Source organism: Sorex fumeus, unplaced genomic scaffold (assembly GCF_029834395.1).
Source record: "Sorex fumeus unplaced genomic scaffold, SorFum_2.1 ptg000030l, whole genome shotgun sequence".
NCBI lineage: Eukaryota > Metazoa > Chordata > Mammalia > Eulipotyphla > Soricidae > Sorex > Sorex fumeus.
The window spans coordinates 21,505,001-21,712,995 of NW_026606087.1; the positions used below are offsets into that span (position 1 = coordinate 21,505,001).

At 48.1% G+C, this 207,995-nt stretch overlaps 2 protein-coding genes across 4 annotated transcripts in view; both read right to left on the minus strand.

Annotated features, from left to right (window-relative positions):
- Positions 1–28,393, minus strand: part of GAB2 (GRB2 associated binding protein 2) — a 170,975-nt gene extending 142,582 nt beyond the window's left edge. The window contains 1 exon segment of the mRNA XM_056115937.1: positions 28,239–28,393. Coding sequence (XP_055971912.1) covers positions 28,239–28,313 — 75 coding nt within the window. The 5' untranslated portion in view covers positions 28,314–28,393.
- A 29,637-nt stretch (positions 28,394–58,030) lies between these two features.
- Positions 58,031–207,733, minus strand: NARS2 (asparaginyl-tRNA synthetase 2, mitochondrial). 3 transcript variants are annotated; one of them, XM_056116051.1, is made up of 14 exons: positions 207,580–207,733; positions 203,477–203,586; positions 200,763–200,883; positions 192,876–193,016; positions 182,597–182,677; positions 152,415–152,509; positions 107,717–107,849; positions 97,099–97,197; positions 96,957–96,994; positions 86,786–86,852; positions 84,880–85,017; positions 65,357–65,454; positions 62,654–62,680; positions 58,031–58,967 (listed from the first exon to the last, which is right to left on the minus strand). In XM_056116051.1, the coding sequence occupies exons 1-14, from the start codon at positions 207,718–207,720 to the stop codon at positions 58,823–58,825; spliced, it is 1,434 nt and encodes a 477-aa protein (XP_055972026.1). In that variant the 5' UTR covers positions 207,721–207,733; the 3' UTR covers positions 58,031–58,822. The 3 variants fall into 3 exon arrangements, with proteins under 3 accessions (XP_055972026.1, XP_055972027.1, XP_055972028.1); XM_056116052.1 differs by lacking the exon at positions 96,957–96,994; XM_056116053.1 differs by lacking the exons at positions 200,763–200,883; positions 203,477–203,586.
- Between the last annotated feature and the right edge of the window lie 262 nt (positions 207,734–207,995).

Genomic DNA, 207,995 nt, shown 5'->3' on the forward strand with positions numbered 1-207,995 from the left:
CTCAGAATTGTTAATGTTTCTCAAAAATTAAAATACAAATGGGCCCAACAACAGCACAGTACAGCAACAGTACTTGTGCCTTACATGCTGCTGACCTGGGCTCAATCACCAACACCCCACTGGGTCCCCCAAGACTGTCAGCAGTGACCCCTGAGCACCCTGGGTGTGGACCCCAAACCATAAGTAATAAGTAAATCAGGCCCAAGAGACAGTGTGGAGTCGGGGGCTTGCATGCACAGACCCCTCAGGCTCCCTCACCTCCTTGCCCCTACCTCTCCTCTCTCCTCCCCCCTTCCCTCCTTCCTCTCTCCTCTCCTCCCCTTCTTCAGCTCTCCACCCTTCCACTCTTCACTCCTCTCCTCCCTGTTTCAACCTCCCCTCCACTCCCCTTTCCGCCCCAAACCTCTCTCCCCCCTTCTCTTTTTTTTTCTCACCTCTCCTCTCTCTTCTTAAAGATTGCTCACAGCTATAAGAAGGCACACAGAGCTAGGACAGTGGGAGGGCACTTGCCTTACACGTGGCCCAGCACCCCATATGGTTCCCCAGGCCCAGCCAGGAGTCATCCCTGAACACAGAACCAGGAAGAAGCCCCAGGCACCACCGGGTGTGGCCAAAAAAAAAAAACAAAACAAAACAAAAAAGAACTATCTCTTGGGCTGGAGAGATAGTTCCAAAGCTGTGGGTACCCACCCGGACTCAGTTCCCAGCACTGCAGATGGTCCCCCAGGACACAGCCAAGAAGAGCTTCTGAGCATCACTGAGTGTGACCCCGAAGCAAATCCTGAAATCTACTTCCTCTCCTTTCCCCAAGAGGGTCCTGGGGCTCTGAGCGGTGGTTTGGGGGCACAGAGTCCCCACCCCCCACCCACCAGAGTCCTCGAAGCTTCTGAGACGGACTCGCACAATTCAAAGCTCCGAGACCAGGGGCTGGAGAGATAGCACAGCGGGTAGGGCATTTGCCTTACACGCGGCCGACCCGGGTTCGATTCCCAGCATCCCATATGGTCCCCTGAGCACCGCCAGGAGTAACTCCTGAGTGCAGAGCCAGGAGTAACCCCTGTGCGTCGCCGGGTGTGACCCAAAAAATAGAAAAAAAAAAAAAAAGAACAAAGCTCCGAGACCAGGTTTTCTGGGCTGTATATCCCTCAAATTTGGGCATAGCGTTTTTTCTCTTCACGATGGGAAAGGCCATGGACCCTCTCCCAGCTCGCCCAGTCCCTCGTTCCCACTTGTTCCCCACAGGCCCAGAGTGAGGCCAGCGGCGACAGCTGGTGCCCTGGAAGCGGAGAAAGCAGAGCTGTCAGCAATGCCAGCCAACCCGCGGCCTGGGGACACACCCCAACCCTGAAGGCACGGGGCCCTCGCTGCCTGCTCTCGTCTCTCATCATCAGGCCGGGTGGTGTGAAGAAAGATGCAGCCGGAAAGAAAGGGCCGAGGGGAAGGACACAGAATGAGGCTCTGTCCTCCCTCACAAGGGGCCAGCGACCCCCGCAGAACAGGCCCCGACCACCTGGGCAGGCTCGGCGGCTGAGGAACTAAGCAGAGCCAGGATGCAAAGTCAGCTTAGCCCCGCAGAGACAAACGCTTAGTCGCTTAGTCTTAGTCGCTTACAGAGGTCAAAGGTGACTCCTAGATTGATCCGGGTGGAAATTAGATTTCTTCTCTTTCCTAATAGAGGAAACTTAGCAAACTTCCTAGATTCGCTGTTGCTCAGTTCCTGACCCATAACATGTAAAGATAAAATACCCATCTCACAGATGTACAATGATTGCATTCATTTGTGGGATATGAAAAAATTAATAAATAAAAACTTTAAATGACAGTATATTCAAGGCCAGGGAAAACAGGAGCGAGGAGAACTGGTCAGTGGTTGGAAGCTTGCCATAATCTGTGTGTGGGTGGAGGGGAGGGCATTTAGGATAGACAAGGTACCCACTCATGACAACAATAGTTGGAAAGGACAAGAACTGAGTGTTGAAAGTAGGTAAAGGAAGACACATGATACCCTTTCAGCACCTGTACTGCAGATCATAATGCCTGAGAGAGAGAGAGAGAGAGAGAGAGAGAGAGAGAGAGAGAGAGAGAGAGAGAGAAGGAGGGAGGGAAGGAGGAATGGAGGGAGGGAGGGAGTGAGGGAGGGAGGGACACTGATGGTGGGAAATGGGAAATGTACGCTAGTGAAGGGACAGGTATTGGAACATTATGTGACTGAAGGGCTGGAGCGATAGCACAGCGGTAGGGGGTTTGCCTTGCATGCAGCCAACATGGCCAACCCGAGTTCGATTCCTCCGCCCCTCTCGGAGAGCCTGGCAAGCTACCAAGAGTATCTCGCCCACACGGCAGAGCCTGGCAAGCTACCCATGATGTATTCGATATGCCAGACACAGTAACAAGAAGTCTCACGATGGAGACGTTACTGGGCTTGTTCGAGCAAATCGATGAACAACGGGAGGACCGTGACCATGACTGAAATCCTATTATGAACAATGTTATAACCGTGTATCTTACTGTGATTCAACTTTTAAAAAGTTTCCAAAAAAATTTTTTTAAATGCCTATCTCTTAAAGTTACTGTTAAGATTGAATGAGATGGTATACAAGAAGTACTCAAAACAGCATTCCATAGAAAAAGAGACAAATCCTTTGACGCCGGTGGTGGAACTGGTGTTGAAATTATATGCCTAGAACACAACTGTCAGTAACTTTGTAAATCAAAGTTCTTTAATTTTAAAAGAAAATTTCTTTTGAAAAAGAGACAAGCCTACATAGTTCTACTGTTTTGTTTTGTTCTGTTTTGGGGCCACAGTCAGGAATGCTCAGGAGTTACTCCTGGCTCTGCACTCAGGAATTACTCTTTGTGGTGCTTGGAGAACCATATGGGTTGCCAGGGATTGAACCCGGGTTGGTCACATTCAAGGCAAACGTCCTCTCTGCTGTGCTAACACTCTGGATGCAAGTTCTATTGTTCTATGTATGCCTATATATAGAAAATGGGTATAGTATATTGTTATTATATGAATATTGCTATGCGTATACAGGTGAGCATATATAGGTAAAGGTAAAGGTCCTCCCGTTGATCATCAATTTGCTCGAGCGGGCCCAGTAACGTCTCCATTGGAGACTTTGTTGTTACTGTGTCTGGCATATCTAGAATACACAAATATATGTGTGTTGCGGCTCACAACATTTGTGTTAGTTGGAGGTACACCCAATGGTCCTAAAGAGCTCTTCCTGGCTCTGTGCAGAGGAGTGACCCCTGGTATTGCTCTGGGAACTGCATGTAGTGCAGGGATTCGAACCTAGGTGAACCGCATGTAAAGCAAGTGTCCCACCTCTTGTACTACCTCTCTGGCCAAACGCAGTATGTTCTTAGAAAATATCTTCACTTAGCTTCACTAAAATGGTATCTACTAATTTCTCATCATCAGTCTTGCTTACTTTTGGGAAGGAAGGAAGGGAGGGAAGGAAAAGGAGGGTAGGAGAAGGAGGAGAGGGGGCCAGAGAGATATTACAACAGGAAGATACTTGCCCAGCACCTAACTGATCCCAGTTTAATCCCTGACCACATAGGGTCCCTTAAAAACAGGGCAGAGAGTAGACCCTGAGCACCACCAAGTGTGGCCTCACAACCCAACTGCCCAACCCAAACCATACACACACACACGCGAAAGAAAGAAAAGAGAAGAAAGGGAAGGAAGGAAGGAAGGAAGGAAGGAAGGAAGGGAGGGAGGGAGGGAGGGAGGGAGGGAGGAAGGAAAAGGAGGCTAACTCTTATTTTTTCTTAAGCCACACTTCTTTGAATAGCTACACGGGGGATGAGAAAGTCCATTTAACATAGACGTAACCTAGGAATGTACTGGACAGAAAAGAATTTTCCCCTTCTCTCCAAATTGAAAAGTTTAAAGAAGTTAATGTAATTCAAAGTAATCTGTAATTGGTGCATGTGACAGGCTGACAAGTTACACTCTATTCACGCCTTGGGACGCGTCTGCTGTTGGGAAACACTGACAGAGGCCTAAGGAACAAGGCCATGCTCGCTCGCTTTCTTTCTTTCTTTCTTTCTTTCTTTCTTTCTTTCTTTCCTTCCTTCCTTCCTTCCTTCTTTCTTCCTTTCTTTCTTTCTTTCTTTCTCTCTTCCTTCCTTCCTTTCTTTCTTTCTCTCTCTCTCCCTTCCTTCCTTCCTTTCTTTCTCTTTCTTTCTTTCTTTTCTTTCTTTCTTTCTTTCTTTTCTCCCTCCCTCCCTCCCTCCCTTCCTCCCTCCCTCCCTCCCTTCCTTCCTCCCTTCCTCCCTTCCTTCCTTCCTTTCTTTCTTTCTTTCTTTCTTTCTTTCTTTCTTTCTTTCTTTCTCTCTTCCTTCCTTCCTTCCTTTCATTCTTTCTCTCTTTCTCTCTTTCTCCCTTTCTCTTTTTCTCTCTTTCTTTCTATTTCGGACCACACCTGGCTATGCTCAGGGATCATTCCTGGCAAGCTCCAGGGACTAAGGGGGAAGGCTGCGTGCAAGCCAAGTACCTTCTCCCTGGATTACCTCTCAGCCCCCACCCCCACCGTTTCTTTTACAGATTCTGGCACACAGGGGAGCAGCAGCGCTTTGACTTGGACTTGCTGCATTTTGATGAGGCAACAGAACTTGGCACGTTCTGGAGAAGACGACCAGACGTGGGTCCGCACTCCCCTTAAGCATCCCCTGTAAGACTTTCTGTTCTATTTTTAAAGCAATTAGAAAATTGATCTCAAAGTATAAAAATAGTACACGAGTATGTTTTTGTTTAAAATTTAAAAAAAAAAATGGAGACAGTTTGGCAGCCTCGAAAGAAGTTAAACTTAGAACTGCCATCTGACCCCGCCATTCCACTGGATGCTTTAGGCTGAACGGGGTGGGAATCTGGTTTCCAAGCAACCCCTGCTAGCATTTATGCAATGCTCTTGTTAAACATGGTGCACCAAACGTGAAACATCACGCAATGGGAGAGAGTCAGACACCAGAAGGAATTAAACACAAACGCATTCCCACATGGCTGGGCCTGGGAACCGCCAGGCTCAGGGCAGGAGCCAGACCCCAGGCTACATGTGGCCAGAGTGCATTTGTACCAGTGATCCAGGAGACCAAACCAGACCGAGTCACTGCCCTTGGATTGGGAAAGGGAGAAGGCTCTCGTGGTCACTGCAGGGATTCACCCCAGACTCACACGAACAAGGCACCTTTTCCCCGGTTCAAGCACTTCTTCAAAGTGACCGCTATTAATTAGATCCCAATGTTACTAATGAGGAAGCAGACCCACAGGTTCACTCTTTCAGTCAGCCATCGACACGGATGGAACAACTGAGTCCTGCCGACACCCCTCACACCTCCTGAGTTGGGCTAGAGAAACAGGACAACGGCGAGGGAGTTTGCGTTATACGCAACTAGCCCGGGTTCGATCCCTGGCACCCCGTAAAGTCCCCCGAGCACTACCAGGAGTTATTCCTAAGTGCAGAGCCTGGAGTAAGTCCTGAGCAGCGCTGGGTCTGACCATGAAAAATAAAAAGACCTCCTCGTTAAGACACTAGTTTAGAAGCCAGAGGAGACTTAGGGGAGTTAAGAATTTGCCTTGCATGCGGCCAACCCCAGTTTGATTCCCGGCACTGCACAGGGCTCCTGAGTCCCACCAGGAATGACGCTGAGTCCAGAGTCTGGGAGTGAGCCCCGGGCCCCGCTGAGTGTGGCCCAAACACAAAGAAGCTGAAAGCAGCATCTGTGAGAAGAGGAGGCTGTCAGATGAGTCCCGGGACGGACATGCTGCCTGGTCTGCAGAGCCCGGCCTCTGCTCTGCCAGTGCCCCATCCACAGTCAGGCTGGAGCAGAGGCTAGGGACAGTCGACGGGGGAGGGGGGCTGCATGTGGAGTCTGATTGGGGTGAGGGGGGAGGGGGCGAGCTTGAGAAAAGAGACCCGCTCTCCCCTCACAGCCGCTTCCCTCTCTCTGAAGTGGGTGCAACTCAGGGCGTCACGGAGCCCCCCCAGGGAGAGTGAGTCTCCCTTTTCCCACACGCAACCTGTTTGGGAACCCTGAGATCAACTCAATGCTACAGCTTCACGGCAAGGAGGTTGTGCCCCAAAGGTCAGCTGCATCGGTGATGACTCTGGATGCCGGCAGGATCACCCAGCAGGGAGGGATGGGCCACGCGCCTCTCGTCGCGGATGCCCACAGGCGCCCTCCTCTCACAAGCTCACCGCGGACGTGCTGGTGGGCAGTGCCAGCCACAGGGGTGAGGCATGGACTCTGGATCTCTGAGGGACGCTGGTGGGGAGTGGAAACTGGAGGTCACTGACAGGACTCTGGGCTGCAGCAGGGGTAACCGGTGACAAGGATGGGGCTGGGGGTACTCAGGGAGCTGCGGGGAGGAGGCTGGCCAATGCAAGGTTTCCCTAAAGGCAGCTCATCCTGGGCAGCTTCAAGGAGCTGGTCACACAGTCTATGCTGCTCCTTCGGGTCAACCAGCGAGAACCAACCTACATGATTCCTGAAACTGGATGATGCAGAGCGGGGATGTGATTCTCTCCTGGACCATTCAAGTACCCCCGCCAAAGGAGCCCTGCATGGCTTCTGAAGCCCAGCTGGCCACTGCGAAGGCCACAGAGTCTCCATGCTGGTGGCTGGGACATTCTCTCCTGGGACCCCGACACACCAGCTGAAGGTCCCGTGACGTGATGGCGAAGCTTCCACACCATGTGGGAGGGCAGAGGCGAGGGACAGGAGTCTGGGGGAAGCCTTGAGGCCCCAGACATTGGGGAGAAGAAGCCAGGCCTTGGCCCTCCAAGTCCCTGACCCACAGGATCTGTGAGCAAAGCCTTGAGGCTCTGGGGCCCTTTAGGCCACTAAGTGCTGGACCTGACTACAGATGTCCAGCACGTTCTCATGACCAAAGGTGTACCCCCAAGCAGAAGTAACTGGAGAGAAGCAGATCGGGTCCAATAAAAATAGGAGGCTAGGTGTGGTTTAACAAGCTAAGCCTGGTGTTGAGAGAAATCATTATCGAATAAAAGAGGACTACAGAGACGATTACTAACGCTCCTTGCCGGTCGAGGCTACTCCAGGACCATGGAAACAGCCCCAAGACGACAGCCCAGCTCTGCATGCAGAAGGCCCCGATTCTCAACCCAGCACCCTGTGGTCTCCTGCCTCTGAGCCGCTCTGAGGAGCCCCAGAGTGCCCCTGTCACTGATATACTGCAAAAGGGCAAATTGTGGGGACCAAACATTGTTTCTAAGGAAGAGAAAAAAATGAAAAAAAAAAAAATAGAAAAACACATTCGCTATAATCACAGTTCTTTATCTACCTAGGCCCGGTCCTAGACTATGTATGTGAGGCCCTATTTCCAAATCAGGAAAAAAACAAAAGTAAACAAAAAGGAACATCTAATTTATCTCTCGGTGCGACACTAGAAAACGCTGCCATTGGGCTGGAGAGACAGCACAGGGGTACGGCACTGTCACGTAAGCACCCAAGCCTTATTTGATTTCAACACCACATCTAGTCCCCTGAGCACTGCCACGAGTGAGCCCTGAGCGCAGACTCAGGAGTGATCCCTGAGCTCCACCTGGTATGGCTTCCACATGCCCCTCTCCCTGAGTATCTAAGAAATCCAAAAGGAACTTGAGGTTATGATTTCACACTGCTGCCCAAAGCCATGGTACAACAGGTCAGGCTCTTGCCTTGCACGCAGCTGACCCGGGTTCAATCCCCTTCATCCCACATGGTCCCCTGAGCACCGCCAGACACGATTCCTGAACACAGTGCTAGAAGTCAGCTCTGAGCATCGTAGGGTGAGTCTTCCCCAAACAAAATAAATAAGATTCTACTCTCCTGTCTAGATTTACAGTATGGGGCTAATATTCCCCTGAGGCCACTGTGAGTGTCCACGGCTTTCCCCTGGTGGATGACCCATAAGAGGCCACCGGCGGTAGACTTGTCAGTAGGGAGTGGAGGGCCGGGGTCGGGGGAGAGAAAACACTATGGATAAGGGACCAAGTGAGCCAAGACAGGCCAGACCGGGCTGAGGGGGATGGAGGGATTACGGGGGTCTCATTCTCCTGCCCTCTCAGCTGCACACTCACCCTCCCCATTCTCAGCCCGCATCTCTAGGCTTTCGTTACGATTTTCCTTTCAATTAAGATGCTCTTTTTCCCGGTTTCTCCGTGAACTCCCATTCCTCACAGCTTTGGTCTGCTGTGACTTCCCCTGCCCCTTCTCTGATGCTGCCCCATGAGCCACTCGGTTCCACTCTCTTGCAACCCTTCCCGTGACCTCTGGTATCGAAGAATGCTCGCCTCTCGACCTGGTGAGTTTGGGGGACACCGTGAGCTTTCAGAGAGTCAGGAAGCTCCCCCAGCCCCATCCTCAGCTGGGAGTCTGTGCGCTGAGCCCCAGGCGGGAACCTACCAAGCCAGAGGGGTGTGGAGGGGACCTTTCTCCACCTTTGGGGGCAGAGGGATGTGGGTGGGGCTTGAGTCCAGCATCTCAGCAGGCCACCTGGGGAAATCCGTACAGCTGGAACTCACGGGGCCCCCAAAGAACTTTGAAAGAAGAGGAAGATCGTATCCAATCAGGTAGATCTATCCCCGCACCTCCCCACACACATACACACACACACACACACACACACACACATACACACACACACACACACACACACACACACATACACTCTTCCCTGCTTTGGAAACTTCCCTGCTCCTGTTATTCCAGGCTCCCTTTTCTGAAGCCCCTGAAACTCCCCGTTACATCAGTGATACCAAAAAGCCTCTCATCGGCACAAAGAGCTGGTCAAAAGGGATGCCGGAGCTAGGGAGAGGGTTGAGGAGCTAGGGAGGAGTCACACGGCATTCCGAGGGGGGAGGCCTGGTTTGACCCCTGGTACATCAGAGCTACCCAAGCTCTGCCAAGTGTAGGCCCCAGAATTTAAAAACTATAAAGAATCAGGGCCAGAGAGACAGCCCAAGGCGCTGAACACAGGCCTTGCCCTGGGGAGGTCCAGATTCGAATCCCGGCACTGCAGGATCCCCTGAGCCCCTCTGAGATCTTGAGGCACAGAGCTAGGAACGGGCCCCCAAGCACCCCTGGATGTAGCCCCAACTTCCCCTCCCCCTCCCCCAAAGAGTCAAGAGTGCTAGAAAACATACTTAAATCAATAGCAATCAAAGAAATCAAAATAAAAACAAGAAACTACTGGGGCGGTGAGACAGGGCAGAGGGCAGGGCGCTGGCCTTGCTTGAGTCCAACCCTGGTCCGATTGTGGGTACCACATAAGGCCCCCGAGTGCCATCAGGCGTCATTCTGAGCACAGAGCCAGGCGTTCCCCCTGAGCAAAGGGCCAGGTATAGCCCCAAAATAAAACGAACAAACAAAAAACTCCACTTATGGAAACGTGCTAAAGAGTTTGCTATAAAATTGACGGTCATTATTTGAAAGAGTCAAACACCGACTACCTAAACGCGCAACAACACAAGAGCCGAACAGCTGTGGGGAGGGGCTGGGGCACATGCTCACCCCAGCTTCAATCCTCTGAGCACTTCACTGGCCCCCGAGCACTGTGCCAGGAGCAGCCCCCAGGAACTGCTGGAGATGCTAGTCAACCAGAAGAGGAGAGAAAATTTTGTTTAGCGATATTCTATTTTCTTATTTTTTGTGTTTTGTTTGGGGACCCCACCCAGTGGTACTGGGGGGCGGGGAGGGTATTTCTGTCTCTGCACTCAGGAATTACTCCTGGCAGTGCTTGGGCGATTCACCTGGGATGTCAGGGATCAAGCCAGGGTTGGCTGTGTGCGAGGCAAGCACCCCACCCGCTGTACTAACATTCTGACCCTTTGGTGACCATTTTATTTTTTAATTTTATGTATTTTTAATTTTTTTTATTGAATCACAGTGAGATTTATGATTAGGTTTCAGTAATATAATGTTCCAACAACCATCCCTTCACCAGTGCACATTTCCACCACCAATGGCCCCAATTTCCCCATTCTCCCACCCCAACTCCATGGCAGACACCTCTCTCTCTCTCTCTCTCTCTCTCTCTCTCTCTCTCTCTCTCATCCTCCCTCCTCCCCTCCCTCCCTCCTGCCTCCCTTGGGACATTATGGTTTGCAATATAGATACTGGGAGGTTATCATGCTTATTCCTTTACCTACTTTCAGCACAGAGTTCTTGTCCTGAGTGATCATTTCTAACTATTATTGTCAAACTGATTCCTGGCCATCTTTGAAGTTGTCATTTTCAGAGTATTCGCAGAGTGCCTGGCATTATTCTACTTAATGCCACCAGCAGTCTGTAAGTGATGTGGAGTTAGGAATTGTGCAATTTCCCCAGAATTGGCAAATAGAACCCACAGCCAAGAATCAAGAGAACGTAAGTTCCCCACAAGGTAGAGAAGGTAATTAGTAACCAGGGCTTGGCTAATTCAAGAACAGATGAGGGGCCAGAGAGACAGCACAAAAGGCTGAGCAGACATTCTGCATACGGGAAGACTGTGCTAGCCCAAAAATTAAAAAAAAAAATTACAATGAGTCAGGGATGGAGAACTGGCCCAAAGGCTGAACACAGGCTCTGCACCAAGGTGCTGATCCCAGGGGGAAACCCCCCACGCCATCACTCAGCTGAAATTAGCCCCCTGAGTGCTGCTGGGCTGCCCCTCAATCAAAAACCAAAAAAAAAAAAATTGTTCAGGGTCAGAGAGATAGTTCAGGGTTAGAACCTTTGCTCTGCATGCTGCAGACCCCTGGTCCACCCCCCAGCATTACCCAGGGCTCCCTAAGCCCCACCAGGAGTGATTTCCTGAGTGCAAAGCCGGGAGTAAACCCTGTGCGCTGCTGGGGTAACCCCCCTCCCCACTGAAAAAATTATCTCTAGGTGAGACCTCTAACCCACCCACGTCTGAGGCCTGCCTCACCCACTGCGCTCTCCACAGTCCAGAGACTGACCCGGCGGGTCAGTGGGTCGGGCCGTCTGCAGGACAGCTCTGTCCCTCCTCCATAGCGCGTCCTCTAGGACAACCAGTGACAGAGCTGGGGTGTGGGGCAGAGGGCTGCCACTCACCTGTTCCAGCATGGGCTGGGCCCTCAGGACTGAGGAAAGGGGGACGGAGCAAGAGGCAGTCCCCTACTGCTATGCACCTAAGCTTGCCTGGACAAGGGGAGTGGCAAGGCCGGAAGCATCTGGCCAGTTCCCCATCCTCCAGGTGGCTCCCAGGTGGGAGGTGGCAGCTCTGGGGCTGCAGCCCGGCTAGTCGGGAAAGCTGCTTCCAAAGATGCCCAGTACTGAGCCCGGGCAGCACTGACCAGCAGCTAGCCACGGGAGCACGGAGCCTCAGAGTGCCAGGACCCACAACACGCCGGGACGAGTGGGGAAGGAAACCCCTTCCCCGGAGGCTGCCTCCCTTCTCCCTGCGAAGAGAAGAGCGGGGCAGGAAGAGGCTGAGAATCAGTGGGCCACCCCCAGCCCCCGGTCCCAGCGCAGGAGAGAAAGCTTTTGTCGGGTAGTTCTGGTGAACGCCGCTGTCATTTTGCACCGGTGAGTTTCAACTGCTTGAAGTGGCCACAAGGCGACACTGCCCTAGGACTCCAGCCCTGGGTCTGTCTCCAGAGAAGGTTCTGGCAAAAGCAGAGCTGGGGTTCTGAAGGGTGTACATTCCTGAGGGAAAACCCTTCCTTTCCTGGGGCTAGAGTTACCTTGTTTCCACTTCACCAGTTGGGAGATTAAAGCCCTGCAAGGCGATGTAATTTGCTGGAATCCACCAAACCCAGCGTGGCTCAGCTTGGCTATCAAACCAGAGCTAACTCTGGGGCTCAGCCTGCTACAGTAGCCCAGGTTTGTTTTGGTTTGGTTTTTGTGCTACACCAGGCGATGCTTGGGGGTTACTCCTGGCTCTGCACTCAGGAATTACTCCTGGCAGTTTTCAGGGGACCATATGGGATGCCAGGGATCAAACCCGGGTTGACCGTGTGCAAGGCAAAGGTCCGACCCACTCGTAGCATATCTCCAGCCCCCCGGGGTGGGGGGTGGTGTTTGTTTGTTTAATAGAGTAAAAATGTCTTTGCAAATCCACTTCAATTTTTTTTCCCTCCAATATTGAGTTTTCCGGGGCTGGAGTGACAGCACAGCGGGTAGGGTGTTTGCCTTGCATGCAGCCGACCCGGGTTCGATTCCCAGCATCCCATATGGTCCCCTGAGCACCGCCAGGAGTAATTCCTGAGTGCATGAGCCAGGAATAACCCCCGTGCATCTCCGGGTGTGACCCAAAAAGGAAAAAACAAAAACAATATTGAGTTTTCCTCTCAAGGGTGACTTTAAAAGACATTAGTACAGTCTCAATCGTCTGAAGTGAAGCACCTTACAAATGCCTTGATTACGAGCTTTTGCACTTGTAATCTTGGTAATATCGGGTGTTTGGTTCTTTAGTTTTCATATAGTAACAACTGATGAGAAACGACAGGAGACGGTAAGCAAGTAACGTGGTCCTGCCAGTGAAAACCCTGATGGCTTATTCTACAAACGGGCACTGTAGCTCACACACGGAAGTGTTGGGTGGGTGTCCCTCCGTGGTAGACTACATGCCTCCCATATTAGCCCCTTACACACCAGAGCAGAAAAGTGTCGTGGGTGGGGGGGGGAAGAATAGATACAGGACAGGTGGGTTCCATGACAACAAGAGGCAAATTCACATTTGAAGCAGCAACATAGTTCCTGTGAAATACCCACTGCCATTAATGTGAATTATACTGGGTCTGTGGTTGGGTCTAATTTGTAAATAGTTTTATAAACGTAAGGAGATCTGTGAATCACACCTTTACCCCCTCGTAGTCTTTTGTTTGTAGACACGTTGGTAACATAATTAAGATAATTAACATGAGACGTGAGCACAGACACTGGTTAAAATGTTCCTGCACTACCTGGGTCACGGGTCTGGAAAGCTCTGTGACACATCACTCTACTTCAGAGAAACTCAGACTCAGAAAGCTGTGATGCAGGAACTAGTTCACTGCATTAACTAGGAATAGGCAGAGATGCAGTTTCAAACTCTAATTTTGTAAAATAAACGAAGTGGAGATGAACCGATTTGTTAAAGGACACTAGCAAATATAACAATGTTAGTGTTTATGCCACAGTTAGGAGCCTTACAGGAAGTTTTTATTAATGATGAAATTTAATTAATTAAAAAAATTTGTATTATATCATCATGAGATACACAGTTACAAAGTTGTTCAGGATTGAATTTCATTCATACAATGTTCCAACACCTGTCTCTTCACCAGCGTATATTTCCCACCACCGACGTCCCCAGCTTCTCTCCTGCCAACGCCCCCACCCTCCCAACCCCAGTCAGCCTCTCTCTAGGGAGACTCTCTCTCTGACTCTCTGTCTCTTTCTCTCTCTCTGCCTCTCTGCCTCTCTTTCTCTATCTCTGTCTCTGTCTCTCTCTGTGTCTCTGTCTCTGTCTCTGTCTCTCTCTCTCTCTCTGTCTCTCTGTCTCTGTCTCTTTCCCCCTCCCCACCCTTTTGGGCATTATAGTTTGCAATACGGCTACTGAAAGGTTATCATATATATCCCTGCCCCTCCTTTCAGCACTCAGTTCTCGTCCCAAGCGACCATTTCGAACTATCATTATCATACTGGTCCCTTCCCTGTCCTAACTGCCGTCCCCCTCCACCTCTTGTGGCAAGTTTCCAACCACGGACCGGTCCTCCTTGTTTCTCTGTCCTTGGGTCTTAGTCTCATGCTACGCTTTTTTTCATATCCCACAACCATTTAATTTTTTTTTAATTTTCTCATGCTAAGAATTGATTCGATCTGCCAGACACAGTAACAACAAAGTCTCCAATGGAGACGTTACTGGGCCCGCTCGAGCAAATCGATGAACAAGGGGAGGGCCTTTACTTTACTTACTTTACTTAAGAATTGATTGAACCTAGGAACTTACACATGCAGACCATGAGCAATACCCCAGAGCCTATCCCTGGCCTGTGAAATTGAAGCATTATCAAATTATTTTTTTTTCTTTTTTGGAAATCCCATTAAGCTTCAAAAAAATTTGTTTTAAATTCTAATTTTTTTTTATCTGTTACTCAAAGAAGAACTTCACTTCCACTGATTCTGGAGCTTAAGCTCTTCTTCAAAGAACGGTAGTCAATGCTAACCCGGTTTTTATAAAGTCACATAAAGCACTAGTCAGCCCCTCGCTACTGCGCTGTTGGTTCTAGGGATGCAAGGAGGAACATTCGAGAAGGCACGGTTTGAGGGTTCCAGCAGAGACCCACTGCTAGCCCCGGTGGGAGATGCAACCGCCATCCAGGGTGGAGCAGGGAGAGAGGCTGTAACTCTACTGACCCGGAGGGTGGGGCACAGAAGCTGAGTGGGAAGAGATGGCCCAGCGGAATGCACTGGCACGTGACCCGGCAAGGCCAGCCCAGACAGGGCCTCTGCACGGAGCTCGCTGCCCCAGACACACTCCCTGAGCCCACCGCCAGCCCCACTCTGGGCCATAGACCCCTCTGCTCTCACCACTCAAGTTGCTCCCCCAGTGGGACTGAATTCCACACAGGCTCAAGGTTGCGACTTATTAGTGATGGGATCGTCAGAGACTTCTTAAAGGGCATTCGACATCTGGGGCTGGAGCAATGGTACAGCGGGGAGGGTGTTTGCCATGCACCTGGTTGATCCAAGTTTGATTCCCCAGCATCCCATATGACCTCCTGAGCACCATCGGGAGTGATTTCTGAGTGCAGAGCCATGTGTGGCTAAAAACTTAATAAATGAATAAATAAAATTAATAAACAGCATTCAACTCCACCACCAGTCCCTGCTGGTAGCCAAAGTGAGGCCACAGTGGGACAGCCCACTGGAGTGGCTGGGACCATGGAAAAGTGTGTGCTCCCTGCACACCACCCACCAGTGTGGGCAAGCATATAGCTCTAAGTATGCAAATCCCACAGCCAGGTGTGGATGACCCCTGGAATCCCAACAACCACCACAGCAGCAACAGTAACCACCATCACCAACACCTAGTCATCCCAACAACAGCCACCATGATCATCCCAATGACAACCACTATCAGAGTCATTCCAACAACAGCCACCATGATCATCCCATCAACAACCTTCATCACAGTCATCCCAATAATAGCCACCATGATCCTCCAACAACAACTACTATCAAAGTCATCCCAACAACAGCCACCACAATCATACCAACAACAACCACTATTACAGTCATCCCAACCACAGCCACCATGATCCTCCCAACAACAACCACTATCACAGTCATTCCTGTAACAACCAGAGTCACAGAGTCATCCCAACAACCACCACGATCATCCCAACTACCACACCAGTTATCCCAACAGCTACCACGATCATGCCCCCACCACCACCACCACTCAGTTATCCCCCACAACAACTACCACTCATAACAACAACCTCAGTTATCACAACAACAAAGGCAATGGGAGGGGAAAAGAAATAGAAAATAGAAATAATTTAGACCAAAGCAACAGCTTCCTCTCTATACTCCTCACAAGAAAATGAGCCCTTCTACTATATATAAAATTTTACACTTCTCTTGCTCTTGCAGTCAGCAGAGCTCTAAATAGCACATTCTTCCTAGGCAGGCTAAGGAAAGATATAGAGTACCTATCCAAGAAAATCTTCGATGCAAACCAGAGTCGGATCAAATGATCTGTAAAAGCTGGAACTCCTGGGCTGGAGTGAAGTATGCAGGCGTGACCCCTATAACACAGATCAGGCCTATATAGTGATAAAGCAGTGAAAATTGCAAGCTACATATATGTTTAACCAGGGCAAGGTATGCATAAGGTACGGTTCACTTATTTCCATATTTATAGGACTCATCCGGAGTTCCGACCTCTGTTGATGGTCAAGAATCAGGGACACTGTCTTGTTTACCAAGGTGTCGAAAATCAGATGGGCTGGTCACGTAATGAGATTTGGAGATGAACGCTGGACTAGAGCTGTTACCGACTGGATTCCACGGGACGTCAAAAGACCACGTGGCCGCTCACCTACGAGACGGTCAGACTTCTTCGTCAAGACCCTGAGCGATTGGTTTGAGGCTCTTCGTGTTCCTAGAATGAACGGACACCGTTGGGCTACACTAGCACGTGACAGGGACGGATGGAGACGTTACTGGTGCCAGCTCGAGCAAATCGATAAGTAACGGGAAGTCAAATCAAGTGACAGGACTCATGCTCGTGCCTAGGATTTGCTTCGAAACATTTCAGTAAAGGGGTTGGAGCAGTAGCACGGTGGGTGGGCTGTTTGCCTTGCATGCAGCAGACCCGGGTTTTTGATCCCCAGCATCTCATGTGGTCCCCAGAGCCTGCTAGGAGTGATTCCTGAGTGCAGAGCCAGGAGTAACCCCTGAGCATTGCTGGGTGTGACCCGAAAAGAAAAATCTAATAAAGAAACAGTAAAAGGGACAGATGAAGCAATGTGCTGAAATCTCAGTAATATTTCTTATTGTGGGGCTGGGGCGATAGCACAGTGGATAGGGCATTTGCTTTGCACATGGCTGTCCCGGGTTCAATTCCCAGCATCCCATATGGTCCCCTGAACACAGCCAGGAGTAATTCCTGAGTGCATGAACCAGGAGTCACCCCTGCGCATCGCTGGGTGTGACCCAAAAGGCAATAAGAAATTTTTCTTATTGTATGAATTAATATTCCTTAGACTGTTCTATTTCCGTGTATGATGCGTCTCATAATATTTTAAAAAATGAATGAGGAGTCCGAGAGATAGCACAGGGATTAAGGTGCTTGTTTTGCATTGGCTGACCCCAGTTCAATCCCAAGTACCCAAGCACTGCCAGGAATGATCCCTGAGTGTCACAGAAAGAAAATACTCATTGCAATGGCTTAGATGGGGAAGGGGGAAAGGCTGGAATACAAAGTGACTGTCGACATGCAGAGTGTTATGCTGAATGACATGGGTCATAGGGAGAGGGGCAGCCACAGAACGATCACACTCACTTGTGGGATAGAAGAGAAAACAGGGCTCATGAGACTAATGCCCAAAGCCACTGAAAACAAAGGCCAGGAGGACTGGGCCGTGGCTGGAAGCTGCTACAAGTGGCAGGGGCGGGGAGAGAGCAGTCAGACAGAGAAGGGACCACAGTGACAATGACCGTTGGAAACGATCGCGCTGGACAAGAACTGGGCGCTGAAAAGGGGTAAAGCGATACGCGCGATGCCCTTTCGGTAACAGCATTGCAAAGCACAGTGCCTACAAGGAAAAAAGCAGGGAAAGAGAGAAGAAAAGTGTCTGCCCCAGAGGTGGGGGTGGGGAGCAGCAGGGCGGGGGGGTGGGGGGGAGGCAGGAAACTGGGACACTGGGGGCAGGAACCGTACACTGGTGAAGGGACGGGTGTTGGAACACTGACTGACTGACTGAAACCCAATCACGAACAATGTTTTGGGTTTTTTTCGTTGTTTTTTTTTTTCTTAAGTGACAGTCCATGTTGCTTATAGCCATGGAAAGAATAACGGTGCTGGACCCCAAGAGCTGAGCACCCCTTAATGCCTCTGTGGGTTTCAAGACATTGTTTCACGGAAAAGAAAAGGGCGCTTTGGATCAGGGAGGTGGCACATGGGGCACAGCACAAGCAGGGCACAAGGGAGGCCCTGAGCTCCACCCCCAGCCCCGGGCGGGTGGTGACCTAGGGACTGAGCCCACCAGAACTGGCACTAACTCAAAACAAAGAAGAGGAGGAGGAAGCAAAGAAACGAGAAGAAAGGAAGGGGCTCCTTGAGGAAACAGCGGAGGACAGGCCAGGGTGTGTAAGATGGCCTGGACTGTTCTGTCATGCCACAGAACAGAAAAACCATCCAAGGACTCAGCACCAGAAGCTGAACAGGGCCCGGGCACTGAGCCAGCACTGTCGCAGGGGCACTGCCAAGGTAAGAGCATCACATACGCTTCGGCCCTGAGCTCGCAAACGACACTAAGATTACGCTGATCACGCTGGAGGAGGAGGGGAAGGAGCTCACTCAGAATTTTTCACCCTGGGGTGCTCAGGGGACCATGTGGTACTAGACCAGAAACTGGGGCCCCCGCACGCAAACCTGCAGAGCTGTGTCCCAGCCCTCTCCGTCCCCCGCAACTGGCAGATAAATGCAGAGTGGAGGCAAAGCCGGGCGCTAGGGAGGGATGGACAGGATGAATAACTTTGCGGGGCCAGAGAGATATCACAGCAGGTGAGGCGCTTGTTTTGCACGCAGCCAACCCGGGCTTGATCCCCGGCATTCCATATGGTCCCCCTGAGCCCCACCTGGAGTGATCCCTGAGTGAGAGCCAGGAAGTAAATCCTGCGCGTTGTGGGGTGTGGCCCTGAAACCAGAAATGAAAAAAAAAAAAAAGCCGAGAACCACAATCAAGATTCAAAACAATAACATTGTTTAAAAAGAAAATGCTTTATTTAAAAAAAAAAAAAAACGCTGAGGGTGGAGTGATAGGACAGCGGGTGGGGGGCTTGCCGGAGACGCAGCCAACCCAGGTTCTGTCCCTGTTATCCCATCTGGTCCTCCAAGCCCCACTAGGGGTGGTTCCTGAGTGTAGAGCCAAGAGGAAGGCCTGAGCACTGCTGGGTGTGGTTCCCAGGCAACAACAAACCAAGGGGCCCTGCCCAGAGAAGCCTCCTCTGGGAAGCGGGTGAGGGTTTTCGAGGGCTGACTGGGAGGGTCTGCATTTACACAAACACACACACACACACACACACACACACACTGCCCAGGGATGGGTCACAGCGACAGCACCAGACAAAGCCCCACGTGGTTTCCCTTCCTCTCCCTGAGATCAGAAGACCCTGGAGAGGTTCTTTTCAGGAAAAAAAAAAAAAAAAAAAAACACCTCCAGAGGGGTGGCTGGGGAAATTCCAGGACTTCCTGGAGCTGCTCCCTGAGGCCCGCTGGGTTTGGGTGGGACCTGAAGGCCCCTGGCCCTGGGACAGAGGACAGCACAGTGACAGCACAGTGACAGCACAGGGCGGAGCACAGATGTGGAAGCCTGCTTGCGACTGGAGACCACAGTCAGGTTTGTCTTTTTTTTTTTAAATGTATTATTCTGGAAAATTTCTAAATCCAGCATCCATTATTCCAATCCTAAAGACAAGTGAGTGCTCTCAGAGAATCCAAACTGTGCATTGACACAGAAGACTTGAAACTCTAAACGGAGGCCTTCTAGAGATGAGTGGTGCTGGTGAGCTGCCCCACTGACAGGGCTCACGGAATGCTCCTCTACTGGCAGTGCTCACGGAATGCTCACCTGACAGTCCTCACGGAATGCTCCACCGATGGTGCTGTTTTTGGTATTTAACTTAATCTCATTTTAATTTAACTTAATTTTTATTTTATGTATTCCATTGTACCTGGACTGGAGCGAGAGCTCAGTGGGTAAGGCGTTTGCCTTGCACGCAGCCGACAAGGCCGACCTAGGTTCGGTTCCTCCACCCCTCTTGGAGAGCCCGCAAGCTACCGAAAGTATCTTGCCCTCAAGGCAAAGTCTGGCAAGGTCCCCGTGTAGTATTCGGTATGCCAAACACAGTAACAACAAGTCTCACAATTTGTTGTGAGGCATTACTGGTGCCCATTCAAGCAAATCAATGAACAACGGGAGGACAGTGCTACAGCTTAGTTGTTACCTGGGGCCTCCCAAGTACCCCAGCTGGCTGGTGGCCCCATGCAGGGCCTAAATGCACTGCTGCCTAGGCCTTGGGGTTCGGGGGGTACTGAGGCCTCCCCAGCAATATGCGAAATCAAGCCCAGGTTGTGCTCCAAGCTGCCACTCTCTCCCCAGGCACCCATTTTCCACTCACCTAACTCTCTATTTTCACTGCCCCTCTCCCACTTTTATTGCTAAGCTCCTTCCGCGGTTCAGACCTTTCGAGTCTAATTCACGTCCCTGCCTCGACCTCCAGGCAGCCCTTCCGCCTTTTGTCCGGGCCCAGTGCTCTCACCGAGACAGAGCTTGCTACCTGGGCCCGCCAGCTCCAGATAAGGGCACTGCTCTGTTTCACATCTGTACTTCTGGTCTCCTTGGCCTGAAAAATTCCTTGAAGTCGGTGCTGAGTATTGATTTACTGCCTTCGGAAAGAAAAGGGACACAAAACACACTCTGCAAACGACCTGTCAACATTCATTTGGACACAGGCCATGGCCTGAGCAGGAACCTGTATTTCTCAGCATTTCTCCTGCCTCTGAGCTCACCGTGACCCGGAATCCACTTGCAGCGGGGGCCGGAAGGTGTCGCCGAGGCAGCCCTGCTCTCATTCCCCGCGACTTCCCAGCCCCAGCAAGGGCGCCCCCCACACAGCCCGGGCTACGAACATGCCCCTTTGTCTTTCCTCTGAGAGTAAATGAGGGTGTGCTGGAACCCTGGTGAAAGTGAGCGTTCCCGGCCTACACAGCCATGCTGCCTAGAACCACAGGGCGAGGGGTCGGGTCTTCGAACAGACAGACGGGAGCTCCGAATTGGAAGTCGGGGCTCGTGGCTGGGGTCAGCCCAATTCCCCCTCCCCGGCGGCTGGGAAGCCCGAGTGAGACCTTTAGAGTCCACGTATAAGTGAGATCCAACGGCACTTGTTTTCCCGTGACTTATTACACAGCAGTGTACCCACGCTGCTATGAACAGCAGGGTTTCTTTCCTCGTGGCTGAGTGGCGCTCAACTGCATATAAAAACCACATCAGCCTTAGCCATGCATCTGCCGGCTGATGCCGAAGGGACTTCCACGTGGAAGGTAACGCCCTGCAGTGAACAGCGGGAGGTGAATGCATTGCACAAACACCATCTTCATTTCCTCTGCACACGAGCTCAGAAGGAGAGCTGAGAGGTAGATACGTACCTATTTGGGGGGGAGGGGAGGGGGGGCTCAGGACTTAGGCCTCCTTCCGTGCTCAGGGATTGCTCCTTTGGCGTGGAGCTCGGGGAACCCTATGGGGTGCTGGGGTTCCAGCCTGGACCAGCCACATGCCGGGCAAGTGCCCTACCCCGTCCCCTCTCTCCGGCCCCTGAAGACTCTGTGTGTAATACGGCAGGAGCCCTCCGCCCCACGGGCTGGGTTCTGCCCTTCTGTCCTCCCCGAGGCCTCTCCTGGGACACTGCGCTAGATGCACCCGGGCACTGAGCAGCTTTCCACACTGCTGGCGCTGGCCCCCTCTCCCATGGGGTCTCTGGCGCACGACTCTGCCTCACCCCTCCCTCCTCGGCAGCTCCGAGCCATGCAGTACATCTGCTCTGCCAGCCAGCCCTGCCCCAGCTCGCTCCTGGCGCCCTCTCCAGCTGGGACGCTGCCTTCTCGCACCTGACTCTGAGGGGGGCTCACCTCTCCAAGAAGCCTTCTTCTCTTTTTTTTTTGTACACCCCAGATTTGAGTGGCCAGGACAGGTCTTTGATTTGACTTTTCACACCCCAAATCTGAGCGCTTGGCACATGAGTCACAGAACTAAATGCAACGTTTGCGACATTTGCATGTAAACCTTCAGGGAACCTCTAAGACAGACTTTTATTTCTAATGCAGAAGTGATTTTTTTTTCCATATACCTTCTAGAAAAACCCAAGAGCCATCTGACCAGAAGGCAAAGTGGAGGAGGGTCAGGGGTGTGGCTCAGTGGCAAAAGCCCACGCCACACACACACACACACACACACACACACACACACACACGTGCGCGCGCAAGTCCCTGGGTTCGATCCCAGCACCAAGAAGAGAGAGAAAGAACTAAGCTCAAAGTAGAGACTCTGCCTCCCGAAAGGCAAGGTGGACAGAACAGCCACGATGATCCGGATCACGGAGTCTGGGCTTGCTCTTTGTAAGCCCATGTTCTCTCTCGAACACGCATTCCCTCTCTTCCTCTCCCCTCACGGCGTTCAAAGGAAGTTTCGTTCAGTAAAAACTACCTTGAGGGGCTGGAGCGATAGCACAGCGGGTAGGGCATTTGCCTTGCACGCGGCCGACCCGGGTTCGATTCCCAGCATCCCATAAGGTCCCCTGAGCACCGACAGGAGTGATTCCTGAGTGCGGAGCCAGGAGTAACCCCTGAGCATTGCCGGGTGTAGCCCCAAAACCAAATTAAAGAAGAAAAAAAAAGATTATAATTATTATTTGGGAGGCCAGAGTGAGAGCACGCAGGTAGGGCATTTGCCTTTCAGGCGATGAACCCAGGTTCTGTTCCTCAGCACCCCTTATGTTTCCCCAATCTCATCAGGAGTGACCCTGAGTGCAGAGCCAGGACTAAGCACTCAGCACTGCCGTTTGTGGCACAACAACGAGCACTCTTTTGGGAGCAGTTCCCAGGTCAAACTCAGGGAGGCACAAGCACTGTTCCAACAGTTTCCTCCTGTGCCCTTGGCTCCCAGTGGGTGCTCCACAGACAGGGCGTGCTTACCCAGAAAGAGGTTCTGAGTCTAAAACACATGTAAAAATTGCTCTGATGTAGGGGCTGGAGTGATAGCACAGCAGGTAGGGCGTTTGCCTTGCATGCAGCCAACATGGCCGACCCGGGTTCGAGTCCCAGCATCCCATATGGTCCCCCGAGCACCGCCAGGAGTAATTCCTGAGTGCATGAGCCAGGAGTAACCCCTGAGCATCACTGGGTGTGACCCAAAAAAAGCAAAAACCCCCCCCCCCAAAAAAAAACTACCTTGATTCGGAAAAGGGGGGATGTGAGGGAGAGATTATGTGGTAATTCTGTAGTCTGCACGAGCCGGAGAGATGCCTGGAGCAAGGGAGCAGGAGAGAGGATCGGAGAGATTGCTGATGCCCAAGCACTGTGAGGAAAGCACGGGCCCGTCAGCCACTTCAGCCACAGCCCGGGCAGGCGCTGCCTGCACCACCAACAGACTCTCGGTCCCACACGGAAACAAAAACGAACTCAACTGCAGATCACAGAGCTAAATATGAAAGCTAAAACTGGGGCCGGAGAGATGGCCGATGGACTGAGCCCAGGTGAAGCACGCAGGAAGCCTGGGTTCAACCCCTGCCACAGCACTGTCCCCCCAAGTACCACCAGGAGTGACCTCTGAGTATCGCCCAGCACAGATCCAGGGTTGACTCCAAACTGTGTGAGTGTGAGAGAGAGAGAGAGAGAGAGAGAGAGAGAGAGAGAGAGTGTGTGTGTGTGTGTGTGTGTAAACTAAACAGAAAATACCCAGGGAAATAGAAAAGCTCTGTGACCCAGCACTGTGCAAAGAGTTCTCAGACTTGACCAAAAAAAGTCCAGGCCATAAAAGGAAACGTCGATATACTGGAATTTCTCCAAGTTAAAAACTTTTGCTCCCTGAAAGATCCTGGCAAGTGGATGAAAAGACGAGATATGGGCTTGGGAAAAACATGTCTGCGACCGTACTGTGTGACAAGGTTCAGGAGTCTGAGTGTAGACGGGACTCTCGATTCTCAAGTTAAAAAAAGCAACAAACAAGCCATAGAGAAAACGGATCAAAGACTTGGACATCCGACCAAAGACACCGAGATGGCAAATGACAATATGAGATTAGATATGAGATTAGTCCACATCATTATAGAATTGTAGATTAAAAACAACAAGGCATACGAGATGGGGAGCTGACCCAAAGGGCTGGGGTACAGGTTTTGTTCCCATCCAGGAACCCCAGGTTCCTGGCAAAGTCCAGTGTGGCGCTCCCACCACTGCCAGTCCCCCCCAAAAATAATAGGTGAATCATTAATCAAATGAATCGTGGCAAAGGGAGTAATATATGCCTGGATGAATTTCAGAGAACGAGACAGAATGAAAAAAAAATTTTTTTAAAAAGATATTAATCTCCCTAAGTCATAGATTGTAAGGACCCATTTATAGAACATTCTTGCAAAGAAACAATGATTGAAAGGGAGACCAGATCAATGGACGTCACGAGTCCGGGATAAAGTGGGAACCATGGATGTGACTCAAAGGGCAGTGTGAAGGAGCGTGTGGTGACGCAGATGTCCTGGCTCTTGACTGTATCACTGTCAATGTCCGAGTGTGGTTTCCAAGGGTAATTCTGCAAGCCACGATCCTGGGATAAACCAGGGCCTGGGCATCCAAGAGCTTCTCTTCCTGGGGCCTGAGCAGTAGTATAGCAGGTGACCCGGGCCAAGCCCCAGGACCCCATGGGATCCCGAGTCCACCAGGAGGGATCCCTAAGCAATGCTGAGTATGGGAAGGAAAGGAAGAAAGTAGGCTGATGGAGAATTTCCACTGCGTAAACCACGTTTCTCTTGGGGCTGGAGACAGTACAGTGGGCGAGGCATGCGGCCGACCCAGGTTCCATCCCTGCATCCCACAGGGCACCCCGGGCATCACCAGGAGTGATTCCTGAGTGCAGAGCCAAGGAGTAACCTTTGAGCATCACTGGGTGTGGTCCCCCAAACAAAAAAAAATAAATAAAATAAGCCAGCATTTATCAACCCAGGCCACATGGTCCTCTGTGGGCCCAAAGACATTCCAAGGACCCGCTGGTAAAAGGCCCAGTAGATGGGAGCGAGGGCATAAGGCCAGGAGGCCAGTCAGTAGGACAGGGCACCACGGGAAGGAATCACAGTCGAGAAAGGCTGAGAAACACCATTACTATAAAGGTGCTTCACGCTTCAGGACTGAACGGAAAGGGTGAGCCTCACAAAGCCACCAGAGAGCCAGCAGCAGAGAAAAACAGCCATCTAGACGGAATCTTTAAAGACAAAATGGAGGCCTTCTGTTTTTATTTTTGTGTTTGTGTTTCTGGTGCTGGCAAGGCAAGGGCTCCACCACCGAGCCACATCCCCAGGCCAAGAAGGTGTTTTAAACATGAACGATCCACTGTGACCAAGTCACGGAAGACACGAAACGAATGGAAAACAGCCCTGAGGTTAGTGTCACTGGGATTCTTTGGAAGACAGACAGCTTTGGTGAAAGACACAAAGAACGCACAAACTACTTTTTTTTTTTTTTAAAGTCTCCATCCTGAAGAAATGGAGAAAGCACGGAGAGAAGGAAGGGGTGTGATGAGCAGCGGGCGAGTCCTGGGCAAAGTAAGCATGCTGATTTTCCACGCGGGGGGAAGAGATTCTAAAAAGGTTGACGACACAAGGTAGACAGGGGTGGAAGGACCTGGAGTGGTGGGAGAGGCTGAGTTCCAGAGCACAGAAGGCAGAGCTCAGGCAGAAAAGGCACTTCACCCGCTGTGAAAAAAAGAAGAGCATGGGACGGGAGCTGACTCGAAGGGAACACTGGGAATTCCGTCTCGCGTAAAGACGGCCACTCCCTGACGCCTTGGACAAGGGCATCAGCTGGGACTGGAAAACTAGCTTAATTTTCATTCCCAGCCTCCACCTCAGTACCCCCAAAACAAAATAAGGAACAAACACATGTATTTAACAAATAAAAACAATCTGTTTCCTTCACGCAGGTTTTTCATGAGATGCAATACGCGGCTTCCTCCAAATCTGCCACTGGGGGGCAGTGTTGCACTCAAGCTTGCCCCTCAATCTCTGAATTTGTGGAATTAAAAGAAAATTACAAAGCGATGCTTGTCATACACATGTTTTCCTCCAAGAAAATCGACTACAGCTTTATATACATACACATACACAAGTGCATACATGTGCACACACTCCGCAGCACACACACAGACGTGCTGGGGTGGGGTGGAAGACTTGTGCTAAGCTCCCAGCTGAAACCCTCCTGACGCCCCCGAGGTAAGACCATTTCCAGAGGCCACTTCCTGCATTTCCTCCAGGGTACACAGGAAACACTTAATAGACCTTTCCACTTTATGATTAATGAATTAGAAAAGACTGATGAAAAGGCCTCCCGAAAAAGAAGCCCTGATCAACATTTTCCACCACTTCTTTTGAACTTGTGTTCTTCCTCCTACACTTCCCTCTCTCCCCAAATTAGAGGGAGGCTTTAAAAAACAAATTTTCAATACCGATAATCTATTCCACCAGCCCACCAGCGGCCTGCCCCCGGCCTCAGGTGCCTGACACCCACAGGGTGGAGATTCATCCATCGCTAACACCACATGGCCAATTCCACTAGCAGAGCGAGCCATGATTTGGGGTGTGTGTAGCCACGCGACTGGGCTGGGCGATCCTTCTTTCAGGTGAACAGAGGGAACGGGCGGATTTAAAGCCGGCTGCAGGAATTCCTACTCCCTGCAAAGAAATGAAGATGCAAGGGCAGACAATTCCCCAGAAGCTGAAAGGCACAAGGATTCCCAGGGCACAGGGTTTCCGGTTGGCGGTGGTTCCCAGTCCTGCCAACGGAACCAGCCCCGGGAAAGCTCCAGAGAAGCTCTGGCTCTGTCTGAGAATACACCTGCAGCGTGTGAGCTGCAGGGTTGTGGGAAGGCGCTGGGGACACTGGGGTCAAGCAATGCCGGTGGACAGTTGAAGAAAGGTGCCTTGCCCGACACAAACCAGATTGTTTAGAGCTGAGATGTTGTTGGGGTTTAAGAAAAAAAAAACACTCAAGAAATGGGTCATAAAGAGAGTATGGGAGAGGAGGTTAAAGCAGCTGCAGTCGAAACCAGATACAGTATCGAATTGTTTATAATCTGTTTCCAAAAATCCAGTTCAGAGGTTTAGTGTTCTAATTTGACAATTAAGGGTCACTTTCTCCGGTTGGTGAAGGGTTGTTTTTGTTCTATTAACAAAAGCACTCACAAGCTTCTTGCTGTTCCTTAACCCCAAATTCACCTTTCATACTGAACTGCCAAGACCCCAGAAGAACACAGAAGCTTCTCTCACAGTAATTAAAACTCTTCGGGGCCCAGAGAGATAACACAGCTGGTGAGGCATTTACCTTGCATGAGGCTGACCCCAGTTGGACCCTGGCATCCCTAAGGCCCCAGGAGCACTGCCACGGAGTGATCCCCGAGTGCAGAGCCAGGAGTAGCCCTGGGCATGTTTGGACGACCCTGGGCCAAATGCCAAAATCAAACCAAACAAACAAACAAAAAAATCTCTTTCGGTTTCACACCATTCCTGAGAATGAGCTTCGAAGCTGAGATGAACACTCCTCGACTTTAAACCGATGTCCATTTCAAAAGTCCTGTGCTAATTCTTGAATTTCCACCCCCCCCCCCAATAGACAAAGGATCTCAGAGCTAGATTTCATGCATCCTGCCCACTCCACCCTCCCAACACACCACACACACACACACACACACACACACACACTCTTGCACTCCACAACACTTCCTTTGAAAAACAGAATGTCACTTCCTCAATCCAGAGGCCTGAAGCCCCTCGGTTCTGATGCGGAGGCAAGACAGGAAACGGGCGAGCGTCTGCCTGTCCCCATGGACAGCGGGCAGCTGACCCAGGGCAGGTCCAGCCGAGCCCCTGGAGGCGCTGCAGCTGCAAGGCATCACTGCTCCCTTCCCGGGGAGGGCGTCGGATCCCCAAGGGCATTCTGGAGGGTTGGGGAGCCAGGGAAGGAAGAGGCGAGCATGCCTGGGAGGCTGACCCCGGCCGGCCGGCCAGCCGGCCAGCCGTGTCCACTGGCTTCCCAGCCCGAACTCCTGCCACGACCCGGGTCGATCCCAGCAAATCTCAGGACCGGGCACCATCTTGCACTCAGACCGCACCAGGCCGGGCGTCTTTGTGTGCCCGAGTGCCTGCGGGGCGTGCATGTGCGTGTCGGGTGCGTGTGGACGGGTCCGAGTGTGCGTGCACACCGCGCGTGCATGTGCGCGGGGGGTGGGGGGGGCGCGAGTGTGTGCGCACACATGTGCGCGCGCGAAGGGGAGCGCGTGTGCGCGTGCGGGACACGCGGACTCGGGAGAGGGACAAACAAATGAGTCACCTGGCCCGGCGCTGCACATGCCGCGGACGCTGACGCTGCCCGGGATGCGGGGCCGGCGCTGGGCGCTGCGAGGAAGCGGCGGCGGGCGCAGGGCCCGCAGCGGGGCGCGGCGCCTCGCCCTTCGAGGGGGTCCCGGCGCCCGGCCCGGACGCGGCCTCCCGCGCTGCCCCCGCCCGCACGCAGCTCCCGGGGCGCCGGCGGGAGGCGCCGCGGCCCCGCCCCTCGGCGGCGCACCTGTGACAGGTGCGCAGGGGCCGCCCCGTCCCGCCCGCCCCGCGGCCCGCGCCGGCCGCCGCTCGGCCCCGCGCCCCGCCGGCCTGCCCGGGTGGCCGAGGTCCCTCCGGGGGCGCCCGGGGTCCGGCAGGCCTCGGGCCGGGGAGCCCGGCCGCGCCCGCCGCGCCCTCCCGCCGCCCGCACTCACGTAGCGCCGCAACTTCTTCTCGGGGGGCGATTTCCGCAGCCACCCGGTGCACACCACGTCCCCGCCGCCGCTCATGCTGCCGGCGCTGCAGCCCGCCGCGGGGTCGGCCGGACGGGCGGGCGCGGGCCGCTGGGTCAGCCGCCGGGCGGCGCGCGGCGCGCGGGGAGGGGCGGGGCCGGGCGAGGGGCGGGGCCGGGCGAGGGGCGGGGCCGGCGGGCACCGGGACCGCGGGGAGGGAGGGGCGGGGCCGACGGGCCGCGGGGAGCTCGGGGGGAGAGGCGGGGCGGCCGGCGGGGGTCCGGGCGAGCGGGGGGCGGGGCCCAGCGGCGAGGGGCGGGGCTTAGCGCTGGGGCGGGGCCTGCGGGCGAGGAGCGGGGCGGGGCCGGGCGAGGGGCGGGGCCGGCGAGCCCCGGGACCGCGGGGAGGGGGGGCGGGGCCGGGCAAGGGGCGGGGCCGACGGGCCGCAGGGAGCTGGGGGGAGAGGCGGGGCGGCCGGCAGGGGTCCGGGCGAGCGGGGGAGGGGAGCGCGGGGGGCGGGGCCCAGCGGCGGGGGCGGGGCTTAGCGCTGGGGGCGGGGCCTGCAGGCGAGGAGCGGGGCGGGGCCGGGCGAGGGGCGGGGCCGGGCGAGGGGCGGGGCCGGGCGAGGGGCGGGGCCGGCGGGCACCGGGACCGCGGGGAGGGAGGGGCGGGGCCGGGCAAGGGGCGGGGCCGACGGGCCGCGGGGAGCTCGGGGGGAGAGGCGGGGCGGCCGGCGGGGGTCCGGGCGAGCGGGGGAGGGGAGCGCGGGGGGGCGGGGCCCAGCGGCGGGGGCGGGGCTTAGCGCTGGGGGCGGGGCCTGCGGGCAAGGAGCGGGGCGGGGCCGGGCGAGGGGCGGGGCCGGCGAGCCCCGGGACCGCGGGGAGGGAGGGAGGGGCGGGGCCGGGCAAGGGGCAGGGCCGACCGGCCGCGGGGAGCTCGCAGGGAGGGGCGGGGCGGCCGGCGGGGGTCCCGGCGAGCGGGGGCGGGGCCCAGCGGCGAGGGGCGGGGCTTGGCGCTGGGGGCGGGGCCTGCCGGCGAGGGGCGGGGCGGGGCCAGGAAGAGAGCCGGGGGTCGGTCGTGAGGGCGGGGCAGAGCGGGAGGCGGCCGGGGGCGCGCGGACGGACGGCCGCGGGGCTCGGACCCGGCTGCCACGCGTGCACGCGCGCCCTCCCCGCCGGGCCTCCTGGGGGCGCCACTCCCACCCGCCCCGAACCGCCGCCGCCGCCGCGCCGCCGGCGATGGGGGCGGGGAAGGGGCGGCCGCGCCCCGCCCTGGTCGCTGCTGACCCGGGGTCCGCGGGAACGGGTCGGCGCGCCCCGGACCCTCGCGGTCCTCGCTTTCGCTTCCTCCCCGCCGCTGTCCACTAGAGCCACTCTCTCCGCTGGGGCCGGGTGGGACGGGCCGGTCCGCACCGCCGTGAGACAGGGGCGTTGCCTTCCACCGCGGGGACGCGCGGGGACCTCTTGTGACCCATCAATCAAGCCACGTTTTGCATCTGGGGCGCAGGGATAGAAATTCGCCAGACGAGTCACAATGTTCGCAGAATCAACCGTGCAAAACTGAGTCCTTGAGTCCTGCAGTGAGCTGCAGCTCCAGGATTGTGCCGAGGGGGAAAATAAGTCCCATTCCGAGATGTGGGTTTCAGACTTTCCTGGGGCGTGTGAAAATTGAAAAGCAATGAGAGATGCCACCCTCTGGGGTGACGCTGAAGGTGATCCAGAGCACACGCACGTGACAGTGGCACCTCTACCCCTGGGGGAACGCTGGAGCACCCCTTGGCAGGAGTCTTTTCCAGTTCCAGCAGGGTAATGACTTTTTGGTTTTGGGGGGGGGGGGGGGTTGGGTATAGCCCAGCGGGTAGGGCGTTTGCCTTGCATGCAGCCGATCTGGCTGACCCGGGTTCAATTCTTCTGCCCCTCTTGGAGAGCCTGGCAAGCTACCGAGAGTATCTCGCCCGCACGGCAAAGCCTGGCAAGCTGCCCTTGGCATATTCGATATGCCAAACACAGTGACAACAAGTTTCACCATGGAGACGTTACTGGGCCCACTCGAGCAAATGGATGAACAACGGGAGAACAGTGCTACAGTGCTACCAGTGCTTGGGTACCACAGCCCGCAGCACCCAGGCCTCACTCCTGGCCTGCACTCAGGGATCACCCCTGCTAGGCCTGGGGGAAACCGTGCAGGGCCTCAAGCATTGAACCTCAGTGGACCTCCATGCAAGGCAAGTGCCCTACCCACTGCACTATTGCTCCAACCCCATGACTTTTATTTTTCCCTCTAGCTTCAAGAATCTAAAGAATCCTGGGAGGCAGATAGCAAAATGCTCAGTGGTGGTGACCCCCGAACAAACACACACAACAGAAAGCAACTCCAACTTCGTCTGCATCTGAGTCATGGCTGAGTCTGGGGACACCAGCAGGATTGGTCTGAGCCGGGCTGGCAGGCTTGCATGCCAGTGAGCAAGCCCCGTCCCTCCTAGAATATTCTTTCATTCCTCACGCTTGGATGGGCCTGTTTCTAGAGATAGACTAAGTGGGCAAGGGGCTGCATTCTGCCAGAAACGCTTTAGGGTCTTGTTTTGCAAGCGACCCCTGTTCAGCCTGTACTATGACTCACAGTGTTGGTGGGAAAGCTTTGAAGTTCTGTGTCAAACGGCAGCGAACACTCTGAAATACAAGTTATGGGGGGTATTAAGGGGCTTTCCTCTGATCACCCCCCTCTTTTGTGGAGGGAGGTTGGAGAAAGGCCTCTCTTGGGGTTCTCCACCCAGCTCGCCTGCACCCTGCGGAGGCAGGACCGCGCTGAGGACACGATTGGGGACCCTGGCAGCCCCGGGCAGCTTCTCAGGGTGGGAACAGCCCCAGCCTTGCAGCCTGGGCCTTTGCCTAGCCCTGCAGACAAGAAAACAAATGTTTGGAGCGATCTGCATGCAGAGAGGCGCCACCTATCGGAGTGGCTGGGGGTGACAGACCCCCGCCACCCTTCCCCAGTGAGGTCACTGGCCCCTAAGGAGTCGCTGCAAGGGGCGTTCAGGACCATCGATTCCATCCTCTCTGAGTCCGCAGGAAGTGACCGCCCGCGGGAGCGCTCCCAGGAGAGGTTTGGACCAGAGAGGCCTGGGAGGGAGACCTGGGCGCACGGATGCTGGAGCCTGTCCAGGAACCAGCGGCCAGGGCCACAGCGGGCAGCGCTGACCAAGCCACCCTGGCCGGCCCCCTAGGCATGGGGGTTCTGTGTTCTCCTCCCTCAGTCCTTTCTCCTTCAGTTCATCTCAGAGCTCAGAGCAGTTCGACCAGATGGTTGCAGCTGGCTGGTCGCCTCTGCTTTGGACTGTCTGGGATTTGATTCTCACGCCTCTTTCCCCCAAAGTTAACTACTCGGTTGCTTTCACCCAATTATTATTATTATTATTATTATCATTTTGCTTTTTGGGGGGGGGGTCACACCCGACGATGTGTAGGGATTACTCCTGGTTCATGCACTCTGGAATTACGCCTGGAGGTGCTCAGGGAACCATATGGGATGCTGGGAATCGAATCCAGGTCGCCTGTGTGCAAGGCAAACGCCCTACCCACTGTGCTATTGCTCCAGCCCCCAGCACCCAATTATTCTTACTGAAAATTAGTATCGGGTTCGAACTGAGGTTTGGAAGTGATTTAGGGGTGTGTTTGTCGACCCAGTTGTGCTATAAATCTGTTACTTGCCACTACATCCAGTGGGAAATAATTTTTGGGAGGTAGGGAGGATCTTTCTTTAGAAATTTAAACAAGACAAGACAGGTAGTACAGGGGTTAAGGTGTTAGCCCTGGCAGGTTTGATCCCTTGAGCCCCCACCATGAGTGAACCATGAGCACAGAGCCAGGAGTAAGCCCTGAGCACTGCTGGGTACAGTGCAAAAACAAACATTGGAATGAGTCTGGTTTCCCAAATTTCCCTTTGTAAATAACCAGCACCTGAACTCGTTGCTTTTTGGGTCACACCCGTCGCTGCAAAGGGGTTATTCATGGCTCATGCACTCAGGAATTACTCATGGTGGTACTCAGGGGACCATATTGGGATGCTGGGAATGGAACCCTGGTCGGTCGCGTGCAAGGCAAAGGCCCTAACCCGCTGTGCTATTGTGCTATTGCTCCAGCCCCTGAACTCCTTGCTTTGGGGTAATTAAGCTCCTGAGCCATATTGCAGGTGGAGGTGGAAATGTCATGTGCTCAGAGACATGCTATGACACTATTATTATGTTCTCCTGAAAAAGAAAATAACTGGGAATGTGCCTTAGCATGCCAGAGCATTCCCTGCATGCTGGCTGCTTGCTTCCTCCATGGAGAGAATTCCACCTTTGAATAGTGCCTTCATCATATCTCAAGAAACCCTTGCCCTAAACTCACCTTCCTCAATCCTAGCACCTACTCTCTGCCACCCTTGGGTTTTTTTTTCCTGTGCCTATAAAAATATTGGCTTATCAAACGGTCCTAAAATAAAAGGCTAATCTAATTAACAGAGAACTCAGAGTTCTTTGAAGTCAAGGCAACGCAAAGGAAAGGACATTTATATTTTCAATTCTCCTGGCCTCCTGATGTGGTTTGTCGTGAGAATGCAGGAACAAAGACTTCAAGGATGACAGACAAGTAGCAACTCCAGACCTTACGTTCCGAATTCTTGATTCCCTCTGCAACAGAGGTAGTAACTCTGAAGGTGGCTTAGAAAGGGTTGGAGGGTCTAAATCCACGGGGACTGGCCAAGTAGCACAGGCTGGGAAGCTGGAGGCCAGGTATGAAGCTCCACTTTTATAGGTGGCTGTGGTTGGAGAGATAGTACGGTGGTAAGGAACTTGATAGCATGAGCATGACCCATGTTCGGTCCCTGGCTCCTCATATGGTCCCCTGAGCCTTGCCAGGAGTGATCCTTGAGCACAGAGCCAGGGGTAAGCCCTGAGTCCCACCACCCAAAACATATACCCCCCCTCCGCGAAATGATAAAGTTATATGACCAGAAAGATAGTATAGTGTGTAGGGAATTTGCCTTGCATGTGACCTAGCTGGGTTGAGCCCCAGTACCTTATAAGGTCCCCTGAGCACTGCCAGGGGGTGATCCCTGGCCCCAGAGCCAGGAGTAAGCCCTGAGCACTGCTAGGTTTATCAAAAACAAGCAATGACAGTGGTTGTCACCTCGGGTTACTTTCAAAACCAATGGTCTTGAAGATCTGAGCTTCAGCCCCCAGGCTCTAGAAACTCCCAGATCTGATTGTGTTGGACGATCCTCTCATGCCCTCTCCCCTGGGACTAGGAATCACATTTCTTTGTGGTTTATCTGAGATCTTGCTTCACCCCATCGTCAGACTAGGGTTCAGGCACTTAGTCCCTTGCACCCACCACAAAACTTGAGCAGAGAGGGAGAAATCGTGTTCCCTGAGTCAAAGTGCTCCTCATGTCTCAGATGCCCAGAAATGCCAGTTGTTCCTACAGTGAATGCCACCTTCAGAGTTACTACCTCTGTTGCAGAGGGAATCAAGTGAATGCTAGCAGCCCTGAAGACCTCGACAGTTTTACTGGGGGTTCAAAGGCCTCAAGAGAACATCTCATCTAACTCCCCAGTTCTGTAGTGACCCAAGTGAATGGATCAATATAGTTGTGATGTGCTGGTAAATATTAACTTGTACAAATTAGTAATTGTAGGGCTGGCGATAAGTACAGCAGTACAGCAGATAAGGTGCTGGCTTTGCATGTGCCCAACCCAGGTTCGACCCCTGGCATCCCATATGGTCCCCTAGTACCACCAGGAGTAATTCCAGAGTCCAGAGCCAGGAGTGACCTTTTCCAGATGGGACATAAAATCTTAAAAAAAAAAAATAGTAGTGGCTTTCCATATATTCACCAAATTGTGCAACTATCTTGCTCTCTGATTTGATAGGTAGTTTCCCCAAACCCCATATGCACTAGACGCCAATTCTCAGTCCCACCCCCACCCCCTGACAGTCACCAATTTCTGTACTCATGCACCTGCCAATCATGGCCACTCTGTACCATCAGAACCCCACCATTATGTGGATTCTTGATTTTTTTTGTCCCCTCTCTAGCAGTGCTACTGAGGCTATGCCCAGCAGTGCTGGGGGGTGGGGTGGGGTGTCATACATCAGGGGATCATCGTATTTGGAGCCATACATGAACAAGGCATGTGCTTCAGCCCATTGAGCTAGTTCCCTGGGCCCAACATGAAGCTTCTTGTGTCTGCCAGCTTCTACTTTGCATGATGTCCTCTAAGTTTATTTATCTTATAGAATATGCCAGTTCTTCATTTATTTTCATGACTGAATAATATTCCACCACAAGGATATTTCATTACTCATTTATTCTTGATTTGGGGAACCACATCTGGTGGTGCTTGGAGGTGGGGGGGTGTGAATCCTGGCTCGGTGGTCACTTCTGATGGTGCTTGGGGACCCAGGGTGTTGGAGATTAAACTGGGGTTGGCCTCCTACAAGGAAAGAGCCTGCCCCTGCTCTCCTTACAATCTCTCCAGTCGCTAAGACCCAAGAGATATTTACTTATCAGTTAATGAACATTTCAGTCTCACATTTCAGTCACGAAGAACAATGGTGCTGTGGACATTCACGTACAAGTTTTTCTGTGACCTCTGCATTTTCACTTCTCTTGGGTGGCATACATGCTTGGAAGAAATGCTGGATCTTATTATGAATCTTATTTTAGTTTTTGGTGCTCAGGAGCTTAATCAATCACTTAATTTCCCGTTAGTCGTCGATTTGCTCGAGCGGACGCCAGTAACGTCTCCATTTGTCCCTGTCGCGTGCTAGTGTAGCCCAATGGCATCTGTTTGCTCTGGAAACTTGAAGAGCCTCAAACCGATCGTTCATGGTCTTGAGGAAGAAGTCTGACCATCTGGTAGGTGGGCGGCCACGCGGTCTTTTGACATCCCGTGGAATCCAGTCGGTAACAGCTCTAGTCCAGCGGTCGTCTTTAAATCTCATTACATGACCAGCCCATCTGATTTTTGACACCTTGGCAAACGAGACAGCGTCCCTGATTCTTGATCGTCGACGGATGTCAGAACTCCGGATTCGTTCTCTCATTTGAGTGAAACGTGATATTTCAAGCATAGCTCTTTCTGTTCTTCTTTGGGAGACCTGAATAGTGTTCTCCTCCTGTTTGCGTAGGGCCCAGGTCTCTGAGGCGTATGTTAATGCAGGATTCTTCCTGCTCAGGAGCTACTGAGAATAAATTGCTTAGAGATCATTGCCAGTGGTGGGCAGTCTGGTATCCATATTGCTCTGAGGATCAAACCCAGGGCCACCTGCATGCAAACGACCACCACTGGTCCTTTGTGCTCTCTCCCAGGCCCTGGTGGTGGCCATTTCCAGAACCCTTGGATTGTTTTCCAGAGAAGATACAATCATTTTTATATTCCCACTAGTGATGTACAAGGTTCAGTCAGCCCATGCCTTCCCCAACACTTAAGTCTTTCCAGTTTTTAAAAATTACGATTCTATTGAATAATTTAAAGATCTAGCTTTGAGGGTTGAAGTGGGTAAGATGCTTGCCCTGCATGCTACCGACCGAGTTTCAATCCCCGGCACTCCCTATGGTCGGTAAGTGCGAAGCCAGGAGTAAGGTGTGGCTCCAACATAAACAAAAAAATAAGGATCTGGAGCATAGCACAGCAGGTAGGGTGTTTGGGACAACCAGGGCTCGATTCCCAGCATCCCATATGCTCCCCCAAGCACCGCCAAGAGTAATTCCTGAGCACATGAACTAGGAGTAACCCCTGTGCATCGCCGGATGTGACCCAAAAGCAAAAAAAATAAAACAAAAACAAAAAAACATACAAACAGATAAAATCTTCAAACACCAAACTAACCAAATCCAGCTCTGGTATGCTGTCCCTGCGCACACGTGTCCGCAGCCCGCCGCAGACACGCTCAGCAGTGTTCCCTGGTCACTTTTGCTGATGAAAGTGACCCTCAGCAAGTTTGATTTCCTCCTTCTTACATCCTTCCTATATAAAACCGAAACGAGAGGTGTCAGGAATGACAAAAAAATCTTTGCTTCTGGAAAATCACACGGTTTTCAGCTTCCACCAGCACTCCGGGCAGGAGAGCGTTTTGCTCCTCCATTTGCTGAGACAAATCAAAGCCAAAATGGATCTTCCTGACGCCCAGATGTATCTTCTGGATGAGCTCTCAAACAGTCGCTTCGACAGGGCAAGCAGCTGTGGTCTGTTTCAACATAATTTGATGTAATCAGGGTTAATTTCGATGATGCGTAGCTCCGAGGCCTGTTTTTTAACTGGATTACTGTTGGGGCAACAATCATGTGGCATTACATTTAGTGGTTGAAACAAAAGCCAGAATTAAACCAGCTTCCCCACAAGCCCCGGCTAAATGACAGCACCCTCGCCCAGGGGGCCAGAAGTTATGAGGCATAGTTAACGCAATTAACTGCAAAAGGAAAGTGAGTTCTTGTATTCTCGTCCCCGACCAGCCTCTCCACAGTTCAGAATGTGAACGGACTCAGAAGAGCTGCTTGTTTTCATTTTCCAGAACAGTTTGAAAGACCTTGGCACCTGTCACCCTAACTCAATCTGTCTGGGACATCCCAGGTAAAAACCTGGACTTCCCTCTGAAATTCCCCAGAAGCAGACAAAGGCGAGTCATCCTTTTACTTCCCACACACGTTTTACAATAGGGATTTTAAGTGGGGACCAAGTTCCAGCGGCTCCCACGGACACACACGCACTTGGAACTGTTTCTGGAGGTCTGTTTTGTGCTGCATTGTGTGTGAGTTGGCTGTCATTGTTCACAGCCGGCAAGACAGCAGGGCCTGGGCCGCGCCAGACACACACTGTTTCATTTCATCTCGTCCAGTTTTGACTGGTTTGAGACACCACTGAAGCCAATGACAACAGCCGCTCTCGACGAGTCTGGAAAACAGGGCTCCTCAGGAAGAGAGGACCTGGACAGGTGCCAGATGGGGTAGTTGTTTAGAACCTTTATAGTCCAGGGCCAGAGGAATTGTGCAGTGGGTGGGCACTTGCCTTACACAGGGTTCAATCCCTGGCATCCCACGTGGTCCCCCGAGCACCAAAAGGAGTTAAGTCCAGGGGCTGGAGCAATAGCAGAACGGGTAGGGCGTTTGCTTGCATGTGGCCGACCCGGGTTCGATTCCCAGCATCCCATATGGTCCCCCAAGCACTGCCAGGAATGATTCCTGAGTGCAAGAGCCAGGAATAACCCCTGAGCATCGGCTGGGTGTGACCCAAAAAGCAAAAAAAAAAAAAGAGTAAGTCCTGAGCACAAAGCCAAAAGTAACCACTGAGCATTGCTAGATGTGGCCCCCAAATAAACAAACAGAACATTTATAATTTTGTACTTCAGGGAAAATGTGCCAGGGTTGGGTTCCCGTACAAAACAAAACAAAACAAAAACAAAACAAAACTCTTTGCTCATTTGTTTCTTATCTTTAATTGTGTGTGTGTGTGTGTGTGTGTGTGTGTGTGTGTGTGACTAAGAGGTAGTGAGATTCAAAGAACAAAGCCCCGTGAACATTCCCCTGAGTCAGAGTGCGAACTATTGCCCAGTGCCAGTTGCCAGAGCTGGTCTCCGGGCATGGCCCCGCAAGGCAGAGGCACAAAACCTGATGCAGCAGCTGTGCCCATGGTCTGGGAGCCCCAGAGCACCTACAGTGTGAGCACTGCCGCAGGAGCCTTGTGGAGGTGCCATGGCAGTAGTGGTGGGGCACAGGTGAGCGGGGGGGGGGCCTGGGGGAGTCACCCCAACAGAGAAAGAAAAGAAGGAGAGTTTTTATATGATAACATCATGATTTACCAATGTTCATAATACAACTTGATTTCTTTCTTTTTAATCTGCATTTTTTTTCTTTGCTTGGTTTGGGGGCCATATCCAGCAGTACTCAGGGGTCATTCCTGGCTCTGCGCTCAGAGATCACTCTTCATGGGGCTATATGGGGTGTCGGGTATTGGACCAGGTCAGACATGTGCAAGGCAATCACCTTCCTCACTGTACTATCGATAGACCCCAGCAGCACTGAATTTAGTTGTCCAGGTGAAGTTTGCCTCAAATTATTGCAGGCATTCAGTGTTTTGAAACCAACCCCAACACCACCACCACCAATGGGACCTTCGCTCCACCAACGTACCCATCTTCCCACCCACCAACCAAGCCTGCCTCCTTAGCAACACAAACAAACTTACTTCATACTGTTTGCTATAACAGAAAGGCAAATGGAATTAAGAAAAGAAGTGGAGTTTTGTAAACAGCTGATCCCTGGGCAGAGAGTAAGTACAGTGGGGAAGGTCCTTGTCTTGCATGCAGCTGATCCGGATTTGATTCCCAGCATCTAAACAGTCCCCCAGCCCCACCAGGATGATCCCTGAGCACAGAGCTCGAAGTCAGCCCTAATCACCGCTCGCCCCCAAACCAGGCAAACAAAAAAAATTGCAGATACACTCTAGAAGTTTGCTCACATGGGATCTAGGGAACTGGTTGGTTAAAAAAAAAAAAAATTCCTTGTGGAAGGACTTAGAAAGGACTTGTCTTGGGACGGGAGACAAGCCAAGAATAAACAGAGCAAAGGTGAGGCAGCATACCTGACTGTGCCTCGCTGGCCCCGGGATTTCCCATCAGGGTATTTTGCTTTTGTTTCTTTCAGCAGATGCTTTGCCTATCTCTGGTTTATCACCTATACTGAGCAACCTACACTGAGCAGCCAGTGCAGACCTCAGGATCGCAGCCCAGATTTTCCAAGAGAGAGTGAAATGGATCCACTTCGGAACACGGAGCCACCCATCAGAAAAGGAAGCTGGTCTCCTACCTGTGCTGGGGGCCCCCGGGCTGGGAGAGGATGTGGGGAGAGTGCAGGAGGATGGTTTGACAGTTGAGTAGACAAGTTAAGAGATGTCTAAGAGACAGGAAAAGGGCTGGAGAGCTAACATGTGCCTTGCATGTGCTGACCTGGATCTGACCCCTGGCACCACACAGGGTCCCTCCAGCTCCACCAGGAATGACCTCTGAGCACAGAGCCACGAGTAAGCCCTGAGCTCCCCTGGGTGTGGCCCAAGACACAAAACAAAACAGAGACAGAAAACAATCTGCTTTTCTTTTTCAGGGCTTGCCCATCCTCTATTACTGAACATTATTAAACGCAGTGAGAAAAGCTTATATTTCTATTCAAATACAAAGTCCACTTTGTTGTGTTTTGTTTTTGTCTTTAAAGGACTTTATTTCATCTAACCAATTTTAAGGGTTATGGAAATAAAGCATTGTGGAAATACTAGACCATTATCCGCTAAAGATCATATTTGTACTTATCTAATTTCCCCCTTAACACACACACAGGATCATTTTCATACACAAGGCAGTTTTTTGTTTTGTTTTGTTTTGTTTTGTTTGAAGGCTACACCTGGTGCTCAGGGCTTACTCTTGGCTCTGTGCTCAGGGATCACTCCTGGCAGCCTCAGGGGACCATATGAGATGCCGGGGATCAAACCTGTGTGACAAATGTCCTACCCACTATACTATAGCTCCAGCCCACAGGATGAAGGGTTTTGGCATAATTCCAATAAGTACTACACTCAAATGTTTTTCATCCCTTAACCTAGAATTATTCCAGTTTCATTCTAAACCAGTTCATGAAGCTTGGTTTCTCCTTCCAAAATTAATGGATAAGAAAACCTCCACATGGTCCACTGGTAAAAGTGGAGTTTGATCACCATTATCTACATTTATCAGAGAAATAATTCATCTGCATATTTAAATACCAGTTACTTAGGAAGTTGGTGCTGAACGCTCAGCAAGGAACCAGAAAGGAGTCCTCGTAATCTTTAGGAACCCTGAGAGTCTTTCCTTCCCCATTTCTGCTATACACACACACACACACACACACACACACACACACACACACATACACGCGCGCGCCTGGCTGTAGTGCTCAAACATCTGCCTTCAACTGTGGCGTGGCTGGGGCCACATCCTGGCCACAGTTGCTTGCCCAGTTTCCTCTGCTGGTTTCGGCCATGCTTGGCCGGAGTCATGCTTCACTGGGATGCTGCAGTCATGGTTGTGGGACCCCCAGGGGCCGTGGTACTGCCCACACACCTGAGCACCGGACTCATGCCCCCTGGTCTCGGGAATGTGGCATGGGTCTAGCTCAAACACTCACTCAGGGTCACACCCTCTTCGTGGCACTCACACACAACTGGATACAACTAGAAATTTTCTGTGGGGGGCAGGTGGGCCACACCAGATGATGCCCAGGGCTTACTTCCAGCCCTGCGCTCAAGGATCACTACTGACAGGGCTCAGAGGACCATGTGGGGTTCCGGGAAAGGAACCTGGGCTGGTCATGTGCAAGGCAAGTGCCCTACCTGCTGGACTCTGAACCCTAAAATCCGAGTTTTAAGATACTCTGGATCCTCATGGAGGTGGACAAGGAGGGAGATGGTAGAAGTGGATCCAAAGGGCTTCGGGAACACAGAGAAAGGCCCCACAGCTGACGGCAGAGGCTATTAGGGATGGGAGTTTGGGGGTGCCCCGCAAAGATAGAGGGTTCAGGGTGGCCATCATTTAACACGAGCGTGGGGTCAGCAGCAGGGATTTCTTTCTTTATTACAAAACCATTTTTGCTTTTTGGGTCACACCTGGCGATGCTCAGAGGTTCCTCCTGGCTCTACACTCAGGAATTACTCCTGGCAGGGCTCGGGGAACCCTATGGGATGCCAGGCATCGAACCCTCCCCCCCTGTACTATCTAGCAACCAGAGCAAATGTCCAGGTTGAAGCTGGTGTGAATCAGCAAGCTGGAGAATATCGCTGTCTAGAAACCCAAGCACGCCAACAAATTCACCCAAGCCTTGCGTCTGACTTTCCTCTCTCAAACAAATACACTCCTTCAAGCCAGGCTGAGCACCTTCTGTGCACTGGAGCTACCAGGACAAACGCAGCCTGGAGAGGTCAGGATTCTTGCCGACTCCAAGCAGCAACTTCAAAGTGAGATGCATTATCCCTGAAAAACTCACCTTCGGGGCTGGGCAGAGGCTCCAAGGTTGGAGGGTGGGATCTGCCCCGGGGTTGTTCCACAGCACCACATGGTTTCCCCAGCATTGTCAGGTGTGGCACCTCCAAAACAAAGCAAAAAGCAAAGCAACTCACCAGCAATAAAAGAGCACAAAGGCCAACTAGTAGGTGAGCTCAGGTACTTTCCATTTCTGACTTTCTGTCCGGGAGTTGGTTGTGAGTGGGTTAATACTGAAAGGCCCGGCTTAAAGATTGTTTTGCTTTTTGTTTTTTGGTTTGTTTGTTTTTGTTTTGGGGCCACACCCTGTGATGCTCAGGGGTTAGTCCTGGCCTCTGCACTCAGGAATTACTCCTGGCAATGCTTGCGGGATTACCTGGAATACTGAGGATTGAACCCAGTCGGCCATGTGCAAGGTGGCCCTACCAGCTGGACTATTCCTCTGGCCCCAACCTAGCTTAAACTGGAGCGATAGCACAGCGGGTAGGGCGTCTGCCTTGCACGCAGCCAACATGGCCGACCCGAGTTCGATTCCTCCGCCCCTCTCGGAGAGCCCGGCAAGCTACTGAGAGTATTCGATATGCCAGACACAGTAACAACAAAATCTCCAATGGAGACGTTACTGGGCCCGCTCGAGCAAATCGAAGATCAACGGGAGGGCCTTTACTTACTTTACTTTTATTTGTTTTTGGTTTTGCTTTTTGGGTCACACCCAGTGATGCACAGGGGTTACTCCTGGTTCATGCACTCAGGAATTACCCCTGGCGGTACTCAGGGGACCATATGGGATGCTGGGAATCGAACCCGGGTCGGGCCGCGTGCAAGGCAAACGCCCTACCCGCTGTGTATCACTCCAGCCCCTATAAAATATTTTAGATATATAAAGAGAGGGGGGTTAGTTTTTCTGTGCATGTTGGGGGAGAGACACAACTGGCATTGTTCTGAGGCTACTGCCAACTCTGTGCTCAGGGGTCACTTCTGATTGTGCTCTGAGGTCTACCCATACTGGGACTGTTGTACCCAAGTTCTCCCGAAATCAGGGAGAGCTGCTGAAACCAAATAGGAGGAATGGACAAGAAGCATTTCTCACCCCTATACAGGTACAGTCGGCTGAGACCTCAAGCTCCCGAGCCAGGACTCAAGACTACAATCACAATTATGCCCCCAAACTCCATCCCAGAGTGTTAATTAAGAGCAGACAAGGCTAACTGCATCTGCCGTGAAACAGCATCGCCCACATCCTGACAAGACGTGAGGTGTGAGGGGAACATGATCTGGTTCCACTGCTCAGTGTCAAGACCCACTTTCCCACAACTGATGGGGGACCCAGCCCAAGAGTTTGCTGCTGAAGTCCAGGGCCATCAGGGAGTTGGAGTGAGCACATCTCAGGGACAACTTTTAACCCTTACTTGGCTCAATGGTATGTGGCTGAAGTTTCCTTTACCAATTAAATACCGTTGCCATATCTAACAGGCTGGGGTATAATAGGATCAGATCCAGACTCCTGCATGCAAAGCCCATGCTTTAGCCCTTTGAGTTCTCTCTCCAACCTGGGAATTATGTCCCCCCCCCCCTTTGTAAGTAACTTTATTAGTATGGTCACAAGTTTGACATCTACAGCATATTGATAACAGAGCTGAATACGAGTATTTCCAATACAAGTATTTTAAGTGTTTGAAATACGGAAGTGTGATGACCTAGAAACTTGAGTACTCATGGGAATTACTTTTAAGGAACATTTTCTTTGATGGACATAGTCTCTCTTTTGTTATTCTTCATATAAAGTGTGGTCTGAAGGCAGCATAGAGGGAAAGAGAAAAAATTGCTCCACACGGACCCTGAGTTATCAGGCTTATAGATCAGAATGTAACTCAGGCTGAAGAACAAAGAAGAGGAGACCACGTAGACTCTACAATCTGGGGCTGGATACTTCTCATAAGATACCTCAGGGCCCTCAGGGATGCCCAAGGGAAGGCTCTCAGCAGCCTTCAACTGTCCTGGAACCTACATTATTTTTTCTTTTTGGGTCACACCCGGCGATGCACAGGGGTTACTTCTGGCTCTGCACTCAGGAATCACTCCTGGCAGTGCTCACGGGACCATATGGGATGCTGGGAATCGAACCCGGGTCTGCCACGTGCAAGGCAAACGCCCTACCCGCTGTGCTGTCACTCCAGCCCCTGGAACCTCCATTTTATTCCCAGAGACTCTGAAAGGAAGATGCAGAGAAATAAACACTGTCAGAGTGAGACGGGGAAGTGGCCTTTTCACCAGTGACTAAGCACTAGACAGGGCGTAGGGAGAGAGGGAGCTCCAGAGCGCCCCAAAACAAACGGCCCTGGGCAAACTCTCCGGTCCTGCATTACCACTGCCCCCAGACAAGTAGACAGTTGAGCAGATGGCCAGAGTGCTCCGGGTCTCCCGGACTTGCTGCCGCTGCCTGGGGTGCCATGTGGGAAGGCTGGAGGGAGGGAGGGTGGAGAAACTGAATCTGGGCCATTTACCTCAGTGAATGATGGCGGCAGAGACAGCAAACTCCCAGCTGACTCTTCCCAAATGTTGCAGCAGGTTCTTTTCCTCAAGCTGCCAAAATCGAAAGCTAGGGACCAGAAGCAAAAAATGGCTGATTCCAGTAAAAGACTTCCTGTAGGGAAGAAGAGAGAAAGGGGGAGGAGAGCAGGGGAGGTCTCCAGAGCAGGACTCCCTCTTCTCTTTATGGACAGCTCAGTGACACCCGATTCAAGAGTTTCCTTAGGTTTGAGGGCTACAGTGGGCAGTGCTTGGACTGCCAGGGATTGGACCTGGGTCAGCCAGATACAGGCAAGTGGGGTCCTTAACCTCCTGAGGGCCCCCAGGATATCCTCAGGGGGGTACAGATGAAAAGACATAAACAGGGACCCCACGTGAGACCAGGGGACTAGCTGGCAGGATAAGGGCAACTCAGGAAGGACACAGGAAGGGGTGATGGTCAGAGCAGCTGAGAAAACTGCCCCAAAGCACACAGTTGCCAACATGTATGCATAATCTTCTCTGTTTTGGTTTTGGTGGGCTTTTTTTTGGGGGGGGGCGTGAGGTGGTCACACCCAATAGTGCTCACTGGCTATTCCTGGTGCAGGATTCTGGGTCAGGACCAGCCCAGGTGGTCTGGGATTAAGCCTGGCCACCTGCCCACAAACCAGGCACCCCAGCCTCTTCCCTGTCCTCCCAAAGCTGCTGACCTAGTGCAGAACTCAGTGACCGTGCACAAGGACCAGGATGGGAGCTCAGCTGTGGGAATAGGAAAGAAAGAGGATTCTGAAGCCATGGCCCAACCCTGGTGGGCCAGGTCCCTATAACACAGACACACAGGAATGGAAGGTCTCTTGCTGCATTCTGGAGCGTCGCCACTGGGCAAGCAGATGTGAGTTGTCCAAGCCCCACAAACAGGCCGTGATGAGGCCAGGTGTGGAGGACACAGTGAGGCAGGCAGATGGGGACCAGCTGAGGGAGGCTCGTCCCTGGAAAATTAAGGTCACCCAGGGGCGGGCCAGCTCCCGCCCAAACCAAACCCCTACAGCTACTCCCCCACCCCATAGCCACTATTATGCCTACGGCTGCCCCCCCCCGACACACACACACACACACACACACACACACACACACACACACACACACATCTCAGGACAAAGCCTCACAGAGATCCTGATCTCCCAGAAGCCTCAGGTTAGGTTCCTGTGGCTGAAAGTTCCAGGCCTTCTTGGAGCCAGGGTGGGTGACCTACCCCAGCTACCTCCCTCCACTCCCAGATGCCCAGGCAGCCATCCCCAGGCCCCGCCATTGCCGCCACATAAGCTCATCTACTGGCCTAGCTCCAGAGACTCATCAATATATTTCAAAGGACATCAACCAGCTGCAACAATCTCTCAGACCTCCGTTCCTGTGTGAGACCTTGGGGTGCTCTTAGAGGGGGGTGGGCCAGCTCTCACCCAAACAAAGCTCTGGGAGCCACCCCCAAAGCTCTCACACTCCAAACTCGCTGCCTAGTTAAAAATTCTGGATTTTCTGGAGTGTGCGGCCACATTTGTGGCCCTGTGACATTTCTACCCCAGATTGGGATGTAACTCAGAGGCCAATCAATCTCGACTAACAAAAACATTATCACAGAAGGCTTAACTTGCAACAACAGCTTAGTTACTCTTAATGTCCCCATGGTGACTTAAGGTCAACTTAATGTCCCCATGGTGAGATAATAATTTTCACAGATTTTATTTTATGGAAATATTTTTTTAATCATCTTATTAACCATTTAGTGGTAACAAGAAATATATAATAAATTATTGTGGGCCTGCTACGGGGGCAGGCTTGAGGGGTGGTTGGGAAAATGGAGACGATGGTTGAGGGAAGGTGACAGGGGTGGTGGGATTGGTACTGGGATATTTAATTCCTGTAACAAATCATCATGAACAATTTCGTAAACCACAGTGTTCCTTGTCATTTTTTAATAAATTGAAAATAAATAGATAAAAAAGGTCATCTGGAGCTGAGAGCCAGGCACAGACTAGAGTGTATCTGCATGGCGTCTGGCTCTGTAGCTCTGGAGAGCCAGTTCTGAAGGGTCTGGAGTGCCCTGCACCTATATTCTCCAGCACATATCGGCCACCTGGACACATGCTGGGGACATGTTGGGATGCTCCTGGCACAGTGTCTGGGGATCATTCGATAGGGCCAAGTTGGAGCTCCTGTTTGCACCGTGCACCCAGCACCTTGAGCCCTTCCCGGCCCATACTGTCTGTTTTTCGAATAGAATTGACATCTAGTGGGAGGTGGGGAAAGGGAAGGGCCTGGAGGAATCAGAGTGGGAGAAAAACTCAGGCACAGAGTAAAACACTTGGGAAATAAAGGGAGTTGGGTTGGGGGGAGGGGTGATAGCAAGTAGAGAATTTGCCTTGCATGTGGCTGGCATGGCTTTGATCCCCATGATCCTGTATGATCCCCTGAGCCCACCAGGAGTGATCTTTGAGCACAATCTGGTGTGACTCCCACCCCCAAGAGAAAGGGAATGAGGAGGAAGAGAGACAGAGACAGAGAGAGGCAGAAACAGAGACAGAGAGACAGAGACAGAGAGAGGGAGAGACAGAGACACAGAGAGAGAGAGAGAGAGAGAGAGAATGAGAGAGAGACCTGAGAGAACTCATGGGCCTGGGCAGATTGTCCCTGCCTGTCTGGTGCAGAGAAGCCAGTCAGCTAGCTCAAGGTGTGGGCAGAGCCTGCCAACAGAGAGACCCCACGAGCTCACTGTGCATTTATTTGTCTGTCACTGTGAAAAACAAAAGCCTCATTAAGGTGTGGATGAACCAGGACATCAGGACCACTTGGGGTAAGAGCTGAAGGGATGTGCAAGGCAGACTGCTGAATCAGGCTTTTAGGGGAATCTGAATTTTTAATAACCTCCCTCTGGAGATTCTCTTACACTCAGGGGGTTTATTAAAATAAGCTTTACCAAAGATGGCACAAGGTACCGAAAAGATGATAAAACACTGGATCCCTCAGCAAGAGATATATCTTGTTTCTGCATTCTCAATCTAGCACCAGTTTGGCACAGTGAACGCTCAATGCACATTAATGCAACTGAACTCCATACACCAGAGATCTTGATGTGTGTGTGTGCGTGCTCGTGTGTGTGTGTGTGTGTGTGCGTGTGTGTGTGTGTTTAGCCAGGGAGAGAAGCCAGGGACTTATGGGGTACATGTGTATTTCCACTAGGCTGCACCCCCCAGCCCTAAAGAGAAACCACCCTACAACAGCTGGTTTCATCACTGAAATCAAATTGTTTTTGTTTCTGTGCCACACCCAGTATACTGGGGCTCCAATCTGGGGCCTCCCACATACAAATCTCCCTGTCTCTGTCTCTCTCCCCTCGCTATTCTGTTTCAAAACATCTTCTTTTATGATCTTTATGATGGCTGTAGAAATGATCCCTGAAAGTATGGGCTGGAACGATAGCACAGCGGTAGGGCATTTGCCTTGCACGCAGCCAACGTGGCTGACCCGAGTTCGATTCCTCCGCCCCTCTCGGAGAGCCTGGCCTTGCCCGCACGGCAGAGCCTGGCAAGCTACCCGTGACGTATTCAATATGCCAAACACAGTAACAACAAGTCTCACGATGGAGACGTCACTGGGCCCGCTCGAGCAAATCGACGATCAACAGGGGGGCCTTTACTTACTTACTTATGATGTCTGTAAACAAGTTATTAAACATGCAATAAATCTCTAGGTTCATGCAGATTTTTGGTTTTGTCTCGAAAGGCTTCCCCAGGAAAACTGAGATGCGGCGTTTTTCGGTGATGAAATCCAGTGACACAGTCATCCTTGCCCTTTCTTGCCCCTCGTGGAAGCACTAGCACCATTTTGCAGAGGGGAGATAAAAGAGCCTGCTGGAGGCCACGCGGCCCCTGGGTATAGCGTTGGCCGACACTGAGATCACTGGGCAGACCCCGCAGCACAGGAGTCAGTTCCTATCTTCTGGGGGTATTGGAAAGGAAACGTGAAGATTAGTGGAAATCTCTAGTGAGAGAACGTACTGTTCTTCCGTAAACAAATCTGTACATGGCCCGAGTCCATTTCTGCAACCCTCAAATGAAAGAGCTTGCAACTGCCTGAACATTCTGCAACTATAATTAGAGATTCTCTCGCTGCACTTCCAGGAAGAGGAATGTCTTCTGCAGACTGGAAGAGGCAGTGGGGACATGAGAGCTCTAATACCAAGACTGCCGTCACAGGACACTTGCTTGCAGTGTACAGACGGGGATGTGCCCTCAGCCCGGAGAAAGGCCCATGTGCTGCCGATGGACATGCAACCCTTTGGGGGGTGGGGCACAGGCCCCACAGAGCAGCTCAGATTGTGTTCTGGAAAACAAGAGGGCTGGGAACAGAAAACGTGTAGTACTGTTCCTAATTCATATCTTGACACAATAAAGAAACTCATTGGATCCCTTTAGATCCCAAAAGAATTCTCCAATAGGAAAAGTTAAGACAACTTTTTTTTTTTTTATCGAACCCAGGGTTCCACATATGCAAAACAAGTACTCCACCACGACCTTAGTGCTGAGAAATTTAACAAGGCCTAGATGAAGTAGGGGTCACTGTTCACTGTCAGTGGTGTTTGGGTCTTGGCCTCAGGATCACATTGTGCGAGATAGGGAGAGAGAGAGGAAGAGAGAGAGAGAGAGAAAGAGAGAGAGAGAGAGGAGAAGGTGGAGAGAGAATAAGAGAGATGGAGAGAGAGGGAGAGAGATTGAGAAGGAGGAAGAGAGAGATTGAGAGAGGGAGAGGAGAAAAAGGAGAGAGAGGAGAGAGATTGAGAGAGTGAGAGAGAGACTGAGAAAGAGGGAGAGAGAGGAGAAAGAGGAGAGAGATGGAGAGAGATGGAGAGAGAGGAGAGAGATAGAGAGGAGGAGAGAGGGAGAGAGAGGAGAGATAGAAAGAGAGGGAGAGAGAGAGGGGGAGAGACTGAGAGGGAGAGAGATATAGAGAGGGAGAGGGGAGAGAAAGAGAGGGAGAGAGATTGAGATAAAGGGAGAGATTGAGAGAGAGATGGAGAAAGAGAGACTGAGAGAGAGGGGAGAGAGAGGAAAGCATACACACCCGTAAGTGCTGAGCCCTGAGTCAGCACCTTATGCTGTGCTAAGGATCTGCCCTTTCTTCCTTATCAGAGCAGCCCCCAGAGCTCAGCCCAGCACAGGCCTGCAGTGCTCGAGGGCATGGGGCCATACCAGCATCCAAAGCCACTGTCCTGGGTGTTGGGGACATTCAGGGCCAGGGATAAATTCAGTGCCTTGCATCTGTCAAGCATATGCTCTACCATTTAGGGCTTCTCCCTGACCCCAGGGCATCCTTCAGGTTGTGTGTTCAGGGATCACTCCTGGTATTGCTTGGAGATGCTATGCAGTGCTGGGGATTGAACCCAGGTAGGCAGGACACAAGGCAAGTGCCTTCATCTCTGTATTATCTTTCCAGCCTTCAAGTCGTTTTCCCAAGAGGAGCATTCCTGTTCTCTGAAGGGGCAGTGATCACTCAGCAGGAACTTGAGAAAATAAAGAATCATAGAGAGTGGAAGGAATACGATTTGTTGTTGTTGCTGTTGTTGGTTTTGGACCAAGGGCTTACTCTGTGCTCAGGAATCACTCCTGGCGGGCTTGGGGGACCATTCCATAAGGGATATCAAGGTTTAAACCTGGGTTGGCAGCATGCACGGGAAATTCCCTAGCACACTGCCTATCACTCAGGGTCGGGATCTGATTTATTTTTATTTTTTTCAATAAAGCATAAAATCATTATATTTGAAACTATGAGTTCAAAAGACAATGGAGGACTTAGACATCATCCACATTAGAACATTTGCTCAAATGGTATCTCATCCATGTTTTCGAACACTTTTCTGGATAAAGTTGGAAGACATTTTTTTAAAATTTAATTTTCTTTTCACAAAGTTGTTCATGATGATTTCTTATATTCAATATTCCAACACCAATCCCACCACCATTATTTTCAATTTTCCCAACCACCACCCAGGCCTGCCCCAGAAGTAGGCCCTAAATGGCTTCTTTTGTATTGCTTGCTGTAATTAATATATGCCTCAGAGACCTGGGCCCTAGGCAAACAGGATGAGAACGCTATTCAAGTCTCCCAAAGAAGAATTGAAAGAGCTATGCTTGGAATATTACGTTTCACTCAAATGAGAGAAAGAATCCGGAGTTCCGACATCTGTCGACGATCAAGAATCAGGGATGCTGTCTCGTTTGCCAAGGTGTCGAAAATCAGATGGGCTGGTCAAGTAATGAGATTTAAAGACGACCGTTGGACTAGAGCTGTTACCGACTGGATTCCACGGGTTGTCAAAAGACCACGTGGCCGCCCACCTGCCAGATGGTCAGACTTATTCGTCAAGATCATGAACGATCGGTTTGAGGCTCTTAATATTCCCAGAGCGAACAGATGCCATTGGGCTACACTAGCACGCGACAGGGACAAATGCAGACGTTACTGGCGCCCACTCGAGCAAATCGACGACTAATGGGAAGTTAAATGATTAAGTGATTAAGCTATAATTAATTCACTAGAAATCATCAAAAAAGATTTCCTTAGAAGAAAGTGTGTAAAGATTGCTGAATCTCACCCTGGAGCCATCAAGTCCTTGCATAAGATTGCTAACATGTTGTTACATGTTAAGCCTTGCGTGTTAATATTTTCTCAATCGAGATTGGTTGTCTTCTACTTTACATCACATCTAATATGGTGTATTACTCCTGGTATTTCAGTGATATAGAGTATGAGATGTCACATGGCCACATTTGCTCCAGGTATTCTAAAATTTTGATGGTGTGATAAAGCTGAGGTCACTGTCACTGTCCTTCCGTTGTTCATCGATTTGCTTGAGCAGGCCCAGTAACATCTCCATTGTGAGACTTTGTTGTTACTGTGTTTGGCATATTGAATACATCACGGGTAGCTTGCCAGGCTTTGCCATGTGGGCGAGATACTCTTGGTAGCTTGCCGGGCTGTCCGAGAGGGGCAGAAGAATCGAACTCGGGTCAGCCATGTTGACTGAGTGCAAGGCAAACGCCCTACCCGCTGTGCTATCACTCCAGACAGTGACAGTGATAAAGCTGGGGTTAAATTTATTTTTATTTTTAAAATTTTTTAAATTAAATCACAATAAGATAGTTACAAAGCTTTCATGTTTGAGTTTCAGTAATACAATGACTGAACACCCATCTCTCCACCCACTTTCCATCCACCGATGTCCCCGCCCCCACCCCTCCCCTCCCCCTGCCGGAGTTAAATTTTTAACTGGATGTTGACTTTGGGGTCCAGCAGCATCTCTGCAGCTTGCTGATCTCTTTTGAGATTTATTTATGAGTCTCTGGATTATGGTCGTTAATGAGTTTATATGGTGTCAGAGGCAGTTCATGGGCATAACTGCCAGGCTCCAGGAAGAACAGGGGGATGAGGGGAGATTGTCCATCCCTGACTCTGTAAGATCCTGGAGATTTGGGTCACAAAACCTATATACCTGAGTGTTTCAACAGATTCATTCCTGATGAGGCTCATCCTGAGCCTGTGGAGTCCAGCTTCAGGTAGCCTGGAAATGACTCAGCCTGGCACGGGGTCTGGCTGATCTCGTTGGAGATTTATTTATGAGTTCTCTCGGGATACAATTTCTTAAGAGCATTTTCAATTTGGAGATCCTTGGAAAATGGTATACCAGACGTTCTAGTTGATCAGTGGGTAGAGGAGATTGAGTCGAAAGCCACAGTTGCCGACAGCCCAGTTTTAGCTGTCCACATGTGTCCTAAGGAGCACAGAATATCCCTTGCTGGCTGGACCTTGTCAAGTGTATGCTTAGGTATCATCTTGGAATGGATGTGAATCACTTGGAGAGTAAGATGGTAATTCCCACCATGGTTCTTTCATCTCCTTTTTGTTTTTGGACCACACCCAGAGGTGCTTAGGGCTCTCCCCTGATTCTGTGCCCTGGGATCACTCTTGGAAGACTCAAGGGGCCATATGGGGTGCCAGGGATTGAACCTGTGTTGGCCACGTGCAAGGCAAACCCTACCTGCTGTACTATCTGGCCCAGTTATTTCACCTTTATCATAATTTCAAGGGTGAGCCTGAGAGGAAGGGAGGGTCTATGTGGATCCAGGAAGAGAAGAGATAGTGAGCGAGTACTAGGCTGCACCCAAGACCCTTTCTCCTATTTTCGGTGTTTCTCTCTACCGAGAACGTACTGGAGCATAATCACCATTTCCCTTCACATTCTTGAGTCTCCTCTCCCTCAGCAGAAAAGGAAACCGGAGGTCAAAGCGCCTGTTTTGCAACACATCCAGTAAATTCTGGAGTTCTTGTAAGAAGCAAGATTCTTCAGCTATTATAAAGTTCTGTGCTTCCAGTTCCTCAGGAGGGTGAGAACAGTTAAAAAAAAAATCATATGCTTACTCTTAGTAGTAGGAAATTTTTTGTTTTGTCTTGGGGCCACACCCTGTGATGCTCAGGACTTACTCCTGGTCTGCACTCAGGAATTACTCCTGGTGGGGCTCAGGGGACTCTATGGGATGCCAGGATTGATCCCGGGTTAGCTGTGTGCAAGGGAAGTGCTCTAACCATTGTATTCTTGCTCTGGCCCCAGTAGTAGGAATTCTTAATAAACAAAATGAAGTAATCTTTCATTACACCAAAGAAATATGAGGCACAGTGAGAAACAAAATAAAGCCCCATAATACACTGTGGGTACTTTAAAGCTTTTGAATAAACCAATGCAATGTCCAAGATATAGCCATTAACAGCAAGATGTATCAGAAAGTTATGGTAAAGTCCGAGCTAAGCTCATTCAATAAGGTGCTCGAATGAAATTTTAAAAAAATGGTTATAATCAGGGCTAAAATGATATATAGCAGGTAGGGCACTTGCCTTGCATGCGGCTGACCTGGGTTCAATCCTTGGCATCCCATAGGGTCCTCTGAGCACCACCAGGAGTAATTCCCGAGTGCAAAGACAGGAGTAACCCCCAAGCACTGCCAGGTGTGGTCCAAAAAAAAAAAGTCTTAAGAACCATTTATATTCCTGACTTCTTCACAATGAGCCCCTAGCACCTGTTCTACATTGTACGAATAACAGCTGTAAATCCACTAGGCTCCAGATTAACCTGCACAAAAGCCCAAGGGAGCTGGCGTGAGGAGGGGCACTCCAGGCTCGGGGCAAGAGCAGAAAGTCAAGGCTTTGTAGTACCATGCCTCTAAGATGGAAGCTGCATATTTGACAAAGGGTGATCATGGCTCCTTTCTGCTTTTCCTTTTTTTGCTGTGTGTGTAGACAGCATAGAGACAACTTCGGCCCCACCCAGTGGTGCTCGGGGGCTACTTTTTGCTTTCTGCTCAGGAGTGATCCCTGGTGGTGCTCTGGGGACCCTATGTGATGCCTGGGATTTGAACTGGGGTTAGCAGGATGCAAGGCAAGTGCCTCATTCTCTGTACTATCTCTCTGGCCCCCCTCGTTTTCTTAATGCTTTTTCTACCTTTAAATTAGAAATACAAGCTGGGCAAAAACTTCTAGCTATTATTACAATTTTCTATTATTCTCCAGGATTTTTTTTTTGGGGTATACGCTTTGGATTGCAGACTGAATACAAATATTGATCCGAAGCCAAGAAAGCCCCACTCATTTCTTGTCAATTCAATCCAGGCCAATCTGTCTCTCAAATCTACATTTTTATGTTCTTGCCTCACCACTTACTAAAAGAAATACATGAGTAAATAGCAATCCAATCCAAATAAGCATCTTTCATCTGCAATTATCTGAAGCAAGAGATTTCAAGTGTGGATCCATTTCACCAATGGCATCTTCAATGCCTGTTCCATCATGCTGGGATGTTTCAATTCAATTTCCAGAGCATGTGAATGTAGAACACTGCAGAGGGATGCTTTGGACAGACTCTGAGAGGGACACAGGGTCAAACAGTTCCTTTGTTGTTCTGTGACAGACAGACAGGCTCTGGACTGATTCAGCGGGTGGGAAAGTTATGTCTAGATCTGGAATAGATCATTCACACAATTAGGTTCTTGTCAGGCTAAGGGAAAAAACCCACCCACATAAAAACACCAAATAACAACAACAAAAAATACACGACTTCCCAAGGCCCGATGGAAAGTAACTGCTTTTTGCCCATCCATTTTTAAAATTTGAAATGAGAACTAATGACTGGAAAAGCAGTTCTAAGTTTTCAAAAATAGTTTTGAAAATTTCTCCCCCTTTCTCTTGTAACACATTTTTACTTGAGTAGAAAGGTTACTATTTTGAGGTGATATTTGGAAATCTTGAAAAAAAAAAATAGATGTTTCCCTCACTGGAAACTGTTTAATCACGTAAAGCTTAATCTCGTCAAATTATCTTTGAACATACAACTACAGCCCTATAAAGTTATTATTATACTGAACAGTTCTAAACTATTACATCCATTTTTTTGGCTTTTTGGGTCACACCCGGCAATGCACAGGGGTTACTCCTGGCTCTGCACTCAGGAATTACCCCTGGCAGTGCTCAGGGGACCATATGGGATGCTGGGAATCGAACCCGGGTCGGCCGCGTGCAAGGCAAACGCCCTACCTGCTGTGCTATTACTCCAGCCACATACATCCATATTTTTATTACACATAGAATTGTATAACAATCCATATCTAGAATTTGTAATTGTATAGGTCAACTGACAAGATCTGGATCTTTTTATTTTGTTTTTATTTTGTTTTGGGACCACATCAGGTGGTGCTCAGAGCTTCCTCCCGGCTCTGTGCCTAGGGATCCCTCCTTGGGAAGCTTATGTGGTACCAGGGATGAAACCAGGTACAGCCATATTCCAGGCAAGCTCCCTACCCACTGTGTCACTCTGGCCCAAGAGTGGATCTTTGAAAGGTTGTTGTTCTTTCTGTTGATATGATCTGCAAGTTTAGTTTCGGCATTTATCATTATCTTCACCTGGCACCAGTTATTTACGCTTGTTCAATTACTGGTAAAAGAGATGTACTGAGTCTAACATAGCAATGACTGTGCTTGTTTTAAGTAACAAGACTATGACTTCAACCAGATTTTCACTGTGTGATCAGTTGTGAAGGGAATGAATAAACCAGTAAGTATGAAGTTTTAGGAAACATGCCAGGGAAGATGATCAAACGGAGAAGGAACAAAGTGTTTGGCTCCTTGGGAAGGATGTTCCCCTCACACCCCCGCACAAAACACACTGAAGATGATTTCATTTTTGGGTTTTGGGCCACACCCAGCGGTGCTCAGGACTTACTCCTGGCTCTGTGCTCAGGAATCACTTCTGGTGGGGTGTGGGGGACCATATGGGATGCAGGGATCAAACCTTGGTCAGCCGTGTGCAAGATAAGCACCCTACCTGTTGTATTATCGCTCCAGCCCCTTAAGTTGACTTTAAACTTTCAATGACTTAACTTTACTCCACATATTCAAAGATCTAGCAGATGCTAAAGTCTACATGTTATACTCAAAATCAAGCATCATTAGTATGTCCAGCAGAATTACAGAAGATTAAGTTTAGATGGATGTATATTAATTTCCTCTATTTTAAAATAATAGGTCTAAGTTGGGTAGCAAGTTCAATGCACTGGGGCACAAACTTTGCGGGCCGGTTGATTCTGCCACCACACAGCCCTCTGGGCACCACTGGGAGTGATCCCCGAGCACAGACCCAGTGGCAGCCCTGCGCGCTGCTGTCTGTGGCCCAAATCCTAAACCAGATGACTGTTCAGCATTAGTGGTGAGACTGCAGAGATGAGCTCATTTGCTAAATGCGTCACAGTTCTATTAATGGGAGCACAGGGATCAGAACCTGGGGTTTCCTTAATTCAGTCTTCCAACCCCTGCCCTGCTCTTTGCTGTCACTACTGTTGTGATGAACAGTGGACACTCACTGGCTGCTGTGCTCACACTGGGCAGCAGTGGTTACCAGGAGTCACACAGTTGAAGTCGTAGTTCTTGCACACGTGTCTGCTGTGGACTGCCACCCTCTCACTGTGATACTCCATTCATGGGCAGAGGGCACTGTAGAGTTCTTGGCCACTGGCACCGAGGCCCACACTCACGGCTAGAGGCACTGGCGATGCTCCCCTCACGGCCAGGGGCTGCAGTGGCGCCCACCGGAGACTGCACCCAGCAGTGGGGCTTCCAGTACCCGTAGAGGTCCTAGTAGCCCAGTGCCTTAGTTTCCCCAGTACTTGCTTCTGAGTTAGGTTCAAATAAATAGTACACTTAAGACTAAGAAACAGCCTAAGACAGACAACCATGAGAAAAAGGTTGACATGTGAATTCTGAGTACACAGTAAATCAATCCACACATACACACAACTCAGTGAAGACAGCTTCAAAATATTCTGTAACAGAGCCCGGCAGTCTAAAACCTCCAGAATCCAATTGCCGCCCTGCTTACGGCCAATCTCCACAGGCTTAGATGAGCCTCATCCATGAGCAAATTCGTTGAAAAACTCAGGTATGTAGGTTTTGTGACTGCAATCTTCAGGCTCTCACGGAGTCGGAAGTGGGTGACCTCCCGACCCCCCTGTGCTTCCAGAAGCCTGGAGGTCATACCCACAAATTATCTCTGGCGCCATATAAGCTCATTAATGGCTATGATCTAGAGACTCACAAATAAATCCCTCAGAAGAGAGCAACAAGCTGCAGAGATGCCTCCAGATCCCAAAGTCATCATCCAGTTAAAAATTTAACTCCAGAATCTGCAGAAAACCCAGGTATGCAGGACTTGTGATGGAAAACTCCAGGCTCAACAGAATCAGAAATGCGTGACCTCCCCCACCTCCCCCCTCTTCCAGCAGTTTGGCAGTCATCCCCACAAGCTGTGTCGGCACCATATCATCAATGGCCATGATCCAGAGACTCAACAATAAATCTCTTGGAAGAGAGCACAGAAGGAAAACAAAATATATTTAACTGCAGCTGAATCACCTTATTTAAAATTTTAGAATTCCTGAATTGTGCAGCCACGTTTGCAGCTGTGCAATATTTCATACTCGATATCACAGATGTACCAGGACTAGTACACATTGGATGGGTTGTAAAGTAGAAGGCAACCAATCGAATTAAAAAAAATATTAGTACACAAGGCTCAACCTGAAGCAACATGTTAGTAATCTCTTATACAAGGGCTCAATGACTCCAGGGTGAGATACAACACTCTTCACACACTTTCCTCGAAGGAAACCTCTTTTGACCATTTTTAGAGAATTATTCATAACAAACAATACAAAATAAATGTTTTAGGGCCTGCCTGCTATTGGGGTAGGCTTGGGTGGTGGTTGGGAAATATTGGAAGTAGGTATAATGGTGGTGAGATTGGTATTGGAATATTGAATGTAATAAATTATTGTGAATAACCTGATAAAAATAAAATTAAAAAAAATTCAGTGTAGCACTATAATGGTAAGCACAAATGATGGCATTTCCACGCAACTATGGTATCGATTCGGAGAGGAGCAAGATGCGGAGTGTGTGCTGGTATGTGCCCGTCCCAGACTCCTACAGGGACAAGCTGGGGTGGTTGGGGGGGTCTCCTAGGCACCTATTCATACTGCATCTTGACTCCATAAACACCTGTCTTTTAGGTTGAGCCATGTTGCCAGCCTCCTCCTGGATTAAAAACATCATTCTCCCAATTTTCCCCACAGAGAAGATGCCAAACAGAATTAAAAAAAAAATACAGCTTCTTGGGGCTGGGATGATAGTACAGCACTGGCCTTCTGGTGGCTGATCGAGTTTGAATCCTAGCACTCCATGTGGTCACCTGAGCCCACCAGAAGTGATCCCAGAGCACGTAGCCAGGACTAGCCCTGAGCATAGCTAGGTGTGGCCCCCCCAATCAGCCCCCCCTCCCCAACAAAACTAAAAAACTCAACAACAAAACCAAAAAATAAAAAAACCAAGTTTTGGGGCTAGAGTGATAGTTATAGTGGGTAGGGAGGGTACTTATCTTGCACATCACTGACCTACGTTTGGTCCCCAGTATCCCATATGGTCCCCCTAATCCCACCAGGAGTGATTCCAAAGTACAGAGTCAGGAGGAAGCCCTGAGCACCTCCAGGCCATACACACACACACACACACACACACACACACACACAAAACAAAAAAACCCAAAACTTTTCCCCTTTCATATGTATCAAGAATCTTTTATTATTAGAGAAATTCTCCACATCTATTAGTTAAAATAACTAACACATCTTAACTTTTATAACTAACGATCAAAAGTTGATTGTGACATTAAATTTTTTTTTCTGATTAAAAAATGGATTATTTTCTTCGGTAATGTTCTGTAAAGCTCTAAGAAGGAGATGTGCATTTGCCATAGGCTAAATGAAAGGGAGAAAGGATTCAACATTTCATCGGTAGCTCCCAGTTGATTCCCAAAGGTCAGAGACACAGAGATATGACTGTTAAAGACAAAGTAAACGATACCACCTCATCCTATCTTAGAAACTGGAAGGACCTTGGGGACCATCCAGTCCAACTTCTTTTTCTTCCTCTTGTTTTTTTTTTTTTTTGCTTTTTGCTTTTTGGGTCACACCCGGCGATGCAGAGGGGTTACTCCTGGCTCTGCGCTCAGGAATTACCCTTGGTGGTGCTCAGGGGACCATATGGGATGCTGGGAATTGAACCCAAGTCTGCTGCGTGCAAGGCAAATGCTCTACCCGCTGTGCTATTGCTTCAGCCCCCAACTTTCTTCTTAATAGATTTAAGATTCTCACTGCTGCTGGCACCTCCTCTTGAGAGCATTCGTCTTCCATGAAATGCTGCCCGTGCCTACGAAAGTCATGACCGTATGGCCTTCCCACGCTGTATCCTGTGGCATCAACAGCTCCATGCCAGGATATGCCTGCGTCTGTGTTTCTAATGAACAGTCCTCTAGAATGCACACGCACATGGAGTGCTTCTGCGTGGAGTCATTCCCTTGGCAGGGGTACAGCTATAAAAGGCACGAATGCGTAAATCTTGGAAAAGGGATAACATCCTTGATGTTGTCAACTCCCAGGATACACTGCAGGTAACGTTCAAATCCCATTCCAAATCCTCCATGTGGCACTGATCCAAACCGACGGAGGTCCAGATACCTGATTTGAAAAAAAAAAAAAAAAAGAGAACCATCGCCTATAAATGTGGGAGATCAGACTCTAACATACAAATCCTGATGTTTCAAAAGATCTTGTTTTCTAAAATTATAAAAAAAATTATTAAAGCACCATGAGTTACAAAGTAATTCATAGTTGGGTTGTTGACACACAATGTTCCCTGACCAATCCTGCCAGCAGTGTCCCCTTCCTTCCACCAGTGTCCCCAGGTACCCTCTCCCACCGCCCACCCCACTCCGACCTGCCATCTTGACAGGCACCTTTTAAGTTTGGTTCTTAAAGTTCTGGTCTCCAAACACGATAGCCTCTCAGTATCTGTATTGCAAACCGTAATGCCCAAAAGTAGAGAGAGAGAGTATGGGGAATATTGCCTGCCATGGAGGCAGTGGGAGGGTGGGAAAGGGAGGGTATACCGGGGAGATTGGTGGTGGGAAATGTGCACTGGTGGAGGGATGGGTCTTTGATCATTGTGTGATTATAACTCAAACGTGAAAGCTTGTAACTATATCTCACGGTGATTCAATTGAAAAAAAAAATTGGGGTCTTACGATTTTAGTGTTGCTGAATCTGTGGTTTGGAGATTTAGAGCTATCATTCCTTATTTTTGCAATCTTTTTTGGGGGGCTTCCTCACTTCTGGCAGTACTCAGGGCTTTCTCTTTGTCTCTGTGCTCAGACATGTCTGGTGAACTCAGGGGACCATAAAGGATGCTGGGGATTGAACCCAGATTGGCTGCATGCAAGGCAAGCACCCTCCCCTCGGTACTATCTCTTCAGTCCCTATAATAATTCAAAACAAACAAACAAACAATTCACATCATTGTCCTTCCACAGAAAGATGAAGGAAAAAGAAGTTAAAAGTGACCTGATTCCAACACCCACCCGGCAGGCTGCCTGTCACCAGGTGGGTCGCCCCTCACTCAATCCTGCATCTTTTTTTTTTCTTTCTTTAATTTATTTATTTTTAAGTTTCACTGAATCACCGTGAGATAGTTACAAGCTCTCATGTTTGGGTTACAATCACACAATGATCAAACACCCATCCCTCCACCAGTGCACATCCCCCATCACCAATCTCCCCAGTATACCCCACCTCCCATCTTCACCCCGCCTCCATGGCAGACAATATTCCCCATACTCTCTCTCTACTTTTGGCCATTATGGTTTGCAATATAGACACTGAGAGGTTATCATGTTTGGTCCTTTAGCTACTTTCTGCACTCATCTCCCATCCCGACCGAATCCTCCAGCCATCATTTTCTTAGTGATCCCTTCTCTATTCCAGCTGCCTTCTCCCCTTTGCTCATGAGGCAGACTTCCAGCTATGGAGCAATCTACCTGTACTGTGTATCCTTAGCTGGAGCGATAGCACAGCGGTAGGGCGTTTGCCTTGCACGCAGCCAACATGGTCGACCCAAGTTCGATTCCTCCGCCCCTCTCGGAGAGCCCGGCAAGCTACCGAGAGGATCTCGCCCGCACGGCAGAGCCTGGCAAGCTCCCCGTGACATATTCGATATGCCAGACACAGTAACAACAAAGTCTCCAATGGAGAGGTTACTGGGCCCGCTCGAGCAAATCGATGAACGGGAGGACCGTGACCGTGTTTCCTTAGGTGTCAGCCTCATGTTATGTTGTTTTATACTCCACAAATGAGTGCATCTTTTAAGCCATTCAGATATTCCCAAAGAGGAATGCTGCTTCATTAGGCCATGCATTACTAATGGCTTTGTCACTTTCCTTGAAAATGGTCTTTTGGCACTTTGTGGTGTGTTAATGTAAGTCTTTCTTTACCAAAATTATATTGTTCAACACACGTGAAGGATTAAAAAGATTTACCTGAAACAATATCTCCTACCATATGATACTACCAGTAAATGATACCAAGGGCAAATCCAACGTCTTTTTGCGTGTTTGTTTTTAGAAATGCTCAGGGCTTACTCCTGGCTCTGTATTCAGGAATCTCCACTGGCAGTGCTTGGGGGGGACCAGATGGGATGCCGGGGATTGAACCCTGATCGGCCGCATGCAAAGCAAACACCCTCCCCGCTGCACTCTAGCTCCAGTCCCAGACCCAGGGTCTTATCCAGGCACTTAACTCCAATGTCTGCTATAGAATAGATGATCACTATACCAAAGATTTCTTGTTTGAAGCACTAACATGTAATCTTGTTTTTTTTTTTTGGGGGGTGGGGGTGGGAATAAAGACTCAAAGACACTGAGTGTGTCTAAGAGTCTAACTGGTTAATGAGACTTTCAAGGGCCATTCCTGGATTAGTGCTGTGTGTGTGTGTGTGTGTGTGTGTGTGCGCGCGCACATCTCTGCACGCATGTATGTGTGATACGTGTGCATGCATGCATGCCAAGGACTGGACATATGTTAATAACTGAGCCTCACACATGTCAAACACACACTACCACTGAGCGACTCTCACCCCCTTAGGTGAACTTTAAACTTTCTGAATCTGTTTTTTTTTTTTTCTGGGGGGGGGAAATGGGGGGTTGGGGCCATATTCCATGGTCTCAGGACTCCTCCTGGCTTACTGTTCAGGAGTTGCCCCTGGTGGTCTCAAGGGTCCCCACAGTGCCAGGGATTGAACTGAGGCCTCCTGCAGGCAAAACCGTTGGTCATCTCCCAGGGCCCCTTTCATGCATGTCAGAAACTTTGCCTCTTCATTACCAAAAGGCAAGTGTGTCCCTTGATTCTTTCGCTTCCCAACTGTTGACACTGTTATCCAACCCTGAGGCAATGCTATTAGAAAAATACAAGCTTGTCTAGATATCAAAAAGGGCTTGGGGACAGACTGCAAAGACAAGCAAAGGGAGTTCCAAGAAGTAAATATAGGAGAGCCAACAGGAGATCTTCCCTGGGCTGCTGAGATTTCCAGATCCCTAGGCTGGATCACTTAGCTCGCACCCTGGTCTCACAGAGAGGAGAAAGGAAGCACAGTGATTACGAGCAAGGGGCAGCTCTAGGCTGGTTAACGAGAGCTCTCGGTTAAGCTCGTCGACACCTCTGAACCCCAGGCTAGAGACTTATCAGAAACAGGTAAGAATAATATAGGGGGCCCGGGGGTGCTGCTCACTGGCAGAACTCTGACTTGCACTCAAGACGTCACTGGTCCTAGTGTGAGGACCATGATAAAAAGAGAGGAGAGAGAGGAGGCAGAGGAGGGGAGAGACGGGGGAAAGAAGGAAGAGAGGAGAGAGAAGGGAGAGGGAAATAAGGCGGAAGAGAGAGGGAGAGGGGAGGGGAGGAGAAAGGGAGAGAAGAGGCGGAGGAGAGAGAAGGGGAGGAGGAGAGAGGGAGAGGAGAGAGAAGGGGAGAAAGAGGGAGGAGGTAAAACAGGGACAGAGATGAAGAGGGAAAACGGAGAGGGAAGGGGAGGAGAGAAGAGGGAAAGATGGAGGGAGGAAAGAGAGAAGAGGGAGAGACAGGGGCAGAGGGAGAAAAGGAGAGAGGAGAGAGAGGGGGGCAGGAGAGGAGTGCCTCGTTCTCTGGTGTTGTCATGATCACATAAAAATGTTCACGGCATTCCCTGGCCAAACGGCGCTCAATGTTACTATTTAAGGACCCCAACGTTTCTCTTCACGCGTGCCCACAGTCCTCTGGGTGCAGTCACGGAGCACTCGCTCACCGGCTAGAGTAAGAATCAGGGGCCGTGTTCTTACCATTGGTAGGTTTCCGTCAGTCCGAGTCTGGAAGAGAACAGAACAACATGGTTTCAGAGAATGAATGGTGTCATGAGAAGTCTGCCCACCGCCAGCGGTTTCATCCTGGGCGGGACGCAGAGAGCCCTGCGTCCTGGAGTGTAAACCACAACCTCTGTCCTCTCCAGAAACACGTAGAAATATGGGGCAGCCGGGAGAGAGGGACGGTCCAGCAGACGTCACTGACAGTGGATGCTACTACAGCAGGTGGGGAGGGTGCAGACCCCAGAAGCAGGGGCTCCTGTCATGCCCGCTGACTGTCCTGGGACATCCTATTAGTGCTAGGACCATTACTGGGGCTACCAGGAGGTGGCAAAGGCGAGGGGACAGACATACCCTTAGTGGAGCTCAGGGGGCAGTGAGGGCTCCAGCAGGCACACCAGGCGCCCCAGTGCCCAGAGCTGCCTTCCCAGCCAGTGCCACCCACCCCTTAGTTCTTTCGATTGTAGTAAAGTAACGACAGAGTGCTTTATAATTTTTTTCCCCCTCAAGGCTTACTCCTAGTTCTTTGCTTAGGGATCACTCCTGGCTGTGCGAAGGGTGGAGAGGTGGTGGGCAGTGCTGGCCGTGGGACCTGGACCCACTGTGTGCAAAGCAAGGGACTCAACCCCTGCGCCATCTGTCCAGTTCTAGAAATGATGACAGATTTTAATTTTATTTACTTTTGATTTTGGGGGTTACACCTGGAGATGCTCAGGGGTTACTCCTGGCTCTGCACTCAGGAATTACTCCCGGTGGCGCTCAGGAGACCATATGGGATGCCGGGGACTCGAACCCGGGTTGGCCGTGTGCAAGGCAAACGCCCTCCCTGCTGTGTTATTGGTCTGGCCCGTGATGACAGAAGTTTAAAGCTCTTACTACCAATCGAACTTAATTTTCAACCCTTCAACCAGAGTGAAGAAACACAGTGAAACGCACACGCATGGCGAAAACATGGACAAAAGTCACACGCGGATCCTGGAGACGGGGAAAAACACAGATCCATTCCATTAGGAGAGATAAATCTGGATGTTGTCAGATTTAGGCAAACACTTATTGCTATGAGGAAAGGTTTCCTGAAGGGAGGACGCGAGCAAAGAAAACAGACCAATTAATCTTTCAACAGATGAAGTTTCTTGCCATGTGATTTTTATTGGGCTTTAAAAAAAAAATGCAGAGAATCTTCAGATTCTTTTCGTGTAAGGAGTTTGCCCTTCACAGCAATTCCATGATTTTCCCAGGACTTTCTAACGCTATGGTAACAGTAAGGAGAGAGTTGTCGGAACCATAGAAAAGAACCCTCCCAGAATACATTTATCCCTTTTCTTCTGGCCTCGAACCAAATACAGCAGTTCAAATGATGAGGATTACAAAATCCAGTTACCCAACAGATTTATGGGTTGGGATCTTGGAAAAGCTTCAACTTTTAAAGTTGTTTCTCCATTAGGAAAAGAGGCTTCACAAATAGCTAATTTTTACAGAGTATTTTCAAACAATCATGGCCTTTCCAGGTTCCTACGAAACCCCGCACTCTCTGGAGAGTAGAAAAGCTACCCCTGGCCTTTAAAAAAATTTTTTTCTTTTCTTTTTTAAAGTGCGGCACAGCAAAAGTGGAACCTGTGGAGAAGAGAAGTTTAGAGTCTTGGTCAGTTTGGGAAGCCACTGTGGTTTGCTGGCAGACCCTGGACCCTCGGGAGTGGTAGCTCGATCCGAAACAAGAGTCCCACTTCTTGGCTCCAAAACATTTCCTGTGTGCTCATGGATTCAGTTCCCAGATCAGAAGCTAAACTGATGCAGATACAAAAATCAAGACTCGCACACAGGAGAAAATTGCGACGGGAACCTGTTTATTCAAAATTTCTGCTTAGGGGATATTTTCAGTATTACTCTTTCCCCGGTGTCAACCTTTCCCTAGTCTGTCCTCCTTCCTTCCTTCCTTCCTTCCTTCCTTCCTTCCTTCCTTCCTTCCTTCCTCCCTCCCTCCCTCCTTCCTTCCTCTCCTCCCCTCCCCTCCGGGCCATAACTCCTTCCTTCCTTCCTTCCTTCCTTCCTTCCTTCCTTCCTTCCTTCCTTCCTTCCTTCCTTCCTTTCTCCCTCCCTCCCTCCCTCCCTCCCTCCCTCCCTCCCTCCCTCCCTCCCTCCCTCCCTCCCTCCCTCCATACCTCCATACCTCAATCCCTCCCTCCCTCAACTCCCCTCCCATTCCCTCTGGGCCATAACTGGCTCTGTGCTCAGGGATGGCCCTTGCTCTGGGGACTCTATGGGGTTCTGGGGGTTGAGCCCAGATCAGCAGCATGCAAGCCAGGAACTCAACCTGCTGTCCCATCTTTCCGGCCCCACACTTTTCTTTTTGTCCCTGTAGGAGCCTGTCAATCATCATTAAGAAAAGCAGAAAAAAAAAAACACCCAAAAACAAAAATGAAGGAGGACCAACTTCAAGAGCAGACGACCCCTCCTTTGATCCCTTTGTGAATCTGTCCTTGCTTTGAGAGGGACAGAAATGGGCAGCTGTGGCCTTGCTTCACTTGACAACTCCTGTCTGTAAGAAAGGGAAGCCAAGCTTGGACAGTGGGGTAATGACCTCACCAAGGTTGAGGCCCCGGTGCTGCCTGCTGCCCTCTCCCGGACACTGCCCGGGGCCTCCTTCCGAGGTCTGGATTGTCTTTCTCCGAGGTTGCCCCATACCTGGCTAGCTGCTGCTTTAGGAAATGAGGCCGTTCTTCTCTGAGGCTTCCTCCAAAGAGCTCGCCCACACCCGGGACCAGAAGATCGACAGCAGCCACCTGGGATGGAGGGAAAAAGCCCGAGATCATTACATTTTCAGGGAACCCCGGCAACCGCCAGGTTCCTAAGCAAGTGGAACTTTTGAACACTTCGACAATCGATTCAACTGTGTCCCCCAACTTTCTTTATGGGACTGCCTCACAGACCCTGGTTCCAGTCAAGCACCGAGACTGCCCGTCGAGCAAGGATGCAGGCTCAGCCTCTTCTCTCTTCTCAGCCGCTTTGGCAAGCTACCGAGAGTATCTCGCCCGCACGGCAGAGCCTGGCAAGCTCCCCGTGACGTATTCGATATGCCAGACACAGTAACAACAAAGTCTCCAGTGGAGACGTTACTGGGCCCGCTCGAGCAAATCGATGATCAACGGGAGGGCTTTGGCGGCATATCACGAAAATGTCTTTTCCGCACACGCCACATAGACGTTCGGGATTAGAAACGTGGGAAGTACTACACAGGATGAAACATAAAACTTACTTTGATGTCCTATCTAATACGGAACAATACATCTCCGATGTCAAGAAAAAGACTTCACCTAATTTTAAAGGTTTTGTTCGGGGGCCAGAGCTGGTGGCACTCAGGTGTCATGCTGCCTGCTGCTCGGGGCCACGCCTGGGGGTTGCTCTGGGGATTGAACCTCCATGCTCTGCAAAGCCTGGCCTTCAGCCTGCCGGCCACACCCAGCAATGCTCAGGGGTTACTCCCGGCTCTGCACTCAGGAATTACGCCTGGTGGTGCTCGGGGGACCATATGGGATGTCGGAGATCAAACCCGGGTTGGCCGCGTACAAAGCCAACGCCCTATCTGCTGTACCATTTCTCTGGCCCTGCCACTTCATGTTTTAATAGCTGTACAGATCACTCCTTAAAAGCATCTTATTTAATGACCTTTCTTCGGCTGGGCATTAAGGTGGTGCGTTGCTTTTTTTTTTTTTTTTTTGCCGCTTATAAATAATGTTTAGCAATGAAGATTAAACAAAAGTTGCAGGATTTTGTTAGGCTATGTAAAATCGGACTTAATCTTTTCAATTTTTGTCGTTGTTTGGTCTTTGGGCCTCACTTGGCAGGACCCTTACTCAGGGCGGGGCTCAGGGGGCCATGCATGGTCTGGGGACTGAAGTGAGGTCGTGAGCAAGTGCCCTACCCACTGTACCATCTCTCTGCCTCCTATGACCTGATTCCTAATCAAGGACCTTAAAACAAAAAATCGAGAAACTGAGAGAAATTATGAGGAGAAGGAAACACAGAGAGATGGGACAGCCAGAGAAGATGCTCTGCAGGTAGGTGGTCCAGGTCCAATTCCGGGCCCTGCCCTGGCTCCCAAGCACACCTTGTAAAAACCCCGAGGCACCATGGGTGTGGCCTGAAAAACCAAAGCCCAATTAAAATGAATTAAAGAATGTAGGAATCAGTACACTCCTAGGGATACTAGAACCTTTATTGTCAGGAATTTGGCAAAAGAGAACCAGAAGTCTTTAAAAAGTACCGTTCACGGTCTGGGAGATAGTTCAGTGGTTGGAGCATGTGGTCTACATGAAGAGTCCTGAGTTTGATTCCTGCACCGCAAGGTCCCCTGAGCAACCCCAGGAGTGACCTCTAACACTGCCAAGTGTGGCCCCAAGCCCAAGAAAAACACTGAAAAAACAGAAAGGGAAAAAAAAAGTAAACAGAACATTCTATCCTCATGGCGCTGAGTAATACACAGGATTAGGCACACGCAACATCTGCCACTCTTGAGTCTCAGGAAGGAAGAGTCCGTTCGACTGGGGTACGTGCTTCTGAAGCTTCTGAGCCAACGTGAAAGGCTTGCGGCCTCCAACAGGGCTTAGAACCAGCGACCGGAAGAATAACGAGCCACCGGCCAGCTGCGGCGGGTGGCCAGTGGCCAGTGGCTCGGGGCTCGGGGGACCCTGCTGAAATGTGCGTTTTCTGTTCGTTCAACAGCACCAGACAAGGGAGCCACTGTGGGCTGGCCTTGCCGCGGGTACCCTCTGGGATCTCAGCATTTTTGGCAGGTCTCAATTATGTTAATTTCTGACCTTGCTTCCCCTTCCAGCTTCCCTTCCGGCCGTCGCTGCTGCAATGGCTCTGGGTGTTCTCCGGCCAGACTGAGTCCAACTGTGCCTGGGGTTGGCATCAGGGATCACAGGGGCAGGCTGGGGATGCCAAGATGCGGGACTGAAACTCTGGGACTCAGCAACCGCTAGGCGGGTGCTCCCCAGCGATCCATTCCCCAGGCCCTCCTTTCTGTTTCTTAAATGCAATTATTAAAAGGGCACACAAGGGTCCTGCTTAGATATTTTGGATTACAAAACTCCTTGTTTCTGTGGTTTTTGAGTCATATCTGGCGGTGCTCAGGGCTTACTCCTGGCTCTGTTTACTCCTGGATCCGTCCTGGCGGTCCTCAGGGAATCCTCTGGGGTTCCCGGGATGGAACGTGGGTTGGCCTTGTGCACGGCGGGTGCCTTCCTGTACTATCCCTCTGACCCAGCCCATCTGTATTTTAATAATCTGAGCTAATTGCAGAACTAAATGTGGAACCTGGAAGTTTTTAAACCTTTCTGTATGGTGGGTGTTTGTTTATCTGGAATATTTGCAATTGCATAGTAATCAACTGTGGAACTGGAAGCTTCTGAATCTTTAGAGTTGCTTTAAGAATATGATGCCATCTTCAAAAATATTTCAAAAGGGGGCTGGAGTGATAGCTCAGTGGGTAGGGCGTTTGCCTTGCATGCAGCCGACCCGGGTTCGAGTCCCAGCATTCTATATGGTCCCCCGAGGAACGCCAAGAGTAATTCCTGAGTGCAGAGCCAGGAGTAACCCCTGTGCATCGTTGGGTGTGACTCAAAAAGAAAAAAAAAATATCTCCCTCTTCCTAATAACAATCTAAATGACTGAACCCAACAGTCACCAGATTGATTATAAATTAATGTGGAATGATATATTTTTGCCAGGATACAGTAAGTAACACTGTAGCCATTAACAATCTAAGAAGCTCAGTCTTAATATCAAAGTATTCGTGACCTATTTTGCCAGATAATTCTTTCTCCTGAGGATCTACTTTATGCCTTGTGGGATATTTAGCAGGAAAGCTGACCTTGGCTCATTCCATGCTACTTACACTCTCCCATCTGTGACAACTGGAAGTATCTCCAGATACTGCTCAATGGCTCCCTCATGGGGGTGAGGATGAACTAAAGCCTGAAGGGGAACCACAGATTTTACAAAAATGAATTACCTTAAAAAAAAAAAAAGTCCACCTGGGCTTGAAGCGGAGAAAAACCAAAGCAACACAAACAAAAACAATTTCTGAAGTAATAGTGAATTTTGTGGCAGATGGGGAAAAAAGAACATGGGCATTTATGTGCAAAAGCATCTGTCCATTGGGGCCAGAGTGACAGTACAGTGAGTAGGGCATTTGCCTTGCATGCAGCCAATCCGGGATTGATCCCTGGCAGCCTACATAATCCCCCGAGCACTGCTAGGAGTAACTCCTGAGTACAGAGCCAGGAGTAACGTCTGAGCATTGCCAGGTGTGGCCAAAACCCCAAACAAACAAAAGAACCAAAAAAATCGCCTTTGTTCCTAAAAGTGAGGCAGGCAGGTAGACAGGAAAGAGCCCATGGCAATGGATTTTCTGAGAAGCAATAACTCCAAAAACACTGAAACTGCAAGAATTAAGGCCTGGGCCTGATAAGAGCTTCCTGGCACCAGTGACAGACCCTATGAAGGCTGGACCCCACAGAGACGCAAACTTCAGCGGGACTGCAGTTAAGGATCTGAAGGAGGCTTATGACACCTGAAGGATCCTCACCTCTGCCAGAGAACCTCCAGACCAAGGCAACCCTCCTTGGCAACCCACCTAGCAAAGAGCTCTTACCTAGCTAGAAAGCCCCACATGGGGGCAGGCTGGAGAACCCCATAAACGCCACCTTGAACAAAGGAAGGGCCTGCCCGAGCCCATGTGCTGCTGGTGCCCACGTGGCTGAACACATATGCTGCCCGCATCTCCCCTCTTGAGACGTGGCCTGAGGCTCTCTCCACCTGTGGAGAAAGCCCCCCACCCCACACACCTTCTCCCTTGAGTGTCACTTTCTCACTTTCTCTCCTTCCTTCTCCTTCCTAAAAGCCTCCCAATAAAATCTGCTTTGACTTCACTGCGTGTCTTCTCCTGAAATTCCTTCCTTTCTGGGAGGAAGACAAGAACCCTGACACCCAGGGTAAGGCCCAGGACTGACTGTCCTTTCCTGTCGTCCCCGGGTCGGAAGAAAGTGACCCTCTCTTTCACCTCACACAAGCCACCCATGGGGGCCCATCGACTTCAAAAGTATCTGCCTACAAATAATGTACGTAAGACACATCGGCTCCCATATACATGTCAGAGCAGTTACATGACTGCGTGCGCGTGGGCGGGCAGAAAGGGGGGAGCCATGAAGGACCACCAACTCGGCCGGTCCCTGAGCCACTTGCCAGCACCCCTCCCCTCCCAACCATGCTCCGCCCTCTCAGCCCACTCCTCATCAAGAAGTGGGGTGCAGGTTAGTGGCCCCCTTCTTCCTTCTTCTGTCCTCTGGGAGAGGAACTCAGAAGTAGGAAAGAAACATCCAGGCACTCATGTTCGTGACTGAGAAACGGAGGGAGGGATGAGCCGGTTGGGGCCCCAACGCACCAGAAACCTTAGCTCAGAGCAGGCCCAGAGGCCACCCATGGCTTTAAATGCATTTCTGGGCTTTGGCACAAGGAGCATTTGCTTCCAAGCTTGGGCGAGACCTGTATCTTTTGCAGAAGGGACTCCTCCATGACAGAGGGTGCTGTTTCCTCTTAATCAAGGACAGATTTGGGGGGGCCAAGGAGGCGGCTCAGAGGGCTGGAGCATGTGCTTCGCATCCAAGAGCTGGGGGGAGGGGGTTGCACTCGGCACCCATGGTTCCAGGGGCATTGCTGGAAGTGGCCCCCAACAAGCCATCTCCTTTCGGCCCAAGATATTTCTTTCTGGAGCCAGGCCTGAAGGCTGCTCTCTTCCTCTGCACCCTCTACTCTTCCTTGACTTCCCCTTCAGCCTGAGGGGCTCTCTGCTTCCTACTTTTATTTTGTTTTTGTTTTTGATTTATATTTTGTGTTGTTTTATTTTTACTTACTTTTACATTTTCATTAGTGAAACACCATGAGGTACAGTTGTAGACTTAACAATTTTTTTTTAAATTTTTTTTTCTTTCTGGGTCACACCCGGCTATGCACAGGGGTTACTCCTGGCTCTGCACTCAGGAGTTACTCCTGGCGGTGCTCAGGGGACCACATGGGATGCTGGGAATCGAACCCGGGTCGGCCGCGTGCAAGGCAAACGCCCTACCTGCTGGTGCTATCGCTCCAGCCCCGACTTAAAAATTTTTGTGCTTGGGTTTCAATTATACAATGATCAAGTACGTATTCTCCAGCCCGTGTGCAGAATCCAAGCACTGTCTGAGAGGTGAAGCCACAGCAGGGCAGAGAGCTCAGCTATAAAGACACCTCAGGCTGGAATTACGACGTGGGAAGGGAATCACACCCATGGCTAAAAGAGAAGATGAAATCGTGCCATTTGCCAGGACGTGGGTGGATCTGGAGAGGGTCCCGCTGAGCGCGGGCAGGAGGGAGACATAAGATGATCTCCCATAATCATTTCACAAATGATGTAAAGAAAAGGGATATACAGAAACAGAGAGTGAAACAACCAATGCCCCACGGCAACAGCACCTGAAAACCGGGCTACTGAACCCAGTGTGGGGGGGAGGCAGGGGTCAGGAAGCAGGCTCAGTGTGGGGAGGGCATTCTGGGGAGAGTGGTGTTGGAATGTTTTTAGGTATGAAACTATTATTTGGTTTGTTTGGGGACCACACCCGGAGGTGCTAAGGGTTTAACTGCTGGCTCTGCACTCAGGGGTTACTCCTGGTGGGTTTGGAGGACCCTATGGGGTGCCGGGGACAGAATCCAGGTCAATTGTGTGCAAGGCAAAAGCACCTTACCTGCAGTACTGTCTGTAGCCCCTGAAACCCTATTAACAGTCTTATAAATCATGGGGCCTCAAGTAAAAAATAAATATTGAAAAAAAAAAAAGAATCAATGAGAAAAACTTGGTTATGTGTTTGCAAAGGAAGGTGCAGCCAGATGGGCTGAGTGCAAAGAGGTTGGAAACAGCTGGCTGGCGGAGGCAGAGTCACAGCTTCCCTTTTGGGCGGGCGGGGCTGCGGCTGAACAACGCAGCTCCCGAGTGGGGAAAGGGATGTGCCACTGCTTTCCACGGGCGATGCCCAAGAGCCTGGAAACTGCCATTCGCAGAAGGTACATGGCTTGCATGCCTGGTCCTGGTTCTATCCCCATCACATAAAGTCCCTGAGCACCACAAGGGGGTCACTCCTGAGCACCACTGGGTGTGGCCAAAAAACCCATGCCTACCCCAAGGGGGAAAAAAAAAAAACCAGAAACGTCCTCTTGGTTCCAGGTTGACCAAATCTGACCACATCAAAACTGACCCAATTTCCGCATCTCTTGAGAGTCTGAAGCAAGTGGAAGAACTTTGGTTCTGCTAACTTGACTCTCTTACACAGATACAACGGCAGCTTCTGGTAATTTCACGACACTCTGTGCTGACTTCTCCAGTCCTGATCTACATTTATTCCACGCTGGGTACTTCGTCCAGGGCAGCATGCTGCCTGGGACACACTTCCTTACTTCCTTCCACTGTGTGTGTGACTTGCTTTGATGAAGCACAATCTCCTGTTCAGCAATAGTACTTGGCAAGAAACGGCACAGACCTTGGTCTCTTTGGCATACCCTCCCCCAACCCAGCCCCACCCCCCCTTCATTAACTCCACCATACTGGAAATAAGACTCAGGCCTTGAATCAAAAACCAGAAGGGCTTGACAGGAACAACAACACCTGTGATACATGATCTTTTCTGTGCCGACTTCAAAGAGAAGAGGAGTGCCATGCCCTTCCTCCTCTAACTCTCCTCCTACCTGTCTCCCTTGATCAACACTGAAGAAAAACAAAATTAAATGCCTCCCTGTTCGGTTCCTTACAGGCTGCGAGCAACGATGGAGCACAGTTCCATTGTATCACGGCGAGAAGAATGTTCCACAGGCCGTAGGAAACAAGTCTGTGGTTTTAGCCTCCGTGAGCTTCAGCTGCTGACACAGACACAAACAGCCAGTGGCAGGGGCAGAGGCTCTTCCGGGCTGACAGTGTCAGGGTCAGGATGGGCTACAGGCAGCAGTGAGCTGCCCTGGGACCTCGGAGGGGGACTGCAGCACAGACCTTCGCCTCTGACACAGAATCTAGGATTCGCGCTATCTAAGGGAAGACCTGGCAGTGCCCTTCATCGGAGGGTCCAGCTCCGGCCCAAAGAGATCAGGTGCCAGCCCTCAAATGAGTGTTCTTTCCAAGGCAACTTCACCCTCTGTGGTTTGCTGGACACCCCACTCCTGCTTAATACTTTTTTTTGGATTTATTTGACCAATAGTGAGATAATTTTAGGAATTAGAATATTGCTTGGGCTGAAGCAATAGCACAGCGGGTAGAGCATTTGCCCTGCATGCGGCCGACCCGGGTTCGATTCCTCTGTCCCTCTCAGAGAGCCTGGCGAGCTACCGAGAGTATCCCACCCGCACGGCAGAGCCTGGCAAGCTCCCCATGGCGTATTCGATATGCCAAAACAGTAACAAGTCTCACAATGGAGACGTTACTGGTGCCTGCTCGAGCAAATCGATGAAAAACGGTAGGACAGTGCTACCGTGTGGATCTGTCTTGGCATCTCAGCGGGCACTGCTAGACAGTCACTTTTTCCTAATCACACGAGGCAGGGAGGAGCCGGTGTTTTCTGCATCCATCTTTCTAGCTGAGCATTCCCCATCTGCCTGGGGATGAGGGGAGACTTAGCTCAGTGACGTGGCATTGGCAGGAGCACAGAAAAGAAATGTTAACACGTGCGTGTTTGCTGATGCTCATTTAATTGAAGCCCACGATATGTTTCCTTCAAATCATCAAAAAATTTGGTAATTTACAAGTTGCCTATCATGATGAGGAAAAAAAAAAATCTCAGGCTAGATGAAATCAGAGACTCTTCGAGTGGGTTGGCACCTACATTAACAAGTTTATCCAATGCTCAGATATTATGGAGGGGGAGTGAGGCTCGGAGATTGGAGCAGCTGGTCAAGATCACAAAGTTAACTGGAAAAAGAATTGAGTGTTTTTTTTTTTTTAAGCCACACCCAGCTGTGCTCATACAGGGTGCCAGGATCCCAACCAGGGTCTGCCAAATTTACCTAAGGCAAATGCTGTACCCGCTGTACTACTTCTCTGGCCTTTGGTTCTGGTTTTATAAGCAACAGTGTCAGAGCTCAGAGGCCGCTCCTGGCTCTGTGCTCAGGGATATGGCTTGCAGTGCTTGCGGGACCACGGGTGGTGGGGCCATATGGGACTTGAACCAGGGCTGCAACGACACTCACATACATCAAGTGCCTTAACATTGTACGACCTCTCCGGCCTGAGAATGGGGTCTTACAGCCAGCATTATTGGCTCCAAGTCCAGACGACTTTTTATTATACCACAGTGGATACTTTAATTTCCCCCTCGCTGAGGAGAGGGAGTGGGGTGGGAGGGGAGGGTCAGAGAAAAGAAATGTTAACTCTAAGAACATACCGTTTTACTCTGGTCAAGGGTTGCAGTGTGGGTCAAATATTTCCCTGAACTCGCTTCTGACTCCTATGGGAGGCACGTGTGCGATGCACTTTGTTTATTATTTTAGATCATGTGCTGCCCACTGCGGGCATTCCCGTGGCCCTGCCACAAGTGGGCCTGCCAGCCCTACTCAAGGAAGCACAGAATCTGGTCTTTTTGGTCCAGCGTCTGGTTATCTGTCACTGAAAGAAAACAACCAGGTGTCTAACCAGACACTTTATACAAGTGGGTCAAACAGAAATAGAAGCTGCCAAGGAATCCCTGGTGTCAACTCTGTCTCCTGCACAGTTTCCAGACATGACATTTTTAACACTGAGCTCTGGGATGCTGACCGCCAATGTACCACATCAAGTCCCGTTCCTTTCGAACGCCTTCCGGCCACGAGGCCAGGGGACTGACTCTGAGCAGAGGCCTCCCGGTACCCGGAAGTGCAGTGGGTGTTTGAGGCGCAGTCCTTGAGAGACCCGCCTTTGGAGGAGTCCCGGGAACCCTGTTGTGCTAAGTCACCCACAGGCACTGTCCATTCCTGTACTTTGTCATACTAAAGAACGCGATAAAAATGGAGCAGCAAAGGCGAGAGGCTTAAGTCTCACTTGCTACCTCCTGATACCCAACCGTGTACATTTCCTTCAAACATTCTCTGATTTCATTATCACAACTCCAGAATATACTGTTATTGCCTTTGCGTTGACCGGGAGACTCAGACGCAGAGACAAACCAGGTGTTCGTCCCAGACCACTCAGTGTGTGACCTCAAAAAACGAACCTGCTGGCACTCCCGGTGACCCCGCTGATGTCACTCACGGCATTTTCTGTCCTAGCTGCTGGTGAGTATCCCAGCAGGTCTTTGGAAATCAGATGACTCACACACTACCGGCTGGCTGGTGTCTGAAAGGGTGCTGGCCCAGCTCGTCTGCCTAAGCAACTGACCACTGACCCGCCCGCCGGCTCGGGGACTGCAGGCTTGAGGCCGCTGCGTGACAGAGGGCGGTGCAGGTGGGGCAGGGAGAGAGCCATCCTAATATCAGTGGAGAGAGACAGCTGCCCCAGGGCTCCGAGAAGACAGTGGCAGCTCTGGGTCTGAACCCGGCAGCGTCTAACAGAGGCCCAGGAAGGCTTTCCGGAGGAAGTCAGTGACCGGGCAGAGATGGGAGGCAGGGCTGTCCTGCCTTCTGATGCCTGTGGCAGTGAGCAGGGGAGAATGGCCTCAAGGGTTGCGATGGCTGGAAAGCCCCAGGAGTTCGAGTATCCTGCTCCTTGGTACTTCTAACGGTCCTGCCAGTGATCCCGGGGTGTCATGTGTTCAGGAGTAACAAGTTTGCTGTGAACCAGCAGCTGCTCCCGGACCAGCTGCTGAGAACCACCTGTGGTCTCACAAGCACCGCAAGGCACGTCCCTGAGCACAGTGCCAGGAGTGGCTTTAGATGGGTGTGACCTGACAAACCTAAGCTACCTAAGGAAAGCTTAGCTGGAGCGATAGCACAGCGGGTAGGGCGTTCGCCTTACAAGCGGCCAACCTGGCCGACCCGAGTTCGATTCCTCCGCCCCTCTCGGAGAGCCCGGCAAGCTACCGAGAGTATTCGATATGCCAGACACAGTAACAACAAAGTCTCCAATGGAGACGTTACTGGGCCCGCTCGAGCAAATCGACGATCAACGGGAGGGCCTTTACCTTTACCTTTACCTAAGGAAAGACAAGTGTTATCCTACATGAGCACTGCCAGTATTGCTCATAAAACCAGAACCAAAGGCCAGAGAAGTAGTACAGCGGGTAGGGCATTTGCCTTGCATGTGGCAGACCCAGGTTGGACTCCTGGCATCCTGTATGAGCACAGCTGGGTGTGGCTAAAAAAAAAAAAAACTTGAAAAAATACCAAAACACTCAATTCTTTTTCCAGTTAGCTTTGTGATCTTGACCAGCTGCTTCGATCTCTGAGCCTCACTCCCCATTCCAAGAGATGAAGATCATGGAGGCAAAGACTGTTCTTTTATTTTAGGGAGGGGGGGTGGCTACACCAGTGATGCTCAGGGATCACTCCTGGTGGAACTGGGGGACCCTATGTTGTGCCAGGGATTAAACTGTGGTTGGCTGCATTCCAGGCAAGAGCCATATCCCAGGATTATCTCTCAGGACCTCTCTCTCTTTTTTTATTTTTGGCTTTTTGGGTCACACCCGGCGATGCTCAGGGGTTACTCCTGGCTCTGCACTCAGGAATTACTGTTGGACGTGCTCAGGGGACCCTATGGGATGCCAGGGATTGCATCTGGGATGGCCTCGTGCAAGGAAAATGCCCACTGTACTATCGCTCCAGCCCCTATCACATTAAAAAAAAAAAACAAACACAAATCTGATAACCTCCCCTTAGCACAACTTTTTGGTTCCAATCTCAGAAATAGTTCCATCTCTTGTCAGAGACTGAAATATCTTATCTCGTGTTTACAAATGAAAATCTACTGATACAACTTTATCTTGAACATCTTCTAAGACCTTAATTAGCATTAAAAAGATCATAATTTCAGCACATTATGATAATTAAAAAAATCTTAGTAAACCATCCAACATTTCCAATTTTAAGTATTATGAAAGAAACTTGTTATTTTCTTATTTTCCTTCTGTGATGTGTTTTCTATAAGGATTTTAAAGCTCTTTGAGCTCTTTACCACGTGACATCTTTAAGCTTTTTGTTTGCAGAACCCGAACTACTCTTTTTCCCTTCATGTTGTGTAAAAATGTATGATAAAAACTGATAAACTGATTAATTTTTTTTTTCAGCTTAAAATAGTCAGGGGTTGGAGAGATAGTATAGCAGGCAAGGCACTTGTCCTGCATGCAGCTGACCTGGGTTTGATTCCTCAAACTGCATATAGTTCTCCAAGCTCCACCAAGAGTGATCCCTGAGTACAGAGCCAGGAGTAAGCCCTGAGCACTGCTGGGTGTGGTCCCAAAACAAAACAAAACACAACAAAATCAATAGAACACTTGAAATCACTTCATGCCAGTATGGATTCATATTAATTAATTAATTAATTACTTTTTGGGTCACACCCGGCAATGCACAGGGGTTACTCCTGGCTCTGCACTCAGAAATCACCCCTGGCAGTGCTCAGGGGACCATATGGGATGCTGGGAATTGAATCCGGGTTGGCTGCGTGCAAGGCAAGAGCCCTACTTGCTGTGCTATTGCTCCAGCCCTGATTCATATAAATTTAAGTCCTCCTATTAATGACAATTATGGTTTTTTTTTTTTGGGGGGGGGTCACACCTGGCGATGCTCAGGGGTTACTCCTGGCTCACGCACTCAGGAATTACTCCTGGCGGTGCTTGACCATATGGGATGCTGGGAATCGAACCCGTGTCAGCCATGTTGGCTGCGTGCAAGGCAAACACCCTGGAGCGATAGCACAGTGGGTAGGGCATTTACCTTGCACGCAGCCAACATGGCCAACCCGAGTTCGATTCCTCCGCCCCTCTCGGAGAGCCCGGCAAGCTACCGAGAGTATTCGATATGCCAGACACAGTAACAACAAGTCTCACGATGGAGATGTTACTGGGTCCGCTTGAGCAAATCGATGAACAATGGGAGGACTGTGACAGTGACCTATTAATGAGAGAAATAAATTGTGTACAGCTTTTCTAATAGATAGAAAAGAAACTAAATGATATTGCTAGGGAGCTCCTGAGAGGAGGTGTTTATTCAAAACCAGAGGAGGCATTGATTCAGACTTAAAAACCCTTTCCTTTCCCTTTTCTTCCCTTTGAAACTGCAGGACACCAGAACTTCACACTTGGTTGAAGCGCCAAGAACAGTGAGCGCAGAGCTGGGATTGCAGTTGACAGTAACGTGAGGTGGTGCCGGGGATCAAACTCATGGCCTCACGCATGCAGAGTGGACACTGTCACTGGGCCACACTCCCCCACCCCGGAAAGCTCCTTGGGAGCTAGTCTGGAGTTCTAGAAGGGGTCTTTCAAGCTGTGCTCTGGGGGCCATGAGGTGTGGGGGATTGAAATGGGTCCCTAACATGCTAAAGGGAGCACCCACAGAGCACCACAAGAGAGTGGCATGACAGTCAAGTTGCCCCAAAGTCACTTGGGAGACTTGGGGGATTTCAACTTATTTTTCGAAGAGCAATGGTTTTGAGGAGAATTTCTATTTTCTGGAAGCCCATGATGAAATGGGAGAGAACTGATTCAGGGGAGGGAAGAGTTGATACAGGAAGGCCTATATAAAAGACTGCTAAAGTAGCCCAGGCAAGACTTAACCATGTCTTCATCTATAAGAGGCCAAGTGCAGATGGAGACTGTGATCTGTTCCGGAGCACTGAAATGATGAACTCCTGACAGGAAGTCTGAGGGAGATGGCGATTTCAATAATGACTCAGGTATCTGGCTTCCACAAGGAGATAAATATGAAAATCAACTATGGTGGGAGAAGGCGGAGAAGAGAAGAAAGCATGGGTTGGGTTTTGGTGATGTCAGCCTGAGATGCTTTAGAGACGTAAACGGCAGGAAGACGAGTCTGGCGCTGAGGGGCGAGGTCTAGACGACTGAGACTGACTGACTGACTGACTGACTGACGAGGCTAAGAGTCAACAGAGGGTGTGAGGAGCCAGTGAGGTTACAGGGTGGGGGTTGGGGAGGGCCAGGACTGAACCTTGAGGGATTCTACAACTGACAGGATGAGAAGAAAAGGACGAACCCAGACAGGAGAGTGAAGGGGGGACTCTACAGTTATCTATGAGGGTCAGTGCTGAGAGCACATGGAAAACAGGCTGGGGTTGTTTTTTTGCTCTGGGGCCACTTCCAGTAGTGGTTGGGGGCCACTCCTAGCTTGGTGCTCCACAGTCACTCCCTGGTGGGGCTCAGGGACTAGGCTGGTCTCTGCCTGCTGAGCCTGTACTAGATCCGCTAAGACGCCTCCCTGGCCCTTGGCGGCTATCAGGATTTTCGGTTTCTAAAAAATGTTAATTCAATTTTTATAAGGTTTTCACAATAATTTATTACATTCAATATTCCAACACCAATCCCACCACCATCACACCTTCCCACCTCCATCATTTTGAGTTTTTCCAACCACCATGAAAGCCTGCCCAAGTAGCAGACCCTAAAACATTTATTTCATATTGCTTGTTATAAATAGTCTTTAAAAATAGTCAAAAAAGGATTTCTTGAAGAAAGTATGTGAAGATTGTTGTATCTCACCCTGGAGCCTTTGGGCCCTTGTATACGAGATTACTAACATGCAGTTTCAGGTTGAGCCTTGTGTGCTAATATTTTCTTAATTAAGATTGGTTCCCTTCTACTTTACATCACATCCAATGTGTGCTACTCCTGGTACATCGGTGGTATAAGGTATAAGATTTGAGGCTGGGCACTCCAAGAATTCTAAAGTTTTAAATAAGGTGATACATGGAGTTAAATTTTTAACTGGATGTTGACTTTGGGGTAAGAAGGCATCTCTGAGACTTGTAATTCTCTTCTGAGATTTACTTATGAGTCTCTAGATCTTGGCCATTAATGAACTTACATGGCTCCAGAGGCAGTTCATGGGTGTGACTGGCTGGCTCCCAGAAGAACAGGGAGATGAGTCCCCTGACTCCGTGAGACCCTGGAAATTTCAGTCACAAAACCCACATACCAGAGTTTTTCACAGATTCACTCATGGATAAGGCTTATCTGAGTCTGTGGAGATTGGCTGTGAGCATGGCGGCAACTGGGTTTTGGAGGTTTCCAGCTGCCGGGCCTGTTTGAAGGGTGGAGGACTCACCTGCCCCCCTCCAGGGTTCCCCCGTGGCTGATTTATTGACTACTTAAATGCTATAGAAATCTGGCCCCATGTCCCACAACTGCTAGTGCAATAAGCTCATTCATCAGCCCAGCTTTACAGACTCACTATTAAATCTTGGAAGAGATCAAACAAATTGCAAAAAACTCATGTTACACCAGTCTCCTGGCTGTAACTCTGGGGCACCCTTGGCAGGGGGGAGATGTGGGCTGAGTCCCGTCCCGCCAAGCCCTGGCAGCTGCACTCACACCCCCACAGCTGCCCTTGCCAATGGCCCAATTCTACTCCCTCATGAATAATCTCAGAGATTTCACCAAACTACGGAAGATTACAAATTACCAAAATTTCCAGGAACACAGGCTTTCAGGCTGAGAATTAGGGTTTTCTCGGAGCAGGAATGGACAGCGACAACCCCCCCTCCCCCCCAGACTTCTGCCAGGAAGCCACACCCACACCCCACAAGCACACCCAACGTCCCATCACCATTTTGTTTGTTTCTGGGTCACATCAGGCAGTGCTCAGGGCTTACCCCTGGCTCTGCACTCAGGAATCACTCCTAGCAGTGCCCCAGGGACTATATGGATGCTAAGGATTGAACCCAGGTTGGCTGTGTGCAAGGCAAATGCCCTACCCACTGTCCTAAGGCGTTGGCTCCGTAAACTCATGGCAGTTAAATATTCCGAATCCCTTGAGCACATGGCTGCGAGACACCTCCAAATCCCACAATGCCTCCAAATCGCACAATGCCGACACCCAGTAGGAGCACACCAAATTAGAAAGTAGCACAACAAGCCAGATAAGCTCAATAAACAAAAAAACAACAACACAGAAGGTTCAACTAGCAGCAAAGAGCTCAGGAAACTCTCAATGATTAATGATCCAATTGTAGATGTATATACAATTTTCACAAAAAATTTTTTTAAACTGAAGTATTTTATTTTTTTATTTTTTTGCTTTTTGGGTCACACCCAGCGATGCACAGGGGTTACTCCCGGCTCTGCACTCAGGAGTTACTCCTGGCGGTGCTCAGGGGACCATATGGGATGCTGGGAATCGAACTCGGGTTGGCCGCGTGCAAGGCAAACGCCCTACCGGCTGTGCTATCGCTCCAGCTCCTAACTGAAGTATTTTAGATAATTCCATTAGCCATTTAGTTTTATCAAGCAATATAAAATAAATCATTTTTGTGTCCAATAAAGGGATAGGCATAGGAGGTGAGTGAGAAACTGGGGAGAATGGAGGGAATGCCACACTGGTAGTGGGATTGGTGTGGGAACACTTAATGCCCAAAACAACTGTATTATGTGCTAAAAAAAAAAAGGGGGATACTATAGAAATCCAAAGAAGAATGGCTCAAAGTGGTTGGGTAGCTGAGAGAAGTATTTACAAAGAAGTCTTTACAACATTACATTATTGTGGGGTCAGAGCAGTAGCTGGGTGCGTGGGGCGTCTACCTTGCATGCGACCGATGTGTGGGTTTGATCTTTGGCATCCTGTGTGGTCCCCAGAGCTACCAGGAGTCATCCCTGAGTGCAGAGCCAGGAGTAAGCCCTGTACCACTGCGGTGGCCCCAAAACAAAAACCAAAACCATAAAAAATTTAAATTTTGTCATTGACTACTATTTAAAACATAACCAGAAGTAAAGTTGATAGGTAATATTTCCATTTTATTTAGACATTCAGACGAGCAGTTTGCCTGACATGTTATTAATAAGCTACTGATAATCCCGAATGAGTGAAAAACTAGCTGGCTCTCCATTAATGTGACATATTTTGTTTTCACAAATAAAGGCCAAAACGGAAGGAGTGAAAAGTGCTCAGTGGGGGAAATTAGGTGAATGAAGGGCATGTGCGTGGGGCCAGCTGGGAACGTGTAAACATGGGGGGTGGGGCGGGGGCGGGGGTTGGGGGGAAGTAGGGCAGGACCCCGGCCTAATGGAGGCACAACCAGAATTCCTCTGGTTGCACTTTCCCATGGCCAACCGGTAGGCCAATTCACTTTTCTTTATTTCTTTTAGGGATTTTGGGCACCCCCCACCCCCGGGCCCTCAGGAGAGACCTCGGGGCCCTGACATTCCTTGATGGAACAAGGCCAGTGATCTACTCACTGGGTTGCTTGCTGACTTCGGATAATGCGGCATGAGAGGTCACTGTCACTGTCACTGTCCTCCCGTTGTTCATTGATTTTCTCAAGCGGGCCGAGTAACGTCTCCATCGTGAGACTTTGTTGTTACTGTGTCTGGCATATCGAATACATCACGGGGAGCTTGCCAGGCTCTGCCGTGCGGGCGAGATACCCTTGGTAGCTTGCCGGGCTGCCCAAGAGGGGCTGAGGAATCGAACTCGGGTTGGCCATGTTGGCTGTGTGCAAGGCAAACGCCCTACCGCTGTGCTATCGCTCCAGCCCAACCATGAGAGGTGCCATGAGTTAAACAAGGCTGAAATATAATTCTGTGTTATCTGTGACTGTGAGTTGGCATACCACACATACTTCAGAGCTTCGGGGACCCAAGCACAAATCCCATCTCTCTCACACCCTGTGTGGCTTTGAGGAATATAATCAGTCTCTTTTGTACCCAGTTTTCATCTGTAAAAGGAAAGGAACTTAGCGCTTTTAAAAAGATGGACTTAGGGTTTCGAGCAGGGAGAGGACGGCCTGATTCATAGGAATCTACCAGATGGGAGCGAACAGTCAGCAATACTACGGAGGAAAACATGAAGGAGGGACAGAGAGGAAGGACAGCCAGGAGGTGCTTCCCTTGCATGTGGTCAACTAGGGTTCTGTCCCCAGCACCGCATATGGCCCCATAAGCACTGCCAGGTATGGCCCCACATCAAAAACAACAAAGAGGAGACATATCCTCAGAGAGGGCTGGATTTTCTTCATTTGTAAACACGAGGGCTGGAGCGATAGCACAGCGGTAGGGCGTTCGCCTTGCACGCAGCCAGCATGGCCGACCCGAGTTCGATTCCTCCGCCCTTCTCGGAGAGCCCGGCAAGCTACCGAGAGTATCTCGCCCGCACGGCAGAGCCTGGCAAGCTCCCCGTGACGTATTCGATATGCCAGACACAGTAACAACAAAGTCTCCAATGGAGACGTTACTGGGCCCGCTCGAGCAAATCGATGATCAATGGGAGGGCCTTTACTTTTTACTTTTATCCTCAGAGAGAACGCTGCAGCTCTGCATACCTTAAGCGAGGATGTTTGACTGCAGGCCCCTTCCCGACCAACTTTTTTCTTTTGGACTGGGATTTATCTTCAGGCAAGTGAAAAAGCACCAAAAAAAAGTTTTGCTTTGGGGGTGGGGGGCGGAAATAAACAGGTTAGAGCACTTGCTTTGCATGCAGGAGACCTGGGTTCAATCCCCAGTACCTTGTAAGATTCTGTGAGCACTGCCACTGCCAGGAGTGGTGACCCCTGGGCACAGAGCTCAGAGTAATTCCTGAGCACCACTGGGTGTGGGTCATACTCCCTCCCCTGCACTGCCCTAACCCCCACAAAATAGGTTTTGCTCCTGAACCTTTTTGAGACATAAACATATTTGCTCTTGTAAATGTTTACAATTGACCACGTTAAATACACAGGAACTGAAGTTCAGGACCTGAGAGACAGTACAGTGGGTAGAAGGCTTGCCTTACACGCAGCCACCCGGATTCAATCTCCGACAGACATCCCATAGGGTTCCCTGAGCATTCCAGGAGTAATTCCTGAGCACAGAGCCAGGAGTAGCCTCTGAGCATCACTGGGTGTGGGCCCCCAAACAGAAACAAACATTCTTTCTGATGCTCCTACCAGTACTGCATGGGAGAGCAGGGCTGGGGGAGGCGGCCCAGCACTGAGGCCTGCCTGCGTGAGGCCCTGCGTGCATCTGGCCCCTGGCACCACACACACTCCTTCATTCTGGGCTGGAGAAAGGGCTCAGTGGCCGAGTACAGGCTTGGCACTCAAGAGGTGTGGCTAGTCCCAGCCCCACATGGTCCCTGAGCACTCAGGGAGTGACCTGCAGGCACGGACCCTGGTGTGACCCCCAAAACCATGAGGACAAAAAAGAAAAGACGAGAAAAGAAAGCAGGCCGGTGGGAGCAGAGAGACAGCACAGCGGGGAGGGCCTTTGCCCTGCACGCAGCCGAACTGGATCCCCTGCGCCCCATGTAGTCCCCTAATCCCTGAGCACAGAGCCAGGAGTAAGCCCCAAGAACGGCCAGCTGTGACCCCAAAATAAGAAAAAAAAACAAACAGAAAAGGAAGCAGTTTGGAATTGCTAAGTGTGGGGTGAAAGAAGGCTCCGAGTGCCGAGGGGAGAAACGCCAGAGAGACCGAGTGAGGCCACCCCCAGCCCCAGCCTCACTGCAGCCAAGTTGGCCTGCGGGACTCACTCAGCCCAGGGTAACCCCCCGACCCCCACCTAGCCCTCAGCACCTCGCGCCAGTGTCTGAACGCACAGCGGACTCAGCAGGCAACAGAGCTCCAAGCCAGGTCACCCTCCCCCTCCCTCCTCTCCTTTCCTTTCCTTTTTCTTGTGGTAGTCGGGGAACAAGCAACACCCGGCAGTGCTCTGGGGCTACTCCTGGCTGCGTATCGGGGTGGCCTGGGTAGTACTCGGGAACCCTATGCAGTGGAGGGGATCGAGCCGGGGGCCAGCTGCTCTGCAAGGCAAATGCTGTAACTCCTGGACTATCTCTACCACCCACAGGCGGGATGACTGAAAACTTTTTCCACTTGTAACCTCTTTTGGTTGAGAAATTTTCATGTTTTGGAGACATTCTTATATGACACTTTATCTGAGGAGATGAGTGAGTGATGGACAGATCCACCGTCAGGCAATTTCCCGGGAAGAAGAGACACCGAAAACGCACACGAAACCCAAATCCAGGGAAAGCCCAAGGCCACGCGCGGAGCCTGGCGCCTGGGGCATTCTGCCTCTGCTTACCGTGGGGGGCGGGCCGTCGCCGTTGTCCCTCATGTAGAACGGCTTGAGCGTGAGCGGATAGTTGACCACGAAGACGGGCACGTTGCCACAGTGCTTCACCAGGTACTTCTCGTGCTCTGTGTGCAGGTCGGCGCCCCACTGTGATGAGACGGAACCGGTCAGCGGGGGCAGGAGGCCGGGAGAGAGCACAGGAAGACGGCTGTGTTAGCAGGGCCCAGGCCAATGCCAGGAGCCTCCTGCCCCCAGGGTCAGCTGCTGTGGCTGCACTGATGAGGCGACTGGACAAAGACGTGCCCAGGAGGGACACTGGCCACTTTCACCCCTAATCCAGGAGGCCTCGGGCACGACCTGGCTGAGCAGCTCAAGGGTTGGGTGTCTGTAGTGGGTTCTGGGCCCCGCCAGGTGTGCTTCTGCTGACACAGTACCTGCCGTCCTGGGTGCCCTGGCTGTGCCTCAGACTCTCTGATCTACCCGCAGGGGCCAGGGGTCTTGATTTCCAGCCCTGGCTGAGTGGCACAGAATGGCAAAGCGGGGGGTGACACAGGAGTTAAGAGTCTCTAGTTTCAACTTTTAAAAATGTTTCTTTTTTGTCTGTTTTGGGCCCACATGTGGTGGTGGGCTCAGAGCTTCCTCGTGGTTCTGTGCTCAGAGATCACTCCTGTGGGTGGGGTGAGCTTGGGTGACCGTCTGTGGACTGACCATGGGTTGACTGAGCATGCAAGGCAAGGTATCTTACCTGTTGGACTGTATTTTCAGACTCCTTCCACTCTTAAAAACAAAAACAAAAGCATCCAAAGATCTGGAAGGGTGAAAGCTGAAATTTGGCCAACGGCAAATGGAGCCTCCCAGTGCCCATGTCAGAAGGCAGCATTAGCAGATGAATAATAGCCACGGGAAAACAGACCCCTCTCTCCACAGTGTATAAGAACCGACTGTGCAGAGTCACAGGTTCATTAATCTGCCCGATGCGTCGTCCACAGTGGCCGCCCCACCCACAGCTCAGGGAAATGAGATGATGAAAGATAGTATTTCTAATTCTGAGTCTATCTCGGGCGAGATGGCTTCTCTCTGTGAATGATTTTTTAATAAAAGAGTCAACTCACATATCAGATGCTCCTTGATGAATATTTAATGGCCCTGTTCATTTATTTATTCATCAAATACAAAAGTGCCCACTGAATTCCAGGTACCATGCTAGGGACTGGGTAGGGCGGTAAAGAAAGGGATTCTCTGGGCAGGAGAAAATCGGTAAATGAACGAACCATCATAAAAACCGGCAGGAGGAGCCGGGGAGAATATTGCAGGCAGGGTGCTTTGCCTTGAATGCTGCTGACTGCCATCCCATATGATTCCCCCCCGAGCACCGCCAGGAGTAATTCCTGAGTGCAGAGCCAGGAGTAATCCCTGAGCATCGCCGGGTGTGGCCACAAACCAAAAACAAGCAAATGGACAGTCCAGAAAGGAAGCAGCAGTGTGCTGATCTTTCCGTGTGGATGCAGGGGCTCCCGGGATCCTCCTGACTTTTCCTGGCTTTACCAGCCGTGGCCCTGGGGCGCAGGGCTCAGCCTGCTCTCAGGCCCGGAGGTGTGCGGGCACGCAGGGGCGGGGAAAACACGCGGGACCTCCACGGAGAGACCACGGCCCCAGCCCTCTCCCAGCTCAATCAGGAGACTCGGAACTCGCTGTGGATCTCCCTCTCTCTCTCACTGGAAACAGAAGACAGCGCTCTATTTTACACTCTATCTCTGTCCTAAATATTTCAACAAGGTTCAGTGAGCAAACCCAAACCAGCTTCACTGGGCAACACGTATGGATACACTGCTGGCCTGGTAAGACTGAGCACCTTAAAGGGTTCCCCGCGAAATAAGGCAGCTGGGAAGTGTTGGCGTGTGTGTGAAGAGTATACCTCGGGGGGGAAGGTGAAGTTCTGGGACGCCCGCTTCAAGATCTCCACTGCTTCTGTGTAAGAAATGCTGGCGAGAAAGAGAGTCAGAGCAGAGAATGGTCAGAACAACGAGGCTGTCGTTAATCTTTCCGGCAATTAATTAGAAAAAGGTCTATCTCCATTTAGTCCGTGGGGTCACAGTTGGACACTAACTGATTGCCAATAACCAGAAATTAATGCTGGTCTAATCCTACGAGAATCTGACCATTCATAAAGAGGGCGGCCATTCAATCACTCCATTGCTGTATGACCCGCGATGTACTCAGAAGAGCTAGTTACTTAAATAAGCACAGATTTCCCCCCTAATTCATGCCATGGCACTGTCCTCATAAAAGCTATGAAATACTGAGGCTGAAAGGGCAAAACTATCTCCTGAAGTTATAGTCCATCCATCCATCTATTCCTCTCTCCTTCCCTTCATCCACAAAAATACTGTGTCTTAGACTGTTTTCACTATATCACCAATACCATGGTGACGTATAGGTGACGGTATCGGTGATGTAATAAGTAAAAATAAAGGCCCTGCCTTTGTTGTGTGTGTGTGTGGGGGGGTGGGGGCAGGGGAAGGAGGGAGGGAGAGGGAGGGAGAGAGATAGATAGAGAGAGAGAGAGACAGAGACAGAGAGACAGAGAGAGAGACAGAGAGAGTGAGAGAGAGAGAGGTAGAGGTAAAGATAGGGAACAGAGAGAGGAAAAAAAAACCAGAAAATAATGCTGCTGAAGCCACTGGGCTTTAGATAACAGAGGCCAGAAGACAGACTCCATCGGGGCTGCCAGGGTGCCACCAATGGTGCTTGGGGAGTGGCCATGTGCAGGCAGAGATTCAATCCAGGGTCTGAAACACGCTGTACGTGTGCTTGCCGCCTGAGCTGTGTCTCTACTCCTGGATGCAATTTTTATTTCATTAGTTCATTTATTTTTTGATATTTGCCCTCTCTCCTCCGAAGGTGCTCAGGGGTTACTCCTACACTCAGGGATCACTCCTGGAGGGATTCAGGGGACCATATGGGATGCCGGGGATTGAACACAGGTCAGCCATGTGCAAGGCCCTACCTGTTCGTTGTATCATTGCCTGGGCCCTGGGATGCTATTTTAGATAAGACGACCATGAAAGGCCTCACTGAGTTGGCAATATTTGAACAGATACTCGCACCAAGTAAAGGTAATGGTTACCTAAGTATCTGACACAGAGGGAGCTAAGGAGGTGTAGGAATTCTTGGAAAAAGAAGTAGGCTGATCCCTAGAATGAGGAGCCACCTTCGAGGAAAAAGGCGTGGGCAGAAAGTGAGCAGGAGCTTGGCTCATTCAAGAAAACAGCCAGCGGGGCTGGAGCAATAGTACATTCGACACTGGACTTGAGCGGGATCATCACAGGTTCGATCTCTGGCATCCCATACGGTCCTCCTGTGTACTGCCAGGCGTTATTCCTGAGCACAGATCTAGGAGTGACCCCTGAGCACCACTGGGTGACCCAAAAACTACCAGTATGACTGTGGCAGGCTGAGCAGAGGGAAGAATGTCGGAGAAAGACAGAGGAAACTGTGTTTCAGGACAAGGAAGAGCTTTTTAGCACATTCTGTGCATTTTCAGACTGTTTAAGAAAAGTAATGCTGGTTGGTTACCCCCGGAAGCAAGCCTTTTGCCTAGAGCATGGCGTGCGCGCGCACACATACACACACACACAATCTTCAACACCTATGAATACAGATTAAAAAAACAAAACCAAAACGTGTGTTTCCCTCTGCCTTCCTTCCATCCCTAAGCCCTGTCCTCACAGGCTGGCTGCAGGCACAGGGTTACATACACAACAGAATTAACTTCCATTTCCTTTCCCCCCTGGATTACAGATGACAACCATAGTATACACAAACACTCATTTTTTATTGGGGAGGGGGAAGTTGAGCCACATGTGGTGGTACTCAGGGATTCACTCCAGGAGGACCTGGAGGACCCCCCGATGTGGTGCTGGGGATCAAACTGGGGGACTTGGTCGAGCCCCAGGTAAGACCCCCGATCCTTATACTGTCTCTCTGACTCAAAGATTCATTTTCTCTCCTGTTTTCCACCACACCCAGCAGTACTCAGGGGACCAGGCAGTGCCGGGGATGGAACCCGGGTTTCCTGCATTTTGAAGCATGTGCTCAGCTCACTGAGGTCTCTCTCCAGATCTCCATTTTTTTCCTTTTAGAATATTTGTAACACTCTATAAAACACTTTGCAGATCTGTGGATATCAGTCTGAGTTTCTGGTTTTGGGTCACACCAAGGGATACCCACGAATTAATCCTGGCTTTGCACTCAAGGATCATCGCCTGGGTTCAGTATGGGATGCTGGGGTGGGGTGGGGGGGGTACATGCGTCCTGCCCACTGAACTATTGTCCTCAGAATAATTTCTAAGGTGAGACCAGTGCGGGCCAGAGCTCAGAGGCTGGGGTTTGGCCCCCACCACCCAAGAAATCACGGTGGCATTGTCAGGAGGGGTAAACCTGGGGGAGTGCCCTCCAGCAGTGCTCGGGGGCTCTCAGGCCCTCCTGGGGAGATTTGGACGCCTGGGCTGGCCTGATGAGCCCATGATGGGCCTGGCCGTGAGTGCCACTAGCCTCTGGCCATGCCAGGGCTTAGCAGGGCGACCTGATCCCCGTTCAGGGGCGGTGAGAGCCCTGCCTGGGTGTGCTCTGAGGGACATATGGTGCGGGCACTGTGTGGACACACATGACAGGTGTATGTCCAGTCCTCCGAGTCATTTCCCTTTTCAGTAACGATTTTACACGAGCATTTTACAGAAGGGAAACTGAAGGGAGGGTCAGTAACTTGCCAAAAAATCACATAAGTAGGGAGTGGGACCTGCTGTGGTGACTCGCTCCACAGTTCAAGCTTTCAGTGGGTCATACAATGGCCAACCCACCTCCTTACAGGCGCTTAACCAGAGACAGACCACGCGGGGGACGGGGGCATGAACATGGGCTCTGAGCTGCCACTGATTTGCCTAGAAAATCACTTCACCGTGAGGGCTTCATTTAAAATCTCTGTAAGGAACTACACAAACACAAAAACACAAAGTATTTGCATTTATAAAGTAAGGAGACCGAAGGACAGGATCTGAGCTCTTTTCTGCTTAGACATTTTATTGCTCTGACATTCTGTTACCCTGTGTGAGGAACATCACCATCACGTTATTAAGGAAAAATAAAAAAAATATATATGTCTCTTACTTCTACACATCTTCTCTTGGTTATCCTAAATCTTCACCCCCACCCCCCAAGCCCCAGGCTTAGCCTGGAGCCAAATTTTCAAGTTCAAATTACAGTTCTGATACAAGACACGTTTAATGGTGCGGGCCAACTCTCCCTACTAATTTTTCTTGATATGCATGAGCAATAATATCTCTTCTTCCCAGAAAGAGCTTCTAAAATGCTGAGGAAAAGACAATACAGTCCCAAACTCCTGTCACAGAGTAAACGCCTCACTGCTGAACGTGAAGAAAACGATGGGAAAGCAGGTCGAATAAGATGGCAAAGCGAGAATTTGGACAATTATCAGCATTTTTTTTTTGTTTGCCCCAAATTCACAGGATAGATGTCAAAACAGGAAATGAAAAGCACTATCAAAAAAAAAAAAAAGAAAACTAATCCCAATAATATGAAAGAAATTCTAGTTCTGCTTGATAAAGTTAAAAATTCAACTATGTAAGTACTTTAAATAACATGTTTTCCTAGGAAACCATTACCGAGCAGGTGTTCTCTCACGGCTGCTTGAATCTCTGGTTTCCAAGGCTGCCGGCCATCCTCCTCCTCCCCTTCCCCGTAACCCCCCTCCTCCATCCTGTGCTCCCCAGTCAGGCTCCAGCCCTCAGACCCGTGTGTCAGTCGCACTCAGAAAGATTCATGTCTCGCTCCTAGAACTTCTCTTGTCTAGTGAAGGCAACAGTTCACTAGCATTTATAATAGTCACAAAGCATTTGTAATATTAACTGATGTACTGCTTAAAAGAATAGTTATTGATCTTTCTAATAACATGAGAAATAGTATCACTTAGAGATGAAGAAAAGGAAGCTCAGACAGGGCAAAGATGTACTATTAATCAAATGCATGGTTATTGTTATTCCTGCTGACATTCATCTATTCATCTTTTCCCTCTAGACTGAAAAAAATTTTTTTTCAGGGGTGTGTGTTGGTGGGGGTGGGGGTCAGCCATATCTGGTTGTGTTTAAGGCATGCTCCTGGCTCTGTGCTCAGGGGTCACCCCTGATGGTGCTTGGGGGGAACCCTAGGAGGGTTCAAATCTCTTACTTCTACACATCTTCTCTTGGTTATCCAAATCTCAAATCAGGGTCAGCTGCATGCAAGGTAAGTACTAACGCACTTTTTTCTCTGGTCTCAGATTTGAAATTCTGTAACAGACCCAGTCAACGCCAATCTGTCTATTGAATCCTCACTGTCTCGTACAGGCCTAACTCAAAAGAGATAGTCGATGAGTCTTCACTGGAAAACATCCATTCATTCAGAAAGGACTAACAGGTGGTGAGCCCGGATTAGAATCCAGGTCTTCTCAACCACGGCTCCCTCTACTGCGAGTGTAACGTAAAGGGAGAGAAGAGTCAGGAGGAAAACCAAGGGAGAGGGCAGCTTAAAGAGCAGCCCGCTGCCATGGCGACCCAAATCTCATCTATCCATTCACTCTGGCGTTCAACAAATATTTGCTGAGTTCCTGTTCGAGGCAATGTGCTAAGCACTGAGGATACAGGAGTAGACAGAACAAATACAGCTCTGACGTCACGGAGGTCAGCAGCACTAGGCAAATAACCATGTCTGTCAACTCAGACCGCAGCCGTGCTCGGTGCTTCGTGGGGCGAATGCTGGTGGACGCAGTGACCAACACGGCACAGTCCGCAGGCCACGACCCAGGCTGAGGATTGTGGAGACACGGACTCCCCCCGGAGGGGTCAGGGCCATGGAAAGCCCGTGAAAACAGTGGGCGCGCCACAGTGGCACCCGCACTAACCCCAGGGCCCTTTCAAGGACAAGGATGCGGGGCTGAGGCCAAACTCTCCCAGGGCCACGGAGACACTTCAGGGGCAGAGCGTGTGCCTGGCACCTGAGTACTGTCCCTGGCATAGCAGGCACCCCTCAAACGGTCAGACCTACACTCCTGGACCAAGAACCACTGGGAGTGGCGCTGGGCCCCTGAGCCTCACGTCTGAGCTCTAATATCAGGCAAATGTGAGTGTCAATCCCACGCAACATCCACTCACCTAATTCTGACTCCTCATTATAGAACAGGGACTGCTACACCCAGCGTGGGGGAACCCTTTTCCTTTCTTTCCTATCATGAATCCTGATCTTTCAATAGGAATTGGATGACTTCTCTTTAAAGTCACACAGATCTGGGGCTGGAGCAATAGCACAGCAGGTAGGGCATTTGCCTTGCACGCGGCCCATCTGGGTTCGATTCCCAGCATCCCATATGGTCCCCCAAGCAACCGCCAGGAGTAATTCCTGAGTGCAGAACCAGGAGTAACTCCTGAGCATCACTGGTTGTGACCCAAAAACAAAAACAACAACAAAAAAATACAGACAGATCTCCTCTTGAATTTTCATTCCAAGGGACAGATTCCTTGGGATGCCCAAATTGCTTTTCTTCTTATCGACTTAACCTACCTAGTCTATGCTTATGTTTATACCCAGAATTGTCCTCTGAGCATCAGTTTACTGAGATCTGTACACTCAATCTGCCTACCCAGCGTCTTTCACTGGGTGCCCCAAACGTGTCACGCTTTCGCCCTACCTACTGGGAGAAAACATTTGCACACAACACAGCAAGATCTATAAAGCACTCACACAGCTCAGCAACCAAAAATCCAACAACCCCATTCACAAATAGGGCGTGGAGAGGAACAGACACTTCCCCAAAAGTGCTCATCATGGCTCATGATTCAGGAAATGCAGATCAAAACAAGACTGAGATATCATCTCACACCAATGAGAATGGCAGATATTTAAAACAAAACAAAACAGCCAATGTTGGTGGGGCTGTGGTGAGAAAGAACTCTCTTCCCATGCTTTGGAGAATGCCATCTGGTTTAGCCCTTATGGAAAGCAATATGGAGATCTATCCAGAAAATAGGAATAGAACCATACCATACAACCCAGTAACACCACATCTTGGCCTCTATCCCCAAAGCACAAAAACATTAATTCAAAAGGATATATGCACACATTGATGGTCATTGTTGCACACTTAGTACAATAGCCAAGATATAGCAACGACCCAAAGGCCCAATTATAGAAGAGTCGGTCAAGTAGTTGTAATATATATACAGAGTAGAATACTATGCAGCTCCAAGAAAGGATAGAATCATGAAATGTGCCTTGACATGGATGGAACTAGAGGGTATCACGGGAGAAAAGTCAGTCAAAAAATAGAAAAAGGGATAGATACCGAATGATCTCACTCATATGCGGGACCTAAAGAAGTAAAGCAAGGTAGTGACAAAGGACCAAAGGCAACAAAATTAAGTTTGGGGAGTTGGAAAGGGAGGGGTGATGAGGTCCTCAGGCTGAGAGGTGGGGACACCGGTAATGGTTATGGTGCTGGAATTAGATTCATGGAAGACCGCCAATAACAGTATTATAAATCATAGAACCTTCATCAATAAACTCAATTAAAAAAATAAAATATATATACAAAATTTTTTTTTCAAAAAAAGCATCTTAATATTTTTTCTTTCTTTTCTTTGTGTGTATTTTGTTTTATAAAGCCAAGAATTGAACCTGGGGCCTCACACATGATAGGCAAGTGATCTACTGCTAAGTCACTCCCCGCCCAAGTGTCTCGACCAAGGATGCTGCTGACTCCAATATCATCTCCTCCATCGACTCAGAGGGTCCCAGAGTCCCCTATCCGTCTGGGGCTTTCCCAAGACAAAGGCCTGGCTCAACCGTAAGGTCACTCTAGATACTTCACTCACTCTGTCTTGTCAGCTGCTATTGGTATTACTTCCAAATACATCCAGACTACAAAGATTTACTTCCTGCTCTGCCATCCCTCTGGTCTGCAATGGGTAATTTTATTTGTCAAATTGGCTGCATTATGGGACTCACATATTTGGTGAAATTCAGGATGTTACTGTAAAGTTTTGTTTTGTGTTGTTTTGTTTTGGCAGTGTTGGGGATGGAGTCTCCATCAAGGTATTTTCTGAATGAAGATAACATTTAAATAGTGGACTTGCCTGAAGCAGATCTCCTACATCATGTGTGTGGGCTATTCTTAGTGGACAGGGAGGCCTGACTGGAACCAAGAGAGACAACCCCAAGGAAAAGTAGGTTTTGGACTCGCACCACGACTGTCCCGGGCCTCCGGCCTACCAGACTCCCCACCTGAAGGTTCTTTCTTTTTTGTGTGTGTGCTACATCCAGTGATGGGCGGGGATCACTCCTGGTGAGATTCAGGGGACCATAGGAAGTGCTGGGAATTAAACCCGGTTTGGCCAGGTGCAAGGTAAATGCCTTATTGCTGTAATATCTCTCTGCTGCTTCCCCACGATCCAATTTTGAATTTACCAAGTTCGACAATGGTGTGAGTGAATTCCTTCAGACGAATCTTGAGCTGCATATACACATCTCGCGGGTTGTCTTTCTGTGGAGAATCGTGACTGCACCATTCACAGCGATTCTGTTAAGTCCAGTTCTGGGCTAGTCCGCACCGTGTGTGGAGAACCTCAAGGGCGTTCCCACTTCTGCCAAGCAGAACCCCCGAGTCCTCAGTAGCCTAAAGGCCTCCTGCGATTTCCGAACCCTCTCTCCGGCCTTACTTTATCTTCTATTATCCTCCTCTCTTATTCACCCTTCACACCCAAACAGCCTCCTCCCCTAGCCCCTCTCCCCTTCCTTCCTCCCTCCCTCCCTCCTCTGGCCTGGGAGAAGTTTGGATCCCTATATGCAAGGTGAATACTCCAGCTCTGAGCCTCCCCCTGGCCCTGGGCTACTCTTTCCTCGCATACCCGTATAGCTACGGGTTGTTGTAAAGAAAGCTTGTTGCCTTCTTTAGATCATAACTCAACAATCACCCCAGTGAAGCTCCAAGGGCCTTGTGTGTACGAGGCCCTGAGTTTGCTCCCTGGCCTCTCCAGGACTGTCCTGAGGTTGTGTCACTGGCCCCTGAGCAACCCCTGGGTGCTCCCCTCCCCGGACCCCAATCACCTCAGCGAGATCCTCTTTGCATACTATCTGGAGTTTCTACCTCCTCGTTCTTTTTGTTTGTTTCTGGGTCACAACAGGGCTCACTTCTGGCTCCGCTCAGGGATCCCTCCGGGAAGTGCTTCGAGGACCATTACAGGATGCTGGGAACTGAAGCTGGGCCAGCGGCATGCAAGGGCGGTGTGGTACTATGGCTCTGCAGCTATCTTCTCATTTCTGTTTTTTTCTAATGCCCCCACCCCCCGGTAGTAATTATTCTAATCGACATTATGTTGGACTTCTTTAGTGGCTAGTGTTACTTGGTTTGGTATGCGCTCGGTGGAAGCTGGCTGTTTCAGCCACTCTCTTCACTCCTATAAGGCACTTTATAGGTTCTGGACCATGCCTTCCAATGGTAAGCGTTTAACATACATTTGAGTGAAAATGGAAAGAAAATTCTCAACAGCCTTCTCTAGCACTACTTTGTATTTGATTCTCGGTTACACAGTTCCTGTCTTCCTCTTTTCTTCTTTGTTGTTGATTTTTTGGGTCACACACAGTGGTGCTCGGAGACCCCTCCCGGTGCTCAAAGGAGCACCTGTGAAGTGAGGATTGTACCTGGCTTTACCTGCTGTACTATCCATCACCACCTCCTACTTTTGTGGTACCTTTCCCATCTCTGATTCCAGGTTGGTGCCTTACAGTTTGACCAGGCTCAAGAAGTCATCACTTCCTTTTTCTGCAGCCTGAGGTCTGGGCTGTTGGTCACAGTTCTCTCATGAGACAACTCTGACAAGTTTTCATTTCCCTTCTCAAAGACAAGTTGATTTTTCTATTCTCTTCGAGCAAAAACTCTCTAAATCTAAAGATGACAAGTGAAGAATGATACCAACTTAAGCTCCAAAGTTTTGTTTCCTAGTATTTGAGTATCAATCTTACTTTATATAAACACCACAGACACACTGAATTCTAAGTCTTATAAGTTGTTTGTGCTTGCTAACTGTTCTTCCACGTCAAGTGTGCATTTATTTGGTAATAAGTTATGAAAGAAATCAGCCAACTCATTAATATGGCTGGTGGAACAAACCAGTCCAATATGAAGTACTACTGAATAGGATTTTAAGAAATAAGGCAATAATGTACATGTTATTAAGAATCAGGGGTCTATCTTTAATTTTTAATTTTTTTCCTTTTTGGCTCATACCCAGTGATGCTCAGGGGGTTACTCCTAGCTCTGCACTCAGGAATTACTCCTGGCGGTGCTTGGGAGACCATATGGGATGTTGGGGATCAAACTTGGGTTGGCTGCATGCAAGGCAAATGCCCTAGCTGCTGTACTAATGCTCTGGCCCCTATATTTTTTTAAAGAGTAGAATACAACCAATTTAGAATATATTACCAAATATTAGCAAGTGAAGATGAAAAGAAAAAGACAGGGATCAGATGACACAGGCCAGTGGGTAAGGCCCTTGCCCTATCTGATCGAGATTTGATCCCTGGCACTGAATATGGTCCTCTGAACACTGCCAGGAGTAGTTCTTGATCAGGGAGCCAGGAGTGAGCCCTGAGCAGACAGGTGTGACCCAATGCTCCTCACCTCCACCAAAAAGAAAACACAGAGGATGGAAAGAAAAAAAATTGAAGAACAGACAAAACAAGCATAAATTTGGTCCACTTTTTAACCAAGCTGCATTTCGCTCACAAAAGCATTAGTTTGAATTGCAATAATGCATTCAATAATTACTATGCTTATTTATCTTGCTATGATTTCCTCACGAATATAATTATCGGCTATGAATCCGACACGAGAGCTATTATGATAATGAGAACATCAGGTGCCTACCTCAACTCCGAGGAGTGTGATATGCAAACACTGTCTAAACACTTCTTAATGCAGCATGAGAAACAGGGTAGAATATGACTTAAGTTTAGGGATGGTATAAAGGACGTGTACTTACATTAAAAAGTTGTTTTTAAGCATATGTTCTAATCTGTCCTTGGTAAGAAGAGAGAAAAAAAAAGTCACCGAATGTAATTGTATTTACTTTACATCATTAGTGTATTCATATGGCACTAGGCCTTATCCATAAAACAAATTACCTTTTGGCCAGGAGCTATGAACCTGTGGCAGAGCTCGACATCCTCCGGGCAGTTGGAGAGAACTGTCATTGTCGTGGTCTTGAAAAGTCCCTCCATGACCTAAGAGAAACCACAGAATTGCCTGACGAGCAGCTCTTTCCAGGGAAAACCTGGGCAGGGTCCCACCCAGGCACCCTCCAGGACCCCAGCAGCTAGGAACCCCCTGCAGCTCTTAGTCCTGGAGTGCAGGTTCCCAGGCTGATGAGCGGTGGCATCCCCACTCTGCCTCAGAGAGGGCATCCGTGTCTTGTGTTGGCAGCTTCAATCCTACAGTGAAATGGAATGTCGGGGCCAGAGAGAGAAGGCAGAGGGTAAGCGTGCATGTCTTGGTGTGTGAGGCCCTGGGTGGGATCCCCCTCACTGCGAGCGAGCACTGGAGGGTGGGGCTCAGCTCTACCCAGCTTGTGCAGTGCCTTATCCCAGGAACTGTCTGCACCTGAAACCATCAGAGCCACACTACCTGGCATCACTGGGCCTGGCTCCAGACCCTTAGGTCAGGGGAGGCCCCCGTTAGAGAACCTTTTAAAGGAACAACACACGGACAGTTCAGAGTGACTGGTGCCAGTGTACCGTGTCAATACCATGTCAACACCGTGTCAACTTGGACAGTCAAGAAAATAATAGTTCCTCATTTATATCACTATGAGATTAAAATTAACCACCTACAATAAGAGAAAGCTGAATTTGTAGCTCAAAGCACAAGGCAAACATCAACTGCTGTGGAATCACCAAAAAGTACCCATTAACTCACAGGCAAATGAAAATGAGATTCCCCCCTGCACCAACCAAACCCCCCCCCCCCCCTTTTGGTTGTATTTTTTGGACCATGCCCCAGGGTGCTCATGTTCTGGTGCTGTGCTTGGGGGACCGTACGTGGAGCTGTAGATTGAACCTGGGTCTGAGGTGCAAGGCAAATGCCCTACCTGCTATTCTACTATTGAAGTCCTGAAAGTGAACTTTAAAATCAGAGAAGCAAAAATAAAGTACTAAATACCTACACTCTTGCTTTGCCAAAGTACAAAGAATAACACAACTCATTATAAAATACAAGTTGTAGTCTGTAAGAATTCTTGCTACCATGGGAATCTATGGAAGTCTCATGGGAAAAACTTAAGAAGACAAAAAAAGACTAGACTGGAATGGAAAATACTTCAAAAACATTTTAATCACAATTTGAATTTTTGGTTTCAAGTTAATGAGCACATAATAAACCCTCCAAAAACTCTAGTCACACACTTTCATTTGCTCATATCCCCTCAAAATCACTGACAGACCCTAGCAAAACCTGAATCCGAGGAGTCAACTAGTATGTATTGAAACAATGTGGCACCATCATATGGAGTGAAATACTTGTCAAGTGACAGCCACATAGATTTAGCCATATATTTTTATGTCTATAGTTTGTACAGGCCCAGTAACGTCTCCATTTTGAGACTTGTTGTTACTGTGTTTGGCATATCAAATACGTCCTGGGAAGCTTGCCAGGCATTGCCATGCGGGCAAGATACTCTCGGTAGCTTGCTGGGCTCTCCGAGAGGGGCAGAGGAATCGAACCCAGCTCAGCCGGGCTGGCTGCGCGCAAGGCAAATGCCCTGCTGCTGTGCTACTGGGCCGGCTCGAGCAAATCGATGAACAACGGGAGGACAGGGACAGTGACAGTTTGTACAGGAAGAAGGAATAACTTGTAAAAGGGGAAAGATTGTTTACCTGAAGGGCATATCCTCTTAAACCTGGCAGTGAGACAAAGAAATCACTAAGCCACCATGGGGTTTATGAAGGGCCCAATTCTTGGATCTTTACAGTTAAGTCCATGCAGCTTGGGAGGAAGAGGGGCAGGGAGAAGGGCTGGGCCTTGTGGGGGGCACAATACACCCATTGTCTGACAGAGACTTTGACCCCAGGGTGGTTGATCCGCGCCTCTCCCGAGCGTTGAGTTTCCAGGTAAAGATCACTGGCGTTTAAAGGTGTGACTTTTAGACTATGGTCTACAATATACTCACAGGAAACAGAATTTCGGCTGGAGTGCCAGTATATGGCACAGATGCTTACAACCTATGACTAAATCACAGAAAGAGTGATTAAATTGTTTTTCTAATTTTAATTTTTTAATTAAAGAACGGTGATTTACAAAGTTATTGATCACTGAGTTTTAGGCATGTAACATTTCAATAACAATCCCACCACCAGTGTCAACATCCCTTCCCAGATTCTCCCCCCCTCCCCCGCTCCAATCCCACCCCATCCCGCCTGTCACCTTGATAGGCACAATACAAAGTCCCAGTGGATGTAGCTTAGAAGACCTCTCTCATGTTCTCAGTGTTGCTGAGTTTGTAGAAATGGCGAATTTTTTTTAAAATAAAAATTTATTGGATGACCGTGAGATACAGTTACAAACTTGCATGAGTGTGTTTCATTCGAACAATGCTCAAGCACCCATCTTTCCACCAGTGCACATTTTCCACTACCATTGTTCTGAGTGTCCCACCCACCACCCCACCCTACCCCGCTCCCTGCCTCTGTGGCAGGTACAGTCTTTCTTACTCTCTAATTTTGGGCATTGTGATTTGAGATACAGATACTAAGAGGTCATTGTGTTTGGTCCTTGGACTAATTTCAGCACACATCTCCCAACCTGGGCGATCCCTCCAATCATCATTTACTTAGTGGTGCCCTAGTGGTGCCCTCTCCATCCTAACTGCCTTTTCCCCCCGGCTTCCAAACCATGGTGTGATCGTCCTTTGGTGTTAGTCTTATATCTTATGTCACTGTCACTGTCCTCCCGTTGTTCATCGATTTGCTCGAGCGGGCCCAGTAACGTCTCCATTGGAGACTTTGTTGTTACTGTGTCTGGCATATCGAATACGTCAAGGGGAGCTTGCCGGGCTCTGCCGTGCGGGCGAGATACTCTCGGTAGTTTGCCGGGCTCTCCGAGAGGGGCGGAGGAATCGAACTCGGGTTGGCCATGTTGGCTGCGTGCAAGGCAAACGCCCTACCCCTGTGCTATTGCTCCAGCCGAGTGGTCTAAGGCGCCAGTCTTATATATGCTACTCTATATTCCACAAATTAGTGCAGTCATTCTATGTCTGACCTTCTCTTTCTGACTAATTTCACTTAGCATGATACTCTCCATATCCATCCACTTATATGTGAATTTCATGATTTCAACTCTTCTAATGGCTGCATAGTACACTGTGTAGATGTACCAGAGTGAAACATTTAATTTTTAGTCTTCCCATTCACCCAGCTTTTTTGACAGCCACGTACAAGCTGAAAGACAAAAACATCTTGAAACAATGAAAATGACTATCAAATAACATCTTATTTAAATTCTCTTGACTTCATGTAGATGACTACTGGAATTCTGGGAAATCTTGTCTCCACCAGGTCAGTCAGAAAAACAGAAACAATCAAATAGGCTGCATTAAGGTCAGCTGAAACCTAGCCTATATCACCCATTTTTAGGAACAAATGCCATAAATGTTAATTATTCCTACTGAAAAGAAGGGAGATACCTAGCAGTTCCTTTTTTTCCCCCTACTTTGATAGATTTATTGTTTCAACAAAAGATTCACCATTATTAGTTAGAGTTTACACCCCAAAATCAGACCCACTGAAAAGGCATTGTGAAAATAATTTGTTTTCTACAGCTGGTTACAAAAACCAAATGATGTCATGCGGCTGCAATAGCGGCCGCGCGATTTTGGATTTCTGATACTTTACTTATTAAGCCTGGAAGTATTTCTGCTGAGAGTCACATAATTTTAAGATTGGTTTCTGTGGCTCTAGAGCCATGGCCATGTCAGAGAGCCACTCATGGAGGGCAACTCATAACCTCGGTAGGGCATGAAGGACCCGGGAACACCCCCCTTCCCATGAGGTTTCAGTCGTCCCGTCAGGACCAGCTCATACTTGGCTTTTCAAAAGACTCTGAGGCGGCTGCCATCTTGCTTTCCAGAGGGGAAAAGGCGGAAGGGAGCACCACCCTTTCCCTTCCAGGCAGGCATGGTGGTGTGGATTAATGCATAATCCATTCACTTTTCTGCCGCAAACTGAAAACAGTGATTTTTAATTGCCCACATCTTATGAAATCTTGGAAAAAAAAATTTCTTTGTTATGGTATTCTGGTAGAATATTTAAGAGACTATTTTTCATCAAGATAAAAAACTTCTCCAGAATCTAGTATATAAAAGAGAGAGAATGATGAGAGGTAGGAGGTTATTTTTTTTTTTGCGGGGGTGAGGGGAGTAGACCTTTGTCTTCTGTTTTCAGAAGAAAATAAAATTTTTTATATTGTAATCAAGTTGCCGGCTCCTTCAATACTACATGCCCCTTTCAGGGCCAGAGTGACAGTACAGTGGGGGTACACGTGACCCACTAGGATTCAATTCCTGGTACCTCCTGTAGTTCCCTGAGTTTTGCCAGGAGTGAAATCCTTGAGTGCAGAACCAGAAGCAAGTCCTGAAAACTGCCAGGTGTGTCCCCAAAACAAAATAAAACAACAGTTAAAAAAATTATTACATCTCTTGACCTCAAAATCAGGATAATTTATATTTTTGATTAGCCTGAGGCTCAAACCCAGGGCCGCACACCTGCAAGGCCAGCAACGTAGGGCCAAGCATCCCCCCCACCCCGCCTCAATGGGATGTTTTCATCTGAATTAAGTATCTCCTTAGTATTAACTTTATGAAGGTCAACAATCAGACTCCTTCTTGTCTGACTACATTAACGCATCCCTGAAGCACTTCTGCACGTTAAAACGTGAAATGTTAATAAGTTAGCCATTTTATTGACCTCGCAGGCCAAGATTAGGATAAGTCAATCACTACACCTTTTGATCCAGTCACAGATTAAAAAAAAAAAAATCTGAAGAGACTACAAAGAGCGACTGACTAGGGAAGGGTTAGAAATGGGAGTAATCCCAGCAGACGCGGGTGTGCCAAGCTGAGAATGGCCTGGCGGGGGATGTGTTCCAGGGCTCCTGTGCTGCCTCTCTCTGGCTTTGATGGAGGACCAATGAACTAACTGGGTGGCAGCCCCGGGCCTCTTCCCCTGGCGTGTTCCTCTTTCGTCTGGTTCTGTCTCCGGCAGCCACTGGCCTGACATCACAGACCACAGCCCCGAAAACCCAAAGAGAAAAATCCACTTCTCCACCCGGAGGAGCTGTGAGAAAGGGCTTCTGCTCTCTGAGGAGTGCGTGGGGAAAGCCCCATCTCTTTTTAAACTTCTCTCTTCCCATTTGACCCAAAGATGGTCAACTGTCATGCAGAAAGAAAGACAACACGGGCCAGACTGAAAGCCTTAGCCGAACCTGTCTTTCTGGCCGGAGGGACCGGATGCGTGGCCAGACACGGCAGGAGAAAATATCTGAATTCTGTAGATGAACAAGACTGGGGAATCCCTCTAAGGAACCACATACAGAACAAACCCGAAAGAGGACAGGGCAAGAGTAAAGCAGTGAACCACAGTCGCAGCCACACCGACAGCCGTGTGGCACATGTACTAGAAGGACTCCTTACAGCTTGGCAAAGATTTTGAAAATCGGACAGAGAAGTTGCTTGCAGAAAGTGGGGAAAAGACTTATTGTCCAAAGTGAACCACATTTAGGGGCTGGAGCGACAGCGCGGTGGGAAGGGCGTTTGCCTTGCACGTGGCCGATCTGGGTTTGACTCCCAGCATCACATATGGTCCCCTGAGCTCTGCCAGGAGTAATTCCTGAGTGTAGAGCCAGGAGTAACCCCTGAGCATCGGCAGGGTGTGACTCCCCCCAAACAAAACAAAAACAAAACTAAAACAAAGTGAACCGTGTTTAATGAGAAGAGAAGAGAAAGAAGGGTGAAGGAGGAAGCATGCAGATTGGGGAAGACTAATAATCAACATCAGATCATTTCCTGAAACTCAACAGGATCTTCATGGTATTGCATTCAAATCACTCAGGATATGAGAAATACTGGCCACATAAGGAACCAGAAAAATCTGATGATTCAAGAAAAAGACAGTAACATATGCAAATATACAGATGACCCAGATGTTCGATGACTGGATAAAGAATTTTTTTTTTTCCCTTTTTGGTTTTGGGTCACAACCAGCGATGCTCAGGGGTTACTTCTGGTTTTGCACTCAGGAATTACTCCTGGCAGTGCTTGGGGGACCATATGGGATGCCAGGGATCGAACCTGGGTCGACTGTGTGTAAGGCAAATGCCCTATCCACTGTGCTATCACTCTGGCCCCGACCAGATAAAGAATTTCAAGCAGGTATTCTAAGCATCATAAACATTCTTCGGCAGGATGTTAGGAATTCTCAAAAGAGACAAAGAAGCTGAGAAGAAAAAAAAAAACCTAACACTTTAGAATTAAAAACTACAGCAACTAAATATAAATTTCACAGAATGGGTTTATAAGCAAAATGGAAAAATAGAAAATAGAATTGATGAATTAAAAGGCCGGGTCAATAGTTCACATGACCGAGTCTAAATTATATAGTGAAAAAAAAAATTCTCAAGATGAACACAGCTTCTGGGAATGATGGTACAATATCAAAATTCCTGCTATTGTGTTTGTGGAGTATCAGAATCAGAAAAGACAGAAACCATTGTAAAAGAAAGACGGTTGGGTGAGAAAACATTTAGGAATCCGGAAAACCAAATAGGATGAGTTCAAGAAAGATCATGATCTGACCGCTAAAACCAAAGATTAAGAAAAAAATAATCTTAAAAGAAGTAGAAGAAAAATCCAGATAGGGAAACAGCTATTCAACACATTACTGATTAATTTAAAAATAATTCAGTCACATTTAAAGATCAAAAGATGACAAAATATCTTCCAGTACCAAAGCAAATGTCTGCCTCAAGTTTTATCTGTTGGAACATTTTTAAGGAATTGAAAAAAAAAATGTTGGCCATGTGCAAGGTTGGACCTGCTGTACTCTCTCTCCACCCTGGAGACAACCTCCTTACCCCTTTTATTTTTCAGTGTCCAAATATCTGTGCTGACCCTTTGAAAAGAAAGAGTGACACAGCGGCAAAGGCTGACGTCCGCCATGTATGCCAGTAGAGCCATCAATTCCTCACCCAGCAGAGGCATGTGAGTCCACCCTCACTGAAAAGGCTTGACTGGAAGAATGGGGGAGATGGCTGTGTTGCCGACTTGGTACTGGGAACGCGTCTGGGGTTCACAGCACGACTATGAACACTAATTCTGCTATGTCATTTGCCAGCCTGTAGCTCCATGGAGGTCTCCGTGGCACAGGGCTTCCTGCACATCAAACGGAGCAGATGGGCCTTCTGCAGGGGAAACGTCTGCCCCGGAGCGATGTCCAGTCATGGCTCTAGTACTGTCCCTGAACACGCTGACGCCTGGCTCCAGTCTGAGCCCTTCCTTGAAAATACTCATCAAAGAGAACTAAAGAACCCCAAACTAGCGGTTCCTTCCAGATAACTTGAGACAACAAAGAAGCTTGTCCCTCATAGCGGTCTTTATTCTGCCTCGTGGGCCAAAGTAAGATGATCAAACTGCATGATGACACATGTCAGATGGGTTATCCAAGTTGAATCCTAACATTTCAATTTCTCTCTTTTGGAGTGTGTGTATGTGTGTGTGTTTGTGTGTGTATGTGTATGTGTGTGATACTTGTCGTAGCTCAGAAGCTACTCCCACCTCTGTGCCCAGAAACTGAAATCCACTGTTCTAAACTCTCGCTTGTTCCCCTGCTCACTTCCTGGGGGTCACAATATATCCAGAACAGTCACGGTCACGGTCCTCCCGTTGTTCATCGATTTGCTCGAGCGGGCCCAGTAACATCTCCATTGGAGACTTTGTTGTTACTGTGTCTGGCATATCGAATACATCACGGGGAGCTTGCCAGGCTCTGCCGTGCGGGCGAGATACTCTCGGTAGCTTGCCGGGCTCTCCGAGAGGGGCGGAGGAATCGAACTTGAGTCAGCCATGTTGGCTGTGTGCAAGGCAAACGCCCTACCACTGTGCTATCGCTCCAGTAAAGAACAGTCATTGGGGAATATTAAAGGGGTAGGGAAGTGGGTACTGTGGGGCGTGGGTGGAGTGCTAGCCCAAGCCAACAGTCTCACCCATGATTACAGTAGCTGCTAAAGGTCCACAGCTGACTGTCTCTTCAGAAATCACTGAGGCCAAGAGGGACGCTCTACCTGAGGTCTGACTCTTCAAGGGGGACCCATGTCTGATGACTGGCTGAACGTGGCGGGGCTTTGTCCTCATCTGGGACAACTGTGCAGAGTCATCCCAGCTCCAAAGTGGCCGAGACCAGTGTAAATGCATCACACTTCAACCTTCCCCTCTCTCGGATGCTGTTCCCTTCCCTTCCAAGTGTCATTTCTGAGAACGTCCCCAAGTAACTCTCTTCATGCAAAGCTCCACTTGAAGGTTTGTTTGCTAGGAAATCGACCCTAAGTTGAGTAAATGAAATAGACTCTACTCGCTTTGGTGGTGCAATTGGTATTTATAGCTAAAGTGGAACTGGGCCATTTACTGGGCGAAGAAAAACAGAAAGACGTGCACATGAACAGAAGTGAGAGTTGATGAAAAACATTAAAATAAACATACCGCCATCCTAGATTTAAACTAGGACATTAAACCCAACGATACCAGATAAATAATTCACAGTAACAGCTAATTTGTGGGTACTTTCAATATGCCACAAACTATGCCAAGTGCCTTAAGTTTCTTGTAGCTAATCCTCTGAATTAGCCTGCGGACTAATTTCTATTTTATATATGAGAAAATTGGGGCAGAGAGAAACTATGTCTATTGTCTAACTGTTTCCCAAAGTGGGCAATACTGGCCCCGGATGCCAATGGATGGGGGTGGGGTGGGGGTGGAGGTGGCAGGAGCCTGGGGTGCAATTGGGGGCACTGTCTATTTGCTTAAAGAAGGAATATTTCCAGGGAAGCACTGGGAAATTTTCTTCTGAAATGTGTTGAATTTGTCCACATGAATGTGGGGACCTCTGGTCTGAGGTCACAAAGCGAGTCACGGCAATGCTGAGAGCCAGCCTGGCCCGCCCGAGCCCAGAGGCTGTGTGCTCAGTCTGTGCCTGGCCTCTCTGTTGATTTTCTGTCCCACAAAGGCACTCCTCAGAGGGCTGCTAGAGTCTAAAATGGAACTCTGACCATCGCACTATCTCTGCTTCATCTTTTCTTTCCTTTTTTCCACCCCTTTCTTCTTTTGATATTTATTTGAGTCTCTGAAACAAGGTCCACAGATGAGCTTCGCAGATGAGCTTATAAGGCAGCCTCGGTGGGACGTGGGCTGCCGGGGCTTCTGGAAGTGCGTGCAGTGGGGGAAAGTTGCCCATCCCAATTCTGAGAAGGCAGGCCTGGGGTTTTCAGCCACGAGGACCTGCGTACCTGTAGTTTTCAGCAGACCAGGCTCTGTGAGACTCAGTCAGTCCTGAGGTGATGGAGTCTGGCTGGAGGCACGGGTGGGGGCTTTGGAGTGTGGGAGAGGCTGCAGGGCTTTGACTGGACGGAAGCCCGCCCGCCCACCTCTGGGAGAGCCCTGGAGGGGTCAGTGAGAACAGGCGTCCAAGAAATGTTTTGGCTACGTGAGATTTTGAGAATAAGGCTGGTAGGTGGGCTTACGTGGAGACAGTGTGGGGCGTGGACGTGGCTGCCTGGGTTTCTGGAAGCAGGGGGAGGTGGGAGTGCTCCCTCTTTTGCATAAAGGTCAGACTCCCGCGGTATCAAAATACCAGGTCTTTCAAGATTTGGCTCCTGCCCACCTCTTCAGCCTTACCTCTGATCCCCCCAAACACAGCGCTGTGGCAGTGCCCAGGGATCTTTCTGATACAGCCCTCGAGATGTGCCAGCCCCAGCGATGCTTTCCTACGTGCTTAGGGAATAAGGCTACCGCTGACCACCTCTTAAGCACTCCAAATTATACACATCATTTCTGTTTCATTTAATCCTCCCAAGAACCTTATGAGGTAGGTCTCACTTGATAAAAAACCCAAGGGTAAATGACATAACCAAGTTACTAGCAGAGCTAGAGTATGAATTTAATCTGCCAAACAATGCCTATACTTTTACACCAGAGGCTGAAACATGGGACTCGGGGCCCAGGCTGGTCCAAAAGGTGCAGAGAGGGTATAAAGATGGTGGTCTACACCAGTTTGGTAACTGCTGGTCCACAGGTGTTCAGAGAGGTGCTGATTCCCAGGTGCAGAAAGGCAGAGAGCCACTGCCGTCTACTTACTCTAGAGGCATTCAGTAGATGATGAGTGAGTGATTATCCATCTTCACTGTATGAACACAGGTCACAGTTCTGAGGTAAAAATGTGTACTTCAGAAGCACTTTGCTGGACCAGAGAGCCAGCACAGGAAGGAGGGAGCTTGCCTTGCTTGGGGCTGGCCTGGACTCAATCCCTGGCATCCCATATTATAGTCCTCTGGGCAACCCTCCCAGGAGTGACCCCACAGTGCAGAGGCAGGAGTAAGCCCTGAGCACTCTAGGTGTGGTCCCGAAACAAAACCAAACAATACTGAGAGACACTGGGCTGTTACAGACGCTGGATCTTTAGATGTGACTTCCAATTCTTGCGTGCCTACCTTCATGAGATCCTGAAGGCTCTCGACAAACGAAATCTCGGCTTCCACCATATAGAACTCGGCTAGGTGTCGCCGGCTCTGAGAATTCTCTGCTCGGAATGTCGGACCAAAGGTAAACACTTGAGTAAAAGCCCTGCAATTCAAGATTCAGAGAGTAAAAATAGGATCCCTGTGATTAAGGCTGAGTATTTAAACTACACCCAGCAAGCTCTTGAAAACGGGTTTGCGTCTCTGTCGTGTGCACGAATCCACACCTATTAGCTGCTGTACTTCTCGAACGGGTGATAATAATAGTGCCCTCGAAAAATGCGACATTTATAGAAACCATTTTATCCTGATGGAATCTGCAAGTGCACTACAAACCCTATGGCTTACTAAATATAGAGCTACCACCACTCCTGGCCACACTCGGCTGCAGCTGCCGTGAGCCGCCAGCAACTCCACTGCACGGCCCCAAGCGCAGAGACAAGGGAACATGCCACAGCGTGAGAAATCACACGGAAAAACCGGGAGGAGGACGGTTAAGAAGAGCTCCGTATGGGAAGGTAGGCGAAATTTATTTTTGAAACATGTGGGGAAAAAAAAAAAACAGGAGGGACTGAAGCGACAGTACAGCATGGAGGACACTTGTCCTCCTGTTCTTGGTCAACTGGGTTCAATCCCCAGAGCCCCCACCATGGAGTGGTCCCTGAGTGCAGAGCCAGGAGCCCTGAGCACTGCTGGGTGTGGCCCCCAAACAAAGCAGAACAAAACCAAGGGCATGGGATACCCGTGGCCATTTCCTCGGCCAAGGCCCACTGGAGGCCAGGGAGCCACCGAGCGGTAACGCAGGTTGTGCAGCAGGGACAAGGGCCCCGCCAGCCGCCCAGGCTCCGGTGTTCACGGGCAGTAGCTTTCCATCCAAGGGAAAAAATTTCCCCCCTATGGTAAACATACTCCAAAGTTCCGGCCAGACGCGCCTACTAGAATTTCTTGGAAAGACTAAACTGGTTTTGTTCAGAACAGAAACTCTTGCCACCCCCGCCCCCAAACCCCAACAAAAGCCAGAGAGTGAACAATCCCGCTTTTCTTTCCAGCCACCCCCCTGCCCCCCAAACCAGGCTCCTTTCGCCTCAGCACGCAGGCCACTTCAGTGCTCTGTTCCCCCCCCACCCGCCCCACTTCCCGTGGTGCAGGGAATCACAAGATCACACCGTGGGCCTGGATTACTTGGGGGAGGCCATGTTCACAGGGCCTCTGGACGTGTGCCAGGCCCAGCTTGAGCCTCTGTGTCTGCCCTGGCCCAAGAGTATCCTGTGGATCGTTTCCACGGAGGCAATTCTCCGACCTGGACAGCTCTGGCTGTGTTGGGTCCACACCTGCAGGTGCTCAGGGCTGACTCCTGGCTCACTTCTGGCAGGCTTGGGGACTCAATGGGGTCCCGAGTGTCAAAAACCAGGTCAGCTGTGTCCAAGGTAAGCACCCTACCTGCTGTACTGTCTCTCCAGAACCCGATCTACACTTTTGTTAGCCACACCGCTATCCTCTTAGCATAAACTCCTATGTCTTTAGAATTAAAAAAGAAAAATAATAGATACTTTGATCATACGCATAGTCCTCTGCAGGGATTGAACCGAGGTCTCTCTCCTGCATGCAGAGCACGTGTGCCCCTGTCCTCCGGGCTATTCCCCCAGCTGAACTCATGTGTTTTGCTTAGCAAAGTACAACAATTAAAAGCTGTTGTTTTATTTTCTTTTTAAAGTTCGAGGTTAGCATTGGTTTATTTCATTATATAGGTTTCAGGTGCACTGCTTTGGAATTTGACATCTACACTGTGCCAGGACTCCAGTCTGTATTTTCAGCTGATCTCTCCCCTCTCCCTTTACCCGAGTAACACACCATCCCTCTCTAGTCCCTGCAGATAACCAACGACTTCCTTCCTGCCCGTCTGTTTTGGGGTCGCACTGGCTCTGTGCTTGGGGATGAAACCTGGCAGGGCTCGGGAGGCCTCACGCAGCGCAGGGAAAGCGGGGCTGGCTGCATACACTGGCAAGTGCCTGACATGCTGCCATGCTATCCGGCCTCGGGCCACCATCCTTCTCACTAGCTTTATAGAGGTGCGTGCCACATTTCTTCCTTCAGACCACACTGCTTTCAGTGTGATAACGCAGGCCCTGAGTTAAATAGTGTACCCATTTCCTACTACTCCAAGGATAAGACCCCCAACTCCCTGATGCTCCTTCCTCCAGCCTCCGGCCCGGCTCCCTCCCAGCCCGCCCCCAACCTTTCCCGTTCTCGCCATCAGGCCTCTTCCCCAGACGGGCAGGAACTTCCCGTTGCTCCTTCAAGACCTTCCTGGAGGGCCACCGTGTCCCCTGGCTGCCCAAGCCCCCACCCTTGAGAGGGCTACAGGACTTTCCAATGCTGAATGGATCTCTTAAAAAGGCAATTATCCGTTGCAGTATCTTTCTCTCCTTAATATAAACCAGAGGGCTTACCAGAGGCTCGGATCATGTTTTATTGATACTTGCGCCTCCCATGTCTAAAATAAAAACAGGTGCTCCTGCAGAATGAATGAGTGCTAATGATGATCACGGGCTTCCTCTGATGCAAACCCCCACAGCACAATATCTTCAAAAGCATTATCATTACAAATAATGTATAGGGAAATACTCAATGTATTTTACTGGGGCTCTTACACAGTATCTAAAATGAACTATGTAATCAAGTCGTGTCTCAAATAGTTAAAAAAAAAAAAAATTAAAGGGGCCCTTAGTTTCCAATCTGTTGACAGTAGTATATCTATACAAACAAATCGACATTTCTTTCTGGTATTGTGCCACAAGAAATTATATACACAAACATTCACTAACAATCAATTATTCTAGAGGAGAGATAGCACAGCGGTAGGGCACAGCCAGCTTGGCCGAGCCGGGTTCGATTCCTCCGCCCCTCTCGGAGAGCCCGGCAAGCTACCGAGAGTATCTCGCCCGCACGGCAAAGCCTGGCAAGCTCCCCGTGATGTATTCGATATGCCAAACACAGTAACAACAAGTCTCACGATGGAGACGTTACTGGGCCCGCTCGAGCAAATCGATGAACAACGGGAGGACAGTGATTTCTTCCCAGAGTAGTTGTCTTCGGGGCCCACTCAGTGGTGTCCAGGGCTTCCTCCTGGATCAGTGGTCAGAAATCAGAGGACGGATGTGGTGTGGGATGGACGTGAGATCAGTCACGTACCAGGGGAGGCCTTAACCCTCATGCTATCTCCCAGCTCTAGTCAAGGATGCTTCACTGAGATTTTCCAGGGTAGCTCTAGCGTCTCTGTGATACAGACTTTGGGAACTCCTTTTTTGGGTGGTAGTTTTGCTTTTGTTCAGGGGCCCCCACCTGGTAGTACTCAGGGCTTCTGTCTGGCTTTGCACTCCGGGGACCACTTCTCGCAGAGGCTGGGAGGGCTACATGTGGTCCAGGGATCGAGCTGGGGCAGCCACGTGCAAGGTGAGTCTTTTAACCCCTGCGCTATCTCTCTTGCCCTGCTTGGAAATGGGCCGTCCTCCTCTTCCTGAAATCCAAGCACTGTCCGGGCACTACTGGGTGAAAGAGATGAGTGACCTGTGATACAGCACAGAAAAACAGGATCCTACAAAGAACGACCATCACAACTCCCAAGGACATCTGCTTCTTCTCACAAGGTGATTTTGCCCCTGTGGTCTGCACTGAACACACGCATGAGGGCGAGAGGCTTTCCCTACCAATGCAGGGTATGGCCTCTGGAGCAGAACAGAAGTCAACGATCTGGGGCTTTAATTTTAATTACAGCTAGCATCTGGCTGGCACAATCCACCCCAAAAGTTAAGGTAACGGTGTGAATAAAAGCTGCTGGCTCTGCACTCACAGAGAAACAGGGCGGGAGGGTTGCTAGAACCATCCAATCAGCATCTAGTCTTAAAGCAGATGGACGTTTCAATCTCTCAATGGTCATCGCCCATGCCACTGCCCAGTACTCAGTTATGAAAGCAGTGACGGGCTGGAGAGAGAGACAGTATAGTCAGGTGCTTATCCTGTACACTGCATACCCGGGTTTGATCCTCAGCACCCTACAGAGCTCTCTGAGCCCTCCAGGAATGATCCCTAAGCACAGAGCCTGAGCACAGAGTTTAGAAGTCAGCTCTGAGCACCCCCCGATGGGGTCTCTCTCACCCTCTCCAACCGCCAAACAAAGAATAAAGACAGTGGCAAGTGCTCCCTGGGTTCCAGAATTAGATGTGAGAACATCACAATGAACAACTTTATTGCTGATTAAAGAAAGTGTGGTATTGTGACATCTATTTTTTTTTCAGGCTAAGAAAAGCAAGTTTGGTGAGTTTAAGAAGCTTAGCAATGCTGCAGAAGTGAACCCCGGCAGACCCAGAGCACGGAAAGATTAGGGGCAAGTCCCTCTTTCTCCAAGATGATCATGGTACTTAGCTTGGCTTATATATTTTTTCTGTGTGGGTAACATTTGTTTCATGTGAGAATCAAGAGGTTTTTTTCACGAATATTGCTGCCCTTTTGCATGTTACAAGAAAGATATATTTGCAGCAGTATTTTGAAATATTTTGCAAATTATTATATTTCATTTAACCTTTCTGGTCTTCAGTTCTCACAACCGGAGAACACACAGGCAGCCTGACATTCTGGTTCTGGTCTTTTTCTTTCTTTTTTTCTTCTCTTTTCTTTCTTTCTTTTTTTTTTACACAATCAAGTTGTCTCTGGGTTCGTGTGCAGTCATTCTTATTTTTAATATCTGCATATTTTCTCCTTTTCCTATCTTCCACAGACACGAAAGCCACTTGGCAGCAAGCTGGGGCCAAGCAACATTACAAATAAGATTTGAGAACAAGGCCACTTCTAAAATAAGATACAAATCCAGGTGAAAGGCCAGCACTGCTGAGCAGAGACCAGCAGAGAAAGAAAACACTCGGTAACAAGCTTTCAGGAGAGGAAAGCTAAATAAGGAAAGCTCCGGAGCTTGGAGTTGATGTTTAAGATAAGGAGAGTACATTCGATACACACGAACAAAATACGCATCTCCAAAATATATGGCATTTTAAAAATAAGAGGATAGTCCTCTCCCCCGCAAAAAAAAAAAAAAAAAAGAGAGAGAGAAAGAATGAGGTCAACAAAAGCCATTTTCATCCTTTTGTGGAGTTTTATGAAGCCTGCACTTGGCAAGCAGATTACGGAGAAACAAGTTATTCATGTCCTCTGGCTTGGAAACTTAAGAGCTATTCTCTACATTTGGGAAGAAAAGAGGGATGCCTGGTCCTCAGCTGGAAAGAACTCCATCCCGCCACTTCTCATGTGTGCTCTGGCTCCCAACTCCTATCATTTCTCCAGGTCAGTTTAGTACACGATCATGGAACGGAAGTGAACTTACCGGCGGCCTCAGTTGAGCGTCTGTTTATGTTTGGCGTGAGGATCTGACCCCGGGTCTCATACACGTGACACATAAGCTCAACTGCTTCAGGTATATCCACCCCACACTGGGTTTTTGTGTTTGGTGGCCTGGGGCCACACTTGGACGTGTTCAGGGATTGCTCTTGGCTCTGTGCTCGGGAATCACTCCCGGTAGGGCTCAGGGGATAGAACCTGGCTTAGCCACATGCAAAGCCAGGGCCTTCCTCCACCCCGACATTCATCTCCTGTGCCAACCCAGAAACAGGTTTTTAAAAGTCTTTGTCAGTCCACCAGTCAGGAAATGATCATTCACCTTCTGTTTGTAACAACTCGATTAGCGGGACTGCAAGAAATCTTCCACTCATCATTCCAGCCTCTACAGGACAGAGCGAACTCAGGCATGGCAGTCCTGCCATCCTCCCGAGTATACCCCCGCCCGGGGTGAGGGGGGCGGGGGGAGAAGGAAACGGAGCTCTCCTCATTTCAACTCATACTGACACGCCTCAGGGAGAATGGATTCCAAAATACAAAAACTTACTCCTTACCATTATTGCACACCATTTTTGGTACTGCAAAAAAAAAAAAAACAAACGGTTTCTGCAACTGTTTTGTACACATCCTGGGGGTGGTGTGGGCCACACCTAACAGTGCTTGGGGGCTAGTCCTGGCTTGCGCTCAGGAGTGATCCCTGGTGGTGCTGGGGGGGGGGGGGGGGGGGGCTATTCCTACTTGTGCTCAGGAGTGACCCCTGGTGGTGCTCGGGGGTAGTCCTACTCTGCTCTCAGAAGTGAGCCCTGGTGATGCTCTGGGGCTCGTCCTACTCTGTGCTCAGGAGTGACCCCTGGTGATGCTCAGGGAGGTAGTCCTACTCTGCGCTCAGGAATGAACCCTGGTGGTGCTTGGCGGGCATAATATATGGTGCTGGAGCTCAAAGTGAGGCTGTTGCAGTCATATGCAAAGCAGGTGCTTTGTCTCCTGTCCTATCTCTCTGTCCCACACCCTTTATACCTGATTTGGAAATAAAATGTGAGGCCCCAGCAACATTTAATCTTGTTTTTTTTGGGGGGGAGGGGAGAGGAGGGTACTCACAAGCAGTGTCTGAAGTGGGGTCATGAGACGCCAGGGCCTGAACTCAAGGCACGTGCTTGGCCGCCTGGGTCACTGCTCTGGCTTCAGCCACGCCTGGCGGTGCTCACAGGCCAGGCAGCACTGGGGATCCAGCCCAGGGTTCAGCACATGCCGGTATGTGTGTTGCCACCCAAGCCGTATCTCTGGCCTCCCAAGCAAAATTTACTCTTCCTCATTTGGTGGGAGGCAGGCCATACCTGGGGATGCTGGGGTGGGTCACTCCCAGAGGAGCTCGGGGGACCATGTGGCGCTGGATTCAAAGCAGGGCTCCAGGCTGGCTCGTCGCGCTCAGGCTCTCTGCTGACCACAGATCCCGCTTGTCTCTACGGATCTTTGTCTCTTTGCTCTTTTCCACTTGAGAAGCCCGTGCTCTCTCTTGAACATGTATTTCCTCTCTTTCTCTCCCCTCACGTCATTCTAAGTAAGTTCCAGCAATAAAACGATCTTGCTTCACGAAAAAAGCAGACAAACAGGGGCCTCAGCATTTTTGCTCCATCTCTCTGGCCCATAAAACTTATTCTTAATGGTTTAATGAAATTAAAAAGAAATTATGGTTAAAAGTCTGACAGCAGATCCCACAACCGCCGCCATGTAAGCTCATCCATGAGCCCAGCTCTACAGACTCATGATTAAATCTCGGAAGAGAGCAAGCAAGTCACAAAAATTCATAGGTGCACGGACTCCTGGCTGAAAACTCTGGGGTGCCCACGGGAAGGGGCAGGCTGAGCCATCACTGTGCAGAAGCCACAGCAGCTGCACCAGGCCAATGGCCCATCTCCACTGCCTTGACCAATCTCCACAGAGAAGCCAAACTGCTGAAAGTTCCAGGTATGCTGGCCTTCAGACTGAGAATTCTGGGATCTTCTCAGGGTGGGGAGTGAGCAGCCTTCCCCATAGCCCAGCACTTCTAGAAGCTCCAGAAGCGGCACCCACATACCACAACGGCCGCTATGTAAGCTCACTGCCCAATTACAAATCCTGAAGTTTCTGGAGTGCGTGGCCACATTTGCAGCCACACAATACCTCTAAATGTTAACAATACTGACATCCTACTAGGACCTCGCCGAATTTGATGGGAAAGTAACACAGAAACCAAGTCAGTGCAATGATACAATAATAATAAAACAGAAGGCTCAACTAGTAACGGATAGCTTAGCAAAACCTCAGACAAGGGCTTAATAGATGAGATAATGACAGTTTCCATGAATTTTCTTTTACTGACGTACTTCCTGATAATTCCATTAACCAGTGAGTTGTAGCAAGCAATATAAAGCAAATGATTTTGTGCTTGCTTAGAAGGCAGGCTTGAGGTTGAGGGTGGTTGGAAAAAAATGGGGACAGTGGCAGAGAAAAAGTCACACTGGTGGTGGGATTGGTGTTGGAACACTGAACGCCTGCAACAAACTCATCATGAACCACTTTGTAAACCAAGGTGGTTTGAATAAAGGGGGTAAAAAAAACTCAGACACGCAGAGGGTTTGATAAAAATACAGCTTAAAGCAAGGGAATGGCTGGTGGCTGTTCCCCAGGAGGTGACATCCGAATAGGAGAAGGACAATCTAGCAAATGCAAACTCAAGACACAGGTCCTGAGTTCGGAAAAGGCTAATGTGGGGGCTGGAGTGATAGCACAGCGGGTAGGGCATTTGCCTTGCACGCAGCCGACCCGGGTTCGGTTTCCAGCATCCCATATGGTCCCCTGAGCACCGCCAGGAATAATTCCTGAGTGCATGAGCCAGGAGTAATCCCTGTGCAATGCTGGTTGTGACCCCCCCCCCCCCCCGCCCCCAAAAAGAAAAGGCCAATGTATTGACAGAGAACAAAAGCAGAGGACCTGGGACAGCACAGAAGACCCTGTCTGCCCACCCAGAATAGTAGCAAGATGAGCAGTAAGACATGAAGTCAAGTCGGAGGAAGGGGTCAGAACACAAAGGGCTATCCTCGCCAAGTCTCACACTTTATTTCCTCCTCTTAAAATATTCAACACCACGCTCTCCTAGTGTTTCTTCTGTCTCGTTCCCATTTCTGCCTTCTCCCCTATTCTTTGATGGTGGGGTCGCACCCAGTGGTGCTGCAGGGTTTACTCCTGGATCTGTGCTCGGGAGTGCTTGGGAAGGCATGTATGGTGCCGGATACTGAACCAGGGTGGGGAGAACGCAAGGTGAGTTAGTGCCTCCCCCCGCACCATCTCTCTAGCCCGTTCACCTATATTTTAGTTGAGTTGTTGACTAAACACAACCAAGTCCTCCAAAACAGTGAGAGACTGTTCCTTTTTCTTTTTTTTCTTTTTTTTATCTTTCCTATATTAATTATTATTTTTTTTTTATTAGTGAAACACCATGGCCCTCCCGTTGATCGTCGATTTGCTCGAGCGGGCCCAGTAACGTCTCCATTGGAGACTTTGTTGTTACTGTGTCTGGCACCATGAGGTACAGTTGTAGATTTACAATTTTTTGTGCTTGGGTTTCGATTATACAATGATCAGATACCCATCCCTCCACCAGTGCCCATTTTCCACCACCATGGATAATATCCCCCCACCCCCAAGACCGTTCCTTTTTCTTACTACATGTCCCCACTGAATGCTCTCACCTTAGCCAATGATTCCAACTATCTACCTATTGGTGCACGATTCACAGACTGGTACTTCCTGCCTCAACTTTGCTCAGCTGTGGCAGCAGACCCATATCCTTAGCTGACCCTTTTGTGTGTCACCAGGGGATGCTGTTGTCACACCAGCTTCAGTCTTCTCTGGATCTGCCTCTGTCAATCATCCCACCAGGCCCTTCACCAGGCTACAGTGCGGTTCAGAGCATCTTTTCCGAAAAGCCGACATACACAGATAGGGTGATCAACCTTGGTCTTCTTCAGTAGACAGCGAATTTAGTGAGTAACTGAGTAACTGCACCCATTTTTCTCCTTCCAGTTTTCTCAGTCTTAACTCAGTGCTCCATAGACACTAGTCGGGTTCTGCTGAATATGTAACTCATGTTCTAGAAAATATCACTGATCCTGAGCCTTTGAAAGAACACTGGAATGGAGGATACAGCAAGAAGTTGACTTGAGATCCAAAAAAGTGCAGGGGGTGGAGGGGGTTGTCCTACACTTACTCAGGGGCCACTCCCAGCTCTGGGCTTATTACCTGGAGGTGCTGGGATCGACCCCGGGCCTCCTGCATGCAAAACAGGTGCTCCAGCCCTGGGTGCCATCTCTCTTGCCCCATGTGGAACTCCCGAAGAGCAATTATACAGGAGGCATGGAACAAAACAAGCGAAAAGCGAACTCTATGCCAAGTGTTCAAGACACACACAAAAAAAGTTTTCTTTTTGTGTGTCCTTCATTTCCAAAGATCAATAGTTCCCATTTGGTTTCAAGGCTGCTCGGTCCATTCAATTACAGCAGGTCCTAATAAATCTCATTCGTGTAGGTTATATTTACCATTACATAAATGAAAATTATTCATTCACAAAATAATGAGCTCATGCCATCCAGAACATCTGAAAACAGAGTTCCCAACGAGGAGTGGCCCTGTTTTACATTTCTGTAAATCTCTCTAATAGCAGACAGCTGGCTCTTCCTCTCTGCTTGTTCATTCGGCCTGCTGAACTCTATCACAGGTCATCAAGACTTTGGAAAGCTTCACTGTATACTCAGGAGGAGCAGATGAGAATGGAAAAGGCAATGCTGTACTAGTGCTCTTATGAAAATAGTTTGATCTCAAAGGATTTGCCCCGAAAGAATCCCCTGGCCGCAGGGAATTCCACAGACCCAGCTCCGACCACCACTCTAGGCATGGTGCCTTCTGAGGACTTCAGCAAAGAAGGGAGGGCTCCGGCCATGAATATATTTAAAAAATCCCTCAAGTAAAGTGGAATAAAAGAAGACTTTCAGATCAATGGTTTGGATTAAGGAAAGCCTGTTCAACAAATGGTGCTGAGAAAAACTGGTTATCGACATTTAAAAAAAAAAAAGGTACAACTGGATCCCTATGTCACACTATACAGAAACATTAATTCAAAATGAATTAGAGACTCCAAGATTAGACCTGAGCCTATAAAAATACATCCAGGAAAACAAAAGCAGGACTCCTCATGATATTTATTTCAGAAGTGTCTTCAGTGATTCAACCCCATTGGGAAAGAAAATCAAAAGCAAAAATAATCAAATGAGACTATATCAGACTTTTAAAAGGTCTCTGCACTGTGAATACACTAACACAAAGACATCCTGTTGAATGGGAGAAGACTGTCACACACCGTACATAGGATAAAGGGTTGATATGCAAGATACACAAAACACAAAACTCCAACAAGAAAACAAACAAACAAACAACAACAACAAAAAGCAAACAAACAACCCCCAATACCACCATCATCACAGAATGGGGAGAAAAGCTAAACAGACACTCGCTCAAGGAAGAGATACACATGGATACAGACAGAGCGAAAAGGGCTTATTCCTTACTGAATACCAGGGAAATGCAAATCAAACTGACAATGAGGCATCACCTCACACCAGTGAAAGGAGCCCGGTTCAGAAAGTCCCGAAACTAGCAGTGTCGGGGCTGGGTGAGAAAAGCAACCCTCACTCACTGCACTGCCATTCCGCCTGACGGAAAGAGACATCTCAAAGCTAAACACAGAGCTGCCGTGTATTGAGGGACGGTGCACCTGAGCATGCATGCCAGGAACACAGAGTCGTTAACCTGAACAGACAGAAGCATCTCTGTTCCCCCAAGTGCTATTTACGATAACCAAATTGTAGTGTGGAAACAGCCCAGATAAGTGGAGAAAGAAATTGCGAGTATGCGTGTATGTGTGTGTGTGTGTGCTCACGCACGCACGCACACACATACATAAAGAAGTACCACTCCCCTGTAAAATACAGCCCTGCCTTTGACCACAACTTGCATTTGAGAAGAAGCATCATATAAGCCAAAATAAGCCAGAGGAAGAAGCATAGATAGCAGGTGGTCTCCTGAAATGTGATTTATTTTTTTTTTTAAAAAAAGAGGGAATGAACAATGTCTAATGGAAACAAACCACTGGACTCTGGAAATACAACATCAGGGTGGGCAGGTGGGGGACTGGGGGGCTGGAACGGACCTGGCACAGGGGTGGGGTAGGGCAGGGGCCTATGAATGGTCTGGGCACAGAGGTGTGGCTTTTTGGCACTTGGGGGCAGAAATGGTGGTGTAGTAATTTTGTAAGCCCTTAACCAAATGTTAACACTAGTGTCAGCCACAATACACTCAATTAATAAAGAAAACACACTAGTTAAAAATCAAATACTGAGACTCAAGTGTTGTTACTTGGTAATACTAAAATGAGACTTACTGTAAAAAAAGACTTAAAAAAATGGGTATTTTTTTTTTTTTTGGCTGGAGCTGGAGCGATAGCACAGCGGTAGGGCGTTCGCCTTACAAGCGGCCAACATGGCCGACCCGAGTTCGATTCCTCCGCCCCTCTCGGAGAGCCCGGCAAGCTACCGAGAGTATTCGATATGCCAGACACAGTAACAACAAAGTCTCCAATGGAGACGTTACTGGGCCCGCTCGAGCAGATCGACGATCAACGGGAGGGCCTTTACCTTTACCTTTTTTTGGCTAGACCTGTCAGAACTCAGGGGCTATTTCTGGTTCTGCGTTCAGGGTTGCTCCTGGCTGGGTTTGGGGGCACCCGATGCGTGTTGGGGATTGGGCAGGGTCAGCCGTGTCAAGGCAAGTGTCTTACCCTAGTACCATCTTTCTGAGCCAAGATGCTTATTCTTGTGAACAAAAGTATTCAGAAAGAAGTTTCTTTTTCACCTTACTCAAGAACTTTCTAGATGTTTAATTCAGTTTGAATGCTGGGAGAAAATAGCAAGGCAAAGGCTGGATAAACAAATAAATTAAAGAGAATATTCATTGTTGAAATGAGAATTCCTCATTTGTGGCCATAGCTTCCTAAAGGGCCCCAGACCAACCACTTGCACGTGAGAGGAGTTGGCGAGTGGGGCCAAAGGAAGGAAAAACACATGAAGAGGAGGCCATGGCGGAATGAAGGCTGAATATCACTGGCTTTAAACCATAGGGCAAATTCAAATTTTGGTGGAAAGCACCCCCGATCAATAAAGAAATGAGAAAGAATAATTTAAAAAATCCCAGCAGCAATTATTATGTGAGCCCCTGATTAACAACTGCTAAAGATTCCCTAATCAACATACCTTTCAAGGAGCTTCTTGGCAACTACAATTTTAAAAACAGACAATCGTGTGCTGGTGGGTTCCAACCGCCTATCTGTGGACAGATGCCTGGCTGGTGCCGGCTGATAGGTGTATAAAGGTGGGAACTTGTCCTCTAACTTCAACCTGCACTGGAGTCACCCAGCTGGTGGGGCACAGTCCTTGCTTGCAGGGGCAGAGGAGAGCCGAGGGCCCAACCCTTTGGAACCAGGGGTCTACTGAGGGGGCCTGACTCCTTCTTCACTCATGACTGGCTTTGCCCAAGACACTCACACACCTCTGGGCATATAAAACAGGCACATGAAGCAAACATTTCTTGGAGATATGTCATGACTATTTAGTTTTTGGGTTTGGGGCCACACCCAGCGATGCTCAAGGGTTACACCTGGCTCTGCACGCAGGAATTACTCCTGGTGGTGCTTGGGGGACCATGTAGGATGCCGGGGATCGAACCCAGGTTAGCTTCATTGCAAGGAAACCACCCTACCTGCTGTATCAGCTTGGGCCTCGTGGAGCTTTATTTTAAAACAATTCTATTTTTTAATATCCACATGGGGATATTGCAATTTTAGAAAGCAGGATCCAGAGTGCTGCTCAATGTATCTGCAAATCAGGGATTTTTGGTACTGTCTGATCTCGATTCTATATGGAATTAAAAAAAAAAAAACAACCAAAACTGCCTTAAAAAAAAAAAGCAAAACAAACACAACAAAAAGTGAACTTGTAGAAACAAAAAACAGATGGTTGGTTGCCTGAAGCAGGAGGGGGCGTATGAGGGGGAAGGGCCAAGTGTCCACAAAGGTATAAATTTTCATTTTAAGAAAAAGTCGATGGGAAGGGGGGGCGGTACCAGCTCATCCTTCATGCCCTACCGAGGTCACAAGTTGCCCCCCACAAGTGGCTCTCTAGCACGGCCATGGCTCCAGAGGCAAAAGGGCTTAATCCAGAGTCCAGCTTGGGGCAGAAAAGTAAATAGACTATGTGTTAAACTATGGTACCATGCTTCCCTGGGAGGGAAAGGGTGTTGCTCCCTTCTCCCCGCCACCCCGCCTCCCCCCCACAGCAGCAAGGTGGCCGCCACCTCAGAGCTTATTGGAAAGCCAGGTATGAGCCGGTGGTGACGGGGTAACTGCAGTCTTATGAGAAGGGGGGCGGTACTTTCACGTCCTACCGAGGTCATGAGTTGCCCCCGACGAGTGGCTCTCCGGCACGGCCATAACACCAGACACATAGAAACCAATCTCATAATTATCTGGCTCTTGGCAGAAATCCCTCCAGACTTACCTAGTAAAGTATCAGAAATCCAAAATTATCCTATGGTTCTCATAACCAGCTATAGAAAACAAATTATTTCACAATGCCTTTTCAGCAGTTCTGATTGTTGGGGGGAAATTCTAAGCTATAATAATGGTGCATCTCTTGTCTAAATAATGAATGTAATCAAAGTAGAAAGAGAGTTAAGTAGAAATCAGCTGCCTCACAGGCATTGGGAGGGGTGGGAGGGTGGTATACTGGGGTTCTTGGTAGTGAAAAATTAAGTACTGGTAAAGGGAAAGGTGTTTGGTCATTGTATGACCGAGACGTAATCTTGAAATCTTTGTAACTTTTCCCACAGTGATTCAATAAATAGATACAACAACAACAACAACAAAGTCATGGGATAATGCATAACAGAATGATTAGAGCGAAAATGTTGTTATTCACTTAAAGGTTGTGGAAAACACATTGTGAAAATTCTCATCACAAGAAAAAAATGTAACTATGTCGAGAGACAGATGAGAATTACATTTCATGGTGTATTTGCTTCACAGTATAGACAAACATCAAATGTTGCGTACTGGAAACTACTAAAATATTACATGTCAAATTTATCTTGATGCTTGGTCCTTTCTACCCACAAAGCAATTAAATCTGCTTTTCAAAGGCGTCGAGCTGAAATCTGATCATCTCCATTTTCTAAAAAGTTCCTCAGACATTCTAATCTTATAGTCACAGTTAGTTGAGAATTAGCAATTGAAAGTGTCTAATTACCAATTTGATCAAAAGTAAAAGGTATAAATAACTGACTTAGAAAAACGTGTTATTTCTGAAGAAAGATACTATTTGCCTCAAAGATAGGGCTTACTCAAGATAAGTACCGGGAGGATTACTCCATGGCTTTGAGGCCAGCTGCACATACTAGAGGAAAAGGCAGCTCAGATAGAGAAGGGAGCACCAAATAAAGGGTGTTGGGAGGAGGTTCCTCTCAGGATGGGATATGTGTGATGAGAGTAGACTATAGACCGAACATGATTGCCACTCAATGTCTCTTTTGCAAACCACAGTACTCAAAAGGAGAGAGAGAATAAAAGGGAATGCCCTGCCACAGAGGGAGGGTGGGATGGGGGGTGGGAGGGATACTGGGATCAGTGGTGGTAGAGAATGGGCACTGGTGGAGGGATGGGTATTTGATCATTGTATAATTGAAACCCAAGCACAAAAATTTGTAAGTCTACAACTGTACCTCATGGTGTTTCACTAATAAAAATTTAAGGGGGGGAAAAAAAGATAGGGCTTACAGATCAACTCAAACAGACATAATATTTGTGAAAGATGAGAAATTGGGTCTTGGTCTATGTATGCAAAGTGTGAGAGACAACCCGAGAGGGAATGCAACAGGTAGGGCACTTGCCTTGCTCGGAGCTCACTGGGTTCGATCCCTGGCACCATGTATGGTTCGTTGAACCTTGCTGGGCCTGATCCCTCAAAGCAGAGTCAAGAATAAGCCCTGAGCACTGCCAGGTGTGGCTCAGAACAAACCAGGCAGGCCTAACATTAGAGGCAAGATCACGGTCATGGATCACGGTCCTCCCGTTGTTCATCGATTTGCTCGAGCAGGCCCAGTAACGTCTCCATCATGAGACTTTGTTGTTACTGTGTCTGGCATATCGAATACATCACGGGGAGCTTGCCAGGCTCTGCCGTGCGGGCGAGATACTCTCGGTAGCTTGCCGAGCTCTCCAAAAGGGGCGGAGGAATCGAACTCGGGTCGGCTATGTTGGCCGCTTGTAAGGCAAACGCCCTACTGCTGTGCTATCGCTCCAGCCCGATGCTTTCGTCAAAGCACTGAAGCCTTGAAGAACAATATAGAAAAATCCCTATTTCTCTACATTAGTTTCTCTTGGGTTCTAGAAAAGAATGGGGACGGAAGGGCAAGGTGTGAGGAGAAGATGGACAGAGAACAGAGAAGTGAACAGAGACTAGAGAAACACGTGCCCATTTGGGCCTGCAGCAAGTCTTTCACATGTATATGCCAAATGACAGATAGGGATTTCATACTGTGCCAGCAAAAGGAAAACCTTGCTAGACTGCATAGCAAGGACAGAAATTAAGAATATAACGTGACAATTGTGTTGGAGCCAGGGGAGGGGTTGTCTGGGGAAGGGTGTCTGCACACTGGTGATGGGTGTGATGTTGGAATTACGAGAGATCATTATTAACAGTACTGCAACCATAGAACCTCAATTAAAATCAAAACAAAAGCAAAACAGAACAAGAATATAATATGCCAACATAGGTGTTATTAAAAATATAATGCTAGTGAATAAAATGTCCTACAAGAACAAAGATGATTCCATTTCTATACAGTTTAAAAAGCATGTAAAGCTAAACAATGTATTTTTACAAGTATATGGGTGAAACTTTGAAGGAGAGCAAGAGAAATAAAAAAAAAAAATTAAAGTTCTCCCAGGGAGGGGAGGGGAAGTCATTAGAAAAGTCCATATAAGCCTATCACAGAAATGAAACCATTCTGGAGAAGCCAAGGTGTGGAGTGTATCATTCTTGAAACATTACCTCCGAAACTACTTTGAAGATTTTGTACCTACACAGCACAGAAACTAGCACAGCGGTAGGGCGTTTGCCTTGCACGCAGCCAACATGGCCAACCCGAGTTCGATTCCTCCGGCCCTCTCGAAGAACCCGGCAAGTTACCGAGAGTATCTCGCCCACACCCACCCGTGATGTATTCGATATGCCAAACACAGTAATAACAAATTCTCCAATGGAGAAGTTACTGGGCCCGCTCGAGCAAATCGATGAACAACGGGAGGACAGTGATACAGTGATACAGCACAGAAACAGCAGAACTGAGTTGGGAAATGCAGAGTTACTGAACACAGTAAAGAAGGCAATGGACAGTGTTGGGTCTGGGCTATATGGGCAGGATGGTCCTGTGTAGACTGACCTGCAAACGGGCAGGGACACATACCCAGGAAAATGGGCAGGATTATGCATGTGTCCAGATTGTCTGGATGAGGCTGAACATCTCTTTAAACTGCCTTCAAGTAAATAGCCTAAATCTTACTAAACCCAGTCAGTCTTCCTCTTCTCACAGAGCCCAGACCCTGCTTGGCTTTGATATGCAGACCCCAGGTGCTTGCCCAGCTTGTCTTTCTTTTTTTTTTTTTAACGTTAGTGAATCACCAGGGCTGGAGCGATAGCATAGCGGGTAGGGCGTTTGCCTTGCACGCAGCTGACCTGGGTTTGATTCCCAGCATCCCATATGGTCCCCTGAGCACTGCCAGGACTAATTCCTGAGTGAAGAGCCAGGAATAACCCCTGAGTATCGCCAGGTGTGACTTCCCCCAAAACAAAACAAAACAAAACAAAAACAAAGTGAACCATGTTTAATGAGTAACTTTAAAAAGAGCCTGTCAAGATGATAGGCTGAGGGTGGGGGGAATATGGGAGGGATCCTGGGAATATTGGTGGAGGGAAGTTGACACTTGTGGTGGGACTGGTGCTGGAACACTATATATATATATATATATATATATATATATATATATATTCGGAGAGCCCGGCAAGCTACCGAGAGTATTCGATATGCCAGACACAGTAACAACAAAGTCTCCATTGGGGACGTTACTGGGCCCGCCCGAGCAAATCGGTGATCAACAGGAGGGCCTTTACCTATATATATATATATATATATATATATATATTTTTTTTTTTTTTTTTTTGGTTCACATCCAGTAATGCTCAGGGGTTACTCCTAGATCTTCACTGAGGAATTACTCCTGGCGGTGCTGAGGGGACTATATGGGATGCCAGATCTCGAACCTGGGTTGACCGCATGCAAGGCAAACGCCCTACCTGCTGTGCTATCGCACTGGCCCCACACTGTATATCTAAAACCCAACTATGAATAACTTTGTAAATCACAGTGCTTTAATAAAAAAAAAATTTTTTTAAAAACTCTCCTTCTAACCATAAAACCAAATAGATAAATAATATTTCATGCTGGATGGTAAGTTCTAGTCTATTTTTTTAAATTTTAATTTATTTTTAATTGAATCACTGTGAGATAGAGCATTACAAAATTGTTCATGATTGCATTTCAGTCATATAACGTTCCAACGCCCATCCCTCCACCAGTGTAATTTTCCAGCAAGAGTGTCCCCAGTTTCCCTCGCACCCCTTCAAGCCACACCTGATCCAGCCTCCCTTTATGGTAGGCACCTCTCTTCTCTCTCTCTCTCTCTCTCTCTCTCTCTCATTTTGGCATTATGGTTTGCAATACAGATGCTGAAAGATTATTATGTATATCCTTTTACCTGCTTTCAAGATTTGGTTCTTCTTTAGAGTGATCATTTACAATCTAGTCTATTTTTTACATGGAAAAATAGATACATCAAATGAAAAACAATGTATTTTTTAAAAATACATAATTTAACAAAATACATAAAATAAATTTACACTCATTAACAGTGAATAAAAATTGGGTTCCTTGGACACACGAGGTCTCATTTCAGATGCTCAACAGCCAACGGGGGTCGTGGCGACCAGCTGGACTTGTCCAACGCTGAGGGGGAGGGACTGCTGAAACCGCGACAGACGCAGAAGATAACTGCCAAAAATGTGTGTGTTCCGAAAAAGGGCTGTGAGGAAGAGCCGGATGGCGGAAGGAGCTGTGGGTGCAACTGCTGAATTTGTCCCCAGCCCTGCGCTAAATGTCCGATTTCCCCAGCACTTTACCTGCTGTCAAGCCTCTCCTCCCTCCCTCAGGCCTGTTGTTCTTTGAAACAAACCCCTGACTTCTTTGTGCATGGTGGCAAGTGTCCCCCTTTTTAAGATAAAATGTCTGTCCCTGTTAAGGAACTGATGTACAAACCAAGGATTCTGCAGGAATTACTCCTGGCGGTGCTCAGGGAACCCTATGGGACGCTGGGAATCGAACCTGGGTTGGCCGCGTGCAAGGCAAACGCCTTACCTGCCGTGCTATCACTCCAGCCCTAGAAACATGTATTTTAGTAAATTAAAATATGCCACAGTGGTTTCGTGGTTAATTTTTACACAGTTTACAGGCGAATTTTTAAAGTGTAGGTATTTTAAGTGTAGGTCCATTAACCTGCACAGAATTGGGCTTTTTCTGAGCATTAAACCATTAAACTCATTTCTGGGAAAACGGTCAGCCTTCTCGTCCATGGTCCTCTAAAGAAGAAACAAACCTCAAAGTAAATCCAGCCTAAAAATAATGAACGGCTGTTTTGTCTATTCAGCTTTACCTCTCGGACAGAAAGACTCTGGACCAAACTATTTGAGCAAGGAGCTACCTTCAAATTCCCAAGCCAAGCCTAGTTCTCAGCCGCTATATATGAAACACCAACATCGCAGAGCAAGCACATTCTGGCCACGAGGAACACGTGTGAATACTGTTTGGGTCATTCTGTGTACAGTGAGTCCAAAGCATCATCTGTTTCACTGAAATAATTAAAACATCAAGAGCAATTCAGATAAAACAACATGGAAACGTAAAAGGAAATATTATCTTCATATAATAAGGGTTCCTTAAAAACTGTTTTTGGTTTTGTTTTGGGTCCATACCTGGTGCTGCTCAAGGCTGACTCCTGGCTTTGTGCTCAGGGATCACTCCTGGCGAGCCTGGTGAACAATATGAGGCTCCCTGACTGCTGTCTCTCTGACCCTTTTAAAAATCCTTGTAGAAAAAAACAACAAAACTTAAGTTGTGGGGCTGGAGATAGGACAGCGGGCAGGGGGCTTGCCTCACATGCGACTGGCCGGGGTTGGATCCCTGACCCCCATATGGTCCTCTGAGCCCCGCCAAGAGTGAACCCTTGAGCACAGAGCCAGGAGTCAGTCCTGATCACTGCTGGGTGTGACCCCCCAAACCAAAAACCAAATCAACCAACAAACCAAAAAAACTCGCGAAGTCAATCATACGTGAACCCAACAATCTAGGCTTCACCACGAGAGAGGGAAATGTGCTTCCATTAACACTGTGCCCACAAAGACCCAGGCACAGAATTTGCCAGAGCTTCCTCCACCACAACTGGAACTGGTGCAAACTGGAAACAATAAAAATGCTGACGACGGGACAAGTGAACAAATTGTGCATTCGTGCGATGGGACCAACTACTAGACAGAGCCGAAAAACACCACACTGAGCACAGCAAGTTAGGTACAGAAGCGTTGCCACCTATATAAATGTGAATTAAATATTACATTAAAAATATGCCACCTCCACGAAATCCCACTCACAGTGACTAAAAATAACAGAGTTTCATCGTAGGTTGGCTGACCACCATGAATGAAATCAGAATCTTTAAAGAGATTTTTATTTATTTTATTCAAGTGAATGACTTCCACTGAGGCCATCACAGTGCTATTGCAATAGCACGGACACTGGTACTTGCGGGGCCAGGACACATGTGACACCAGGTGTGACTGGAGAGGCAATATTGCTCTAGTAAAGTCAGTCCTGTCCTAACAATAGCTGAAAAGGTGAAGGCGTATTTTGGTACAAAGCTTTGTATTTAATAGTATATAGTGGAGAGGGGCTGGAGTGATAGCACAGCGGGTAGGGCGTTTGCCTTGCACGCGGCCGGCCCAGGTTCGATTCCCAGCATCCCATATGGTCCCCGGAGCACTGCCAGGAGTGATTCCTGAGTGCAGAGCCAGGAGTAACCCTTGTGCATCGCCGGGTGTGACCAAAAAGGCAAAAAAATAAAAATAAAAAAATAAAAGTATATAGTGGAGAAACCACCACTGCACTGAATGAACTGGGGAGATCTCCAGGCCCAGATGACGGAGCCTTCTGGGAGTCCCTGCCCCGCTGGAGTGCTTGTGCTCCACACACACACACACCTCTTCCACTGGGCCCTACGACCCCTCTTGGAGAGAGGCCGCTGCTGCATGAAACCTGATGGGCCTGAGATAGCGCGCTGCTAAGTCATCCCCGTGATTAGCTGTGGGAGCGCAAAGTGGCATTCACCACCGTTCCCAGTCCTGACAGTTCGGTAGAAACACAGAAAATTAGACGGGACAGTCGTGTAGAAACCCAGTAAGCTCGACTAACGAAAATAGCACTGGAGGCTCAGCAAGCACCCAGCAGCTCAGCAAATCCCCAGACAATGACTTCAGTAACGTCAATTATGAGATAAATTGTTGTCACAGCAACTATTTTGTGCCTGATCAGGGGGCAGGTGGGAGACTTGGGACATCAGCGGAGTAAGGTCACATTGGTGGTGGGATCAGGGCTAGAATACTGAATATCTGAAATGACTATATAATCAACAACTCTGTAAATCACAGTGTCTACATAAAGTTTCAAACGAGTGGGAAAAGAATAGAGCAAAAAAGATGAGCCACAGCGACACTCAGCTTCCAGGAGCAAAGAGCGGACGGACACGTTAGGATCAGCAAAACTGGCCACAGCTGTTTGAGACTGTTTTACTGTATAGTTTTGTGTCTAACATGGCAACAACAGTGTGAAAGTCAATGGGAGGGGCTGGACTGATAGCCCAGCGGGTAGGGTGTTTGCCTTGCATGCGGACAACCCGGGTTCGATTCCCAGCATCCCATATGGTCCCCTGAGTACCGCCAGGAGTGACTTCTGAGTGCAGAGCCAGGAGTAATCCCCTGTGCATCGCCGGGTGTGACCCAAAAAGCAAAAACAAAAAACAAAACAAAACAAAAAGAAAGTCAATGGGAGAAAGTACAAAGTCACTGTACGCCACCCCCCCACCCCGAGTGTCCACAGCCTCTGTCACCTCTAGGCCCGTCTTCATTCCCGCTTGTTGATCACTTTTCTGGTCACAGCTCTTGAGGCAGACTATGACCTCATCTGCTCTCACTGCTATTTCTGATTTGCTGCTCCACTTCTGACCGCTCTTCAGCGCCCTGGTCTCTTCCTACATTCCAGGCACTGTTGACTCACCCCGTTGCCTCAGTCTGAACATGGGCCCACTCACAGGTTGCCCCCGTCCCCTGAGCTGCGTAGTGTGTGGTTCTGTTATTACTGCTGAACAATTCGGTACCCAGCCTGAAAACTTTTTCTCAGGTGCTATTATTTCCAGGAGCGCACAAGGGGCCTAAGCCCGGTGAGGCAAGTTTTTGACCAATAACCACATCTCGAGTCCAGTACAGCCCTTTCTTTAGCCAGTCCTTTCAATCACCCTGCCCTCTCCAGGTTCCCGCTGCCGTCAACACAGCCCCTCCCTGGGCGCTCCAGGGCATTTGAATCTCAGCACGGCTCCCATAGGGTAGTCGGTGCAATGTGTCCCTAGTGTTAAGGAGTGTCAGACAATAAGGCTTCCTTGGAAGCTAGAATTCCAATGGAAGGCTCACTGTATCTCCTTCAATTAAAGGAACTGTTTCACCCGGACTATTCCAGGACTTTGGGGCAGGAAGAATGTGACCTGAACTCACGGAAGAGGAACTTAGGTCAGAGCTCTCCTCTGCCTGCCTCAGTCATCAGTAGGGGCTGACTGAGCAGCCTCCTTGGAGTTCAGTACAGCTATACTCCATTGAGGTGAGGACTATGTTTACTGAATGAACTAATAACCAAATTTATCACTAGGGAGAAGAGAAGAAAATAAGGCAGGGTGTGTGTTTGGGGGGGGGGGGTGTCAAAAAGACATGAATTCCCTCTGTTCTCAATGCAACTTAGATTCTTAAAGTGCAACAGATTTTTTCCCCCCTTCCGATAAACTAACTAAAGCCATCTGACCAAAACAGAATTTGGACAACAGTGCACAGCAAGGGAATGAAGTAGTAACATCAGTTTAGCTTTTGATAGCTTCAATTACTATTCCTATCAGTCTAATTACTAAGCATTCATTTAATGTTGTCCCATGGGAAGGGATCTGTGTGGTTTTAGAGACTGGTGACAAACACTGCGTTTCCTACGGAAGGAGTTCTACCTGTACCATCACTCAGCAGCTCGGGTGGGAATTATTTTTCTGACTCTCACCAAATTTGTTCATTTTAAAGGCATTTTATCCTTAAGATAATGTGTCTCTGTAGTCAGATTTCTGAGAGGTAGATAACCTAAGAGTTCTTCACAAAGCGGAAGTGAATAGAAGGAAGGTTGGTAATCTCCCTCAAAGAGGAAAATAATACTGAAAAATGGCAGAGAACCTAAGGTGTAGATAGGTTCTATGGTGGTCTGCAGAGGCTGAAGAGTGACACGAAATAATGCATAACCTAAGTAGGAATTAAAGAGGGGCAAACTAGGGGCAGAGAGATGGTTCAACGATGATTCAGAAACAATCACTGATCATACAGCCAGGAGTAAGACCTGTGCTCAACAGCCAGTGTGGACTCAAAACAGAACACACACACAAACACACATGCAAAGCACATTCTGGGAATCAAACAGGGGTTGGCTGCATGCAAGATCTTAATCTCTCTCCAAGCTCTCTCTACACATATGATGATGATGATGATGTGTGTTGGGGTGGGGGGGGGGCTGCAGGGAGTGTCATATTCCGCGATGCTCAGAGATTATTCTGGCTCTATGCCCAGGGATCATTCCTGGCGGTTCTTGAGGTTCAATATGAGGACTGAAACCAGGTTGGCCACATGCAAGGCAAGTGCTTTACCCGCTTTGGACTATCTTTCTGGTCCCTCAACTGCATTTTTTGGGAAGTGGGAGGTTGGGCCACACCTGGAGGTGCTCAGGAGTTTCTTCTGGTGATACACTCAAGAACGGTTCCTGGCAGTGCTTAGAGGATCACACAGTATGCCAGGGGTAAAACCTGGGTTGGATACATGCAAAACAAACACCCTACCTGTTGTCCTATCTGTCCTGGCCCTCAACTGTCTATTTTTCAAGGGTGAATTTTATGGTTTGTGACTGGATATGTGGTATTTTAAGTGAGACGCGTCTCAATAAATTTGTTCAAACAAAAACCGTCTACTCACCTGCACATAGGATTCTCATAAGACCCTACAAGGTAGACCTCAACAACTACCAAACAATGGCCATCCACCCCCCCTGGCTGTCCCTACTTAAACATATTGTTTCTTCAACTGTTTCTTCAAGTGTTTCCCAAAGTGGACAGCACCCTACCAGGACAAGCTGGGAAAACGTGGAGGCATTAGGATGATCTAGGGTGGCACTAGCTTTGGGAACAGTTGAGAGGCACTGAATGATTTCCCCTCCCCCCCGGACAAGCAGGTGACAGGCATGTAAGTCTGGAACCTCCCTTCTTTATGTCACGCTGGCCTCTTACCCCAGCAGTAATCCTAAAGCCTATGAACTAATGGTTATATATTCAGAATCTTTCATACAAGGTTTATTTGGAGGTTGCAAGGGATCAGGTCAGAAAGCCAGACAGTTTTCTAGCTTTTGGTGATTTGGGTTAACAGAATTTATTCAAGAATAAATAATAAGACATGGCACCAAAGTATCCCCAAATACGAGACATCAGAATATATCCACGTGCAGATATTATGTGCATGGGTAACTTCAAGATTATACACCATAAAATTCTCTATAATAGTGTGTTAAATCTATTAACTGTATTTCTGTTGTTATTAGAATAGAAAAGCAAGAGAGTTCCAAACCAAATATAAAACCTGGCCATTAAATATAAATGACTTTCTAAAATGTACATTCACGTAATCATTCTATTGATAAGGCTGGCTCTAAATTCAATTCAATCTCGACAAGGTGAAATCTGCACCATATGTTTCTGTCCTTGGAAAATTAGCTTTCATTATAGCATTTGTAATTTCTTATTTAGTGCCTATTTTGCTCATTAGATTATACCGAGTCACAAAGGCTGAGATTCTATCTGTCTTACTCATTTCTGTATCCTAGTGCCTAGCCTAGTGTACGGCATACAGTTCGCCCTCAACAAATAAATGTTAAATCAAATTGAGATTGATTTTTGAGCCCTGGATCAGACAAGTAGTAGTTACAGAAACAAAGCAGACAAAGAGAAATAAGATCGTTTGAGAATTTACAGGGAAATGGGAAGATAAGCATATAATAGATAATTTCAAGTTATTTAAAGAGAACTGATAGAAACCCTTTTCAAACAGGTATATAAACCTTTACTTTATATTACTAACATTGTAAAATCAAGTACACTGCCTGCAGTCAAAACTCAGCCTAAGCTACAGAGCAAGAATTGATCCCAGGGTTACAGAGACGCTCAGGACTTTGGTCGGCTTATGGGGATGGGTAGAGGCATTTAACCCAGACTGAGGTGGAAAAGGCGGCTGCAGATGAAATTAGTTTTAAGTTCAGGTTAGACTGATGATTTGGAGAAACGGAAGGGGAGAGGGTTTTTTGGGCTAGAAAAATGACATAAGCAGAGGAGCAAATGGGTAAAGCAGGAAGATGTGACTAGAATATTATAAGCAGTCCAGGATTGCAAAGGAAAGTAGGAGCAAATGACGGGACGTGAAGGGCTGGGAAACATTTGGGAATGACAGGCTTATATCTCCTTAGACACACCCGAAGGATGGCAGGACCATTTTCTAAGAAAGGGAATTCAGATGAAAAAATAGACACAGGTGAAGAACTTCTTTTTTCACATATCTTGGCGATTTTCCAACAGCCGGCAGGAGAAGACAATTGACATTTTAGCGTCCAGTTGAGTTGAAGAAATTCCAGCGAGGGATCTGAATTTCATACCACCATTCACTGGTTTCATCTGCGTTTCAGAACTCCATTGATTCCATGCCAACAGTTCTTTATTAAGACCTCCAATTCTTAGTATTGTGTGTGTGTGTGTGCGTGCGCGCGCACGCGTGTGCATGCCACACACGCAGCAGTACTGGGGGCTACTGCTGGTTTGTTTCTTCAGGGGAGCCCAGAGGTAGACCTTTAATTCTTCAAATCCACGGTCACCTGACACCCTTACTCCTTTTTTCTCTTCTAACTGGAAAATGATTCAGTGCTCTATCCTCACAGATTTCCGGACCTATATACTTCCACCAAACTCGTTTGGCAATGCCCAACTCTTGATTAAACCATATATTCACAGACTCCGATTGCACCCAAACAAGCTCACTGTTCATACTGAAAACCTCTGTACCAGAGCTCAGTTTGCCTTAAATGCTCATCTTTTTGTTATGGTACCCAAATAACAAAACCATGAATGTGATAATGAAGCTTGGGAGTCATTCACATAAACAGTCTGCTCATTCATTTTATATTAATTAGCCAATTTTTAACATACATACACGAAATGGAGAACTACTCCATTTCAAGATCTGTCAAGAGATCTTTAAAATCATCACCATACACCCTCAGGAAACAATGCAGGTTTGGATGGTATCATTTGCATGGAATGAGGTAAAAGGAGAGAGGACACACACTTATCGCCTGTGATGGGCCTTGTTTTTATATTAGAACCAGGAAAAGAAGTGCTTCGGGGACTAAGAACTTGTGCACTACAAGTTTAGTTCTCTAATAGCTACTGATTGCTACCTGGCAAGAATTATAAGAACACAGAGACTTTTTTTTATTGGGGGGGGTCTTTACAGGATTTATATGTAAGGCGTAAGATGAATCTGTATGAAAGGATTAAAAACTGGCTCCATGTAAGCATGGAGCCACTCTGTCAGGGAGCCCAAACGAGAAAGGCATTGGATGGTGGTCCAGCAGCTAAGAGGCACCCAAGACAAGCATGAGGGCCTGAGCTCAGTCCCTGAAGCTGTGACCTGCATTTTGCAAATGTTCAGGTAATCCTGACAACCCCCCAATCTAGGGTCCCCAGAGAAGAAAGCGAGGGCAGAAAAGCATGAGAAACACAGAGGTGCATTAAAAAAAATAAACATCATGAAAAAAGACCTTGAAAATCACACAAGCATAAATGAGCAAAGTTCTTCTGAGCACATATGTTTCAAATGGATGAAGGAGAAAGTTGTGTGGGAAGGGAAGAAAATTTCGCTCCCAGTTATCCACGGTACCCTGTTTAAACTCAGGTTCATGCGTTGATATTCTCACCGCAGCCACTTAACCGGATGAGCTCATCCTGAAAATGAGTTTCCAGGCTTCTGAGCTCAACATCTGAACTGATGAGATAACCCAAGGGAATGAGTTTAGAATTGCTCATACCCATCACAAAGCAAACAATTAATCACGCTGAAATGAAATCACCTTAAAGCCAAATTGATTTCCTGCCCCCCCCAAAAGTGGAAAAAGCTCTTCTCCCCCCCCTCACTCTGCAAGTAATAAATAAAAGTAATAAACACTAGCTTTTCAAATCTAAAGAATAATGTTCAAAGAAGAAACTGAAAATTGGTAGGGAAAGCCACTGTTTATAAATTGAATATTGGTATATATTTTCCCAGGCTCTTTATACAAACATATAAAACTAGAATCACGTTCTATAGTCTGCTTCAGTTCTACCTTTTCCTTTTATCAACATGCTATAAAGCTTTATCATTCATTTTAATGGCTGTACAGTAATCTATTCCTTGGAGGAATCATAATTTAACCCTCAGTTTTGCTTCTAGGGTGTAATAAACTCCATTTTTATATATATATTTTTTTGTTGTTGAGCAGTTCCAAGTTCTCTTTCTGAACATTATTTCACTAGAGATTACTAGTTTCCTTTGGTTGCTCTGACCAACTGCTGGAAACGGTGTGGCTGACAACAGCAGAAGCTTCTCGCACAGTTGTGGAGGGTGGACATCTGAGACCCAGGCATTAGGGCACCCTAACTCAGGAGGGTTCAGGGGAGGGTCTGTCCTTGCTGCTTCCTGGTAGCTCTAAGCAACCTTTGTACCCCCAGCATCATGCCCCGTGAATTCATGACCCCATCGCTGTCTGGGCATCTCCAGTGTCTTATAGTCAAATTCCCTCTACTGGGAGAAGAATAGACTCAGAGCAGTCGCCTATGTGGAATATAAAGATGCGTCCTATCAAACACCCAAAGGCAACAGAAAGAAGAGCAGGAGAACTGGTCTTCGGTAAGAAGCTGGCCACTGGGATGGGGCTGGGGTAGGGGACAGTTAGGGAAGAGAACCCAGGAGAATGGGGAAGGGGGAAAGCGCCTCCCACAGAGGCTGGCTCAGGGGCAGAAGGGGGACTGGGGACATTGGTGGAGGGTCATGGGCACTTCGTAAAGGAACTGTTGTTGAAACACGATACACCTGAAACTCAATCACAAGTACTTTTGTAACTCTGTGCTTCATGGTGATTCAATAAAAAATAAATTACACACACACACACACACACACACACACACACACACACACACATAATTTCCTCTATCTCCTCCTAAAAAATGATACCAGTTTTAGCGCTTAGGGCCTTCCCTAATGCCACACTGTAATTTGATTAGACCTGTAAAGACCCGAGTTCCAAATAAGGCTGCAGACATAGGACCTGTCTTTTTGGGGGACACAATTTCAGGTCCTGTAGAAGTTACTCAAAATTTCTAACAGGTGTACCCTACTAAGAAAAAAAAAAAGATAGACATGGCAGTTTGGTGAGTTTATTTTCCTTATCTTGAAATATTTTGCTCTCATCATTTTACAGTAATTATTCCTAGTTAAATTTAATGAGTAAAACATTATGAAGTATTAGGAATAATGTATATCTAAGATGTATGGTAGGCAGAGAAATCTGCAGAGTGATTTAAATCATCACCATTATGTCATCTTTTGTGTATAAAAAAGTCTGGGGACACTATTGCTGTGCTGTTTTTTTTTTTTCCAGTTTTCAAAGAACATCATTAAGTACCAGGATTCTTTTTCATACATGATAGAGAAGAAAAATAATACAGATGCTTCATAAATATTAGCTAGAACGAAAACAAATGCAAGGAGACAGTTAACAATATAGTCTTTGATGATGGTGGTGAAATTGCTTGTATAAGTGAAATCTAAAACTATGAACTTTCAGATGATATACTAAATTAATTTTTCTGAAAAATAAGCACAGATTAGTGAATACTACACCAAAAAGAGAACAGTGCGTGAAGTAATTCATATGCAATAACTTGCAATAAGAATATAGACCATACCATTATGATAAGTGAATACGTGAATACTTTTTCAGTTTGATATTTGTGGCCCAAAATAGACTTCATACAATTAAGAAGTTGAAAAAATGCTGAAGTCAGCTGTGTGTATATAAACACGTTTGGAAGGAAATCTATCCCATACAAATGAAAAAGTCTGGGGTCAGGGATATGGTTCAAATAAAAACAGCAAACACCTCACAAAACTAAGGAACAGGGTTCAAATGCTGGCATTACATACCCCCAGCCCCTGAGTACTGCTAGTAGTAGCTTTGGTGATTCCCAAGCACAAATGAAAACGGACGTGGGCCCCCTTATGCCCCTATGAGACCCTCACAACAAGACACACACGCACAAAACATGCACTGATTTGGTCGTGTTTATAAATCTGACAATAAAAATTACTTAACCATAGATCTGGGTATTTTCCCTTGAGTCCTCAAGGTACTAAATGGGCTAGAGACCACGGGTGACAGAGTCTTTCCTTACTCCAGTACCAGTTTTGATTACTATAGCTTTGTAGTATAATTTCAGATTGGGTAGTGAGATATCACCTATTTTCTTCTTGTATGCCTTTGGCTATGTTTTATGATTCCATATAACCTTTATTAGTGATTGATCTAAGTCCCTGAAGAATAACATCTGAATTTGGATGAGGATTGCATTGAATATATATATATATGTATATACATATACACATATATATGTACACACATTATATATATATTTTCGGTAGGATAGACATTTTGATAATGTTAATTCTTCCATTCATAAGCGTGGAATATTTTTCCATCTCCTAAGATCATCTTCTAACTCTTTCTTAAGAGACTTACAGTTTGGCAGGAATATCTCTCTCACATCTTTTACTGATTCCTAAGTATCTGATGCTTTTGGACACTATTTTGTACAGAGGTTAAGGCCTTGAAAGCAGCCGACTCGATTCCTGGCGCTCTGAGCCCCACACCAGGAGTGATCCCAAAGCAGAGAGGGAGAAGTCAGCTAGGGGCACAGCTGTGTGTGACATAACCACCAGACCCATCCCTCGCCAAGGTGAAATGCAATGCCTCCCACATTACTGTTTTACTTAAAACGGCTTTGGCTGTTCTGGGTACTTTATTCCATACACATTTCACAAGGTCTATGATCTTGGGAAATGCTATGGGATTATGATGGGGATTGCATTACACCTGTAAGTTATTTGGGGCAGAATCGTCATTTTATTTTATTTTATTTTGCTTTTTTGGGTCACACCCGGCGATGCTCAGGGGTTACTCCTGGCTCATGCACTCAGGAATTGCTCCTGGCGGTGCTCGGGCGACCCTATGGGATGCTGGGAATCAAACCTGGGTCGGCCATGTTGGCTGTGTGCAAGGCAAACGTCCTACCCGCTGTGCTATCGCTCCAGTCCCAGAATCGTCATTTTAATGATACTGATTCATTCTATGCAAGAACAAGGACAATAGTTCTCTTTCCTTGTGTCTTGTTTGCTTTTTCCTCCCCAGAAGTGATAAATAATTTTTACTGAATGGGTCTTCCACCTTCTTTGTAAAATTGATTCCTAAACACTTGGGAGTTTTTTTTTTTTAATTGATTATAAATGTGATAGTTGTTTTCTTTCTCTTCTACACCATTGTTAACGTCTAAGAATGCAACAGGCAAAGACTTCCAGTACTGTGTTCGGTAGTAGTGAGGAAAGTGGGTGTTCTTCTCTTGTGCCTGACCTTCGAGGAAAGGCTTTCATTTTTTCTCCATTAAGCAAGATGTCAGCTGTGGGCTATTGCATATGACCTTTACAATATCATGTTCCTTTAATTCCCATTTTGTTAATGATTTTTAACATGAATGAGTTTTGGATCTAGTTGAATTCTTTCTCTATATTTGTGGTAATAATCATTTTTTCCCTTCCTTTGTATCAAAGTGCTGTTGATAAATTGGTTTGCCTATTTTATTTATTTATTGCTTTTTTGGGTCACACCTGGCGATGCACAGGGGTTCCTCCTGGCTCTGCACTCAGGAGTTACTCCTGGTGGTGCTCAGGGGACCATATGGGATGCTGGGAATCAAATCTGGGTCGGCCATGTGCAAGGCAAATGCCCTACCCGCTGTGCTATCTCTCCAGCCACCAGTTTGCATATATATATATATATATTTTTTTTTTTTTAATTTGTTTTTGCTTTTTTGGGTCACACCCGGCAATGCACAGGGGTTACTCCTGGCTCTGCACTCAGGAATTACTTCTGGTGGTGCTCAGGGGACCATATGGGATGCTGGGAATCGAACCTGGGTTGGCCGCGTGCTAGGCAAATGTCCTACCTGCTGCGTTATGGCTCCAGACCATCCTACGAGCAACTTTTTATTTTTTTTTTTAGAAACACATTTTATTTATTTTTGCTTTTTGGTTCACACCCGGTGATGCTCAGGGGTTACCCCTGGCAGTGCTCAGGGAACCATATGGGATGCTGGAAACTGAACCCGGGTCAGCCGCGTGCAAGGCAAACATCCTACTTGCTGTGCTCTCTCTCCAGCCCCCGGTATGCATATTTTATTTTATTTTATTTGCATATTTTAATCATTCTTGAAACTCTGAGATGAATCCCACTTGATAGTGATATATGATGTATTTAATGTACTGTTACTAGAGTTTTTTTTTTTTTAATTTAGGATTTACTAGGTTCTTATTGAGCTGTTTTACATCTATGTTCATCATGGATAATGGTCTGAAATTTTCTTTTCCAGAAATGTCTCTATCAGCTTCTGGGATGACATAAGTTGGTCTCACAGAAACTGTATACAGGGGATTCCTGTTTCCTCCACTTCCCGGAAGAGCCTGAGAAGGGCTGGGAGAAGGTACTCTTTGAAGGACCGGGAAACTCATTAGTGTGACCATCTGGCCTGGAATTTTTGTTCTTGGGGAGATTTTTGATAACTGCCTTGACTTCCCTAATAGCAACAGTTCTATTCAAGTTTTCTATTTCCCTCTGACTCACTCCTGGGAGGTTGTAAGACTCTAATAATTTATCGATTTATTCCAGATTCTCCAATTTATTGTGTGAAGATGTTCATAAAAATTTCATATGATCTTTTGTATTTCTGAGGTATCTGTTGTAATTTCTCCCCTCTCATTTCTGATATGATTTTCAGGGCTCTCTCTGTCTCTGTCTGTCTGTCGGTCTGTCTCTCTCCCCGCCCCCACCCCCCACTCTCTTTGTGAATTCAGCCTGGAGTTTTGTCAATCTCATCACTACTTAAAAAACTTATTTTAGGCAATAGAATTCATAATACTGTTAATTGTAGGGTTTCATGCATGAAACATTCTAATACCACATCCTCCAAAGTTTCTGCTTCCCTCCACAATTATCCAAGAGTCTCACCACCTTCCTACCTCCCATCATATCTAAGCCACCTCCCCCAATATCCCTGCTTCCCCCCACCCTGTGGTAAGCTATCTACTCAAGACTAGTTCTCAATTTTTTTTTTTTTTTTGCTTTTTGGGTCACACCCGACGATGTACAGGGGCTACTCCTGGCTCTGCACTCAGGAATTACTCCCGGCAGTGCTCAGGGGACCATATGGGATGCTGGGAATCGAACCCAGGTCGGCTGCATGCAAGGCAAACGTCCTACCCGCTGTGCTATCACTCCAGCCCCTAGTTCTCAATTTCTATTGCCTCTGAGCATTTATTTCCTTGCTATGTTTCTTTGTATTACACAATCGAGGAAGATCATTCTGTGTCTGACCTCTTCCTTCTAACTTTATTCAGCATACTTTTCAGATTCCAGATATACCCACACAGCAGCAAATTGTGTGACTTCACCTTTTTTTTTTTTTTTTGGCTTTTTGGGTCACACCTGGTGATGCACAGGGGTTACTCCTGGCTTTGTACTCAGGAATTACCCCTGGCGGTGCTCAGGGGACCATATGGGATACTGGTAATCAAACCTGGGTTGGCCGCAAGGAAGGCAAACACCCTAACTGCTGGACTATGGCTCCAGCCCCTGACTTCATCTTTTCTCACAGCCAAGTAGTATTCCACTGTGTATATGTACAATAATTTCTTTACTCAGTCATCTGTTCTTGGATACCTGGGTTATTTCCAGAGTTTTCTACTGTGAATAATGTTGCAATAAACATAAGGAAAGCAAATGTCTTTCCTGAATAGGGTTTTTGGGCCCAACAGGTTGATGCCAAGTTGTGGAATTGCTGGGCCAAACGAAAGCTCAATTTTTAGTTTTCTGAGGTGTCCAAACTGTTTCAAAGAGGCTTGACCAGTTGATACTCCCAGCAGCAGTGACTAAGAGTCCCCTTTCCCCACTTCTGGGCTAACACTGATTGTTTTTGTTCTTTATGATGTGTGCCAGTTCAGGAGGTGTGAGATGGTATTTCATTATTGTCTTGATTTGCATTTCCTTGATGGTAAGTGATACAGAGCATTTTTTGTTACATGTTTTGGCCCTCTGTACGTCTTCACAGAGGAAGTTTCTGTTCACCTCTTCTTCCTATTTTCTTTTTGATGGGGTTGGCTATTATTTTCTTACAAGGTTCTACCTTCTACCAGTGCTTTATATTTCTTGGACATTAACTCTTTACCAGATGAGTGGTAAATATTCTCTAGTAAAGATCTACCAGTGGTGCATAAATATTCTCTCCAAGTCTGTCAGGTGTCTTTTTGTTCTGGTCCTCATCTCTTTCGAAGTTGCTTAGTTTGATGTAGTCCCATTTGTGCATCTTCCCTTCCATTTGCTTGGTCAATGGTGTTGCCTCCTTAAAGATCCTCTAGCTTCAATCCCATAAGGATATTACCTATGCTTTACTTTAAAACTAAAAACAAAACAATTTAAAACAATTTTACTTTAAAAATAAAAACAAAACAATTCTTTTAAGGCGTGCAGGCACCAAGATCCAAAGAGACCCAGTGAAAATAAGGGCTGGAGAGATAGCACAGCGGGTAGGGCGTTTGCCTTGCATGCGGCCGACCCAGGTTCAATTCCGAGCATCCCATATGGTCCCTCGAGCACCGCCAGGAGTAACTCCTGAGTGCAGAGCCAAGATTAACCCTAGTGTATCGCCAGGTGTGACCCAAAAAGAAAAAAAAATACACCCAAATAGAAAAGCTTCAAGGCACATAATGATCAGAATGACAAAAGTCAAAGACAGAAACAGAATACTGCAAGTAGCAAGATCAATAAAAAAATCTTCACACCAAGGAAAACCTAGATTATTTAGAAACTGTGTAAGACTGTATAAATAAGACTGCATAAGCCAGAAGAGAATGATGGGGCCTAATTAAAAAAACAAACAAAGCCAACGAAATGAAAATGTCACCAAGAATAGTTGATTCAATTCAATTGCCATAGTTGAAGGGATGATACAGAGATTCATTGACAAGCCACACTTAGTTTTGCAAAAAGTTAAGAAGTTTCTTTAAAAATAAAAAAAGGTAAAATAAGCTTCTCAGCACTTTGTCACTGAATACATCATTCACCCAGGGCATTATGATTGCCCTCTACCAGATTAAGAAAGGTATTATTTTATTTTATTAAAATAAAATAAATCCAAAGAAAAAATAAATCCAATCTGAAATCAACGATACAAAAATTAAGAACAATGCAAAAAAATCAGCAAAACCAATAATTTTGTATTTTTTTTACCATTTTTATTGTGGTTTATCTGTTTATTTCCACCTTGCTAAGAGTTTTACTTTTTCAATAATAATTTCAGTTCTTTTGAATTGTTATGTCAGTAACTATAAAGTCTCATTTTACTGAATTGTTATGTCTATTCAGGTATTTTTTTTACATTTACATGAAGATATTTAAACATTACCTATAACATTTTTTCTAACATAAAGCCAATATTCCCTTTAGGTAAAAAACACTTCATACTTTATAAGCCTTTTCAGATTATCCCCTAAAATTTTCTTATTCTCTCTTCATTCTTACTAAATTGTATGCTTAAAAATGTACGAGAACAGAATCACCCATGCCATGTTTTTAATAAATACTTGTAAGAAGAGAAAGTTATACAGTTTTTGAAAAAAAGATTTTGAAGCAACTTAGGATCTGCAATTTGGTGGAATTTCTTGAGTGTAACTTATTCATTTATGCAAGAGTTTTCTAATACGTGGGATATAAAGATACAAGAAAGAGAACAACGAATGGCCAAAGGCAACAGAACTGGAGGTTTATCTACAGAACTGAGCTTTTGGGACAGGTGGAGTTAAGTGGACTCTGTTGATAGGTGTGGTGTTGCAATGATGTATGCATAAAAAGAATAATTAACAACATTATAAATCCTGGTACCGCAATAAAAATGGTAAAAAAAAAATACAAAATTATTGGTTTTGCTGATTTTTTTTGCATTGTTTTTAATTTTCATATTGTTGATTTCAGGTTGGATTTATTTTTTCTTTTAATTTTCCTCCTACTTCCTTTAGGCTCCTTTTGTTGTTCTTTTTCTGGCTTCTTGAGGTGTAAAGTTAGGGTATTTATCTGTATCTGGTTTTGTTTTCTGGTGAATTCCTGGACCGCAGTGGACTTCCCTCCGAGCACAGCTCTTGCTGTGGTCCACATATTCTGGTAGCTCATGTCTTCACTCTCATGTGTCCAGGAATCATTTTATTTCTCTTTGTCACGTCCTTTTTGACCCAATGGTTTCTCAGTGGTGTGTAGATTACTTTCTAAGTGTTTGAATTTTTTTTCTGGCTTTCTATTTCCAACTTCAAAGTACTAAGACCTGAGATGGCCCTCAATGTCATTCCTATTCATCTGATTTTTGGAGACTGGTTCTGCGTCCCTGCCTGTGGTCTATCATTGAGAATGATCCATCATCCCTGGGGAAGAAGCTACACTCAGCTTTGTGGAGATGGTGAGCCCAATAGATGTCTATTAAACCCGTCTCTTCTCTCTCTTCCTTAAGACTGATGCTTCCATTTTGTTTTTTCTCACTGGTTGATCTATTCAATGCTGAGAGCATGTTATTAAAATGTTGAACTATCTTGGGTTGCATTAATAGTTTCCTTCTAGTCTGCTTGTAGTTTTTTTTTTTTAATGTATTTTGAGGACCCTTCATTTGGTGCGTCTATGTTAATGAACGATGTCTTCTTGGTGTATAGCTCATTTGATCACGATATAATGAATGTCCTTTATGTCATTTATTACTATGAAGTGTATTGTGACTGATACAAGTATGACTGTCCCCACTGTTTTCACTCTTTAATTGTTTTCCAGCCCTGGACTTAGAGTCTGTGTTTATCATATCACGCAAGTGAGTCTCTTTGTAGGCAGCAGAAAGTTCAGTTCAATTTCCTGACCCAGTCACTCTATGCTTTTTGGTTGGAATTCATTCATTCATTTTTTTCATTCATCATCCTGTTATTTGTCGATTGCCTCGAGCAGGCCCCAGTAACGTCTCTTTCATCCTAGCCCTGAGATTATATTCAAGGCTCTTTAGGAGAATGAGACCCATCATTGTTACTGGTATTTGGCATATTTGGTACGTCACAGGGAGTTTGCCAGACTCTGCCCTGTGGGCAGGCTACATTCGATAGCCTGCAAGTTTGTCCAAAGTAGGAATAAGATAATAAGATGTCATAAAAAGATGTCCTGATAAGATGTCGCGCGGTGGTTGGAATTACTGATATAAAAAAGATTGATGCCATGTTTTTGTAGGAATTCCAGACGTTTCCAGATGTGATCAGTATTTGCATCCTTAGCAATTTATATGATACCATTAAGTTCATTTTGTAGGGCTGGCAGTGAACAAGAATTTCTTTAATTTTTGTTGATAATTTAATTATCATTGGATCTGAATGATAAACCAGCTGGATAAAGTATGTTGTCTGGATGCCTACATCATTAAGTATATTGGCTATATTGTACGACTGTCTTCTAGCCTGTAGGGTTTCTTAGAAATACCCTCTGTGAATCTGAGAGGGACTTGTTCCTTTATGGACACTTCTGGAATTTGCTCTCACTGCCCTCAGAATAGCTTATCTTTGGACTATGCCGTTATAATTAATTACGATGTGTTTTGGTACTTTTCTGTTTGGGTTTATTCCCATTGGAACTCACTGAACTTCCTGGATCTGGTTATCTAAAGCTGTTCTTCAAGTTGGGTAAGTTTTCAGATATAACTTTTTTCGTCCAAAGTTCTTTCCCCGTCTCTTTCCTCTCTGCTTCTGGGCCCTTATAATTTGCATGCTATTTCTTTTCAGGCTGTCCCACGAATCTCTGAGGATTTCTTCCTCCTTCTTTATTCTTTATTCCTTTATCCTTCTTATGAGCTTTCTAAAATATTTCACGCACCTTTCCTTCCAGTACACTGAATCATATGTTCTTCTGCCTCCTGCATTCTTCTCTACAGGATTTCCCCCCCAGTTCTCCTATTATACTGTTCAGATTGAAGGACTTTCATACTTTCTCTGTTCTTGCTGGAATGTTCCCTATTGTTTCCTTCAATTCCGTGAACAGCATCATCATTGTCACTTTCAAATTCTCATCTGTAAGATTAGAGAGATCCTCTGAAATTGGGTCTTCCAGGGCTTTTAGATTATTTTATTTTATTTTAACTAGAGCAGGTGGGCTGGAGCAATAGTACAGTGATAGGGTGTTTGCGTTGCATGCGGCCAACATGGCCGGCCCGAGTTTGATTCCCCCACCCCTCTTGGAGACCCCGGCAAGCTACATGTGACGTATTTGATATGCCAAACACTGTAACAACAAGTCTCACAATGGAGACGTTACTGGGCGCGCTCGAGCAAATCAATGAACAACGGGAGGACAGTGACAGTGACAGTGACAGTGCAGGTGGATTCTTCTGCTTCTTCACTATGTCTGGCACTGCAGTTGCTACCCCAAGTGGAGGGCTGGGTGGAGGTCCTGGGTGGGTGGGGGTGGCACTCTCTCCGGGGCAGCAGGGGCAGCTGAGGCTGCACAGGACTTCACAAGGCTACTAAGGACCAGACACACTTTACCTCATTATTTAGAAGTGCAAGGCTCAGATTTAGTGTTTTGGTAGAATAGAAAGTACGGAAATGCTATTATCATTAACGTAAAAGAAAAACACCCAAGCACTTCTATACCAAGGAATAACCTACCAAATCACAACAAAGAGAAACACTCTATTTTCAGATAGTGGGGGAGATCTTTATCCCTTATTTTTACTTTCATAAATTATTCATAAGATCGCTTAAAAATACTTAATAAAGATAAGGTTCATTACCCACAGATGGTAAATGATGATGGCTACTTTCTTGGCATCCTAAGGATTAATAAATATTTTAAAATAGACATTTACATTGTTATTTTTCTACTAGTAAATAAAGTTGCTTTCAACCTTTTCGTTTGCGCATTTTTACAGCATCAGATATTTTTCTCAAAAAAAGAAAAAAAATTCCCAGCAATAAAATCCTGGATGAAAGGTTTTCCTTTAGAAAAAAATCAAGGCAATTTCTATATTTCTAACTGCATTATTTCTAAAGGAGGCATCACCTTTCTCCTGAAATATGCCTGACTTCACAGTAGAGCAAATAATGCTTTGATATAGAAAAAAAGCATTTGCAACGAGAGTTTTAGGCTAAACCCTTCTCCAATTCTGATTTTAATTGACAAGGGATAGAAAATTTTATCACATAACATTTCTTTTTTTTTTTTTTTGCTTTTTGGGTCCCACCCAGCGATGCACAGGGGTTACTGCTCGTTTATGCACTCAGGAATTACTCCTGGCGGTGCTCAGGGGACCATATGGGATGCTGGGAATCAAACCCGGGTCAGGCCGCATGCAAGGCAAACGCCCTACCCACTGTGCTACCACTCCAGCCCCCAAATGACATTTCTTAAACAAGTTTTACAATTTAGAATACTTAAAATGTAGAATGAACATCCATTCATAAGTTTTATTTGTAGGCAGAAACACAGTGTTCTCTTGCTTCTTTTTTTATATATGTATACATATATAAAAGTATACATATATACACATACATATATGCATTTTTTGAGGGGCTGGCTCCCCAGTAAAGCTGTGGCTCCCATGGACCACTCTCAGTGATACCTGGCCAGTGGCACGTGCTGCCGCCTTTGACTCTCTTCCTGTTCCCAAGTTATGTTTTAACAGGGCCACGTCAAGTATTCTCTTGTATGATGCTTGGTGACTCCCCAGACCCCCAGGTGTCTGGGGAGGGGTCACAGAGTATCAGGGAACAAACCAAAGCATGCCAGGCTCTGAAACCTGAGTAGTCTCCTGGTCTTCTCTTATTTAACAAACATGCTTATATCTCTCTTTGACAAGGAGACTTTCAAGAAAAAAAATCTCCAATACATATATAATATATAATCCGTTGGGGAGCATAGCTTAGTTTCTAAATAACACCTTTCAATGAAGGAAATGAGGGTTTCTTAGAGGAGTGACTGAACCTTCCAAGAGTAGGTAAAATAAGGCTGTAATTATTGCCCAAACTTGGAAGATATCTATGTCCCTTGGGTGATAAGGTGAATGAACTGTGGTATAGTCAGAAGGCGGAGTATTATTCAGTTTTAAAACGAAACGAGGGCACGACAGAGTTCGGATAAGAGGGAAGGGGCTTGTCTTACTCGCTTTACATGTCTTGCATGCAGCTGACCCTCGCCTAGTCCCCAGCACCATGGCCCCCCAACACCACCGTGGTCATTCTTGAGCACAGAGTCAGGAATAGCCCCTGAGCACAACTGGGTATAGCCACAAAACCAAACCAAACAACAACCACAAAATGAAAACAAAGAAAAAAAGAAGGCATGAAGGAGAAACGAGCTATCAAGCCATGAAAAGAGAGAAAGGAATCTTAAACACACATTACCAAAGGAGACTGATCTGAAAAGACTACATACTTCATAATTCCAACTAAAAACATCCTGGAAAAGGCAAAACCATGGAGAGAGTAAAAACACCAGTGGCTGCTTGGGGCAAGGAAGGAGAAGGGACAGAGTTGGAGCAGAGAGGGGTTTTGGAGCAATGAAAATATTCTGGAAGGAGATTCAACATAAAGTGGACACTCAACACAATCAACCAACACGCACACAATCAAAAATAAACTCTTAGGTGCACTACAAACTTTAAACACACCAAAACCAAAACAAGTTTGAGCAACATACTACAGTAACAACTAAACTAAGAGCAAAACCCAAACCAGATCATGATAATTACTTACTTAACTAAAAACACTCTATTTTTCTTTCCCATCTGTTGATTCACTTTTTTTGGGTTTGTTTTTGGGCTTTACCTGGCTGCGCTCAGGGGTAACTCCTGGCCTTGCACTCAGGAATCACTTGTGGTGGTGCTTGGGGGACCATGCAGGATGCTGGGAATTGCACTCAGGTCAGCGGTGTGCTAAGTAGGCGTTCTACCCACAGTCCTACCACTCTGGCCCCGTTGGTTCCCCATTTCTCTTGATTAAACCACTTCCTGGTTAAGCCCACTGTCAGTCTCCCCCATGTCTCAGCAGATGATGCAGGTACAGTTGCTGTACAGAATCAGCGGAGAATTCTGCTCTTGGCCTCATTTTAGATTCTTTAGTAACAAAGTTAAATTCTTAGTCCCACTAGAAGCTATTTTTCTCCATAATTTCCTTATCTAACATAGTCATCTTCTGTATTCTTAATCTCAACAAGAGATCTGAAACCATTGCCCGAAAACAGTGTTTTGTTTTGTTTTGTTTTGTTTTAACCGATGGTTCTAGAAACCACTTGGAAGAAAAACAAATTCTTGGCTTATGCCAGATACACTTAATTTGAAACTTTGAAGTTGAGGCTTAGATATCTGTACACCAGAGAGGATGATTTTTCTACCAAGAAGACCGGACTAGCCAGTGCTGGTGAGGATGTGGTAAGAAAGGAACCTTCACTTACTGTTGGTGGCAATGTTTCAGCCTTAATGCAAACCAGCATGGAGACTTCTCAAAAGCATAAGATTAGAACTTCCAGATGACACCGTGATTCCACTTCTTGGCGTCGAGCCAAAAAGACACAAACACAGACGCCAATAAACAGAAGCACAGCAACCGACGCTCAGTGGCGTTCTAAGCAAAACAGACAAGACATGCACCGTAGCACTGTAGTACTGTACTCCGTTGTTGACCGATTTGCTCGACCGGGCACCAGTAACGTCTCCTTTGTGAGACTTGTTACTGTTTTTGGCTTATCGACTACGTCACGGGGAACTTGCCAGGCTCTGCCGTGAGGGCGGGATACTCTCGGTAGCTTGCCGGGCTCTCCGAGAGGGGCGGAAGAACTGAACCAGGGTTGGGGTGTGCACGGCAAACGCTCTACCTGCTGTGCTACTGCTCCAGCCCAGACAAGACATGGAAATACCGAACTTCAACAATCATTTGTATTACATGAAGAAACAAAACAAGGGAATGGATGTTATCCAAGACAGCAAACCCTTCGACTTGAACTATAAAACAAAGGTCACCAAGAAGTGGAAGGGTTCTGGGTGGGAGAGGACTAGAAGGCATAAGGAACGTGGTGGAGAGTCTGGGCACTTTGCTACGGTGAAGATGAGGTAATTTGGGACACAAAAGCATAAGCATTCACACTACTGAAAGCAGGCCACCCAAAACAGAATACATTCTTTGAAAAAGAAGGGGAGGGGGGAGTTTGAGAACAAAATAACACATATTTGAAATCTAACTCATATTATAAAATACATGAGTTTATCCTGGTATAAATATTACACAAAGAAGAGTAGAGCAAGAACAAATCTCCCATTTAGAAGAATGTAGAATTTTAACTCCTCTTGAGGCCTTTATCACCCCTGACTCCAATGTTTAGAGAGAAGGAGAGAGAAGAAAATGAATCAGGGAGGGAAGAAGAGAAACAGAGAGCCATAAACCCACCAATCAACTTAGACATTCTTTTGGAAAAGGTTAACCTTCTAAATTTAACTACCATTTATTCCATTTAAACAGTCTAGTATGTGAAACTAAAGAAAGAGAAAGCTGAGGGAAGACGACTATTACTCTTACAGATTAAATCCTACATCCATGCCCATGAACACTAGGAACATTAGACTGAAATCATTAGAAACACTTCACAACACATCAAATAACAGAAAACTTCATAGTCTGTCAATCTCATCTATGCTGAATTTTACTATATATTGCATTTTGTGCTTTACTGCATTTTACTGGGAAAAATGAAAACATTTAAGTCACTAGTGATTTTATAGTAGAAAAACAAATGTCTGGTAAATTTAGCACCTTTTATAGGTTATGATAACTTTGAAAGGAAGGTATCTAACTTCTAAACATACATAAAAGAAATGAATAGCCAACTATAAAAAACCTTATCCAAATTTTGGGTATAAGGACAAAAGGAAGTTGGCATGTTCTTTTAATGCATTGCTAGGGACAAAGACTCACTCAAAGGTCATCAACTGTAGGTTACCCCATTATTCTACTTCTATTGAATTAAATATCTCAGATTAAGTAAAGTTACACCTGAATTTCAAGATTTTTATCTGGTTACGTTACAAACAAGTTCTGCCCTACAGAAGAGAAAATTTCAAAGGTTAGGGTTAATTATCTGTAGAATATTAATTAATTTAGAACTAACCTACAAATCTTACTCTAAAATACCTCAATGAAATTGTCAATGAGCATACATTTCCTCAAAAGCTTTGCCTGACCAGTCTTACTAATTTACCTCAGTAATTTGTAAACTGAGTAAGATATTCAAAATGTTCTGATTTGTCTGAGTTATATTTTCAGCTTTTTAAAAATACTACTTTGAAAAGACCAGGGTAGTAACATAGTAGGCTAAGTACTTGTCTTGTATGGAGCTGACCTGAGTTCAATCCTTGGCACCACATATGGTTCCTTGAGCATCTCTAAGACTGAGTCCTAAGCACAAAACTAGGAGTAAACCCTGAACACCATCAAGTGTGGTCCCCAAATGAAAACAAACAAAAGAAATTCTACTTTGAGGGCTGGAGAGAGAGTACAGCGGGCAGACTACGTGCCTTACACGTGGCCAACCCTCATTCAATCCGCGGCATCATAGATGGTTGTCTGAGCCTGCCAGGGGGTCACTCCTGAGCACAGAGCCAGGAACATTCCCCGAGCACCACTGGGAATACTCCCACTACCATCTCCGTATTCTATTTTGATAGGCAGAATAGAATTTAAAAAAAAAAAAAAGACTTTTTTTTTATGATCTGGCCTTTCTTCACATAGAGCTCAACAAATTTTAAAGGGTTACAACTACAGTTTTTCTGCAGCGTATTCTGGTAACACTGTGAAAGTATTTGGTTTCTTGGAATTATCAAATAACATGGCTCTGTTTGGAAGATAAATGAGAGAACTATTTTGGTGTTCAAGTTTAAACTATTTTCAAGACTGTCTTTATTCTACACCAGGGACTTTCCATTCTGTCCGTAAAGTGGTAAAAACACGGCCGTGCGCTCTGTTGCCTTAGGCAGCCAAAATGCTTGGTTTATACTGAAGAATCCCGTTTTCACAGGCTCATGAGAAAACAAAAAGACATAAAGGAGCCTCTCCTGTAGAAGATATGCACATTCTATAACATTCTATACTGACGTATGCACTTGTTGATTTCAGTACTAGTGAATCACCTACAGTACCACGGAGTACAAGATCCATTCGGGACTCGAAAGATGTCCTGGTCGAAGACCGTTTTAAAGACAAGGAGAGCTGGGCCAAAAGGGATTCTGCAGGGGACTGAGGGCAGCTGACGTTTATGCCACCTGACTTCTAAAACTTCCCAACTTGAAATTGGTCTCTCAGGGGCTCGTGTTCAACAAGGTAAAGGTAAAGGTAAAGGCCCTCCCGTTGATCGTCGATTTGCTCGAGCGGGCCCAGTAACGTCTCCATTGGAGACTTTGTTGTTACTGTGTCTGGCATATCGAATACTCTCGGTAGCTTGCCGGGCTCTCCGAGAGGGGCGGAGGAATCGAACTCGGGTCGGCCATGTTGGCTGCGTGCAAGGCAAACGCCCTACCGCTGTGCTATCGCTCCAGCAACAAATTATTAAAATTTTGCTTTCCTCCACCTGCCAGTCTTCCAAGAGAATTTCCAGAAACCTTTAAAAATGCTCCAATACGTGGCCAGGCATCATGTTTATGTAACTATGACTACATTTCTGTTGTCTTCTTTTGAAGGTCACACTCAGTGATGCTAAGGTGACTCTACGCTCAGGGATCACTCCAGTGGGCGCAGGGTGGAGGGGTGTGGGGACCATATTGGGGGCCGGGGACCGAACCTGAGTCGGCCGTGTGCCGTGTGCAAGGTAAGCCCCCCACCCACTGTAATATATCTCTAGCCTTTAACTAGGACGAGCTGTATTCTCAAAAACATGATTAAATTTTGCTGACCCTTTGAGGTCTAAGAAGAGCTTACTCCCCCCCCAAAAAATAAATAAATAAACACAAGTTTCCTATTTCCAGTATTAAATTTTTTCAATGAAAAATACAAGTCTAATGATGATTTTCATTAAGAAATTGGGCTATTTTTAAATTGGCATTCTACTTTTAGTGAATTCAAGTGGACTAATTAATCACCAACGCTCATCTCAACTTTTTAGTTCTGAACATTTGGAAAGGAGGCAGCCTTGCACTCGAGCCAAAGCCGTACAAATAAGAGAGAAAAACATGAGAGAAAAAGATTCTTACCCCGACATCACTTCCAGATGAAGTTGTCCTGAGACAGTTAAAAAAGCAGGAACATTGAAGAAATTCTCCTCCGGTACTTGCATTTTGCTTGAAGGCTGCAAATGAACAACACAGCCGGAGAAAGCGATTACATGTCTGTCTCTGTGTTCTGTGTTCCAAATGAAAGAACTACAACACATGTAAACCTATGTAAAGACGAGTCCTTTTGATGGCCAAAGGAAAAAAAGAAAAAGGGCAATTCTCAACATATACCTAAAAGAGAAAGTACTTGTTTGGAAAATACTAAGATCAGGGAAGTCTCCTTTGTCTTTTCAAACTATCCAACAACCAAAGGATACTTCTCCCTAAAAACAGATCTGGATATTAAGCTGAGCCAGATCTTCTGAGTGAAAATTTTAAGTGGGGAGTCGGCACGAAGGGCTGGGGCACAGGATTTACAAGTGAGAAACCTGGATTGAATCCTAGGCACTGCTTAGTCCCGTGAGCACCTCCAAGAGCAACCCCTGAGCACTGGCCCACGAGGAGCTTCCAAGTACTGCTGTAAACTAGGCCCTAGTTTGTAGGGCCCTAAAACAAATTGATCAAAAGCATTTGAATGCGAAGAACTTTTTTTTGAGGGGAGCTTTGGGCTACACCCCATGGTGCTCAGTGGTCATTCTTGGCTCTGTGCTCTGGAATCACTCCCTGCCCGGCAGTGCTCAGGGAACCATATGGGGATTAAACCTGGGTTGCCTGACTACAAGGCAAGCGCCTTAACTGCTGTACTATCTCTGGCCTTAGATCTACTTTTTATTTTTTTTTTTAAATTTTTAGTGAAACACCATGAGGTACAGTTGTAGATTTACAATTTTTTGTGCTTGGGTTTCGATTATACAATGATCAGATACCCATCCCTCCACCAGTGCCCATTTTCCACCACCATGGATAATATCCCTCCCACCCCCATCCCCCCATCCCCCCGTCTCTGTGGCAGGGCAATCCCCTGTGTTCTCTCTCTCCTTTTGGGTGTTGTGGTCTGCAAAAGAGGCATTGAGTGGCAAACATGTTCAGTCCATAGTCCACTTTCGACATGCATCTCCCCTCCTGGGAGGATCCTCCAAACACCCTTTATTTGGTGCTCCCTTCTCTATCTGAGCTGAGATCTACTTTTTTAAGGAGGAAGCTAAAGTACCAACTCCTGGATTCCAAACTGAACATATATCTGAAAATGTTTTAGCAACATTTTCAGCTGTAATTGTGCAGCAAAGTAAAAACAAAGACAGAGACAATGTTCAATGCACACAGAGGATAAAGATTTCTTCCCACAGACTGAATTAACAAAACACTGAACTAAAAGCACAAGACATGATGACCTTCCCTCAAGCAGCTGTTCTAAACACACTGCACACCACGTCAGGACTGTAATAATGAAACTGCTGGGGCTGGAGCGATAGTACAATGGGTAGGGCGTTTGCCTTGCACATGGCCGATTCGGGTTCAATCCCCAGCATCCCATATGGTCCCCCGAGCACCGCCAGGAGTGATTCCTGAATGCAGAGTCAGGAGTCACCTCTGAGCACTGCCGGGTGTGACCCAAAAAGAAAAAAAAAAAAGAAGAAAGCTGCCTCTTTATTTGGGGATTCTGAAGGGTCTATTATTTTTCAAATTTCCTTTGATACTGACTCTAGCTAACCCATCCCTGCTTCAAATGCTAAAACAAAACAAAAACACCATCAAAAACCCCCAATCTCATCTTTAAATCCCTCTGGCAATAAAAAGACAATTTCTAAGGACTAACTTACTCAAGACTGAGATATCTGACCTGACATGTGCTAAACATTTCCAAATAGAAGTCACAAATAATACATGTGATAGATAAAACATGTTCCCCGTTATTTCTTCACTACTCACTTAAAATAAGTCTTGTATCCAACCCATGATTTTTAGTTTAAAATAAGTCCACCTAGGAGGGATGGGTATTTGATCATTTTATAATCGAAATCCAAGCACAAAAATTTGTAAGTCTACAACTGTACCTCATGGTGTCTCACTAAAAAACAAAAACAAAAACAAGTCCACCTACCCCTCAATTTCTTTTTTTTTTCTGTTTTTAAACAAACGTTTATTTTATTTTTTTATTTTCCCTCCCCCTGCTGCTGTGACGCCTGGAGACAAGACTTGGGCGAGGGTGCAGGGAGCATGGATCGTGTGAGTGTGAGACACACACCAGGCTGTGAGACCCACAGGTGCCTCTGGGGCTGCCCTCCTTCGGGACGCTGTGGCAGGCCCTGGTGGCAGCTCTCCCTGCCTACAGCATTCCCACTACTCGGGGCCTAGGCTAGGGTATCTCTGCTGGGTGCCATGCGAAGAGCACCAGGGCCACACCCGGAGGTGGAGGGGACACCAGGGCCACACCTAGCAGTACAGGGTGGGGCTTGCTATGGTGCTGGGGACAGAACTCGGTCCTCACACAGGCAAGGCACAGGCACTCCCCGAACCATCTCCCCAGGCCCTCTAGATCTTTTTTTTTTTTTTTTTTTTTTGCTTTTTGGGTCACACCCGGCGATGCACAGGGGTTACTCCTGGCTCTGCACTCAGGAGTTACTCCTGGCGGTGCTCAGGGGACCATATGGGATGCTGGGAATCGAACCCGGGTTAGCCGTGTGCAAGGCAAATGCCCCACCAGCTGTGCTATCTCTCCAGCCCCTAGATCAGCCCCTAGATCTGCTTTTAAAAGGAATTGCTACAATCTACACCAGCAGAACAAAAGCAAAAATCGAGGTCCAGGAAGCTCTCAAGGCCTAAGCCATAAAAATACTTAAGGAAAAGAGCAACAAAGGTCACCGTCAAAGGTGGGAATTTTGGAAAAAAGACAGAAGGTTGATGGCCAGCAAATAAATGCTGAATTAAGCGAGAAAACAGAAATGACAGACGGAACACTCCGCCGATGCACAGTGGGACACAGTCCCAGGGCCGGAGTGCTGGGACATCAAAGGTCCTCAGCCGGAGAGGCAGGGCAGCAGGAGGGCACTTGCCTTGCACGCGGCCGGCCCAGATTTAAGAATCAGCAGCACGTGCAGTCACCAGTCTCGCCAGGAGTGACTCCTGAGCAAAGTCAGTCGTGCCTCTGCCGCCCGCTGCTCCCCAGCCTAAATCAGTTTAAAAGATCAAAGTCATACAGATTATTAGCTATGTTAGAAGTTAAAATCTTCTAACAGATCAGCAAATTTAAGACTCACAACCTCAAATGCTTATGTTAGTAATGAATAAAGAATGAAATTATATCAATTAAACGTCCTGCTTCGTGACGTCGCCAGTGTGTGTAGGGCTCTTCGTGATTCCTCTCCAAACTACAAACGATACACTGAAAAACGGACAGATTTGACTATGTTAAAAATCAAATATTTCTATTTAATTAAAAAAAATACATATATTGGCAAAGTTAAGAGGAGGAGGATGGATGAAGAACAAAACATTTTCAACATTTAAAAGAGGAGGTCAAGGGAGCTCTGGCCAAGAAAGTAAAAAAAGACAAGAATCTGTTTCCCAACTGGGCTAGGGATATAAAAAGTTGATTTCCAAAATAGAAAATTCAAAAGGCCAGCACGTACAAAGAAACCCTCAAATTTACTACGAATCAGAGAAAAACAAATGGAAAGGGCATTTGAAGAAGATTTTATGACATCTGACTGACAAAAACCTAGAAAAGTATACAAGAACAGGTCCCCCAGATTTGGGTATTCAGGGTGGGAGATTCTAAGGTGTTCCCTAAGATTCCCCAGGCCCTGGTCATTCAATCAACCATAGCTCCAGGTACCGATGGAAAAGGATTTTGCAGACTGAGTTAAAATTTCCAAGTCGAATGATCTCAAGATTCAGAAATCTTCTGGGGGGACGAGAGCAAAAATACTGACAGTAGGGCCTTACCCCTGCACACAGCCTACCTGGGTTCAACCCCTGGCATCCCATATAGTCCCTCTCCAACAACCCCTGAGTCCACCAGGACTGATTCCTGAGTGCAGCCAGGAGTAACCCCTGAGCACTGCCAGGTGTGGGCCCCACACTCCCCCTCTCCCCCCCACCCCTAAAAAAAAGACAGTGGGTTGGATGCATTCAAAGCATGTAGGAGGCCTGGGACGGATTCCTGGCACTGCATGCACGATCCCGAGCACAGAACCAGGAGTACTTCTGAGCATGACAGTTATGACCTGCTCCCTCTAACCCTCCTATCCTCAAGAAATGTTTAGGGACCTCCGGGGTATCTTTGCTCTTTAAATGCAGAAACTTTTTTTCTTTCTTTCTTCCTTTTTTTTTTTTAAATTTTTATTAGTGAAACACCACGAGGTACAGTTGTAGACTTACCAATTTTTGTGCTTGGGTTTCAATTATACAATGATCAAATACCCATCCCTCCACCAGTGCCCATTTTCCACCACCACGGGTCCCAGTATCCCTCCCAACCCTCACCCCCCCGTCCCACCCTGCCTCTGTGGCAGGGCATTCCCTTTTGTTCTCTCTCTCCTTTTGGGTGCTGTGGTTTGCAAAAGAGACATTGAGTGGCAATCACGTTTGGTCTAAAGTCTACTTTCAGCATGCTTCTCCCATCCTGGGAGGATCCTCCCAACACCCTTTATTTGGTGCTCCCTTTTCTATCTGAGCTCCCTTTTTCCCTAGCATGTGTGGCTGGCCTCCAAGCCATGGAGCAAAATTCCTGGTACTAATCTCGGCCATTTTGTTACTTTATGTTCCCCAGATGAATGCAGTCTTTCTTTGTCTATCCCTCTCTTTCTGATTCATTTCGCTTAGCATGATACTTTCCATGTAGTACCACTTGTATGTAAATTTCATGACTTCATCTTTTCTAACAGCTACATAGTACTCCATTGTGTAGATGTACCAAAGTTTCTTTTACCAGTCATCTGTTCTCGGGAACTCAGGTTTTTTCCAGATTCTGGCTATTGTAAAGAGTGCTGCAATAAACAGACAATTGCAGGTGTCACTTCGACTATACTTTTTTGCCTCTCTGGGATATATTCCCAGGAGTGGTATTGCTGGGTCAAATGGCAGCTCAATTTCTAGTTTTTGGAGAATCGTCCATACTGTTTTCCAAAAGGACTGAAACAGTCGGCATTCCCATCAGCAGCGAAACGCAGAAACGTTCTACAGCTCCCCACAGAAGAGGAAACCAGAAGTAAGGAGACCATGGACTCACCGCCCTGATTCTGAAAGAGGAACGGATGCAAAGGTACTAGGAGAAGCGTAAGGGCTGAGAATACTCAACAGCTGCAGAGACAGCCCTGCAGTCCTACACCCAGGGATGGGGTTCTGCTGCCGGCAGGCGCCACAGGAGACCGTGACGGGGCGCTACCCACAGAAGCGGGCAGGACAGTGGGTGCTTGCCTTGCATGTGCTCGATCAGTGCTGAATCCCCAATACCACGCATGGTGTCCAGGCCATGCCAGAAATGATTCCTGAGCACAGATCCAGGAGTAAGTTCTGACTGAGCACTCCTGGGCGTGCCCGCCAAACCAAATAAAGAAATGCAAAAGGCTCTCACTGATCCCTGGCTGGACCTTGGCAGCCAGCACTAACCCCTCTCCTCCAAAGTTCTCCGTCGCAGTCACATAACTAACTCTCGCGTGTCAAGATTCAGTTCAGAAATCACTCATTCGTGAAGCCTTCTCACTATGAGCTGCCACTCTGCGGCCGCTGGCGTTCTAGGATAAGAAACCAGACACTTCCACGGTGACATTCTCCTCTATCACTTATCCAGACACTGTGCTAGACCGAAGAGGCAGAGCAATGAGTCAGATGGACAAATGGGGTAGAGAGAAAAGAACGTGGAAACCAATAAAGAAACAAGATACTTTCAAGTTGGGATACTTGAGTCGCTCATGAGTGGGAGCGGCACTCTGGAGAAGTAATATTTAGTGGAGACTAGAGGGAGGAGAGAGTATTTGTCATATTCTGGACCCAAAAAGACAGTACCGGCACAAGGAACCACACGCAGAGCGATCAGGAGGTGAGGGCTTCATTCATTCCAGAAGTTAATGGTAGATAACTGTACCTTGATGGAGACTATTAAAAGTTTTGCGTACAGATGGGGGGAAGGAATGAGACCTTTGTGGTGTGTTTGGGGATCAAAATAAGGAGTTCAGGCCCCGCCCCACTGAGACCACAAGTTGCCCCCCACGAGCGGCTCTCTGGCTCTGGAACGACCACGATCCCAGAGGCACACAAACCACTCTTAGAACCCAGAAACTTTTGGTAGAAATGTGTCTATACTATGCATTAAGCTATGGCGCCATGCCCCCGCCCCCCGCCCTCGCCATGGGAAAGGGTGTTTGTCCCTTCCGCCTCTCCCCGCTCCACACATGGTGGCCACTGCCTCAGAGTCTACTGGACAGCTAGGTATGAGTTGGCTGGTGAGAGGGGCACCCGCGGCCTCAAGGGATGGGGGGTGGAACTGGCCCATCTTCCCCGCCCTGCTGGAACCATGAGTTGCCTCCCATGAGCGGAACAGCCACGATCCCAGAGGCACACAAATAAATCTTGGAACCCAGCGGCTTTTGGCAGAAATTCCTCCAGCTATTCAGAAGATCCTGGTGTCCGAATATCGCAGGAACAGGGAAGAGGAGGACAAGACTGTCAACAGTCCGGGCAGGTAAAGGCACTGACACAAATTCGACAAGTAACACCAGAAACAGCGCTGGAGAGATGGAGGATTTATGCTGAAGTAAATCGAAAGCAGTTACTGATGAATTAGGTGTGGAGAAAGAGAGTATGTATGAGCGAAGTTTGGCTTCTTGGGTTTATTTTGGTTTTCACTTAAGCAAGTGAATGGAGAGCAGTAACTTTTACTGAGGTGTGAGGAAAGGAAGGGAGGCGAAGGGATGCGATGAAGTGTCATACTTATGAAATCTATAACAGTAAGAGTGTATACTGGACATCACAGTGGCTGCTGTCAATCTGGAGCTCAGTGAGAGGGCCTGGTGATAAGGGAGGTGAAGGCCTGCAGTCAACAGCACCTATGCACAGAGGGCGGTTCAGTGCTCAAGAGTATTTCCCAGCAGATCTGGGGGCAGCCCTGTGGTCCATACCAAGTTCTACCTAAAAGTTTTTCTGCGACCTTCCAGCCTTCGAATGAGTTTCTCGGTATTCACAGAGGTGACTGGTGCAAAGCAAACAGAGCACAGGACTGAGGAGAGCTGTTACTTTGATTTAGTTTCTGTGCTGGGTCTTGGGATAACACTGTCTTTGGACAAGAGTCTGGGGACAGCTTAGCAAGCGGAGCAGAAGGATCCCTCGCGTGAGTGAGGCCGGGATCGACGCTTGGACCTGCAGCCCAAATCAACACGGCGGGGTGCCACTCTGAGGGCCTCCAGTCCACGCCCCACTCAAGCGGTCCCGATCCTGAGTTATGGCTGTGAGTGACGGTAGCAAAGACAACAACAACAATAATCGTAATACCTTCAAGAAATATTTGCGACGCACAGTGGAGGAGAGGTGTAAAGCGCTGGCACACGTTCTGCCTGAGACCAGGAGTCAGCCCCTGGCACCATGCGCTTCCCAAGCCCAGGTGCCCCCAGCACTACTAGGAACAGCTGAAGATTTAAAAAAAAAAATTCACAACAGATGATTTTCAAGTCCCCCTTTCTAATACTGTGTGATTTCATAAATCCCTAATCAGATAAAAAGCTTTCATGTAATCCAACTTAAGCAAGTCTTTCTCTAGCCTAAAGGTAAAGGCCCTCCCGTTGTTCATTGATTTGCTTGAGCGGGCCAGTAACGTCTCTATTGTGAGACTTCTTGTTATTGTGTTTGGCATATCGAATACGTCACGGGGAGCTTGCCAGGCTCTGCCGTGCAGGCGAGATACTCTCTGTAGCTTGCCGGGCTCTCCGAGAGGGGCGGAGGAATCGAACTCGGGTCGGCCATGTTGGCTGTGTGCAAGGCAAATGCCCTACCGCTGTGCTATATGGCTCCAGCTAGCCTGTGTAACAAAATTTGGGGTGGGGGTTGCTAGATTTTCTTTCACTGGAAGAGAGAGAATGCAGAGTCCAGAACAACTAAAATCATTATAAAATGTGTAGCTCCTAGTGAGGTTCAAATCATAAGGGCCTAAAATCCTGTTTGGAAATTTCTTAGAAAATATTTTTAAAAAATTTAAAATCCTGGGGCTGGAGCAATAGCACAGTGGCTAGGCTGTTTGCCTTGCACACAGCCGACCTAGGTTCGATTCCCAGCATCCCATATGGAACCCGGAGCACCACCAGGAGTAATTCCTGAGTGCATAAACCAGGAGTAACTCCTGTGCATTGCTGGGTGTGACCCAAAAAGAAAAAAAAAATTAAAATCCTTTTTGGCTATCTGTCCTCGTAACATCACAAATATAGCCGAGTAATTTCAAAAGCTCAAGGGAGTGGAACTGAAAACCCTACACAAATATGACTCTGCCTCCAAGTGAAATACAAGGAGAGCAGCAACAAGAGTTCTGAGGAGCAGCGAAGAGTGAAGAACAGTCAACAATGGAAAGTTTATTTGACCTCCGTAGCCACACAAGCACCCACAGTCTGTTTCATCTTCTTTTATGCTTTTTCCATCTCCTATTTTGCCTCTCAAGCTCCACATTCCTCCCCGTTCTATTACTCAACATCCCAGGAGAGGAAAAAAGATGAGAATCGAATACACGGGAATGAAGCATGCAGAGAAACCTCAAGGTCTAAAGGCAAGATGCTCTGATACTGTCTCCCTAACTTCCCTTACCTGCAGTTTCCTTGAAAGAGCAGGAAAGAGGAGAGAGAAGAGAGGAGAGAGGAGAGGAGAGAGGAAGAGAGAGAGACACACACAAATACACGAGAGAGAGAAAGAGAGAGAGAGAGAGAGAGAGAGAGAGAGCAGGGTAAGGCATCTGCCTTGCCCATGGCTAACTCCACTTCACTGCAATCACCCAAGTGCAAAGCCCTGTGCAGTGCTATAGTGGTCAAGAATTCCATGCCTCCCCCCCCAAAAAAAAGCCAAAGTAGGACAGGGAGAGTAGCACTTGTAGCACAGTGCTCCGTTGTTTTTGCTCGAGCGGACATCAGTAACGTCTCCATTGAGACTTGTTACTGTTTTTGGCATACCACATACGCCACGGTTAGCTTGCAAGGCTTTGCCATGCGAGCGGGATACTCTTGGTAACTTGCCAGGCCCTCCGAGAGGGGAGGGCAGGGAGAGTATCAACTCTAAACTCTACTGGACAAGTGAATCTTCTATCTTACCCCAACCAAGGGCTGACATATAGAACAAACAATTAAGAAACCTTGAGCTGAATGATCCCGCATTCGCGGCCGCGCGACATCTTATTATCTCATTCCTACTTTGGACAAACTTGCAGGCTGTCGAATGTAGCCTGCCCACAGGGCAGAGTCTGGCAAACTCCCCGTGGCCTACCAAATATGCCAAATACCAGTAACAATGATGGGTCTCATTCTCCTAAAGAGCCTTGAATATAATCTCAGGGCTAGGATGAAGGAGACGTTACTGGGGCCTGCTCGAGGCAATCGACGATTAACAGGATGATGAAATGAAAAAAAATGAAATGAGCTGAATGAGACCCCAACACAAGTCCCATTTTATAAGAGACCCGGAAGTTAAACAATGTTGTGCCAAATGTTAAGACAAGAGCCACCGTACCTATTCATTCTGTCAAGTCAGTAGTAGACTTCTCAGTTTATGGTGTAATCATTTTCCTTACAGACTAGGTCACATTCCTTTCCCCACCCCCCCGAACCCCCACTGTCCCCAGTATAGGAGAAAGGCCACCAAAGGATTCAAAATGCTTTTAAAACTAAATGTGTGTAAAATAAACATATTCCACACGCTCCCAGGCACAGAATTCAGATCCGATGAAACAAAATACAGGTGCTAAGCTTCCCTACAGATCCCAGAGCTGGGGGCTGGTGGTTTCGTTCCCGTCAGGCTGTGCCTTATTGGGCCCGTGGTCATTGGGGTACACACCACCCTGGTGCCAGGACTGCCCCCATATATGCCCCACAACAAAGGGACAGGCTCAGCCACCTGCCCTTGCTCTGCCACTGATGTCAGAGTCAAGATTCCCTCCTGATCAACAGGCCAGAAACGCCCGTCTGCCGCGGATTCAGTGCTTTCCAATGAGTCCAGCTGATGTTCCCAGACTTTCCAATTGCTGCAAATATGTATCCTAGTTGTACACTGACATTCTAATATAAAAATAATCTTTCCTAAAATAGGGATCCACTCACATTCCAGGATACCCACTGACTAGAACACCCACTCTCAGCCCCAAGAAAGGTTTCATTCTGGCAACTATTTGATGAGTAGGAGAGGAAGCCGTTGTCTCAGACAGCAAATAGTCTGCTTTCCTGTTGAACGGTCTGAGAAAGGACGAGTGAGACGAGAACCCCAACGAGGAGGTCTGGTGGGCCGGGGGGGCGGGGGGGCGGTTGTCTCAGGGTGAAATGAAAGGTGAACGCACAGGACAACTTCTCTCTTCTTCGCTCAGCAATAGCAAAGATGGCACAAATTCAAATTTGTTCCCCAAAGGAAAGAAGTCCGGGAAAGTTGTCATTTATACCATACTCACTCTGGCTATCAGACTGGGGCAGTGATGTGGATTGGATGCCTGTGCTCCTAGCTAGCCCTGTGGCTATTTCCTCGCCACGTTTTCTTTCTGGTGCTGCCCTGAGAGAACCTACAGCCCAGAGTGAAATGCCCAGCCACTTGTGGATATCCACTCCATCTTCCCACTTTCCGAGATAAGCGGACGGAGGATGGGGTGGCGGTGAACTATTCGAGCAGAAAAGGCAAATCTGGGATATGTTTTCACATCTTTCCCCAATAAAAAACTCCTCAACAACTTTCAAATCTGCTTATTTTACTGCAATTGCTAAGTTATAAAAAATAAGTTATTCAAATGTTGGAAAGGAGTCCGTTGTCCTTCACGTCTGGTTGAAGGCTTAAGGATAAGCTCATGCAAAGGAATACTGATGTAACTATCATTTTGAGGTTATTCAAAAGTTTATGAAAGTATTCAGGTCATTTTTGTGGATCAAAATATCTACTGAAGTCAACAGCACATTCCTGCTCCGAGAAAAGCATTCATAACTAAACATCTGATTTCTAACAAAAATTCATTCCCAAACAATTAAATGGCAACAGCTCTAAAGAGTTTAGGTTCAAAGGGCGTGAGTGATCAAAAAGTTGATAGACTTTTTTTCACTTCCTACTTCTTGACTGAATTCTACTGTTTATCCCAATGACATAAAAGTTCGTGTCCCCCCAAGCCTGGAGATCTACTTTTACCTTTAATTAACAATAAAACAAATATTCACAGAAAAAAAAATCCCCTATCCATGTTAAAAGTTCAAAAGTCTCTGGGAGAAGTAAACTAGGCAACAAAACCCTTCCCTTATGGAAAATTGTAGGTGAAGATTGGAGATAATAAAAACAACTGTGTCCTGTTCTGATATAAATAAACTACTTTCTAATTAGATCCAGAATTTCATCCCATTTTAGAACTTACCATTTCATCTCGTCTAAAACTCTACCAAATTTTCTACCTGGATTATGACGATAGATTTTTTTTTTTTGCTCTTTGGGTCACACCCGGCGATGCTCAGGGGTTACTCCTGGCTCATGCACTCAGGAATTGCTCCTGGCGGTGCTCAGGGGACCATATGGGGTGCTGGGAATCAAACCTGTGTCGGTCATGTTGGCTGCGTGCAAGGCAAACACCCTACCCGCTGTGCTATCACTCCAGCCCCGACGATAGATTTTTTAATTTAAAAATTTTGTTTGGGTTTTAGAACACAACTAGGCAGTGCTCAGGGGACCATTCCTGATGCCAGAGCTAGAATCCACATCAGTTGCATGCAAGACATGCTTTATCCACTGTACTATCACTCCAGCCCAGTGGCATTCAGTTTCCTCATTGGTTTTTCTATGTTTCCATACCCAGCATCTATTCTCTAGTTAACACTTTAAAGAAAAACCTCTTAAGACACAGCTGTTGCTTAGAACTCTCCAACAACTTCCCCTGAACTCGGTGTAACCACCTTACAATGACAGACACAGCCACTGGGCTGAGGTTCCAAGTAGCAATGTCTGTGTTATCACAGTGATTGGGGGAAGTGCTGGGGTTTGATGGGTGCCTGTTTAGTTTCAAACAGCCCATAGAATGTTCATGTGAGTGAATTAAATTTTGCTGGGTATGCTCTAAATTTTCCAGAATGCATTTATGTAAGTCAGAGGAAAGATGTATTTGATACTCTGACATACAGTTTAAGAAATCAAGGGCAAATGGCCAAAGAAGGAAACTCCAAGATCATCAGCAGTGCTTGCTTTGTATGCATGCCCCCAAATAATGCCTCTGTTTAAATTCTGATTTCTAGCTCAAACCCAACATTTTACTGTAAAAGCTACTCCCAAACACTGCCAGGTATGGCCCAAAACCCTGAGAACAAAAGACGCTACTTTCATTCTTTTGGATTTGTCTGACCACTGTATTTATAATGAAATATCTCACATTAATTTTAACTATATTAGCTGGCAACACTATCTTTTTTCTATTTTATTTAAATGTGTATGAAACCCTTATATTGTCTATTTTATTTCAGAGAGCACCAATATTAAAGTATATTTGCTCTTTACAAAAAAAAATTTTTAATTGTATCACTGTAAGATACACCATTACAAAGCTGTTTATGATTGGGTTTCAGTCATACAATGTTCCAACACCTCTCCCTCCACCAGTGTACATTTCCCACCACCCCTATCTGTCCCAGCCTGCCTCCATGGCAGATATTTTTCTTCTTTCTCTCTCCTTTTGAGCATTATGGTTTGCAATACAGGAATAGAGAAGCCATTATGTTTGTTCCTTTACCTACTTTTAACAGGCAGATCTTATCCAGAGTGATCATTTCTACCTATTATGGTACAGGTGGTCCCTTCTCCATCCCAGCTGCCTCCCCCGCCCCCCACACCCACCCAGCATTTGAGGCAGGCTTCCAACCATGGACCAATACATTGTTGTATCTCATCCCGGAGACATTAAGGCTATGAGAGATTACTAAGATGTTACTAGTTCTTTTTACTAAGATGCTACTAGTTCTTTTTTTTAAATGGTAACCCTGCGTAATGCTGAACACGACCACCATCTATAACGTGGCACATCTATCCCTACTTTCCGTTCTTTACCCAAGTCTGATCTCAACTCCCATCTCTCCCTCATCAGCTCATCAGTGTGTCTCCCTCATCATTTGCTTTGTCTCCCCCCCCCCCCCCCCCCCGCCCCATGTGAACCTTCATGGCTAGCTCCTGAGATCGACCTCTGCTCGAGCCTCTGGTCTCAGTACCTGAGGTTGTGTCAACATTCTTACTCAGGTATTAACACTACTCACTCCCCCTGCCTCCCACCCACTGCACACCACCTGTTGTTTTTTTTGGGAGGTGAACCTCCCCAGCAGAACTCTGGGAGCTGGAGTCACTCCCAACCACTCTTGACTGAACACTCCAGGGGTCCAGCATGCAGGCCCGAGGATGCGGTGCTGCCCAGGGCTCTGCAGGGCCAGGATGACCAAGGGCACATCTGTGGGTGCTGAGGAGACTCCAGGGCCACACCTGGAGATGCAGGGGTGAGGACAGGGTGTGACACACAGCTGGAATCAAGACCATGCAACCTGCCTGCTAACCCATCCTCTCTCCCTACCCATGCGACATGTTTTCGCTTGAGAATCTTTCCAGGGAGGTTTGCCCCTGACCATTCCATCGATCATATATTTATGTATTTTTGTAAAGTGTATTTAACTTAAATATAAAAATAGGTGTGTTTTGTATTTTTGGTTTGGGGATCACACCCGGGCTACCTCTCTGGCCTTGAGACCAATTCTGACTAGACCCAGCTGTCTGAACCATTCCAGACGAAGGTACCAATCCTGTGGCTGAAAGTCCCCTTTTCTTTGTACAGTTTTAGCATTATGCTCACATTACTGTTAGAGTTCCGGTAACATGCTGCAACACTGTTCGCCGGTATGGTTCGGTGCACAGTACTGGGTCTTCACCCCCACCCACGTGCCTCCACCACTGTCCCATGTCTCTTCTCACCCACGTCTCCTCCACTGGCTTCCACCACCAGTTGGTAATCTGGGCTTTGTGATCCAAGGTTCCTTGGATTTGTCCTCATTCAAGACTGTGTTCCCTTTGTTTCTCTAAATGCCACAGGAGAGTGAGATCACCTGCTACTTGTCCTTCTCTCTCCAAGTTACTTAGCATAACATGTGACCCTCCAGTTCCATCCACGTCGCACCAAGTCGCAAGATTTCATCTTGGCTTAAAAGCCGTGTAGTATCCCATTGTGTACATAAACCACAACTTCTTTATCCAGTCATCATCCCTGGACATTTGGGCTGCTCCCATAACCTGGCTATTGTTCTCGGCTCTGCAATAAGCAGAGATGTGCATGAATCTCTTCAAATTACGGTTTTTTAGTTGGGGGCGGGGGGAGGAGAGGGAGTACATGCCAAGAAATGGAATCTTCTATGGGAGCTACAGTCCTAGTGTTTTTTTTTTTTTTTTTTTTTTGAGAAATCTTCACATTGTTTCCCAAAGAAGCTGGTAAGGTAAGGTAAAGGCCCTCCCGTTGATTGTCGATTTGCTCGAGCGGGCCCAGTAACGTCTCCATTGGAGACTTTGTTGTTACTGTGTCTGGCATATCGAATACTCTCGGTAGCTTGCCAGGCTCTCCGAGAGGGGCGGAGGAATCGAACTCGGGTCGGCCGCGTGTAAGGCGAATGCCCTACCCGCTGTGCTATCGCTCCAGCACCAAAATCGGGCCCAGTAACGTCTCCATTGGAGACTTTGTTGTTACAGTGTCTGGCATATCGAATACTCTCGGTAGCTTGCCGGGCTCTCGGAGAGGGGCGGAGGAATCGAACTCGGGTCGGCCATGTTGGCCGCTTGTAAGGCGAACGCCCTACCGCTGTGCTATCGCTCCAGCCCAAAGAAGCTGAATCAGACAATATTCTCTCTCAAGCAGTGGATGAGGTTTCCTTCATTTGTTCGTGACAGTCTCGCTGGTGTGAAGTGGGATTTCATTGTCGGTTTGACGTGCATTTCCCTTTTTCATCTTCCTACTAGCCATCCCTATGTTCTCTGTAGACAAATGCCTGCTGATCTCTTCTCCCCATTTTTTGGATGAGGTTACTGCTTTTTTGGCTGTTGTTGAGCTTTCTGCATACTACATCTGCTTTGGAGATGACCTCTTTATCTGATGTATTATGCGCAAATGTTTTCTTCAAGTGCCTTTCTGGTTGAGTCAGTTTCTTTGAAAAAGTTACAAAACTTTAGAATTTTTTTGATGTAATTCCATCTATTTTTGTTCTTGTTTTCTCTGCCAATGGAATCAAGTAATTAACTCTTCCATTTATCTCTTGGCTCTCAGTGCAATTTCATTAGTCTGAAGAGTCTCTATCTTTATACCACACAGTTTTGAGTACTAAAGCTTTATAAGCTGGTTTAAAATTATGAAATGCTGCATATCGCCCATCTTCTTTTTTCTCAGAACGGCTTTGGCTACTCAGGGATTTTGTGATTTCATACAAATTTTCGTTAGCAAGAATCTGCTTGCATGGATCTTGAATCTGTTTGCATGCGCTCCTTGGCTCTGGGAACGTCTCATTTAAGATTTCTTTAATGGTTTTCCATCAAATTCTCCTTCTCCTTTCTCGGAGGGTCTGATGATACTTATACTGTTCTCTTAAATGCACAGTTCTCTATATGCTGTTCGTGTCCAGATCTTTCCCCACCTCCTGTTACCTTCCAGAGGAGTCCTGTAGTGCCTTAAAGCTAGCTGATGTTAGGCTCAGATGCTGATACTCTGTTGCCAAGGCGTTCCATGGAGGGTTTTTGTTTTTTCAATTTTTTTTTCACCTTTCTTCGTTTGAGACTGGATTTCATTTAAGACTTCGTTAGGACTGGGTTCCACGGGACGTCAAAAGAACAACTGATCGCCCACCTATGAGATGGTCGGACTTCTTCGTTAAGACCCTGAAGGAGGCCCGTCCTTCACGCCCGACTGAGGTCACCAGTTGCCCGCCACGAGCGGCTCTCCGGCACTGCCACGGCCCCAGAAGCACAAAAACCAATCTCTTAATTATCTGACTCTCAGTAGAAATACTTCCAGGGCTAATAAATAAAATAGCAGAAATCCAAAACCAAGACAACATTTAATTCTTGAACCCAGCTGTAGAAAGCAAATCATTTCACAATGCTTTTTCAGTATGTCTGATTTGGGGGGGGGCGGGGAAACTCTAAATAATAATGGTGCAACTTTTATCGAAACAATGAAGCTAGTCAAAGTAGATAGAGTGTTAACTAGAATTCATCTGCCCCACAGGCATTGGGGGGGGGTTGGGGAGTGGGAGTTTATTGGGGTTCTTCCTGGTTAAAAAATAAGTATTGGTAAAGGAAAATGTGATTGATATTTGCATGACCGAGACCTAAACCTGAAAGCTTTGTAACTTTTCCCACAGCGATTCAAAAAAAAAAAAAAAAAAAAAAGACCCTGAAGGAGCGATTTGATGCTCTTCGTGTCTTCGTGTTCCTGGCGCGAGCAGATGCCACTGGGCACACTAGCACATAACAGGGACGAATGGAGACATGACCAGCGCCCGCTCGAGCAAATCAATGAACAACGGGAGGACAAGTGATTACAAGTGATTACAATCTCACCTTTCAAATTCTCCAGGCCTGTGACTGTAGTTATCTCACTTCTGACCTCACTCTCTCTTGCACCTGTGCGGCTGATTCTTGGTGCAGGTTAAGCATTCGCAGCCTGGCACCTGCAGAGCTGCTCAGGACTGTCCCAGGCTTCCCGACCCCAGTTCTGCTCACTAAGCCTGCGGGCCCCTCAGCTGTTTCCCGACTGCATCTGCTGCAGCGTCCCAGCCTTCGTAATTCACCAGCCCTCCTCAGGGAGCCCGGAGTATTAACACTCTTCCTTCCCTGCCAAAGCTGTGCAAACCAGGTCTGTCATTGATGGCGAACTGTTTCCAGTTCCAAGGGTTCTGGGAGTGACTTTCTAAGTCACTGGCTCTTCCTCTTCTCGGTCTTTTTTTTTTAGGCTTCTATAATCTCTTACAACCACTACGACCTTTCTAAGTTTGGGTGTGGAAAAGGTGGCTGGAGCCAGGACACAGATCGAGGACACAGATCTTGGTGGTACATGATGGGCAGAGGCAGCCAAGGCTGCTCCGGAGCCTACAGGGTCCCTGGAGGAAGAACCAGTGTGTGCCCCTGGGGTGGGATGCCGAGAGACACGGCTGCCAGTTTCTGCAAAACCCAAGAGTTCAGCCACCAGGGAGAGGTGGGCCTCTCGCCTGCAGTGGGATAGTCCCGAGGCGCTGCCTGTCTGCTCGGCCGGCCTGGTGGCAGGGGGTGAGAGAGTTACCACAGAAAAGCAAACTAAGATCACAACCAGGTTCCACTTTACATCAAAGTGACTTGCAGAATTTTCCGACTGAAAATACAAGCTTTGGCAAGGGTGCGGAACAGCACGCCCTGCTTGGAGGGAGGCGGAACTCCTTCCTATCTTATAAAATGCAGGTCTGCCTTAGACGGAAGCCGGGAACATGCCCATCATTTATACTATGTGCTCCGTAGGAGACAAACAGAACCACATGGTGTCTTTAATGGACTGACCTAGTATAGTGGGTAGGGCACTGGCCTTGCAAGTGGTCGACCTGCGTTTGATCCCCAGTACCCCATATGGTCTCTTAAGCCCAATGAGGAGTGATTCCTGAGCTCAGAGCTGAGAGTAAAGGCTGGGAATGGCTGTTCCCCCCCCCCCCCCCCCAACAAATACAACAACAACAACAAAACAAACACACTTGAGATGGGGCCAGGGAGACAGAACAGGGGCGAGGGTGCATGTACCACCCAGTATCTGTCAGGGCACTGGGGGGCTGGGGAGACAGCACGGGGTTAAGGCCTGTGGTGTGCAGGCAGCTAGCTGACCCCAGCTGATTTTGGAGCCTCACGGAGTGCAACCCCGGAGCCCCATAGCACCGCCAAGACCCCCTGCAGCTCCGGGGCCCTTGTACTGAAATGGACATCTGAGCACTGTTGGAAGACATCCCCGGGTCTCCCAAGCACCCTTAAACCTGCATCTTGAATACGACTTCCTAGAGATTCTGCCTTAACTGGAGTATAACATTGAGCAAACAAAGGAACCCAAAAGAATAATATGATATTACCCCCTTCACCTCCCCCCGCTGGGCCCCGGGCCACATCCAGCAGTGTTGCGGGATCAAACTTGCCTTTCCCTGGACGATCTCCCTGGGCGCTAGGAACAAAAAACACAAACAGTGGCCAGGTGGTGGGAGATGGCATGAGGAAGGCACAAAGCTGTAAATTCAAAGTCACAAGAAGAATGCATCTTTCTTTCTTTCTTTCTTTCTTTCTTTCTTTCTTTCTTTCTGTCTGTCTGTCTGTCTGTCTTTCTTTCTTTCTTTCTTTCTTTCTTTCTTTCTTTCTTTCTCACACCCGGCAATGCACAGGGGTTACTCCTGGCTCTGCACTCAGGAGTTACTCCTGGCGGTGCTTGGGGGACCATATGGGATGCTGGGAATCGAACCCAAGTTGGCAGCATGCAAGGCAAACGCCCTACCCGCTGTGCTATCGCTCCAGTCCCCACGCATTTTTCTTAATTTCTGATTGGGGCCATCCCTGGTGTTGCTAGGAGGCACCCCCCAAGGTGCTTGGGGACCAGGCAGTGACCAGGATGGAGACCGATTCTCCTGAAAGCAGATTCTATGCTCGGCCTCACGGACCTTCTCTGTGACCCAATAGCCTACTCTACAAGTTAACACCCCCCAGGTGTCTGCTTCTACTGCCCAAAAGCCCATCTGAGTGACCTGTGTAATTAGAGGTGAGCTAAGTACTCCAAATAGATCATATTTAAAAGCCGTGCTTGACAACGACAGGTTCTCAGTGGATGCTACACTCCATCCCCCAGGGAAATAAACGGACGTCATGGAAAGAGGCCAGACGGAAACGGCAGGGGTGTCTCGACTCTATGTAGTACTGCTCACTGTTCAGCTGGTGATAATAAAAAGTAAACAACTTATTCTCAGGTATCCACACGTGCTAGGGACTTTCACAGGAAGCAGGCAGTGAGGGAGTTTCTGCCATAAGGTAAACCAAGTCCTGCGTCCTAGGGTGCTGAGAGGATTATCTGCACCCCCAGAGTAAGGAACCTGACACATAGGATTTCATACACACTATTTTTCTGCTTAGGTTATTTAAAGCTAATAAGATGAATTGTCTCTTTTAAAATCCTATCGAGTGGTCTAATTATTTTTAAAACAGTACAATAACAGATGAGAGTCGAGTAGTAGACAAACATTAGCCGACTTGTAATATACTTTACAGCTGTTAGATGCTACTAGGCTGATTTACTCCCAAGTTAAAATGCTGACATCTGAATCAAATTAAAACTACTTTAAATTGATGAACCCAAGTAGAAAAGCAGGATTCATGTGCTTTCTATTCTTAATGGTTTGACTTGAGATGCACCCTTAAAATAACTGAAATGTGCCTTTAAGATGGCTGGTTTTCAAATCCACATTAGTTAGGAGGCATTTATTATTGGAGGATAGTGTTTTTCTCATTTAAAAATACCTTGCAAATTTCTGTTGCGGAGAGGCAAACCAGAAGTCACACAGTACTAGCATAGTAATTTTCATCAAAAAAGCAGGCTTCACAAATATTTACAGGCTGAATCCCATGTCCCGTTCCGTGGCTGCTTGGGTAGGCGGCACCACAGGATGGCAGAAACAGCCTCGACTCACAGACAGGAAGCAAGGCAGACAGCACCCCGCGCCCAGGGACCCTCCTCCTCGCACCCGAGCCAGCGGTGGAGGCAGCAGCGACAGGAGGGCTGAGGCGACCCCTGGCTCTGGCTCAGGGCCCTTCTCGGTGTCTGGGAAATAGATTTGGTTCCCTTAAGGCTTGTAGAGCATCTTTCTTTCTCTGTTGAATCAGATTTTTGACTGAGAAAGGAATGCACCAAATGGGACTCGGGAAAAGGTCCCAAACTTTGACAACACCGAGAGGCAGCATGACCCCGACAGACGGCTCTGGAGAGAAGCAGGAGCTCTGACCCCCGTGGGAAGGACAGGTGGGGGTGGGGTGGGCACACTCACTGACCTGCCACGGCAAGCTCTTCTGTGACTTTGAAATTTTGTACCTTTGACATGTACTCTCTTCCTGGTGTCTCGGACACAACAAATGCATATGATCTTTTTTATTTTTTTATTTTTTTGCTTTTTGGTTCACACCCGGCGATGCACAGGGGTTACTCCTGGCTCTGCACTCAGGAATTACCCCTGGTGGTGCTCAGGGGACCATATGGGATGCTGGGAATCGAACCCGGGTCGGCCGCGTGCAAGGCAAACGCCCTACCCGCTGTGCTATCTCTCCAGCCCCTGCATATGATCTTTTGACGGAAAAGAAGGCCCAATGCCAGCAGCAAACGTTATGGAGAGTCTCCTCTCTGTCTCCCAAGACAAGGGCTGTGAAGTTTCCAGCAGAAATTAGACCTCGTAATAGAAACAGACAGGAAAGAGCAGAACTAATCTTCAGGGTGAAAGTCCTGCAAAGCTGAAACAGCTCAGGAAATGATTCCCTGAGAATCCAAATGCTCCAGCACTGTCAGGCAGCACGGAGGGTGCAGTTCTTCACCAGAAGAATTAGGAGGGCAGGCGGGAACCTGGGGACAGCGCTGAAGGGTACTGGACACTGGTGAAGGGAGGGATTGGTGTTGGAAGATTGTACACCTGAAACTCAAATTATGAGTATCTTTGTCACTTTCATTCCCGGTGATTCAATTAAAAATTATTTTTGAAAAAAAACTTATCAACTAAGGGCAGAGAGAGCTCAAGAGGCTGAGCCCATATTTGTGCATGAAAGGCCTGGGGCCGATACTGGGCGCTATTCCTGGCGCTGCTGGGCGCAGTCCCGAGGACCAGAGTGGCCCCCAAACAAAGCAGAAGTTGCAGCTTATCCTGGAGAGTGAACCCCCCAAACAGCCTAGTGAGTAAGTGGACACTGAAGGAGGCAAGCGTGGAGCTGGGCATAGGCAGAACAGGCATTTACCTTCTCCCTCAATCAGGCCAAATCTCCACCAGAATCTGGGTGAACAGAGACCAGAGCTCCCAAATTTATTTGGCCTACTGCTCTCTTTCAGAAAAACAATGGCTCAGTGCTCCCCATCTGGAGATCTACAGTCTTGAAGTGAATGAACAGAAAGTGCCCCCAATTGCCCCTTAAGCTACAGCTGCAAACACCATCCACCCCCACCCCGGCCCCGACCAGTTTCCTTTGGCAAAACCCTGATGAGCAAACCTTCCTTCGCAAAGTGACAAAGGGAGGGTGCCCAGACCCAGGGCAGGGACTCACGCCCACCGAGGCTCACTCATCAGTTAAGAGACTTCCAAGGCGGGACCGTGACTCAAAACAATTCGGGGAAGCTGTGCGAACACCCGCCCCCCAAATCCCACAGCAGAAGGCAAGACGGTGGTGTTGACCCAGTGTGAGTCCCAGATGCCAACTCCCCCATCCCCGACACCCTCTCGAGACCTGACCAGTGGCACTACGCAGACTCATCCCGCCCAGGGACAGGCCCCCAGGGGAGCCTCAGGAGGTAGTTCTCGGTCAGAGATGCTGTCCTGTGTGGGTGCTTCCTCCCTGCCAGCAGCTACACCCCAACAGATGGGAAGCATCCCGAAGGCCTGGGGCCCCTCCCAGCCTGGGCACCCCCTTCTCCCTGCAGCTCTGAAGCGTGAGCTCGCACAGCAGCTGGAGTAAGACCTGGCGTCCTCATACACACCCTCCCTCGGGCTTCCCAGCTGCTGCCCAGGCGAGCGTGAATGCCGCAGCTTAGTAAACTAGGGATGCTTGGTTGACCTACACCCCTGGCCACTGCCTGCGGCCACTGACACCAGAACCACAGGGCTCAGGCAGACGGGTGTCGTTGCCTGGCTGCAGCCCAGGCTGGCTGGACCTCGGAGATCTGACTAGTGCCAGACGCCAGAGACAGAGGACTTGAAGTCAGAGCCCGGGCCTGCTCGACCTCAAAAGCCATCAGGGCCAGGCACGGCTGACTGATCTGACCTTGCTCCCGCCCAGGGCCTACAGGGGTACAGGACCTGAAGGGGAGACTCCAAGGCCTGCACCAACGGCTCAAGACAGCAGCCGGGAGAGAACTCTGGGATGGCAGAACCACGCACGTGCCCTGCAGTCCAAAGCAGCCGTTGGGCAGCATCGTCCAGGAACATGAGGGGTGGGAGGAAGAAGACTACAGCAAAGGCAGAGGCGGCAGGAGAGGACGCCTGCGGAGATCAAGCAGACATCAGAGCGGCCAGGCACAGCGGTTCAGCTAAACACGCCAACAGGTGTGTGCCAACAGCAGAATGGGGCCAAAACAAAATTAGTGACTTTGACAGGAAAGTAGTGAAAGGCAGCCAAAAGGACGTGCGAAGGGAAAGGACTGAAAATCATAAAAACTTGGGGCCGAGCAGAGCAGGGAGGGCATTTGCCCTGCATGTGCCGACCCAGGTTGGATTCCCTGGCGTCCGATATGGTCCCCTGAGCTCTGCCAGGAGTAATTCCTGAGTGCAGAGCCAGGAGTAACACCTGAGCATGGTTGGGTGTGACCCCCCCAAAAAAAAAATATATGTGAAAGAATAAAAATCATGAAAACTGGGCAGAACAGCTGGTGAAAGCGCCTTGAAGGTGACTGGCCTGGGCCAGCACTAGCAGCACGGGGTCTCCTGAGCACTGCTTGCTGAGGCAGTCAGGGTGATTCCTGGCACTGCTGAGGCTGAGCTGCACCTCCCCGGTGAAACCATGGGCCGGGAACTGCCATGCAGAAGCACCTGGGAGCCCAGGAGGCCCGAGCTGCCCGCAGATAACACAAATAATACAAGAAGGACATGGAGCAATGTAACGAAACAACACAGACATCATGGGGATCCCAGGAGGAAATGGAAAAGAGTTTGTACTTGAAGAAACACATTAAGAACCTCCACAAGCTGAATATAGATACCTGCCTCCAGGGAGCTCAACGAAGCCCAAACTAACTGAACCCAACAGAAGACAGATATGTCCAGTGGAAGCCAACCGTAGGCTCTGCCCACAGAGCTGAGGCCACCAGAGAGGTGGGCAGCAGGCTGGACGTGCCTGGGATGCTGCAGCAGGGCAAGGAAGGATGACTTGGGTAGCAGGCCTGGCATGGCAACCCTGCGCCCTGAAAACACACACCTACACTCCTGTAAACCTCCAGAAAACTAAACTCACAACAACAGAACAACAACAAACCCAGAAAATGGCACAAATCCAAGGGAAGAGTCGGGATACAGGTCACAGTGAAGTGTGTGCCGAGGACGCACGAGACCCTGGATTTTTACCATGCCATTAAAAAAAAAAAAACAAACAAAACAAAACCAAAGATAAGGAGAGGATCCCCAAAACAGCAAGTGAAAGGCAAAGGACCACATTTAAGAGGACTCCCAGAGACTACTAATTTTTTCTTAAAAGAAGGTAAAGGTAAAGGTAAAGGTAAAGGCCCTCCCATTGATCGTCGATTTGCTCGAGCGGGCCCAGTAACGTCTCCATTGGAGACTTTGTTGTTACTGTGTCTGGCATATCGAATACTCTCGGTAGCTTGCCGGGCTCTCCGAGAGGGGCGGAGGAATCGAACTCGGGTCGGCCATGGTGGCCGCTTGTAAGGCGAACGCCCTACCCGCTGTGCTATCGCTCCACACGCCCAATCTCTTAAAAGAAAAAACATGAAAAAATCCCAAACCCTGATCAAATAATCAACAATCAGAAAACCCCTTCGGAGGCCGGAGGGAGTGGAGTAACGTGCACGGTGGCCAGCTGCGGGACTCTGCCCACGGAGGCGTCTGCGCAGATTTGAAGGAGGGATGAGGAGTTTCAGACAAAAGGCAGTGAAAGGAATCCTTCAGCACTAACACAGTACTCCAAGAAATACTAAAGGGACGTCTATAAAAGGGGGAAAAAGTCCTTCTTGGAACTGGCAAGCTCTCCAAGGCATAAAATGTGGGAGAGGAGAGTAGTACCAAGGACCCTTTTCAAGCTCACCAGTGCTTTTCTCATCTCCATTCTGTTTAGATAAATGAAAGTTTCAGATGCGGTATCTTTCCATTCCCGTGCTTTTATTTGGTTCTTCTAAAACAGCTCTTAGGTCTGGGGCCAGACAGACAGTGCAGCAGATAAGGCATTTGCCTTGCACGCAGCAAACCAAGGCTTGATTCCCTTCTAGTTCCCTGTGGAGTGATCCCTGAGTGCAGAGCCCTGACAGGTGTGGTCCCCAAAACCAAATAAATAAAACAGATTCTATTCTCAGTTAGAAAAAAACACTTTAGGGCACTTTAGATCATCTTTCCTTTGGAAAAGCTGCTGTGTAGTTTCCAAAAGCGTATGTTGATTTCATCCTAGTTTTTAAATTGATGTTTACAGTGATTCCTTAGAAGTATTCTAATATTTGGGAGTCATAGTGAGCTCATCAATTTGAATTTCTGACACCGATAACTTGTATCATTTAATTTTCCCCCTTTTCCAATCTTGCTAATTCATCAATCTGACTGACTTAAAAAAAACTCGTGTTCCCATAGTTTTCTCTATTTTTTCTGTTTTCAATATTGATTTCCACTCTTAAATTTTGTCCTTAATGTTTTCTGCATAAATGGAGCCAAGTGTGCTCTGTTTTAGATTCGTGAGGCAGAAAGTGAGATTACTAATTTGAGAATGTTCTTTTTGTTAAAAACAAAATCAATTCAATTTTTGAAATGAAAAAGAAAATTAGGAAAGAGTCTGAAAAAAGTAGAACCATGAAGAAGGAAAGATATTTCAAATGGGAAAAAAAAAAAGAAAAAAACCAAAAACGTGTTTGAATTCTAGCAAGAGGAGAAATCGACCAGCTCCCCTTTTATCTCAAGTCAAATTTATCAAGTTCCTTTTTTGTGCCAAAGCTTTGAGACATAAATAATTTCACTGAAAGTAGAGGCTATCCCTTATATTGAAGACAAACTATCGCTTACAGACATGGAACTAACGGCCTCAATATTTTTGCGGAGTATTTTTGCAATCAGTAATAGCAGAGTTACTGATTGAACTAAGAATCTGCCTTCTACAACTGTGCACGCCTACACTCCCACCGATTCAACTTTAATTCTTTGTTTTTCTCCTTCCTCCCCTTGTTTGCTGCGGTGTGCTGGCACACGAGTGAGATACAAGTTCCGAGGGTCACAGACAGGGTGCTTACACACTTGGACAGGTGGATGTACCAAGGGTCACACACTTGACAGTGTCTGCACGCTTGGAGAGGTACATGGACTCAGGGTACACACTTGGCAGTGCTCGCACACTTGGAGAAGTGCATGTTGAGCGGGTCACAAGTTGATGGCAGTGGTGAGGCTCACTGTGAGCGTGTGGGAAGGGGCTGAGGATGAAACACCCCTCAGGGCAGGTGTTCCAGCACTGGAGCACAGCCCCAAGTCCTATGCTGTAATTCCCAGTAAGTCACAGTGTTTATTCGCAAATCCGGTCTTACGCCTGTTTGACTTGTTACTGCACTTCAGTATGAACAATGGAAGAATCACTGGAACCCCTGGAGAACAGGGAGGCAGATATGACGAAGAAACAACAGTCAAAGAAACCCTCTGTAAGGACTTCCCAGAGTCGAGGATCATAGGCACCAAGATCCAAGAGACCTGAAGGGTCCCAGTGAAAATAGACTCACCTAAGAAAACTCAAGACACGTTACAATCAAAATGACAAAACCCAAAGACAGAATATTGAAAGCAGCAAGAGCAAAAACCAAATTACTTACAAAGAAGATTCCGTAAGATGTCTAACAGAGCCATCAAAGGAAGACTCTGTAAGTCGGAAGTGTACGGAAGAATATGGAACAAAAATCCAACAAAATGAACATCTCATCAATTATACTCTGCCTACGAGATTGTCATTTAGATTTGAAGGCACGATATCAACTTCATGGACAGGCAACAGATTAGGGAATTTACGGCCTTGAAACCAATTTTGCTCCTTTGCAGGACAGAAGAAACTCGCCACCATGTGGCAGTGAGTAGGGTACTCACTACCGGTGCCTGTGCTTGCTCTCTCCTAGATGAAGAAAGGTTAAACGCGCAGAGCAAGTAATCATCACAAACTGACTTTGATTTATTTCTTTTCTGACAATTTCATCTGCCATTCCTTTAAGTTTTCTGAGAGCAAGTAATGTGAAATAGCTTTGCTGTATGCCTGCCAAGTGGGGCAGGCTGGGGGTGGAAAGGAACCAGGGACACGATGGAGGGAAGAGAGAGGGAAGAGGAAAGTGCGAAAGGATATGGGCCTTAGTCACTGATTTGACTCCAGTGGCAAAGAAAAGAAAAGTAGAACGAAATAAATGGGGCTGTATTTAAAAGGTTTGACAATGGGGCTGGAGCAATAGCACAGCGGGTAGGGCGTTTGCCTTGCACGCGGCCAACCCGGGTTCGATTCCCAGCATCCCATATGGTCCCCTGAGCGCCGCCAGGGGTAATTCCTGAGCGCAGAGCCAGGAGGAACCCCTGTGCATTGCCGGGTGTGACCCAAAAAGCAAAAAATAAATAAATAAATAAAAATAAAATAAAAGGTTTGACAAGAACCAAAAAAATCTGGGCTAAAATAAAGACACCCTATGAATGGGGGAAAAACATCTGCTCACAATACATCAAATAAAGAGCTAATATCCAAGATACATAAAGCACACGCAAAGCTCAGGAACAAGAAAACAAATAACCCCAGAGGAGATGAATCAACACTTCCCCAAGGAGGACATCCATGTGGTCAGCAGGTGTATGAAGAAGAGTTCACTGTCACCATTACGAGGGAAATACCCATCAAAGCAACAAGACCATCTCAGGCCAGGGAGAAAGGCCGGCATCAGGACTGGAAGCAGGGGGAGAAACAGTGGAGCGGACGCAGTGCTGGCCTGCACATGGCCAGCATAGTCTGATCACTGGCACTGCACTCAGTCCCCCGAGCACCAGAGGATGTGACCAAAAGATGGGGGTGGGGGGGGTGGGGGGAAGAGGCTGGAATTAAAAATGGAATTCAGGAACAAAAAGATGGAAGAGGGAGGTGTGCGTGCTGGGACTCGAGCTCTCCCCAGAGCCCCGTCACCAGCCTGGACGCTTTCTGGATCTGTTCTTTTTAGTTTATCTGGAAGCTTCTTTACACAGACACGAACAATCAGCTATCTGGACACTGGAGACTAATTCACTCTCCAGCTTTCTGCCTGCTGAGAGGCAGGGGTGGGACTAAGATTCCAGGCCCTGATCCCTACTTGGGTTCTGGCAACCGGCCCCCGGTGGGTGCTCTCCCAGGTCACCTGATAAATCTAACAAGGAGACACCTTCAAGCTAGTGCTCGGCACTCAGGAACAGCCATGCATTCTAGGGACTCTGTGAGAGAAACAGGGACAAATAGTCAGACACGTCTTCTTACTATAAATTACACCAGGGCCAGGGGTGTGGCTCCAGGCAGAGCACATGCTGTATATGGGAGACCTTGGGCTCAATTCCAGGCACCGTCAACATAAAATAAAACGAAAAAAAATAGAGACAATATCAAAGCTCTTGCACCCTAGTCCCCACTGACATCTGGTTGGGGCCTTGACTTCTCATTCCCACTGTTACTCTCTTATCTTTGCAGATACAAACTGGCATTGCAAAAACTGTAATCGTGGGAACAAAGCAGGAAAAGTGTACCATCAAGAAATGCTGTGAGGTCCACGACATGAAGAGTCAAGGAGAAGCATGCTCCTTCCCCCAACCCCCGGCAACTCAGCCAGCTCTACAGGCCAGAAGCTCCACTCTGTGTTTCTGTCCCTTCTGCCGTTCAGCAAAGCGTCTTGAACACAGATGGACCGAAACGTCTGTGGAACAACAAACAAGTGCCTTGAATGCAACCTCCTAAACATGCGTTCAGCCGACCCCAAACCTTAGCAGAGACCCAAAGTCTTCAAGTAGGAACGGGAAATGATGCAGAAGAAAACGGAAATAATGGCAGAGGCATGCCCTTCCCAAAAAGGCACCAGAAGAAGCTTGTATTTGCTATGCGTTGCAAGTTGACCTCTGATTCCTTCCCTCAAACCTTGGGGCACATTAGCTAACCTTATCTTTAAATAGTCACCGACACTTCATTTTTATTAGCATGCAAAGATCATTAGGAAGGGGCCGGAGTGATAATACAGCGGGTAATGCATGTGGCCTTGCATGTGGCCGACCCAGGTTCGACCTCCATCGTCCCATAAGGTCCCCCTGTGCACTGACAGGAGTGACCCCTGAGTGCAGAGCCAGAGGAATAAGGCCTGAGCACTGCTGGGTATGGCTCCCAAAACCAAAAAATAAAATGGAATTGAAAAGAGCATTAGAAAGAGACGAATTTAAGCATGAGACGCCCAGTCATTCTAAAAGCAGGCTGCTAAGGTTGCAACTCTTGTGTCTACAGGTGGTCGGGGAAACCTCTGAAGGAGGCCACCGGGACAGGTACGAGCTCGGAGAAGGAGCAGTGAGCTCAAAGCTGAGAAGATATGGGCAGAGGAGAAGACGCATCTCAGAGCAAGAGCTCGGAAAACAGTGAAGAGGGGGTACAGGAGCGTAGCAGCAACACATGGTTCGGACGACAGGAGCCCAGGACAGTAATCCTGACAGTGTCTCCGACACCCGGAAGGGACAAGGCGAGTTCCTCTCCCTGGCCCCCAAACACAGAGCCCTTGTTTAGCACCCATTTTTCTCTCCTGGTGTCCTGATACATATTAGATCACCGGCCTCATGCTGTCTTGAGGTCCAAACACATTAATTATCATCATTAGGACTTGCTTATGGGATTTCCCTGGTGGCAGAGGAGACAGCTCCAAATGGAGTATTGTTTAAGTTTGTTGCAGACTCTTTTACTTGAGTCTCTAATGATGATCTCCTTCTCTATAAAAAACCCCTTTAAATGACATCTTTCCTTCCCTGTCACTCATTTTTAATACTCAGTGGCTTAGATTAAGTCATTAAAAAATGTATCAAAGGCAGGTAATTATTTTCCACTTCAATAGCCAGAAGAGTATTATAGCTCAAAGAGAAATGCCTAGAAGAGAATTTCTTTTATAATTTATGTTATTATCTTATCATATGCTGCTTCGTTTGAAATCAGATATACAGATTTACTCCTACTTCAGATGGACAGAAAAACAGTATACGATTATTAATTTGGATGACTTGAACAAATCAGGACAACTCTTCCAGGGAACACTTTTCAGCAATGTAAACAAATATCCTTAATAAAGGTCAGAAAATACTGAAGGAGAGAAAGCAGTCAGAAATGAATCTTGATGAAAACATCCAAATGTATTAGTATCAGGACTTCTTTGAGATAAGGATTATCAGTAACTAAATGAAATCTAAAAAGCACCATTCATCCATATATTACCATACAGCTGGCTAATTACTTCAAACAGACCGCTAACGCGGGCACGAAAGGCTTTCATGTGCCCGCAGACGGTGAGAATGGTTAACTATTACATTACCTGAGACAAGGGCAGGCTGCTACGAGCAGCTCAAAACTGACTGTTGAACAAATAATTAGACTAGGAGCCTTCCCGAGTTATAAAATCTTCAATTATTTCTCATGGGAAAAGAAAACACTTTTTGCAAGATCTAAAGAAATATTCATATGCAGACTTTTCTATTTTACTTTATCTTTGAAAATATGATTTATAACCAAAGTGTTAACTGGAGGCTGGATTTGTCCAAAAGGCATTTAACTGATCTCTAAGTTGTTCTCAACCATTAATTCCCAGTCTGGTAAGCTGAGCAAAATTAGCAGAAGTTAGAAACCCAGTCACCGTGCAAACTTTCCAGTTACAGGACAGAATATTAGAGACGCTTGGATTCACTTCACATTTTTTTTAGAGCTCACTACTGACTAAATTTCATCTTCTGATCCTGGTCTATCCACACAACTGTTCTTAAACTGAAAACAAAGCCTCGGATGAATACTGAAGAGCAATGTAACCACCCCCCCCCCACACACACACACACACTCCCCAGATAAACAGAATAACTTACTTCAACCTGGAAGAGTTCCCCGGCGCCCTCACAGTCGTTGGAGGTGATGATGGGCGTGTGGATGTGCACGAAGCCACTTTCCTGGGGAGAGACAGCAGCACCCTCAGTCAGCTGGTCAACGAAAACAAACCCCAAGGCAGACCCCGCCCCACACACAATCGAAATTTCTTCCCTAAGTTGACCCAATAAAACAAATCCAGTATGAATGGAGTATGTACAGAAGCACAAAGAATCAGTTATTAAAAAAATTGTTTACAAGGCCACATATGTGTGGGGACCTAATTGCACCTCTTCCAAAGGTGGGTTCCAGGGCACACCCACCCCCAGAGGCCACTATCCCTCTCGACACCCACTTGGAGCCCGGCATCCTTCCAGCCGGCTCTCCACTTCAGGGTGCTTCTCCTGCTTTCATTTCGGGGTTTGGTGCTCGGGACCAAGAGAGATGAAGTGACTTATCCCAAGGCACTGAGTGGCCGGGCCAGGCCTGTGTCACTCACTGTGGGCCTGTTCCTCCCACCCCTTTGACACACAGGTGGCCTGCATGTGCTCTCATCCTATCGGTCCCTCTCTCCTCTCTTCTTTCCCTCGGTCTTTCTCTCCTCTCTTCCTCACTCCGCCCTTTCTCTTCTCTTCTCTTCCTCTCTCCCTCTCCTCCCCTCTCCCCCCACCTCTCTCTCTCTTTCTCTCTGGGTGTAAGGGTTCTCTTGTTAAGGGAATACAGAACGACTCCTTCTTCAGTCCCTTTGGAAAAAGACCTTCAAGGGTCAAAAATTGCCCAGGAGTAGGAAAAGAACGGATTCCAAACAGGGGCCAGAAGCAGAGCCCAGGTGCAGCACCGGTGTTTGAGGGCTCAGTCCTGGAAGCAGGGCATGGGGTGCCGGGTGTCCACCCGGCATCTGAGCGGCAAATCCATCCTGGCCTAGCAGGCACCGGCCACTTCTCCCAGCATCTGACCCGGATGCTAGAGAGGGCCTGGAGCACATAGCGGCTTCCATTCTCCGCTTCCTCCCTCCTGCCCAGGACCAGAGGGTCATGCTCAGTGTCGATGTCAACACATAGACCCAGCAGCACGTGGTCAGTGCAAAGCATCACCGCATCACCACAAGATTCATCCACCAACAGCCCCTAGGCCTGGCCCAACTCTGTGGCACACTGGGTCAGCCTGCCTCTGGGACCCCTGAACTTGCCCCTTCCTTCCTGAAAGCCAGACTCAAGTACCCCGGTGGTGGTGATACAAAGTGGCCATTCAGCTACTGGGCCTTCAGCTGCAGACTCATTAACTATTCAAGCTAGGAATTAGGAGCCGCAAAGCGTCTTTAAAATCTGTACCGAGTTGGGGCGGCCTCAAGGTGCTGCTCCAGCCCATTCCAGAGCACGGTTGAAGCACGATCAATAACCCCACGGCATAAAATTTTTATCTCCTCGCGGCCAGGAATTATGACATGAATCATTTATTCCCCATGAACGCCGGCGGCTCCGCGCATGAGCGCAGTGCAGTCGACAAAGAAAGGAAGTGACAAATCCAAAGGAAACACGGCCGGGGGGAGGGAGGAGGAAACTCAGGGGCGAAACACAATTGCCCGACTTAGAGCTGGTCCAGGGCCATAAGAAACAATGCTGCAAATCGCATGGAAAGAGCCAGACTGGACCTGAGCTTTTCAGATCACAAACTGGTGAGAATTGGGAACAGTGGGCTCATGCGTTCTATCCGCCCTGCAAAGGATGACCAGCTTCCCAAGTCATGAATGAGGCCGGCGAGACCTATGGTGGTACAAAGGCCCAAGATCACGGCCAGAGGCCAAACAGGCGGGGTACGAAGTCAGTCAGGAGGTAAGAACAGGGTCCAGGAAAGGAGAAAGCCGGGAGAGACGGTGAGTAAGAGCGGGCGGCCACATGGCAGCAGTCCGATGACCAGGGTGAGCACTGGCCACTCTCCTACGACCAAGGGCCCTAGTGAGTCAGGAACAGACCAGAGGGGATTTAAGTGTATTTTTATCCCAATTTTCAGATCCTACTCCCCACCTCTGAATAACACAACAATGTACATCCTAGAATCAGATATTGTCCAAGGCCTTGAGTATAAGAAGAAACGACCAAACACACACACACACACACACACACACACACACACACACACACACACACGTCCAGGACTATACACACCACTCTGACTCTGGTGCAACATTCTGCTCTCACACAAAACATAAACTGTCATCCTCAACAGAACCAACACGGAAAAAATGTGACAGAGGGTCAGAGCAACAGAACAGTGGGGAGGCATCCCACTGGGTCCCCCGAGCACCATCAGGAGTGATCCCTGGGTACAGAGTCAGGAGTCACCCCTGAGCATCACTGGGTCTGGTCCCAAAATTAAAAGAATTAAAAATAATGATCAAAAAAGGAGAACGGTGGTAGAAACTGTGAGGTCAGGAGCAACATTCACACCCTAGGTGGACTGAAAAAGAAGCCCCTGAAATCCAGAGTGGAAACAGGAACTTACCAGGCATGGTGACCTTGGTGTTCTCAAGGCTGGAACACAGGACACACCACTGGGCAATTAGCTTTGAAGGCGCAGAGTCTGGCCTTAAAGAAAGACCCTTGGCTCATCAGGAAGGGGCAGGAAAAGCCCGATTTAGGAGGCCAGGGAAGTGCCACAGACTCACTCTGGGAACGCTTCCACCGGAAACAGGACTAGCTGGTGTCGTAAGAAGGCCCACTCAGGGTCTGAGATAACTGAGCTCCGGTAAATAATTCATTCCTTAACCACAGCCAAAGTGCTGGGAGGACGACTCGCCCTCGAACTCAGCAAAAACAAGGCGAAAATAACTAATTCCTTGAGAGCCAAGATTTAGTGCAGAGCCGATGTGTCTATTTTATCAGCTAGCCACGTCTTCACGCCAAGCGTGTCTGATACGCAAACCAAAAGTGACTCTAGATCCCAACTAAAAGAGGTTGCTTAAAGCTTCTATTTCTGGTGGCTTAAAAACCAGAAGTAAATGAATGCTACAACAAGCCACGGGATTCTGAAATGAAAAAAATAGGCAAAATGAAGTTTAAAACAGTACTTTTTAAAATGTGGGTGGGCCTCAGCGCTTACTCCTGGCTGGGCTCAGGCAACCAGGTGTGGTTCTGAGAATCGACACCGGGTCAGCTGCTTGCAAGGTAAGTGCCTTAACCCCTGGATTACCTCTGCAGCCCCAAAATAAAGTACCATTTTAAAACTTTTTATGTGATGGGGAAAAAAATTCTGTGTGATAAAAGGAAGGACTTTTGAGTGCTGTAAATTCACTTTTTAACTGTAAAGCCTTGAAAAATAGAGTCCTGGTTACCTCCCTCTATAAAGTTACTCACTGTGTGAACTCTTCAAAAGAAGTTATTGCGAGTTCTATGGAACTGACTGAATCATAGGTACATTACGTTGTATTTAGTACTTTTCCTGTCAATTCAGGTTCCTTAAAAGTGAGTTGGCTGCACAAAGGCAAACACCTTCACCCCTGAACTCTCTTTCTGGCTCCCTCTGGTTTTCCTTTGTTCAGTATTCTTGAAAGCTTCCTGGAGTTTAAAGTGGGTAGGGCACACTAGTCAAGACCACCACCTAGTGGCCAGAAATTTATAAAACTTGCTGAATTAAGCGGTTCCTCTAACCTTAAGAGTTCTGAAAGCCGTAAGAGCAAAAGGGGTTTGTTTGTTTTTGCTTTGTGCTTTTGGGCTACACCTGGCAGCGCTCTGGGCTTTCTCCTGACTCTGCACTCAGTAATCACTCCCGGTAGACGAGGGGGACCGGACCGCCTGGCGTGCTGGGGATGGAATGTCTCTCTGCTATGTGCCAGGCAAGCCCCTTTCCCGCTGTATTTTTCCTCTGGCCCCCAAAAGGTTTTCTTTGGGATCTGAACAAAATGTTCTGTTTGTGCGGTTCACGCTTTACTGAAAAGCCCTAAGGAAACGGAACCAGAGCTTATGAGATCACATGTAATAGATGCATCTTTCAAACTGTAATGGAACGACATTGTATGACGGCGCTTTATTTTCCTTTGTTTATTCAGAAGTGCAAGTCTCAAGATCATGATGTTCTCTTGCTGCTTCACCAGAAATGAACCCTACAGAAGCTTTTTAAAGAGCAGTGTGCTCTTGGTGGGCTGAAGTGGAGTTGAATCGCAAGACTTTGGATGCAACCCCAGGAAGGGTAGGCTCTAATACAATCTCCACAAACCAATGAGTTCTGGGGCAGCAGCGCTGGCAGAGACCACACCACGTGGAATGACACTGTGCTCTGCCTGCGAGGCCACTCCTGGCCTCTGTCCCTCAACCCCCATCCGCATGGAAGTGGGTTCCCCTCACTCACTTCATCGATTCCACTCTCCTGGGAAGCAATCGACAAGCAAAACCGGGACAGAATGTGTTGTTAGGCATTAGATCAACTTACTTGATCAACACCGATAACTCTTTAAAAGCAAAGTCTTCCCAGTGTTTAGGACAGGAAGGATAGAAATGGGGGGTGGGGGGGGAGGGCGGAGAAGAGAGCAGGAAATGATGGGAGAAGCAGCATCAGGCTTCCGTACTGGTGGCACAGGTGAGTGGTACCGCCATATGCACAGACTGAAACGGGCTCTCAAAGCCGCAGCCACTGGGACTGTGCAACCCGCCATCAAGGAAACAGGCGAGACGGGGTGGGGGCCGGGAGAAGGTGACACAGGGGGTGGGATTGGTGTTGAAATATCATATGCCTAAAACTCAGCCATCCATAACATTGTAAATCACAATTGTTTTAATACAAAATTAAAAATACAATAAAAAATTCAATGTCTTAGAAAGATTGCATTCATCTGGGGGATATAAAGTAACAAAGTATGAGATTAATACCCAAGAATAGCTGAGATCAGCACCAGGAGGATTACTCCATAACTTAGAGGCCAGCCGGGTATCCTAGAGGAAAGGGCAGCTCAGATAGAGAAGGGAGCACCAAATAAAGGATGTTTGGAGGATCCTCCCAGGAGGGGAGATGCATGTCGAAAGTAGACTATGGACTGAACATGTTTGCCACTCAATGCCTCTTTTGCAGACCACAACACCCAAAAGGAGAGAGAGAACACAGGGGATTGCCCTGCCACAGAGACAGGGGGGATGGGGGGATGGGGGTGGGGGGATATTATCCATGGTGGTGGAAAATGGGCACTGGTGGAGGGATGGGTATCTGATCATTGTATAATTGAAACCAAAGCACAAAAAATTGTAAATCTACAACTGTAAAAAAAAATAAAATAAAATAAAGGGAAAAAAAACACTCTGTATGCCAGGGAAAACAGGGGAGGACTGGTCAATGGTTGGAACAAAGCACAGTGTGTGTGGGGCTGAGGGTAGGTGAGAGAAGAGACCAGTATGACAATAATAGCTGGGAATGATCACGCTGGACAAGATCGGAGGGTTAAAAGTAGGTAAAGGGGTATTCCTGATAACCTTTCAGTATCAATATTGCAAACCATGAGGAGAGAGAGAGAGAGAGAGAGAGAGAGAGAGAGAGAGAGAGAGAGAGAGAGAGAGAGAGAGAAAGCACCTGCCATAGAGGAGGCAGGCAGGGGGTGGGGGTTGATGGGAGGGAACCTGGGGACATTGATGCTGGGAAATGGGCACTGGTGGAGGGATGGGTGTTGGAATACCGTATGACTGAAAGAAATCCAATCATGAACAGCTTTGTAAGGGTCTATCTCACAGTGATTCAATAAAAAAGTTTTTTTAAAAAAAGAAAATACCCAAAAAATAAAAAACGAAACCCTCTGAATATGCAGTACCCAACAAAGTACAATAATGTCTGAATCCAGGTAGGCAGCGGTGTAAAAGACCAGCAACGAGGAGACAAATCAGTCAGAGCTGACTCTGTGGAAAAGCATGCTCAAATTGGCAGGAAATAAAAACAGTTCTTATACAGGTATGTTCACTGCGCCCCCACCCCTCCTGTACTTCTGGACTGACCCACATTCCACACCACTGCCATGTAAGTTCATTTACTGGCCCAACTTTACAGATTCATGATTAAATCTTGGAAGACAACAACTAGCTGCAAAAATTCATGGGTGCACCTGAACTGCCTTTTCCCCTAGCATGTGCGGCTGGCCCCCAAGCCATGGAGCAAAATTCCTGGTATTAATCTCGGCCACTCTTGGGTGTTAGTCTCCTATTTTGTTACTTTATGTTCCCCAGATGAATGCAGTCTTTCTATGTCTGTCCCTCTCTTTCTGACTCATTTCGCTTAGCATGATACTTTCCATGTAGTACCACTTGTATGTAAATCTCATGACTTCATCTTTTCTAACAGCTACATAGTACTCCATGGTGTAGAGGTACCAAAGTTTCTTTAACCAGTCATCTGTTCTTGGGCACTCGGGTTTTTTCCAAATTTTGGCTATTGTGAACAGTGCAGCAATGAACATAGAAGTGCAGATGTCAGCTAGAGAAGGGAGCACCAAGTAAAGGGTGTTGGGAGGATGCCCCCAGGATGGGAGATGCATGCTGAAAGTAGACTATAGACCGAACATGATTGCCACTCAATGCCTCTTTTGCAGACCACAGCACCCAAAAAGAGAGAGAGAGAGAACAAAAGGGAATGCCCTGCCACAGAGGCGGGGTGGGATGGGGGGGGGGGGTGGGAGGGATACTGGGATCTTTAGTGGTGGAGAATGGGCACTGGTGGAGGGATGGGTACTCCATCACTGTATAACTGAAATCCAAACACAAAAACTTGTAAGTCCACAACTGTACCTCATGGTGTTTCCCTAATAAAAAATTTAAGGGGCTGGAGAGATAGCACAGTGGGTAGGGCGTTTGCCTTGCACGCGGCCGACCCGGGTTCGATTTCCAGCATCCCATATGGTCCCCTGAGCACCGCCAGGAGTAACTCCTGAGTGCAGAGCCAGGAGTAACCCCTGTGCATCGCCAGGAGTGACCCAAAAAGCAAAATAATAATAATAATAATAATTAAAAATAAATAAATAAATGAAAGACAAAAAAAAATTCATGGGTGCACTGGTCTCCTGGGTGAAAACTCTGGGATGCTATGAGGGGGGAGAGGGAGGGGGGGACAGACCTGTGGAAGCCTTGGCAGCCTCCCTCACACCCCCACAGCCGCCACCATGTCAGTGGCCCAACTCCACTGACTCATGACTGAGCTCTGCGGATGCCAAACTGCCAAAACTCTCAGGTACCTGGTCGCCAGACAGAGAACTCTGGGGTCTTTCTGGAGTTGGGGAGGAGAGCCTCCCCCCCAAACCCCCCCAAGCAAGTACTTCCAGAAGCCCCTGTATCTACACCCGCATCTCACGACCATGTCCGTTTAAGTTCATTGCCCGGTTAACTATTCTGGGGTTTCTGGAGTGTGTGAACATCTCCACACTCTACAATACCGACAGCCCAGCAGAAGCCACCAAACTAGATGGGGGAATAACACAGAAGCCAATGGGGCTGATTTCCGCAGCCATCACCGCGTAAGCTCATCTACGGCCCCGGCTTCTGAGACTCCTGAATGTCTCTCGAAAGAGTTCAACTTGCCACAAAAATTTCTCAGATATCCTGGGCCCCGGCTGAGACCTGCAGGGTGACCTTGGCACAGGCGTCAGGCCAAGTCCCTGCCCGGCCAAAGCCCCAGCAGCCACACTCACACCCCAACGGCCGCCACCATCATGCCCATGGCCTACAACTGAGCTCCAGTGAGACGCCAAACTGCTGAAAACTTCAGGTACACCAGGGTTCTTTTCCTGCGAATTCTGGGTCTACTCGGAGCAGAGATGGGCCTAGATGGAGGTAGTTCCCCCCACCTCCCCGCTCTTCTGGAAGCCCCCGAAGCCAGACACACACTCCACCACCACCATAAATTCAATGCCCAGTTAAATACTCTGGGTTTTCTGGAGAGACATCTCCAAACTCCACAACACTGACATCCCCGAAGGAGCACAGCAGGTTGGGTGGGAGATGTAAAACAGAAGCCAACTGAGCTCAGTCAACAAAAACATTAACACCGACGTCTCAACTAGCAACAAGAGCCTAGTAAACCCTCAGACAAGAGCCAAATGACCTTCTGGTGAGACATAACAATTTTCAAAATTTTTCTTATACTGAAGTATACTTTGATCATCACATTAGCCGTTTAGTTGTAATAGGTAATATAAAATAAGTTATACTGCTAAGGGATCAGGCTTGGGAAGTGGTAGGGAAAATGGGGACAACCGTGGAGAGAAGGTCACGGTGGTGGGGGGATTGGTGTTAGAATATTGAATGACCGTAACAAATGCATCACGCACAACTTTGTTAAACCACAGTGTTTAAATGAAGGGGGGAAAGAAGTAAAGAAAAACTCTAGGCAGCTCAGATAAAGAAGGGAGCACCAAGCAAAGGGTGTTGGGGAAGATGCATGCTGAAAGCAGACTATGGACCGAACATGACTGTCACTCAACGCCTCTTTTGAAAACCACAGCATCCAAAAGGGGAGAGAGGACAAAAGGGAATGCCCTGCCACAGAGGCAGGGTGGAACGGAGGGATGGGGGATGGGAGGGATACTGGGACCCGTGGTGGTGGAAAATGGGCACTGGTGGAGGGATGGGTACTTGATCGTTGTATAACTGAGACCCAAGCACAAAAATCTGTAAGTCTACAACTGTACCTCATGGTGTTTCACTAATAAAAACTTAAAAAAAAAAAAAACTCTATATATCACTTGTCATCACTTGTCATGATCACTTGTCATCCAGTTGTTCATCGACTTGCTCGAGTGGGTGCCAGTAACGTCTCCATTTGTCCCAGCCCTGGGATTTTAGCTGCCTCTCCTTACTCGTCCTTCCCAACGCTGCCATATTGGAGGCTCTTTCAGGGTCAGGGGGATGAAACCCGTTACTGTTATTGTTTTTGGCATATCGAATATGCCACGGGAGCTTGCCAGGCTTTGCTGTGTGGGTGGGATACTCTCAGTAGCTTGCCAGGCTCTCCGAGAAGGACGAAAAATGTATGTAAGAGAATACAGGCAAGTATGTTAAAACCAAATACGTGTGCATCAGTGGGCCCTGGTGAAGACAGCCAGGCGTTTCCGGGAGCTGTTTTTATAGTCTCTGGATCTTGACCACTGAGGAGATTACACGGCGCTGGGGACAGTGGGTGAGTGTGACTGCCAAGCTCCTGGAAAACGGGGGAATATGGGTGGAGGAGGCCCAGCCCTGATCCAAGCAGGCTTGGAGATCTCAGCCCCGGGTCCCGCCAACCTGGGTTCCTCTGCCGGTTCCTTCAAGTGTGAGGCTCATCAGAACCTGTGGAGAGTGGCCTTGAGCATGGGTGTGGCTGGGTTCTGGAGGTTTTTGGCTTCTGGGGTTCTGCTTGGGGCAAGGAGGGAGACTCAACTCGCTACCCCACCCCCAAGGGATCCCGGTGAAGACATACTGGGGCACGGGCAGGAGATATACATACATACACACACACACACACACACACACACACACACACACACATATATATGTTATTTTTTTTCCCAAAAGTTGAGGCATGGAAAATTTTTTCAAAAGACAAAATCTCTAGACATGAAACTTGTAATATATGAGACCAAAAATTGCCCAATAAATCAGGTATTGTAAGCTTGAAGACACAATGATAGGAACTATTCAAAAGACATAAATGAGAAAAAAAAATTTTATTTATTTATTTATTTATTTATTTTGCTTTTTGGGTCACACCCGGCGATGCACAGGGATTAGTCCTGGCTCTGCACTCAGGAATTACCCTGGAGGTGCTCAGGGGACCATATGGGATGCTGGGAATCGAACCCGGGTCGGCCGCGTGCAAGGCAAACGCCTTACCCGCTGTGCTATTGCTCCAGCCTCAGAGAAAAAGAATTTTAAACAATTTAAGAAATCTTTTAAAGTCACCACTAATGAACTCTCAGTTCTTTGAGTTTTTTTTTAAGCTGAACATGCTTGTCCATGCCCACGTCAACAAGCAGCCTACTAAAGTCTCAAAAAAAAGGGGGTAACAAGAAACATTTACTAATGGCTCAGAAATCTGATAATGATAAAACACAGATTGAAGGAAGTTCTTTAAAAACACTTCCCAACTTGAGAAATAGAAGAAAACTGTGCTGAAGCACATCATCCTTGACACTCAATTTCTACCCTGAGGAGAAAAATCTGAGAGGAAAGTCCCACAGAAGTACAAGGTGTTCACAAAAAAAAGAACTTTCCAGAAAACAGTTCGGGATTCCAGTTCTCCGACTTTGTCACAAGAAAGCGCACTAGAAGAAAGTCTCCTTACCTTGAAGAAAGAGTGAATGGCGGCTGTGGCTTCACTGCGGACCCTGAGGATGGCCCCCTGGACGTTGGTCCGACACCTCAGGTGAGGGAACTGTCGCAGATACTCCAGAGGATATCTCTCTTTATACTTAAAGGGGAAAGTCTGCCAGGAAAACAGAAACAAATATATTGAAAGCTTAAAAAAAAATGACAATTTTGTAAAGTCAGTTCCAAGGCATTTTGTTTAAAAACTGTTTAGGACCCCTTGGTCCTGCTCGACCGATTCTGGACTAAATATCTGAGGAGATGTGAGTCAAACGGCTAAAAATTCATAGATACACCTGTCCTGGGGCCAGGGCAGCCACACCTACACCCCACCACGGAGGTCACGCCAAGGGCCCACTAATACTCTCTGCAGAGACACCAAACTGCGAATAATCTCAGGTACCCAATGCCCAGGTTGAAAACTCTGGTGTCTTCTCAGAGTTTGGGGGGTGGGGGGGAAGCCCCGGCAGCCATCTGCACCTCTCACAGAGGTCCCCATCCACTCATCAGCCCAGACCATAGATCCTGAAGTCTCTGGGCTACTCGACACCTCCTGTTTCTTCAATACTGAAATGCTAGTGGGAGCACACGAAACCAGACAGGAGAGTACCACAGAAGCCAACTACACTCAACCAACAAAAACAACCACACAAGGCTCAACCAGAAACAAACAGCTTAATAAATTCTTTTTGTTTTTTTTTTTGGCCTTTTTCTTCTTTTTTTTTTCTTCTTTTGGGGTCATACCCAGCGAAGCTCAGGGGTTACTCCTGGCTCTTAACTCAGGAATTACTCCTGGTGGTGCTTGGGGGACCATACGGTATGCAGGGGATTGAACTTGGGTCAGCCGTGTCCAGGGTCGTCGTGGGGCTGCCAGGCCCTGGGAGCCCAGGACTGGCAAGTCACCGAGGGGTGTCTGAGGCACATGGCTAGAATCAGGGATGTTCGGGGCCTTCACAGCTGCACTTGGAGGTTTCCCCCTTAATCTCCAAACATAATGGTATGTAGTCCAAACTCAATCCAACAGGCTACCAAGATGGTGAACTTCAATCACAGAGACAAGGGGCTGAATCCGCTATTAATTACGAGCTGCGGAACCTTGGGCAAACTCCTGACTTGGTATCACTGCCATTAATCAAATTTCTATTAGCTCTCCAACGGCACTTACACATATGACACTAGGCTATAATTATGCAGAACAGGCACTCTTTGGCCACAGGGGTTCCGAGCACTGCATGTACCAGAGATGTTTTCTGCAGTCACACACACACAGCTGCTCTTCCAATTTTTCAGACACCGGATATCTTGCTAGGCGACAATCATTCATGAGCGAATGGCTCTGCCCGGCGCTGTTTGTGGACTTGCCGTCTGCGAGCAGAAGGGCGCGTCCACAGCTCTCATTCCCCCCCACCGCAGAGCAGTGCTGAGTCACAGAACATTCAAGGAAAATTACGACTCTCCCGAGAAATAGTTCCAGCCTCCCCACACGCGTGCTACAAAAAGACAGAAACAAGCTTTTGGACCAAAGCCAAAGTTTCAAGAACCGAAAAAGAATAGAAACGCTACCTTGATGGTTTGCTTGCTTTTACCTATTCCTTTTTTTTTTTTTTTTTTTTTTTTGCATTTTTGGGTCACACTCGGCAATGCACAGGAGTTACTCCTGGTTCATACACTCAGGAATTACTCCTGGCGGTGCTCGGGGGACCATATGGGATGCTGGGAATCGAACCCGGGTTGGCCGTGTGCAAGGCAAACGCCCAACCTGCTGTGCTATTGCTCCAGCCCTACCTATTCCTTTTAAGTCTCATGCAACATACAAACTTATTTTATATAGATATAACACCGTGCCTAGCAAAGAGATATTGGTAGGAAATTAATAGGAAATCTGGGACTTTTGGAGAATGTCTGACTACTTTTAAAAATGACACTGAAACGAAGAGGAGAGGATGAAGACAACACCACCACCACCAAGAGAGAATGATTTAAAAGGAGTGAATCATGAGCCAGAGAACGAGTACAGGGAGTGGGGTGCCTGCCTTGCTCGGGGTTGGCCCTGGCTCGATCCCTGACACTGCGTATGGTCCCTGAGCATCCCCCCTGGTCACTCCTAAGCACAGAGCCAGGAGTAGCCAGAGCACTGTTGGGTATGGCCCCAAACCCCCTCCTCGGAAAAAAAAAATTGTGATAAATCTTTCGGGGTAATGGGGGGCGGGGCCCACTAGAGGTGCTTAAGGGCCACCTCCAGCAATGTTGGGGCAGGGATCTCCAGAGTTATCTCCCTGGCCCAATGTGGCAAAATTTAGGGGCGAGGAAGTGTTTGGGCCACACCTGGCCATGCTCGGCGGCTACTCCTAGCTCTGCATTTAGGGGATATCGACAGTGCTCGGTGGACAATGGCACAGCCAGGGACAGTACCTGGGTGACCTATATGCAAGGCAAGTGCCTTAACCCCGGGACTCTCTCTCTGGTTCTAACGTGGCACATTTTTTTTTTTTCTTTATTTTTTTTTTTTATTTATTTTTCTTTATTGAATCACCGTGGGAAAGGTTACAAAGCTTTCAGGTTTAGGTCTCAGTCATGCAAATTTCAAACACATTTCCCTTTACCAAAACTTATTTTTTACCATGAAGAACCCCAATAAAACCCCACCCCCCCCACCCCTCCCAGTCCCTGTGTGGCAGATGAATTCTAGATAACACTCTATCTGCTTTGATTAGATTCATTGTTTCAATAAAAGATTCACCACTATTATTTAGAGTTTACCCCCCCCCCCCAATCAGACATGCTGAAAAAGCATTGTGAAGTGATTTGCTTTCTACAGCTGGGTTCAAGAATTAAATGTTGGTTTTGAATTTCTGCTATTTTACTTATTGACCCTGGAAGTATTTCTACTGAAAGTCAGATAGTTAAGAAATTGGTTTCTGTGCACTGGAGACGTGGCCGTTAGTGGGGGGCAACTGGTGGCCTCGGTAGGGCGTGAAGGGCGGACCGAAACGCCCCCCTTCCCATGAGGTTTTAGTAGCCCCCACTCCCCCGGCTCATACCTGCTGTCCACAAGGCTACCATGCGGCCGCCATCTTTCTTTCCAGAGAGGAGAAGGCGACTGGGGCAACACCCTTTCCCCTCTGGACAGACCTGATGGCCTGGATTAACGCATAGTCCATTCACTTTTCTGCTCCAAGCTGCTGGGTTCTGCATTAAGTCCTTGTGCTTCTGGGGCCATGGCCGTGCTGGAGAACCGCTCGCGGGGGGCAACTGGTGGCCTCGGTAGGGCATGAAGGACGGACCGGAACGCCCCCCTTCCCATGAGGTTTTAGTCGCCCCCACACCCCCGGCTCATACCTGCTGTCCACAAGGCTTCCATGTGACCGCCATCTTTCTTTCCAGAGGGAGGAGGGCGGAAGGGACCAACACCCTTTCCCCTCCGGGCAGACATGATGGCCTGGATTAACGCATAGTCCTTTCACTCTACTGCTCCAAGCTGTTGGGTTCTGCATTAAGTCCTTGTGCTTTTGGGGCTGTGGCCGTGCTGGAGAGCCGCTCGTGGGGGGCAACTGGTGACCTCGGTAGGGCGTGAAGGACGGACTGGAACGCCCCCCTTCCCATGAGGTTTTAGTCGCCCCTACACCCCCGGCTCATACCTGCTGTCCACAAGGCTCCCATGTGGCCGCCATCTTTCTTTCCAGAGGGAGGAGGGCGGAAGGGAGCAACACCCTTTCCCCTCCGGGCAGACATGATGGCCTGGATTAACGCATAGTCCTTTCACTCTTCTGCTCCAAGCTGCTGGGTTCTGCATTAAGTCCTTGTGCTTCTGGGGCTGTGGCCGTGCTGGAGAGCCGCTCATGGGGGGGCAACTGGTGACCTCGGTAGGGCGTGAAGGACGGACCGGAACGCCCCCGTCCCATGAGGTTTTAGTCGCCCCCACTCCCCTGGCTCATACCTGCTGTCCACAAGGCTCCCATGCAGCCGCCATCTTTCTTTCCAGAGAAGAGAGGGCAAATGGGGCAACACCCTTTCTCCTCCGGCAGACTTGATGGCCTGGATTAACGCATAGTCCGTTCACTTTTCTGCTCCAAGCTGCCGGGTTCTGCATTAAGTCCTTGTGCTTCTGGGGCCGTGGCCGTGCTGGGGAATCGCTCGTGGGGGGTAACTGGTGACCTCGGTAGGGCGTGAAGGACGGACCGGAACGCCCCCTTCCCATGAGGTTTTAGTCGCCCCCACTCCCCTGGCTCATACCTGCTGTCCACAAGGCTCCCATGCAGCCGCCATCTTTCTTTCCAGAGAAGAGAGGGCGAATGGGGCAACACCCTTTCTCCTCCGGCAGACTTGATGGCCTGGATTAACGCATAGTCCGTTCACTTTTCTGCTCCAAGCTGCCAGGTTCTGCATTAAGTCCTTGTGCTTCTGGGGCCGTGGCCGTGCTGGGGAACCGCTCGTGGGGGGCAACTGGTGACCTCGGTAGGCCGTGAAGGACGGACCGGAACGCCCCCCTTCCCATGAGGTTTTAGTCGCCCCCACACCCCCGGCTCATACCTGCTGTCCACAAGGCTTCCATGTGACCGCCATCTTTCTTTCCAGAGAGGAGAGGGCGAATGGGGCAACACCCTTTCCCCTCTGGACAGTCATGATGACCTGGATTAACGCATAGCCCGTTCACTTTTCTGCTCCAAGCTGCTGGGTTCTGCATTAAGTCCTTGTGTTTCTGGGGCTGTGGCCGTGCTCCAAACTTAACTATGATTTTCAGAGAGAAGTGTTCGGTAGTTTACTTTGTATATATGGATCACTTTGTATGTAGAGAGATGTCGCGCGGCCGCGTAAGCGGCCGCGCGGTTTTGAGGAAAAGTCCTAGTTCCCGGATACTCGAGCTGTGGTTGTTGAGGCTTCTGGTCATCGGGGTTCCATCTGGGGGAGGCGGGATGCGGTACCTACCCCATCTGGGGCTTCCCGGTGATCTCGGCTCTTTTTGGAATCTGTTTTTTTTTTTTTTCCTTCGGGATCTGTGGGTCCCGCCCTCCATGTTGTCCTTCTCTTTGGTGAATGCTGTAAATATGGCGCTGGGGGGCGGGCTGTGGGTGTGACTTCCGGAATCAGAGGTTACCTGGGAGGTGTAGTCCCGGGAGATTTGAGGAAACGTCCTAGTTCCCGCATACTCGAGTTGTGGTTGTTGAGGCTTCTGGTCACCGGGGTTCCATCTGGGGGAGGCGGGATGCGGTACCTACCCCATCTGGGGCTTCCCGATGATCTCGGCTCTTTTTGGAATCTTTTTTTTTTTTTTTCCTTCGGGATCTGTGGGTCCCGCCCTCCATGTTGTCCTTCTCTTTCACGTGGCACATTTTTGATGATCACATATCCCCATGAAAAGGTCAAACCAAAATGGTCACTATCGGGCCGGAGCGATAGCACAGCGGGTAGGGCGTTTGCCTTGCAAGCAGCCAACCTGAGTTCAATCCCCAGCATCCCATATGGTCCCCCAAGCACTGCCAGGAGTAATTCCTGAGTCCAGAGCCAGGAATAACCCCTGAGCATCGCTTGGTGTGACCCAAAAAGCAAAAAAAAAAAAAAAAAAAAAAAAGGTAACTATCTCCAGACCTAAGTAAAATTATTTTCTATTTTCTCGAAGGCCTTTTGCCTGAGTCCTGATTTTATGTCAACTAGCATTTCTGAGAAAATTATTCCAAATGACATCATTTCAACTATCCCATTTTCTTTATTCCTTGCATTTCATTTCTTCTAACCAAGATTTCTGAAAAATGAAGTCTTCAATTTCCCTATTTGTAGTCCTTCTTTAGTTCAGTGTCTGCTAACAAGCACAGCAGAAACACCAGGCTCCACCGGCCCTAACGCCAGCCTTCACTGCGACGCCAACCCGCACACAGGCACAGATGAGTCGCTTCACCCTGAGGCTCCCATCTCTGTTAAGGCAACCCAGACTAGCGACCTCAGATTATCTGCTCTCGAACTGCTTCAGGACGTGAATAAAAATCTGCTATCCAAAGAGCCATGCAGAAAAGGCTGTAAATAGATCTGTAGCACTGTACCACTGTCCTCCTGTTGTTCATCGATTTGCTCGAGCGGGCACCAGTAATGCCTCCACTGTGAGACTTGTTGTTACTGTTTCTGGCATATCGAATACGCCACGGGGAGCTTGCTAGGCTTTGCCGTGTGGGTGATAGCTTGCCGGGCTCTCCGAGAGGGATGGAGGAATCGAACCCGGGTCAGCTGCGTGCAAGGCAAATGCCCTACTCGCTGTGCGATCGCTCCAGCCCGTAAATAGATCTAATATACAATTTCTTATCTTGACAGTGCTCTCAGTCCACACTGCCCAGGGGATTGTTTTTTTCTTTCTTTCCTTTTTTTTTTTTTTTGATCCACAATTGGTTGTGCTCAGGGTTTACTCCTGACTCTGCATTCAGGAGTCACTCCTGATGGCCAGGGAGACCATATGTTGCGCTGGAGGACAGATCCAGGTTGGTAGCATGCAAAGCAAGTAACCTGCTGTCCTATTGCTCTGGCCCCTCCAGGAGAAATTTCTGTGACAAACGGACCTGTCTAGTACAGGCATTCTCCACTACTGCACACTGTGAAGTCTTCTGCGAAGGACTTGAGAAGCGGTCTGGGCCACTAGACCACACTTTTCTTCTCTACAGGAGCAATTCCATGGTGTCTGGACACAACTTCCAGGGCTCTGACTGGGAGGATGCACTTGAGCCTGGCGGTGAGGGGGCGCACCCCAGCCACATCCTGGGGCCGGAGACAGAGCTCAGAGCTTCCCCCATGCCGGACCTGTGTTCTCCCAGGATCTGCCTGGTTGAAGACCGGAGTTTTAGAACTTAATTTCAACTGCTTTCACATGAAGCAGTCGCCGTGGTTCCATGGCTCCCTTCCAGGCAGAGCTTCCCTCACACCTGGAAAAGCAGCAAGTTCTCACGAGGCCAGGTACCACTAAGATGCCTGGATACTCAGCGCTCGCGCACAGCTCGGTCCTAGCCAGAAACAGGTCTCGCTACATCCCTAGGTTTCTCCAGTTCATTTCAATGATCTTGGATTTCAAAAATCAAGCATGTGCTAAGTGAAGTCTTCCCAGGAGCACACTTCAAAAGAAGCGCCACGGTAGAAATGACACTTGTACCTTTACGTTCAACGCAGCACTGTTCACAATAGCCGGAATCTGGAAGCAACCCAAGTGCCCGAGCACAGATGACTGGCTAAAGAAATTTTGGTACATCTACACAATGGAATACTATGCAGTTATTAGGAGAGGTGAAGTCATGAAATCTGCGTATAAGTGGATAGACATGGAGAGTATCATGCGAAGTGAAATGAGTCAGAAAGAGAGGGACAGACATAGAAGGACTGCACTCATTTGTGGAGTATAAAATAACATGAGACTGACACCCAAGGATGGTAGACACAAGGGCCAGGAATATTGCTCCATAGCTGGAAGCCTGCCTCATGAGTGGGGGGAGAAGGCAGCTGAAATAGAGAAGGGATCACTGAGAAAATGATGGTTGGAAGGATTGGTGGGGATGGGAGATGTGTGCTGAAAGTAGATACAGGACCAAAAGTGATGGACTCTCGGTATCTGTGTTGCAAACCATAATGCCCAGAAGTGGAGAGTATGGGTGAAATTGTCTGCCATGGAGGCAGGGGGAGGGTGGGAAGGGGGGGGGGGGCATATGGGGAGACTGGTGGTGGGGAATGTGCACTGGTGGAGGGATGGGTGTTTGAACATTGCATGATTGTAACTCAAACATGAAAGCCTGTAACTGTATCTCACGGTGATTCAATAAAATAAAATTGAAAAAATAAGAAGTGCTAACGTTCTCAAGAAAGCCTGACCAAGCTCTCGACTTGTCAGGACTCATACCTTAGCATCACAATTTCCAACAACTTCAATTTTTTCCGCCTTCAGTTCCACATTTTGCTTTTTGGATGGACTCGGTACCAGCTGCCCGTGAACTTCAACAGAACTCCCAAAAGCAAGATCTCTAGGGCAACAAAAAGCAGAACGAACAAGACATCACTATCTGTGTGGGTTCCAAACTGTAGGCACCCAACACATGCATTCAGTGGCCAGGAACGGCCTCCCCAGGCCAACCGACATGATGGATGCATGGAGGATGGAGACTGGAGGAACAGGGGTCACAGGCTGCTTGGTAACCAGTGACTTTATTTCTCATTCCCTCCCTCATGCAGGGTGGGGGGCACACAAAGGTTGACATAGGTTGAACATTATCACAACAATAAACAGATGCAAAACCTCTCCTTCAGGGGAAACTCTTCCAGGAGATTAACACAAGGACAAATTCTCATCTGGGGGTTTTGCAAGCTAGGTTACTAAGAGATTCGCTGGAGGGCGCGATTCCAGCCAGAGTGGATTGCTTTCTCCTTTCCTCAGCTAGTAATCCATTTATTTCTAGTCATTTTGTTTGAATACAGTCCACTGTCCACTGTCCTCCCGTTGTTCATCGATTTGCTTGAGCTTGCCCAGTAACGTCTCCATTTTGAGACTTGTTGTTACTGTGTTTGGCATATTGAATATGTCACAGATAGTTTACGAGGCTTTGCTGTGTGGGTGAGATACTCTGGGTAGCTTGCCGGGCTCTCCGAGAGGGGCAGAGGAATCAAACCCGGCTTGACAGGGCCAGTCGCGTGCAAGGCAAACGCCCTACCACTGTGCTATCGCTCCAGCCCCATGAACACAGTAAGAGAATATTAAGCTTAACGGGTGGCTCTTCCTGGAGACATCTCACTATACATCCCAGGCTGTAGTCTAAGGCCAGGTTAGTCTTTCCTAATCCTAGCAGTGTCCTTATCTGCGGGGGGCCCGCAAAACCACTCTCCGGCCCACGGAGGTGGCCCTAGGATCTGTAGGTGCAGGGAAGGACCGACCGAATGAACACAAGACACAAGAGACAGAATGCAGCTCAGAAACAGAGAGAAAAAGGGACAGACTTTATTGGGGGCAATCAGGGTATATATCCATTCGTGAGGCAGCTACACTAAAGGTCGTGCCCATATATGGTTAGGAAGGTTTGTTTTCACCTGTCATGCATTACAACGTTTATGTGTATCTGGTACCAGACACGAGGTGAGTACACAAAGGGCCATGTCCATATGATTTACCAGACATGAGGTAGATACACAAAGAGCCATGTCCATAAAATTTACATGCATCACGTACCAGACACGAGGTAGTTACTTCTTGTTATTACCGACAGCCATGACAGATGTTCTCTCAGGATAACCATACATCAAGATAACCATACATAGCACTGGTTTTGCCTGTTGCGGGGTCACGTAGGTCAAGATGACCATCCATAGCACAGGCTGTGCCTGCTGTGGGGTCGTAGGTCAGGATGACCATACCTAGCACAGGCACTTAGGCCTTGGTCAGTTAAAGGGCCAGCTTCCCACACTTATCCAGTTACTTCTTTTTGGATCACGACAGAGTTTGTTCCATGATCGTGGTCTTAACTTTACTACATTTCTTATGGCACTTAGCCTGTCCCTTTTCGATGCCCTTTTCGGTACCTTGCGGCTTGCCCTGGGTCCATCCAAGACCCTCGCCGGGACCCTCCTTTTGAGGGTGTTAGGAAGTAATGGCAACTGAGGCTTCAGTCAGGTAAATGATGGATGCCCAGGAGTACATATTATTCGGAGTCAATTAACTCCCATGATACAAAAGCATAGCACCAACTGCCTTCCTGCGTCTATACAAAAAAAGGACATTGCTAAACCAGGCAAAGGACACAGAGGAAAGAGAAAAAGCAATATAGGATTATTAGTGCCTAATGGGTGTGCCCCGGGAGCACTGTGGTGGGAGTAACTCAACAAACCCAAGCTCCCTGCGGGAGGAACAAGGACAAACCAACGTTACCCAGCAATTCATAACCCTCAGTTTACTACAACCCTTTCTAGTCAGTACATGAACAACAAAGCTTTTCCCCTTGATTGAATTCAAAGCTGTGTACAGTTGAGACTAAAGTGAAGAACAGAGGGTGGGCGCCCGTCATGCAAGATGTGAGGTCATGAAAGACTGAACTATAAGGATCTTAATTCCAAGCATTTATTTCGACTTCGGTCTCAGAGATACAAATGCAGATTTGTTTATATAGATCACACAAAGACAACCAATGAGGGAAATGGGAAGCAGAAGAAATGAAAGAATAAAAACAGACACTGAAAAACAAAACCCTCCATGTGGTGATATGGCTGAGAGGTGGAGCACAGCCCCCACCCCCCCATTGCAAAAACCAGCTAAGAAATTGAAAACAACGCCACTCAATGCCTCTTTTGCAAATCACAACGCCCAAAAGGAGAGAGAGAACAAAAGGGAATGCCCTGCCACAGAGGCAGGGTGGGATGGAGGGATGGGGGGTGGGAGGGATACTGGGATCCGTGGTGGTGGGAAATGGGCACCGGTGGAGGGATGGGTATTTGGTCATTGTATAATTGAAACCCAAGCACAAAAATTTATAAGTCTACAACTGTACCTCATGGTGTTTCACTAATAAAAATTAAAAAAAAAATCGGAAACAAAAATTCATACCCCTCCCCTCCCCGCTCCATAGAACCCACCTACTAGCAAAGCTTGAATCTGCTACAACCTGGAGATTTTCCAAAGATGAACCATCATTTACGTGCAGGAACAAGACTTCTTTCTGGGACCGGACTGAGCGAATCCATCCCTGATAGAGAGAGCATTTCTAAGTGTGAGTTTAAAACATTTCACACTGTCATTTGACATACACATCCAGAGGTGACTAAAAGACAAAAGGGGGAAAATGATCTCATAATTCTAATAAATCAATAGCTGTTAGTTCAGCCACAGGCGCACACGATTATGTACAATTTTCACCACAGCCACCAATGGCATTCCCCCTTTACTTTTTTAATAAAGCTCACCACTGAGACTGGTTTGCTAGTATTCCATGTTGAAGCCCTCATTCACATAAGCAACCCTCCTTAGAGTGGCGAGGTGTTTGCCCCTGCCTTCATTCCACCCCCATCATAAATAAAAGGACTTATTTTTTGGTGCTTTCCTCCTTTTATATCAAATTCTCAGATTGCATAGTTATAGATTATGTCCTTTGAGTTTTTTCCTTTTACAATGTAAATCACAAAAATATTTCTCAAAAAACTCCTGTGTGAACACTGTCACTGTCCTCCCGTTGTTCATCGATTTGCTCAGGCGGGCCCAGTAATATTGTGAGACTTGTTACTGTGTTTGGCATATTGAATACGTCCTGGGTAGCTTGCCAGGCTTTGCCGTGCGGGCGAGATACTCTCAGTAGCTTGCTGGGCTCTCCGAGAGGGGCGGAGGAATCGAACTCAGGAGGGCCATGTTGGCTGTGTGCAAGGCAAATGCCCTACCCGCTGTGCTATCGCTCCAGCCTGTGTGAACACACATTAAACAAACTTTCAAAGACTGAATTTAAATATAAGTGAAAAAGAGATAATTTTAACAAGATCAACAATGAGGAAAGTGCTCTCAGAAATCACAGCTACGGAATTTTGGGGAAAGGGCTCCCAAGCAGTGCTTGGGGCTAGGGCCACCCCAGGGATACTCAGGCCAGCTCCGTGGAACTAAAGCTTTGGTGTCAGAACTGGCAGTGATGGGGATCCAATTCGGACTATCTCATACAAAGTATGAGCCCTTTAGAGCCATCCACAGACCAGAACTTTCTTATAATAGCATGAGAGAGTCTCTGAGCAGACTGAACAATTGGATTACTAAACTTCTGATGTCTGATTAACCATCAAGCATGCTCAAGACATGTGAGGTACTTAGGACTTTTCCTCCCTTGGTGTCTACACCAAATCCTCCAGATCTTATCACTGAAGCTCTTCTGGTGCTTTATCTGAATGCCCAGAGCACCATGAGGTTTTGGAACCTGGCGTCGCTCTGAAGGCAACTGCCAGGCACGTGATCTGCAAATGTGACTTCATGAAAGAATATCTTCCATGTGACAAGTGTTTTCCTGCCTTCCTTAGACCATCTCACCTCTCCTCACAACAGCTGTTCGGGGACCCTCATTCCCAGCTCACAGTTTTGCAGAAGTTATAGGATTTGCTAATGGTCTAGCTGGTAGTAAAGTTTAGAACCTCAATCTACTAGAACACGATGCTTAATTTTTCTCCAGGGAGGCCTCAATAGAGCAGAAATCCCCAGCCTTACTTTCCAGAAAACTAAACAACAACAAAAAAAATCAGAGGCCAGAGAACAGTATGGCCAGTAAGGTGATTGCCTTGCATGCAGCTGACCTGGGCTTGATCCGCAACACCCCATATGGTCCTCTGAGCAACACCAGGAGTGATTCCTGAGTGCAGAGCCAGAACTAACCCGAGCATTGCCAGGTGTGGCCCCCAAACGAAAATCAAACAGTCACTTAGCACCCCCTGCAAATCTACGCCCCCCCCCCCCAATCATTCTTCACCCTGGGAGGACAGCCTCCTTTTCAGGAGATGCTGGAATAGTGTCACTGCCCGGCCTATGCAGATTCTCTGCAATCTGAAGTCCAGCGACTTTCTGGTGTACCTCACTGGTGTGCACCACCGGTGACTCACCCATGAACGTGGTCTAATTGCACAGATTTCAGTGCCAGCGTCAGTGCTTCCCAAGCACGTGCTACTTGGGTGTGCCCATTCAACAGTAGTTCCCAAAGCACTCCTGCTCTTTTCCTCAATACTCTGGGAGCACTCTTTAACTTGCTCCTGTTCTCATAAAAACCATATCCTTTCATCTCACACAAGCTTAACAAAAGGAGTGTTTTCTTCTTTTAAGATCAGCATACTGAAGACACATTAGGATAACCTCTCTAATAAGGCCAGGGGCTCGGTTAGCACGCAGGACTGGAGTTCAAAGACAGTTCTCACAGCTCGTGTTCTGCACCTTGAAATGCATTCTGAAATGCTCTGCACCTTGTCCACTGTATCTCAGCCTGAGATGTCTCTCAGAACTCAGCTGAACTGTCACCTCGTCTCTGCCTCTTCTCTGGCCTAACCAGTGAAGATCTTCCCTGTTTTCTTACAGCTTTCTTCCTACCAATAATAGTTTTCCTGTTGCTGCCATCTCTTGGCTTAGCTTTGAGTCCAGGGATGGGATTGTTCACAGGAATTAGTGACTCACATGTGATTTCACATTTCTCAACTCCCATCGAAAAGCCAAGGAACCCCCAAAACCAAACAAAATAAAAAAAATCATGTGAACATAAAAAACAAGTGTTTTATTTAACTTGATGTCCAACATTATGAGACTGACGCACTGCCTACTGCGCTAAGGGCTGGAGCAATAGCACAGCGGGTAGGGCGTTCGCCTTACAAGCGGCCAACATGGCCGACCCGAGTTCGATTCCTCCGCCCCTCTCGGAGAGCCCGGCAAGCTACCGAGAGTATTCGATATGCCAGACAGAGTAACAACAAAGTCTCCAATGGAGACGTTACTGGGCCCGCTCGAGCAAATCGACGATCAACGGGAGGGCCTTCCGATGTCCAACATGCTATCCATATAAATTGCAATAGTTAGGTATTTTGCATTCGTTTATTCGAAACTGCACCTATTTTTACACTACAGCATCTAACTAGAACTAGCTACATTCTAAGAGCTTCCTACCCTAAGAGGCTGGTACCCTGCACAGCATTAAAACCCACATCCCTAAACCGTGCAGGCTGATTCTTTTCACGTTTGACTGCTCTTCATGAACAGCACAAGGGGAGGACCGTTAACGTTCGTCAAATTTATAGACAAACCCAAGAAAAGGTTTTGCTTTGGCCCATGCAAAATATAGTAAACCCAAAGACATGCATTGGGGCGGGTTGACCATACTATGAAAACTGGAGGCAAAGACAGAACAAAAATAATGGCAGGGGAGTGCTTCTTCAACCGTGCTATTGAGTGAAACCACACGTCAACGCTTCTTTAAGGGGGGAAATCTCCCCAAAGCTGCAACCAACGATCAGCCAGGGAATAGCTGTCGGCAGTGACTGTGGGTCTCTATCTACCCAGGGTCACTGCAAGGAAAGATGCTCTTGTTGCCTTCATTGCATGGGGGCGAACAACCTGCCCCTAGCTAGCGTTTAGTTGGTACCCCAGTCGCTCACGCCTCCACTCTACCCCCGCTCCGGCTGCCCTGGGCCGAAACAGCATGCAAAAGCCACATGCAGCGAGTTTAAGAGAGCAGAGCCGGGCTCAGGGCTGGACGGCACGGGGCACTGCTCGGTGCAGCGGGTGCTGAGTGTGCGCTGGAAGCCGTGCACGGTGCACAGTGCACAGTGCACAGTGCACGGTGCACGATGCACGGTGCACGGTGCACGCCCGTGAGCGGCACCTGGAGGCAGGCTCCAGGCGCTGTCACCCACGTGGGGCACTGGCACGGGCACTGCTCGGTGCAGCGGGTGCTGAGTGTGCGCTGGAAGCCGTGCACGGTGCACGGTGCACGGTGCACGGCCGTGAGCGGCACCCGGAGGCAGGCTCCAGGCGCTGTCACCCACGTGGGGTACTGGCACGGGCACTGCTCGGTGCAGCGGGTGCTGAGTGTGCGCTGGAAGCCGTGCACGGTGCACGGTGCACGCCCGTGAGCGGCACCCGGAGGCAGGCTCCAGGCGCTGTCACCCACGTGGGGGCACCGGCAGCCCAGGAGGCGCGGCAGGTCCGGCCCCCCCCCCCCCGTCCCGGCACCCACCTGGACCTTCACGCGCTCCCCGCCCGGGCTCCGCACCGCGAGGGCGGCCCGCACGCTCAGGGCCGCCGCCGGGCCGGCCGTCGGGCGGGGAGCCGAGGAGCAGGAGCGCCAGGCTCGGAGCAGGCAGCGGGCCGCCAGCATGACCCTCCCCGCCCGCAGCCCCGCCGGAAACGCGCGCGCCCCGACCGACGTCATCGCCGCGACCAACGTCATCGCGCGGCGCGGGGAGGAAGCGCGCATGCGTCCTGGCGCTCCCGGCTTAAAGGGCCCGTGGGCGGGGCCACGGGGCCACGTGGTGGGAGAGGGGAAAGCGGTGGGTGCCAAGCCCCGTGGCACCCGTGGGCCTGCGCTACCGGCAGCCACAGTGCGAAGAACACTTCTATTAAAAAGAAAAAAGTTGTGGAGTTCATGCACAA

Coding starts and splice junctions, on each gene's coding strand:
- NARS2 (XM_056116051.1), bottom strand. CDS start 207,720: ATGCTGGCGGCCCGCTGCCTGCTCCGAGCCTGGCGCTCCTGCTCCTCG. Junction 96,995..97,098: donor TCATAGCTCCTGGCCAAAAG/GTAATTTGTTTT, acceptor CTTCTTACCAAG/GACAGATTAGAACATATGCT. Junction 62,681..65,356: donor CTAAAGCAGCAGCTAGCCAG/GTATGGGGCAAC, acceptor GTTCTCTTCCAG/ACTCGGACTGACGGAAACCT.